Source organism: Heptranchias perlo, chromosome 18 (assembly GCF_035084215.1).
Source record: "Heptranchias perlo isolate sHepPer1 chromosome 18, sHepPer1.hap1, whole genome shotgun sequence".
In the NCBI taxonomy this organism is placed as follows: Eukaryota; Metazoa; Chordata; class Chondrichthyes; order Hexanchiformes; family Hexanchidae; genus Heptranchias; species Heptranchias perlo.
The window spans coordinates 3783033-4024510 of NC_090342.1; the positions used below are offsets into that span (position 1 = coordinate 3783033).

The following is a 241478-nucleotide window of genomic DNA, read 5'->3' on the forward strand; positions in this document are numbered from 1 at the left end:
TAAAAAAAGTCATAATAAGAATAAAACCAGACGGACCATGAGGCACCGGACACGACAAAGGCAAACCGAGCTCAGTCAACCCTGCAAAGTCCTCCTCACTAACATCTGGGGACTTGTGCCAAAATTGGGAGAGCTGTCCCACAGACTAGTCAAGCAACAGCCTGACAGAGCCATACTCACAGAATCATACCTTTCAACCAACGTCCCAGACTCTTCCTATCACCATCCCTGGGTATGATCCTGTCCCACCAGCAGGACAGACCAACCAGAGGTGGCGGTACAGTGATATACAGTCAGGAGGGAGTGGTCCTGGGAGTCCTCAACAACCCTGACTCTGGACCCCATGAAATCTCATGGCATCAGGTCAAACATGGGCAAGGAAACCTCCTGCTGATTACCACCTACCGTCCTCCCTCAGCTGATGAATCAGTCCTCCTCCATGTTGAGCACACTTGGAGGAAGCATTGAGGGTAGCAAGGGCACAGAATGTACTCTGGGTGGGGGACTTCAATGTCCATCACCAAGAGTGGCTCGGTAGCATCACTACTGACCGAGCTGGCCAAGTCCTGAAGGACATAGCTGCCAGACTGGGCCTGCGGCAGGTGGTGAGCGAACCAACACGAGGGAAAAATTTATTTGACCTCGTCCTCACCAATCTACCTGTTGCAAATGCATCTGTCCATGACAGTATTGGTAGGAGTGACCACCACACAGTCCTCGTGGAGACGAAGTCCCGTCTTCGCACTGAGGACACCATCCAACGTGTTGTGTGGCACTACCACCGTGCTAAATGGGATAGATTCAGAACAGATCTAGCAGTTCAAAACTGGGCATCCATGAGGCACTGTGGGCCATCAGCAGCAGCAGAATTGTATTCCAGCACAATCTGTAACCTCATGGCCCGGCATATTCCTCACTCTACCATTACCAACAAGCCAGGGGATCAACGAGGAGTGTAGAAGAGCATGCCAGGAGCAGCACCAAGTATACCTAAAAATTACAGAGCTAATTGATTCCACAACCAACGGATCAGATCAAAGCTCTGCAGTCCTGCCACATCCAGTCGTGAATGGTGGTGGACAATTAAACAACTAACGGGAGGAGGAGGCTCTGGAAACATCCCTATCCTCAATGATGGCAGAGCCTAGCACGTGAGTGCAAAAGACAAGGCTGAAGCATTTGCAACCATCTTCAGCCAGAAGTGCCGAGTGGATGATCCATCTCGGCCTCCTCCCGATATCCCCACCATCACGGAAGCCAGTCTTCGGCCAATTCGATTCACTCCACATGATATCAAGAAACGGCTGAATGCACTGGATACAGCAAAGGCTATGGGCCCCGACAACATCCCGGCTGTAGTGCTGAAGACTTGCGCTCCAGAACTAGACGCGCCTCTAGCCAAGCTGTTCCAATACAGCTACAACAATGGCATCTACCCGACAATGTGGAAAATTGCCCAGGTATGTCCTGTCCACAAAAAGCAGGACAAATCCAATCCGGCCAATTACCGCCCCATCAGCCTACTCTCAGTCATCAGCAAAGTGATGGAAGATGTCGTCGACAGTGCTATCAAGCGGCACTTACTCACCAATAACCTGCTCACCGATGCTCAGTTTGGGTTCCGCCAGGACCACTCGGCTCCAGACCTCATTACAGCCTTGGTCCAAACATGGACAAAAGAGCTGAATTCCAGAGGTGAGGTGAGAGTGACTGCCCTTGACATCAAGGCAGCATTTGACTGAGTGTGGCACCAAGGAGCCCTAGTAAAATTGAAGTCAATGGGAATCAGGGGGAAAACTCTCCAGTGGCTGGAGTCATACCTAGCACAAAGGAAGATGGTAGTGGTTGTTGGAGGCCAATCATCTCAGCCCCAGGACATTGCTGCAGGAGTTCCTCAGGGCAGTGTCCTCGGCCCAACCATCTTCAGCTGCTTCATCAATGACCTTCCCTCCATCATAAGGTCAGAAATGGGGATGTTCGCTGATGATTGCACAGTGTTCAGTTCCATTCACAACCCCTCAGATAATGAAGCAGTCTGAGCCCGCGTGCAGCACGACCTGGACAACATCCAGGCTTGGGCTGATATGTGGCAAGTAACATTCGTGCCAGATAAGTGCCAGGCAATGACCATCTCCAAAGAGAGAGTCTAACCACCTCCCTTTGACATTCAACGGCATTACCATCGCCGAATCCCCCACCATCAACATCCTGGGAGTCACCATTGACCAGAAACTGAACTGGACCAGCCACATAAATACTGTGGCTACAAGAGCAGGTCAGAGGCTGGGTATTCTGCGGCGAGTGACTCACCTTCTGACTCCCCAAAGCCTTTCCACCATCTACAAGGCACAAGTCAGGAGTGTGATGGAATACTCTCCACTTGCCTGGTTGAGTGCAGCTCCAACAACACCCAAGAAGCTCGACACCATCCAGGACAAAGCAGCCCACTTGATTGACACCCCATCCACCACCCTAAACATTCACTCCCTTCACCACCGGCGCACTGTGGCTGCAGTGTGTACCATCCACAGGCTTCTTCGACAGCACCTCCCAAACCCACGACCTCTACCACCTAGAAGGACAAGAGCAGCAGGCACATGGGAACAACACCACCTGCACATTCCCCTCCAAGTCACACACCATCCCGACTTGGAAATATATCGCCGTTCCTTCATCGTCGCAGGGTCAAAATCCTGGAACTCCCTTCCTAACAGCACTGTGGGAGAACCTTCACCACACGGACTGCAGCGGTTCAAGAAGGCAGCTCACCACCACCTTCTCAAGGGCAATTAGGGATGGGCAATAAATGCTGGCCTTTCCAGCGACGCCCACATCCCATGAACGAAAAAATATATATATATATTCTGTAAATAATTTTCTCGAAGTTAGCAATTTCATATCTCTTCTCTATCGATCCAGAAAAAAATCAAATCCACTTTCATTCTTCACAGGATCACAAGATATTTAGGCATGAGGAAGACCTCAGAGTGAGTTTACACGGCCTCCAGATGCGTGTGGGACCACATCGAATGACACTGGAGTTGTCAAACTGGAGCACATACACTTGCATAAGTCTCACCCAAAATACCTAAAAGCATTACAACAGAATACAGATAAGGGAGGTATGGTTTGTGTATCCTAAACCACTTGTGTTACACCCCGCTGAACTAGTCAATTCTAACATTGGTGGTTTGTTTTGCATAAATCACTGGTCCTTGAAATGAATCCTCCACATTAGTCTATCATGCTCGGCCCTACTTTTTAGAAAGAACTAATATTTATGTATTGTGTCATATAGAAGCACCCTAAAAGACTCCCACATAGAATGAGTTACATGGTCTAGTTACTCTAGTTAAGTAGCTGAATACAACAAACTATTTGCATACTGAAAGGCTCCATAAACAACTGAGACTGGAATGTTAGAAAGACTTGCATTTATATAGCACCTTTCATGACCTCAGGTCACCCCCAAAGTGCTTTACAGCCAATGAAGTACTTTTGAAGTGTAGTCACTATTGTAGTGTAGAAAACAGATCAGCCAATTTGTGCACAGCAAGATCCCACAAACAGCAATGAGTGAAAAATATTGGCCAGAGAGAACTCCCTGCTCTTTATCAAATAGCACCATGTGCCTGCTGCTCTTGTCCTTCTAGGTGGTAGAGGTCGTGGGTTTGGGAGGTGCTGTCGCACAAGCCTTGGCGAGTTGCTGCAGTGCATCCTGTGGATGGTACACACTGCAGCCACAGTGCACCAGTGGTGAAGGGATTAAATGTTTAGGGTGGTGGATGGGTTGCCAATCAAGCGGGCTGCTTTGTCCTGGATGGTGTCGAGCTAAGAGGGCAGATAGAGTATCAGTTTAATGTCTCACCTGAAAGATGGCACTATTTGACAGTGCAGCACTCCCTCAGTACTAGCACTGGTGTTTCAACCTAGATTATGTGCTCAAGTCTCTGGAATGGGATTTGAACCTATCAATCTTCTGTCTCAGGGGCAAGGGTACTACCACTGAGCCAAGACTGATACCTAATATTGACCAGGACGCCTGGAAAACTCCCTGCTCTTCTTCAATTAGTTTCAAGGGCTTTTTTTTTACAGCCACAGATGGGACCTTTGTTCTAACAACTTATCCGACAGTGCAGCACTCCCTCAGTACTGCAGTGAACTCTCAGCCTAGATTATGTGCTCGAGTCTCTGGAGTGGGGCTTAAACTCGGCCTTCTGACTCCAAGACAAGATGCTAAGTATTTTACTAAGAGCTAAATACTAAGAGCCAAGTATTTTACAGTGAAAATGCAGAACAATTAATTCAAATAGATTTTAGGGCACCAGTTATAGTTTGAAAATAATGGATGGCTCCTGCTATTAGGATAATGATAACTCTAGCTGGCTGTGTGGGACTCGCACTGGGGAAGATGGACACGGGGGAAAGAAAGGACTTGCTGGTGATTGATGAAAATCGAACTTATAAATCAATTTTTTTTCTTGATCCTTTTAGGGACTTGAAAATAAAATGGATGTCATGTAACATTTCAGCATAACTTTTACTAGATTTCACAGTATAAGGACAGAGGCTGTTGATGGGTCCCCATTAATGGTCTCGCCGCTTTTAATTGGAGAAAATGATTCCTGTTTGCGTTTTTTTTTATTTTTGCCTTTTGCTGATTCATACAAATGTTTTTAAAATACAAATGTACATCCTGAACTTTAAAAGAAATCTAGTTTGAATTAGAATTACTGACGGATTGAGCAGACCAATGCCGAGAGGCTCGTTATCACAGACCAGAAAACTAGAAATATGCGTTGATAATCTTGGGAAAGGAATTTTTTATTTGACTCAGTGAGGGAATTACTCCTAAAAGTGACCGCCAAACATCGCGGTACATGAATAAAAGTCACCAACTCCACCAGGATGAGGAAGTAAACCAGCATCAAAAATTCCCTAACATTAGTAAAAGTATTTAAGGGCTGTCCTGGATTTTTGTTTTAGTAATTCCTTGCCGACCTAAAGAGAATATTGAATAGATGGATGGGTAGTCGTGAACAAGGGATCAAATGACAGGGTGACGTAAGGCACTCTTTGCATAGAGCAAAGTTGCACTATTTAAAATGCGCCAAGTCACCAAAGTTCACTGTTTGGGAGGTTAGCACAGGTAAGTCTCACCTGAAGAAGGTTCAAAAATAATCCTCAACCCTTTGTAAAACCAAAACCAACTCATCTTGTTACAGTCTAAAGCCTTTACAAAATGAACATTAATCAAGAGCCTCTCTACAATCTGCTCTCCTCTGGGAGGCGTTTTGTGCGGATGGAATTGTTCAGCTAATCATTTAATTTTATATCTTACAGGTCGTCCCGTTATTGGACATTAACCATGGTAAGCGAACCTCAGCTAACTTTAGATAACTTTATACTTTTGCACTGTGTTCCAGCTAGATTTTGGAAGTCGAACTTGGATTGTTGACATTGTGTAATGCAACTACATTTTTAAAATATTTTTTTCAGAGCTGCTGTGTGCAAGATAACTACACCCCTCTGTTTAATGATGCCTTTGAGGTGATCCACCATCAACAACATCAGCTCGACCCGTCCCAGCTCCGGCAAGATTTTGCCCTCCAGTATCTGCCAAGCAAGTATCTCACTCCGTTACTCTTTACTCAGTGGTAGTTGCTCAGAGTTTATTCTTGGACGTCGGGCGCCACTTTCTTTTCGGGTAATCCTATTCGCTTCTCTTGTTAAGGTCCTTCTCCCTCGATGTACAGCTTCCAGCACCACCAGGAGACGGGGTCTGGTCCTTACTACGCACTGGATTTCCAAACCCAACGCTTGCACGACGCTGTAAGTTCAAAAAACTGGGCATGAAGGAATGAGCATGTTAGTGGTTGGATGGACCGGTGATAATAATGGATTAATTAACGGATGGGCTGATGGTACATTGACCACACATTAATATACAGATTAGGAGAATGGTTTTTCTTTACGCAGCGAGTTATTATGATCTGGAATGCGCTGCCTGAAAGGGCGGTGGAAGCAGATTCAATAATAACTTTCAAAAGGGAATTGGATAAATACTTAAAAAGGAAAAATTTGCAGGGCTATGGGGAAAGAGCAGGGGTGTGGGACTAATTGGATAACTCTTTCAAAGAACCTGCACAGGCAGGATGGGCTGATTGGCCTCCTTCTGTGCGTTTCATTCCATAGAAGAATCAGAATTGTCATGGAGCAATAACCAGGGTTGTGGATAAGAGTAACTGACCCAAAATACTGTCCAATTTCTAAATGTTGTGGATAGCTCGTAATCTGTGAGTTGGGGGCTTGGTTCTAGAGAGAAGCAGAGTGAGACTCCTCTGGAGGGAGGGGCGGATGGTCTCACAACCTTTGGGTGTGACACCAAGTGGAATGTAAATCCAGCTCAGTGTCAAACCTGCTCTAGGAATCTGTTGGACACTTTGTGAACCTACCTGATCTTAAATGTTTAGAGAGTGGGGATTCTTGCCTGCCACACCTTCTATACACTTATGTTTCTAACTTTGGGTGAGGGTGCTATCCTTGTGGGTATTCAGCCATGGGATGTGACTTCACCTCAACACAACAGGCAGGCAGGAATCAAGCAATGTAAACTGGGTTTGCCTTCGTGGAACTCAAACTGTAGCCATCAGTCTCAGCCCAGTGGCTGCAGTGTTAGCACATCCTACCTGTTCAGTATGACACTGAGGGAGTGTTGCATTGTTGGAGATTCCCCCTCCTTCAAAAAGGATATAGAGACATTGGAGAGGGTGCAAAGAAGATTTACAAGGATGGTACCAGAACTGAGAGGGTATACTTGTCAGGAAAGGCTGAATAGGCTGGGGCTCTTTTCTCTAGAGAAGAGAAGGCTGAAGATGACCTGATGGAGGTTTTTAAAATTATGAAGAGGTTTGATAGGGTAGACGTAGAGAAGATGTTTCCATTTGTGGGGGAGACCAGAACTAGGGGCCATAAATATAAGATAGTCATTAATAAATCCAATAGGAATTCAGGAAACCAGTTGGGCCGAATGGCCTGTTTCTGTGCTGTAGATTCTATGTAATTTTATGATGTTAAACCAAGGCCCCTGTCTACCTGTTCCAATGGTTCTGGTGATTGTTCACGATCCCATGACACTACTTGAAGATGAACTGAGCGTTCTCCTAGTGCCTTGACCAATGTATCTCCCCCAACCAATACACTGCAAGCAAACAAACTGGCAGTTCATTTTATAGCTGTGGGATTGTGCTGTGTACAAGGTGGCTGACAAGTTAGCCTAAATAACAAAGTAATCCAATGTTTGTGAATGGCTTTGGGACATTTATGAGAGTTGTGATTGGGTGTTATAGAAATGTGAGTCTTTCTTAACTAAAAATAAATATTTATTACTAGACTACAGTTATCACAAATTAAAGTGGCACAACTGGCAGCCCAACAAAGCTAAAAATTGCTGTTGCAATATTAGCAAACTGTGTGACATTCCCTTGTCCCCTATTTTAGTCCATTTATTTTAAACAAAACATAACAGAAAATGCTGAAAACACTCAGCAGGTCGGTCAGTATCTGTGGAGAGAAGAAGAGTTAAGGTTTCAGGTGTAGACTCTTCATCACCTGTTTTCTATTACCTTTTTCCCCATTTATTTCAAATGACTAAAAAAGGAACCTCCTTTATTAATATTACTCACAATATTTTCTAGGCTAAATACTGAGGGAGTGCTACACTGTTGGAGGTGCTATCTTTTCATGAAACATTAAACCGAGGTTCTTTCTGCCTTTTCATAGGAGCAAGAGTAGGCCATTCAGCCCCTCCAGTCTGTTCTCAAAGAAGAACAGAGGAGTTCTCCCCAGTCTCCTGGGCCAATTTTTACCCCTCAACCAACATCACCAAAAATAGATTATCTGTTTAGTTGTCCCATTGCTGTTTGCAGGTGGCAAATTGGCTGCTACCTTTCCCTACTTTCAGTCAGTGACCGAGTGGTGAAAGGATTATATAAATACAGGTTCTTTCTTTATCATTTTAACATTGTATGTCAGATCCCAGTGTATTTATGGAGTTGCTGGGAGGCAACATTCAATGTTAAAACTTGTTTGAAATCCAGCCGAAAGAGAACTTCTCCTTTCAATGCTCATTGTCCAAGTAAAAACACAACTACACGAAGAGCAACTCAGAGGGGATTTTATCCAACCCCATGATTCTAACTAGATCTCTGCTTCTATATCGCCAGATGGATTTTAACCTCGACAGCAACAAACTAATATATGAGACTGGGATGCAGAATCCAAACTATTATCCAGAGAATCACATTCCAGATTTCTTTATCCCGAGGCAAGGAAAAGGTTTGTATTCTCATTTCTCACTCACCCTCACCCCCCACCGCCCCAATTATTGGGATAGAGTTTGCTGTGCATCCTGTTCTGGTATCACGTTGTTGAGCTGGAACAGAAATTCCTCTCTGCATTATTTTAACACCAGCGCAGAGAGCAATTTGGTTCCTCAATCCAGGCGTTAACACAAAGATTAAGCAACCGCTTAAGACCGGCGTTGAGTAGCGCAGAGAACAATTTGGTACCAAGAAGGTTTAGACGCCCACAGCACCTGCTGAGAAATTGGCCTTATTTCGTTCAGTGTCCCTAATAGCAGAGACTCCCCTTTACCGAATGTGCTAACGACGGTCTCCATTACAGGCAGGAAGAGGCTGCGCCTTTACGAATTTCTGAGCGAATCTCTCCACAATTCCGAGATGTCCGAGTGCATCGAGTGGGTGGACAGGAAGAGCGGCGTCTTCCAATTCATCTCCAAGAACAAGGAGAGAGTGGCCGAGATGTGGGGCAGGAGAAAGGGCAATCGCAAAACCATGACCTACCAGAAAATGGCCCGGGCTCTGAGAAACTACAGCCGGACGGGAGAGATCGTGAAAATCCGCAGAAAATTAACCTACCAGTTCGATGCCCAGGTCCTGCAGAGACTGGGATCTGGTCCGAGCTCTGAGAACGGGCTCTCTCACTATCCCCACACCGACCGGGAACTCTGCGGCTGTGAACACTGGCATTTCAATTACAACTACAATGATCTTTTACACGAGAATTCCATATGAACAGTCCTGGTTTAAACTAATCCACGGTCTTTACAATAAAACATTGCAGATAAGCGGAGAGAAGCGATTTCCCAAATTAACCCGACACTTGAAATAACCCAAAATTCTAAATACTGTAAATATCATTTACTTTTTAAGCCAGCGGGTGTCATGTTTCAGCCCAGTTCAGGGTCGTGCACTAAGCTTATTTGAATAAAAGTTCTCTTTTGTATCGTCTATGTTATGTGTGATTCACATTGAACAGGGATGTACAGCGCCGGGGAGTCAGCCTGATGGAGAGAGATGGATCAGCTGGAGGGAGACACGTGGAGTTAAAGATCCAAACAGCGAGCGAAATAGAGAGATTCGGAGAGATGCAAGGTGAAACAGAGACAGGAAAAAAATCAGATACAGAGCGAGAGAGATAGACAGGGAGATATAGAGAGACATATACAGAGAGAGAAATAGAGAGAATCAGAGAGATGCAAAGTGAAACAGAAACAGAAAAGCATTAAGAGAAAGATACAGAGAACTAAAGACAGGGAGATACAGAGAAATAGGAACACAGAGATGGAGAGATAGACAGGGAGAGAGAGAGATGTAGAGACGTGTAAACAGACAGAGAGAGATACAGAGAAACAGAGACTGAGAAAAACAGATACAGAGACTGAGAGATAGAGAGACAGGGAGAGATATGTAGAGAGACGGAGAGAGAGACAGGCAGAGAGATACAGGGAGACAAATGCAAAATACTGGTGCTGGAAATCTGAAATAAAACAAGCAGATGCTGCAAACATCAACAGGTCGGGCAGCAGCTGTGGAGAAAGAGACAGAGTTAACTTTTCAGGTCGATGACTTTTCATAGATACAGAGATAGAGAGACAGAAAGAGAGACAGAGAGAAAGAGAGAGAGAGAGAAATAAAGAGATGGAGAGAGAAAAACAGGATGAGGGGACATCTTTTGGTAGTACAGACTCTCCTGCTCCTTCCCACAGATAATATATATTTGTAGAAAACCAATTCAATCATATAACATTTTATGGGATGCTCGTCCAAACGCCTTCAGCAAAATGTTTACTTTAGGGATTCTGATACAGAAACTCCAACAAATACAAACGAGTTTTAAATGTGTAACGTGACACGGAAAAGGCAACACGGGCTGTAATATATTCATCCGCCACAATCATTTCTAAAATTCTGTTAACTATACACCTACAAATCCGAATAATTTTGTTTAATGATGGTTACAATGCGCCAGTCGCCCATCAGTGAGTGTACTCGGCGGAAAATCTCTCTTGTTTTAAGGAGAGAGGCTGAAATCAGCCTTCTTGCTAAATCTATTTCAGGTTTGCTGTAAGCTAATGGTGAAGAGTTATAAAACTGGTAAGAGTTCATAGAATCTGACAGCACAGGAGGAGGCCATTCGGCCCATCGTGCCTGTACCGGCTCTTTGAAAGGGCTATCCAATTAGTCCCACTCCCCTGCTCTTTCCCCAAAGCCCTGCATTTTTTCCTTTTTAAGTATTTATCTAATTCCCTTTTGAAAGTTATTATTAAATCCGCTTCCACCGCCCTTTCAGGCAGCGCATTGCAGTGAGTTGTGGGAAAACAACGAAAGTTCGAGGCCAATAATCAATATTTTATTGCCTAAAATAAAAGAAGGCTCACGTGGGACGGGCTATCGAATTGCAAAAACTCCAACACATTTTTTTGAAAAAAACCATTCCTATCGGTTCTCACGATGAATCCTGCCTGTAACCAGCCCCTCGACGACTCGCCAAGGTAACATGTCCTGATCTGGCGCTCGGGGCTCTCTTTACAGGCTGTTAAAGACAGATCGTATCTCTGATCAGAAATGTACACAATTCACTCTAAAACCCTTTTCCAATATTCACATATAATGATTAAGACGAGAAGTTTTTGTTAAAAAGTGACTCCGACTTCTGCACGAATGATAAGAATTCCAAACTCCTTCTTTACCCCGAAGTGTCGACCCAAGGGTTCGCCAGGACGAGCAATGTGGGAGAAGGGGGATCGAATTGAACCCGAGTTCAAGAGGGGGAACGAGGGGTGATGGAGAGAGCTTCGAGCTGTTCAAACTCCCCCCGGGGTCAGAGCTGCGCCATTATCTGACACCTCGGGTATCACATCTTCCCAAGCAGATGACTTTTTTTTTTGGTGGGGGGGGAAATCATCCCCATAAAACAAGACTCGCGTCCGATTTCTGCAACATCTGGGCGCCTCGCCCACTTCTGCCTGTCCTCCCACATCTGCCTGTCCCCCAGCACACCTGCCAGTCCCTCACATTGGCCTGTTCCCCGCCACATCTGCCTGTCCCCACATCTGCCTGTCTCCCACATCTGCCTGTTCCCCACCACACCTGCCTGTCCCCACATCTGCCTGTTCCCCACCACATCTGCGTGTCCACCACATCTGCCTGTTCCCCACCACATCTGCCTCTCCCCCACATCTGCATATTCCCTATCACATCTGCCAGCACCACCCCCCACCCCCCCCGCCCAGTCCTTCCCGGTTCAGTTTTCGTTGCATGCTTTCAATTGATCAAAGTAAAACAGATGACAGCATAAAGCACTCAAGTTATTTTTAAAACTATAATTTCAGTTTAAAAGTGTCCCAATATCCAGTAATATCTGGAACTCGCTTGGTTTGGGGATTAGCTGCTCTAGAAGTGTCCTTAACACGCGTAGATTTTGGACCACGGGGGCAGATGTGAGTGATCTTTCAAACTGTTGGATATAATGTACCAGTGTCAGCGAATATTTGGATGGAATTCCCCACAGTTACTGAGGGGGCCGGTAGTCGGCAGGTAGGTGCTGGCGGAGTTTAGCGGGATATAAGGACACCCTGCGCCGCTCTCTCGGTGGACACGGCGAGGTTGCACCTGCTCACGGTTCAAGAGTCTAGGAGGGGCTTGGACTGAGAGGCTGGCCTCCATACTGACGCAGACAATTGGGTATAAACAGGATCCAGGGCACGGAGGGGGTCTCACATGAAGGGACACGTTACGTTGCACACAGTAAGTACAGGAGATCCTTCAGAGTTAATGCAGCGCTCCATTCAGAGGTGGGCGAGGCAGGTCGTCTGCCTCCTAACACGACTGGTAACTACTAACATTCACAAGTCTCGCTGCTGCAGGGTGTAAACGGTCTCGGTTCAGATGGTTGTGTTTCCTTCTTTTGGTGTCGGTTTGCGGAATTGGCGAATTTTCTCTTCGATTTCGATGTTAGATCAATTTCGCAGCAGAAGTTCGGGATAGAGAAATTAAATAGATCTTCATAAAACCCCCGATGTTGTGGGATCCGATGCACGTTAGTCTATTGCTGGAGCACCGGGCAGTGCCTCTCTCACTCACAGATTCACTGAAATGGAAAGCAGCTTCTTGTGTACGTACCTCTCTATATATGTAGGTATGTTTGTGCGTTTGTAGGTGTGTGTATATGTATGTATGTGTGCATGTATATTCATGTGTGTGTACGTATGTTGTACATGTCTGTGTACTTATATGTGTATGCATATGTGTGTGTGCGCATGTGTGTATGAACGTGTATACTTGTATGTGTGTATATATATATGTATGTACATAGATATGTGTGTATGTACATATGTATAATCAACATCACTAAAATAGAATATCACGTTGCTGTTTGTGGGATCTTGCTGAGCACAAATTGGATGCTGCGTTTCCTACATTATAACAGTGACTACACTTCAAAAAGTAAAGCGCTTTGGGACGTCCTGTGGTCATAAAAGGCCCTATATAAATACAAGTCTTTCTTTGTATGTGTTTATATGTGTATGTGTGTGTATCTGTACGTGTATCTGTGGGTTTATCTATGCATGTATCTGTGCGTGTATCTGTGCGTGTATCTGTGCGTGTATCTGTGCATGTATCTGAGTATCTGTGCAATAATGTATATATCTGTGCATGTATCTGTGTGTGTATCTGCATGTATGTGTGTGTGTACCTGTGTGTGTATCTGTATGCGTATGTATCTGTGCGTGATTCTGCATGTACCTGTGTGTGTATCTGTATGCGTATGTATCTGTGCATGATTCTGCATGTATTTGTGTGTGTATCTGTATGTGTGTGTATCTGTATCTGTGCATGTATCTGTGCATGTATTTGTGTGTGTATCTGTGCATATATCTGTGTGTACCTGTGTGTGTATCTGTATGCGTATGTATCTGTGCGTGATTCTGCATGTATCTGTGTGTGTATTTGTGTGTGTATCTGTGCGTATGTCTGTGTGTATCTCTGTGTGTATCTCTGTGTGTGCCTGTGTGTATGTCTGCGTGTGCATCTGTGTGTGTGTCTGTGTGTATCTTTGTCCGGGCGTATGTCCATGCGTATGTCTGTGTGTATATCTGTGTGTGTATCTGTGTGTGTATATCTGTGTGTGTCTGTGCTGTGTGTGTCTGTGCATGTATCTATGCTATGTGTATCTGTGCTGTGTGTATTTGCACATATATCTGTGTGTGTATCTATGCTGTGTATATGTATCTACTTTGTGTGTATCTGCTGTGTGTAACTGTGCATGTATCTGTGTTGCGTGTATCTGCTGTGTGTATCTGTGCATGTATCTGTGCGTGTATCTGCTGTGTGTATCTGTGCGTGTATCTGTGTTGTGTGTATCTGCTGTGTGTATCTGTGCATGTATCTGTGTTGCGTGTATCTGCTGTGTGTATCTGTGCATGTATCTGTGTTGTGTGTATCTGCTGTGTGTATCTGTGCATGTATCTGTGTTGCGTGTATCTGCTGTGTGTAACTGTGCATGTATCTGTGCGTGTATCTGCTGTGTGTATCTGTGCATGTATCTGTGTTGCGTGTATCTGCTGTGTGTATCTGTGCATGTATCTGTGTTGTGTGTATCTGCTGTGTGTATCTGTGCGTGTATCTGTGCGTGTATCTGTGCGTGTATCTGCTGTGTGTATCTGTGCATGTATCTGTGTTGTGTGTATCTGCTGTGTGTATCTGTGCGTGTATCTGTGCGTGTATCTGCGTGCATGTTTCTATATGAAGAAGGGTTTCTGCTGATTATGGGTGATTGTGAAACTGTTTGACGGTTGCTTTTAATGCAAACATTATGTTTGTGTCTTAAAGACAGGCCCACCTCTGAACTCAGGTTGCATGACATCTCTGCCTTTAAATTATGGTAAGATCTGTTTATCCTTTTCCTATAAAATGTCTGATCCGATCCAATTCCCAATGGGTGACCCCACAAGATTGTTTTATTTTTATTTAATTCTCCCTAGAACCCGGATGTGGAGGATCTGGAAGTGATTATGGAGTTTCTGGATGAGCAACAACACCAGTTTGTGTTTGAGCAGGAGACCGGCTCAGTGTCAGGTCAGTGTGAAAACAGCGGAGAGAAAGTTAACCTGCACATCTCTCTCTTACACTCAAACACACACACACATTCACACTCACACCCCCTCACACACACATCACACATTCACACTCATACACACCCTCACACACACACATTCACACTCACACTCCCTCACACACACACATTCACACTCACACCCCCTCACACACACACATTCACACTCACACTCCCTCACACACACACATTCACACTCACACCCCCTCACACACACACATTCACACTCACACCCCCTCACACACACATCATGCATTCACACTCACACTCCCTCACACACACACATTCACACTCACACCCCCTCACACACACATCACGCATTCACACTCACACTCCCTCACACACACACATTCACACTCACACTCCCTCACACACACACACATTCACACTCACACCCCCTCACACACACATCACACATTCACACTCACACTCCCTCACACACACACATTTACACTCACACTCCCTCACACACACACATTCACACTCACACCCCCTCACACACACATCACACATTCACACTCACACTCCCTCACACACACATATTCACACTCACACTCCCTCACACACACATCACACATTCACACTCACACTCCCTCACACACACACATTCACACTCACACTCCCTCACACACACACATTCACACTCACACTCCCTCACACACACACACATTCACACTCACACCCCCTCACACACACATCACACATTCACACTCACACTCCCTCACACACACACATTTACACTCACACTCCCTCACACACACACATTCACACTCACACCCCCTCACACACACATCACACATTCACACTCACACTCCCTCACACACACACATTCACACTCACACTCCCTCACACACACACATATTCACACACACACCCTCACACACACATATTCACACACACACCCTCACACACACACACATTCACACTCACACTCCCTCACACACACACATTCACACTCACACTCCCTCACACACACATTCACACTCACACTCCCTCACACACACATTCACACTCACACTCCCTCACACACACATTCACACTCACACTCCCTCACACACACACATTCACACTCACACTCCCTCACACATACACATTCACACACACTCCCTCACACACACATTCACACACACTCCCTCACACATACACATTCACACACACTCCCTCACACACACACATTCACACTCACACTCCCTCACACACACATTCACACACACTCCCTCACACACACACATTCACACTCACACCCCCTCACACACACACATTCACACACACTCCCTCACACACACACATTCACACTCACACTCCCTCACACACACATTCACACACACTCCCTCACACACACATTCACACACACACCCTCACACACACATTCACACTCACTCCCTCACACATACACATTCACACACACTCCCTCACACACACACATTCACACTCACACTCCCTCACACACACATTCACACTCACACCCCTTCACACACATACACACACATGCACACCCCGTCACACACACACACACACATACACACATTCACATGCACACCCCCTCACACACACATTGACATTCATATGCTCTCACACATATATACACAAACACACAAATACACACACCCTCACTCTCTCTCTCTCACACATACTCAAACACATCTGAATGGAAAAATGTGCAGTTTTCGAATATACGAGCATACGAATTAAGAGCAGGAGTAGGCCATTCGGCCCCTCGAGCCTGCTCTGCCATTTGATAAGATCATGGTTGATCTGATTGTGACCTCAACCCTACTTTCCCGTCTACCTACTATAACCTTTGACTCCCTTGTTAATCAGGAATCGATCTAACTCAGCCTTAAAAATATTCAATGACCCTGCCTCCACCGCTCTCTGGGGAAGGGAGTTCCACAGACTCACGACCCTCTGAGAAAAAATTTCTCCTCATCTCCGATTTAAATGGGAGACCCCTTATTTTAAAACTGTGGCCCCTAGTTCTAGTCTCTCCCACAAGGGGAAACATCCTCTCAGCATCTACCCCTTCTAGTCCCCTCAGGATCTTATCTGTTTCAATAAGATCACCTCTCATTCTTCTAAACTCCAGTGTATACAGGCCCAACTTGTCCAACCTTTCCTCATAAGATAACCCCCACATCCCAGGAATAAACCGAGTGAACCTTCCCTGAACCGCCTCCAAAGCAATTATGTCCTTTCTTAAACAAGGAGACCAAAACTGCACACAGTATTCTAGATGTGGTCTCACCAATGCCCTGTCCAACTGGAGCGAAACATCTCTACTTTTATATTCCATTCCCCTTGCAATAAATGACAACATTCCATTTGCCTTCCCAATCACTTGCTGTACCTGCATACTAACTTTTTGTGATTCATGCACTAGGACGCCCAGATCCCTCTGTACCTCAGAGTTCTGCAATCTCTCTCCATTTAAATAATATACTGCTTTTCTATTCCTCCTGCCAAAGTGGACAAGTTCACATTTTCCCACATTATACTCCATCTGCCAAATCTGCCAGTTTGTTAACATTATGCTGCACTAGTAAATGCTGTCAGTGGAAACTCTCTCCGTTTAATAGCAGACCTGTGATCTCTGACATGTGCCGGAAATGCATATGGTGTCACTTTCCATTTGAAAGTCAACAAAGGGGCAGTGTTGGTGACCAACTCTCAACACTCGCTGATAATGCTGAACTCTCCACCTGAGTCACACCCACTGTGTCATTTGTAGGATGCGCTGTTCTCTCCGAGATTGTAGCTCTAAGTACCGTAAACGACCTGAAGCAACGGTCGCTGTATTACCTGCAGGTCCTCTACATTGAGATCTGAGTCACATATTCTCCATCTGAATGTTGCCAAATCTAAATGAACAACTACCTACAACCGATAAAATAGAACATGTTTTTGCAAACATAGTAACAGTGTATTGAGAATAGGAGGAGGCCATTCAGCCCCTCGAGCCCGCTCTGCCATTCAATCAGATCATGGCTGATCCTGTACCTCAACTTTTTCCCACCTTTGCTCCATATCCCTTGATACCCCCACCCAACAAAAATCTATCGATCTCAGTCTTGAAAGCTCCGATTGATCCCCCAGCATCCACAGCCTTTTAGGGGAGAGAGTTCCAAATTTCTACTTAGACAAGAGTCTAAATGGGGGGAGAGGAGCAGAGGGATCTGGGGGTACAGATGCACAAATCACTAAAAGTAGTGATGCAGGTTAATAAGGCCATAAAAAAACCAAACCAAGCATTGGGGTTCATTTCTAGAGGGATAGAATTGAGAAGCAGAGAAGTTATGGTAAACTTGTATAGAACCTTGGTTAGACCACACTTGGAGGACTGTGCACAGTTCTGATCTCCATATCAGAGATCGATAGATTTTTGTTGGGTGGAGGTTTCAAGGGATATGGAGCAAAGGTGGGAAAATGTTGAGGTACAGGATCAGCCATGATCTGATTGAATGGCAGAGCGGGCTCGAGGGGCTGAATGGCTTCCTCCTGTTCCCGATATACTGTTACTATCTTTTCCCAAAGGTAGAGGAGTCTATAATGAGGGGGCATAGATTTAAGGTGAGAGGGGAGAGCTATAAAAGGGTCCAGAGGGGCAATTTTTTCACTCAAAGGGTGGTGAGTGTCTGGAACGAGTTGCCAGAGGCAGTAGTAGAGGCGGGTACAATTTTGTCTTTTAAAAAGCATTTGGACAGTTACATGGGTAAGATGGGTATAGAGGGATATGGGCCAAGTGCAGGCAACTGGGACTAGCTTAGTGGTATAAACTGGGCGACATGGACATGTTGGGCCGAAGGGCCTGTTTCCATGTTGTAAACGTCTATGATTCTATGATTCTATATTATAAATAGGATATAGAGGCACTGGAGAAGGTGCAAAAAAGATTTACTAGGATGACACCAGAACTGAGAGGTTATACCTATCAGGAAAGATTGAGCAGGCTGGGGCTCTTTTCTCTAGAAGATGATGGAGGTGTTTAAGATTATGAAAGGGTTTGATAGACGTAGAGAGGATGTTTCCACTTGTGGGGAGATCAGAACTAGGGGCCATAAATATAAGATAGTCACTAATAAATCCAATAGGGAATTCAGGAGAAACGTCTTTACCCAGAGTGTGGTTAGAATGTAGAACTCGCTACCACAAGGAGTAGCTGAGACGACTCACATAGATGCATTTAAGAGGAAGCTGGATAAACACATGAGGGAGAAAGGAATAGAAGCTTATACTAATAGGGTGACATGAAGTAGGGAGGGAGGAGGCTCGTGTGGGGAATAAACCCCGGCATAGACCAGTTGGGCCGAATGGCCTTCTATGCTGTACATTCAGCGTAATTCTATGTAATATCCTTCGTGTGAAAAAGTCCTTCCTGATTTCGCTCCTGAACGGCCTAACTCTAATTTTAAGATTATGTCCCCTTGTTCGTGACAAAGAATTGGGGTTCTGTTCTAGAGGAATAGAATACAATAGCTGGGAGGTAATGTTAAATTTATATAGGACCTTGGCTAGACCACATTTGGAGAACATTTCTGGTCTGCGTAGTACAAAAAGGATATTGAATCACTGGAGCTGGGGTAGAAATTGGTGTGTGTGTTGTGCCTGGTGTTTCGGGTGTAAAACGGGTGGGAAACATACTAATTTAGCAGTGGGACAGCCTGAGGCCCAATCTGTGCTGGCGTCTCTCCCATTGCTAAATTCGTGGGGCTCATTGTTTAATCCTCCCGGGCTGACGCCTGGGTGGGGACGATCGAGGTGCTCGTGGAGTCGGGGGAGCTTTCCTGCTCCTCCTGGCTCCCTAGGAAGGGGTTTTTAAAAGCAATGTTAAACCTACCTGTAGTTGCCGCTGAAGAATCCTTGAGTGAGGCAGGCCCGCTGATCGATAACTAATTTTGTACCGCGGTCCTTCAACGGAGGTTAGACCCCTCATTAACTTATTCAAGGGGCCAACGCCTGTTTTAGGTGCCCTCTGGGGCAGTGAGATTGTAACGGAAAAGGCACAAATTTAAGATCATCACAATAGAACCATAGAATAATAGGGCATAGAAGGAGGCCTTTCAGCCCATCGTGCCTGTGCCGGCTCTTTGAAAGAGCTATCCAGTTAGTCCCATTCCCTTGTTCTTTCCCCATAGCCCTGCACATTTCCGCCCTTCAAGTATGTAGCCAATTCCCTTTTGAAAGGAATTAAAATTCTCCCAGCTGGTATGCTGGTGGCCGGAGAGTTGGTGCAGGAGGGAGGGCTTTAGATTCCCGGGATATTGGGACCAGTTTTGGGAGAGATGGACCTGTACAGGCCGGACGGGTTGCACCTCAACAGAGCTGGGACCAATGTCCTCGTGGGGAGATTCACTAGTGCTGTGGGGAAGGGTTTAAACTAATTTGGCAGGGAGTTGGTCACCAGGATGTAGCATTGGAAAGGAGAAACAAGGGGCACAAAGGATTGGGAGAGACAGAGAGCACTAGAGCAAGAAACAGTACAGTATTAGGTGGAATCAGACTAAGAGAGAATACAAGAAGGTCTAAGATAGGTTTGCAGTGCATGTGTGTAAATGCATGAAGTGTGGTAAACAAGATTGGTGAGCTGCAGGCGCAAATAGCCACATGGGAATATGATGTTGTGGCGATAACGGAGACCTGGCTCAAAAGAGGGCAGGATCGGGGACTAAATATTCCTGGATATAAGGTATATTCCATAGAGTAGTGGTAATGGGGGACTTCAACTATCCTAATATAGACTGGGGTAGTAATAGTGTAAAGGCAAAGAGGGGAGGAATTTTTGAAGTATGTTCAGGAGAATTTTCTTGACCAGTATGCTTCTGGCCCAATGAGGAAGAAGGCATTGCTGGATTTGGTTCTTGGAAATGAGGTGGGCCAAGTGGAGAAAGTGTCAGTGGGGGAGCATTTAGGGAACAGCGATCATAGTATCATAAGGTTTAGATTAGCTATGGAAAAGAACAAAAGTAAAGGACTAAAGTAAAAATACTCAATTGGAGGAGGGCCAATTTCAATGCGATGAGGCTGGATCTGGCCTGGGTAAATTGGAATCAAAGATTGACAGGCAAAATTGTAATTGAACAATGGGCGGCCTTTAAGGAGGAGATGGTTCAGGTACAGTCTAGTACATTCCCACGAGGGAGAAAGGTTGTCGAAGGTGAAGACATTGTGATCCAGGATGAAGCGGATGAGTTGTAGGATGGCGTCTGGAGATTGGCTGTTGTTGGTGTTGAGCGTTGATGCTGTCGCAGCGATGCCGTCATCGTGGGGGATACTGGTGTAGAGTGCCGAGACGTCCATCGTGGTGAGAAGTGTTCCTTGTTCAACAGGTCCGTGGGTACTGAGTTTTCGTAGAAAGTCTGTAGTGTCGCGACAGAAGCTGGGGGTTCCCTGCACGATGGGTTTCAGGATGCCCTCGATGTATCCAGAGAGGTTCTCACACAGGGTTCCGTTGCCTGATACGATAGGACGTCCGGGTGTGTTGGCTTTGTGTATCTTTGGGAGGCAGTAGAAGTCTCCCACGCGGGGAGTACGTGGGATGAGAGTGCGTAGGATGTACCTGGATGACAAAAGAGATAGAGAGTAAGATGAAGCAGAAAAAAGGGGCGTATGACAGATGTCAGGTTGAAAATACAAGTGAGAACCAGGATGAATGTAGAAAGTTCAGAGGGGAAGTGAAAAAGGAAATAAGAGGGGCAAAGAGGGAGTATGAGAATAGACTGGTGGCCAACATAAAAGGGAATCCAAAAGTCTTCAATAGCCATGTAACCAGTAAATGGGTAGTAAGAGGAGGGGTGGGATCAAGTAGGGACCAAAAAGGAGATCTACGCATGGAGGCAGAGGGCATGGCTGAGGTACTAAATGAGTACTTTGCACCTGTCTTTACCAAGGAAGAAGATGCTGCCAAAGTCACAGTAAGTGAAGAGGTAGTTGAGATACTGGATGGGCTAAAAATTGATAAAAAGGAGGTACTAGAAAGGCTAGCTGTACTTACAGTAGATAAGTCACCCGGTCCGGATGGGATGCACCCTAGGTTACTGAGGGAAGTAAGGGTGGAAATTGTGAAGGTACTGGCCATAATCTTCCAATCATCCTTAGATATGGGGGTGGTAGAATCATAGAATCATAGAATCATAGAAGTTACAACATGGAAACAGGCCCTTCGGCCCAACATGTCCATGTCGCCCAGTTTATACCACTAAGCTAGTCCCAATTGCCTGCACTTGGCCCATATCCCTCTATACCCATCTTACCCATGTAACTGTCCAAATGCTTTTTAAAAGACAAAATTGTACCCGCCTCTACTACTGCCTCTGGCAGCTCGTTCCAGACACTCACCACCCTTTGAGTGAAAAAATTGCCCCTCTGGACCCTTTTGTATCTCTCCCCTCTCACCTTAAATCTATGCCCCCTCGTTATAGACTCCCCTACCTTTGGGAAAAGATTTTGACTATCTACCTTATCTATGCCCCTCATTATTTTATAGACTTCTATAAGATCACCCCTTAACCTCCTACTCTCCAGGGAAAAAAGTCCCAGTCTATCTAACCTCTCCCTGTAAGTCAAACCATCAAGTCCCGGTAGCATCCTAGTAAATCTTTTCTGCACTCTTTCTAGTTTAATAATATCCTTTCTATAATAGGGTGACCAGAACTGTACACAGTACTCCAAGTGTGGCCTCACCAATGCCCTGTACAACTTCAACAAGACATCCCAACTCCTGTATTCAATGTTCTGACCAATGAAACCAAGCATGCCGAATGCCTTCTTCACCACCCTATCCACCTGTGACTCCACTTTCAAGGAGCTATGAATCTGTACTCCTAGATCTCTTTGTTCTATAACTCTCCCCAACGCCCTACCATTAACGGAGTAGGTCCTGGCCCGATTCGATCTACCAAAATGCATCACCTCACATTTATCTAAATTAAACTCCATCTGCCATTCATCGGCCCACTGGCCCAATTGATCAAGATCCCGTTGCAATCCTAGATAACCTTCTTCACTGTCCACAATGCCACCAATCTTGGTGTCATCTGCAAACTTACTAACCATGCCTCCTAAATTCTCATCCAAATCATTAATATAAATAACAAATAACAGCGGACCCAGCACCGATCCCTGAGGCACACCGCTGGACACAGGCATCCAGTTTGAAAAACAACCCTCGACAACCACCCTCTGTCTTCTGTCGTCAAGCCAATTTTGTATCCAATTGGCGACCTCACCTTGGATCCCGTGAGATTTAACCTTATGTAACAACCTACCATGCGGTACCTTGTCAAATGCTTTGCTGAAGTCCATGTAGACCACGTCTACTGCACAGCCCTCATCTATCTTCTTGGTTACCCCTTCAAAAAACTCAATCAAATTCGTGAGACATGATTTTCCTCTCACAAAACCATGCTGACTGTTCCTAATTAGTCCCTGCCTCTCCAAATGCCTGTAGATCCTGTCCCTCAGAATACCCTCTAACAACTTACCCACTACAGATGTCAGGCTCACCGGTCTGTAGTTCCCAGGCTTTTCCCTGCCGCCCTTCTTAAACAAAGGCACAACATTTGCTACCCTCCAATCTTCAGGCACCTCACCTGTAGCGGTGGATGATTCAAATATCTCTGCTCGGGGACCCGCAATTTCCTCCCTAACCTCCCATAACGTCCTGGGATACATTTCATCAGGTCCCGGAGATTTATCTACCTTGATGCGCGTTAAGACTTCCAGCACCTCCCTCTCTGTAATATGTACACTCCTCAAAACATCACTATTTATTTCCCCAAGTTCCCTAACATCCATGCCTTTCTCAACCGTAAATACCGATGTGAAATATTCATTCAGGATCTCACCCATTTCTTGTGGTTCCGCACATAGATGACCTTGTTGATCCTTAAGAGGCCCTACTCTCTCCCTAGTTACCCTTTTGCCCTTTATGTATTTGTAGAAGCTCTTTGGATTCACCTTTGCCTGATCTGCCAATGCAATCTCATGTCCCCTTTTTGCCCTCCTGATTTCTCTCTTAACTCTACTCCGGCAATCTCTATACTCTTCAAGGGATCCACTTGATCCCAGCTGCCTATGCATGTCATATGCCTCCTTCTTCTTTTTGACTAGTGCCTCAATCTCCCGAGTCATCCAAGGTTCCCTACTTCTACCAGCCTTGCCCTTCACTTGATAAGGAATGTGCTTACCCTGAACCCTGGTTAACACACTTTTGAAAGCCTCCCACTTACCAGACGTCCCTTTGCCTGCCAACAGACTCTCCCAATCAACTTCTGAAAGTTCCAGTCGAATACCATCAAAATTGGCCTTTCCCCAATTTAGAATTTTAACTTTTGGGCCAGACCTATCCTTCTCCATAGCTATCTTAAAACTAATGGAATTATGATCACTTGTCCCAAAGTGATCCCTCACTAACACTTCTGTCACCTGCCCTTCCTTATTTCCCAAGAGGAGGTCAAGTTTTGCCCCCTCTCTAGTCGGGCCATCCACATACTGAATGAGAAATTCCTCCTGAATACACTCAACAAATTTCTCTCCATCCAAGCCCCTAATGCTATGGCTGTCCCAGTCAATGTTGGGAAAGTTAAAGTCCCCTACTATTACCACCCTATTTTTCTTGCAGCTGTCTGTAATCTCCTTACATATTTGCTCCTCAATTTCCCGTTGACTATTTGGGGGTCTGTAGTACAATCCTATCAAAGTGATCTCTCCCTTCTTATTTTTCAGTTCTACCCATATAGACTCAGTGGGCGAACCCTCGGATATATCCCCTCTCACTACTGCCGTGATGTTCTCCCTAATCAAGAACGCAACTCCCCCTCCTCTCTTACCTCCTGCTCTATCTTTCCTATAGCATCTGTACCCTGGAACATTGAGCTGCCAGTCCTGCCCCTCCCTTAGCCATGTTTCAGTAATAGCTATAACATCCCAGTCCCATGTACCCATCCATGCCCTGAGTTCATCTGCCTTGCCCATCAGACTTCTTGCATTGAAATAAATGCAATTTAATCTAGACTTCCCTTGGTCTTTGCCCTGCTTTCTCAGACCATCTGTCCGGTCATGTTCTGTACACTCTCCCTTACTGCCTTTTGTTTCTGTCACCATTTTATTTCCCACTGACTTCCTGCATCGGTTCCCATCCCCCTGCCACATTAGTTTAAACCCTCCCCAACAGCACTGGCAAACACTCCCCCTAGGACATTGGTTCCAGTCCTGCCCAGATGCAGACCGTCCAATTTGTACTGGTCCCACCTCCCCCAGAACCGGTTCCAATGGCCCAGGAATTTGAATCCCTCTCTCTTGCACCATCTCTCAAGCCACGTATTCATCTTAGCTATCCTGTCATTCCTACTCTGACTAGCCCGTGGCACTGGTAGCAATCCTGAGATTACTACCTTTGAGGTCCTACTCTTTAGTTTTACTCCTAACTCCCTAAATTCAGCTTGTAGGACCTCATCCTGTTTTTTACCTATATCGTTGGTGCCTATATGCACCACGACAACTGGCTGTTCACCCTCCCCCTCCAGAATGTCCTGCTGCCGCTCTGAGACATCCTTGACCCTTGCATCAGGGAGGCAACATACCATCCTGGAGTCTCGGTTGCGTCCGCAGAAACGCCTGTCTATTCCCCTTACAATCGAGTCCCCTATCACTATAGCTCTGCCACTCTTTTTCCTGCCCTCCTGTGCAGCAGAGCCAGCCACGGTGCCATGAACCTGGCCACTGCCACCTTCCCCTGGTGAGCCATCTCCCCCAACAGTATCCAAAACGGTATACCTGTTTTGGAGGGAGATGACCGCAGGGGACCCCTGCACTGCCTTCCTACTCTTCCTCTGTCTGTTGGTCACCCATTCACTATCTCCCTCAGTAATTTTTATCTGTGGTGTGACCAACTCACTGAATGTGCTATCCACGACTTTCTCAGCATCGCGGATGCTCCAAAGTGAGTCCATCCGCAGCTCCAGAGCCGTCAAGCGGTCAAACAATAGCTGCAGCTGGACACACTTCCCGCAGGTGAAGGAATCAGGGATACAGGAAGGAGCCCTGAATTCCCACATCTCACAAGAGGAACATGACATGGCTCTGGGATCTCCTGCCATGACTTAACCCTTAAGTTAGCTTAACAACAACTGCAATGTCAAGAGGAAAAAAAGGAAAGAAAAACTACTTACCACTCCCTTTAAGGAGTTTACTCCTTTAAATTGTTTTCAATTTAGAGAATGTTAACTACACTAGGGACCTTGATTCACTAAAAAATAAACGCTACTTCCTATAAGACCTGCAGACCTTCCCTTTCCTTTTACTTCAGTTACTGTCGATAAGTAGAAATACTCACCTGAACCTACTCCCCAATCAGGTGCCTCCCCTGTGTCGCGTCCCGATCTGATTCCTGACGTCACTTCGAACTCCGTCGCAGCTCCGCTCGGCTCGGCTCCTTTCAGCGCTCTGAAATCCCGCCTTTTATCAGACGCTCCCTCCGCTCGGCTCGGCTCCTCTCAGCTGTTCTCAGCGCTCTGAAATCCCGCCTTTTATCGGACGCTCCCTCCGCTCGGCTCGGCTCCTCTCAGCTGGAGAATTGCAAATGTTACACCCTTGTTCAAAAAAGGGTGTAAGGATAAACCCAGCAACTACAGGCCAGTCAGTTTAACCTCAGTGGTGGGGAAACTTTTAGAAATGATAATCCGGGACAAAATTAACAGTCACTTGGACAAGTGTGGATTAATTAAGGAAAGCCAGCATGGATTTATTAAAGGCAAATCATGTTTAACAAACTTGATTGAGTTTTTGATGAGGTAACAGAGACGGTCGATGAGGGCAATGTGGTTGATGTGGTGTATATGGACTTTCAAACGGCGTTTGATAAAGTGCCACATAATAGGCTTATCATCAAAGTTGAAACCCAGGGGATAAAAGGGGCAGTAGCAGCATAGATACAAAATTGGCTAAGTGACAGGAAACAGAGAGTCGTGGTGAACGGTTATTTCTCAGACTGGAGGGAGGTGTACACTGGTCTTCCCCAGGGGTTGGTACTAGGACCATTGCTTTTTTTGATATATATTAATGACTTGGACTGGGATGTACAGTGCACAATTCCAAAATTTGCAGATGACACAAAAGTTGGAAGGGTAGTGAACAGCGAGGAGGATAGTGATAGACTTCAAGAGGACATAGGCAGGCTGGTGGAATGGGTGGACACGTGACAGATGAAATTCAATGCAGAAAAGTGTGAAGTGATACATTTCAGTAGGAAGAATGAGGAGAGGCAATATAAACTAAAGGGTACAATTTTAAAGGGAGTGCAGGAACAGAGAGATCTGGGGGTATATGTGCACAAATCGTTGAAGGTGGCAGGGCAGGTTGAGAAAGCAGTTAAAAAAGCATACGGGATCCTGGGTTTTATAAATAGAGGCATAGAGTTCAAAAGTAAGGAAGTCATGATGAACCTTTATAAAACACTGGTTCGGCCACAACTGGAGTATTGTGTACTGTTCTGGGCACCGCACTTTAGGAAGGATGTGAAGGCCTTAGAGAGGGTGCAGAAGAGATTTACTGGAATGATTCCAGGGATGAGGGACTTTAGTTATGTGGAAAAACTGGAGAAGCTGGGATTGGAACAGAGAAGGTGGAGAGGAAATTTGATAGAGGTATTTAAAATCATGAAGGGCCGAGACAGGGTAGATAGAGAGAAACTGTTCCCATTGGCGGAAGAGTCAAGAACCAGAGGACATAGATTTAAGGTGATTGGCAAAAGAACCAAAGGTGACATGAGGAAAAACATTTTTACACAGCGAGTTGTTGTGATCTGGAATGCACTGCCCGAGGGAGTGGTGGAGGCAGATTCAATCATGGCTTTCAGAAGGGAACTGGATAAATACTTGAAGGGAAAAAATTTGCAGGGCTACGGGGATAGGGCGGGGGAGTGGGACTAGCTGGATTGCTCTTGCAGAGAGCCGGCACAGACTCAATGGGCTGAACGGCCTCCTTCCGTGCTGTAACCTTTCTATGATTCTATGAGAAAACAGGTTTCAAGTTAAATCACTTTCTTCCCAATCTCTACATGTCCAAAGCATTTAATTTCTTTTTTACCTAACAGGGTGGTGCCAGAGGACTGGAGAATTGCAAATGTTGCACCCTTGTTCAAAAAAGGGTGTAAGGATAAACCCAGCAACTATAGGCCAGTCAGTTTTTTTTTATTCGTTCATGGGATGTGGGTGTCTCTGGCGAGGCCGGCATTTATTGCCCATCCCTAATTGCCCTTGAGAAGGTGGTGGTGAGCCGCCTTCTTGAACCGCTGCAGTCCGTGTGGTGAAGGTTCTCCCACAGTGCTGTTAGGAAGGGAGTTCCAGGATTTTGACCCAGCGACGATGAAGGAACGGCGATATTTTTCCAAGTCGGGATGGTGTGTGACTTGGAGGGGAACGTGCAGGAGGTGGTGTTCCCATGAGCCTGCTGCTCTTGTCCTTCTAGGTGGTAGAGGTCGCGGGTTTGGGAGGTGCTGTCGAAGAAGCCTTGGCAAGTTGCTGCAGTGCATCCTGTGGATGGTACACACTGCAGCCACTGTGCGCCGGTGGTGAAGGGAGTGAATGTTTAGGGTGGTGGATGGGGTGCCAATCAAGCGGACTGCTTTGTCCTGGATGGTGTCGAGCTTCTTGAGTGCTGTTGGAGCTGCACTTTAACCGAGTTTAACCTCAGTGGTGGGGAAACGTTTAGAAACGATAATCCGGGACAGAACTAACAGTCTCTTGGACAAGTGTGGATTGATTAGGGAAAACCAGCACGGATTTGTTAAAGGCAAATCATTTTTAACTAATCTGAGAGAGTTTTTTGATGAGGTAACAGAGAGGGTGGATGAGGACAACGCAGTTGATGTGGTGTATATGGACTTACAAAAGGCGTTTGATAAAATACCTCACGGTAGGCTTATCATCAAGGTTGCGGCCCATGGAATAAAGGGGGCAGTAGCAACATGGATACAGAATTGGCTAAGGGACAGGAAATAGAGAATAGTGGTGAACTGTTGTTTTTTGGACTGGAGGGAGGTGTACAGTGGTGTTCCCCAGGGGTCAGTACTAGGACCATTGCTTTTTTTGATATATATTAATGACTTGGACTTGGGTGTACAGGGCACAATTTCAAAATTTGTAGATAACGCGAAACTTGGAAGGGTAGTAAACAGTGAGGAGGATAGTGATAGACTTCAAGAGGATATAGACAGGCTGGTGGAATGGGTGGACACGTGGCAGATGAAATTTAACGCAGAAAAATGAAAAGTGATACATTTTGGTAGGAGGAACGAGGAGAGGCAATATAAACTAGAGGGTACAACTCTAAAAGGGGTATAGGAACAGAGAGATCTGGGGGTATATGTGCACAAATCGTTGAAGGTGGCAGGGCAGGTTGAGAAAGCGGCTAAAAAAGCATATGGGATCCTGGGCTTTATAAATAGAGTACAAAAGCATTGAGGTTATGATGAACCTTTATAAAACACTGGTTCAGCCACAACTGGAGTATTGTGTCCAATTCTGGGCACCGCACTTTGGGAAAGATGTGAAGGCCTTAGAGAGGGTGCAAAATTGATTTACTGGAATGGTTCCAGGGATGAGGGACTTCAGTTACGTGGATAAACTGGAGAAGCTGGGGTTGTTCTCCTTGGAACAGAGAAGGTTGCGAGGAGATTTGATAGAGGTATTCAAAATCATGAAGGGTCTAGACAGAGCAGATAGAGAGAAACTGTTCCCATTGGCGGAAGGGTCAAGAACCAGAGGGCATAGGTTTAAGGTGATTGGCAAAAGAACCAAAGGTGACATGAGGAAAAACTTTTTTACACAGCGAGTGGTTAGGATCTGGAATGCACTGCCCGAGGGGGTGGTGGAGGCAGATTCAATCATGGCCTTCAAAAGGGAACTGGATAAGTACTTGAAAGGAAAATATTTGCAGGGTTACGGGGATAGGGCGGGGGAGTGGGACTAGCTGGATTGCTCCTGCATGGAGCCGGCACGGACTAGATAGGCCGAATGGCCTCCTTCCGTGCTGTAACCTTTCTATGATTCTATGATTCTCTGATTCTAATGTTTTCTGTATTGTTTAGGGGCCTGTGCTTTCGGAGTCCCCCTGGAAGGCTGGCATCCAAGCTCCAGCACCAACAGGAACCCCGCCTTTCAAGAAATATTTCTTCCTTCGCAATACTACACCTTTAATCCGGTGAGATCCTTGAGAAACAAAGCTGAGCCCCAGCGTCAGGGATCCAAGATATGAGGAAAGATTGGACAGAGCTGGGCTTTGAAAAGATGTGTCAGAAAGACAGACTTGTGTTTATATAGCACTTTTCATGACCTTAGGACATCCCAAAGCACTTTACAGCCAATGAAGTACTTTTGCGGTGTAGTCACTGTTGTAATGTAGGAAATGCAGCAGCCAATTTGTGCACAGCAAGATCCCACAAACAGCAATGTAATGATGACCAGATAATTTGATTTAATGGTGTCAATGAGGGATGAATATTGACCAGGACACCAGGGAGAACTCCTCCTGCTCTTCTTCAAATAGTGGCCATGGGATCTTTTACACCCAACTGAGAGAACAGACAGGTCCTTGGTTCAACATCTCATGCTGACAATGCAGCACCTCTGACAATGCAGCAGTCCCTCAGCAGTGCACTGGAGTGTCAGCCTGGATTTTGTGCTCAAGTCTCTGGAGTGGGACTTGAACCCACGACTTCCTGACCCAGGAAAGGGAGCGTTACCCACTGAGCCATGGCTGACATTACAACAGTGACTTCACTTCAAGAATAGTACTTCATTGGCTGTGAAGCTCTTTGGGATGTCCTTCTTTTGTTCTAACCACAGTTTGAACGTCCCTTGGACTAAATCCTTTCTATGATTGGATTCTGTTAATTCGGTGTTAGGTGAATGCACCATTTTAATTACTATTATTATTCCTGTTGTTTTTCCAGTGTGGGCATTCTATCAGCGCTGACTCTGTGTACAGCCCTGGTTACTCTCCGCTGCCCGACTTCAATTCCACTTTGCCTCCTGACTACATGATCAGAGGCTTCAACTGTGACAAGAGTAAGGATTTCCCTATCAAAACACAACATAACCATTACAATGCAGGCCGCAGTGTCCGTGAAACCATCGACTCAACTCCTCTGTCTGTCTTTTTTTTAAACCTTGCAGGAAAAAGAAAGGTGAGACTCTTCCAGTTTCTCTTCGAGATGTTGCAAGACCCGGGGATGAGGCACTGCATCTGGTGGATACAGCCCTCCGGTGGGGTCTTCCAGTTTTCCTCCCAAAATAAGGAAAAACTGGCCGAGATCTGGGGCAGAAGGAAGGGCAACAAGAAGACCATGACGTACCAGAAGATGGCTCGAGCTTTGAGGAACTACTCTCGGAGCGGCGAGATCACCAAAGTGAAACGGAAGCTTACCTACCAGTTCAACCAGCAGATCCTCAACAGGCTATGGGGAGGCTGCAGGAGGCCGTTCAATTACTCCTGGGTCAATTGAACTGTTTGGGAGGGTCTCTCTCACCTCAGGGAGTCGGTGCACCCAGTAGCCTCCTGAGTTACACTGCCACTTTCCCCAATGTTGAAAGGCGCTATATAAATACAAGTTCTTTTTTTTCCTTCTTTTTAAGATTATCAAGTGTTTTGATAGAGCGAATAGAGATAGACTATTTCCTTTGGTTGGGGAGGTATCAAGTTGACAGAGAGAGAGAGAGAGAGTGTGGTGAGAGGTTCTGAGAAATGTCTTCGGACAGAGGGTTATTGAGCATGGAATGCTTTGTCACAGGAAGCAAATGAGAGAAAATTGGATAAAAATATGAAGCAGAGGAAGATACAAGGTATGAGGCGAAAGCAGGACAGTAAGATTGAGTGCTGCACCATTGGAGGTGCCGTCTTTCAGATGAGACATTAAACTGAGGCCCCGTCTGCCCTCTCAGGTGGACGTAAAAGATCCCACAACACTATTTTGAAGAAGAGCAGAGGAGTTGTCCCCAGTGTCCAGGTCAACATTTATCTCTTAACCAACATCACTAAAAAACAGATGATCGGGTCATTTATTTCATTGCTGTTTGTGGGATCTTGCTGTGCGCAAATAGGCTGGCGCATTTCCTACATTATAACAGTGACTACATTTCAAAAGTACATCATTTCTTTTTCTTTCTTTTCTTTTTCTCTTTCTTTCTTTCTACTAGTAAACCTCTCATGGCATTGCTCGTGCCATGTCACAAGAGGCCATGTTTTATTTGGAAACAAACGCAACTTCTTCCTTTCTGAGGGTTACTTTGGATTGCTGGAGCGAAGAGTTGGCTCAGATGCAAAGGGCCAAGTGGCCTCCTTCTGTGCTGTAAATGTCTGTGGTTTTGAGCACCCAAAACCCCGTTGCATTGACAAGAAAGTGGAAGTATAATGGAGCCTTAGAGGCTTTAGGTGCAGGTCTCAGGTACGACTGTTTCCACTCAGAGATAGATACACACATCAAAGTTCATTATACGTACAGCAAACAATAAATCTACGGTACAGGATAAGTTCCCGAATCCCACAGTCCCTGTGAGGAGCTGCACTCGAAGAGGCGTGGGTCAGCGAGGGACCATTCTTTCGCCAACCTGTGTTTCATCAGCCTTGGCTCCGTGATAGAACTCTCGCCTTTGAGTCAGAAGGTCATAGGTTTAAGCCCCACTCCAGAGACTTGAGCACAAAATCCAGCCTGACACTCCCAGTGCAGTACTGAGGGAGTGCTGCACTGTCGGAGGGGCAGTACTGAGGGAGTGCTGCACTGTCGGAGGGGCAGTACTGAGGGAGTGCTGCACGGTCGGAGGGCCAGTACTGAGGGAGTGCTGCACGGTTGGAGGGGCAGTACTGAGGGAGTGCTGCACGGTTGGAGGGCCAGTACTGAGGGAGTGCTGCACAGTCGGAGGGGCAGTACTGAGGGAGTGCTGCACGGTCGGAGGGGCAGTACTGAGGGAGTGCTGCACTGTCAGAGGGTCAGTACTGAGGGAGTGCTGCACTGTCGGAGGGTCAGTACTGAGTGAGTGCTGCACGGTCGGAGGGTCAATACTGAGGGAGTGCTGCACTGTCGGAGGGTCAGTACTGAGGGAGTGCTGCACTGTCGGAGGGGCAGTACTGAGGGAGTGCTGCACGGTCTGAGGGGCCGTCTTTCGGATGAGCAAAAAGTTAGAAACTTACCTTCTCGGTGGCAGCCTCCAGCGGTCCCTTTAAGGACCCCTAACTTGGCTGCCAAGCGCCTGAGAAAACTGACGGTAACATGCATGGTGCATGTTATTTAAGCCCCCTTATTTGCATATGCAAAAGGGCCCTACGCCTGCTTCAGGCACTTGCTCAGGACGTCTATGCTGGTGCCTTTACCAATATGACGGGTGGCGCGGAATGAGGGTGAGCTGCCCGCCATATTCGTTGTTTAGGCACCCGTTTTACGCCATCAAATTTCTCGGCCTTAGTCTGGTCCTTAACAGTGAAGATATTTTTCTACTGGTGCTGTTAGAAAACACTCATCACTTGGGTAGATTTTACGAATTAGCACAGAACTTTGCAGGAGGGGAGTCCACATCAGGAACTCAGATACGCAGATTAACGCACCCTAACCGATTTTAACTGGGCTGACCTCAGCGCCTGAATCCCACCGCACAAAGCTCAGTGACGGGACTGTCGCAGAATCTGCCCCCGTGGGTTTTATTTTACATTGAACGCTGTTGTGAGAAATGAGGTATCATGGACAAAGTGAACAGATTCAAGCACGGCTAAATGTGAAAACACCAGCAACAATTTCACAAAGGCAAATTTGACAGTAGGGGCTATTCAGCAAATTAGCAAAAATAAAATAAACTGCAAATGCCGTAAATCGGAAATGAAAACCGGAGTCTGAAAATAGAAAAGACGAATGAATGTTCCGGGTGTAAAACTAATGGAAACATTGTGCATTTCAAGCGTTTTCTGTTTTTGCGCTCCAAAAGGTGAACAAGGGGCAGTTTTACAAATTGGTTCTCCCAGAGAGGAGCTTCACCCACTGGGAGCACAGATCCTCAATCCGGACTCATGCCTCCCCCGATTATCCTCTGATCAAAATGACTCCTCTGAAATGGCATTGAATTCTCAAAGCATGCTCCCGTTGGGTGAAGCTCTGCGTCGGGAGTGTGAGTTCGTAAAATTACTGCTATAGTATTTTTGTACCATTATTTACACGTCTTTGTAGCTGGTGGTTCTGATTTATCAAATTTTATAATAGAATGAGACATTAAGTACAACAATGATGTCCAAATATAGTCTGATATTAGGTTTGGAATTGCATGTGTTGTACTATTACCCAAAAGGATTAGATCAGAATCGATTTGTGTCAAGACAGAAGTGATACTTTGGGTGCATTTAGACTGCATCTAGCAGTCTGAAACTGATCCTTCTTTTTATTCATTCTTGGGATGTGGGCATCGCTGGCAAGGCCGGCATTTATTGCCCATCCCTAATTGCCCCTTGAGAAGGTGGTGGTGAGCCTTCTTCTTGAACCGCTGCAGTCCGTGTGCTGAAGGTTCTCCCACAGTGCTGTTAGGAAGGGAGTTCCAGGATTTTGACCCAGCAATGATGAAGGAACGGCCGATATGTTTCCAAGTCGGGATGGTGTGTGAGACTTGGAGGGGAACGTGCAGGTGGTGTTGTTCCCATGCACCTGCTGCCCTTGTCCTTCTAGGTGGTGGAGGTTGCAGGTTTGGGAGGTGCTGTCGAAGAAGCCTTGGCGAGTTGCTGCAGTGCATCCTGTGGATGGTACACACTGCAGCCACTGTGCACCGGTGGTGAAGGGAGTGAATGTTTAGGGTGGTGGATGGGGTGTCGATCAAGTGGACTGCTTTGTCCTGGAATGTACGATGCTTGTCTGAAACGTCAATCTGCTACCCAGGAGAGTGCATGAAGCTGGCCGTCATCCTTGTATGAGGAAGCTTCTCACCCTGGGCAGCAGCAGCTGCACTATCTAAACATTTCAATTAGTTGCATGTACATTTGAAAAGAGTCCAGGAGCTCCAAGACAAAGGACGGGTAGCTTTTACACCTGGTTTGACACCGCACTGGAACTACTCACCATCCAGGGATGGTGTTAGAACCGTGCAATTGCACGGGGGCCCCGAGCCAGTCAGCGATAAGTTTGTCCAGTAACATGTCGGAGCCCTAAAACCGAGCCTTTGCACAGGGTCTCCCGCAAGGCGAGCACTGCCCCCGGCAACACGCAGTGTCAAACTCAAGCAGCACGAGAAGACCATCCCCGGAGGGGTCTCAACCCTCACCACTCAGGAATCAGGTCAGGCCCTGAGTCCAGATTTACACTCCAGCCTCCTTGCACTAACACTGGAGTTGTAGTGTAAACTCAGCTGTAAGTGAATCCAAATCATCTGCCTCTGTCAACCAGGTCAACATCAATCGGGGAAAGAGGAGTCCCAATTAAGGCTTGGTCTTGTGTTTTGGTGAAATACTGTGCTGAGTTTCAGCTTTGCGGGTCTAGACAATTCACTTTGGACTGATTGATTGAGCATTGTACAATGTACCACTGATTTCCGTTGTATATACTTGTACTGTTTATAGGTCATGGCCAAAACAATAAACATTTTTTTCAAAATCCAAGTGTTAAAATTGATTGTATAAGGACACAACTTGCCAAGGTGAACAAGAACTATTAATGCAGGAGGGAACTGTGCCACAAATCGTGTGAAATCGGTCACAATTATCACCACTGCAGGATTTAATTTACCGTTACACTGTAACTTTAGAGTTACTGATTTTTGCTTTGCATCGATTGTTAAGTTGTAGCATGTCTGGAGTGGGGTCGCAGCTTAGCTCAGAGAATAGAACAGGCCGGGGCTCTTTTCACTCGAAAAGAGAAAGTTGAGGGGTGACCTGATAGAGGTCTTTAAGATTATGAAAGGGTTTGATAGGGTAGACGTGGGGAATCCAAAATTACAGGCCATAAATATAAGATAGTCACTAATAAATCCAATAAGGAATTCAGGAGAAACTACCCAGAGAGTGGTTAGAATGTGGAACTTGCTGCCACAGGGAGTAGTTGAGGCAAATAGAATCGATGCCTTTAAGGAGAATCTAGATAAACACATGAGGGAGAAAGGAATAGAAGGATATGCTGATAGGGTGAGATGAAGTAAGGTGGGAGAAGGCTCGTGTGGAGCGTAGTGCTGTAAATTCTATGTAATAATCCAGAGACCGTGAGTTCAAATCCCACCACAGCAGTTTGAGAATTTGAATTCAGTGAAAACAAACCTGAAAAAAATAAAGAGCAGATCTCAGTAAAAGTGACTGTGAAGCTGTCAGATTGTCATAGAAACCCAACTGGTTCAGTAATGTCCTTTAGGGAAGGAAACTGCCATCCTTAACCGGTCTGGACCTAGATATGACTCCAGTCCCACACCAACATGGTTGACTCTTAACTGCCCTCTGAGGCAGCCTAGCAAACCACTCAGTTGTGTCAAACCACTACTGCAGTGGCTGAAGAAGGCCCCCCACCACCTTCTCAGGGTAACTACGGATGGGCAATAAATGCCGGTCTTGTCAGCGACGCCCACATCCCAAGAAGTATTATTTTTTTAAAATCCAGTACAGTGTCAAACAAGGTTAACAAAATGCTCAGAGAATTTGCTGGCCACTTTTTAAACCTACCTGACCTTATTTTAAATGTTTAGAATTCTCTCTCCAAACAATCTCACTTTTTAACTATTGGGAGAGACCTCAGTGCAAAGTTCTGTCCTGAAGGTGGGCAGGAGCCAGGCAAGTAATGTGAACAGGATGCAGGAAATGGAACGTTAGCTCTGGTAATTCTAATCCAGAATTTTGGAAAACATTAATTTCATAATTATTTGTGTACGTATTTGTACATCCATGTGCGTAAATTTGTGTACGTGTGTTTGTGTATGGATGTTGTGTATATATTTGTGTGTATATATGTTCATGTATATGTGTATTTGTACATATATGTGCATGTTAAATGCGTGTATACCTGTGTGTGTATTTGTTTATGTCTATTTGTGTAAATGTACACAAGTCAAGAGACATATGTTTACCAAGACATGAAAAATCTCATCAAATTTCTTAAACTCATCACTTTCCTTTAAGAAATGCCTTTCAAACGTAATTCGTACTTCATTAGTCAAATGTTAATTAAGAAAATGATGCAATTCCAATGGGGAGTCTCCACTCCAATCATTAATCTGGCTTTTCTTTTTTCAGATGCTGTCGTATATTTTGATTTCAGATTTCCCACGTGCTCAGTTTTCCATTTTTAATTCTGGGGAAACAGTGAATAAAACTGGTTAAAGAATCAACCCAGAGGTGAAGTTTAAAGACAAAAACATGTCTTTGTCACACATCTGTAGCATCAAAAATGTATCTTATATTCACAGGAAGTAAGTGGGATTGGCTCCAGAAACAGGGAATTTCTTCTCTTTCAAATATAAAGTGTGCTATTTCTCTTTGGTCAGTTGGTGGTGCTGGCTAGCTATTTTCAGCCTATCTCTCCTCTATATACAACAATTTACATTTATATTGTGCTTTTAACATAGAAAAACATCTCAAGGTGCTTACAGATCAGAGCAAAAACCTTGTACAGCCGTAGACCTGCAGTCTTGGCTTGTATTCCCTTGAGTATAGAAGGATGAGGGGTAATAGATCATGGGGTTTAAATGATGATGGGATTCAATAGGGTAGATACAGAGAAACTATTTCCAAGGGGGCACAATCTTAAAATTAGAGCCAGGCCATTGAGGAGGGAAATCAGGAGTTTGTTTTTACACAAAGGGTGGTGGAAATCTGGAACTCTCTCCCCCAAAAGGATGGGGATCAATTGGAGCTTTCAAGACTGAGATGGATAGACGTTCGTTGGGTGAGGGGATCGAGGTTTATGGAGAAAAGGGGGGAAAATGGAGTTGAGGTGCAGATCAGCCATGATCTAAATGAATGGCGGAACAGGCTTGAGGGGCTGAATGGCCTCCTCCTGTTCCTATCTTGCTAAGACTGTTAGTATTACTGCACCTCTAGGGTGTGTTCACCCTCGACACACAGCAAACTGAGAGCAAATCCCTCTGGAGTTCACTGTGGGTTTGGAGAGCCTTGTTATGCTGGCTCTCCTAAACCTGCTCTCCTTCCCACTTCCTGAAGCCAGTATTCACCTCCGTTGATGTTCAGACGTTACAAGCCTGTATAGAGGATTCCACATGGAAACAGGCCATTCAGCCCATCGGATCCATATCAGCGTTTACCTTCCACGCAAGCAAATAGTTATCACATTTACCCACTCCTGTTCCCCTATCCCTTCATCCACCTATCCAATCTAATACTGAATGTTGAAATAAAGAAAGAACTTGCATTTCTATAGCGCCTTTCACGACCTCAGGACGTCCCAAAGCGCTTTACAGCCAAGGAAGTACTTTTGAAGTGTAGTCACTGTTGTAATGTAGGAAACACAGCAGCCAATTTGCGCACAGCAAGATCCCACAAACAGCAATGTGATAATGACCAGATAATCTGTTTTGGTGATGGTGGTTCAGAGATCATATTGGCCAAGGCACCGGGGAGAACTCCCCTGCACTGCTTCGAAATAGAGCAATGGGACCTTTTACATCCACCTAAGAGGGCAAATGGGACCTCAGTTTAACATCTTATCCAAAGGACGGCACCTCCAACAGTGTAGCACTCCCTCGGTAATGCACTGGGAGTGTCAGCCTGGATTATGTGCTGAAATCACTGGAGTGGGACATGAACCCACAACCTACTGACTCAGAGGCGAAAGTGCTATAAATGTTTCTGCCTCAACCACTAAGCCAGGAAGCCTCAGAGCTCTAAGGAAGGGTTTAAAACCCCAGATTGCTGAAGATAATGTTCACATTGTAATTTAAGCATCTGTACTTCAGGTTCAGTGAAGCAGAACGAGACTCTTTGGAATTTCACACCACTTCACTCTGGAATCAGGTCAATCTTTAAGCATGACGTGGTTTCCACTAAACTGCTAGTGTAATTACACACTCGGTCTCCCACAGAGTGTAAAGGCTGGGCTACTGTTGCAGTGATACCTCCTTAACCCCAAGACCATCCAAATTAAGTCAGCAAAACCATCAAAATGCGCCAATAAATTTACACAAATAGATCAACGGGCTTATTTTAAACCAAGAGTGTGTTTCCAATAATAGAAGTCAGCAATGAAGAAATGCTAGCAAAAAGATTTACGATCACAGTAAAAAGGCAGATTCCAAACTTGGTAAACCAAGTCTAGCACTGACCAGTGTTGAGTGATAAACATCTCGATAAAGTCCTTTTGTGAAGTAAGGAGTGAGCATCACTTTGAATGAATGAGTCTTCAGAGCTCTTAAAGAAAGAAAGACCTGCATTTCTATAGCGCCTTTTATAACCTCAGGATGTCCCGAAGCATTTTACAGCCAATGAAATACTTTTTGAAGTGTAGTCACTGTTGTAATGTAGGAAACATGGCAGCCAATTTGCACACAGCAAGATCCCACAAACAGCAATGAGATAAATCATCAGATAATCTGTTTTTTTGGTGATGTTGATGGAGCGATGAATATTGGCCTGGACACCTGGAAGAACTCCCCTGCTCTTCTTCAAAATAGTGCCATGGGATCTTTACATCCACCTGAGAGGGTAGGAGGGACCTCAGTTTAACATCTCATCCAAAAGACAGCACCTCTGACAGTGCAGCACTCCCTCAGTATTGGCACCAGCAGTATCAGCCTGGATTATGTGCTGAAGTCCCTGGACTGGGACCTACAATCTTCTGAGTGCTACCCACTGAGCCACGACTGATACGGGTAAACCCGCAAAAGTCTTTTTGCAGCAGCAACAGCGCATAAAGTCAAACCCGTTAGAAAGAAATTTCAGCAACAGGCCTGGGTTATTTTACATCTGAAATCAACTGCCTTGTGCACAAACACATTTACACATTAGGCATCGTTGTGAAGTAGTTCTGGCTTCGCACCAACACTAAACTTGTGTAGATCTGGAGTTAATTCCGAATTCTGGAGTGAAGTGGAGCCAGACTATCCCTCCAGTGAGTCTTTGCTCCGGTATCAGCTCAGCCCCTGACTCTGGGTTTAGGGTGCATTTACACTGAGGGGCATGTTTTACGCATGAGTGCACCCTGCACGGAGCCTCACCCGATCAGGAGATCTTGGCCGTACCTCCCATGGTTCTGTGGCAGAAAATCCCGGAGAGCTACAACTCCCAGTGCGCACTCCCGATGGGTGAGATTCCACACCAGGAGCGTGCATTTGTAAAATTTACCTTTATAGCTGTAACCTCAGCTCAAAATAAGACAAGTTGGTACTAAGTTGGAGTAAGGTTCTCCTCCAACTCAGTCGCCATCTTGTATATATGAAAAAGCTTAAATGCAACAACCGACCATGGGAATGTCACGAGGAATGTACTATTTTAAATCATAATTTGATAAATATGGGTGGTTATGATCTGAAATGCACTGCCTGAAAGGACAGTGGAAGCAGATTCAATCATGGCTTTCAAAAGAAATTGGATAAATACTTGAAGGGGAATAAAATTGCAGGGCTACAGGGAAAGAGAGGGAGAATTGGTCTAACTGGATTGCTCCTACAAAGAGCCAGCACGGGCTCAATGGGCCGAATGGCCTCCTTCTGTGCTGTAATAATTCTATGGGGGCAGACTGGGTTAAACTAAAGATAGAATTAGACTTCCTACAACAGCGACTAACCTTCACAAGGATTTTGTTGGCTGTAAAGCGCTTTGGGACGTCCTGAGGCCGTGAAAGGCCTGTATTTATATTTGTGCTCTCGTCGTTGTAAAAATAACCCACTTTCCTGCTCTGACATCCCCCTTCCCCTTGGTTCTCTGAAGCTCTGAAGTTCCTGGGTCAGTCTGCTGCTCACACTCTCAAACTTGGAAGCAAACAACTGAGATTAAATAAAAAAAGAAAAATGTGCCAATATTGGAAATCTAAAATAAAATAAAACTTTTAAATGTTGGAAAACAACAACAGCTTGCATTTATATAGCGCGTTTAACATAGTAAAACATCCCAAGGTGCTTCACATGAGCGATTATCAAACAAAATTTGACACCAAACCATATAAGGAGACATTAGGACAGGTGACCAAAAGCTTGGTCAAAGAGGTAGGTTTTAAGGAGCATCTTCAAGGAGGAGAGGTGCTGGAAGTCTTAACGCGCATCAAGGTAGATAAATCTCCGGGACCTGATGAAATGTATCCCAGGACGTTATGGGAGGTTAGGGAGGAAATTGCGGTTCCCCGAGCAGAGATATTTGAATCATCGACAGCTACAGGTGAGGTGTCTGAAGATTGGAGGGTAGCAAATGTTGTGCCTTTGTTTAAGAAGGGAGGCAGGGAAAAGCCTGGGAACTACAGACCAGTGAGCCTGACATCTGTAGTGGGTAAGTTGTTAGAGGGTATTCTGAGAGACAGGATCGACAGGCATTTGGAGAGGCAGGGACTGATTAGGAACAGTCAGCATGGTTTTGTGAGAGGAAAATCATGTCTCACGAATTTGATTGAGTTTTTTGAAGGGGTAACCAAGAAGATAGATGAGGGCTGTGCAGTAGACATGGTCTACATGGACTTCAGCAAAGCCTTTGATAAGGTACCGCATGGTAGGTTGTTACATAAGGTTAAATCTCACGGGATCCAAGGTGAGGTCGCCAATTGGATACAAAATTGGATTGACGACAGAAGACAGAGGGTGGTTGTAGAGGGTTGTTTTTCAAACTGGAGGCCTGTGACCAGCGGTGTGCCTCAGGGATCGGTGCTGGGTCTGCTGTTATTTGTTATTTATATTAATGATTTGGATGAGAATTTAGGAGGCATGGTTAGTAAGTTTGCAGATGACACCAAGATTGGTGGCATTGTGGACAGTGAAGAAGGTTATCTAGGATTGCAACGGGATCTTGATAAATTGGGCCAGTGGGCCGATGAATGGCAGATGGAATTTAATTTAGATAAATGTGAGGTGATGCATTTTGGTAGATCGAATCGGGCCAGGACCTACTCCGTTAATGGTAGGGCATTGAGCAAAGTTATAGAACAAAGAGATCTAGGAGTACAGGTTCATAGCTCCTTGAAAGTGGAGTCACAGGTGGATAGGGTGGTGAAGAAGGCATTCAGCATGCTTGGTTTCATTGGTCAGAACATTGAATACAGGAGTTGGGATGTCTTGTTGAAGTTGTACAAGACATTAGTAAGGCCACACTTGGAATACTGTGTACAGTTCTGGTCACCCTATTATAGAAAGGATATTATTAAACTAGAAAGAGTGCAGAAAAGATTTACTAGGATGCTACCGGGACTTGATGGTTCGACTTATAGGGAGAGGTTAGATAGACTGAGACTTTTTTCCCTGGAGAGTAGGAGGTTAAGGGGTGATCTTACAGAAGTCTATAAAATAATGAGGGCATAGATAAGGTAGATAGTCAAAATCTTTTCTCAAAGGTAGGGGAGTCTATAACGAGGGGGCATAGATTTAAGGTGAGAGGGGAGAGATACAAAAGGGTCCAGAGGGGAAATTTTTTCACTCAAAGGTTGGTGAGTGTCTGGAACGAGCTGCCAGAGGCAGTAGTAGAGGCGGGTACAATTTTGTCTTTTAAAAAGTATTTGGACAGTTACATGGGTAAGATGGGTATAGAGGGATATGGGCCAAGTGCAGGCAATTGGGACTAGCTTAGTGGTATAAACTGGGCGACATGGACATGTTGGGCCGAAGGGCCTGTTTCCATGTTGTAACTTCTATGATTCTATGATTCTATGAGAGAGAGGTTGAGAGGATTAGGGAGAGGATTCCAGGGCCCAGGCAGCTGAAGGCACGGCCGCCAATGGTGGAGCAATTAAAATCAGAGATACGCAAGAGGCCAGAATTGGAGGAGCGCAGAGATCTCGGAGGTTGTAGGGCTGAAGGAGGTCACAGAGATAGGGAGGGGCGAGGCCATGGAGGGATTTGAACACAAGGATGAGAATTGAACCCTGCAGGATCGTCCTGGAGTCTCCAGCAACTAAAGATTAATCTCCAGGACACTGGTGTGAGCAACAGCCAGGACAGAAAAATCATCAGGGCATTAAAATAATTGTTTTTTTTCCTTTTCTTTGAATAACTTTGTTTATTAGTTATAAAAATATTGGAGATGGGGAAACAAAAGGCTGTTTGACCGACTGGGGGTGAGAGGTCATGTGATGAAACCTCCAGGAATATGTCCAGGAGAACAATAAATTGCCATGAACCTGATTGTTCATTCACAGGTACTGACTGACCTGTTGTGTATTTCCAGCATTTCCTTATCTTCATTTCAGATTTACAGCCTTTACAATTAATTTATTTTACCCAAAGCATTTGGTCCGTCTTTCTCTCAGATGCTGATCCAATTGCTGTGCAGTTTCTGCTTTTTAAAAAAATCTCCGGCAAACTCTTGCGGAGGGAGGGACGGAGGGATGGGGGAGGGAGGGAGGGAAGGAGGAGGGATGGGAGGGATGGAGGAGGGAGGGAAGGAGGAGGGAGGGATGGGAGGGACGGAGGGAGGGATGGGAGGGGTAGTTTGATTTTTTAACACTGACTCCTAAAAATAATGCAAGATCCAGATCTGTTACACCTTGGTCGACAAACAAGTGCCCTATAAATTCCCTGTCTGTTATTTTGTTTGTTCAAGCCCCTTAAGAGAAGAGGGGGGGGGTTAGGTGTGAACATGTCCCATTTTTCTGATAACACTGGGCCACCCATGTCATCCCAACAGGTCAATTAAAAGAACCAAATGAAATCATAATTTTATTGTCCTGATCGACAATGCACTGCAGTCCCTGTAGTGCCCACCGGTCACAGAAACTGTCAGTTCAATGGGTCACGGGGACTGTGTTGTTCAGGATGGGATATGAATGTGTTTAATCTGTTTGAGCCACAGGCTGTTGTGTTTATATTTGGACACCAGCTGCATCAATTTCCTATAAAGGCAACAATTTGTCAAAACAAAGCACAGTATTATGCAACTGACTGGACGGGTGTACGTGTATGTACACGTGTAATTGTGTGAGTGTATATGTGTATGTGCGAATCTGTGTGCCCTATCCCTATCTCTGTAACCTCCTCCAGCCCTACGGCCCTCCGAGATCCCCACGTTCATCCAATTCTGGCCTCTCGCGGATCCCCAATTTCAATCGTCGCGCCGCGGGCGGCCGTGCCTTCAGCTGCCTGGGCCCTAAGCTCTGGAATTCCCTCCCTAAACCTCTCCACCTCTCCGTCTCTCCCTCCTCCTTTAAGACACTTCTTCAATAACCTACCTATTTGACCAAGCTTTTGGTCACCTGTCCTAATATCTCCTTATGTGGCTCGGTGTCAATTTTTGTTTGATCATCGCTCCTGTGAAGCACTTTGGGAGGTTTTGCTACATTAAAGGCGCTATATAAATGCAAGCAGAGTGCGAGTGTGTGTTATTTGTGTGTATGTGTGCGTGTGATATTGATCTGGCTCAGTTTGCCAGTTAAGATCACATGTCCGGATTGTTTTATTCCAGAAGACACAGAGGCTTCCAGTTAATTAACCGACTCGGTCAATTCCCCTTTATTATCGCTCAGCGATTCATGTCTCTTGGTTTTTTCTTGTTGGTTTTGATTAGTGTCTCCTGGTGTAATGAATCCACATCTGTCATGGGGCGGCCTTATTTAATTAAAAACCACCCCTCCCCTCGCACTATTTAACGAAAGGAAATTTGAAAAATCCGGGGAGCAGCTGGAACACCGGCATTGTAAAATAACGCTGGGTTTTATTTAACTAACTGCGAGAAAGTTTTAATTCTAAACCCGCGTCAGCAAAACAAATGAAAACTCGATTTTAAGATTTCCTTTTTGAAAACCGCAAAAGAGAAAAAAGAAACAATTCTGATTTTTTTAAAAAAGTACAGTTTTACCAGAAATACTGAAGAGTTTGTAATCGTTTTGTGAAAATTCAGCTCAGTTGTACAAGTTGGTGAGAGCTGGTGAACGAAGATGAAAAACAGTCCAAAAACCATTTAAATCTGATATTAAACAAAACAACAAATCGTTAAAGTCAGTCCTTGTTTCAGTTGCAAGGGAATTGTTGAAATACAATCCAACTGGAACTTACATTGAATTTAATTGTCTCTCTGTAGCAGAACACAATGCCTGTGATTAAATCGATCCTTTCTGTCTCATAATAAACCCTGTTCCGAGGCTGACAACTGACTATCTCCAGTACTGCAAATAAAAACAGGAGGGCGGTGCTAGCGGCGAAGTGTTTACAGGAGAGGCGGTCAGGATTCAGTACACATATAAAAAGGAAGATGCATTGTGTCTTTTTTTGCATCTTTCTGCAGCCGGTTATGTTTTGAAAAAAAAAAGGGGGGAGGGTTTTAAAATTCCAGTTCTGTGAGGAGCACAAACCGCGGGGAATTTACACCAGTCGCCAACATGCCAGAACCAGCCAAAAAAGCAGGTAAGAGGAGACACCTGGTGTACTGAAGGGGTGTCTTTTTGTGGCTTAAAACTGTCAACTAAAATGCATCGCCTGGTGTGCGGAATTTTTTTAAAAAATCCCTCTAACGGAAGTAAGGAATTTTAGCCCCAATTAATGTGCAAAAAGCATCATTTTGTCAGCCCTAGGTTGGTAAATGCTGGAAATTCATAACAGATTCCCCAGCATCTGGAGTCAGAACAGGTTAATGTTTCAGGAGTGGATCCTCCGTCAGATCTTCTACCCAGTGATTTATATTGAAAACTCTGACCCGTCTTCTCTTTCTAGGTACTGATGCTCTCCAGGATATAAACCTGAACTGTTAACCCGTCTTTTATCTTGACAGATACAGAACTCACCTGTTGTCTATTTCCAGTATTGGAAGTTATTTTTAAAATTTATACTGTCCCAAACCAGTCCGCTGTTGCTTTCCCCCGTGTCAGCCTGCTGTCTCTTGCACTCTTTCCCCCGTGTCAGCCTGTTGTCTCTTGCACTCTTTCCCCCGTGTCAGCTTGCTGTCTCTTGCACTCTTTCCCCCGTGTCAGCCTGCTGTCTCTTGCACTCTTTCCCCCGTGTCAGCCTGCTGTCTCTTGCACTCTTTCCCCCGTGTCAGCCTGCTGTCTCTTGCACTCTTTCCCCCGTGTCAGCCTGCTGTCTCTTGCACTTTTCCCCCCGTGTCAGCCTGCTGTCTCTTGCACTCTTTCCCCCGTGTCAGCCTGCTGTCTCTTGCACTCTTTCCCCCGTGTCAGCCTGCTGTCTCTTGCACTTTTTCCCCCGTGTCAGCCTGCTGTCTCTTGCACTTTTCCCCCCGTGTCAGCCTGCTGTCTCTTGCACTCTTTCCCCCGTGTCAGTCTGCTGTCTCTTGCACTTTTTCCCTTGCTGTCTATAAAATTATCCTCTCTTCCAGAAAAGAAGGTTGAAACAAATGAGAAACGGGAGGGCACAGAAAATATTTCACCTATAGTAAATGTAAACGGGTGGCCAGCTTAAAACTGTTTATTTTTTTAGTTAGTAACTTGTTTTAATGTTGCTGGATATTTGATTAGAATTTTTTAAAATCTTGCAAACAATTTGAATCGTTCCAAGCAGAGATGGGCTGTTTGAGATTCAGTTACTGTTATTCACTGGCTGATTCCTGAAACTTAACTGAGAATATAGAACAAGGAGGATCATTTAGTTAAAGGTTATTAGCAGATGCTAAGTTGCATGAATTGCTCAGAGTTTCTATCTGTGAGCTAAAGACCACAACCGAGGTCACAGGGATCATTTATCCATCCCGAGGGACTGTTTTTGTTTCTTGAAATAACCTCGGCTAAAGTCCCGCAGAGAGCTCTCGGCTAAAACCCCGGAGAGATCATTTTGCTGAAACCTGGTGAGAATCTGCTTAACATTACCTTTGTGGTTTTCCAGTAAATTGAGTCACACGAGTTGGGAGAGAGCAGGAAGCAGCTGGACAGCTCAGATAGAAAGACAGGAAAAGCGGCAGAGGAATTTCTGGAGCGTGGCTTTTGTATAATTGCGCTCTGCCCGCCTTCTGGTCCCTTTTACTTTTGTTCTCTGGTTATTTTCCCCCATTTCTCCTTGCCCCACTTTCTCTCCCCCTAAAGGAGAACACAATTTCAAACCTGTCGGGATGTGAGTGCATTCCATCTGGAAAGATCATTATTGATTTTGGCTATAACAGTTTATGTCAGCCGTGGCTCAATGGGTAGCAACTCTCCTTTCTGAGTCAGAACGTTATGGTATCAAGTCCCACTCCAGAGGCTTGAACACCTAATACTAAGCTGACACTCCCAGTGCAGTACCGAGGGAGTGCTGCACTGTCGGAGGTGACGTCTTTCGGATGAGATGTTAAACCAAGGCCCCTCTCTTGGACGTTGGAGATCCTTTGGTACTATCTGAAGAAGAGCAGGGGAGCTCTCCCTGGAGTCATGGCCAGTATTTATCCCTCAAACAACATCACTAAAACAGATTATCTGGTCATTTCATTCATTGCTGTTTGTGGGATCTTGCTGTGTGCAAATTGGCTGCTGGGTGTCCTCCTACATTATAACAGTGGCTACACTTCAAAACTACTTCATTGGCTGTAAAATGCTTTGGGATGTCCTGAGGGCGTGAAAGGTGCTAAATAAATACAAATTCTTTCTCCTATGTCCTAGGGCCATGTTAAAGGCAGGGATGGGGACCATTGCTATGCAAATCGCACATTGCCTGGCAGAGAGCGTTGATGCTTCTCGAAGTTATAAATACAAGAATGCTGTAGATTTGGGAGCACTTGTTGTGAATCCAATTTTAGTAGAGTGATTCAGATCGGATTCCATGCTCTCAGAGGGACTCCTCTGTTGCCTGTCAGCACCATGCCTTGAGCAGTGACAGAGCAGTGCACTCATCCAGCTGCTGCCTGTCAGTGTGTCCCTGCCTGTTGACAGCTTTACAGCGCAAGTGAAAAATGAGGACAGGCTTTGTGATACAAGTTGTAATCTCTCCACTGCACCCCCCGCCCCCCTCCCAGATCAAGGACAGGGTCTGCACAATGTGAACTGGGCGTGACTCTCCCTCACATGTCTTACACTGGCCTCCTTGCACCACCTCTGGTAGGTGTCAGCCGTGGCTCAGTGGTAGCGTTCTTTGGCCTCTGGGTCAGAAGGTTGTGGGTTCACAGTCCCACTCCAGAATCTTGAGTACAAAATCCAGGCTGATACTCCCAGCGCAGTACTGAGAGAGTGCTACACTGTCAGAGGTGCCGACTTTCAGATGAGATGTTAAACCAAGGCCCCATCTGCCCTCCTAAGATGGATGTAAAAGATCCCATGGCATTATTTCAAAGAGCAGCAAGGGAGTTCTCCCAGGTGTCCTGGCCAACATTTATCCCTCAACCAACATCACTAAAAAAAAACAGATTACCTAATTGCTGTTTGTGGGATCTTGCTGTGCGCAAATTGGCTGCTGCATTTCTTACATTACAACAGTGACTACACTTCAAAAGTACTTCATTGGTTGTAAAGCACTCTGGGACATCCTGAGGTCATGAAAGGCATTATGGAAATGCAAGTCTTTCTTTAGCTAATACTAAACATTAGGAATTTGCCCCTTATGGCCAGAATCTTCTGTGGTGTAACTTGCAAGGACAATGTAGGGTAGTTTTGCAGTACTTGCCACACATTGAAATATGATTATGGGCTGCAGCATAGACCTGTGATCAGAGTACAATTCCCGACATGTATTAAGGGACACCTAACACTCATCTATAAAATTCCTCTTTCTGCTATTATTAACCCATTTGAAATAGTGGAGAGAGGAATTTCAGATGAACTCATTGAGTGTTCATGTGATAGTATGCCACGGGGTGATCTCAGGGCTTTTGTTTTTCTGGTTTCAGTAGTTTTCCAAGTATTATACAGATTGGCACATTCCAGAGTGTGAGACAAGATTACATAGAGTGTACAGCACAGAAACAGGCCATTCAACCCAACTGGTCCATTGGCTTTATGCTCCACACGAGCCTCCTCCTGCCCCTCTTTCCCCTCACCCTATCAGCATAACCTGCTATTGCTTTCTCCCTCAAGTACTTATCTAGTTTCCCCTTGAAGGCATCTATGCTATTCACCTCAACTACTCCTTGTGGTGGCATTCACATTCCAACTGCTCTCTGGGTAAAGAAGTTTTTCCTGAATTCCCTCTTGGATTTATTAGTGACTATCTTATATTTATGGCCCCTAGTTCTGGTCTCCCCAACAAGTGGAAACATCTTCTTCTCTACATCTACCCTATCAGACCATTTTATAATCTTAAAAGACCTCTATCAGGTTACCCCCTGAGCCTTCTCTTTTCTGGAGAAAAGAGTCCCAGTCTGTTCAATCTTTCCTGATAGGTATAACCTCTCAGTTCTGGTATCATCCCTGTAAATCTTTTTTGCACCTTCTCAGGTGCCTCTATATCCTTTTTGTAATATGGAGACCAGAACTGTTTACAGTACTCCAAGTATGGTCTCACCAAGGTGGTATGATGCCTTAAGGCAGAGGTTCCAAACTATCTTTGCTGCCCCCCTCCCCCTTTCTTTTTAAGAAACAGTATTTGTGTATAATTAATGTTTGTGTAGATAATCTTTGGTAACCGAGAATATTTCAGCAGCTTTGTCCTTAATCTGTTATAATTCTGCTCCCGTAATACATTTTTGGGTTTTAACGTGAAGTCCAATCACATCATTAGAACTCACTGGGCGGGAAATTCCTTGGACCTGTTCCCCTTTCCCTGTCTCCACCTCACCTCTGGCGCAGTAATGCCAATGGGTCGTGAGCAGATCCAGCGGAATTTCCTTGCCACTGTGAGCAACTTCACCGCGAGGAACACTGCGGGTCTCTCCTCTCTCCGGGTTGGGGGAGCGATCTGGGTGCAGGATGGGCCAGAACAGGTCTGCGCTCGGGTTGGTCTGGAGGAGGTAAAATATCAGTTTTATTTCTTTTTCTGCAAGCTTCAAGAACCCGTGAGTGCGGACACCATTACTAATTTATTTCTCCATTTAAGGTGATGCCAAGCAAGCAGCCACAGTGAATCCAAACAGGATAAAATAAACTTTCCAGAAAGCGGCAGAGCACTGGGCACTAAGGGAATATTTAGGGGTGAGACAAGTTTTATAAAGGAAGGCTATTTATCAATTCCCATCTAAACATCGGGGGGACCCGAGGGCTTATGAGGACTTTGACACAGGAACATAAAAATGAACACTCCACATAGCCGCAGAATTCTGGGCAAAGAATCTTTTAACGGATGTGTGAGGCAGAGTTGGGGAGCTGTGGCTCAGTGGGTAGCATTCTTGCCTATGAATCAGGAGGTCAAGGGTTCATAGTCCCACTCCAGATATTTGAGCATAAAATCTAGGCTGACACTCCCAGTGCAGTACTGAGGGAGTGCTGCACTGTCAAAGAACATAAGAAATAGGAGTGGGCCATGCAGCCCCTCAAGCCTGCTCCACCATTCAATGAGATCATGGCTGATCTTCCACCTCAACTCCACTTTCCTGCCTGATTCCCTTAGAATCCAAATATCAATCAATCTCAGCCTTGAATATACTCGTCATGATGTGGAGATGCCGGTGATGGACTGGGGTTGACAATTGTAAACAATTTTACAACACCAAGTTATAGTCCAGCAATTTTATTTTAAATTCACAAGCTTTCGGAGGCTACCTCCTTCCTCAGGTGAACGATGTGAAAATGAAATCCTCGAAATGAAATCGCATTTATAATTCACAGAACAATGCTTGGTGATTACAGACAGTTTTTTCAACTGCCCGTTGCCAAGGCAATCAGTGTGCAGACAGACAGGTGTTACCTGCCAGGTCTCAGAATATACAAATCACCAAAAAAAACAACAAACAAAAAAAAAACAGAGATAGAGAGGTAGAAACATAGAAAAGACAGCAACTGACCCGTTATATTAAAAACAGATAACATTTGTTCGCTAGTGGGGTAACGTGTAGCGTGACATGAACCCAAGATCCCGGTTGAGGCAACACCTGTCTGTCTGCACACTGATTGCCTTGGCAACGGGCAGTTGAAAAAACTGTCTGTAATCACCAAGCATTGTTCTGTGAATTATAAATGCGATTTCATTTCGAGGATTTCATTTTCACATCGTTCACCTGAGGAAGGAGGTAGCCTCCGAAAGCTTGTGAATTTAAAATAAAATTGCTGGACTATAACTTGGTGTTGTAAAATTGTTTACAATTGAATATACTCAATAACTGAGCATCCACAGCCCTCTGGGGTAGAGAATTCCAAAGATTCACAACCCTCTGAGTGAAGAAATTCCTCCTCATCTCAGTCTTTAAATGGCCGACCCCTTATCCTGAGACTATGCCCCTTAGTTCTAGACTCTCCAGCCAGGGGAAACAAACTCTCAGCATCTACCCTGTCAAGCTCCCTCAGAATCTTGTACATTTCAATGAGATCACCTCTCATTCTTCTAAACTCCAGAGAGTATAGGCTCAATCTCTCCTCATAGGACAACCCCCCTCATCCCAGGAATCAATCTAGTGAACCTTCATTGCACCGCCTCTAAGGCAAGTATATCCTTCCTTAGATAAGGAAACCAAAACTTTACACAGTACTCCAGGTGAGGTCTCACCAAAGCCCTGTACAATTGCAGCAAGACTTCCTTACTCTTGTACTCCAACTCCCCTGCAACAAAGGCCATCTTTCAGATGAGACCTTAAACCTAGGACCCATCCGCCCTTTCTGGTAGATGTAAAAGATCCACAAGGCACTATTTTGAAGAAGAGCAGGGGAGTTTTCCCCAGTGTCCTGGGCAATATTTATCCCTCAAACAACATTATTTTTAAAAAAACAGATTATCTGGTCATTATCACATTGCTGTTTGTGGGATCTTGCTGTTCGCAAATTGGCTGCCGCGTTTCCTACATCACAACAGTGACTACACTTTAAAAGTAATTCATTGGCCGTGAAGCGCTTCGGGACATCCTGAGGCTGTGAAAGGCATTATATAAATCCAAGTTTGTTCTTCTTTCTATTTATTTCTCTACGGCAACAGGAATCCCATGATCACGTCGAAAAGGAAATTTATGCTGCACAGAGATACAGATGAGAAGGCAAACAACTTTTTTTTTTATAAACTGAATAAAACACATTTAAACTGAGGAGTATTGGAAGTGCCTGTGAGCTGGACCTATTTGCCTGAGTGTTGGAGAGAGTAGAGGAGGGAATCAGCCTGAGAGAGTTGAGGAGATCTTTGCAGCGCTGCCAATGGAGAGAATACATATCGCAGGCATCACCTGTTGGGGCGTTACAGCTAGCGCACTCCGCACACCCCCCCTCCCCCGATAACCTCGTCGTCCCCCCCCCCCTCAGTTTGGGAACTTCTGCGTTTAAGGTGATGTTAGCGAATCCCTCACAGTCGCAGTTTATCCACTCGACGTGTTGCTGCCTTGCCACACAGCGCAGGTGGTCAAATTTAGCGGACGCAGGCCCCGATTTTAACTCTGGGCCTGTTTTGGGTGGGTGGGTAGCGAGGTGGAGTTGGGAACTCACCCGCTGCTCCAGAAATGAGGCTCGGGTAGGGGGTCGCCAACCCTCCAGGATTGCCCTGGAGTCTCCAGGAATTGAAGACTAATCTCCAGGACACTGCTGTCAGCAAACACGGGAAAAAAATCATAGGCGACATTAAAACAAAACTGTGAGGATTTTTTTCATTTTCTTTGAATACTTTTGTTTATTAGTTATTGGGGGTGGGTGGGGGGTTTGCTGGGGGGGGTTGTGGTGAGTTGTTTGACCGATGGTCAAGAATCATCCAGATGGGTAATGAAGGGTCAGTTTACTTAATAACTGGCCGTGGGAAAGTGGTGCAATGTTTGGGCAACCAATCGACCAATGGCGGCAGCATGGGGGGGGGGCGGGGGGACGAGGCGGTTGGACATCCGTGATGAAACCTCCAGGAATATGTCCAACCAGAGTTGGCAACCCTAGGCCCCGGCTGCTTTAACTCCCAGGCCACATTTGAGCGGGAAGCAGCGCAAAACGGCACCAGTCGGAGACCCTCCCGCTATCACAAAGTAGGCTTCCATGGGCGTCTCGCAGATGGGGGTTTCGCATTAAGGAAGGAGGTGGGAGGTAGGGAAAGTCCGTGGCAGGGGAGGCCTGAGCTTTCCTGGGCGGAGCACTCCTGCTCCCCCTCGCCCCACAAGGAAAGCTTTTTGTAAAGAAAAAAACCCTTGCCCATTCTGGCCCCGGCCCCTTCTCCTCCTCCTCTTCTTGCCGCCTTCACCGGGTGGGAAGGACACAGCAGAGACCCCGTGCTGGCCACCAGTTAAAATTGCAGTTGGGTCCCGATGCAAAGACAGACACCACCGGCTTTGTGAAAGGCGCTATATAAATGCAAGTTCTTTCTTTCAGTCTGACTTTCAATGATACACAGAAGATGGGGGGGATGGAGGAGAAAGAGATACCGGAGAGACATGAAAAAGAGAGATGAGAGAGAGAGAGACAGTGTGAAATATTTTCTTTGTCCCTTCTGTGAGAACAGTATTGATTGAAAAATGGGATGTGGTGCAGAGTTCAGCTTTACTGTTCCCTGTGTTGATATGTAGTCTGTCTCCCAAACTCACAGAACAATTTCTCCTGTAACCATTGATATTTTGGCTGCCCTCCAGCTGTTGACAGGGTCCCTTCAGAACTGCAAGTGTCCTGCTGGTAGACAGCAACTGGCAGCCCTGGTCTCACTTGCAGCTATTAACAGATATTAGTCAAAGGTGACCTTCCTTCTAAGTTCTTGGGCAGGAGTCACAGGGCCGTTAGTTATGCGTGACGGGATCTGTCACATCAAGGCATGTGTGGTTTCATGTTCATCTTCTGTAAATGTTCGGTTCAGCTGAAGAGTTACAAAGTAGGGAGATTTAAATCTTTCTCAGGCTGATATCAGAACTGATTTGTTAACATCAAAGTTAAACACCATTTTGGGATACAGTACATGAGTAATTTGAGACATGACTTGTGGTGAGTGTAACAGGCTCGGGAGGAACAGGGACTTTGGACCTCTGGTTCCCAAAGCTCTCCCCCACTGGGGGTTTTCCTCACCTCATGTCTGGGCCTGTTGTAGACTCATTGATAGAGATTGATTGCTCTGATTAGTCAACAACTTCGTTATCATTGTATCATGTGACTACCAGGATGGTAGAAGGCGAATTAGATGGTCTTTGGTCTTTTTTGTCCAGCAATTCTTATGTTCCTATAAACATTTTTTTTTCAAGAGTGCAATCACAATCTGAATCCAACAGGGACAGTTTCCAATGTAGGAACCAATAAAAAAAGCTGTTGTCTTTCATCTGTCAACATCTAGAGATTATGCATCTTAGAAGATTTCTGAAAAGGATTGGGAGCTGCATATATTAATCATGTGCATCAAATCCCTCCTATTAGAGTCCTCGACCGTTTCTTCAGGGCCATCAAACTCACAGTGAGAGATCAGGAGAACCCCACAGATATTATTGCCGCTTGCAGTTATATAGCACTTTATTCTGTCTATCAGAAACATCCCAAATCATTCAAGCAATGGATTGCTTTGAAGCACAGTCACTTTTTCATATAGGCAAACTCACAGGCAAATGTCCCAGAAACAGAAATCAGATTGATGTCTGGTTAATCTAGCTTTTTTTTTTGGTAGTGGTGATTGAGGGAGGAATATTGGCCAAGATACCTAGAGAATATTTTGTTCTTCAAATAAAGCCATGGCATCTTCAACCTTCAACTGAATAGGCAGTCAATAGATGTGTGACATCTCGTTGAGAGGACAAGCCTGCCTAACAATGCAGCACTCCCTCTACGGTACTATAGAGGATCAGGTAGTCGTGGTCAAGTCCTGGAATGGAGCTTGAACTCATAATCTTCTAACCCAGCGACAAGAGTCACTGGGGCCAAGTTAACATTATGAGGTATTAATGTTAATTAAATTGTCAACTAGACGGGATTTCTAGACAGTTAATATGATATTTCATTATTAGATTTATTGGGACTCATCCTTAGGTTTCTAGAAGTGAGCAGCCATTCTCAAATCAAGATATCAAACAACTGGTGCCCAAACTTCCATCAAAGCACATAACGTGCATGCTGCAGCCAGTTTCCTCAGTCCCTTGGCAGCCAAACCAGCAGTCCTTAAAGGACCGTTGGAGGCTGCCAACGGAAAAGTAAGTTTTAGTTTTATTGCTTGCCTTGTTGTGGAGTCAGTACGAGCAGGAGTGACCCTCCCAGCTCCACATTAATTCCACGGGCCACTGCCGGCCTTGGCTCATCCCCCCCTCCCCCCGCCCCCCGACTGACTGACTGACTTTCCTCACCACCTCGGCTGGTGTCCGAGTCGGCCTATCTCGGTGCCTCCTGAGGCTGGCAAGCTGGTTCTCAGGCCCTGACAATAAACAAATGAGGCCAGTGGACCAATTTCCCTTGGTCCTGCCGTCGGCCTCTTAGGGCCGTGCTGCCTGAGTTATACTGGGATCGCGCTCTGCTTCAGGCATGATCCAGTTCCTAGGCCGTTTCATTCATCATTCTTTTTGTCTAAAAATGGGGGTTATCTTTCAATATCATCTCACTTCACAATGTTACTGTTTACAGAGAATAGGGATGACAATTCTGCTCTTGAAAGAAAGACTTGCATTTATACAGTGCCTTTCATGACCTCAGGACGTCCCAAAGCACTTTACAGCCAATGAAGTACTTTTGAAGTGTAGTCACTGTTGTAATGTAGGAAACACAGCAGCCAATTTGCGCACAGCAAGATCCCACAAACAGCAATGCGATAATGACCAGATCATCTGTTTTTTTAGTGATGTTGTTTGAGGGATAAATATTGACCAGGACACCAGGGAGAACTCCCCTACTCTTCTTCGAAATAGAGTCATGGGATCTTTTATGTCCACCTGAAAGGGCAGAGGTGGACAACACACTGGCAACCCTAGTTGTCTGGTGGGCACTAAAAGTCAACACATAGTGTGACACTAGAGTCACATTTCGGCCCAGACCAGGGTGACAGGATTTCTTAGTGAACCAGTGAACTTTAGTGAACCAGTTGGGTTTTCACAACAATCCGACACGGTGATTTCTCCTGGTGTCAGCCCAGAAATTACCAGATTTATTGAATTCAATTTGACAACATGACATGGGTGGGATTTAAACTCACAACTTCTGGGTTACCAGTCCAGTGCCATAACCACTAGGCTGACTGACTGAATTTTACATTTCTTTCTTACATGGATGTCGTTCCTTATGGCATTCTGCAGCACTGCTAAATGAAGGGCGGAACTTCACGATGTCAAATTCTTCAAAGATTGGAGAGGGATCTAAAAGCAGGGACAAGAATAACCGTAGGACTTAAAAATAAACTCTGAATTGTGCAAGGGGCTGGCGGATCTAAATGTGATTTCTTTGGGAGAAAATCGGAAAGCTGATCGAGAGTTTTAAAGTGTTGAGGGGCACAGGCAATGCAGATTCATGAAGCAAGTTGTTCCATTTTCAATGTGACCGCAGAACCAGCATGTACAACGTTTGAGAAACGAGCCATCAGAAGATCTTTCACGGAAAGTGGTGGGAAAGAAGAATAGATGTCTATCAAAAGTATAGAGTGAAAGGAGTTGAGTGACTATTTGGTTATAGAACCGATTGAAGGTTGTCAGGGCAAATATAGATAGGGATGAGCAACACTGTGTGGAACTCCATGCTTCCTGTGCTGTTGCCTCAGGCAAATGTCAGATGCGGATTGTAGGGGTCAGGCTGACAATTCTGCTCCTGAAAGAAAGACTTGCATTTATATAGTGCCTTTCATGACCTCAGGACATCCCAATGCGCTTTACAGCCAATGAAGTACTTTTGAAGCGTAGTCACTGTCGTAATGTAGGAAACACAGCAGCCAATTTGCGCACAGCAAGATCCCACAAACAGCAATGCGATAATGACCAGATCATCTGTTTTTTAGTGATGTTGTTTGAGGGATAAATATTGACCAGGACACCAGGGAGAACTCCCCCTGCTCTTCTTCGAAAAGCCCCCGAAAGCTTGTGATTTTCAAATAAAACTGTTGGACTATAACCTGGTGTTGTAAGATTCCTTACATTTGTCCACCCCAGTCCATCACCGGCATCTCCACATCATGGAATAATGTAGGTTGCAATGTTAGACTGACACCCTGACGTTAGGGGTCAGGGGAGGATTCCAGAAAGCTTTAGGAACCTCCAGCCTGATACCTCACCGAAAGTTCGGACATGAATGACTCCCCACCCCCCACAAGGAAAGTCAATAAATAGGTTAAGAGTGCATTTTGTGCCTGATGTGTGGGAGACACAGGCTGCAGCCACGAGAAACATTGCCCAGTCTCATTGCGAGTTCCTCCTTGTTAACACCCAGGGCAAAGGGAATGCAAGTTTTCACATCAAGTTCTGATGCTTTGCTTGGGTCGAATCACTTAGAAATTACAACACGGAAACGGGCCGTTCGGCCCAACCAGCCCGTATTGGTGTTTATCCTCCACACGAGCAGTCTCCAGTTCCCATATCCCTTTATCCCCATTTCCTTCAACCACCTATTCCTAAATGTTGAAATGGTCCGTGTTTCAATCACTAACTCCGGGAGTTTAATCCAGCGGTTGTTGACACTCACCTCTGCTGCGACAATCATTTCATTTCATTTCAGGAGGGGTCATTGTCAAGTTACACTGGTTGGCTCCACTCATTTGGGGGGAGGAAGGGGGCGGGTGGATAAGTCAGGTTTGACTAAAAGCTGTCACTACAGTCAGGTTTTCGTTTTTTTTTTAAAAAGACACCAAAATGTTAGCTAGAAAGAAGAACTTGCATTTCTATAGCGCCTTTCATGACCTCAGGACATCTCAAAGCACTTTACAGCCAATGAAGTACCTTTAAAGTGTAGTCACTGTTGCGATGTGGGAAACACAGCAGCCAATTTGCGCACAGCAAGATCCCACAAACCACAGTGGGACAAATGGCCAGATCATCTGTTTTCTTCAGTGATGTTGAGGGATAATTATTGGCCAGTTAGGCAGCAGAGAGCAGTGAAAAGGTCTAAAAAAAAACACTGGGGACTGCAGGGATAATCGGCCAATTCACTACAGGAACATTTATTTTGTGTTGATTAATCTTGCTGGCTTGTTTTTATGCTGTATTATTTAATTTCTAGAAATGAATCACCCAATGAAGAGAATAATCCTGCCTGTGCCATTGCAATTGATAAAGTTCATGCTTAACACTGCATTTGCACAACTATTATAGTGTTGGTGTGAAATGGTTTCCTTTCTCACTGACATTAAGAAGTTGTCGTGTAAATCTAGAGTCCGAGTTCAAACTGGCTCCAGGGTAAATGAAGTGAGACTGTCCGGAGTAAAGAGTCTCCCTGTGAAGTTAGGTTTCACCCTGACTCCAGATTTACACCACAACCTCTTAACGTAGGAATTGCTGGATACACATAGACCAAGGTCCATCTAGTTCGCCTCCCAAAATCCCGGTAGTCGCATGATACAACAATAATGGAGTTGTTGACTGATCAGCAATCAATCTCCATCAATGAGTCTACAACAGGCCCAGACATGAGGTGAGGAAAACCCCCAGTGGGGGAGAGCTTTGGGAACCAGAGGTCCAAAGTCACCTGTTCCCTCCGAGCCTGTTACACTCACCACACGTCATGTCTCAAATTACTCATATACTGTATTGCAAAAAGTTCTTTTCTGAAAGAAATTTAAGAAAGAAGTTACTGCAAAGCGAAACTCTCAAATTATCGATTAGTCTTTACATAGGAACATACAAACAATGAAAGATAGACAATGCCCCTCGAGTCCATCCAGCCTGTCCCTCACGATTGTGATACCTTGTAAATCACAATATATACACTCTCCACCCCACCCAAAGCCATATGAACATAGGAACAGGAGGAGACCATTTAGCCCCTCGAGCCTGTTCCGCCATTCAATGAGATCATGACTGACCTGTTACCTAACTCCATATACCCGCCTTAGCCCCATGTATCTTAATATCTTTGGTTAACAAAAATCTATCAATCTCAGATTTAAAATTAACAATTGAACTAGCATCAACTGTGGAAGTGAGTTCCAAACTTCTCCCACCCTGTGTGTGTAGAAGTGTTTCCTAACTTCACTCCTGAAAGTCCTGGCTCTAATTTTTAGGCTTTGTCCCCTCGTCCTAGACAATGGAAATAGTTTCTCCCTACCTACCCTATTAGTTCCCCTTAATATCTTGAAAACTTTGAATCACCCCCTTAATCTTCTAAACTCCAGGGAATACAACCCTATATTGTGGGAAATCTCTCCTCGTAATTTAACCCTTGGAGTCCAGGTATCGTTCTAGTAAATGTACGCTGTACTCCCTCCATGGCCAATATATCTTTCCTAAGGTGCGGTGCCCAGAACTGAACACAGTACCCCAGTACTAGTCCTCTAGATATAAAAGCCAGCATTCCATTAGCCTTTTTGATTATTTTCTTTACCTGTCCATGACATTTTAATGATCTATGTACATGGACCCCGAAGTCTCTTTGGACCTCCACTGTTTCGAGATTTTCACCATTTAGAAAGTACTCTGATCTATTCCTTTTTAGGTCCAAAGTGGATGATCTCACACTTGCCTACATTGAAATCCATTTGCCACAGTTTTGCCCATTCACTTACTCTATTAATATCTCTCTGTGATTTTATGCTTCCATCTACACTTCTCACAAAGCTATCTATCTTTTGTGTCATTGGAAAGCTTGGATATGTGGCTCTCTATAACATCATCTAAGTCATTAATAGGTCGTCAAGGTGTTCAGTCATTCTATCCTTAATTATAGACTCTAGTAATTTCCGGTCAACAGATGTTAGGCTAACCGGTCTATAATTCCCTGGTTTCCTTCTCTCTCCTTTCTTAAATAGTGGAGTGACTTGTGCAATTTTCCAATGTAAAGGAACAGTTCCTGAATCGAGAGAACTTTGGAAGATTATAGTTAGAGCATCTGCAAAGTTCTCACCTACTTCCTTTAAAACCCTGGGATGGGAACCATCTGGTCCTGGGGATTTGTCGCTCTTTTAGTGCCATTATTTTCTTCATTATGTGATCTGCTGGGAAAGGCTAAAAACCTAGTAGATCACATATTGTGGGGGGGGGGGCAAATCTGGGAAATTCCTCTCTAACCCCCCCCCCCAACTTAGGTGATTGAAACTAGTCCAGGAGACCAATCATTCTCCAGTGCCTTCAAGTAATTTGAAATCATGAATGGAATTTTGTTAGAGACAATGCCTCTGCTCTTCATTGTACAACAATGGTTTCTGTCTCACAGCATCGGCGTTTACCAAGAAACCGAAGACTCTTGAGGTGACCGCTGGGAGTGCTGCAGAGTTCGTGGCTGAGGCCGGCAAGGCAGATGCCAAAGTGAAATGGCAAAGGGATGGAAAAGACCTTCAAGCCAGTGAAAAATACACCATTAAATCGGAAGGAGTGCAGCACACACTCATAGTGAACAACGCAACAAAGGAGGATGAAGTGGTATATGCAGTCATTAGTGGCCTGTCCAAAGTGAAGTTCGAGCTCAAGGTCAAAGAGGAAGGTAAGGGTGGAACGGGCAATTATTCGCTCCTTGAGGATAATTCATTCACTTCCTTCCTTTGTTTGAATACCGAAGGCTGATTGACTGATACACTGTCGATCTGGCTTAAGATACTTGTTGCTGTCATAAGTGGTGTGATGTTATATGACATTAAACTATACAGGGGTTACACAAAGAGTAATAAATTCCTACCAATTCGCCATGACTATGTGGGCTGTCTGTAGATTTTAATGGAGGATACACGCGATTGATTGAAGGGCCCCTTCTGTAGTTTATACTACAAATTTGATGCCATTGTGAAGGGCTTTTATTTAGCACCGAAGCCACACTTCCAGTGTAAATGCAGCCTAAACCTGGAGTCCGCAACCAACCTGAGGCTGGAGGGAAGCAGAATGAGACTTCCAGGAGGTGAGAAGCTCACTCTGAGTCACTCTGGCATCGAGTTGGGCCCTAACTCTGCATTTACACTATATATAAAGTTTAGTTTTGATATGAAGTGGAATCTACTTTGCTAAACCTGTAGTGTAAACTGGCCTTGTCTTACAACTTCTGATATTCTCCTACATCCAGTATTGCTTAAATAATTGACGCAGATCTCTGCACTCCTCCAATTCTGGCCTCGATTTTAATCACTCCACCATTGGCGGCCGTGCCCTCAGCTGCCTAGGCCCTAAGCTCTGGAATTCCCTCCCTAAACCTCTCCGCCTCTCTCTCCTCCTTTTAAGACACTCCTTCAAACCTACCTCTTTGACCAAACTTTTGGTCACCTGTCCTAATATCACCTTATGTGGCTCGGTGTCAAATTTTGTCCATAGCGCTCCTGTGAAGCACCTTGGGATGTTTTACTATGTTAAAGGCACCATATATGCAAGTTGTTGTTCGAAGTGAAAGGAGAATGAGCTCTCCAAATAACTGAGGGGGTAAGTACACCATATGGTGCCACACTGACCGGGAAGTACTGTCCTTCATTTCTTGATCCGCACCATGGGTGAGGACAAGATTGACCTCAGCTGTGATGCCTTGAGGTCAAATACCATGTTGACATTCATGGTAGAGATTACACATGTAAGTAGATTCAGAGCTCTTAGTTGGCCTGAAGACTTCATGATTGTGGGGGAGTGGGGGGGGGGGGCAAGAATCGTAAATCAGAGGTGAAATTGGAGGACTCTTTCGGATATCCATGTGCCCAAATGGAATCCAGTCAGGGAGGAACAATAATGCAGTGTCTCTTCCCATGACTTGCTGCTGGGGTGAACTGTCCATCTCGTGCCTACTGTCAATGACGATCACAAACATTGTCGGACTCGCTGCTTAGTGGGTCATTTGAATATTTAAAATGGTGGTTCCTGTCAATAGAACAAATCACGATAAGTGACAGGTAAACGGACTTATAGAATCATAGAATCATAGAAGTTACAACATGGAAACAGGCCCTTCGGCCCAACATGTCCATGTCGCCCAGTTTATACCACTAAGCTAGTCCCAATTGCCTGCACTTGGCCCATATCCCTCTATACCCATCTTACCCATGTAACTGTCCAAATGCTTTTTAAAAGACAAAATTGTACCCGCCTCTACTACTGCCTCTGGCAGCTCGTTCCAGACACTCACCACCCTTTGAGTGAAAAAATTGCCCCTCTGGACCCTTTTGCATCTCTCCCCTCTCACCTTAAATCTATGTCCCCTCGTTATAGACTCCCCTACCTTTGGGAAAAGATTTTGACTATCGACCTTATCTATGCCCCTCATTATTTTATAGACTTCTATAAGATCACCCCTTAACCTCCTACTCTCCAGGGAAAAAAGTCCCAGTCTGTCTAACCTCTCCCTGTAAGTCAAACCACTTACCAACTGATAAGGCATATCTTCTCCCCCGTGACACATCTTCCATAGAATATACAGCACAGAAAGAGGCCATTCGGCCCAATAGGTTTATGCTCCGCACGAGCCAAGGCTCGTGTGGAGCATAAACCTATTGGGCCGAATGGCCTCTTTTACTTCATCTCACCCTATCAGCACATCCTTATGTACTTATCTAGCTTTCCCTTAAATCCACCTGTGCTATTTGCCTCAACCACTTCATGTGATAACGAGTTCCACATTCTTTCCCCCAAGGCCCATCTCATCTATATATAAGATATTAAGGGGAACTGATAGGGTGGATAGAGAGAAACTATTTCCGCTGGTTGGGGATTCTAGGAGTAGGGGGCACAGTCTAAAAATTAGAGCCAGACCTTTCAGGAGCGAGATTAGAAAACATTTCTACACACAAAGGGTGGTAGAAGTTTGGAACTCTCTTCCGCAAACGGCAATTGATACTAGCTCAATTGCTAAATTTAAATCTGAGATAGATAGCTTTTTGGCAACCAAAGGTATTAAGGGATATGGGCCAAAGGCAGGTATATGGAGTTAGATCACAGATCAGCCATGATCTTATCAAATGGCGGAGCAGGCACGAGGGGCTGAATGGCCTACTCCTGTTCCTATCTTCTCATGAGGCACGTCATTTGCCATATTATAAATCCCCTCCAAATCGTACAGATAGCGCAAAGCTAATATTTATACTTGAGCTAATATCAGTCGTCCCCTTTTTGAAGTCACGAAGTGTAATGGCCAAGCACGGGGGCTTAGGAAGTGATTGGATTCCATGTTTCCAGTTTGCATCACCTTTCCCAAACCCAGAGGCTATCTTCCCGTAGGCGAGGGGAGGGGACAGAAATGGTGGTTGGGAAGAGGGGAGGGGACAGAAATGGTGATTGGGAAGAGGGGAGGGGACAGAAATGGTGATTGGGAAAGGGGGGAAGCAGAAATAGCACAAGCTTCTCATCGAAAAATCATTTTTTCCATTTGGGTTCTATGCATAGGGGAAAACTGAGCCCTGCATACTTACCCTTTTCAAAGCTCAGTTGGGATTATGGATAAAACCAAACACTCATTAATAATGATCCCTGGTTTACAGTTCCCATCTATGTGAAATTCAATCTGTAATTATTCAATGTCAGATTTAAAGTTCTGGCTGAAGTCCATTTTCTATTATTGGAACCAACATGTGTAATGTTTACGGCCTCAGATTGATTAGGTAGCAGACATCATGTCATCGCATTCTTCGTGTACATTCATCTTTCTCATTACTCATGTCACCGGCCATTATATCACGTCAAAGTAAACAGGCTCCCAACTCGACTAAGTAATTTAAGAATCTGGGTCTCGGTCATTATTAACCGGACGGCTGTTACCCTCGGCACTGGGTCCAAGTTGGGAAGCTCGACACACGGGAAGATTATTGATTTTTCCCCGCACGGTAACAGACGGGAGGAACGGGCTTGATGGCAGTGAGTCGGCCAAATCCTTTAAAGGGGAGCTGGAGGGACACTTGCTAAGAACACGTTTGAAGATTAGATGATAATTATAGACCTAGATGATTAAATATCCCGTGGGAGGCAATAGTTCAAATCCCGCTGGGACTATGAAAGTTTTATCTGCAGAATTCAGGGTCAACAGCAGAGTGTCGGGATGATGCCCCAGAATTTCATGTCATTCCGTCTGATTTCCTTGGGACTTTCTCCCCCCTGTTAACTCGCCCTCCATCGAGTACATTTTTGGATTGCCCATTTCAGGCACCGAGCCTTGTGTTGCGGGGAATCATTCCCTTCGTTTTCCCACGCATTAAAATCCTGGGGCTGCGCTCCCACTGGTTCCCGACACACGTCTCCCGGCGAGTGAGGCTCCGCACCGGGAGCGGGCGGTCCAAAAACTGGCCCCTATCATTTGGGAATTCAAAAATGAAGAGACCTGGCTGGATCATCACATGACATTTTCTGGTTCAGTGTTTTCTGATGTGACTTCTTAATTTAAGGACGAATATCTTCATCAACCTGAAACAGGTTTAAATTTAATTCCATCCGTTACATCGAATTACATAGAATTTTACAGCACAGAAACAGGCCATTCGGCCCAACAGGTCTATGCTGGTGTTTATGCTCCACACAAGCCATACCTGTGCATGGATAATTCACAATATTCAAATAAATAATCATTTTCTTTGTCACTCGCTGGCAGTATGTGGAAGATTGAAGATGCTTCTGTACAGGGTCTCCTCCGAATTTAAGATACACATTGCCTCTGCAGAGGGGGGAGCATTTTCTAAAGACCCACTGTGTTTGACTGAAGGATTAAGAGGCTAATCATAGAATCATAAAAAGGTTACAGCATGGAAGGAGGCCGTTCGGCCCATCGAGTCTGTGCCGGCTCTACACAAGAGCAATCCAGCTAGTCCCACTCCCCCGCCCTTTCCCTGTAGCCCTGCAATTTTTTTGTTTCAAGTTCTTATCCAGTTCAGTTTTGAAGGCCATGATTGAATCTGCCTCCACCACTCCCTCGGGCAGTGCATTCCAGATCCTAACCACTCGCTGTGTAAAAAAGTTTATCCTCATGTCACCTTTGGTTCTTTTGCCAATCACCTTAAATCTATGTCCTCTGGTTCTTGACCCTTCCGCCAATGGGAACAGTTTCTCTCTATCCACTCTGTCTAGACCCTTCATGATTTTAAATTCCTCTATCAAATCTCCTCTCAACCTTCTCTGTTCCAAGGAGAACAATCCCAGCTTCTCCAGTCTATCCACGTAACTGAAATCCCTCATCCCTGGAATCATTCCAGTAAATCTTTTCTGCACCCTCTCTAAGGCCTTCACATCTTTCCTAAAGTGCGGTGCCCAGAACTGAACACAATACACCAGTTGTGGCCAAACCCGTGTTTTATAAAGGTTTATCATGACTTCCTTGCTTTTGTGCTCTATGCCTCTATTTATAAAGCCCAGGATCCCGTATGCTTTTTTAACCGCTTTCTCAACCTGCCCTGCCATTTTCAATGATTTGTGCACATATACCCCCAGATCTCTCTGTTCCTGTACCCCTTTTAGAGTTGTGCCCTCTAGTTTATATTGCCTCTCCTCGTTCTTCCTATTGAAATGTAGCACATCCCATTTTTCTGGGTTAAATTTCATCGACCACATGTCCACCCATTCCACCAGCCTGTCTATATCCTCTTGAAGTCTATCAGTCTATCACTATCACAGAAGTCTATCACTATCCTCCTCACTATTCACTACACTTCCACCTGCAAATTTGGAAATTGTGCCGTTAAGATTCTCAACTTGTTGCCATGCGTTAAACTGGCCACGCGCGATCACTGCTCACTGTCGAAACCGCCTAATTTTAATTTCCAAATTCAATGGAAGGAAAATCGGACCGAAACTCACCGATTACTGCCCTCGTGATGATGGTGTATATTTAGCCCCGTGGATGAAGAGGAAATTGCACAATATTAGTGATAAATGTGTAGTACTGGATGAGCAAAAATTTCCTCCAACTAAATATTAGGAAGACCGAAGCCATTGTCTTCGGTCCCCGCCGCAAACTCTGTTCCCTAGACACCGACTCCATCCCTCTCCCTGGCCACTGTCTGAGGCTGAACCAGACCGTTCGCAACCTTGACGTCCTATTTGACCCTGAGATGAGCTTCCGACCCCATATCCGCTCAATCTCTGTAACATCGCCCGTCTCCGCCGCTGTCTCAGCTCATCTGCTACTGAAACCCTCATCCGTGCCTTTGTTACTTCTAGTCTCGACTATTCCAATGCCCTTCTGGCTGGCCTCCCATCTTCCACCCTCCATAAGCGTGAGCTCATCCAAAACTCTGCTGCCTGTATCCTAACTCGCACCAAGTCCCGTTCACCCATCGACCCTGTGCTCGCTGACCTATATTGGCTCCTGGTCCAGGAATGCCACGATTTTAAAATTCACATCCTTGCTTTCAAATCCCTCCATGGCCTCGACCCTCCCTATCTCTGTAACTTCCTCCAGCCCTACAACCCTCCAAGATCTCTGTGCTCCTTCAATTCTGGCCTCTAGCCCATCTGTGATTTTAATTGCTCCACCATTGGCGGCCGTGCCTTCAGTTGTCTAGGCCCTAAGCTCTGGAATTCCCTCCCTAAACCTCTCCATCTCTCTCTCTCCTCCTTTAAGACGCTCCTTAAAACCCACCTCTTTGACCAAGCTTTTGATCACCTGTCCTAATATCTCCTTATGTGCCTTGGAGTTAAATTTTGTTTGATAACATTCCTGTGAAGCACCTTGGGACATTTTACTATGTTAAAGGCACTATATAAATGCAAGATATTGTTGTTTAATACAATTTCTTGTGAAATTCTCCTGGCTGCCATTTTTTTTAAAAAAGGTTAGAACCCAAAAGCTTTCATTTCTATTGCGTCTTTTCATGACTGTGATCAACAGGTTTTTATTAAGTAAGATTATCAAGGGATGTGTATTGAAGGCGGGTAAATGGAGTTGAGGAACAGATCAGTAATGATCTCATAGAATGGCAGAACAGGCTCCAGGGACTAAATGGCCTCCTCCTGTTCCTTATGTTCCTAGGAGATGGTGAGGTCACAAACATTGATTAAGAAGGACTGAGGGCGGAGCCATCGAGGTTAGACTTGCAAGAAACGTGTTCTTGTCTTCCTGTCTTCCTATGTTAACATAAAGACTTCAAGGCACTTTGCAGATAGATGTAATGAAAATGGATACCGAGACAGGAAGGGAGGAGACTAGAAAGGGGAGTCGGAAGGTTGGGTGGGAGAAAGGGCTTCTTTCCTCAGATCATGTCCGAGGTTTATAGCCAGTAGAGAGAGGAGACTTTCATCCCATCATTCTGGGCTGGTTGGAACCCCAAGCCTTGACCGTGTGTGAAGATAATATGGCCCATTCTAGGAAATCAGGTTTCCAGCGCAGAGCCTCACCTCATTTCCCCCCACCCCCCGGAACACGTGTTGGGAATCTGGACACCCGGCCCTCCTGCTTTTCTGGTCTGGACTGCACTGGGAGTGCGATTTTTGTAATATCAGTCCCAGTGTGTCACCCAGAAGGTGTGTGCGTGAGGGACAGGAACATACGGACTGTTTAAAAACGTTGCTGTGATGTCAGTGAAGAGGAATGTGCTGCTGACACTAACCAAGGTAGAATTTACCATCGACGCTGTCCTTGTGCATGTGCTGAACTGTCTGCATAATCCACAGGCCTTAAACGAGAGCAGCACTGACCACAATTTCCATCCTCCAAAATCAGTGCTCCAAAGGACACTTTAACCCAGCACCAAAACTCATTCCCATAGTGTTGAATTTGAAATATTGCTGAGCAGTGTCTGCTTTACCTGGTTATCCATTCCTTGCTCATTGGTATTTTTTGATATAAATCTCTTGCGCCATATTTCAGCAGTGACCAGGTCAACGTATATTGATGGCGTGTGAATAATCCAATCAGCAATACACTCCAAGATGTACTTTTATAGACTGTGGATGGACTGCCAGTACTGAGGGAGAAACTGTCAGATTGTTATAAGAACGTCACTGGTTCACTAACGTCCTTCACGGAAGGGAAACCTGCCGTCCTTACCCGGTCTGGGCCTACACGTGACTCCAGTCCCACACTGAGTGGTTGACTCTTCACGTTCACGGGATGACTAGGGATGGGCAATAAATGCAGCCTTGCCTGTGATGCCCATAACCCAAGAGAAAATTTTTTAAAAATCAGCAAAGAACAACTGATCAGGAAATACTTAAACGCTCAAAACACCCACTATCTCTCAAATAATTCCCATTCACAAAAATCAAACCTATTACAACCTTCAAAAACACAGTGAGAGAATTGTTGGGCACCAATGACTGATTTCTATTTCCCTCCTTTCACTCCCCCTCTTTTGATTCTCCCTTCAGTACCACTTGCTCCTGCCATGGATTTGTTGCTTTCCCCCAATTAGCCCCCACCTTCTACTGCCCCCCCCATCCCACCGCACCCCCCCCCCTGACCGTTGTATTTCTTCAGGAGACCTGACTGGTGCCCCTACCTCCGTAACGGGCCTTCCCTCGCCCATCAGCCTTGGCCTTCCATTTCGCTGTCTCCCTGGAGCTGCTGCTACTGACTGAGGCCTCCTCCTGCAATGTGTTTGGAACCATTGCACATGCGAACCTTCTGTGCTGTGCACAAGTGTGATTTTCCCCAGACTACAATAGATTAATTACTCCGTGCTCCCCAGTGTTGGCTCGTGCCCCTCAGTGAAATGTTTGGCACTTCGAGGGATGTACATAAAGGTGCAGGGGACGGGAAGACAGTCAGGTCACAGGCCGCCCTCCGCACTCAAACACACACACACACACAACTGAAAAGAGAAAGGAGAGCAAAAATGGCTAAAGAGGGAGAAAAAATTCAGAGAATTAAATCAAAGAAATAAACTAGAGACAGGAAAGTGACAAATACTATCCATGTTGTGTTGCAGTCCGCTGTTGATTTCCTCATATTGCACTCATCACCATGTGAAGAACCAGTATGATTGAGACCAGAACTGAAAATCAACAAAATGGGAATCAAAAACCATTAAAGAACATTAAGCCTGCATTTGTACTGCAGTCATCACAGTTAGACTGGGAGCTGTCGAATGACTTCCACTTAACACTGCCTGCTTCCTACCTGGCTGGACCTGCCACGACCTGACTGGGAGGCAGCTCTGTGCATGCTACGACCACATAGTTCCTGACCCAGAGTGTGAGAATCCCCACTAAATATGCAGTCTAAATGTACAGTTTAAGATTAGGGAGCAGTGGAGCAGGAAGTGGGATTTAAGGCTGTACTTCTGCCACCCCTTTTTGTGTGAACGCAGAGCAGGATTCAGGTGTACATTGAAACTTGAGCCAATCAGAACAGCTTCTGGACACTTTGGACACTTCTCCAAGGCATGTCGGACAGGCACCAGATTTTAATTATTGGGGTGGATTGTTTCTGAAAACACCCAACCGTTCAGCCATGATTACCAACTACAAAACAATCACTTCAAAAGATGGCTACATTAGTGAATCCAGGTATCATTCGCAACATTACAGTATAAGCTGTCCCTCGGGCGGAGAGTGACCCTCGAGTACGGTCAGGCCCCCAAGCGGAGAGTGACGGCCCCCGGGTGGAGAGTAACGGCCCTCGGGCAGAGGCTGCCTCTTGTAGTGTGGGGGTTATGTTACTAGGCAAGTAATCCAGAGAATATCAGTTCCATATCCCACCCTGGCAGTTTGAATTCAGTTTTTAAAAATTCTGGAAGTATTAAAAAGCTGGTCTCAGTAAAAGTGACCAAGAAACTGTTGGATTGTCGTAAAAACCCAACTGGTTCACTTATCTCCTTTTAGGGAAGGAATCCTGCCGTCCTTACCCGACCTGGGGCTATGTGTGACTCCATTCCCACACCAATGTCGTTGACTCTTAGATGCCCTCTGAAGTGGCCTAGCAAACTACTCAGTTGTATCAAACTACCAGTGGTTCAAGAAGAAGGCCCACCACCACCTTCTCAGGGCACCCAGGCGATGGGCAATAAATGCCGGCCTTTCCAGCGACGCCCACATCCTGAGAATGAATCATAATAAAAATTACTCTTGGGGAGAATAATTCCTTCCTTTGCAGCCTTTGCCAGTGAAACTCATGGATGTGTTTCTTTTAATGTTTCTTGCAGAGAGAAAAGATACTCCAGGAAGTGAAACAAGCCCACCAGCAGCAGTGCCAGCAGCAGCACCACCACCAGCACCAGCAGCAACACCAGCAGCAACACCAGCAGCACCAGCAGCAACACCACCAGCACCACCAGCAGCACCAGCAGCAGCACCAGCAGCACCAGCAGCAGCACCAGCAGGTCAGTGAAATATCGAACCAGCTAAGTATACACATGTCCTCACCGAGGGCTGTACTTACCACAGAGACCATGGTGCGGGTTAATGATGATTATCCTAATGGTCGCATCGGAAATCCGTTGGCCACGATTTATAACTCCAGCCGTTGTTGGTCTTTAATCAGTTGACCATTACTCAAGAGACTCTTCTGTAACTGCTGGTCCCTAATGCAGTTTCCTCTTGCAGTTTGGTGGGGTTGGCGAACATTAGCAGCAAGGCCTTTGCGCATTAATCAAGAACTGAAATTGTGAAAAGAACCATTCACCAATTCCAAGATGGGTAAAGCAGTGTAGGAAATACCAGCAACAGTTGGAGTGTTTTATGCGATGCTGAAATCTCTTTGGAAGGGCAGTTATCCTGCAGTCTTGCATTGGCACAGACACTGATTTTGTGCGGGTACAAGGGGTACATTTACCTCTGATTACTAATTGACTGGAGTGTGCAGCAATATTCCCCACTTTATAGTCAAGTCTGTTTTTTTTTCATTAAAACTAACGAATAGAGAAAATCACAACCCAGGATGAGCAGCATAACACTGTGCTGTAGCTGCTTCAGTTCAGCTTTTTTCTAATGGTGTGAGAATACCTGAGGGAGCTGGTCTCCTGCTAATTTTGGTGTTTGCGATGCCTGCAGTATAGCTACGATCAGGGAAAGCTGAGTCGTTGAGCTTTTCAGGCAGTTTTCTGAATTGCTTTTGACTTCTTAAATATTAGAATGGAGCTGGTTAGAAAGGACTCTTACTGTAACTTTAAAAGCAATCGGTTCACTTGGAGGCCAGTGAGAGAGCTCGGTGCAGGCCTTGTTCTGTCTGATTCAGAGTAGATTGTGGAACATTGAACTGTGGGATTTCAGAGCCCCCAGAAGGTGACACCAGAATGAACTCTCTGTTTTGGCTATTTGCACATTCTTTTAAAATCATAGAATCATAGATCCAAGGGATCATAGACCTACGGAATCATAGAGTCATAGAATTAAAGAAGGCTTCAGCATGGAAGGAGGCCATTCGGCCCATCGAGTCCGCACCGGCTCTATCCATGAGGAATCCAGCTAGTCCCACTGCCCCAGTACAGAAAGAGGATATTCGGCCCATCCTGCCTTTCCATCGCCTCTGTTGTAGGTCGTTCAACCCATAAACTTCTCTCTGTTTTTGGATTATCTGTTGTTTTCGATTTTTTTATCCTCCCCTTCTCCTTTATTCCAATTCTACTAAAAATACTGACTTATCTTTCAGTTTTTCAGTTCTGGCGACCAGTTTCTGCCCGAGAATGTTAACCTGACTGTTCTGCCCACAGATGCTGGCTGGGGTTTTCTGTGCTCGCCAACCTGTGATTTAACTGTCCGCTGGGATAAATTCCAGACTGTGAGCAGAAAACCTCGGCTTCTGAAAGACCTGTTTTGTACTTCCAGTATTCTCTGTTTTTGTTTCAGATTTCAAGCACTGCAGTTTTTTTTATTTATTCCAAACGATATAACTTGCTGTGAGATTAAAGCCATGAACCAGAATGAAATATTCTCAGTAAAAAATTACTTATCCAATAGATTATCGACTGGAGCTTGTCTGGTTTAACAGCTGTGTTAAATCACATGAATTGGAATTTAGCATGAGTAGTTTAGAAAGAACAAACTTTTATTTCTATAGCGCCTTTCACAGCCTCGGGACGTCCCGAAGCGCTTCACAGCCAAAGAAATACTTTTGAAGTGTATTCACTGTTGTAATGTGGGAAATTTGCGCACAGTAAGGTCCCACAAACTGAAATGAGATAATGACCAAATAATCTGTTTTTTTAGTGATGTTGGTTGAGGGATAAATATTGGCCCTGGACACAAGGGAGAACTCCCCTGCTCTTCTTCAAAATAGTGCCATGGGATTTTTCATGTCCACCTGAGAGGGCAGTCAGGGCCTCGGCTTAACATCTCATCCGAAAGACGGCACCTCTAGGAGGGCAGCACTCCCTCAGTACTGCACTGGGAGTGTCAGCCTGGATTACGTGCTCAAGTCTCTGGAGTGGGACCTGAACCCACGAGCTTCTGACTCTAAGGCGGGAGTGCTGCCCACTGAGACAGAGACGTGGCTGACACCGTGTAACAAATGTAGGGAATGTTCTTCCCAGGGTGGCGATCTAGGCTGATAACATCAGGGAGTTGGGCAGTAATTTGGTGAGGAAATCAAGTGACAGATATGGGTAGAGAGCTGCCCATCCTGGTTTTGAACTATCGGGCTGGTTAGCTGGACCGAAATTATCCTTTCTGCCTTTGTTCATTCCTATGTCCCTGCGTTGCTTGAGGTAAGACAGGAGCTTGTATCTATTTTATAAATGTGCATTTAATACAACTTGCGTGTGCTGCTTTGAATGTACGGGTTTTATCAAATGGAAAATTAATCAGGTTTGGCGTCCAATTTGTTTTCAGTGCAAAAGGAGGATGTACCAGCGAACACTTCAGGTTAGTGAAATGCCGTCCTGGTGGTTTGCACACTGAACCCATTAACGTACTGTAGAGGACTGACTGAGTACAGCAAGATACCTTGCTGTGTGGCACTCCTTTCTGATCCGTTTAACTAACTGAAGTCACTATCCTCGGCCGATGATGTATCATTAGTATTTTTCTGCTGCTCCTTGCTTTTTTTTTGCTTGCCCGTCTACTGTGTCTTCACACCTTACAGAATTCAACAGACCTAGAAACTGTGGACATCTTGTACAACCTCACATGCAACCAAGTGATGGGCATTGAAGACCTACTGCAGTCCAGGCCAAGAGCATTAGTTTGTCATTGGCCTGTGGCCTGGACGATGACATTATATTGCCTCAAAAGCAAACCAGGCCTATTGAATTTCGCAATATTGTAAAATGGAGCACTGTCCCTTGTGCCGAGGAATATGGGTAGGAATAGCTGCCATTTAGGCTTGTAAACCATGGGGTAAATTTCACATCCTAGACGCGGGGGCATTATTCTGACAGAGCTGGTCACCAACCCGTTTAAGGGCCCGTCTGCTTGAAACCAATGGGATGAAAATCAGGTCCAGACAATAACGGGCGGGCGATCAACTATATCGGATTATTGCAGTACGGTGCAGACCGATAGTTATCCTTGCGTACTTAACGCTGTCTGGTGAAATCGGATTTTACCATTTCTGAGGAGCAAGTGCAATAATGTATCAGGATGGACCAGGATAAAGGAGTTGGGCCCAACTTGGAAAGAATACAGGAGATAAGATCCGAGCACCAGTGTAGAGAAACCCATGGGTTGGGTGGGGAAACCTTGAACCTGTCAGGACCCTCGTGGGGATACATTTGCGCTGTTGTCAGCTGGCATGAAAAACAGTTGCATGCCAGTGTGTACAGTCGCACATCAGTGAGCTCTCAGTTCTTGCAGTGGCCGATCCCAGAGCTGGATTAAGAATTCTTGGGGCCCAGGAAACCATTAACATTTGAGGGCCCTTCGCAACCCCTTACAAACCCCGGCCCCACCCCCCACCCTGATCCATTAAAACACAAACATGTAGTAAAATGCATGAAGAAATAACTCGTAGGATGTTTACACACTGCATTAATAATAAAGCAAATCATATCACAATATACTAAAACCGATCCAGCGGTTGGATGCAGTTTTTCTGCATTATGGTGAGTATTACAGAGGGCCCCGTGAGCACAGGCCCCTGTGTTAATCCACCCCCTGGGTGTGTGCATCTGTATGTATGTGTGTATATCTATGTCCGTGTGTATATCTATGTAAATAATTTTACAACACCAAGTTATAGTCCAGCAATTTTATTTTAAATTCACAAGCTTTCGGAGGCTACCTCCTTCCTCAGGTAAACGATGTGGAAATGAAATCCTCGAAATGAAGTCGCATTTATAATTCACAGAACAATGCTTGGTGAGTACAGACAGTTTTTTCAACTGCCCGTTGCCAAGGCAATCAGTGTGCAGACAGACAGGTGTTACCTGCCAGGTCTCTCAGAATATACAAATCACCAAAAAAAACAACAAACAAAAAAAAACAGAGATAGAGAGGTAGAAACATAGAAAAGACAGCAACTGACCCGTTATATTAAAAACAGATAACATTTGTTCGCTGGTGGGGTAACGTGTAGCGTGACATGAACCCAAGATCCCGGTTGAGGCCGTCCTCATGGGTGCGGAACTTGGCAATCAATTTCTGCTCGACGATTTTGCGTTGTCGTGTGTCTCGAAGGCCGCCTTGGAGTATGCTTACCCGAAGGTCGGTGGCTGAATGTCCTTGACTGCTGAAGTGTTCCCCGACTGGGAGGGAACCCTCCTGTTTGGCGATTGTTGCGCGGTGTCCGTTCATCCGTTGTCGCAGTGTCTGCATGGTCTCGCCAATGTACCATGCTCTGGGGCATCCTTTCCTGCAACGTATGAGGTAGACAACGTTGGCCGAGTCACAGGAGTATGAACCATGCACCTGGTGGGTGGTGTCCTCTCGTGTGATGGTGGTATCTGTGTCGATGATCTGGCATGTCTTGCAGAGGTTACCGCGACAGGGTTGTGTGGTGTCGTGGACGCTGTTCTCTTGAAAGCTAGGTAATTTGCTGCGAACGATGGTCTGTTTGAGGTTGGGTGGCTGTTTAAAGGCGAGTAGTGGAGGTGTGGGGATGGCCATAGCGAGGTGTTCGTCGTCATTGATGACATGTTGAAGGCTGCGGAGAACATGGCGTAGTTTCTCCGCTCCGGGGAAGTACTGGACGACAAAGGGTACTCTGTTGGTTGCGTCCCATGTTAGTCTCCTGAGGAGGTCTATGCGATTTTTTGCTGTGGCCCGTCGGAACTGTCGATCGATGAGTCGAGCGTCATATCCCGTTCTTACTAGGGCGTCTTTCAGCGTCTGTAGGTGTCCATCGCGTTCCTCCTCGTCTGAGCAGACCCTGTGTATTCGCAGGGCCTGTCCATAGGGGATGGCCTCTTTGACGTGGTTAGGGTGGAAGCTGGAAAAGTGGAGCATCGTGAGGTTGTCCGTGGGCTTGCGGTAGAGTGAGGTGCTGAGGTGCCCGTCTTTGATGGAGATTCGTGTGTCCAAGAAAGAAACTGATTCTGAGGAGTAGTCCATGGTGAGCTTGATGGTGGGATGGAACATTGGCGAGACCATGCAGACACTGCGACAACGGATGAACGGACACCGCGCAACAATCGCCAAACAGGAGGGTTCCCTCCCAGTCGGGGAACACTTCAGCAGTCAAGGACATTCAGCCACCGACCTTCGGGTAAGCATACTCCAAGGCGGCCTTCGAGACACACGACAACGCAAAATCGTCGAGCAGAAATTGATTGCCAAGTTCCGCACCCATGAGGACGGCCTCAACCGGGATCTTGGGTTCATGTCACGCTACACGTTACCCCACCAGCGAACAAATGTTATCTGTTTTTAATATAACGGGTCAGTTGCTGTCTTTTCTATGTTTCTACCTCTCTATCTCTGTTTTTTTTTTGTTTGTTGTTTTTTTTGGTGATTTGTATATTCTGTGAGACCTGGCAGGTAACACCTGTCTGTCTGCACACTGATTGCCTTGGCAACGGGCAGTTGAAAAAACTGTCTGTACTCACCAAGCATTGTTCTGTGAATTATAAATGCGACTTCATTTCGAGGATTTCATTTCCACATCGTTCACCTGAGGAAGGAGGTAGCCTCCGAAAGCTTGTGAATTTAAAATAAAATTGCTGGACTATAACTTGGTGTTGTAAAATTGTTTACAATTGTCAACCCCAGTCCATCACCGGCATCGCCACATTATATCTATGTATGCATGTGTGCCTGTATATCTATGTGCGTGTATATCTATGTATGCATGTGCGCGTGTATATCTATGTATGCATGTGTGCGTGCATATCTATGTATGCATGTGTGTGTGTGTATATCTATGTATGCATGTGTATATCTGTATGTGTGTCCGTGTGTATGTTGTGTCGTGTTAATTTTCCAAGGGCAACTCAATGTCTTCAGAATCTGTTGCTGATAAAGATGAAGATCAATCAATGAATGCACCACCATCATCAATAGGAGGTTAGACACTCGCTGGATTTGTGTCTATGGTACTCTGTGTGTGTGTGTGTGTGTGTGTGTGTGTCTATACTGAATGAGGTCATGGATTAACCAATTACTGCAGTGTGATTAACTAAATGTTGCAGTAGAGATGAGTGTGTTTAGCTACTTTCACTGTTGAATTTAATTTATTCATCTCCTCATTAGCAGTTTATTTCTATCTGATTGAAATAGTTCTTTGTTGCCTTGATAAACTTTACAGGAAAATAACCGGTTTTCCCATTTCATCAGGAGGTTTGATGAATTCATACCATGTAAAGAAACACAATAGGGGTCCTTTGCCTGATTGGTGCCTGCACTCGGGTCCTTGTCTTACCGCTTGAACTACAGAGCTAGCTAATAGTGACCGAGAGAGACAAATAAGTAGAAATAATTCATATAATAGCTAAAATATGTTAAAAATGGCAAATCATTTGCCTTCTCGCGCCGGGAGTCGCATAAACTCAGATATCAGTCGCACAAGGGAAAAGCGAGAGAGCAATGTTTGCAAGTTGTGGATCAAGAGGCTTTGGCGACTCCCTGGACACCTCTCTCCCGAGGACAAGCTGCGAGAAGAGATGGAGACAAAGCTCGAAGGTAGGAGCTAGATGCTGCACTGAAGAAAGTGGACATGTTGCTGGAGAAGAAAGAAAGAAAGAACTTGCATTTATATAGCGCCTTTCACAGCTTCAGGACCTCCCAAAGCGCTTTACAACCAATGAAGTACTTTTTTGAAGTGTAGTCACCGTTGTAATGTAGGAAACGCGGCCACCAATTTGCGTACAGCAAGGTCCCACAAACAGCAATCAGATAATGACCAGATAATCTGTTTTAGTGGTGTTGGTTGAGGGATAAATATTGGCCAAGTCCTTTTGTGAAGGAAATCAAATCTGAGGAACGAGCAGAATTGCCATGGGAGTACTTGAATATTCCGTAAACACTGGCCGAACTTAGTGAAACCCCAAACCAATGAAACCCCAAGCCAGTACAGATGAGAAAGGCACTGAAGTGTTTTCTTCTAGAACTTGCTTTCTCTCACTGAAAGTAAGCCAACTGGGGACTTACTGCACACACAGGAGTTGGGAATCCGTTGGTTACTGGCATCATTGCATCGAGTGTTCTAGTAATTAATCTGTTTAAATCTATCTCTAGTATGCAGCTGCACTTTCTCATCGACTGACGGGACAGGTGGATGTTACGGTCAGCTACAGTACAATAGTCTAGGAATGAATAGACCGAGAGCATATTATATTTAGTGACAGTGGGGGTGGTATTAAGTTTCCCCCACTTGCAGACCAAAAGGAAGCATGCTAGAACACATACATAAATTTATAATTAGGTTGGACATCTCGCAATATAATCAGTTGGAAATGCCAAGATAAAAATTAGGCCTGCCCAAAACAAATCTTTCAACGCAATGGAATGTTTTAACTATGGGTGTGGTTATAGTTGTGGGAGCTGTAAAATAGACTTGTGGGAGAACATTGGATCACAACTGGTTGGCTACACTCATCAGATAGAGGTTGCTCCTTTGCAGAGGTATGAAATGGGAGTGTTAGTGTCTGAAGGGTCTCCGGGTAACAGAGACATGCAGCGGGGAGCAAATGCCTCTTTAGTACAAAGGTTATCAGTATCACAAAATATTTAGTTGCACCCACGTTACTCTTATTATCCTGCTATTGAAATAGGAATGAAATGGAGGCAAGATGAAAATTTGGTTGTGAGTTTGCTTGGTTTTCATTGGTAGATTCATGGTGTGAGCTAAAGTCTTGAACCAATAGCACTTCATGTAATCTCTACATTAGAAAAAAATAATACAAGGTGTCCTATGCAGATGTGTCACATTGAGTTATATGCATTGTAATTGCCCATCACACATTATTTTGCTTTCAATCTTCCATGTTTGTTGACAGTTTTGTGTCTATGTGTGTACATTGTTCAAGCGTTTTTATCCAATTGTCGCTGTATCTTGTGTACTTCTATGTTTGCAGAGAGAGAGGCAGAGGTTCCAACAAGCACACCCCGCCCAGGTAATGCTCACAGAACATATCGTAGTGAGTCATTAGGTGATAAGGAGTTCCAGTAAATAGTTACAGGGCTTCCCAATAAATCACGAGTAAGGTTAGAAATCTTCGGGCAGAATTTTGCCTAATGGCCTGATGTTACATGTTGCAATGGACAATGGTGTTCACCCAGCCCCATCTGCTGTTTGTTTATTGTTGGAAATCTATGTTTGTATTTTCTTCCTTATTTTGTTCCCTAGATCCATAGAAACATAGATGTTTTCAGCACAGGAGACCCTTCAGCCCATCATGTCTGTGCCAGCTCTTTGCTAGACCAATCCGAAACTAATCTCACTGCCCTGCACTCTCCCCTATAGTCCTATATTTTTCTCTGCTCCAAATATTTATCCAATTTTCCCTTCAAAGATGCAATGGTTTTGCCTCAACCACTCCCTGTGGCAGAGCATTCATGCTCCAATAACCCTCTATGTAAAGAACTCTCTCCTCACTCTCTTAGTGACAATTGATGACTCTTTGCCAGTGATTCTCCACCCAGAAGAAATAGTATTTCCCAATTCACCCTGTCAAAATCTTTCATCATTATTAAAACCTCAGTTAAATCTCTCCTCTTAGCCTTCTCTGCTCCTAAACCTTGCAGCATCTCGCTCTCTCACTGAGCGGCTAAGTGGGGAATTAAAACCCTGAGCCCATGTCCTACCACTTCATGTGAAACACATTGATTCTGCATCGCACCATTAACCACAGAATCCCAATAGCTGCCATCCTCAGTCCAGTCCACTCCTGACAACTCAAAGTTGCTTTTTTTTTGCGCTTAAAAAAAATATTGGATTATCCAATAATTTTGAATTAAGAGGAGTAGACTGTTTGGTTACATGAACTGGGGAGGTATAGAATTGGATCCATCGCACAGCTCTGATAGCCACATAAGGCTGGTGAAGGTGGAAAATGATACCTCAGAGAGAGAGAGATAAAATGGCAAACAGCTTAGTGTTCATGTTTTCTCTTAAAAGATATGGCCAGCGTGGATACCTGTTGTAGGCAAGAAATGGAGATTTTCCAACTATTGCGCCCTTTATGTTAAGTTGTCAACCATCTCAACCGCTTATTACATCCCTTTCATTTGGTGAACAGTGAAGATTAAACATGAGGTGGGCCACTTGGACCTTCCCCCTCCCTCCCCCTGCCATCTGGTTCACCACTGTTGCCTCTATTAGAGGTGAGAATACCATGTGTGCCTGCACTAGGGCAAACTCTCCATTTACTACCACCAAAAAAAGCATTGGGACTGGGTGCTTAATCCATTGCAAGAAGGCAAAAATACTGTCCAAATGTCAAGATGATAATTACCAGTCTCAATATCTTGATGTACTCCCAGAGTATCCTATCGTGGAGTAGATCCATTTTCATCAAATTAGAGAAAGCTCATTAAAAGCTCAAAAAAGAACTGTATATATTTAATCTTGAATCAGTGACAATATTAAACTGATGTGTTTTCCCCAATGAAAATTATTTTCTTTTAGCTGAAGAAATCCCTATTCTCCAACTTCCTAATGACGCCCAGGGTAAGTAGTGTTATTACAACTCAAAACCTTACTTTATAATGTGTGGGGGGTAGAGGGGTGGTGGGAGCAGGTAACAGAACCTGCTGGGCTGGAAGAGATTAAATGAGCAAAAGGGCCAGATTTTCAAAACTTCCACATCATTTAGAGATGCAACCTGAACAACAAACATTTTGTTTTCTCGTTGGTTTTTAAGCTCCAACTTGATGGACCCTCCAAAGACATTGACGGTGCTCGGTAAATGCAGTAGCCAGTCAACAAGAACTGTCCTAACCTGTGCTAAATGTATGGGTAACGGCTGCTTGCTTACATGGCTTGCTGCCATTGTCCAATGACATCACTGCCAACTCGCTTGCAAACGAGCAGCCACGGTGTCCCAGGTGGATGGAAATAAAAAGGTGAGATCTGGACCTCCAAAGGAGGAGGAGCTGCTGCGCGTAAAAGGACAGGATGGGACAGACCAGGACCGGAAAGACTGGGACAGGACTACCAGGACAGGATAGGATAGGATACAACTACCAGGATAAGATAGGACTACCAGAAACAGAGAGTACAATCTCAAGGCAAAAAAAAACCTAGAAACCAATTTCACAAAAGAAGTTGTCTAATAGATCTCAATCAGATGAAGAATGATCATCTAATCATCAGTGATGCGCAGGTAATTGGTGTTTCTCACTCATATTATACACGCGCACTCTCATACATAATGTACATATGCACATACATATTACACACACGCACTCTTATATGCATTGTACATACACAGGAGGTTAAATTGGATAACCCCAAATACCGGGCGCGGGTAGCGCGATCCACTGTTAACCTGCGCCTGGTGCTTCCTGCACAGGCAGGTCGAGACTTTCCTCCGGCCTGTGACTTACCTTCAAGCAGCGTTGGAAATCAGCGTCGACACAAGGATTCAATGCAATTCGAGCTTTCCACCAGCCGGGAGAGCCCCAGTCTCTTAAAGGTAGGCTGTCTCTTAAAATCTCTTAACGGTAACCGGTACCTGTTATTTGCTGAAAATAACAGTCTACTGTCTGCACGGAGAGTGAATGGAGATCAGACATTGCACATGTTAAACACAGATGCAGGTCCCGTCCACTAAATCCCACATCCTCCAATCTGCATGCCAGACCTCACCAATCTGCCGATCTGAGTTTGTACCACGCCTGCGAGAGAGCGTGCACCAAGATTCTCTGCTGATGCACTAGAAGCCTTGGTGCAAGAGGCGGACAGAAGGAGGGACATCCTATATCTGCCGGGGGGGAGGGCAAGAGGCCCTCCAGACATATGCCCAAAAGGCAGTGGGAGGCAGCGGGGGACGAAGTCAATGCCAGGCGCACAGCAACATGAACATGGATGCAGTGCAGGAAGAAGTTCAAGGCTTTGACACGAGAGGTCAAGGTGGGTGAGGTCAACTGTCAAGTGGCGTCTCCTACCAACTGCACCACAAGCTGCATCCACTGCTCCATGCACTACACCCCATCACCCACATACCAACAAACTCTTTACATCAATACTCAACTCTGCCAATCAGATGCTTCCTCTCAACCAACAACTCACAGGCCACACACACTAGCAGCTATTCAACTATGACAGACACATCACCCTTGCAGGAGAAGGTGGCGCATAACAGGAGGCAGCAAATGGCAGTGGCATTTAGCCCCTTGAGCCTGATCCGCCATTCAGTGAGATCATGGTGGACCGCCTTAGCCCCATATCCCATAATACCCTTGGTTCACAGAAATCTATCAATCTCAGATTTAACATTCACAATTGAGCGAGCATCAACTGCCGTTTGCAGAAGAGCGTTCCAAACTTCTCCCACCCTTTGCGTGTAGAAGCATTTCCTAACTTCACTCCTGCACGTCCTGGCTCTAAATGTGAGGCTGTGTCCCCGCATCCTAGTATTCAAGTATAGGAGACCTCCAAAAACAGTTACAAATGTCTCGGCAGCCAGAAGCAACAATCCAGCCACTAACCTGGAAATCCTGCATGGTCCCTTTAAATAGCGCCGGTGGGGGGTCCTCCAGGCACTCTAAGACATGTTCAGATGGTCGTGGTTAAGACTGTGCATTGAGTTGAGCGTTAAGTCCCAAAATGGTGTCAATCACTTTAAATCAGCTTTGCACACTGATTGTATCCATTTTCTCCTTACTTTACATGCTTCTGGTGTTCGGTATTTGCACCGTGCGCTAACTCCTATACCAAGATGACGTCGAGCTAGAAACGTGCGTGCGTAGCCAAGACGCCATTTGGGAGGCTGCGTAGCGCTAGACGGCCGAATTTCTAGCCCATACACTTTCTTATACGCACAAATTCACATTATACACACACACAAACAAGCCGGTCTCTCATGCTGCATTCACACTGTAGCTACCTGTCTAGAAGCAGTAGCTGCAGTATCATGTCCAGTCAGGCAAACCCCGTTTACACTACCCACCCCTGTGCCTGCCTGAAACTCAGCCCAGGGGAGGTGTGAGCTTGTTCACATAGTCCAAGCTCATCTGCCAGGGTGTTTAGACAGTGCGGGCGGCAGTGTCTGCACTTTCAAACTGTAAAGCTAGCTCTAGCTCGGTTTATAAACCAAGGGAGGTTGTCTCTTCAGGGAGTCTCGCACCACAGTCTCTCCTCAGTCGGATCGAGCCCTGACTCGGCATGCGTGCTGCAACTTTTGCACCCTTCGAAATATTGGCCGTGGGATCTTTTACATCCACCTGAGAGGACAGACGGGGCCTCGGTTTAACGTCTTATCCGAAAGACAGCACCTCCAACAGTGCAGCACTCCCTCAGTACCAGCACCGGGAGTGCCAGCCTGGATTATGGGCTCAAGTATCTGGAGTAGGGGCTTGAACCTACGACCTTCTGACTCCAAGACGAAAGCACTAACCCACTGAGCTGACACCATATATTGTAAGTAAATTTAGAAACTGCAAATGCTTTGTAAATTGGTCCAAGATTTAGGTCACTTTGAAAAGCATTCCAATCCATTTGCAATCTGCTAATTCATCGGATCTACACTTGCACTGTTTTCATTATCGCTGTAAATTATTCTAGGTGTAAATGAGGGATAGTAATTTGCAGGTTTTAATATTCAGAGACCTTGGTGTCTCCTTCTTGTATCTTGGATTGCACTGGGCTTGTTTCTTTGAATGCCTCACTATATTTTCAGTGTGTGTTATTCCAATCCAGTCTTATGCCGGCACGTCACTATATACTGTGTGTGATAACTTTATATTCATTTTCTTAGTAGCATATTCAGCTAATTTTGGTATTGGGCTGGATTTCCATGTGGGTGGGCAGAATGGGTCTGCTGGTGTGAATGAAGGGTTAAGGTTAATATCACGGGTATGTCGGTGGTGAGACTTACTTAAATATTTACATTATTTACTGGTGATGTTCAAGCACTTTTATATTAGGAATCAAGAGGATAACAGCAGCGGAGATTGACCAAATTGCGGGGTGTGGGCGTTGCTGGCAAGGCCGGCCTTTATTGCCCATCCTTAGTTGCCCCTTGAGAAGGTGGTGGTGAGCCGCCTTCTTGAACCGCTGCAGTCCGTGTGGTGAAGGTTCTCCCACAGTGCAGTTAGGTCGGGAGTTCCAGGATTTTGACCCAGCGACAATGAAGGAATGGTGTGTGACTTGGAGGGAAACTTGGAAGTGATGCTGTTTCCCATGCATCTGCTGCCCTGGTCCTTCTAGGAGGCGGAGGTCGCGGGTTTGGGAGGCGCTGTGCCAGTCAGAGGCACCGAGCGGATCCAGATTAAATAGGTGCTATCATTGTCTAGTAAAATGTAGGGGCCCCAAACCAAACCTTTTCGAGAGGCTCTGGGGAAGCAAACACTGACCCTGGAGATTGAGGGGACGGATTGCATGACGACCGATCACGCTGTAACAAACCATGACTCCGAACCCAGACCCACTAAGGAGACCACTCTACGAAAAGAGGACGGGGCTGTCGTTTCAGGGGAAGATTAAACTGGCTAAACAATGATGAAAGCTACTTCTGTTTGGCGACGAGTTCAGGGCTGGAGTGCTTCTTCATGCAGAAAGTTACTGGAACGGTCTCTGGATCGATTGAGTGAGGCAAAAATCCTGGAGTCCTTCAAGGGGGATTGTAGGTTTCTACGGCAGAATGAGCTAGATTGGCCAAGTGGCCTCTCTCATCTGTACCTCTCCTTGTGATCTTATTACAAAAAGATGGAAAAGTGGGAATGGAGCTGCTGATCCATGGCTTTGCTCGGGAATCTTTTGATGCATTAAGAAATGATGACTGATCCTGTTCCACTGAGGTGGAATATAATTTATTGCCACCGGGGACTGAGTTTATTTGGCGGTTTCTCTGTCATGGCTGAAACTGTCCCACTGAGAATCTGGTCCGTTGTATTTTTGATGATGTCACTCGTTCCCCGTTACTTGCATCAAACTCTTGAATATTTTTCTTCTAAACAAGAAAGAACCTGCATATTTATGTAAGCACCTTTCACATTCTCAGGACATCCCAAAGCTCGCTATAGCTTCTGGGCAAATGCAGCAGCCAACTTACACACAGCAAGGTCCCACTGTAACAGTAATGAGATAAGCCACCAGTTATTCTGCCTTTGTGGTGCTGATTGAGAAATAAATATTGGCCAGGACACCAGGGAGAACTCCCCTGCCTTTCTTCAAAATAGTGGCCGTGGGATCTTTTATATCCGCCTGAGCGGGCAGACAAGGGCCTCAGTTTAACATCTCATCCGAAAGTCGCACCTTCAACACTGCAGCACTCCCTCAGTACTGCACTGTGTTTATCCCTCATACTTGTTAAAATTCATTCTCAGGATGTGGGCATTGTTGGCAAGGCCGGCAATTATTGCTCATCCCTAATTGTCCTGAATTCTTTGTAGCAGTTTATTAAGCGACTTGCTAGGCCACTTCAGAGGACAGTTAAGAGTCAACTATGTTGGTGTCACTTATAGACCAGACCAGGTAAGGACAGCAGATTTCCTTCCTTAAAGGATAATAGTTGTGTTTTTACAATAATCCAACAGCTTCAGTGGTTAAGTTATTTTACCCCCTGCCCGACTTTTTAAAGTTGAGTTCAAATTCTCAAAGCACCATGGTGGGATTTGAACTCACGTGCTTAGGATTTGTTAGTCTACAGACATCTAGATTAGTGATCCAGTAGCATAACCACTACACTACCATAGATCCAACAGCACCAACAGAGATTATCTGGTCATTATCTCATTTGCTGTTTGCGGGACCTTGCTGTGCATAAATTGGCTGCCGTGTTTGCCTACGAAACAACAGTGACTACACTTCAAAAATAATGAATTGGCTGTGAAGCGCTTTGGGACGTGAAAGATGCTATATAAATGCAAGTTCTTTCTTTTTAATAAATCCTGTTGTAATTTTGCAAGAAATAGCATATTGCATATAAAATCTTTACCTCTTTTCTTTTTTTATTCATCCTCTAGATGTGGGCATCGCTGGCAAGGCTAATGTTTGTTGCCCATCCCTAGTTGCCCTAGTTTGATACAACTGAGTGGCTTGCCGGGCCACTTTAGAGGGCAGTTAAGAGTCAACCGCGTGTTCAGTCTCGTTGCTGATATGTAGCAACCAGAGCAAACCTTCTCCCAGGTGAGGAGAGGTTTGGAGCTGGCTTTCAGTGTCATCTTATAGTACCCTGTCACTATGTGCCTGGCCTCCCACATGAAGGCTGGCTCCACAGGAGTGAGGTATCAATGGGGCACTGCCATCTTTGAACCATTCCTACCCAGTTCCTTCAGCAGACGGGAGAAAAATAGGAAAGAAATTGGGGCTGGAAAATAAAAATGTTTCCATTTTTGCTCAGTAGGTTCCCTTGCTTCTAAGGTATGTAGTCAGTCGTAAATTTACTGTCAGAAAATATTCTCTTCTAACCCATATTGATGCTGAAACTTCCTGTGTATCTCAGTACCTTAGTTTGACCAGTATCTGTTTCCAAACAGACGAAAAGCCTTCTGAATCTGCAATGTCCAGGAAAGACTCGGGTATGTCTGCTCTATATACGGCTAAACCAGCTGACACGACACATCACAACTTTGTCAATATAAACATCGATGCATTCGAGATTTCGGAATTATTCGATTTTTCCTTTTTGCAATGAAGTTTCAGTTGAAATATGCCGGAGTAACTGTAGATGGCAGATTGGTCCAGATTACAGTGATGCTGGTGGAATCTGTCAGTGAATTCTCGAGTCCTGAGCCACTGTACCACAAGTGTAGGAACCCCTTCTCCCACACTCACAAACCAGCTCCATCCTAACACGAATCTTCCCCATAGAAACCTGGAACTACTGATTCCTGACCTGCTGTTTCTTGGCATCATCAGTCTTAAGGGAAAGGCTGGCATTGTCAAGAAAGGCCTTTACGTTTGACTTGTTACAGATTTCTGTTAATATTTTATACCTAGTGATGGAAACTGTGTCCAGTACTGCAACAACCCACCCTTTTGCGATTATAGCTTGTTTGGAGGCAGCCCCGAGTGGAACAAACCACAAGCCCCTTTGGCTGTAGTTATTAGCCTGGACCTCTCCCAAGCCACTAACAACTGTTTCCCTACCACAGATGGAGGAATCTGTCCTCCCCCTATCTCTTCAGCAGCTCCATCCTACCTTGAATGAGAAGTCAAACCCCCTCCTATTACTACACCATCATTCTCCACACACACACTCCCTGTTCCTCCATCTCTTTTCCAACTCCCTCCAAGACAGACTGCGAGGGGGGGGGGGCGGTGGGTGGGATGGGGAACACCCAGACTCGTGCTTGGGGTAGATTTACTCCCCCCACCCATGGCACAGTAGCATGGACACATTCACGAGAGTACGGCACACTTAAATAAACACATAGACTGCAGAAACGCAAGTCGCAGCTTCTGGCTGGCTAAGTTGTCTTTTAAGACTCTGCGAAATTCATCACAGGTACGTGGGAACGGGGAGGAGGCCACTCAGCCCCTCGAGCCTGTTCCGCCATGCAATTAGATCAGGGCTGATCTGTATCTTGACTCCATCTACCCTTCAACATCTGATTGTGTTGGCACCGACTGCTCCTGAATCAGCACCGTGCTCGAGATGTCCTGACAGTCCACAGCATCACGTGAACCCAGCTGCCAGTTCTCTTGTCGAAATGTTTTCGCGATGCGCCAAATTCTCATTAAATGATGCACTAACAAATTATTCGTGTCCCCTGTTATCCCACCCCCGCCCCGCCCCCCCCACAACACAGAATCCCCTGCTTTGTTTTGGCGATAGGATGCATCGATATCTATGTTGACAGCTGATGTATGATGTGTGAACATTGAACCATCATATCCCATTCAGGGTGTTGAAGGTACCTGATCTAACATAACCTGACATGGTCCTTTGTTTAACCGAGAATGGATGTCACACTGATCCTTGAACTGCACTCCCATAAGTGTCACCATCCATAACCAACATTACCATGATTGCAAACAATTGTTCATCTCCCAAGGCTAACCTGTGTTTTAACACCATGATTAAAGGAGCTCGGACAGAAGGGGAAAAAAAGCAGAAAGGGGATACTTCAGGATTATCCCTGTGCACAAGGCAGATTTTAATCTGTGTTTCTGTTTGTTTTGCGACCAAGCAGTGTGGTCTTGCGGAGAAGCATCTACGGAGGAGTTGGAGAAACATGACGATTCTAAGCGATCGACTCTGTTCGTTGAGAAGCCTCAGTCTGGGGTTGTTACCGTCGGTGAGCTTCCATTTTAATCCAGTAATAAATAAATATACGAGTAAGATTTTAAAATTCTCGTCCTTGTTTTCAAATCCTTCCATGGCCTCGCCCCTCCCTATCTCTGTAACCTCCTCCAGCCCTACAACCCTCTGAGATCTCTGCGCCCCTCCAATTCTGGACTCTTGCGCATCCCCAATTTTAATCACTCCACCATTGGCGACCGTGCCTTCAGCTGCCTAGGCCCTGAGCTCTGGAATTCCCTCCCTAAACCACTCCGCCTCTCCGCCTCTCTCTCCTTTAAGACGCTCCTTAAAACCTACCTCTTTGACCAAGCTTTTGGTCACCTGTCCTAATATCTCCTTATGTGGCTCGGTGTTAAATTTTGTTTGATAATCGCTCCTGTGAAGCGCCTTGGGACATTTTACTACTTTAAAGGCACTATATAAATGCAATTGTTTTTGTTGTTGATATGCAATCTACATATGGATTTGACTAGGGGCTTGATCCAACAGGCTAAGCTGCTTTGCTGTTTCCAGATGCTGTGTATTTCCGGCATTTTCTAGACTTACTTTTTCAGCACTTACTGAGTTTTTACTCTATTCGGTTTTGATGTGTCCGTTGCCCTAGTAAGTTGATGGATTTGATACATTCGGATCCCGTGGTGACTTACATACGAACAATGATGGACAGGGAAAGACCCTCTGGTCCATCCATCCTGTCTCACACAAACTGCGATGCCTTGTGTGTCACAATATATACACACCTTACCCCACCCGAAAGCCATGTGATCGCTTTATGACTTGGTGCATAGGTTTTCAAGTTGGGGTCCACAGACCCTAAGGGGTCATAGTAACAGGAGAAGACCATTCATCCCCTCAACTCTATTCTGCCCATTCAATTAAATCATGGCTGATCTGTACCTCAACCCCATTTACCCACCTTTGCTCCATATCCCTTAATACCCTTACCTAACGAAAATCTATCGATCTCAGTCTTGAAATCTCCAATTGACCCCCAGCACGGAGGAGAGAGTTCCAGATATCCACTACCCTTTATGTGAAAAAAATGCTTCCTGATTTCAATCCTAAATGGTCTAGATCTAATTTAAGATTGTACTCCCTTGTTCTGGATTCCCCCTCCTTCTCTGAATTGCCCAATGCCATGCCCCTCTCTGAATTGCCCAATGCCATGCCCCTCTCTGAATTGCCCAATGCCATGCCCCTCTCTGAATTGCCCAATGCCATGCCCCTCTCTGAATTGCCCAATGCATTGCCATTCTCTGATACTTTGCCCAAGTGGCCATTACTCAAGTGAGCCTAGATAGTGAAGGTCGGCCATAAAAATATGGAGCAATGGAGGGCACCCAATGTCCGTACATCCAACAGGCACCCAACAGAAGGAACCCGAGCCAATCTCCCCCTCCAAGGGCACAGAAGTCAACTGTAGCTCCCCCTACTACCATCCCAAATGAGGTCAGCATAAATTGGGGATGGAGGCCTGGGGCCTCCTTGGTCTGTGTTGCTTAGCAACTGACTGCCTCAACCAGTTCAGCCATGGAAGAGATAGACCAGCTCATCACTGACCATGTGGCCCATGAAACACCTTGTAGAAAACCCCCATCTCTATAATTACCCTTTGTAACACCAGGCTGCTAATATTCTCTTTAAAGGTGACAATATCACTTTCGTGGCAAAGGTGGAAGCCAAGGACCTTCTCCGAAAGCCAAATGCCAAATGGTTCAAGGGTAAATGGCTGGACCTCGCGAGCAAGGCAGGAAAACACCTGCAGCTGAAGGAATCCTTTGACCGAATCACCAGGGTAAAAAAAGACATTTGTTTATAAAAATCATTTTCCTGCTATTTTTATTTATTTTTTGTTTCCCTCTCTTCGAACTCTTGCCACCTCATTTCAGCTGGGGTGGCAAACAGCCCACATCACGGACTCTGTAACTTCCAGAGGTAAACTTGCCATTTCGGTGTCAAATGTGGCTCAGTAGGTAGCCCGCTTGCCTCTGAGACACAAGGGCGTGGGTTCATAGCCCCATTCCAGAGACTTGAGCACAAAATCTAGGCTGACGCTCCCTGGTGTAGTACATGAGGACGTGCTGTACTGTCAGAGGTGCCGTCTTTCAGAACTGACTGCACTTCAAAAGTACTTAATTCGCTGTGAAACGCTTTGGGATGTCCTGAGATCACGAAAGGCGCTATAGAAATTTCTTTCTTTAGTGGGAGGGACGAAGGCATCTCTCAGTTTTAGGCTCCATTTAAACCACAAACTGTGGTGTTGGAGGGAAAGTTTCAGGTTAAACCCATAGTAGGGGCCCGACCCTGGAAGAAATGGGCTCACTCTGCTTTCTTCCAGTCCATGGTGTTATAAGATTCCTTACATTTGTCCACCCCAGTCCATCACCGGCATCTCCACATCATCACTTCTTCCAGTCCGGTTGGGCCCTCAATCTGGGCTGATTTATGAAACCAATCTCTTGCCGAGAGGCCTCAGTCGCTGGGAGCACTTGACGCCAATTCCCTTTTGAAAGTTATTATTGAATCTGCTTCCACCGCCCTTTCAGGCAGCGCATTCCAGATCATAACAACTCGCTGCGTAAAAAAATGATTCCTCATCTCACCTCTGGTTCTTTTGCCAATCACCTTAAATCTGTGTCCTCTGGTTATCGACCCTTGTGCCACTGGAAACAGTTTCTTCTTATTTACTCGATCAAAACTGTTCATGATTTTGAACACCTCCATCAAATCTCCTCTTAACTTTCTCTATTCTAAGGAGAACAACCCCAGCTTCTCCAGTCTCTCCACATAACTGAAGTCCCTCATCCCTGGTACCATTCTAGTAAATCTCTTCTGCACCCTCTCTAAGGCCTTGACATCTTTCCTAAAGTGTGGTGCCCAGAATTGAAAACAATACTCCAGCTGAGGCCTAACCAGTGTTTTATAAAGGTTTAGTATAACTTCCTTGCTTTTGTACTCTATGCCTCTGTTAATAAAGCCCAGGATCCCATATGCCTTTTTAGCAGCCTTTTCAACTTGTCCTGCCACCTTCAAAGATTTGTGTGCATACACCCCCAGGTCTCTCTGTTCCTGCACCCCTTTGAAAATTGTACCATTTAGTTTATATTGCCTCTCCTCATTCTTCCTATCAAAATGTATCACTTCACACTTCTCTGCGTTAAATTTCATCTGCCATGTGTCTGCCCTTTTCACCAGTCTGTCTCTGTCCTCCTGAAGACTGTTACTATCCTTCACATTGTTTACTACAGTCCCAAGTTTTGTATCATCTGCAAATCTGAAATTATACCCTCTATACCCAAGTCCAGGTCATTAATATATATCAAAAAGAGCAGTAGTCCTAATACTGACCCCTGGGGAACATCACTGTATACTTTCCTCCAGTCCGAAAAACAACCGTTCACCACTACTCTCTGCTTTCTGTCCCTTAGCCAATTTTGTATCCACGCTGCCACTGTCCCTTTAATCCCATGGGCTTTAATTTTGCTAACAAGTCTATTTTGTGGCGCTTTATCAAATGCCATCCTGTCGACAGAGGTTGGGTGGTAACTGAGGGACTTCTGTGGGCCAGGAAGGCAAAGTGAGTTCATTTTTCCTTCTGTCCCTAAAGATAATCCATCTTCCTCTGTGATGGATTACTTTTGTTTCGGGGCCATTGCCGGGCTCTCAATGGGACTCACTGCTAATTGTATCCATGTGATTTATATCAATTAGTGTTAATTGTATTCAGGTGGTGCGAACAATTGGGGACTCTCTTGTATCCGTTGATATGAGAGCTGATCTAGGGTGTGGGGTGTGTGTAATATGGAGCTCTGTGAATAAAGGCTTGGAAGCAACTGAAGACCAGGCTCCAGTGTTCCATCCTTCACCACCTGGCTATCCCGTTTATTACACTCACCTCTGCTGGTTCACTGGCCAAGAGTTGGGCCTGAAGAGGTCATAATTGGTGGAATTCCCAGGGTATCTCAGAGACTCCCCCCAGGTTCGCACCCAAGGCGTAAAGGGGTGGACACAGAAGACTCGCTCCCTCCCCTTCCCCCTCCACCGGTATTTTTAACAGGGTGGATCCGGATTCTGCCACAAACTCAGGAGCCCCCCACCCCCCCAGAGCAAGCAATTGTCTACTCTTTCACCCCCCCCCCCACTCCCCCAGCACTGGAATTTCAGCCCCAGTGGGTGCCAGAGAACCAAAGGCACTCCCTCACCTCAATGACTGCCAAAGTGAAACAACAGGGAGCTTCGAATGGTAAAATTAACTTCCGACCGATTCCAAACAGATGCTTCGTGGGGGGTGACACGGATTCTAATCGTGTTTCTTATTTGTAGAGCACAGTTTTCAAGAGGTTGAACTTCCAGCTATTTTTGGAGCTTCTCGACTCTCCATATAGTCTTTGCCAGGCTCATGCTGTTGTGTATTATTCTCAGCTGTTCAGGCGACAGGCCATGAAAGGATCTTTGGAATTATTTGACCAAAGGGATGAAGTGTGGACATACTGGGCTATTTTTAAACTAGCGGTAGCCCTGATGTCATCTACTTCATGTCAATTTCCTTCCAGCCGCTTTTCAGTAAATTTGCAAATATTGTAGAGTGTTTTCTCGTCTTATTTCCTTCATTCTATAAGTGTTCATTTAAAGAGCTGTTCCACCACACCTGCTTACTATATCTTTCAACATAGGAACAGGAGGAGGCCATTCAGCCCCTCGAGCCTGTTCCGCCATTCAATTAGATCATGGCTGAGCTGCATCTTAACTCCATCCACCCGCCTTGGTTCCATATCCCTTAATAGCCTTGCCGAACAAAGAATGTTAAATTGCCCCCCCAACCTCAACAGCTTTTTGGGGGAGAGAGTTCCAGATTTCCACTACCCTCTGTGCGAAGAAGTGGCTTTTTCAAAGGGCAGGCACAGGCACAATGGGCTGAATGGCCTCCTTCTGTGCTGGAAGATTCTATGATTCCGTAAGTGCTTCCTGACATCACCCCTGAATGACCTAGCTCTAATTTTAAGGTTATGCCCCCTTGTTCTGGACTCCCCCCACCAGAGGAAGTCATTTCTCTCTATCTACCCTATCAAATCCCTTAATTATCTTAAACACCTCAATTAGATCATCCCTTAATCTTCTATACTCAAGGGAATACAAGCCTAGTCCATGCAACCTGTCCTCATAATTTAACCCTTTTGTCTGTATTATTCTGGTGAAGACTTTAACTTAGCGACTTACAATCTGCTGACTAAATTTATCCTTCTCAATTGTTTGGAATAACACCATTGACCTGTACTTGTGACCACAGATCCATAGTACAGCACAGTACAGTTTACAGCACAGAATGAGGCCATTATTCCCTCCCTAAACCCCTCCACCTCTCTCTCCTCCTTTAAGACGCTCCTTAAAACCTACCCCTCACCTGTCCTAATATCTCCTTATGTGGCTCGGTATCAAATTTTGTTTGATAATCACTCCTGTGAAGTTCCTTGGGATGTTTTATTACGTTATAAATGTAAGTTTTTGTTGCTGGCTCTATGCTGGGTCAATGCAAAACTAATCCCACTGCCCCGTTCTCTCCCAATAGCCCCGTATCTTCCTCGACTTCAAATATTTATCCAAATTGATCCAATTAACCCCTGAAAAGATGCAACGGTCTCTGCCTCAACCACTCCCTGTGGCAAAAGACTCCATGCTCCTACAACCTGTGTAAATTCAGAGAGATGATTAATTATGCATGCGGAAAACACCAAAATATGTGAATTTCTGCACAAAAGCAAATCGCCAATGGAACTGTGTTGCCAACTCCGATCGGACGTATTCCTGGAGGTTTCATCTCGTGACCTCTCGCCTCCAACCACGCCCCCCCTCCCTCCCACCCCGGTCAAACAGCCTCCACCCACCCCCACCCCATCTCCAATATTTTTATAACTAATAAACAAAAGTGTTCAAAGAAAATGGAAACAAAAAACACATGACTTTTTATGCCCCAAATGATTTTTCTCCCGGGTGCTTTGCCCGCAGCATTGTCCGGAACGTTAATCTTTAATTCCTGGAGACTCCAGAACATTCCTGGAGGGTCGGAAACCCTAAACCGCAAGTTCCTTCTTTTCTCTGAATCAGCCGACTGCTCTTGTAGATTCATCACTTTCCTTCTTTTCTCACGGCTCACTCTCGTTGTACAAAATTCACTTTTTTTTTTGCAGATTCATACCTTTGAGATGCAGATTATCAAAGCAAAGGATAATTATACCGGGAACTATCGCTGTGAAGTGACCTGGAAAGACAAGTTTGACAGCTGTACCTTTGACCTGGAGGTCATAGGTGAGAAGTTTTTTTTTTCACTCTCGGGCTTTGAGTTCAATGAAAGTTTCGATCATTTTATATTGAAATTGTCTTCGGCACCAATACTGTTAATGAGATAAATAACTTCACCAATGCAAAGGTGTGTTAGAGCCACAGGAGTGGAGTTTCCGCGTGATTTCTGCCCAGTTATCAGTGCAATCCGGGTGTAATCGAATGAAATAGCGCTAAAGATCGTGGTATTTTAATTCGTATGTGAGTTACACCCATAACCACTTTACACTGGAGTATCTGCGATCTTTTACGCTGGTTCAAAACTCCATTCACCCAAATAAGTCCTCGCCCACAAAACTGGTCACGCCCACCCCCCCCCCCCCTCAGGTCGGAATGGCAAGCTTCCCCCGATCGCGCCCATTGTGGGGGTTGCCACATTGCGCCCAGAATCTCGGGGGGGCACAAGCAGTCGTGGTCACATAAATCAAGCAAGCAGTTAGGGAGGCAAGTGGTATATTGCAAGGGGGTTGGAGTCCAAGAGTAAGGAAGTCTTGCTGCAATTGTACAGGGCTTTGGTGAGACCACATCTGGAGTACTGTGCACAGTTTTGGTCTCCTTGCCTTAGAGGGGGTGCAATGAAGGTTCACTAGATTGATTCCTGGGATGAGAGGGTTGCCCTATGAGGAGAGATTGAGTAGAATGGGCCTATACTCTCCGGAGTTTAGAAGAATGAGAGGTGATCTCATTGAAACCTATAAGATTCTGAGGGGGTTTGACAGGTTAGATGCTGAGAGGCTGTTTCCCCTGGCTGGAGAGTCTAGAACTAGGGGGCATTGTCTCAGGATAAGGGGTCGGACATTTAGGACTGAGATGAGAAGGCATTTCTTTAATCAGATGGTCGTGACCATTTGGAATTCTCTACCCCAGAGGGCTGTGGATGCTCAGTCGTTGAGTGTATTCAAGGCTGAGATCGATAGATTTTGGGACTCTAAGGGAATCATGGGATATGGGGATCAAGCGGGAAAGTTGAGTTGAGGTCGAAGATCAGCCATGATCTTATTGAATGGCGGAGCAGGCTCAAGGGGCTGGATGGCCTACTCCTGCTCCTATTTCTTATGTTCTTATGAATTCGGTGTTAATCACCTGTACCTGTTGAAGCCTGACCCAGGTCTGTGTCTCCTGTAGGTGCTGCTGCAATTACTTTAAATTCAGTTTAAATCAGTCTAAATTCACTCAATTACAGCAGAGCAGAACGCACCTGCTGGTCACAAGCCTTATGTACCCAGGGCCAATCAAAGCAGTCACTCGAAGCCAATTTAAAAAGTATGACCAAGAACATTATATCAGTCAGGTGGAGAATGACTCATTTCCTGGCAATCCCACTGCTCTGTGTGATGCTGGAGATTGCCCCTGACCCAGTCACCAATCGATTACGACCGATTACACTGCTTGATTGCGCTGACTCAAGGGAGATTTTCCGTTCAGGCTTCTGCTAATAAGTTTGCACGGAAACTTAAGCGTAACCCTAGCACCCAGTGATTACTGTTCTAACAGAGGGAATCCCTGAAATATTGAAATGTACTCATTGTATTTTGCGTTATTTAAATGATAAAGCATAACAAAATATACCTTTAATTTACTCTTATTTCAAACAGTTTAAAGTGTCACTTAGTGTGTCAGCTGTGACGCAGTGGGTAGCACTCTCACCTCTACATCAGAAGGTCGTGGGTTCACTCCATGATTTGAGCACATAATCCAGGCTGACGCGTGGCGTGCTGAGGGAGTGCTGCACTGTTGGGTGAGACATTAAACCAAGGCCCAGTCTGTTCAGATATAGTAAAAGCTCCTGTGGCATTTTCTGAAGCAGGGTGCTTCTCCAGGTGTCAAACCACAGCCAACCCCACTGAAACAGACTAACTTATTGTAGGGTCTTGCTATGCACAAAACGTCTGCATTTCAAAAGTAATTCATTGGCTGTGAAGAAACTTGGGATATTCCAAGGATGTGAAAGGTGCTATATAAATGCAAGTCCGTTCTTCCTTATTGATCCCTGATCTGATCACCCCTTTCAGTAGTGCTGTGCACACGTAGGAGTGACTGAACATTCTTATAAGATATTAAGGGGAACGGATAGGGTGGATAGAGAGAAACTATTTCCGCTGGTTGGGGATTCTAGGAGTAGGGGGCACAGTCTAAAAATTAGAGCCAGACCTTTCAGGAGTGAGATTAGAAAACATTTCTCCACACAAAGGGTGGTAGAAGTTTGGAACTCTCTTCCGCAAACAGCAATTAATACTAGCTCAATTGCTAAATTTAAATCTGAGATAGATAGCTTTTTGGCAACCAAAGGTATTAAGGGATATGGGCCAAAGGCAGGTATATGGAGCTAGATCACAGATCAGCCATGATCTCATCAAATGGCGGAGCAGGCACGAGGGGCTGAATGGCCTACTCCTGTTCCTATGTTCCTATGTTGTGGCTGTATAGCTGGTGTTGAATCAGTGTGAAGCTGATTATAGTAGAGTTAATCAGCTTCGTTTCTTTATCCTAAAAGGCAATCCGTTCTATTTGGTTTTCAAATGGATCATTTAAATACTTCACCCACCAATGCAAATCCTCTCCATTGAACAGCAAACTAAGTCCTTTACAAAAACTCGTTCTTCAATATCTCACCTGTTCATCATCCAAGGAAGTTTGTCCATGTTGTTTCCTGCAGGGCGTCCTTGGGGTAGTTGAGGGAATCACTGTGAACACATCGGAACCCTGAAGTACAGAATGTCGCCCTAATAAACAAGTCAGCTACTTGTTAAAGGGAGAAGGAAATCGTCCATTATAGAAAGACACAGTCGGGAGATTTTTTTTCAACAGCCCGCCTGTCCCGCTCGATCTGGAAAATAAGGGGAGGCCGGCAGTTGAAAATTGGGGGAAAAAAAATTGATGTGATTTTCAGGTGGGCTTCAAAATGGGCAGTCAGTGCGTCGACCCCAAAATAGGCATACTATTCCCACACCATTTTCCTGTGCATTTCTATAGTGCCTTTCATGACCTCAGGACATCCCAATGCGCTCTCCAGCCAATGAAGTACTTTTTGAAGTGTAGTCACTGTTTGTAACGTAGCAGCCAAATTGCACACAGCAAGATCCCACCAACAGCAATGAGATAATGACCAGGCAAGGTGTTTTTTTTTAGCGATGTTGGTTGAGAGATAAATATTGGCCAGGAGACTGGGGAGAACTCCCCAGCACTTCTTCTAAATAGTGGCCATGGGATCGTTCACATCCACCTGAGAGGGCAGACGGGGCCTTGGTTTAACATCTCATCAGAAAGACGGCACCTCCGACAGTGCAGCACTCCCTCAGTGGTGCACTGGGAGTGTCAGCCTGGATTATGTGCTCGAGTCTCTGGAGTGGGACTTGAACCCGCAACTTTCTGACTCAGAGGCGAGAGAGTGCTACCCACTGTGCCAGGGCTGATGCCTAATTAATTTACAAAACTCCCTGTAACCTTTTAGCCAACCTAACGCGTGGCATCTCATTTGAATTGTTTTTGCAGAAGCCCCGGAGGTTCAACAGATTGATATCCGAGCTGCTTTTAAGCGCAGGTAACTACAATGAAACTTCAATTGTACATGGGTCCTCCCTACGCCCTGATCCTTATTCATTGATATATAATCCGCCCTCTTATAGAATCAAAGAGCTCAGAAGTAGGTGATTCGGCCCATCGTGCCCGTGCTGTCTCTTTGAAAGAGCTATCCAATTAGTCCCACCCCCCCCCGCTCTTTCCTCATAGCCCTGCAAATTTTTCCTTTTTTACATAGAATTATACAGCACAGAAAGAGGCCCATCAGGTCTGTGCTGGTGTTTATGCTCCACTCGAGCCTCCTCCCTCCCTACTTCATCTCACCCTATCAACATACCCTTTTATTCCTTTCTCCCTCATGTGCTTATCTAGCTTCCCCTTAATTGCATATATGCTATTCGCCTCAACTACACCGAGTTCCACATTCTATCATGCATTTCAAACATTTATCCAGTTCCCTTCTTAAAGTTACTATTGAATTTGCTTCCACCACCCTTTCAGGCAGTGGATTCCAGATCGTAACAAGTCGCTGTGTTAAAAAAAAGTCTCCTCATCTCCCCTTTGATTCCTTTGCCAATTATCTTAAATCTGTGTCCTCTGGTTACCAACCCTCCCGCCAGTGGAAACAGTTTCTCCCTATTTACTCTATCAAAACCCATATCGCCATCTGCTTACAAGTTACCTTTCATCCAGGCCAATCTGTTGCATGGATAAGTGCTGTTAATTGTATCCATGTGATTTATATCAATTAGTGTTAATTGTATTTAGGTCGTGCGTGTCAATTGGGAACTCTCTTGTACCCATTTATAAGAGAGCTGATCTAGGGTGTGGTGTGTGTGTGTAATGTGGATCTACTGTGAATAAAGGTTTGGAAGCAACTGAAGACCAGGCTCTAGTATTTTATCCTTCACCACCTGGCTATCCAATTTATTACAAGGGCTTCCATCAGAAACCTCCCCAAGTTGGAATCAAAATTGCACGTTGTGTTTGAGGGTGAGTAAGATGTAAAGGAGCATTTTTTAAGGAATTCAATGCTTGGAGACAGTGAAGGCAACTTAGCCTCCGGTTTATGAGTTTGGTGTATTTTGTCCGGTGATTGGCAGGCGCGTGAGTTACGATGCGGTAAGTACAGAGGTTGTCGGGTATCTGCTTGAGAAAAAGGGCCTTGATGTTGAGGCTTCTTCATGCAGTATTTGAGAAAAGAGGGGGAAAAAATCCACCATTCCTTGTACCAGCTCTCATAGGGACAGGAGGCCATTCAGCCCCTTGATCCTCTTCTGCCATTCTATTACATCATGGATGAACTCTACCTCATCTCCATTTACCCGCCTTTGTTCCATATCTCTTGATACCCTCACCTAGCAGAAATCTATTGATCTCAGGCTTGATGTTTTCAATTAACCCCCAGTATCCACAGTCTTTTGGGGGAGACAGTTCCAGATTTCTGCTACCTTTTGTGTGAAAACGTGCTTCCTGATTTCACTCCTGAATGGCCCTGGCTCTGGGGAATGAATCACTAACACTGGGCCTGGGAACCTTCAGAGAGGTTGGAGTAAACATTGAAGGCATCGCGGTGCTGGAAGTGGTGTAGTAACCATAGAGAAGACAGCTGAGCTTCGTCGGATCAAATCCACCTGCAGGAGCGGTGATGAACACTGCAAAAGCTTACAGTTTTACCCGCAAGTGTGGAGATGACTGCTACAAGAAGGGGAGCACAATTTGTCCCAACATGAAGACTCCCAGCTGTACCACAAATGGATGCCATGTTGGAGAGCGTGACATTCCAGAAAGTTGTCTTCCGTGAAGTGCAAAGCACTAAAACGTAGATTCAAGATCTAAAGAGATGACTGGTACGGCATCAATACAAAGATGTGTCTACTCCTAGCAGCATAGAGGCACCTGCAATCTATAATGTTGGAGGATCATATGATTAGTTAAGGTCAAAAAATTGGCAAAACGAGATCGTAAATGATTTGGAAAACCTTGATTCTTAGCTGTACTCATAGACCTTCCAAATGACCAAACTGAGAGGTATGTCTAGGATCTGTCATGTGGTATTAATGTATTTGAATTGGCCTTCTGCATCTTTAGAAGGTACATCTTGATCTCCCATGCAACATCCCAATATTTCGAGGGTCACTGCTCCATCACAGCTAAGTTTGCTGTGATACTTTGGAAAGAGGGAATACAATGATGAACCGGGGAATGGAAGACACGGTGCCCAGCAGAACCTGGTGATATTGGTGTGAAGTTCAACTTAACAGTGCAGGAAGTTTAAAGGAGGGCCAAGTGAAAGTTCAACGGAGAATCCTTTCCAATCAATGAGACCATGGAACTAGTCACAAGGAAATGCCTATCTCTTCTACTAAAGCAGTAGAGGCCACCCAGATACCTGACAGCAACTCCAGATATAGGCGTAAGAAGAGCAGCCATCTACGGGAAGCGTACGGAGAGATTTCGGTTGGTTGGTGGGTCTTTGGTGGGTCTTGGAGGGCGGGTCTTGGTTGGTTGGTGGGTCTTTGGTGGGTGGTTGATTGGTGAGTCTTGGTTAACCCTGCTTGCCCAGGTGCCTGATGGCAGCTAAGGGTCTTTAAATAACTTTATTTCTCCGAGATGTTCATTGTTTTTATCTTCTACTTTCAATCATAGGTCTGCACCAGTAAGGTAAGGAGGCCCTTCGTCATTCTATGTTGTAGTACACTAGGAGAAGGAGAGAAACTCCTTATCCCTCTTAGTGTCTTTATGTGGATCGCATGAGAGAGACCTACATATATCGTATATGTTATCTTCAGTTTTCTTTACGATCCCACCAGCATCTTGTGTCTGACCTTTCCCTGGATTGGCGGTAAAGGGGTCCATGTGCTTGTAATAGCCACCCCTCCGCTGCGTAACTGAATTAATTCTTAGCCGCACTACGGTGGCATTAACCTGAAATTGCCGGTTGCTGCCGTGAGCAGAAGTCAAATCCTCTCGATACTTGAATCTTGAAATGGGTTGTGACAAGATTCTGTTGCCTTATTGTATCTAACCAATCTCTGTTCATTGAATGTGGGTGCACTGAGTCTGTGTAAGGGTGAGTTAGACTTCAAACTGCGATGAGCTGTGTATGTTTCTGATTGGGAATCTTTATTTTTCAGTAACTCAGATGGTTAACTAATCTTACTAATTTTTTTTGACGTGTAATTACCATAAAGTCTGGATTATAAGTAACCCTCCTGACAAGAAGCTGCTCTTGTATATCACTTGCTCCTGAAATGTGGAAGACCTGGAAAAACAGTTGTGACTTATACACCAGATTTTATGGTAAATATTGGGGGAAAACTTGCAATTTCTCACTGTTACGGTCACTTACCATGCTCCACCTACTAACACACAGGACACAGTATAATACTGTGGCCAGTTTGCTGACTGCTGTTCTTGACTGTTTTAAGGTATTTCTTGTCGAGGTGCCCCCATTGCTGAAGGCGATGGTCTTTGAATCGGTCAAAGATAATTCATGATCTTCGAGGAGAACGTCATGAATTTCCATGTGTGATTTGTAGACGGACATCATAATAATCCACCCAAGTAGTTCATGGGTTTACCTATCGACCTACCCTATCTTCAGGCACCTTCTCAATTCATGGACTGTGGAGAAACACCATTGAAATCGCCAGAAACAATTAAACCCTCAAAACAGTTTTAAGTCAAAAAGTCCATGAACGTCACTGAACGCCCATGAACTACGAGGTTCTGTAGGATTATGATCCTCTGTACTTCTGTAAATGTGCTTGCCAGCATTAATTCTCCAACTCTTAACGGGCACAACATGCGGAATGGGAGTGAAAAATATTTTATTTTTTTTTGGAACTCATTTATTAAAAGCAACTGGATTTCCAGCGTTGAAGACATTGTTTGCACTCGGAGAGACTTAGCATTATCAGAATAGAAAATCAATTAGGCTAATTTAGGATTTAATTTAAATCTTAAATTGACCATGTGCTGTTTTTATTTTGTGACAGAAACCCTCAGCTTTATCCCTTTTTGCATTGTGTGAAATTTAAGAATCCTGGTGGCAAAGCTAATCTTGGACATCTGCTGGTTAATTTTCCCTTTGGAACTCAAACTGCGTACGGACAGAAATGTGGACATGAGTTTCCCTTGAGCAGATTTACGCCAGTGAACTTTTTGTTCTTTTTATGATTTCTCTTTGATTGGATTCATTAAGTCTTGATCTTTTTCTTTCTCTTTTAAAAGTGGAACTGATGGTCAGGATGATGCAGGAGAACTTGACTTCAGCGGATTACTGAAACACCGGTAAGATATTCAATCGAGTGATAATTAAAGTGTCAGCAAAATATAAACATTATTTGGCAACATCTAGTCTCTTAATGTTGTTGTCGTATCTTTGCACTCTTCCCTTGCAGAATAGTGTCAAGTAGTGGAAGGATTCACAGGCTGCTCAACAGTCTGTCGGGTCATGACGTGAACGCTCCTGTAATGGCCGCAACCATCTTTAAACCGGCTGGGGGGGGGGGGTTAGTCCAATAGAGCGAGAGGGTTTTCTAGGCTCCCACAATCCATACTATGGGGCAGGGGGAGGTTACTCACGCCTACCAGACTCGAGAATCCTGTTGGATGTCAACCCTGAATTCAGAGCCGGAGGTCTGGTCTCCCCTCGCCGGGACTGTCTGGAGCTCCGGTCGCCCCTCACCGGGACTGTCTGGCGTTCCGGTCTCCCCTCGCCGGGACTGTCTGAAGCTCTGGTCTCCCCTCGCCGGGACTGTCTGGAGCCCCAGTCTCCCCTCGCCAGGACTGTCTGGAGCTCCGGTCGCCCCTCTCCAGGACTGTCTGAAGCTCCGGTCTTCCCTCGCCGGGACTGTCTGGAGCCCCAGTCTCCCCTCGCCGGGACTGTCTGGAGCCCCAGTCTCCCCTCGCCGGGACTGTCTGGAGCTCCGGTCTCCCCTCCCCGGTACTGTCTGGAGCCCCAGTCTCCCCTCGCCGGGACTGTCTGGAGCTCCAGTCTCCCCTCCCCGGTACTGTCTGGAGCCCCAGTCTCCCCTCGCCGGGACTGTCTGGAGCTCCAGTCTCCCCTCCCCGGTACTGTCTGGAGCCCCAGTCTCCCCTCCCCGGTACTGTCTGGAGCTCCAGTCTCCCCTCCCCGGTACTGTCTGGAGCTCCAGTCTCCCCTCGCCGGGACTGTCTGGAGCTCCGGTCTCCCCTCGCCGGGACTGTCTGGAGCTCCAGTCTCCCCTCGCCGGGACTGTCTGGAGCTCCGGTCTCCCCTCGCCGGGACTGTCTGGAGCTCCGGTCTCCCCTCGCCGGGACTGTCTGGAGCCCCAGTCTCCCCTCGCCGGGACTGTCTGGAGCTCCAGTCTCCCCTCGCCGGGACTGTCTGGAGCTCCGGTCTCCACTTCACTCCCCAGGACTATCTGGACCGAGGGTTCGAGCCCTGCACCGTCTGACTCGGAGGCGGGAGCGCCGCCACTGAGCCAAAGGCTGAGTCCAACACGAGCCCTTGAACCTTCCTGATAAACAGCCCTGTAGTATCTGAAATCTAATCGCTTTCATATCATGCTGTGAGCTCACACAAAGACATCGGAGGAATCCCATGGTGCCTTCGCAACAATGAGAAAGGGGAGTCGCAGCATGCTCAAAGATAGATGGTGAACCAGTCATCTGAATTGAACCAACAAAGAAAAGAAAGATCCACATCAACCTACCTGTGAATGTTTTGTTAATCCACCTCCGCCTTTTCCCTACTGTTTAGCGACACTTGGGCCCGGTTTTAACACGTTTCGTGTTCCCTCAGCATTAACGTAGCGTTAATGACAGAAAACGTGACACATGAGGTCACTACACCATCCGTGTCTCACTTAAATACTCCATTTGAGGCAGGACAGCACGGTGGAAAATCTATGCTTCTCTGAGGTGTAAGGACCCAGCTCTTTTTGAGCCTGTCTTGGTAACTAAGATGCTTCAAACTGGGAACTAATGTTGGGGGGGAAGGTGGGGGGGGGCCACTTCTGTACCCTCTCCAAAGCCTCAATATCACCCACCATGTGAGGAGACCAAAACTGGACACCATATTCTAACTGAAGCCTAACCAAGGTCTTCTACAAGGACAAAATAGTATGCTTTATCTTACAGTGAATTGTCCTATAAATACACCCTAGCACCCTCTTCACTCTAGCTACTGCTTCACACCACAGGATCACAGGAAGAGGTGGAGACATTTCAGCCCCTAGAGCCTAGCCGTAAACCTTTAGAGAACTATACACTAGAACCATGAGAATTTCAAACAACCACAACTTGCATTTATATATCGCCTTTAACGTAGTAAAACGTCCCAAGGCGCTTCGCAGGAGCGATTATCAAACAAAATTTGACACCGAGCCACATAAGGAGATATTAGGAAAGTTTGGTCAAAGAGGTAGGTTTTAAGGAGTGTCTTAAAGGAGGAGAAAGAGGCGGAGAGGTTTAGGCAGGGAATTCCAGACCTTAGGGCCTAGGCAGCTGAAGGCACGGCCGCCAATGGTGGAGCAATTAGAATCGGTGATGCACGAGAGGCCAGAATCGGAGGAGCGCAGAGATGTTGGAGGGTTGTAGGGCTGGAGGAGGTTACAGAGATAGGGAGGTGGGGGGGCGAGGGATTTGAAAACACGAGGAATTAAAACCAGCATCTCAACATTTTTTTTTAATTGTCAGAGAAATTAAGGAAGAAAGCACCGAGCCCGATGTGGATGTCTGGGAGCTGCTGAAGAAAGCTCAGCCGAATGAGTATGAGAAAATAGCTTTTGAATATGGCATCACCGACCTCAGGGGTCTGCTGAAACGCTTGAAGAAAATGCGAAGGGAGGAGAAGAAAAGTGCCGGCAAGTGCCTTTTAAAGATCAGATAAAAGGACACGGGTCAATGCTTCATTTTTGCATTGCCTGTGTGTCACTGTGAATGAATCATCGAATCATGCGACACAGGAGGAGGCCATTCAGCCCATCATGCTGGTGCCGGCTCTTTGAAAGAGCTGTCCAATTAGTCCCACGCTCCCCTCTGCTCCTTCCCCATAGCCCTGCAATTTTCTCCCCATCAAGTATTTATCCAATTCCCTTTTGAAAGTTATTATTGAATCTGCTTCCACCGCCCTTTCAGGCAGCGCATTACAGATCATCACAACTCACTGCGTAAAAATATTTCTCCTCATCTCCCCTCTGGCTCTTTTGCCAATTATCTTAAATAAATGTCCTTTGGTTACTGTCCCTCCTGCCAGTGGAAACAGTTTCTCCTTATTTACTCTATCAAAAGCCCTCATGATTTTGAACACCTCTATTAAATCTCCTCTTAACCTTTTCTGCTCTAAGGAGAACAATCCCAGCTTCTCCAGTCTCTCCACGTAACTGAAGACCCTCATCCCTGGTACCGTTCTGGTAAATCTTCTCTGCACCCTCTCTAAGGACTTGACATCCTTTCGAAAGTGTGGTGCCCTGAATTGAACACAATATTCCAGCTCTATTGTTTTTTCCCTTGGAAGAAAAATCTAAATGACACTTTAAATCTGGCCTTTGCTTTATGTTTCTCATGATATATTTCTTTCAATCATGCACAAAGCTTTTGCGAAGGTTCTGGACCCTGCCTACCAAGTGGATAAAGGTGACAAGATAAGATTTGTTGTGGATTTGGCAGATCCAACAGTTGATCTGAAATGGTATCGCAATGGGCAGGAACTCAGGCCAAGTCCAAAGTAAGTATTTGTCCTAAAGTTTCTACTTCTTCGGTAAATATTTCAACCCATTTCACTTTCAGCCACAATAAAAAGACCTGCATTCATACAGCGCCTTTCACGACCTCAGGACGTCCCAAAGCGCTTCACAGCCACTGAAGTACTTCTTGAAGTGTAGTCACTGTTGTGATGTAGGAAACGCAGCAGCCAATTTGTGCACAGCAAGATCCCACAAACAGCAATATGATAATGACCCGATTATCTGTTTTAGTGATGTTGGTGGAGGGATAAATATTGGCCAGGACACTGGGAAGAACTCCCCTACTCTTTTACATCCACCTGAGAGGGCAGACAGGGCCTTGGTTTAACGTCTCATCCGAAAGACGGCACCTCCGGCAGTGCAGCACTCCCTCAGTACTGCAGTGGGAGTGTCAACCTGGATTTTGTGCTGGAGTCTGTGGTAATCCATTGGTCACTGTGGCTTTCCCCAGGGATCTGTTCCCGTGATTTATGAAGTGTTGATCCAAAAGTGGTTCACAAGCCGTGAAGAAAATGCTCTTCAAATGACATTGGTCAGCCTGAAAGTATTGAATTTGTGCTGTTGTAAATTAGAAACAGGAATAGGCCATTTAGCCCCTCGAGCCTGTTCCGCCATTCAATGAGATCATGGCTGCTGTATGATCTAACTCCATATACCCGCCTTAGCCCGATGTCCCTTAATACCTTTGGTTAATAAAAATCTATCAATCTCAGATTTAAAGTTAACAATTGAGCTAGCATCAACTGCTGTTTGCAGAAGAGAGTTCCAAACTTCTCCCATCCTTTGTGTGTAGAAATATTTCCTACTCCTGGCTCCAATTTTTAGGCTATGTCCCCTAGTCCTAGACTCCCCAACCAGCGGAATTGGTTTCTCTGTATCTACCCTATCAATTCCCTTTAATATCTTGAAAACTTCGATCAAATCGCCCCTTAATCTTCTAAATTCCAGGGAATGTAACCCTAGTTTGTATAATCTCACCTCGTAATTTAACCCTTGGAGTCCAGGTATCATTCTAGTAAATCTACGCTGCACTCCCTCCAAGGCCAATATATCCTTCCTAAGTTGCGGTGTCCAGAACTAAACACAGTACTCCAGGTGTGGTCTAACCAGGGCTTTGTATAGCTGTAGCATAACTTCTACCCCCTTGTATTCTAGTCCTCTAGATATAAAGAGTATATGGAAGGGTTGTCTTATGAGGAAAGATTGAACAGGTTAGGTCTATACTCATTGGAGTTTAGAAGAATGAGAGGCGATCTTATTGAAACATACAAGATTCTGAGGGGACTCGATAGGGTAGATGCTGAGAGGATGTTACCCCTCATGGGGGAATCTAAAACTAGGGGGCATAGTCTCAGAATAAGGGGTCGCCTGGTTTAAGACGGAAATGAGGAGGAATTTCTTCTCCCAGAGGGTCATGAATCTTTGGAATTCTTTACCCCAAAAAGCTGTGGAGGCTGAGTCATTGAATACATTCAAGGCTGAGTTAGACAAATTTTTGATCAGCAAGGGAGTCAAAGGATATGGGGAAAAGGCGGGAAAGTGGAGTTGAGGTAAAAATCAGATCAGCCATGATCGCATTGAATGGCAGAGCAGGCTCGAGGGGCCGAATGGCCTACTCCTGCTCCTATCTCTTGTGGTCTTATGGTCTTATAAAGGCCAGCATTCCATTAGCCTTTTTGTTTGAGGTCAGGTATCCTTTATTTTAACTTACCCAATGTCCTGACAGAGTGAAATCATTTCTCCAGCAGCATTTTAGAATATAAATGCAAAGCAAAAATGAAAATTAAACCTTCATGTATACATGAATTATTTTGAAATCCCTCCATGACCTCCCCCCTCCCTATCTCTGTAACCTCCTCCAGCCCTACAACCCTCCGAGATTTCTGCGCTCCTCCAATTCTGGCCTCTTGCGCATCCCCGATTTTAATCGCTCCACCGTTGGCGGCCGTGCCTTCAGCTGCCTAGGCCCTAAGCTCTGGAATTCCCTCCCTAAACCCCTCCGCCTCTCTCTCTCCTCCTTTAAGACGCTCCTTAAAACCTACCTCTTTGACCAAGCTTTTGGTCACCTGTCCTAATATCTCCTTATGTGGTTCAGTGTCAAATTTTGTTTGATGATCGCTCCTGTGAAGCGCCTTGGGACGTTTTACTATGTTAAAGGCGCTATATAAATGCAAGTAGTTGTTGTTGAATTCCAACATTTGCTATGTTGAGGAGCTGAAACCTCTTAACACCATCTGTAATGATATTAATGTCTGGGGCCAGGGATTTCCATCTTTCCATGAACTCTTTTCACACTGTATCTGCATTTACTTTATAAGAACTAGGCTCATTGTTTCAAATATTGAACACCAAAAGCCTGCTGCTCAACATCTGCAGCCTGTTTAATGTAGTCGAAGTCCTAATTGCTTCACAGGTGGATGTCAAGAAGCAGAAGGAGATAAATATGGAGAGGTGACTGTTGGGAGGGGGTGAAGAGGGTGGCGGACTGGGTGGTGCAGTGGGTCAGACACTGGCCTTTCACTTTTGCAACGGCTTCAAATCTAACATAGAATTGTAGAAGCTGACAGCAAAGAAGGAGGCCATTTGGCCCATCGTGCCTGTGCTGGCTCTGTGAAAGTCCCACTACGCCGCTCTTTCCCCGTAGTCTAACGTAGACTGATGGGATAAAAGTTTCTCCTGTGTAAATTGAGTCTGGGCACTCTCAATCCAGCTCCTAATGGGCATGGACGTACAACATAAAACTGCCCCTAATTTGGCACTAATTAGTAATCTCACTCAGATAGATCTTAGAATACTAGTGTGGGCACTGGGGGAAATGCCATACTGTGCAATAGGGGGCACGGTTCTAAGGTTAGGGCAGAGTAGATGGAGCTTTACTCTGCATCTGATTGTGCTGTACTTGACCAGGGAGTGCTTGATACTGACACTGGGTGGCCGAAATCGAAAGTGTTTCATTCCCAGCGCCAACGTCCCGAATAGGAGAGGTGACTGAAGGCATTGCTGAAGGAGGTGTTTAGGGGGAGAGGAGGCAACACAGATGGGTTGAAGGGGTGCAGGGTCAAAATAGCAACAGCCATCGAAGTTGGGGCAGAGGGAAGTGCCAGAGCAAAGGTTGAGGGTACATGCTGGCATGTGGGGCTGGGGAAGGTTGCAGAGGGTAAGGGAGGGACATGGACTTGTGAATGAGAAATGTGTTGGGTTCAAGGGGCCTGTTGAGGTTGGGAAGGACAGGAATGAGAAGGAAGCGGGGCTTCTTGTCGGATAGGATGCAGGCAGCAGTGCTTTTGGATAAGTTGCGGTTTATGTAGGATGGAGCTTGGGACCTGTTGAAAAAAATTGCAGCTGGAAGGTTATTTCAACAGCACCTCCCTCCCCTACGGTCTCCACCACCGAAAACAAGGAGAACAGCAATGTCATGGGACCACCATCACCTCCAAGTTCCCATTCACGTCTCACACACCATCCCGACTTGGACAAATGTCACCGTTCCTTCGTCATCGCTGGGTCAATATCCTGGACTTCCCTCCCTAACACCATTGTGGGAGCACCTTCGCCACACGGTCTGCAGCGGTTGAAAGAGTGGCCTAGCTCGCCACTCAGTTGTATCAAACTGCTACTGCAGTGGTTCAAGAAGAAGGCCCACAACCATCTTCTCGGGGCAAGTAGGCTCAGGCAATGAATGCCGGCCTTGTCAGCGACGCCCACACCCCGAGAATAAATATAAAGAAAAGTGAGAAAGGAATGTTTGAGGCAATGGTTTCAGCAGTGATGGGGGAGACAGGTGATGTTGCTGATGGTGGTGCTGGAAAGGATCTAGGGTTTGAGGCTCGAGGTTGTACTCTGTTGGCTTCAGCATGAGTGAGAAGCTGAGCAGGGAGATGGAATTGGGGGAGTCGGGTGTGGAGTGTCCCTAACACCCTCACCCCAAACTGACCTGTTGAGCTCATATTTAATGAAGTCTTTCTTTGCAATTTAACAGATATATCTTTGAACACAAGGGGACGTTGCGCATGTTGACGATAAAAAACTGCACCATGGCAGATGATGCAGCATATCAGGTATCGGCTGGGGACGAGAAGAGCACCACAGAATTGTTTGTTAAAGGTAATTAAATCACAAAACCTCCCCTGTACCGTTCCTCTTTGTCCTTTGTAAGTTTTTCGCTGCCCTCCTGTTCTTTCGAATTACATAGAATTTACAGCACAGGAACAGGCCATTCGGCCCAACAGGTCCATGCTGTTTATGCTCCACATGAGCCTCCTCCCTCCCTACTTCATCTCACCCCATCAACATATCCTTCCATTCCTTTCTCCCTCATGTATTTATCCAACTTCCCCCTTAAATGCATCTGTGTTATTCACCTCAACTACTCCTTGTGGTAGCGAGTTCCACATTCTAACCACTCTCTGGGTAAAGAAGTTTCTCCTGAATTTATTAGTGACTATCTTATGTTTATGACCCCTAGTTTTGGACTCTCCCACAAGTGGAAACATCTACCCTATCGAACACCTAGCACAATTTTATAGACCTCTATCAGGTCACCCCTCAGCCTTCTCTTTCCTAGAGAACAGAGCCCCAGCCTGTTCAATCTTTCCTGATAGTTATAATCTCTCAGTTCTGGTATCATCCTTGTAAATCTTTTTTGCACCTTCTCCAATGCTTCTGTATCCTTTTTGTAATATGGAGACGAGAACTGTTCACAATACTCCAAGTGTGGTCTAACCAAGGTTCTATACAAGTTTAACATAACTTCCCTGCTTTTCAATTCTATCCCTCTAGAAATGAATCCCAGTGCTTTATTTGCATTTTTATGGCTTTGTTAACCTGCCTTGCTCCTTTTAATGATTTGTGAATCTGTACCCCTAGATCCCTTTGCTCCTCTACCCCATTTAGACTCTTACTTTCCAAGGAATATGTGGCCTCCTTATTCCTCCTACCAAAATGCATCACCTCACAGTTATCTATGTTGAAATTTATTTGCTATTTACATGCCCATTCTGCAAGTTTATTCACGTCATCTTGTTTTTTGACGCATTCTTTCTTTGTATTAACTACACCCCCCAATTTGGTGTCGTCTGCAAATTTTGAAATTGTATTTCCGATTCCCGAGCCCAAATCATTAATGTAAATGGTGAACAACAATGGTCCCAGCACCGATCCCTGTGGAACACCACTTCCCACCTTTTGCCAGTCTGAGTAGCTACCCTTAATCCCTACTCTCTGTTTTCTGTTTTGTAGCCAGCTTGCTATCCATTCTACTGCTTAGTACAGCATAGAAGAAGGCCATTCGGCCCATTGTGCATGTCCTGGCTCTTTGAAAGAGCTATCCAATTAGTCTCATTCCCCTGCTCTCTCCTCATAGCCCTATAAATGTTTTCCCTTCAAGTATTTGGTTAGAGTTAAGAAACAGTAGAGGTTACACTACTGGTTGTATTCCAAAGGCCACAAACTATTGGAAAGGATATAGAGGAGCAAATTTGCAGGGAAATTACAGAGAGGTGCAAGAACTGTAGAGTCGTGATAATGGGGGACTTCAACTATCCTAATATAGACTGGGATGGAAATAGTGTAAAGGGCAAAGGATGGGGGGGAGGAATTTCTGAAGTGTGTTCAGGAGAACTTTCTTGATCAGTATGTTTCCGGCCCAACGATGAAGGAGACATTGCTGGATCTGGGGGATGAAGTGGGTCAAGTGGAGCAAGTGTCAGTGGGGGAACATTTAGGGAACAGTGATCATAGTATCATAAGGTTTAGATTAGTTATGGAAAAGGACAAGCCAGCACTCTAGAGTAAAAATACTTAATTGGAGGAGGGCCAATTTCAGTGGGCTGAGAATGGATCTGGCCCGGGTAAATTGGAATCAAAGATTGGCAGGCAAAACTAATTGAACAATGGGCGGCCTTTAAAGAGGAGATGGTTTGGGTACAGTCTATGTACATTCCCATGAGGGAGAAAGGTGGGGCAACTAAAGCCAGTGCTCCCTGGATGACGAAAGAGATAGAGAGTAAGATGAAGGGGAAAAGGGGCCGTATGACAGATGACAGGTTGATAATACAAGTGAGAACCAGGCTGTATATAAATAGTAAACAGGTAGTAAGAGGAGGGGTGGAGCTGTTTAGGGACCAAAAATGGGATCTATGCATGGAGGCAGAGGGCATAGTTGAGGTACTAAATGAGTACTTTGCATCTGTCTTTACCCAAAAAAGAAGATGCTGCCAAAGTCACAGTAAAAGAGGAGGTAGTTGAAATACTGGATGGGCTAAAAATTAATAAAGAGGTACTAGAAAGGCTGGCTGTACTTACAGTAGATAAGTCACCCGGTCCGGATGGGATGCATCCTAGGTTGCTGAGGGAAGTAAGGGTGGAAATTGCAGAGGTACTGGCCATAATCTTCCAAACATCCTTAGATATGGGGGTGGTGCCAGAGGACTGGAGAATTGCAAATGTTACACCCTTGTTCAAAAAAGGGTGTATACAGGCCAGTTGGTTTAACCTCGGTGATGGGGAATTTTTTAGAAAATTAATAGACAAAATTAATAGTCACTTAGATAGTGTGGTTTAATAAAAGAGAGCCAGCATGGATTTTTTAAAGGCAAATCATGTTTAACTAACTCGATTGAGCTTCTTAATGAGGTAACAGAGAGGGTTGGCGAGGACAGTGCGGTTGATGTTGTGTCTATGGACTTTCAAAAAGCGTTTGATAAAGTGCCACATAATAGGCTTGTCGGCAAAATTGAAGCCCATGGAATAAAAGGGGCAGTGGCAGCATGGATACGAAATTGGCTAAGTGACGGGAAACAGAGAGTAGTGGTGAACGGTTGTTTTTCGGACTGGAGGAAGGTTTACAGTGGTGTTCCTCGGGGGTTGGTACTAGGACCACTGTTTTTCATGATGTATATTGATGACTTGGACTTGGGTGTACGGGCACAATTTCAAAATTTGCAAAATTTGGAAGTGTAGCAAACAGCGAGGAGGATAGTGATAGACTTCAAGAGGATATAGACAGGCTGGTGGGATGGGCAGACAAATGACAGATGAAATTTAACGCAGAGAAGTGCAAAATGATACATTTAGGTTGGAAGAACGAGGAGAGGCAATATAAACTAAATGGTGCAATTCTAAAGGGGGTGCAGGAACAGAGAGACCTGGGGGTATATGTGCACAAATCTTTGAAGATGGCACGACAGGTTGAGAAAGCGGTTAAAAAGCATACAGTATCCTGGGCTTTATGAATAGAGGCATAGAGTACAAAAGCAAGGAAGTTATGTTGAACCTTTATAAAACACTGGTTCGGCTACTGCTGGAGTATTGTGTCCAGTTCTGCGCACCGTACTTTACGAAGGATGTGAAGGCCTTAGAGAGGGTGCAAATAAGATTTACTAGAATGGTTCCAGGGATGAGGGACTTCAGTTACGTGGATAAACTGGAGAAGCTGGGGGTGTTCTGCTTAGAGCGGAGAAGGTTAAGAGGAGAAACATAGAAAGATAGAAAATAGGAGCAGGAGTAGGCCATTCAGCCCCTCGAGCCTGCTCCGCCATTCAATATGATCATGGCTGATCGTCTATCTCAATACCATATTCCCGCTCTCCCCCCAAACCCCTTGATGCCTTTTGTGTCTAAAAATCTATCTATCTCCTTCTTAAATATATTCAGTGACTTGGTCTTCACTGCCTTCTGCGGTAGAGAATTCCACAGGTTCACCACCCTCTGAATGAAGAAATGTCTCCTCATCTCAGTCCTAAATGACCTACCCCGTAACCTGAGACTGTGACCCCTCGTTCTAGACCCCCCAGTCAGTGGAAACATCCTCCCTGCATCCAGTCTGTCGAGCCCTGTCAGAATTTTATACATTTCAATGAGAGCCCCTCTCATTCTTCTAAGCTCTCGTGAATACAGGCCTAGTCGACCCAATCTCTCCTCATATGACAGTCCTGCCATCCCAGGAATCAGCCTGGTGAACCTTCGCTGCACTCCCTCGATGGCAAGTATATCCTTTCTTAGGTAAGGAGACCAAAACTGCACACAATACTCCAGGTGTGCTCTCACCAAGGCCCTGTATAACTGCAGTAAGACATCCTTGCTCCTGTACTCAAATCCTCTTGCACTGAAGGCCAACATACCATTTGATAGAGGAGATTTGATAGAAGTGTTCAAAATCATGAAGGGTTTAGATAAAGTAAATAAAGAGAAACTGTTCCCATTGGTGGAAGGGTCAAGAACCAGCAGACATAGATTTAAGGTGATTGGCAAAGAACCAAAGGTGACATGAGGAAAAACTTTTTTACGCAGCGAGTATTTATGAACTGGTATGCGCTGCCTGAAAGGGCGGTGGAAGCAGATTCAATCATGGCTTTCAAAAAGGAATTGGATATATACTTGAAGGGAAAAAATTTGCAAGGTTACGGGGAATGAGCGGGGGAATGGGACTAACAGGATTGCTCTTACAAAGAGCCGACACAGACTCAATGGGCTGAATGGCCTCCTTCTGTGCTGTAACCTTTCTATGATTCTATTTATCCAATTCCCTTTTGAAAGTCACTATTCGTGCTTCCACCACCCTTTCAGGCAGCGCATTCCAGATCATAACAACTCACTGCGTAAAAAAATGTTTCCTCAGTTCGCCTCGGACTCTTTTGCCAATCACCTTAAATCTGCGTCCCCCGGTTACCGAAATTCTACCCCCTTGTGCTATGACCAGTTTACAGAGCATGTACAGTAATACTCATTGGTGCTACAGTATACCAGCAGAACACAGTGCAGGTTAATTGCAGTCACCCATCGTCTGAGTTTCTTTCTGTCATATTTAACTCCGATTTTTCTTATGCATTCAGTATTTTCCATATCGCAGGCTCTTTGACACCAGGATTGATCAGTGATTTCAAACAGCTGTCCTTCCATTCTATTTAGCGTCTATTTATATTGAATGTATATGTATATCTACCTCTTATGTTATTTATATGTTTTATCTTAATTCCTATTTATTATTTATTTATTTACACACTTGTAAGATAGTTATTTCCCAAAGATAACCAACTGCAATTAAATGTGGAGCATAAATGCCGGCATGGACCTGTTGGGCCGAATGGCCTGTTTCTGTACTGTACATTCTGTGTAATTCTATGTAATAGTATAGACTGTTTACGAAATTGATTTACATTGGTCACGAATCTAACTTGTCCCCTTGACTCCACATGCTCGGACCTTAGTCACGAATCATCATTCAGGATCATCTGATTCTTTGTTCTTGTTTTGGATGAGGACCTGCAATAGCCAGAGTATCTGAAGCAAAAACTTGGTCAAGTAGGGAGCAGCTCCGAACTGACATCTGTACAAAGTCCCTGCTCCGTGGAGGATTTCAGGATGAAAGTGTAAATTCAAAGCTGTGTCTCTGCTTTGGAATGTCAGTTTGAGGAGGAATGGCCATGGTGGATATTAAATGACCCTCCTCCATTGTGTGGTTTTCCTGCAGAGGCTCCTGTTTTAATCACTCGCCAGCTGGAGGATCGGAACGAGGTGGTTGGTGAACGGGTGGAATTGGAATGCGAAGTGTCGGAGGAAAACGCCCAACTGAAATGGTATGAAATCCCGATCTCGGGGCCTTGTTAGTTCCAAAAGAAAACAGAATTCTACAAATACTTGAAACAGGATTACAAGAGTATGATTCAAGTGAATATTAACAATATCGTACAGAACGTTTATTAAATATAAAGCAGGTACAGGCCAGAATCGATGAGTTACACAGAATGAACCGTGGGGGTGATGCAGAGCTGTAACACCCCAAGTGTTGGGAGTATGATTGACTGAATCACCCTGGTCACAAGAGATTTATTCTGTTTAATTCGCTGGGGTTTTTTTTAACAAATATTTTTCATAAGTTCTGCAAAGGTCATTTCAATATGAAGATACCTCCTTGACTTCACTTAAAAACATTCATGGCAGCTGTTTTAAGTGGAGAAAGGAAGGGCACTAGGTTAATTCATTAGTGCAGCAGCACACAACTTGCATTTATATAGCGCCTTTAACGTAGTAAAAAGTCCAAAGGCATTCACAGGAGAGATTATCAAACAATATTTGACACCGAGCCACGCAAGGAGATATTAGGACAGGTGACCAAAAGCTTGGTCAAAGAGGTAGATTTTAAGGACCGTCTTAAAGGAGGAGAGAGAGGCGGAGAGGTTTAGGGAGGGAATTCCAGAGCTTGGGGTCTGGGCAGCTGAAGGCACGGCCGCCAATGGTGGGGCGATGAAAATCGTGGATGAGCAAGAGGCCAGAATTGGAGGAGCGCAGAGATCTCGGAGGGTTTTAGGGCAGGAGGAGGTTACAGAGATAGGGAGGGGCGAGGCCATGGAGGGATTTGAACACAATTCATGTGTACATGAAGGTTTCTTTTTCATTTGCATTGGTATTCTAAATTGCTACTAGAAAAATGATTTTGGTCTGTCAGGACGGTGAGTAAGTTAAAATAAAGGATAGCAGACCCCCAATCTACGATAGCTCAAATTCAATATGGATCAAGCTTTCATAAATCACAGGGACAGATCCCTGGGGAAAGTCACAGTGACTAATGGATTCCCAGAGACTCGAGCACAAAATCTAGGCTGACTCTCTCAGTGCAGTACTGAGGGAGTGCTGCACTGTCGGAGGTGCCATCTTTCAGATGAGACGTTAAACTGAGGCCCCATCTGTCATTTCCATGAGAGGGCGATCAGTTGGTTCTGTAACGGTTGGGTGATTCGTTCCGTCAGTTTATCACCCAAATGCTGCAGGTGAAAATTACCCCCTTTGATTTGCAATGGGGAGAGAGTAGGGCAGTTAGATTAGTTCTGCTTTGCTCCAGAAAAGAGCTGGCACAGTCACAATGGGCTGAATGGCTTCCTTCTGTGCAGTAAACGTCTGTGGTCGAGTTACAGAAGCAAGGAAGTAATGTTGCCACTGATGTGTGTAGTTCTGGAAACCCATTATAGGAAGGATACCAGAGCCATGGAAAGGAGACAGTGAAGATTGATTAGAATGATTCCAGAAATGAGAGATTATAAATGTGAAGAAAGGTATGAAAAATTGGGGCCTTTTTCACTGAGGCCAAGGTGGGATTGAAATGATGAAAGAGGTTGAGAGAGTAAATAGTGAAAGATTGTTTCCAGGAGTTGGAAAATCGGCAAGAAGATAGTGTTGACCAAAATTATCATTAGGAGAATAAAGAGGGAAGTTAGAAGAAATGTTTTCACACAGAGGATTAATAGAACAGGGAATGATTTAGCAAAAGTGGCTATTGAAGCAGAGACTAGCTAAGTATTTGGAAAGGAACACTATAAAAGGTTACGGGGAAAGGTGGGGAGGGGGGGGGTGTCGCCAAATGGTATTAGCTCCAATTGAAGAGTTAACACAGGCACAATGGGCTGTACGGCCACCGCCTGTGCTGTCATTTCTCTTAATCATGAAGGGTTTTGATCGAGTAAATAAGGAGAAACTGTTTCCAGTGGCAGAAGGGTCGGTAACCAGAGGACACAGATTTAACGTAATTGGCCAAAGAACCAGAGGGGAGAAGAGGAGAATTTTTTTTTACGCAGCGAGTTGTGATGATCTGGAATGCGCTGCCTGAAAGGGCGGTGGAAGCAGATTCAATAATAACTTTCAAAAGGGAATTGGATAAATACTTGAAGGGGAAAAATTTGCAGGGCTATGGGGAACGAGCAGGGGAATGGGACTAATTGGATGGTTCTTTCAAAGAGCCGCACAGGCATGATGGGCCGAATGGCCTCCTTCTGTGCTGTATCATTCTATGATTCTATAAACATCTTAAACAGCCATTTCATCAACACAGTTCGTGATGTGTTGGTTGTCTTTAAAAAAAAATCCGCCACGTCTGAGTTTGCCATTTCTTAACCGGATTTTATCTGTCCTTCCTCTCAGGTACAAAAATGGTATTGAACTTGGCCCTTCGCCCAAGTACCGTTTCAGGACTGAAGGAACAAAACATTGGCTCATCATCCCAGAGGCAACAAAGGCTGATTCGGGAACGTATTCAGTGAAGGCTACTGGAGGCCAATCTACAGCGGTGATGAAAGTTGAAAGTACGCTTTCCATGCAAAGGTTTTTAGTGTGAGGTGATTGTAGCTGTCACATTAAAAAAAAGCAATGTAACTTAGAAAGAGCAGCATCATTCTAAAGGTAGGTAGCGTAGCTAGAATTCAGTTCTAAAATAAAAATCTGGAACTAAAAAGCCGTTATCAGTAAAAGTGACCGTGAAGCTGTCGGATTGTCGTTAAAAACCCAACTGGGTCACTAAAGTCCTTCAGAGAAGGAATCGCTGCCGTCCTTACCCGGTCTGGGCCTATATGTGACTCCAGTCCCACTCCAACCTGGTTGATCCTGAAACCCCGATTTTAACTGGGATCGTCAGGGCGAGCATCAACCCCGGGAAAATTGGTCCCATGTTGTCTGAGCATAATTAGCCACCATGGTTCCCCTTTTTCCAATTAAAGTAAACGAGTAGCGTTTCGTGCTCCACAAGATGTACGAGTTGGCTTGACTTTGTCTCCTTCCTTCCCAGTGAAACCTCTGAAGATATTACAGAACCTAACTGACCAGGTGGTTAGAGCCGGTAAACAGGCCGTGCTCCAGTGCGAACTGTCGGAAGCGAGTGTGGCCGGAAAGTGGTTCAAAAACGGTCAAGTGCTTTTTCCAACCGACCACGTAAAGGTATCTCACAGAGGAAGGTGAGCTTCACAGCAACTTGTGACCAAATAACAGGTCTCCCTCCTCCGTTCATAGAATCTTACAGCACAGAAGGAGGCCATTCGGCCCATCGTGCCTGCACCGACTCTTTGAAAGAGCTGTCCAGTTAGTCCCACTCCCCCTGCTCTTTCCCCATAGCCCTGCAAATTTTTCCTTTTCAAGTATTTATCCAATTCCCTTTTTGAGAGTTACTATTTTATCTGCTTCCACCGCCATTTCAGGCAGTGCGTTCCGGTTTGGTAGCTGAGTCAGTAAACACTTGCCGGCTGTCAGTTTAGATGGTAAAATGCTCATCGCTGAGCCAGAAGGTTGTGGCTTCGAACCCTACACCAGGATTTCAGTGGGTGGTGAGTTCAAATCCCACCATGGGCGGCTTGAGAATTTGAATTCAGTTTTTTGAAAATCTGGAAATAAAAGCTGGTGTCAGTAAAAGTGGCCGTGAAGCTGTCGGGTTATCATAAAAATCCAACTTGTTCATTCTTCATGGGGAGGAAACCTGCCGTCCTTACCCGGTCTGGGCCTATGTGTGACTCTAGTCCCCACACCAACCTGGTTGACTCTTAAATTCCCTCTGAAGGGGCCTAGCAAGACACACAGTTGTATCAAACCTGCTACCAGCGGTTCAAGAAGAAGGCCCACCACCACCTTCTCAAGGGGAACCAGGGATGGGCAATAAATGCCGGCCTTGCCAGCGACGCCCACATCCCGAGAATGATTTTTTTTTAAAATCTAAGGCTGACACTTCAGTACAGCACTAAGGGAGTTCTTCATTGTTGGAGCTGTCATCTTTTAGATGATACATTAAATCGAGGCCCATTTGCCTGTTCCGGTGGATGTAAACAATCCCAAGGACAGTATTTGAAGAAGAACGGGGAGTTTTCCCAGCGTCCTCCCTCAACCAACACCAACAAACGCAAAGTAACCACTCATTCTTCTCATTTGCTGCTTGTGGGATCTTGCTGTGCACAAACTGGCTGCCGCGTTTGCCAACAGTCATTGCACTTCGAACACTTTGGGACATTCTTGAAGATGTATATAAATCTGTTAGATGCTCCTGCAGGAGAAGTTCCTGTGGTGTTAATTTAGACTCTATGATGTGGACTTTCCTCGGCTATCCCACCTGAGATATACCGTTCCAGACCAGCAGCTACAGGATCGTACAATGTTCAACCCTGGGCCGTTCGATACCCGGGGGCACCCCTGGCACTGGCCCTCCGCTTGGGCAGAGCATCGCTGCTCCTACTGGAGGCTCAAACCGAACTCTGCCCACCCTCCCTCCCCACCCCGGGAATCCCTGGAAATTCCAGGTCTATGTAAAAGGGGGAGGACACTTAACAATCTGGGTCTCCGCCCCCTTTTTGTGATCCTTTCTTCTAGTGAACCAGGCATTTCCAGGGGCAAAGGTCAGGCAATTCCACCCTATAGTGTGACCAGACCGATTCTTACTCATCGAATGTCTGCACTTTCTGACGTAAGTGGGAGGCTATAATTTTGAAAATACTTTGTTTGGGAAATCTTGTAACTTGAAGATAGGATCGGCTGCTGTTTTAAAATTTCTTAATTTGTTACTTTGCGCAAGAACGTGGCAGAATTCTAACGAGCTGTGTTTTGGGATTGAAGAGTACACAAGCTGGTGGTGGAAAACATGACTTTGGACGATGATGCCAACTACACTTTTGTCCCAGAAGGCTATTCAGTGAACATGGCAGCTAGGCTTCGCATGATTGGTAAGTGAAACCATGGAGAGCACACGCATCTGTGGAACCACAGAAGGAGGCCATTGGGCCCATCCTGTCTGTGCTAGAGCAATCCAAAACTAATCCTACTGTCCTGCTCTCTTCTCATAGCCCTGTATTTTCTTCTGCTTCAAAAGTGTTTCTTCACCAGGAACTCCATTTGCCATTGTTTTTCCCACTCACTAATCTGTCTATGTCCCTTTGTAACTTCCTCCTCCCATCCTCACAATTTACTGTGCCTCCTAACTTAGTGTCATCTGCAAACTTGGATATACAACTCTCTATTCCTTCATCCAAGACATTAGTAAATGTGGTGAAAAGCTGCGGCCCCCTGTACGGATCCCTCCAATCAGTGTACATTCCCTTTACGTCTACTCTCTGTCTCCTAATTCCCAACCAAGTACCAACCCATGTCACAAGTTTACCTCTAATTCTGTGCGCTCTCATTATTGCCAATAGTCTCTTGTGCGGAACCTTATCAAACGCCTCCCACGTAGGTCGGGAGGGTCATGTGGCAGAATTCCCAGCATGCACTCCTAGCACACAAAGGTGTAAAATTACATAGAATGTACAGCATGGAAACAGGCCATTCGGCCCAACAGGTCTATGCCGGCGTTTATGCTCCACACAAACCTCCTCCCTCCCTACTTCATCTCACCCTATCAGCATATCCTTCTATTCCTCCCTCATGTGTTTATCTAGCTTCCCCTAAAATGTATCCATGCTATTCGCCTCAACTACTCCTTGTGGTAGTGAGTTCCACATTCTAACCGTTCTCTGGGTAAAGAAGTTTCTCCTGAATTCCCCATTTGATTTACTAGTAACTATCTTATATTTATGGCCTCTAGTCCTGGTCTCCCCATAACTGGAAACATCTTCTCCACATCTAACATATCGAACCCTTTCATAATCTTAAAGTCTTCTATCAGGTCACCTCTCAACCTTCTATAAGGTTGCATGACCCTCCGTAATGTGAAAGATACTGAGCATCAAGGTGAAATCTTTAGTGTGTTGAGTGCAATGTAGATCTTCATCAGGTTTCCTCCACCATGAAGTAGATCTAATTAGTAATATAGGAACGCTATATTGCTAATTATACTCTGTCCACCTCCCCAGCATGATCTCTGGGACACCCCACTCTGTCCACCTCCCCAGCACCGATCCCTGGGACACTCCACTCAGCCCACCTCCCCAGCACTAATCCCTGGGACACTCCACTCTGTCCATCTCCCCAACACTAATCCCTGGGACACTCCACTCAGTCCACCTCCCCAGCACCGATCCCTGGGACACTCCACTCAGTCCACCTCCCCAGCACTAATCCCTGGGACACTCCACTCAGTCCATCTCCCCAGCACCGATCCCTGGGACACTCCACTCAGTCCATCTCCCCAGCACTAATCCCTGGGACACTCCACTCAGTCCACCTCCCCAGCACTAATCCCTGGGACACTCCACTCAGTCCATCTCCCCAGCACCGATCCCTGGGACACTCCACTCAGTCCACCTCCCCAGCACTAATCCCTGGGACACTCCACTCTGTCCATCTCCCCCAACACCGATCCCTGGGACACTCCACTCTGTCCATCTCCCCAGCACTAATCCCTGGGACACTCCACTCAGTCCATCTCCCCAGCACTAATCCCTGGGACACTCCACTCAGTCCACCTCCCCAGCATGATCGATGGGACACTCCACTCTGTCCATCTCCGCAGCACTAATCCCTGGGACACTCCACTCTGTCCATCTCCCCAGCATGATCCCTGGGACACTCCACTCTGTCCATCCCCCCAGCACTAATCCCTGGGACACTCCACTCAGTCCACCTCCCCAGCATGATCGATGGGACACTCCACTCTGTCCATCTCCCCAGCATGATCCCTGGGACACTCCACTCTGTCCATCCCCCCAGCACTAATCCCTGGGACACTCCACTCAGTCCATCTCCCCAGCACCGATCCCTGGGACACTCCACTCAGTCCACCTCCCCAGCACCGATCCCTGGGACACTCCACTCAGTCCACCTCCCTAGCACTAATCCCTGGGACACTCCACTCAGTCCATCTCCCCAGCACCGATCCCTGGGACACTCCACTCAGTCCACCTCCCCCAGCACTAATCGCTGGGACACTCCACTCAGTCCACCTCCCCAGCACTAATCCCTGGGACACTCCATTCAGTCCATCTCCCCCAGCACTAATCGCTGGGACACTCCACTCTGTCCACCTCCCCAGCATGATCCCTGGGACACTCCACTCTGTCCATCTCCGCAGCACCAATCCCTGGGACACTCCACTCAGTCCATCTCCCCAGCACCGATCCCTGGGACACTCCACTCAGTCCACCTCCCTAGCACTAATCCCTGGGACACTCCACTCAGTCCATCTCCCCCAGCACCGATCCCTGGGACACTCCACTCAGTCCATCTCCCCAGCATGATCCCTGGGACACTCCACTCTCTACATCTCCCCAGGTCAGCATCACTCCTCTAACTAATACCCACTGCTTCCTATTGATCAGCCAATTCTGTAACCACCTTCAAGTCTTTACTGAACGTTAATAATTCCTGATCTTCTCAAGAAACCAGACAGGGTAGAGGCTGTAGTTATCCTACTCCACTCTCGAGGATCTACAGTCAAACAGTTGTGTCTCTGCTGAATGATGTGTCACTGGCCAGTCCACAGTGCCAGTGGTGAAAGTTATGAGAACAAACTGGAGAAATTTGGGCATTTTCAGCTTCGAAAGGAAGCGTCTGAGAGGTGATCTGATAGAGGGATTTAAGGTAGGTAAGGAAATAGAACAGGCACATCTGGAATATTACCGTACATTAAATTGTGAGAGTCGTTACTACTGCCTCTGCCCTGTCCGGTTTCATGAGAAGATTAAATCGGCTCAGAGTTGTTGAGCTGGAGTCCGAGCTGCAGACATTACAATGCATCAGGGAGGGGGAAAGTTATCTGGACACTTTGATCCAGGAGGCAATCACACCCCTTAGGTTAAGTAGTGGTTTAGATTTGGTCAATGGTCAGAGACAGGAGGATGTGACTGAGTCAGGCAGGTATGGGGACCCAGGATGTAGTGATGGAGGAGACTCAGCCTTTAACCTTGTTCAACAGGTACGAGGTACTTGCTACCTGTGTGGATGAGAACAAAGGCTGCAGGGAGGATGGGCAAACTGACCACGGTGCCGTGGTACAGGAGGCCATTCAAGTGGGGTGAATAAAAAAGGAATGTGGTAGTGGGAGGGGTTAGTATGGTCAGGGGGGCAGATACTGTTCTCTGCAGCCGTGACCAGGAGTCCCGAAGGCTGTGTTGTCTGCCCAGTGCCAGGGTTAAGGACATCTCCTCACAGCTGGAAAAGAACTTGGAGTATGAGGGGGAGGATCCAGTTGTTGTGTTCCATGTAGGAACCAACGATCCAGGTAGAACTAGGAATGAGGTTTTGCTGAGGGAGTTTGAGGAGCTTGGGTCCAAATTAATAAGCGGAACCTCAAAGGTAATAATCTCTGGATTACTACCTGAGCCACACGCAAATTGGCACAGGGTCAAACAGATCAGAGAGTTAAATGCATGGCTCAAAGAGTGGTGTGGGAGACAGGGGGTTCGATTCATGGGGCACTGGCATCAATATTGGGGAAAGAGGGAGCTGTTACGTTGGGACGGGCTCCACTTAAACCGGGCTGGGACCAGTGTCCTGGCGAACAGTGGATGTCCAAAGGGACTTAGGGGTTCAGGTACATAGATCATTGAAGTGTCATGAACAGGTGCAGAAAATAATCAAGAAGGCAAATGGAATGTTGGCATTTATATCTAGAGGACTAGAGTACAAGGGGGCAGAAGTTATGCTGCAGCTATACAAAACCCTGGTTAGACCACACCTGGAGTACTGTGAGCAGTTCTGGGCACCGTACCTTCGGAAGGACATATTTGCCTTGGAGGGAGTGCAGCGTAGGTTTACTAGAATGATACCCGGACTTCAAGGGTTAAGTTACGAGGAGAGATTACACAAATTGGGGTTGTATTCTCTGGAGTTTTGAAGGTTAAGGGGTGATCTGATCGAAGTTTATAAGATATTAAGGGGAACAGATAGGGTGGATAGAAAGAAACTATTTCCACTGGTTGGGGATTCTAGGAGTAGGGGGCACAGTCTAAAAATTAGAGCCAGACCTTTCAGGAGCGAGATTAGAAAACATTTCTACACACAAAGGGTGGTAGAAGTTTGGAACTCTCTTCTGCAAACGGCAATTGATACTAGCTCAATTGCTAAATTTAAATCTGAGATAGATAGCTTTTTGGCAACCAAAGGTATTAAGGGATATGGGCCAAAGGCAGGTATATGGAGTTAGATCACAGATCAGCCATGATCTTATCAAATGGCGGAGCAGGCACGAGGGGCTGAATGGCCAATGTTCCTATGTTCCTATGAATCGAATAACTGGGGCTGTAGCTAGGGCTTTAAATTAATAAGAGGTGGGGATGGTTCAGGTAAGGGTAAATTTATAAGTCTAAAGAGAAAAGTCAAGGCTGAAGAGCAGAGTAGTGATTTGGGTAAAAACAAGCAGAGTGTGTCAGGAAGGGACAGAGAGTTTAACAAAGGTAATCGGGCATTAGTGACTAAGGTCACATCAGGGACAAATAGTAAAATGTTAAAATGAAAAGCGCAATATCTGAATGCACGAAGCGCTCGTAACAAGATAGGTGAATTAATGGCACAAATAGAGATAAATGGGTTTGATATAGTAGCCATTGCTGAGACATGGTTGCAGGGTGACCAAGGTTGGGAACTAATACTCCAGGGTACATGACTTTTAGGACATACCGGAAATAGTGGGGAACCAAGGGTCCAATGAGAGTGAGGAACTTAAACCAATTAAGATTAGCAAAGAAAAATTACTGGAGAAAAGAATCGGACTAAAAGCTGACAAATCCCCTGGACCTGATGGCCTACATCCTAGGGTTCTAAAAGAGGTGGCTGCAGAGACAGTGAATGCATTGGTTACGATCTTCCCAAATTTGCTAGATTCTAGAACGGTCCCAGTGGATTGGAAGGTAGCAAATGTAACCCCGCTATTTAAGAAAGGAGGGAGAGAGAAAACAGGGAACTACAAGCCAGACATCAGTAGTAGGGAAAATGGTAGAATTTATTATTAAGCACGTAGTAACAGGGCACTTAGAAAATCATAATATGATTAGGCAGAGTCAACATGGTTTTATGAAAGGGAAATCATGTTTGACAAATCTATTAGAGTTTTTTGAGGGTGTAACTAGCAGCGTAGATACTGCTAGTAATTACCAGCATACTGTACTGGATGTAGTACATTTGGATTTTCAAAAGGCATTAGATAAGGTGCCACACAAGAGGTTGTTACACAAGATTAGGGCTCATGGGATTGGGGGTAATATATTAGCATGGATAGAGGATTGGTTAAAGGACAGAAAACAGAGAGTCAGAATAAATTGTTCATTTTCAGGTTGGCAGGCTGTAACTGGTGGGGCATCGCAAGGATCAGTGCTTGGGCCTCAGCTGTTTACAATCTATATTAATGACTTGGATGAAGGGACCGAGTGTAATGTATCCAAGTTTGCCAATGATACAAAGGTGGTGGGAAAGTAAGCTGTGAGGAGGAGGCAAAGAATCTGCAAAGGGATATAGACAGGTTCAGTGAGTGGGTGAGAAGGTGGCAGATGGAGTATGTGGTGGAAGTGTGAAATTATTGGTAGGAAGAATAGAAAAGCAGAATATTTTTTAAAAGGTGAGAGACTAAGAAATGTTGGTAGTCAGAGGGATTTGGGTGTCCTTGTACATGAATCACAGAAAGTTAACATGCAGGTACACCAAACAATTAGCAAGGCAAATGGTATGTTAGCCTTTATTGCATGGGGTTTGGAGTATAAGAGTAAGGAGGTCTTGCTGCAATTTTATAGGGCTCTGGTGAGACCACAGTACAACTGAGTACAGTTTTGGTCTCCTTACCTAAGGAAGGATATACTTGCCTTAGAGGGGGTGCAATGAAGGTTCACTACATTGATTCCTGGGATGAGAGGGTTGGCCTATGAGGAGAGATTGAGTAGAATGGGCCAATACTCTCTGGAGTTTAGAAGAATGAGAGGTGATCTCATTGAAACATATAAGATTCTGAGAGGGCTTGACAGGGTAGATGCTGAGAGGCTGTTTCCTCTTGCTGGAGAGTCTAGAACTAGGAATCATAGTCTCAAGATAAGGGGTCAGCCATTTAGGACCAAGATGAGGAAAAATTTCTTCACTCAGAGGGTTGTGAATCTTTGGAATTCTCTACCCCAGAGGGCTGTGGATGATGAGCCATTGAGTATATTCAAGACTGAGATTGATGGAAGTTTGGACACTAAGGGAATCAACGGATATGGGGATAGGGTGGGAAAGTGGAATTGAGGTAGAAGATCAGCCATGATCTTATTGAATGCCAGAGCAGGTTCGGGGGCCATATGGCCTACTCCTGCTCCTATTTCTTATGTTCTTGTGTTCTCAGGACAAGGGTCACAGGTTGAAAGTAGTGAAAGGTAAATTTAGCACCGATATCAGGCAGATCTCCTCCACACACAAGAGTAGTCAACGCATGGGAGGGTCTCCCAGATAGGGCAGTGGAGGCAAAAAACTCTAGGACCATTTAAGACCCAACTGGATGCTGCCTTAGGGCGACTGCATGTCCCTGGGTCGATGAGTAAAAATGGGCAGAATGGCCGACCTCATCAGTAATCGGGGTCTAAATTTAACATCGTTGTTGCTGTTTTATGAGCCAAAAACTGACGCAACAATAACCAATTTTGCAGGGCAGAGGCCCAGGCCCATTCTGCACAGGAGTTCGAGCCAATGGTAAATTTTTTAGGCCTTTTTTTAGGCATCTCTGGCGGCAATATTGAAATATTGAAATAAGTCTCTTATGCTTATTTCAGGTCCAGGCTCCTAAATTGGTTTGACCCAAGTTGGGGCTTGTGATGCACAAGTCCCGACTGGCATTTCCGGGTCTTGAGCAGCCTGACCGGGGCGGGGGGTGGGTTATTAAATTGACTTCCAGAGGCCGTTCAAAAAAGGCCCAAGAAACGTGGAGAATGTTTAGTATTTTGTGGAGTTGGAAGGAGCAGGAATTCTCCTCCTGGCTCCACAAAACTTTTTTGCATCCTCTCCAATGCCTCTGTCGGTCCCCTCTTATCGGTCCTCTGTTATGTCCGAATAAACGCTCAACTTGGTGTGTAATGGCTGATTTTATTTCAGAGCTCTTTAGAGTATTCTGCCCAGGTGTAACATTCAGTATAAGAGGAGATCCTTCAGTGTAAATCATCGAGTTACATAGAAACTAAAGCACAGAAACAGGTCATTCAGCCCAACTGGTCCATGCCATGCTTAATGCTCCACATTAGCCTCCTCCCTCCCTACTTCATCTAACCCCCTTCTATTCCTTTCTCTCTCATGTGTTTATCTAGCTTCCCCTTAAATGCATCTATACTATTTGCCTCAACTACTCCTTGTGGTTGTGAGTTCCACATTCTCACCACTCTGTGGGTAAAGAAGTTTCTCCTGAATTCCCTATTGGATTTATTAGTGACTATTTTATATTTATGACCTCTAGTTTTGAACTCCCCACAAGTGGAAACATTTCTACATCTATCTTATCAAATCCTTTCATTTTCTTAAAGACCTCTATCAGGTCAGCCTTCTCTTTTCTAGAGAAAAGAGCTCAAGCCTGTTCAGTCTTTCCTGATAAGTATATCCTCTCAGTTTTGTTATCATCCTTGTGAATCTTTTTTGCACCCTCTCCCATGCATCTATATCCTTTCTATAATATGGAGACCAGAAGTGTTCACAGTATCCAAGTGCGGTCTAACCAAGGTTGTATACAAGTTTAACATAACTTCTCTGCTTTTCAATTCTATCCCTCTAGAAATGAACCCCAGTGCTTGGTTTGCCTATTTTAACGGTCTTATTATCCTGCGTCTCTACTTTTAGTGATTTGTGTATTTGTACCCCTAGATCCCTTTGCTCCTCTATCCCATTCAGACTCTTATTATCCAAGCAGTATGTGGCCCCCTTATTCTTCCTACCAAAATGCACCACTTCACACTTATCTATATTGAAGTTCATTTGCCAATTACCCGCCCATTCTGCAAGTCTATTAATGCCGTCCTGCATTTTGACGCATTCCTCCTTTGTATTAACTACACCCCCCAATTTGGTGTTGTCCGCAAATTTTGAAATTGTTCTTCCAATTCCCAAATCCAAATCGTTAATGTAAATTGTGAACGACAGTGGTCCCAGCACCAATCGCTGTGGAACACCACTTCCCACCTTTTGGCAGTCTGTGTAGCTACCCTTAACCCCTACTCTCTGTTTTCTGTTTTGTAGCCAGCTTGCTATCCATTCTATTGCCTGTCTCCTGACTCCACATGCTCTGACCTTAGTCACGAGTCTACCATGCGGTACCTTACCAAATCTAAATAAATTACATCTACTGCATTAATCTTGTCTACAATATGCTTACTCCTAACAGGGGGCCCTCTAGTGTTCAGTTACACAGTAAGCAAGTACAATACATACCATCCCCTCAGTAGAGGACTCCCTGTTCAGCTAATGGCCGGGAGTGTCTGCAGTCCCAGTGATTGAAGGTTCTGTTTTAAAGTAATTAATACATCGAGACCTGTGCTGTTGCTTTAATCTTTTGTACGCACATTTCAGAAGTTTGCTTTTTACGATAAAATTTTACAAGTTTACACTCGCCAGAGTTTCCAATGAGATTTCCAAGAAGCCCAAATCGACCCTGTGTCCCACATCTGTAATAAATCTGATCCTGATGGAAGAGTAAACTTTACAGAAACTCCTCCTCCCAGTGCAGTCTCCCGCTCGAACTGGGCGTTAATCAGAGCTCCCAGTTCAGGGTGCTGCTGATTTTTCAGTGCTTCAGATTTGAAATCAGATGAATCGGACGCACTGACCCATGCCACTGATTCTCAGATTCGCCATCCTGCATCAGGAGCAGAATCTCCTCCGTGTCCCATGCGATGAGTTAGGAATCGCCAACCCTCCAGCATTGTCCTGGAATCTCCAGGAAGTAAAGATTAATCTCCAGGACACTGCTACAATCAACACCCGGGGAGAGAAATCATTGGGGGCGTTAAAAAGACTTCTGTTTATTAGATATAAAAATATTGGAGAGAGGGGGAAAAAATAAGTTGTTTGGATCATTCTTGACTGTCAATCAATCGGGTAGCAACGAGTCTGTTTGCTTTCCGATTGGACGTGTCAGGCGACCAATAGCAGGAGTGTGTGGGGGGAGGTTGGAGGCAGTAGGTCATGTGACGAAACCTCCCAGAATACGTCCAATCAGAGTTGGCGAAACCTAGTGATGAGGGATTACGCAAGTAAGTGAAAAAGCAACACAAAATGATCCTGACCCACATTTCTAAGCCAGTATTTCTTGGGGGGGGGGGTAGGGTTTCTGTGTATAATTTTGTCTTTTAAAATTTGGTTCACTAGATCCTCCCAAACTCCACCTCGACAGTCTTTCTAAGACGCCCGAAATAGTGATTGTGGCTGGAAACAAACTGCGATTGGACATTCCCGTCACGGGAGCGCCCATGCCAAGAGTTATCTGGATGAAAGGTGAAAAAGTAAGTCCCTTCCTTACCTACAGAAGTAATCCTGATGTCAAGTGATTTTCAAAGTGCTCTTTCTAGTCGTGGGTGTGCGTGATTGGGCCGGCCATGTCTGAGAAATCAAACCTCGGGGCATCCGAGGGACTCTTATTTTCTCTCTCTCTCAATTAAATGTTCGAAAGGTTCAAAACCTCCATCACTTCCAGGCGGCAGGCTCTAGATTGCCAATCAGTGGAGAAGCACGCTCGTTTCAGTTTTGGGTGGGGAAGGGGGCAACATTTGGAAGACTGAAGACCAGGCAATTAACGTGGTCTTACCAGCGTCGTCCACATCCCCAGGACAAATAAAAAGGCAGGTTGTGCTATGTGGCGAGGTTTTAGTTTGTGCTCAGTGTTGTTGTTCCTCTTGTTATCTGTAGGCTATTTTGGAGACAGCGAGTAGAGTGAGGGCAGAATCATTCCCCGATCACACCTCATTGACCATTGAAACGGCCGAGAGAGACGACTCTGGCGCATACAAGATCGTAGTACAGAACGAAGCTGGGGAAGACACTGCTCAGTTGAAAATAAAGGTAGTCGGTAAGTGATCGTAACAAAGAGACAATGTCGATTGGTCGCTGTGTTTTTGGACTGTTTCAAAAGATCATTGCTGTCCAGTCAGTAACTACATTTAATGAACATCCTTAAATTGTGCAGTCAAGCCTCAATAGGACAGATTCAGGGCGACGGGCAAAATACTTTGTTTTATTGAGGGTTGGGGTCCTCTACTAACTTTACCATCGCTTCTGAGAAAGCAAAGTCTAGAAATTAGAATCATAGAATCACACAGCACGGAAGGAGGCCATTCAGCCCATCATGCCTGTGCTGGTTCTTTGAAAGAGCTATCCAATTAGTCCCGTTCCCCCTGCTCTTTCCTCATAGCCCTGCAACTTTTTCCTTTTCAAGCATTTATCCAATTCCCTTTTGAAAGTTACTATTGAATCTGCTTCAGGCAGAACATTCCAGATCACAACAACTCACTGCCTAAAAAAAATTCTCCTCATTTCCCCCTGGTTCTTTTGCCAATTCTCTTAAATCTCCTACCACTGGAAACAGTTTCTCCTTATTTACTCTATCACCTCTATCAAATCTCCCTTTAACCTTCTCTGCTCTAAGGAGAACAATCCCAGCTTCTCCAGTTTCTCCACACAACTAAAGTCTCTCATCCCTGGTACCATTCTAGTAAATCTCCTCTGCACCCTCTCTAAGGCCTTAACATCGTTCCTACAGTGTGCGGTGCCCAGAATTGAACACAATACTCCAGCTGAGACCTAACCAGTGTTTTATAAAGGTTTAGCGTAACTTCCTTGCTTTTGTACTCTATGCCCCTATTTATAAAGCCAAGGATCCCATGTGCTTTTTTAACAGCCTTCTCAACTTGTCCTGCCACCTTCAGAGATTTGTGTACGTGCACCCCCAGGTCTCTCTGATCCTGCACCCCCTTTAAAATTGAACCATTCAGTTTATTTTGCCTCTCTTCATTCTCCCTTCCAAAATTCCGGTTGCCCCGTAAGTGTGGGAGGGGGTGGGACTTCCATCTGTTGTTTTGTCCTAGCAATGACCCTGTCTCAAATCCTGGGAATTAGGTCATCTTAATATTAGGGGCACAACCAGAGCATCGAGCCCACAAGACCAACTTGGAAATGAACCTTGCCTCTCTGGGAGAGAGAACCAGAGAACTGGATCTTTATTCCCACGATGCCTGGTCCCTGTGGCAATGGTGACACCACCACCTTCTCAAGGGCAACGAGGTGATGGGCAATCAATGCCGGCCTTGCCAGCGGTGCCCGAATCCCGAGAATGAATCCCTGATCCTTCGGGGATTGATTGCCATTTGCATTTGGGCACTTTAAAGGAGACGGAAACCCAGAAGATTTGAATTCCAGCCCCTTTTCCAACCTCTCCTGGCGGAATAACCTTCCACTTGCACCATTTCTAGGCACTTAACAACTAGACCCACAGAAAGGAAATGACAAAGATTCACCAGAATGATACGGAGAATAAGAGGTTCTAGTTATGGAGTACAGCTCGGAACTCTGGGGCTTCTTTTCCCACTGGGACAGAGGCTTCCAAAACGATGAAAGGGTTTGAGAGATTAAATTGTGCAAGATTGGGCAGTTGATGAATTCAAAACAAGAGGGTCCTGAGACTGAAGATTATCACGCGGAGGAAGTCAGAAAAAATGCTTTCACTCAGAGGGTCATTAGAAAGTGGAATCTTTTACCACAAGGGAATGTTGAAGCAGGGCCTGGAACATTGGTTAAAAGGGAATCGGATAAGTATTTGAAAAAGGAGGAATATTAAAGGATATGGGAAAGGGCAAGGGATTGGGATTAGATTAGGCAGCTACAGTTGAAGAGCTAGCACCGGCGCAGGCACGATGGGCTGAATGGCCTCCTCCTGTGCTGAACGTTTCATGATTCTATGATTCCAGGTGAGTGCGATTTACCGGTTCATGCAGTTACGTTACGTGACATCTTCTGTGCATTTTAGAATAACTTTATATAGTCTCGAGCGGACTATTTTATAAAATACTCAGAGAGAAAAAAAAGTTAGTCGTGCCTTGTGTGTGAGACCTGCCCGAGGGTCCCGAGGATAAATCGAGCACATTCTGTGCAGACAACAGAACCGCTCGTGCAGAATGTAGAAAGGATGCAGTTTGTTTTCACTAACGTTGTTTCTTTATGCCTTTCCCAATAGATATTCCTGACGCACCTGCAGCCCCGTTGGTTCCTGAAGTGGGAGGTGACTGGTGCACGATGACGTGGAACCCTCCCAACTATGATGGAAGCTCCCCAATTTTAGGTAACCTGAGTGCCTGATTGTAACAGGCGAGACATCACCCGACGTTAGAAATAAAACGGAAATACACAGCAGGTTGGACAGTATCTGTGAAGAAAGAACAAACTTGCATTTATATAGCACCTTTCACGACCTCAGGACGTCCCAAAGCGCTTTACAGCCAATGAAGTATTTTTTGAAGTGTAGTCACTGTTGTAATGTAGGAAACGCGGCTGCCAATTTGCGCACAGCAAGATCCCACAAACAGCAATAAGATAAATGATCAGATGATCTGTTTTAGGTGCGTAAAAGACCAGAAATATGACTTTGGACCCTGTTGCGCCTAAAATTTTAGGCATAAATTTACAGCCCGTTCATTTCTGACGTAAATTCAGGAAATTTACATGAGCTGCACTTTTGCATGGGGCGGGGCTGTGCGAGCGGGGAGGGCGGGGCTGTGCGAGCGGGGGGCGGGGCTGTGTCAGCGGGGGGGGGGGCGGGGCTGTGTCAGCGGGGGGGGCGGGGCTGTACGAGCAGGGGGGCGAGGCTGTACGAGCAGGGGGGCGAGGCTGTACGAGCGGGGGGGGCGGGGCTGTACGAGCGGGGGGGCGGGGCTGTATGAGCGGGGGGGCGGGGCTGTACGAGCGGGGGGCGGGGCTGCACGAGCGGGGGCGGGGCTGTACGAGCGGGGTGCAGGGCTGTGCGAGCGGGGGGCCAGGGTTGTGTCAGCGGGGGGCCGGGGTTGTGTCAGCGGGGGGGCGGGGCTGTGCGAGCGGGGGCGGGGCTGTGTGAGCGGGGGCGGGGCTGTGCGAGCGGGGGCGGGGTTGTGCGAGCGGGGGCGGGGTTGTGCGAGCGGGGGCGGGGCTGTGTGAGCGGGGGGGGCTGTGTGAGCTGGGGGCGGGGTTGTGTGAGCGGGGGGACGGGGTTGTGTGAGCTGGGGGCGGGGCTGTGTGAGCTGGGGGCGGGGCTGTGTGAGCTGGGGGCGTGGCTGTGTGAGCTGGGGGCGGGGCTGTGTGAGCTGGGGGCGGGGCTGTGCGAGCGGGGGGCGGGGCTGTGCGAGCTGGGGGCGGGGCTGTGCTATGAGTTGATTGAGTTGTTGGTGTTCACCATGGTGCACTCAGGTGACCTTCTCCATTATATTTAGGTTACATCATTGAGAGAAAGAAGAAACAAAGCTCCCGATGGATGAGACTCAACTTTGACCTCTGCAAAGAACTGACTTTTGAACCCAAGAACATGATTGAAGGCATTCCCTACGAAGTTCGGGTCATTGCCGTCAATGCCATTGGAATGTCTAAAGCCAGTGGGCCTTCAAAGGCATTCATCCCTCTTGGTAAGATTCAGTAAAGGTAGGGTTTCTAGTTTCATTTGTTCTCGGGATATGGGTGACACTGGCACAGCTGGCATTTATTGCCCATCTCTAGTTGCCCTGAGAAGCTGATGGCGAGCCTTCTCCCTCGACCGCTGCTTGTCATTGCAGTGCTGGTGCTCCCATGATGGTGTTCGGGAGGGGAATCCAGGATATTGATCCAGGAGCAATGAAGAACAGCAATGGGGTGTGACACGGAGAGGAACTTGCAGGCGATGGTGCCCCCTTGACATTGCTGCTCTTGTCCTTCTCGGTGGCAGAGGTCACAGGGGAGGGAGTTGCTGTTGAAGTAATTTTGGTGAGTTGCTGCATCCTGTAGATTGTACCTACTGTAGCCACAGTGTGCCAATAGCGGAGGATATTGAGTCCAGTGGCAGAGGCATCGAACTGAGTGTTCTTGTGGCTACACTCGTCAAAGCGAGTGGTGAGTATTCCCTCACGCTCCTCACTTGAGTCTTGTAGATGGTGAAGAGGCTTTGAGAGGTTAGGAAGTGAGCCACTTATCACAGAGTACCTGGCATTTACCCTGGTCTTGTAGCCATCATGTTGATATGCCTGGTCCAATTCAGCTTCCGGTCAATGGTAACCCCAAAGATATTAGTGTTGGGGGACTTGGTGATGGTGGTGCCATTGAAGGTCAAGGAGAGATGGTTGTGATTTCTCTTGTTCGAGATGGTCGTTATGTGGTACAGGTGTTACCTGCTATTTGCCAGTCCAAGTACCTGGATGTTATCCAGATCCTGCTGTAGACTGGTATGGGCTGCTTCATTATTGGAGGAGTTGTGAAAGGAGCTGAACACTCTGAAACCAGTCCCACTCCTGACTTTATGATGGAGGGAAGGTCATTGATGAAGCAGCTGAAGATTGTGGGGCTGCGGATGCTGCCCTGAGGAACTCCTGCATTGATGTCCTAGGGCTGCGAAGATTGGCCTCCAACAACCTCGACCGTCTTCCTTTGTGTCAGGTATGATTCCAGCCATGGGAGGGTTTTCCCTTAGACCTCCACTGACCTCAGTTTTACTCGGGCTCCCTGGTGCCACACTCGGTCCAATGGTGCCTTGACGTTGAGGGCTGTCACTCTCACATCTCCTCTGGAATTCAGGTCTTATGTCCAAGTTTGGACCACGGCTGTGATGAGGTCTGGAGCCGAGTGGTTCTGGCGGAACCCAAGCTGAGTATCAGTGAGTAATTGTCTCTTTCATGGCACTATTAATGACTCCTTCCATCACTTTACTGATTGGGAGGAGGCTGATAGGACTATAATTGGCCAGGTTAGATTTATCCTGTTTTTTTGTGTATAGTACATACCTGGACAATCTTCCACATTGTCAAGTAGATGCCAAGGTTCCACCTGTTGTATGCCTACTTGAAAAAAGTGCACGTGGGTTTCTGATTCACCAATATTCAGTGCCGTTACTTTTTCGATGTGAAGTATGAATTCTAGAGCGAGAATAAGCACTCGTTTTGTACAAACACCATTTGTAAACAGAAATGTCTCCTAACCGCTCTCCTCACTCTCCGTGAAGATTTTAAATTGATGACCTCCTCATCACCGTGAATTGTCCTGTGTTTTTTTTCCTCCAGCTCCAACCAGCGAGCCTACGCTCCTCTCTTCCGACGGTGTGACGGACAGCAGCGTATCACTGAAGTGGCGGCCTCCTGAGCGTATTGGAGCAGCGGGGTTAGATGGCTACCTCATCGAGTACTGCTTTGAAGGAAGTAAGCCTGCCACTTCCACCAATATCCTAAAGAGGACAAGGCGCCTTAACGATAAATAATGTAGATAGGAATTGCTGGACGAGAAAAGGTCAAGGTCCATCTAGTTTGCCTTCTACCCTCCAGGTAGTCGCACAATACAATGCATGATGGCCTCAGTTTAACACCTCATCCGAAAGACGGCACACTCCAACAGTTCAGCACCCCCTCAGCACTGCACTGAGACTGTCAGCCTAGATTTTGTGCTCAAGTCTCTGGAGTGGGGCTTGAACCCACAACCTCCTGACTCAGAGGCGAGAGTGCTACCCAATGAGCCACTGCAGACATTTTATCAGCTTTTCTTGAGCAATTGCCTTGATTGGTCCTAACTAGTGAGTACTTACTTGGCTAACATTATTGGATTAGTGAACATTTACTAGTGAGACCAATTCACTAGTTGATGTCTCAGCCGACACTTCAGTGCAGTCCTGGGGGAGTCCCGCAATCTCAGAGGTGCCGAACTTTGGGAGAGGCCCCATAGGCCTATTCGGGAGGATCTTAAACGGTTATAAACTGGATAGCCAGGTGGTGAGGAATAGAATACTACAGCCTGGTCTTCAGTTACTTCCAAGCCTTTATTCACAAAGATCCCTACACCCACACCCCAGATAAGCTCTCTTGTAAATGGATACAAGCGAGTCCCCGATAGATAAGATCAACACCTGAACACAATTAACATTAATTGATATAAATCATATGGAGCCAATCAACATTAAATATCACATGACACTATTGCAAGAAGAACAGCGATAATATTCTTTCTGCAACCAACATTGCCAAAAACAGATTAACTGATCATCATCTCATTGCTGTTTGTGAGATCTTGCTATGTGCAAAATGGCTGCCATGTTTACCTGCATAACGACAGTTGAAAGTGAACTCCCTGTAGGTGAGGTGCTTTGGAATGTTTGAGGGCCTTGTATAAATGCAAGTCTTCCTATTTGTGGTCATGTCTATATATGACTAAAACCCTCTCATAGGAACAGGAGGAGGCCATTCAGCCCCTCGGGCCTGTTCCGCCATTCAATAGATCATTGCTGATCAGTATCTTAACTCCATTTACCCACCTTGGTTACATATCCTTTAACACCCTTACCTAAAAAAAAATCCATCAATCACAGTTTTGAAATTTTCAATTGACCCCCAGCCTCGACAGTTTTTTGCGGGGGGGAGAGTTCCAGATTTCCACTCCCCTTTGTGTGAAGAAATGCTTCCTGACATCACCCCTGAACGGCCAGGCTCTAATTTTAAGGTTCTGCCCCCTTGTTCTGGACTCCCCCCCACCACCAGAGGAAATAGTTTCTCTCTGTCTACCCTATCAAATCCTTTAATCATCTTAAACACCTCAATTAGATCACCCCTTAATCTTCTATACTCGAGGGAATACAAGTCTAGTTTATGTAACCTGTCCTCGTAATTTAACCCTTTTAGCCCCGGTATCATTCTGATGAATCTGTGCTGCACCCCCTCCAAGACCAGTAGATCCTTCCTGAAGTGCGGCGCCCAGATTATATTATCGCAGTTTTCTTTCTGAACAACAGAAATACTTTTTTTTCTTTCTTTTGTTTCTCTCCAGCGAATGAGTGGGTGGCGTCGAACACAGAGCTGATCGATAAAACCAAGTACACAATAACGGGCCTCCCGATGGGGGAGAAGATCTACGTGAGGGTAAAGGCTGTGAACGCAGCTGGTGAAAGCCGCCCGGTCACTATGACCCAGGCCATTCTAGTCCGAGAAGTCGTGGGTGAGCGATCTTCTCTGTTGGGAATTAGTCATCGACCATTAGCCGCAGCTATACCAGAATCAATGCCTGTGTGTGCGTGTGCGTATCTGCGTGTGCATGATTGCACGTGCCTGTGTGTATCTGCGTGTGCGTGCCTGTGTGTATCTGCGTGTGCATGATTGCGCGTGCCTGTGTGTATCTGCGTGTGTGTCTGTGAGTATGCCTGTGTGCGTGTGCACACGTGTGCGTTTGCCTGTGTTCATGTGCGTGTGCATGTGTGTATGCCTGTGTGCGTGTATGTGCGTGCGTGTGCACACGTGTGTGTTTGCCTGTGTTCATGTGCGTGTATGCGTGTGCGTGTGCACCTGATCCTCACACCGAGATGACTTTATAATTTGCTAATTGCTGTGTGCTCTATTGTTCATCTCTTTCAGAACCCCCCAAAATCCGACTCCCTCGCCAGCTGAAGCAAACATATATTCGCAGAGTCGGGGAGTCGGTTAATCTCCTGATCCCATTCCAGGTAGGGACGAGCGCCAGGGGGCGAGGGCTTGTGTCCTGTATCTCTGCAGACTTAAACCTGCCACTGAGAGTTGGGTCGTTCATCATGGAACGAATTGGGGAAGATTGTGGCTTTGTGCGAAAGTGTAAAACGGGCGATAGCGAGTGGGCAGCTCGTTTACATCTCTCCCCATTGACCCCAACAGAAATAAAAATGGGGAGAGATGTAAAACAGGCTGCCGATTCGCTATCGCCTGTTTTACACTGTAACACAAAGTCGAGATCGGCCCCCATTCACTTTTTAGTCAGTGTGTAAATTTTGAGCTTTCTTTCTACATGACATCATTTTATTTTGAATCACAAAAAAAATGATTTGGGAGAATCTTCACCTTCACCGGCTGGGTGACTGGGTGATGAGCTGGTGAATCACCCACTCATTGCAGAACCCCCCTACCTCCCCCCACCCCGATTTTCATCCCACAGAGTCAGTGGGTAGCGCTCTCGCCTCTGAGTTAGAAGGTCGTGGGTTCGAGCCCCACTCCAGAGACTTGAGCACACAATTCAGTGCCAGTACTGAGGGAGTGCTGCACTGTCGGAGGTGCCGTCTTTCAGATGAGACGTTAAACTGAGGCCCCGTCTGCCCTCTCAGGTGGACGTAAAAGATCCCATGGCCACTATTTTAAAGAAGAGCAGGGGAGTTCTCCCCGGTGTCCTGGCCAATATTTATCCATTAACAAACTTCACTAAAACCAGATTATCTGGTTATTATCTCATTGCTGTTTGTGGGATCTTGCTGTGCACAAATTGGCTGCTGTGTTTCCTGCATTACAACAGTGACTACACTTCAAAAAACAAGATACTTAATTGTCTGCAAAGAGCTTTGGGACATTCTGAGGTTGTGAAAGGCGCTATAGAAATGCAAGTTCGTTCTTTCTTTCTATGGATTTCAACGACGAGGTGTTCCGTTTTACCCGATTACCAGGTGGTGAAGGTGAAAATTACCCCATAAACTCTAAACGCCCAAAGATATTCAGCCCATGGCCGTCCTTCCATGTGAACCTTGTACAGTTTTCTCTGTCACGGACTCTCCCTGATTCATTCAGTGCCCGAGGGAAGGAGATGACTACAAAAATGAAGTTCTGCCAAAATTTCTGCCCAACCCTTGAATGTTAAAGAACACGCATTCCAGGGTAGCAGTCTGAGGGAGCGTTTCCAACATTCACCTTTAATGCAGTCTGGACTTATTCTGCATTAAGGTTGCGGAATAAGTCCAGAGTCAGAGCCCTACCCAACTCCCGAGAACGGCACGCTGAAATCCTCCCTCTTCAGCCTTTCCTGGTAAGTATATCCTCTCAGTTCTGGTATCATCCTTGGGAATCTTGTGAAACCGTACCGAGGACCTAGTCTCACACTATACATAAGTGTGAGGCGGTGCATTTTGTTAGGAAGAGTAAGGAGGCCACACACTGCTTGGATAATAAGAGTCTAAATGGGGTAGAGGAGCAGAGGGATCTGGGGGTACAGATACACAAATCACTAAAAGTAGCGACGCAGGTTAATAAGGCCATAAAAAAAGGCAGGTCAGTAACTGGGGTTCACTTCTAGAGGAATAGAATTGAAAAGCAGAGATGTTGTGTTAAACTTGTACAGAACCTTTGATTAGACCACACTTGGAGAACTGTGCACAGTTCAGCTCTCCATATTATAAAAAGGATATAGAGGCACTGGAGAAGGTGCAAAAAAGATTCACAAGGATGATACCAGAACTGAGAGGTTATACCTATCAGGAAAGACTGGACAGGCTCAGACTCTTTTCTTTAGAAAAGAGGAGGCTGAAGGGAGACCTGATAAAGTCTTTAAGATAATGAAAGGGTTTGATCGGGTAGACGTAGAGAAGATGTTTCCACTTGTGGGGGAGACCAGAACTAGAGGTCATAAATATAAGATAGTGACTAATAAATCCAATAGGGAATTCAGGAGAAACTTTTTGACTCAGAGAGTGGTTAGAATGTGGAACTCCGTACTACAAGGAGTGGCTGAGGCGAATAGAATCGATGCATTTAAGGGGAAGCTGGATAAACACACGAGGGAGAAAGAAATAGAAGGATATGCTGATAGAGTTAGATGAAGTAAGGCGGGAGGAGGCTCGTGTGGAGCATAAACACCGGCACAGACCAGTTGGACCGAATGGCCTGTTTCTTGATGTAACTACGAGCATGGAATATATATCTAGAGAGGTGTCAGGCTGGGCGTGAGAAGCAGCTGGGATGGAGGAGGATCCTGGGCACTCTTTAATTTGATCGCGGCCACCCACGCTTTCTAAATATTTAAACAGAGGCTGTTGGGAGGTTCAAGGGGCCCTCCAGCGGAAAACCTTCTTCTGTTGGGGTCCAGAGGGGCACGGACGCTCCTCCGAACCCCACGAGGAAAGTTGCTGCCTCCCCTGCCCCCAGACTCCTCCACCCGCTACCCATCATCCCTCCCGCAGGACCCCTCCCGCGATACCCCTCTCCCACGATTCACCCTCTCGACGGCGAGGCTTCCCTAATGTACCTCCGGTTTCCTCTAATGTCAGTTTCCTCCAGCCGCCCGATCCTCCGCGCACGCCCACCGGCCAGCTGCCACTTTCCAGATTTTTCCTGATGTTTCGGGCAGGCAGCTGACCGGCAGCGTGCAGAGGAAGCTCGGATTTGAAATCTGGACACTCACTCCACCCATCCTAACCGTAACCCTAACCTGAAACTCACTGGGAGTCATAAAGTCGACCATCATAAAATCACACGTGGAGGTAAAAGATCCCACGGCCAATATTTATCCCTCACCCAGTATTACTAAACACAGATTATCTGGTCATTTATCTAATTGCTGCTCGTGGGAGCTTTCTGTGCATGAATTGGCTGCCGCGTTTCCTACATTACAACGGTGACTACATTTTAAAATTACTCCATTGGCTGTAAAGCGCTTTGGGGCGTTCTGAGGCCGTGAAAGGCGCTATATAAATGCAAGTTCTTTCTTTTAGTGGTAGCACCTTCCACCAGTCACAATGTGAAGGACCTCCCCCCCCCCCCCCCACTCCGTCCGTTGCTACACAATGGGCATTGAATCGGAGTTGAGTCATGCACTGATGTATACTATTAACCTTTATCACCAGGGTAAACCGAGGGCCAAGGTCATCTGGACAAAGGACGGAATTCCCTTGGATTTAAGTACAGTCAGCATCCGCAACACTGAATCAGACACGGTGCTGTTCATCCGCAAAGCTGAGCGGAAGAATTCGGGCAACTATCAGCTCACGGTCCAGGTGGAGAACATTGAGGACAAGGCCACACTAATCATTCAGATAGTTGGTATGTAACATAAGATACATAAGAAATAGGAGCAGGAGTAGGCCATCCAGCCCCTCGAGCCTGGTCCGCCATTCAATAAGATCGTGGCTGATCTTCGACCTCAACTCAACTTTCCCACCCTATCCCCATATCCCTTGATTCCCTTCGTGTCCAAAAATCTATCGATCTCAGTCTTGAATATACTGAACGACTGAAAATCCACAGCCCTCTGGAGTAGAGTATTCCAAAGATTCACAACCATCTGAGTGAAGAAATTCTTCCTCATCTCAGTCCTAAATGGCTGACCCCTTATCTTGAGACTATGCCCACTAGTTCTAGACTCTCCAGCCAGGGGATCAGCCTGTCAGCATCTACCCTGTCAAGCCCCCTCAGAATCTTATGTTTCAATGAGATCATTTCTCATTCCTCTAAACTACTCAATCTCTCCTCATAGGACAACCCTCTCATCCCAGGAATCAATCTAGTGAACCTTCGTTGCACCACCTCTAAGGCAAGTATATCCTTCCTTAGGTAAGGAGACCAAAACTGTACACAGTACTCCAAGTTTGGTCTCACCAAAGCCCTGTACAATTGCAGCAAGACTTCCTTACTCTTGTACTCCAACCCCCTTGCAATAAAGGCCAACATATCATTTGCCTTCCTAATTGCTTGCTGTACCTGCATGTTAACTTTCTGTATTTCATGTACAAGGACATCCAAGTCTCTCTGGACACCAACATTTAATAGTTTCTCACCATTTAAAAAATATTCTGTTTTTCTATTCTTCCTACCAAAGTGAATAAACTCACATTTCCCTACATTATACTCCATCTGCCACATTCTTGCCCACTCACTTAACCATCTATATCCCTCTGCAGACTCTTTGTGTCATAGAGTCATAGAGTCATAGAGTTATACAGCACGGATAGAGGCCCTTCGGCCCATCGTGTCCACGCCGGCCATCAAGCCCTGTCTACTCTAATCCCATATTCCAGCATTTGGTCCGTAGCCTTGTATGCTATGGCATTTCAAGTGCTCATCCAAATGCTTCTTGAATGTTGTGAGGGTTCCTGCCTCCACAACCCTTTCAGGCAGTGAGTTCCAGACTCCAACCACCCTCTGGGTGAAAAAGTTCTTTCTCAAATCCCCTCTAAACCTCCCGCCTTTCACCTTGAATCTATGACCCCTTGTTATAGAACCCTCAACGAAGGGAAAAAGCTCCTTAGTATCCATCCTATCTGTGCCCCTCATAATTTTGTACACCTCAATCATGTCCCCCCTCAGCCTCCTCTGCTCCAAGGAAAACAAACCCAATCTTCCCAGTCTCTCTTCATAGCTGAAGCGCTCCAGCCCTGGTAACATCCTGGTGAATCTCCTCTGCACCCTCTCCAAAGCGATCACATCCTTCCTGTAGTGTGGCGACCAGAACTGCACACAGTACTCCAGCTGTGGCCTAACCAGTGTTTTATACAGCTCCATCATAACCTCCTTGCTCTTATATTCTATGCCTCGGCTAATAAAGGCAAGTATCCCATATGCCTTCTTTACCACCTTATCTACCTGTTCCGCCGCCTTCAGGGATCTGTGAACTTGCACACCAAGATCCCTCTGACCCTCTGTCTTGCCTAGGGTCCTCCCATTCATTGTGTATTCCCTTGCCTTGTTAGTCCCTCCAAAGTGCATCACCTCGCACTTTTCCGGGTTAAATTCCATTTGCCACTGTTCCGCCCATCTGACCAACCCATCTATATCGTCCTGCAGACTGAGGCTATCCTCCTCGCTATTTACCACCCTACCAATTTTTGTATCATCAGCGAACTTACTGATCATACCTTTTACATTCATATCCAAGTCATTAATGTAGACCACAAACAGCAAGGGACCCAGCACCGATCCCTGTGGTACCCCACTGGCCACAGGCTTCCAGTCACAAAAACAACCTTCGACCATCACCCTCTGCCTTCTGCCACTAAGCCAGTTTTGTATCCAAAGTGCCAAGGCACCCTGGATTCCATGGGCTCGTACCTTCTTGACCAGTCTCCTGTGGGGGACTTTATCGAAGGCCTTACTGAAATCCATGTATACCACATCCACTGCGTTACCCTCATCCACACGCCTAGTCACCCCCTCAAAAAATTCAATCAAATTAGTCAGACATGATCTTCCCTTGACAAAGCCATGTTGACTATCCCTGATTAATCCTTGCTTCTCCAAGTGGAGACTAATTTTGTCCTTCAGAATTTTTTCCAATAATTTTCCTACCACTGATGTTAGGCTCACTGGCCTGTAGTTCCCCGGTTTTTCCCTACTCCCCTTCTTGAATAATGGTACTACATTAGCGGTTCTCCAGTCCTCTGGCACATCCCCTGTGGCCAGAGAGGTTCTGAATATATGTGTCAGAGCCCCCGCAATCTCCTCCTTTGCCTCACACAGTAGCCTGGGATACATTTCGTCCAGGCCTGGGGATTTATCCATTTTTAGGCCTGCTAAAACCGCCAATACCTCCTCCCGCTCGATGTTAATATGTTCGAGTATATCACAGTCCCCCTGCCGTATTTCTATGTCTACATCGTCCTTCTCCATAGTGAAAACAGATGCAAAAAATTCATTTAGAACCCCTCCTACATCTGCCGGCTCCACACACAGATTGCCATTTTTGTCCCTAATGGGCCCTATTTTTTCCCTAGTCATCCTCTTACCCTTAATATACTTATAAAACATCTTAGGATTTTCCTTTATTTTGCTCGCCAGTGTTATTTCATGGCCCCTCCTTGATCTCCTAATTTCTTTTTTAAGTATCCCCCTGCACTTTTTGTACTCCTCTAGGGCTCCCTCCGTCTTTAGCCTTTTGTATCTGCCAAAAGCCCTCCTTTTTTTCCTAATCCATTCTCGTATATCCCCTGACATCCAAGGTTCCCTGGAGTTCTTGGAACCACCCTTGACCTTTACGGGAACATGTTGCCATTGTATGGTCTCAATCTCCCTTCTGAAAGACTCCCATTGCTCCGATGCGGATTTTCCTACAAGCAGCTGATCCCAGTCCATTTTGGCCAGATCCTGCCTTATCCTATTAAAATCGGCCTTCCCCCAATTTAGAACCTTTATTTCTGGCCCCTCCCTGTCCTTTTCCATGACCACCTTAAATCTCACCGTTTACTTTCCCACCTAGCTTTGTAGCATCAGCAAACTTGGATACATTACACTCGGTCCCTTCATCTAAGTCATTAATATAGATTGTAAATAGCTGAGGCCCAAGCACCGATCCTTGCGGCACCCCACTAGTTACAGCCTGCCAACCTGAAAATGACCCATTTATCCCTACTCTCTGTTTTCTGTCCGTTAACCAATCCTCTATCCATGCTAATGTATTACCCTGAACCTCAAGAGCCCTTACCTTTCGTGTGGCAGCTTATCGAATGCCTTTTGAAAATCCAAATATGCTACATCCACTGGTTCCCCTTTATCTGCCCTGCTAGTTCCATCCTCAAAAGATTCTCATAGGTTTGTCAAACATGATTTCTCTTTCATAAAACCGTGTTGACTTTGCCTAATCATATTATGATTTTCTAAGTGCCCTGTTACTACATCCTTAATAATGAATTCCAGCATTTTCCTGACTACTGATGTCAGGCTACCTGGCCTGTAGTTCCCTATTTTCTCTCTCCCTCCTTTCTTGAATAGCGGTGTTACATTTGTTACCTGCCAATCCGTTGGGACCGTACTAGAATCTAGGGAATTTTGGAAGATCATAACCAATGCATCCAATATCTCTGCAGAACCCTAGGATGTAGGCCATCAGTTCAGGGGATGTTTTGACTTTTAATCCTATTAATTTCTCCAATACTTTTTCTTTACTAATATAAATTATTTTAAGTTCCTCACTCTCATTAGACCCTTGGTTCCCCATTATTTCTGGTATGTTTTTTGTGTCTTCTACTGTGAAGACAGATACAAAATATTTGTTTAACGTCTCTGCCATTTCCTTACTCCCCATTATAATTTCTCCTGTCCCTGCCTCTAAGGGACCCACGTTTACTTTTGCTACTCTCTTCCTTTCTTACATACTTGTAAAAGCTCTTACAATCTGTTTTTGTATTTCTCGTTAGTTTACTCTCATATTCTATTTTCTCCCTCTTTATCAACTCTTGGTCATCCATTGCAGGTTTCTAAAACTCTCCCAATCCTCAGGCTTACAAATCTTCTGAGCAACATTATAAGTCTCATCTTGTAATCTAATACTATCCTTAACTTCTTTAGTTAGCCACGAATGGATCACTTTTCCCATGGAGTTTTTATTTCTCAATGGAATGTATATTTGTTGAGAATTATGAATTATTTCTTTAAATGTTCACCATTGCTTATCTACCATCATATCTTTTAATCTAATTTCCTAATCAACCATCAACCTTAGCCAACTTGCCCTTCATACCTATGTAATTGGCTTTGTTTAAGTTTAAGACTCTAGTTTCGGACTTAAGTATGTCAGTGTCGAACTCAATGTGAAATTCTATCATATTATGATCACTCTTCCCCAGAGGATCCCTTACTATGAGATTACTAATTAACCCTGTCTCATTACACAACACAAAATCTAAAATAGCCTGTTCCCTAGTTGGCTCCATGACGTATTGTTCTAGGAAACTCTCTCATATGCATTCCATGAACTCATCCTCCAAACTATTTTTGCCAATTTGATTTGCCCAGTCTATATGAAGGTTAAAGTCCCCCACGATTATTGCATTACCTTTGTTACAAGCTCCTCTTATTTCTTGATTAATACTCTGTCCAACTGTATAACCACTGTAAGGGGGCTTATAAACTACTCCCATCAGTGTTTTCTGCCCCTTGTTATTTCTTATCTCCACCTATACTGATGATACATCCTGATCTCCTGAGCTAAAATCCTTTCTCACTACTGTCCTTATATCATCCTTTTCCATTTTGTCTGTCTTTTTGAAAAGTCAAGTACCCTGGAATATTTAGTTCCCAACCTTGGTCACCCTGCAACCACGTCTCAGAAATGGCTACTAGATCATACCCATTTATCTCTATTTGTGCAATTAATTCATCTATCTTTGTTGTGAATGCTTTGTGTATTTAGATAAAGTGCCTTTAATTTTAACTTTTTATTATTTTTCCCTGATTTGACCTTATTCACAGATGCACTACGACCGTTAAACTCTCTGAACCTTTCTGGTACACTCTGTTTATCTTTACCCAAATCATTACACTGCTCTATGGCCTTGACTTTTCTCTTTAGATTTATAAATTTACCCTTGTCTGAACCCTCCCCCTCCACCCTATTTTTAGTTTAAAGCCCTACCTGCAGCCCTAGTTATTCGATTCGCCAGGAGACTGATCCCAGCCCAGTTTAAATGGAGCCCAACCCAATGGAACAGCTCCCTCTTTCCCCAGTACTGGTGCCAGTGCCCCATGAATCGAACCCCCTGTCTCCCACACCACTCTTTGAGTCACACATTTAACTCTCTGATCTGTTTGACCCTGTGCCAATTTGCGTGTGTCTCAGGTAGTAATGCAGAGATTATTACCTTTGAGGTTCTGCTTATTAATTTAGACGCTAGCTCCTCAAACTCCCTCAGCAGAACCTCTTTCCTAGTTCTACCTGGATCGTTGGTTCCTACGTGGACCATGACAACTGGATCCTCCCCCTCATGCTCCAAGTTCTTTTCCAGCTGTGAGGAGATGTCCTTAATCCTGGCACCGGGCAGACAACACAGCCTTCGGGACTCCCGGTCACGGCTGCAGAGAACAGTATCTGCCCCCCTGACCATACAATCCCCTCCCACTACTACATTCCTTTTTACTCCCCCCACTTGAATGGCCTCCTGTACCACGGTGCCGTGGTCAGTTTGCCCATCCTCCCTGCAGTCTTTGTTCTCATCCACACAGGTAGCAAGTACCTCGTACCTGTTGAACAAGGTTAAAGGCTGTCTCCTCCATCACTGCATCCTTGGTCCCCTTACCTGCCTGACTCGCAGTCACACCCTCCTGTCTCTGACCACTGAACGAATCTAAACCACTACCTAACCTAAGGGGTGTGACTGCCTCCTGGATCAAAGTGTCCAGATAACTCTTCCCCCTCCCTGATGCATCGCAATGTCTGCAGCTCAGACTCCAGCTCAACAACTCTGAGCCGAAGTTCCTCGAGTTGCGGACACTTCCTGCAGATGTGGTTACTCGAGATCTCGCTGGTCTCCACCAACTCCCACATGCTGCAGTTACCACACATCACATGCCCTGCCATCCAATCAAACCTTATTTTATATATTTAATTAATCAAAGTTCTTATGTAATTAATTGACTTGGTTTATTTTTAGGTTTTTTTAAAACTAATTAATTTATCTACTTTGTACTAGATTGCTGCTCTTTTTAACTGTTTAGTTTTAAGGCTTTTTAACTAACACTAACAGACTAACCACTAAAGACACTAACCACCACTAAGGACACTAACCACTAAAAACACTTACCAATAAACTAAATACTTACACTGAACTGCCCTCGGCACTCCTCCGTGACGTCACTTTTTGTCTTTTTCTTGATTTTTTTTTGATGTCACCCCTCAGGTCCACTCTTCCCCCCTCCTTTTAAGGATCGCTCAGGTCCACTCTTCCCCCCTCCTTTTAAGGATCGCTCAGGTCCACTCTCCCCTCTCCTTTTAACGATCGCTCAGGTCCACTCTCCCCTCTCCTTTTAACGATCGCTCAGGTCCACTCTCCCTGCTCCTTTTATTCTTACCAGCTTCACACCATTGCACATTCACACAAACCTGCCACTTGCTGGGTTAGTATAAAAAGCGGACAGAGTGCCCACACGTGATTTAGCTTCAGGTCGAGATATGTCAGTGCTGCAATTGATTTTCCTGAAATTCATGCCCTGTTTTATATGAACCTCTTCTGGCCCAATTAGTACATTAGGCGTCTCTCAGAGGAGCGAGCCTTTGGCTCAGCGGGAGCATTCCTGCCTGTGAATCAGAAGGGCTTAAACTCTTGTTCCAGACAGTCCCGGCGAGGGGAGACTGGAGCTCCAGACAGTCCCGGCGAGGGGAGACTGGAGCTCCAGACAGTCCCGGGGAGTGGAGACCGGAGCTCCAGACAGTCCCGGGGAGTGGAGACTGGAGCTCCAGACAGTCCCGGGGAGTGGAGACCGGAGCTCCAGACAGTCCCGGGGAGTGCAGACCGGAGCTCCAGACAGTCCCGGGGAGTGGAGACTGGAGCTCCAGACAGTCCCGGGGAGTGGAGACTGGAGCTCCAGACAGTCCTGGGGAGTGGAGACCGGAGCTCCAGACAGTCCCGGGGAGTGGAGACCGGAGCTCCAGCTCTGATTTCTGGGTTGACATCCAGCGGGATTCTTGTGTCCGGTGGGTGTGGGTGGCCCTCCCTCATCGTATGGATTGTGGGAGTCCATAAAACCCTCCCCCCGTGTAGGACCAACCACCCTACGATAATGGAAGGAGCGTCCACGTCCTACGGCCTGTCAGACTGCAAATCCTTCCACTACTTCACACTAATCTCCAATGGAAGAGTGTGATGATACGAAAACAACATCACCCAAGAGGCCTTAAATAAAATTGCTGAAGCATTATTGGTAACACATATTTGCTTTCTTGTATATGTAAAGATTTATTATCCTGCTGTCGCACTTTTTAGTTTGATTACATTAGCAATGGAGCAGTAACTGTATTGAAGTGAATTTTTTCCCTCCTTTGTCACAGCTAATAGCAGGAGGGTGAGGTGAAGCAAGTCTCTGGTCCCTTGTTTAGGTAGGAGGTAGGCATGGATGAGAAGTAGGCTGAAACTTGGATGTCTAGTATGGGTGGAATGTAGGCTTGGGATGAAGACAGCCTGAATCTTGGATCCCCTGTATTGGTGGGAAATGGACTTGGTAGACAATTAGCCTCAATGTTGGAGTTCTAGTATAGGCAGGGGGTAGGTTTAGGATGGAGGTAAACCAAATCTTGGATCGATGGTATGGGTGGGAGGGGGTAGGCTTAGGATGTAGGTAGGTTGCATCTTGGATCTCCGGCATGGGTGTGAGGAGGTCAGCTACATCTTGCAGACCTCTTACTTGAACCTGGAAGAAATCTCAAAGGCCTCTGAGGTATAATTGAGGGGGGGGGGGGGTGCGGGTGGGGGTGATTATTATTTAGTGAGTTCTGTTTTAGTGTTGACTGGCAGCAGTGACAGGGTAAGACCCGCACAACAGCTGAATGATGAGAGGCAGAGGTTCGAGGAATTATGGGAGAAATAAACAGGCAAATGAGGAAACATGTGGATGGCAGAAAAAAGAGAAACGGTTATTTTAATGAATGTTTTAAACAGAAAAGCCCGGTCCACCCTTGGCCGTGAAAATTGTAGATGTGTGGGATACGAATGCTGAGTTGGAGTGGATGCCACCAAAGGATGATGGGAATTCCACTATCACTGGATACACCATTCAAAAAGCTGATAAAAAGACCATGGTAAGTGTGAAATGGAACCACTGAGGCCAAAGAATAAATCAGAAATGTGAAAGAGTCTCAAATTCCCTCCATTGGAGAGGTGAATTCTGAGGGTATGATAAAGAACTGGATTTTCTTGTTATTTAAGAAACATAAGAAATAGGAGCAGGAGTAGGCCAATCGGCCCCTCGAGCCTGCTCCGCCATTCAAAAAGATCATGACTGATCTGATCCTAACCTCAAATCTAAATTCACATCCAATTTCCTGCCCACTCCCCATAACCCCTAATTCCCTTCACTTCTAGGAAACTGTCTATTTCTGTTTTAAATTTATTTAATGATGTAGCTTCCACAGCTTCCTGGGGCAGCAAATTCCACAGACCTACTACCCTCTGAGTGAAGAAGTTTCTCCTCATCTCAGTTTTGAAAGAGCAGCCCCTTAGTCTAAGATTATGCCCCCTAGTTCTAGTTTCACCCATCCTTGGGAACATCCTTACCGCATCCACCCGATCAAGCCCCTTCACAATCTTATATGTTTCAATAAGATCGCCTCTCATTCTTCTGAACTCCAATGAGTAGAGTCCCAATCTACTCAACCTCTCCTCATATGTCCACCCCCACATCCCCGGGATTAACCGAGTGAACCTTCTTTGTACTGCCTCGAGAGCAAGTATGTCTTTTCTTAAGTATGGACACCAAAACTGTATGCAGTATTCCAGGTGCGGTCTCACCAATACCTTATATAACTGCAGCAATACCTCCCTGTTTTTATATTCTATCCCCCTAGCAATAAAAGCCAACATTCCGTTGGCCTTCTTGATCACCTGCTGCCCCTGCATACTAACTTTTTGATTTTCTTGCACAAGGACCCCCAGATCCCTTTGTACTGCAGTACTTTCCAGTTTCTCGCCATTAAGATAATAACTTGCTCTCTGATTTTTCCTGCCAAAGTGCATAACCTCACATTTTCCAATATTGTATTGCATCTGCCAAATCTCCGCCCACTCACCCAGCCTGTCTATATCCCCTTGTAGGTTTTTTATGTCCTCCTCACTCTCTACTTTCCCTCCCATCTTTGTATCATCTGCAAACTTTGATATGTTACACTCGGTCCCCTCCTCCAAATCGTTAATATAGATTGCAAAGAGTTGGGGACCCAGCACCGACCCCTGCGGAACACCACTGGCTACAGGTTGCCAGTCCGAGAATGAACCATTTATCCCAACTCTCTGTTTCCTGTTCACATTTGACATTAAAATGTGTGCCTCTCTTCCTTCCTTGTTTCAGAAATGAAGAGGTGGAAGTTAACTCAGCCACTCAGTTGCATTAAAGTGTTCTGTGGTTCAAGAAGAAGGCCCACCATCACCTTCTCAGGGCAACTAGGGACGGGCGATAAATGCCGGCCTTGCCAGAGACACCCACATCCCAAGAATGAATTTTTTTAAATCCCTGTGTGCTCACTAAACCTGCCCCTATTATTAATGATAAACATGAGGTGTCCAAATTACCAGCTGCAATTGCCTCACGAGGCCAGAAGATCCAACCCAGGAAGCCCTGACAACTCAGGCCCATTTTGCGTTTCACATTGTTGAATCTCAAATGGTCTTTGAATCAGATAATATACCGTTTCATAAGGACAGGAGCATTATACCGTGTAAAGCACAGTGTATTATTCTGCTGCTAAAAGTCTAGTATTGTGGCCTGTCAGTGCTGCAAGGTGTAATTGCTCTGCATTCTTGATATCGATGCTCAGGTCAGTTACAAACTGGTTTATCTTCTTATTTTCAAGTGCTGCATTCAGCCTCCTGTGTCAATAAGATATTTTCTGATGCAGTGGGAGTTTCTCTGTAGGTTGCAAGTTATTAATGACTTACTTTTTTTTTAAGTGTCACACACTTTGAAGTGTGAAGGATATTTGCATATAGAGAAAACACATGCTGGACATTTTACCTCACTCTCACTCTCTGTCTGTTTATCTGTATAAGTGAATTTCCATGGCATTGCTCATGGTATGTCTGATGATGTGCTGTTTTAGAAGGGCAGGCATGTCCTTCCATGTAGTGCACAATCATAGATGCCGATGTCCAGCCAATTTGGATCACTCCATGTGACATTAAGTAGCAGCTGAGTACATTGGGCACAACAAAGTCCATGGACCCTGTTAACATCCTTGGCTGTTGTGCTGAAGACCTGCACACAAGAACTAGTCAACTTCCCAGCCAAGCTATTCCAGTGCAGCTATGATACTGACATCTGATAATGTGGCCAATTGCCCAAGTTTGTCCAATCCACAAAAAGCAGGATTGGTTTAATCCAACCAATTACTGCCCTATCAGCCTCCTCCTGATCAGCATCAATGTAGTGGGAGAAGGAATCAGTCGTGCCATTAAGTAACACCTATTCACCAATAACTAAGGTCAATGGGAGTCGAAGGGAAAACCTACCAATGGCTGGAGTCATATCTGACACACACGAAGATGGTTGTGGTTGATTGAGATCAGTCATCACGGCCCCTGCACATCGTTGCTGGAGCCCCTCAGGGCAGCGTCCTTAATCCATCCATCTTAAGATGCTTTATCAATAACCTTCCGTCCATCATAAGGTCAGCAGTGGGACTATTTGCTGATGAATCCAGGCCTGGGCTGACAAGTGGGCAGGTAACATTGGACCCACATAAGTGCCAGGCAATGTTTGTGGCTTTTGATAGTTTTCTAGGTTGGCATTTATGTATATTCAATATCGGGTTTCAGGCTTCTGTTGGCAGCTGAGGAGAATGAAGGATGGATCCTGAGGGACAGATAAGGAGGGAAAACAAACATGGTAAAGCAGACAAAAGCAAAATCCTGCAGATGCTGGAAATCTGAAATAAAAATAGAAAATGCTGGAAACCCTCAGCACATCAGGCAACATCTGTGGAAAGAGAAACAGAGTTCACGTTTTAGGTTGTTGATCTTTCGTCAGAATTGATAATAGATGATAAAGGAGAGTTAGGACAAGAGGAACAGCAGCTGGGGACAAGTAAGAACGGGAGACAATCTTGGAGAAAAAACAATGAGATGGAAAGTGATAGACCAGTAGTCACGCAAGATACAAGAGACCTGTATACTTTGGGGATGATGGATGTGCTCTGAGCTGAAATAGTGACAGTTTCATAATAATCTGATGAAAAGAATCTTGCTGAAGAAAAGCAAAGCACCATACATAATTTGATAATTTCACAGAATAATGTGTGCTACAAATTTGATTGCTTGACATTAAGTAGCAGCCTGGTAGATGCTATTAGTTTCTATTATGAATCTTTGTGTAGTGACCAAAATTGAATGGATTAACTTTGTTCAACTTTCTAACTTGGGCAGGAATAGTGAACAAATGTCTTGATATTCTCAAATCTTCAGCGGGGTGGGCGGGGCGGTGGGGAGGAGGAAAGCTGGCGCATTAGCACCAATGGCTCTAAAAATGCTAGGGTAGACTTTTAGACAGCTAATATAGGCCAACCCAAATTTTGGATTATTCATTATGCCACGCTGCTATAACTGTCCTATGGCTTGCATTCAAATTTTTGTTTACAAAACTCTATTTGGCATTACATGTCTCGCTGATTTTCTATTCCTCACTCACTGGTTTGTCCAGTTTGAATTTCTTGGGCCTGGAGGTTTGGAAAGGGGCTGCCCTTAGCGCTGTTGGTGGATAAATCCTAAATCAGAACAGCAAAATCTGTTGGTATCGACAGCTTGAGCTATTTGCAGATTAATAGGGGCTTGTAAGGCTACAAGGAATGGACCTGAGTGGCTCATGGAGTCAAAAGATTTGGATATTCAAGGTATAAGGGGCCTTCCAATTTCAAAGTTTGCAGGTGACACAAAGCTTGGAAAAGTAGTAAACAGTGAGGAGGATAGTGACAGACTTCAGGAGTGGTGAAACGGGCAGACACATGGCAGATAAAATTTAATGCAGAGAAGTGTAAAGTGGTGCTTTTGGAAGCAAAAATAAGGAGAGGCAATATCAATTAAATGATACAATTTTGAAAGGGGTGCGGGAACAGAGAGACCTGGGGGTGCACATGGACAAATCTTTGACGGTGGCAGGACAACTTGAGAAGGCTGTTAATAAAAGCATATGGGATCCTGGGCTTTATAAATAGAGGCAGAGAGTGCAAAAGCAAGAAATTTATGGTAAACTTTTATAAAGCACAGGTTAGGCCTCAACTAGAGTATTGTGTCCAATTCTGGACACCACATTTTAGGAAAGATGTCAAGTGCCTTGGAGTGGGTGCAGAGAAGATTTACAAAAATGGTACCAAGGATGAGCGACTTCAGTTATGTGGAGAGACTGGAGAAGCTGGGATTGTTCTCCTTAGAGCAGAGAAGGTTAAGGGGAAATTTAATAAAGGTGTTCAAAATTATGAGGGGTTTTAGATAGAGTAGAAAGGGAGAATCTGTTACCACTGGCAGGAGGGTCGGTAACCAGAGGACACAGATTTAAGATAATTGGCAAAAATTCCAGGGGAGAAATGAGGAGAATTTTTTTTACACAGAGAGTTCTAATGATCTGGAATGCGCTGCCTGAAAGGGTGGTGGAAGCAGATTCAATAGTAACTTTCAAAAGGGAATTGGATAAATACTTGAAAAGGAAAATTTTGCTGGGCTTTGGGGAAAGAGCTGAGGGAGTAGGACTAATTGAATGGCTCTTTCATAGAGCCGGCACAGACACGATGGGCCGATTGGCCTCCTTCTGTGCTGTATGATTCCAGACTGATAGCACTGACATGGTCCTCCATATTCGCACTTGCTCTGATGCGAAGGCCCCGTACCTCTGCAGTGTTACAGGAGCTGAACGGACAAGACAACACCACGTTTGCTGCAGTTCTTTCGAAACCAACGGTGATGCTGTGATTGTTTCTCTCCCACCGTAGGATTGGTACACAGTGGTCGAGCACTACCACAGAAACAACTGCGTCATACCGGAACTCATCATCGGAAACGAGTATTACTTCAGAGTCTTTTCTGAGAATATGTGCGGACTGAGCGATGAAGCCACTATAACGAAGAACAGCGCCGTGATTCAGAAGGGGGGTCTGTTTAAATTCTCCATTGCAATGATTCCTTCAGTAATCGTTTTGTCCAGTGCTGCTCTGGGCATGAAGAATTGCCCCCCGTCTCTAATCTGCGCTCCCGCCAGCGAGGCTCCCCCTCGGGAGAAGCACCTTTCAAACTTACCCATAGCACAGGAGAGATGACGGTTACCTTTAGTTAATCAATCACTTAATTATCGGTGGATCAATTAGAATTCTCTACTTTAATCATTCATCAATTTTGTATGTTTCCACGTCCTATCACTAACTCTCATTAGCGTTTTGGACTCTACACCAGTAGTAACATAGGAACAGAAAGAGGCCATTCAGCCTCTCGGGCCTGTTCCGCAATTCAATTAGATCATGGCTGATCTGCACCTCAACTCCATTTACTCGCCTTTGCTCTGTATCTTTTGATACCCTTATCCAACAAAAATCTATCTTACCCACACCCTTTTGGGGGAACGAGTTCCAGATTTCCACTACCCTTTGTGCGAAGAAATGCTTCCTGATTTCACTCCTGAACGGTCTAGCTCTAATTTTAAGATTATACCCTCTTGTTCTGGATTCCCCCACCAGACGAAATAGTTCCTCCGTATCTACCCCATCGAATCCCTTTATCATTTTAAACACCTTGATTAGATCACCCCTCAACCTTCTATACTCAAGGGAAAACAAACCAAGTTTATGCAACCTGGCCTCAATAATTTAACCCTTTAAGGCCTGGTGTTATTCTGGTGAATTTGCGCTGTACCCTCTCCAAGGATAACCAAGCTAACCCAGTGTTGTGCCACAGTGCAAAAACTACTTACGTGCCATGGTACAAAATACACTGGCTTTAAATTAAATGTTTGCTAAGTTTTGGCACTCAGATCCTGTGGAGCGGGTTAGTGTAGCATAATGTTACTAACTGTGGCTTGGCAATCATTGCCATAGTTAGAGAATCGGGCACAGAGGGCAGCACATCCGATTCACGCCACTCCTGATCTTCTGGTCAATAAAATTGGACAATATCCCTATAATACTTCTGTTACCTCTAAACTCGACTATTCCAATGGTCTTCTGGCCGGCCTCCCATCTTCTACCCTCCGTAAACTTCAGCTCATCCAAAACTCTGCTGCCCGTATCCGAACTTGTATCCGAACTACTCCCATTCACCCATCACCCCTGTGCTCTCTGACCTACATTGGTTCCCGTTCCGGCAATGCCTCAAATTTAAAATTCTCATCTTTGTTTTCAAATCCCTCCATGGCCTTGCTCCCTCCCTATCTCTGTCACCTCCTCCAGCCCTACAACCCTCCGAGATCTCTGCGCTCCTCCAATTCTGGCCTCTTACGCATCCCCAATTTTCATCGCTCCACCATTGGCGGTCGTGCCTTCTGCTGCTTGGACTCTAAGCTCTGGAATTCCCTCCGTGAATCTCTCCACCTCTTTCTCCCCTCCTTTAAGACGCTCCTTAAAACCTACCTCTTTGACCAAGCTTTTGGTCACCTGTCCTAATATCTCCTTATGTGGCTCAGTGTCAAATTTTGTTTGATAATCGCTCCTGTGAAGCACCTTGGGACGTTTTACTACGTTAAAGGCGCTGTATAAGTGCAAGTTGTTTTTGCTGCTGTTATAATGTCACCGCACTTTGATTTAGGGACAACGTAGGTCCAATCCGTGCGATGTTCTAATTGTCGTCATCTGTTGTAGGTTTGGCGTTAAAGACTCCCAAGTACGATGACTTTAATTTTAGCGAGATGCCCAAGTTTACCCATCCTTTGATCAACACAGTAGCAGTGGCTGGATACAATGCTACCTTGAACTGCAGTGTGAGAGGAAACCCCAAGGTATTGGTACATTACGTGACTTTTTCGTCGGAGGTAAATCTCCACATTTTGCAATAAAAAAAAGTCTTTAATATTACAATCACTCTAATTTCTATTGTCTAATGTAGTTTAGATTTACTTTATATTAAATGCATCCTCAGTCTTTTCTCTAAGCAATTATGACCGGTTTGCATTAGCTTCCTGCACTTGTGTACTTTCAATTTGTCGCCAATTGATAAAATGTGCAACATTTTTGTAAGTTCTCTGGCTTTACCAGACTTGCTGGGAGATGAGTGCCATCTCCCCGGTGTCCTGGCCAATATTTATTCCCTGAACCAACGTCACTAAAAAAATACAGATTATCACATTGCTGTTTGTGGGATCTTGCTGTATGCAAATTGGCTGCCGAGTTTCCTACATCACAACAGTGACTACACTTCAGAAGTACTTCATTGGCTGTAAAGCACTTTGGAACATCCTGAGGTTGTGAAAGGCGTGATAGAAATGCAAGTTCGTTCTTTCTCTCTTTTCTTCTTTCTTTTCATTCTTTTCTCATCGATACGCGGTCATTTGTTTGATTGACAGCTGCATTGGCTATGTAATAACAGTGAGCCCCTATGATACACAGATGGGTGTTTCTGCTCACTCTTTACGTACAATGTTTTTGTCTTTTCCATTTAGCCTAAAATAAGTTGGATGAAGAACAGAATGATAATCGAGAAAGACCCTCGATATCGGATGTTTAGCAGCCAGGGAGTCTGCACACTGGAGATCCGAAAGCCCAATCCATATGACGGTGGGCTATATAGTTGTAGAGCAATCAATGCTCTTGGTGAGGATGAGGTGGAATGTAAAATGGAAGTCAAAGGTAAGGTTACTGGATAGGCTTGAATATTTGCTGTTTCACTCGCTTTCTTAAAAAAAAAATTAAATGATTTTTAACTACATTTTATCTGTTTTCTTTACAACTTTGAAATCACATCAGGCTAGAAGTTACAATGGGCGATATTAGCAAATGGGAGGCATTGAACGGGTGACTGTGCAATCTGCTGCTCCCAGTGGACAGCGCTGCCCTCAGGGAGCATACCCCAGAAATGGGCACACAGGGGAGCTGCAGATCTCCCCTTTAATGCCCCGATACTGCGTTACCACTGTTTTAATGGTGGCACTCACGGGTTTCTTTTAAACTGGATAGCTGGCACAGTAATGGCGTGCAAACACATCCATCGTGCTTTGCTTTGATTGTCACTAGTTGTTTTGGCACACCGGCTAAAATAATCGTGACCTGCCGTAATGTTGTAATTCTTTCTGGTAGAATGTGTGGACTTCAGAGATCAGAAGAGTTTAAGGGAGTCTTAATACTGTTAGTGATTAATTATTAACTAGATGGAGAACCGTTTCATAAGTTAAAGGAGATGCACATCACAATTTTATAAAATCACCTGAGACTTTAATGTCCCCTGATGGAATGATCTTTGCCAAGTAGTACAGGGTAGTGGGAATCTGGAACTCTCACCCAAAAAGCTGTTGAGGCTGGGGAGTCAATTAAAAATTTCAAAACTGAGATGGATAGGTTTTTGTTAGGCTATTAAGGGTTACAGAACCAAGGCAGGTAGATGGAGTTAAGATACAGATCATCCATGATCTAAATAAATGGTGGAACAGGCTCGAGGGGCTGAATGGCCTCCTCGTGTTCCTATGTTCTCGCTTAATATCCATGTCAACTTCCCCAGTAAAATCAGACACCAATGAGAAATATTCCCCCCTTTATTTTATTGCCCCAATCTTTCCCTAATAGAGGCAGGGCCGTCGATTTGGAGCTAGAAGTCTTCAAACAGCTGAGCTATTTTAGCCGACATTTACAGTTGGAATTTTTGCAAATTAGGAGTACGGGGTTCAGGATTAATGCGTCCATTTTACACCTCTCCCAATTATTACCCATTAGCACCAGGAATGCAAATTCGCAAAATCTACCTCTTTAATTTCACACCTTTATTAGCCAATATTTTTAATTAAAGAATTACGATGTATAAAATTACTGAATAAATGGTCTCTACAGCCAGAGATTGAACTGCAATCCCAGTGATCTCTTCTTAAAAAGGCCTAAGTTACAGTGTACACCTTCTGTAATGACACAGTACACACTTGAACATGGCATGCCTGTGCATTAGTGATTTTTGCACAACTTATTCAAAGTCGCACACAAGTGTCCATATGAAAACAGGCTGTCACAAAAATAATTTAAGGAACAGGAGTTTTATATTTAAACAGTGGAAAAGTTCAGAAGGCAGTAAGAGCAATATTGTCGCTAGCTGCTCTCTAATAGATAGCTGAATAGTTAGAAGAGCTGTATCTTTTAATCTAAATTTATTTTATTTTTGTTCTTCTTGTGGGAATCTTTTTCAAACTACCTTAGGATTCCAATAATAATGCAGCAAGATTTAAATAATTAAGGACCCTCCATTCGGAATTGAGACAGACACAATAAAGTGAGCCTACTAGATCGGTACAACCCAGGATTCCATTGGTGGAAATACAGATTGGCACTTACTCAAACTATTCACATTCAAACTGACCATCCAGACTGCTCTCAACTCATACTGTCCTTGTTTTATATATGACTCTCATCCCACATTGCTGTCCATGCGATCTGCTCACCAGTTCGTCCTGCTCACCAGTTCGCCCTGCTCGCAATGCGCCCTGCTCGCAATGCGCCCTGCTCGCAATGCGCCCTGCTCGCAATGCGCCCTGCTCACAATGCGCCCTGCTCACAATGCGCCCTGCTCACAGACTGCCCTGCTCACAGTCCGCCCTGCTCAGAGTCTACCCTGCTCACAATGCACCCTGCGCCCTGCTCACAATGCACCCTGCTCGCAATGCACCCTGCTCACAATCCACCCTGCTCACAATGCGCCCTGCTCACAATCCACCCTGCTCACAATCCACCCTGCTCACAATCCACCCTGCTCACAATCCACCCTGCTCACAGTCCACCCTGCTCACAATCCACCCTGCTTACAATTCACCCTGTGCCCTGCTTGCAATGCACCCTGCCCCTGCTCACAGTCTACCCTGCTCACAGACTGCCCTGCTCACAATGCACCCTGCGCCCTGCTCACAGTCTACCATGCTCACAGTCCACCCTGCTCACAATGCACCCTGCTCACAGTCTACCCTGCTCACAATGCACCCTGCGCCCTGCTCACAATCCACCCTGCTCACAATCCACCCTGCTCACAATCCACCCTGCTCACAATCCACCCTGCTCAGAACAGACTTTACTTTTAACCCATCCTGATCTCAACCTAGAGTTTAGATTTCTGTGGTGAACACTTTATTTGAAAATTAGAAGGACTAACGGAAAAAAATCTTTTAACAATTTGTTTAAAAACTTCTACAACTTGTATAAATTTAAAAGGAAATTTAGCTTCAGGTGACTCAGCGTTACACTGAGTCATGCACTTGACTTCCTCGACAGCCCATCACCTAATACAGAGTTCCACCAGCAGCTGCCCTGTCTTATCTGGTATCTTCCCCCACAATCTCAGCCCATTTGATGTTAAGCCCCTCCCCACCTCTATAATGTATATTTTTTTCCATCCATCGACATTACTCTGGATAAGGTAAGGATCCAAACTGAAATATTGCCAAAATATATTATCTTGTTACACTGTACACTGTCACTGCGATGCTGTGTGGTGGACTTTGTGCTGCAGCACTGTGTTATGATTTGCTTTCCTAGCGTTTTTCTTTGTTGAAATGGTCAGCTGAAGACTTGTAAGCTGTTATGAATGTGATGGACTCATGGTTGGTTATCGCATGGATCATCATGCAAGTTGGATGACTGCATCGTTGGACTGTACTGCATGCATTGGCGCGCATGCGGGACAGCGGGCGATTAGTGTTGAATATCCCACTGTGTTGGCTGAAACAGTTACCACTCGCTAAGATAAATAAAATTGTGCACAAGAGGAATGACAGTGATGCTGCATTGGATTCTCCCAATGGTTTCCAGTCTAAGACCCAACATGCTTGCCAGATGTGCTATTTCCTAATGAATTCTAATGAACATGTGTGTGTGTGTGTGTGTGTCTGTGTCTGTGATAAACCCTCTGGAAAAGTAGCAGGGCTACAGTTCACTGGTATCATATGGTTTTGTGCAAGCTCTCTTGTATGTTCACAATCTATCATAATATCAAGCACCAGTGTGAACTAAACAATACTAGCAATTTGCACATTGGTGTCAATAGTAACACTGTTGGCCATGTGATGAGAATCAATGGTGCTGTTTGTATCAAATTGGATATCCAGGTGGTGAAGGATAAAATACTAGAGCCTGATCTTCAGTTGCTTCCAAGCCTTTATTCACACATGTGGAGATGCCGGTGATGGACTGGGGTTGACAATTGTAAACAATTTTACAACACCAAGTTATAGTCCAGCAATTTTATTTTAAATTCACAAGCTTTCGGAGGCTTCCCCCTTCGTCAGGGGGAAGCCTCCTGATTTCACATCGTTCACCTGACGAAGGGGGAAGCCTCCGAAAGCTTGTGAATTTAAAATAAAATTGCTGGACTATAACTTGGTGTTGTAAAATTGTTTACAATTTATTCACAGAGATCCACATGACACCCACTCCACACCGAGATCAGCTCTTATATAAATGGATACAAAAATGTCCCCAATTGATACGCACCACCTAAATACAATTAACACTAATTGATATAAATCACATGGATACAATTAACACCATTACCAGGAGTAGTTTAAATTACTACAGTATTAAGAAAGGATCCTAGTCCCAATCAGGTTATACAGCATCTGATTCCGTTTGGGGAATAAGCTGTAATTAATGACCATATTTAGAAAATTCATTTCAAACTGTAGCGCACACAATCTTTATGGAAATTTTGCCATCAGATCTTTTTGTACTGAAGCTATCAGTCCCAAAATTGCAAGGTTTATAAGATGATGAAAGGAATAGATTTCACCTGCAATGGCTTCTCTTCCCGCTCCCACACCATAACCTCTGGAGTCCCCCAAGGATCTATCCTTGATCCCCCTCCTAGTTCTCATCTACATGCTGCCCCTTGGCGACTTCATCCTAAAACACATCAGGTTCCACATGTACACTGACGACACCCAGCTCTACCTCACCACCACCTTCCTCAACCCCTCCACTGTCTCTCATCTGTCACACTGCTTGTCCGACATCCTGCACTGGATGAGCAAAAATTTCCTCCAACTAAATATTGGAAAGACCGAAGCCATTGTCTTCGCTCCCCACCATAAATTCTGTTCCCTAGCCACTGATTCCATCCCACTCCCTGGCCACTGTCTGAGGTTGAACCAGACCGTTTGCAACCTTGGTGTCCTATTCGACCCTGAGATGAGATTCTGACCACATATCCGCTCCATCACCAAGACCGCCTACTTCCACCTCCGTAACATCGCCCGTCTCCGCCCCTACCGCTGCTGCTGAAACCCTCATCCATGCATTTATTACATATAGACTCGACTAATACAATGCTCTCCTGGCTGGTCTCCAATTTTCCATCCTCCATAAGCATGAATTCATCCAAAACTCTGCTGCCCATATCCTCACTCGCAACAAGTCCCGTTCACCCATCACCCCTGTGCTCACTGACCTACATTGGCTCCAGGTCCACGAACACCTCGATTTTAAATCCCTCCATGGCCTCGCCCCTCCCTATCTCTGTAACCTTCTCCTGCTCTACATCACTTCGAGATCTCTGCGCTCCACTAATTCTGGCCTCTTGCCCATCCCCGATTTTAATCGCTGCACCATTGGCGGCCGTGCCTTCAGCTGTCCAGGCCCTAAGCTCTGGACCTCTTCACCTCTCTTTCCACCTTTAAGACACTCCTTAAAACTTATTCTTTTACCTGTCCTAATATCTCCTTATGTGGCTCGGTGTCAAATTTTGTTTGATAATCGCTCCTATGAAGTGCCTTGGAACGTTTTACTACATTAAAGGAATTATATAAATGCAAGCTGTTGTTGTGTTCGAGTTGACAGTTTGCTCCAATTAAATAGGAGTGGGGATAGGGCTATAACACTATAGGGCCATTCTGTGACCCACACTGGGAGTGGGGATAGGGCTATAACACTATAGGGCCATTCTGTGACCCACACTGGGAGTGGGGATAGGGCTATAACACTATAGGCCCATTCTGTGACCCACACTGGGAGTGGGGATAGGGCTATAACACTATAGGGCCATTCTGTGACCCACACTGGGAGTGGGGATAGGGCTATAACACTATAGGCCCATTCTGTGACCCACACTGGGAGTGGGGATAGGGCTATAATGGTATAGAGCTCATTCTCATCACCAACTACTCTATCCAATTCCTTGTGTGAGGAGCTTTGGCCGCCTGAGAACAACTCTCCCTCAGAGATTAGCGACCATTGTACACCTACGTCTGCTATGTCAGCTCCCTCACACCATCAGGCTCACTGCACTCCTGACTCCTCCCGACGCCAACATTTGGAATTGTTTGAATTCTTTATGAAAATCAATAGGTGTGGGCAGAGAAAAGGGAAGGGACATTAAAACAGTCACCAGTCTTCAGAATCATTTAATGTTCAAGAGCAGTGCAGTTGATGAGTTGACTTCCTTACCCCTCAGTGACAAATCAAATTTTAACACTTCCAAAAGGTTTTGCTTATCCTCAGTATAGACTAGAGGGCTGGCATAAGGTGTGCGGAGCATGCCCGCGATCTTCTGATACGTTCTCTGTGTGGGCGAGGCTGCCCGCAGCAAGTGTGCATTCAGGAAATCGGTCCTTAAAGATAATTCCAGCACTTACGCACAGTGTATAACCACTGGCTGCATCTTTCCAGAGGTTTATATCTTTTCTTATCACCATTAACTGGTTCTTTGACAAATAAAGATTGCTTGAGCCTCTCTTGATCACAGTTGCATGCTTTAACCTAGCACCTCTGCTTAAGCCCTTAACCTAACGTCTGAGTGCATCTCTCTACCAGTCCCTCCATGCTGCTTCTGTGTTTATTTCATGTTGGTCGGTTGTCTGTGCTACTCGAGTTAACAAAAGAACTGCTCCATCTTACCTCCACAGTAGTGTGTTCTGACAATTCAATGTTGCTGAAGTCTGACAGTTTGTCTCTTTTTTCCTCCTTAGTTGCGCAGTAAGGATTTGTGATTTATATATGTTCATCCAGGTAAGCTTTCATATGAACCAAAAAGCATATGAAGCTTATGTATTACCCCATTTGCCATACTGAGCCTGATTTTCCTCTTGTTCGGACCAAGTTGGCACAAAGCAGGGTGCAGAGTGCTAAAGTGTAATGGGGGTTTTAAAAGTCAGAAGTTGCCTTCGTGACCACATCCCTCCTTTGAAAAGCAAATGTTTACGCCCTCCTGAAATATAATTCGCAGAGATTGCAGTTCTTGAACGAGCACTTAACGCGCCAATTCCAAATTCATCTCTGTGCGAGTTGAAGACAGACATTAACCTGTTCCAGGCCAGAGCCCTTGTCCAAGTTACACAGAGAGGAAATTGGCACCAATGAGTTAAGACTAGACTTGTATTCCCTCGAGTATAGAAGATTAAGGGGTGATCTAACTGAGGTGTTTAAGATGATTAAAGGATTCGATAGGGTAGATAGAGAGAAACTATTTCCTCTGGTGGGGGGGGAATCCAGAACAAGGGGGCGTAACCTTAAAATTAGAGCTGGGCCGTTCAAGGGTGATGTCAGGAAGCACTTCTTCACACAAAGGGGAGTGGAAATCTGGAACTCTCTCCCCCAAAAAGCTGTCAAGGCTGGGGGGCAGCTCAAAATTTCAAAACTGAGATTGATAGATTTTTGTTAGGTAAGGGTTACGGAGCCATGGAGTTAAGATACAGATCAGCCATGATCTAGCTGAATGGCAGAACAGGCTCGAGGGGCTGAATGGCCTCCTCCTGTTCCAATGTTCCTCTGATGAGATCAGTGCCGATGGTAATTTCCACTGTAGAATTTTAAAGCTGTTTTTACAACAATATATAGTCTAGAAATGATCCTCAGATTCCTACTCTGACTAAGACAGCTGTCAAATTTGTTTTTTTTTTAAAAAGTTTATTTTATGACGTGACCTTCTAAAGGGGTCCCTCCCCTCTCCACAAGAAAATATTCATCCGTTTTTTTTTTGTTGTTGTTTGAAGTGTGGAATCATAGAACTTTACAGCACAAAAGGAGACCATTCAGCCCATCATGCATGTGCTGGGATCTCTGAAAGAGCTATCCGCCCGGTCCCATTCACCTGTTTGGGAAGCAGGATGAGCTGTCATTTTCTTACATCAAGACGCTGTTGCAAAGAAACAAAAAAAGAAGGTTTTGTCAAATATTTATTTTCTGAAGATAGTGCCTTTTAATACCAACTCTAGGGTGACCTTCTTAACCAGCCCAAAAATGGTTAACTTGTGCTGCTTTGCCAGACCATGAGTGGGTCATGCGGGATGCCAACGTGCTCCCTGGTGACTTGGCACGCCAGCTTTAAAGTCAATAAATCCCTGCGTCGGGTAACCCCCAGTAATCCCACGGGATTCTCGACGGGCATGTGCAGATGCACGCCCCCTGTTTGTACCCCATTCTGCTGCCAAGCAGATACTCTGCGTTGGCACCATTAGTACTTGCACCTGTGCACTTGAGAGGAGAATTGGTTCGACTGTGTTACATTATTGAGTATGGCCAGGGCTTCATTGTCACGGATAATGAGGTATCTGCTGATGGAGCGAGCTGACATGGTAATACCATCATCTGCATCACCCTTTTAACATTTAATTGAAACTAATGCCGATCTCTAGCACCTAGCTTAACTATTTACACAAAACATCATGGAAACTATGCGGAACATGTAATGTATCGCTGCAAATGGCGGGAGTTGGATTCAAATGTTTTGCTGTCCTCAGTAAGGTGGTGAACTCTCTGATGTATTTTGTTCAAAACTCATGTTTGTTTCACTGAGATGGGAAAGAAAAGGAAATATTGTTCTGTATGTTTATCTAGGCTTTCTTTACTTTTTTCTACATCTATAGGTTACTACAAATCTTACATCCTCTCCACAAGTCTGTTGTCACGCTTCTGTGGCCATCGTTTACCGCTGTAAATTTGCTATGTCAACATTTTCCATTCAATTTTGCTAGGTAAACTGTCACGGTGCAGTTGCAGGCTATGGCCACAAGATAGCATTGTAACGTGAGTTCCCGAAGTCTTTCTTTCAACTCTGTCGCCATCTTGTATATAAATCTGCCAAGAGCTATCACCGCAACTGGAGAACACAGTCCAGGAGCTCACAATTCCGTTCCCTTGAGCCGATGCATAATTGGATTCCATTCCCTGAACTCCAATGATGCCTTTGGTTCTGATGGTTACACTCTCATCCTTCTCAAGATGCAAGCCCCTGTGCTACTCTTTCCCTTTACTTTTTTTAATCCACCTTTTATTTCCCTCGGAGAAATTTGCTCATGTTCACCCTATCCCTAAGAAGGGTGATGACTCTGGACTAAATTTTATGAATTAGTGCTCCCATCACAGAGAGCTGTGTGCACCATACACAGGTGTCGAGAATGTGAGCATAGAAATCAGGGAACCTCGCATGATTATTCCAGGAGCACTAATTCAGTTATCCTTCAAACTACCCCCACTGTTGCCCTTGCACTACTACATTCTAAATTTATGGAAACTGCTTAATTCTCAAATTATCCGTCACCTTGAAAGTTCAGAGCTGATCCATGATCTATATGGTTTTCAGCAAGGCTGTTCATTGGTTATTTTGCACCATATTATTGATACCATTAAGTCTCCTACCTAAGCTGTGTTCCTAGCTCTCCTCTCAAATATCTCTATCTGTACTGTAATACAGAGAGTGTAGATGTAGGAGTCAGCCATGGCTCAGTGGGTAGCTCTCTGAGTCAGAAGGATGTGGGCTCAAGTCCCACTCCAGAGGCTTGAACACATAATCCAAGCTGACACTCCCAGTGCGGTACTGATGGAGTGCTGCACTGTCGGAGGTGCCGTCTTTCGGGTGAGACATTAAACTGAGGCCCCGTCTGCCCTCTCAGGTGGATGTAAAAGATCCCACGGCACTATTCGAAGAGGAGCAGGGGAGTTCTCCCCGGCTTCCAGGGTCAATGTTTATCCATCAACCAACATCACTAAAAAAGATTATCTGGTCATTATCACATTGCTGTTTGTGGGATCTTGCTGTGCGTAAATTCGCTGCTGCATTTTCTACGTTACAACCGTGACTACACTTCAAAAAGTACTTCATTGGCTGTGAAGCACTTTGGGATGTCCTGAGATTGAAGCATAGAATTATAGAAAATTTATGGCACAGAAGGAGGCCATTCGGCCCATCGTGTCCGCGCCAGCCGAAAATGAGCCACCCAGCCTAATCCCACTTTCCAGCTGTTGGTCCGTAGCCTTGTAGGTCACGGCACTTCAAGTGCATATCCGAGTATTTTTTTAAATGTGATGAGGGTTTCTGCCTCTACCACCCTTTCAGGCAGTGAGTTCCAGACCCCCGCCACCCTCTGGGTGAATTTTTTTCCTCAACTCCCCTCTAATCCTTCTACCAATTCCTTTAAATCCATGCCCCCTGGTTATTGACCTCTCTGCTAAGGGAAATAGGTCCTTCCTATCCACTCTATCTAGGCCCTTCATAATTTTATACACCTCAATTAAATCACCCCTCAGCCTCCTCTGTTCCAAAGAGAACAACCCCAGCCTATCCAATCTTTCCTCATAGCTCAAATTCTCCAGTCCTGGCAACATCCTCATAAATCTCCTCTGTACCATCTCTAAGGCAATCACATCTTTCCTGTAATGTGGTGACCAGAACTGTACGTAGTACTCAAGCTGTGGCTTAACTAGTCTTTTATACAGTTCTAGCATAACCTCCCTGCTCTTATATTCTGTGCCTCGGCTAGTAAAGGAAAGTATCCCGTATGCCTTCTTAACCACCTTATCTACCTGTCCTGCTACCTTCAGGGATCTGTGGATATGCACTCCCAGGTCCCTCTGTTCCTCCTCAATATCCTCCCATTTACTGTGTATTCCCTTGCCTTGTTTGCCCTCCCCAAATGCATTACCTCACCCTTCTCCGTGAGTACATGAAAGGCGCTATATAAATGCAAGTTTTTTCTTTTTTTTTGGTCCTCTGACTCTTTTCCCCATCAGTTCGGGTGTCCGATGGCTTTGCCTTCTGTCGCTGTGTTCTTTCTTCTTTATCGATTGTCCAATCCTATCCTGTACATTCAACAAGTTCAATCAGATCCCACGATCTCATTGCTCGCAACTCCCGTTCCTCCACCCTTGCAGTGGCTGAATCGTTAAATATTGATCGACTTGCCTTTAAATGTGACAATGAAAAGGGTCTCAATTCCTCATGGATTGATGCCTACGAATTATGCTGTGTGAACGTTGGCACAAGGATGCTCGACCTGTTCACGGGCACTTCCTTTTGTTATTTTAACAGAACCATTAACTTGTCATGAAATGAATGGGTGAAAACCTGTGTTAAAATAGTGGAGAAGATATGTGTTAAACATTCGTACAATGGAATTTCAAGCTCACCGTTTCTTCATGTTCCTTGCAAGTCTAACCAACGTCTCCCATGTCTGCCCTCGATGGCTCCTTCTTAATCAATCAATGTTTGTGACCTCACCATCTCCTAGGAACAGGAGGAGGCCATTCAGTCCCTCGAGCCTGTTCGGCCATTTTATTAGATCACGGCTGATCTGCACCTCAACTCCATTTACCTGCCTTTGCTCCATATCCTTTACACCCCTTACCTAATAAAAATCAATTGATCTCAGTCCTGACAGCTCCAATTGACTGCCAACATCCACAGCTTTGTGGGGAGGAGAGTTCCAGATTTCCACTACTCTTTGTGTGAAAAAGTGCTTCCTGATTTCTGTTCTCAAGTGAAACTCCTTGGGTGATAGAGCTGCCTCCAATGAGCTTGATTTTCTCTTTTGTGTCAAACGCTTCTCCCCTCAACACCACTTCAATCTCCAAAAAGCCCAAATCCACCCAAGACTGGAACAATGTTCCCATATCTGGGAAATATCTTTTAGCATCTCTCTCCTGCATGACATACAAGAAAAGACATCATCTGATAGAGGATTTCTTTCCCCCCGATCTCCGACTCCTCTCTCTGTCAGTTTTCCTTTCCATTCTCTGTTTCACCAATTCTGCTATTGTCACTGTCCCCGTGAATTTTGCTCTCTTTACATTTACATCCTCATTATGGTGCAATAAAGGCTCTTGCTCCAATTCATTCTTTCCAGAACCTCAAAGCTTTGGAACTCCTTACCTCTTTAAGTCTTTCCTTTCTCCTACTTCTTTTTTTTAAGGCTTTTAAAACTTAAGATGGGATCTTTCTTCCCAATTTACTCATCTTCATACTCTTTTCAACCTGGTGATGTCCTGCATCATGAACCTTGACCTACACCTTGTTTCCCAATAATAGGAAAACATATATTTCAAAGATGTACGGTTGTCTTCTCATATTGCTGAAATATCTGTCAGCAATATGAGAAGACAAACACTTAACCCATTGTTATGGCAATCCTCAGTCCACTATTTTAAAGGAGGCGCTAACACGTTCAAAATAAATTGATTAGTGTCTCCTTTAAAATATCTAATCCCCCCCCTCCGCCATCATCAGTGCATCGTGGCTGGAGTGTGCACGATCCACAGGGTGCAGTGCAGCAGCTCACCAATGTTTACTACGGCACCACCTCCCTCTCCCCCATGACATCCATCACCGGGAAGGACAAAGGCAGCATCGTCATGGGAACACCGTCGCCTCCAAACTCCCCCCCACCAAGTCGCACACCATCCCGACTTGGACACGTATCAGCCGTTCATTCATCGTCGCTGGGTTAGAATCCTGGAACTCCCTCCCTAACACACTGTGGGAGCACCTTCACCACACGGACTGCAGCGGTTCAAGAAGAAGACCCACCACCACCTTCTCAAGGGCAACCAGGGATGAGCAATAAATGCCAGCCTCGCCAATGACGCCCACATCCCAAGAACAAATTTTAAAAACAGGTTAATACTCCCATTAAAATAGTGGACAAAGGATTCCCAACCAATATCTTAAGTGTCAATTATTAATACCTGCTGCAGCAATTTCTAGCCTGTAATTCTTAAATATAATACCCATTTACACGAATCTTGCCACACAAAAATCTCCATCAATTCAACTAAAACTACAGTATTGCAGCATTTTGAACATATCTTTGTATTGATATATTAAAGACTAGGTGCACTGCCTCTGAGTCAGAAGGTTGTGGCTTCAAGTCCCACTCCAGAGACTTGAGCATATAATCTAGGCTGACACTTCAGTGCAGTACTGAGGGAATGCTGCACTGTCGGAGGTGCCGTTTTTCAGATGAAACGTTAAACCGAAGCCCCATCTGCCCTCTCAGGTGGACGTAAATGACCTCATGGCACTATTTGCAGAAGAGCAGGGGAGTTCACCCTGGTGACCTGGCTAAGATTTATCCCTCAACCAACATCAGTAAAACAGATTATCTGGTTATTGTCCCATTACTGTTAGTGGGAGCTTGCTGTGCACAAATTGGCTGTCACGTTTCCTATATTACAACGGTGACTACACTTCACAAAGTACTTCATTGGCTGTGAAGTGCTTTGGAACGTCCTGAGGATGTGAAAGGTGCTATAGAAATGCAAGTTCTTTCTTTCCTGTCAACTTTTCCATTTCAAACTCCTGGCCCCATTTATAATCTGCTAATGTAAATTGTACAGATAGTCTACCCATCATTTTCCTTTGTCACAAGCATCACAATTAAAATCTGACCATCAATTCTACAATGACTCAAGGTAGGTAGAAACTTGAGAAACCTGAGGAAACTTAACAATTCTGTTGATGCACCTAATCAGCAAATTTGCATATCAGTGAGTTTTAATTAAATCTGTTTGTGATGATACAAGCAGAAGATTAAAATCACTGCTGTTTGGTGATGTAACAATGAAGACAGTTTAATGGGGAAAAAAACTGCCAGAAGTAGTAAAATATTAAAATGTTACTAAGCTGTTAAATTGCAAAAGTTGTAAATGGTCTGGTTGAACGATTTTGTTTTAAAGAATTAGAAAAAGTTTTTAAGTAAAAAGGTTGGCAGATGGGGTTAGATGAAATAGGATGGGACGAGGCTCAGGTGGAGCATAAACACCAGCATAGACCAGTTGGGCCGAATGGCCTGTTTCTGTGCTGTAAATTCTATGTAATTCTTTGTTTAAAAAAAAAGCATTGAATCCTGAGCATTTTTACTTCAACGTCTGATTTTGTGGACAATTTCTGAATAAGCTATTTTCCACACCCAGGCCTGTCCTTTTGAAAAATTAACCCTTGTTTTCATACCATTTTAGGTGGCTTCACGTTTCATGAGCTCTTGCTACAGGGAGTGCCTCTGAATATCATAGACTCGTACATGGACTCAAAGAATATTTTACCCCAGAAGTAATGACGTCCACCACAACGTGCATTGCGAATCGTTCGTTTCTCTTCTCCCTCTGTGTTCTCCGATCAGAATGCGATTGTAGATTTTCGTTAGAGTTTGACAAGTGCTTACAATGTGCGGAGGGTACTAGTTTGCAACAGCTTAGAATGAACTTGAATGGTCCATAAAAGGTGTTTGATGCTCAGAGCAGTGTTTTTAATGGTTTTAACATATCAATGATTAAACACTAAGCATAATCGGATGATTTTTTTTTTGGGGGGGGGCTTGCAATTCTGCCATTTCTAATCACAAATCTGTGCAGCCATTAATACAATATAAACGGTGGGTTGATGTATTGCATGCTGAATTATGATGGTAAATATTGAATGATTGTGACTGAGATGGCATTGCAATGACCTTATTAAAGACTATTAATAGTCTTTTCAGTTCCACTCTAGTCCAAAACTACAAACCGCCTTCTACATTATAATGCTACATTCTAAAACCGTGCATGATGTGTTATCAACATTCACTGACACTTTAAAATTAAAATGTTAATAGATTGCGGATTGGCACTGACGAATGTGCTAGTTTGGGGATATGTTTCATATCCCTGTGTACCCCAACCCACAGTTTGATTTTCCCATTTTACTTTGTCGAAAAGGTTTTTGCTGTGCACAGATCCCATTGGAGGTATCTGCTTCTGTTAAGCCAACCGTCATGTGTTGTTCGCATTCACTGGTTCAGCCTGCATTCACAAACCACTTTCTTACAATGTTCTGTTGCATTACTTTCGAGGAAGCAGACTGCAAGTGATGAGACGGGTTTTAAACTGCTGTGAATTGCTATAATATCTTTAGTGCATGAAAATGTGCTTTGAAAGTGGTAAATAAACAGTTTAAAATTATAACCGTGGGACTTTTCTGCCTCGGTTCTTGGTGTATCTTACTGACGTTTTATTAATGTAATGGTGTTCGTTTGGAGTAAAACCCACATGGGACGCACTCGCTTCGAGTCGGCTGACTCCATTCGGACTCCCCCAGTGTGGAGCGGCACCCACAGGGAGAGAAACCAGTGCCCGATTTTTAACATTCATATAAACGTATGGACAGGAAATCTAGGGCCACTGATCCCACAGGTTTACTTGATTAGCGCTCCCTGCGAGCGCCCGATTGGAAAAATCAGCCTCCTTGTACCTTTAGCAAATCCCTACATAACACTGACCGCACTTCAGAAGTGACTTATTGGATGAGGAGCACTTTGGGATAATTTTGAGAGCATGATTATGGGGACAACTTCTTTCCCTAAGAAAGACAGCATCAGCTGTGGCTCAGTGGGTAGCGCTCTCACCTCTGAGTCAGAGTCGTGGGTTCAAGTCCCGCTGCAGAGACCTGAGCACAAAATCCAGGCTGACGCTCCCTCAAAGGACTTTGCTTGAGGGAGTGCTGCACTGTGGGAGGTGCCCTCTTTTAGATGAGACGTTAAACCGAGGCCCCGTCTGCCCTCTGAGCTGAAAGTAGAAGATCCCACGGTACTGTTTCGAAGAAGAGCCGGGGAGTTCTCCCCAGCGCCCTGGGGCCAAATATTTATCCCTCAACCAACATCAGTAAAACAGATTGTCTGGTTATTATCATATTGCTGTTTGTGGGATCTTGCTGTGCACAAATTGACTGCTGCGTTTCCTACATCACAACAATGACTGCGCTTCAAAAAGTATTTCATTGGCTGTAAAGAATTTTGGGACGTCCTGAGGTTGTGAAAGGCGCGATATAAATACAAGTGTTTTCTTTTTCTTAAAGTTACTACTACCCCAGTCAAACATTGTGGCTCCAACTGCATTGATACAAAGACCTTCTAAGCTTATTTTTTCAGCTCTGACATACTGAGCACTAACTCAGTCCAATGCAATACTCATCAGGTAGAGTACCTGCAGCGGCTCCCCAAACTCCCGTCCTTTACACTGTTATACGCCAAAGTTATGGCAGGACACCAGGGAATGCCTGCTGAAATTATATCCCCTTGCGTTAGCACTATGATCAGTTTACAGAGCATGTACAGTAATACTCATTGGTGCTACAGTATACCAGCAGAACACAGTGCAGGTTAATCGCAGTCACCCATCGTCTCAGTTTCTTTCTGTCATATTTAAAGCCGATTTTTCCTATGCATTCAGTATCTTCCATATCCCAGGCTCTTTGACACCAGAATCAATCGGTGCTTTTACACCGTGCGAGACCCCTCCTGCTGTCCCAGGTTCCCCGAGTATCGCAGAACCCAAAGTAAAGCTATCGGCACTCATTATTTTTTGGCAGGACTTAGAATCATAGAATCATACAGCGCAGAAGGAGGTCATTCGGCCCATCATGCCTGTGCCGGCTCTTTGAAAAGGCTATCCAATTAGTCCCACTCCCCCATATTTTCCTCATCGCCCTGCAGCTTTCTCCCCTTCATGTATTTATCTAATTCCCTTTTGAAAGTTATTATTGAATCTGCTTCCACCGCCCTTTCAGGCAGTGCATTTCAGATCATAGCAACTCGCTGCGTAAAAAAATTTCTCCTCATCTCACCTCTGGCTCTTTTACCAATTACCTTAAATCTGTGTCCTCTGGTTACCGACCCTCCTGCCACTAGAAACAGTTTCTCCTTATTTACTCCATCAAAACCCATCATGATTTTGAACACCTCTATCAAATCTCCTCTTAACTTTCTTTGCTGTAAGGAAAACAATTCCAGCTTCTCCAGTCCCTCCACATAACTGAAGTCCTTCATTGCTGGTACTATTCTAGTAAATCTCCTCTGCACCCTCTCTAAGGCCTTGGCATTCTTCCTAAATTATGGTGCCCAGAATTGGACACAATACTCCAGCTGAGGCCTAACCAGTGATTTACAAAGGTTTAAATTCTATGCCTCTATTTATAAAGTCAAGGGTCTCCTATGCTTTTTTGACAGCCAAGCTACCTGGGAATCCTGGAGAATCTAGCACAATATTGAATATCCTAGAGACTCCAGGATAATAGAAAGGTATCCAGAAACACCAGGACAATATAAAGATATCCAGAAACACCAGGGCAATATAAAGGTATCTAGAGACACCAGGACAATATAAAGGTATCTAGAGATACCAGGGCAATATAAAGATATCCAGAAACACCAGGGCAATATAAAGGTATCCAGAAACACCAGGACAATATAAAGATATCCAGAAACACCAGGACAATATAAAGGTATCGAGAGATTCCAGCCTTTATTAAGAAGTCCAGACTCTAAACATCCATCACCCAAGGTTTTCTATTCTGCCGTCTTTGTTCCCAAGGCTGGTGTTTAGGTTAATAAAACATGGTTTTTATCTATTGTGGCTGCACTACAGGTAAGTTAGTCTCTGACCATATATGAATTTGTGAGAAAGTTTAGATTTAAATGTAATCTGTGTGTTGTTTAACCTTGAGACCAGGCTGTTTGTGACCTGTGTGAAGACTGCAAAGTTCTGCAGGCTTTAACTTGAGTATAAAATGGATTCGACACTCGCTCCCGATCCCCTAACATCAGGCCAGATACATTTACTGCAGCCTTTCACCATATCTTTAGATCTCTCTATTAACAAGGATGATACCTGAACAGAGAAAGACTGAACAGGCTGGAGCTCTTTTCTGTAGAAAAGAGAAGGCTGAGGGGTGACCTGATAGGGGTCTTTAAAATTATGAAGGGGTTTGATAGGGTAGACGTAGAGAAAATGTTTCCACTTGTGGTGAGCCCAAAAATAGGGGCCATAGATATAAGATAGTCACTAATAAATCCAATAAGGAATTCAGGAGAAACCTCTTTGCTCGGAGAGTGGTTAGAATGTGGAACTTGCAACCACAAGGAGTAGTTGAGGCGAATAGCATAGATGCCTTTAAGGGGAAGCGAGATAAGTACTTGTGGTTTAGCCTGAACTATATATATATTCTTCACCGTAAGGGAGGGCAAATCAGATGCATTTGTTCAGTCTGTCAGAGTAGTGTTTTTCCTTTGCAGAGGTCAGGAGTGTACTTTGGACAACTCATACATTGTTAACCCTGAGCCATGCTAACCCTATCAGTTCATGCATAAGGTTAAGTTTATGTTCATAGGATGGTTGGGTTTGCCGAATGAAGCTGCCTTTTCTGGCGAAAACAAATAAATGAGTATTGGGAGGGAGCCCAGCTATTACTTTAACTGTCGTATTTCTGTGCCAATAAGAAGGTTCTAGGTGACTTAATGGTTCAATACATTGGAGCCCCTCAGAGAGATATTTGAAGGTTAGCACATACACCCAGCACCCAGTCTCAGTGTGGTGCAACAGGGAGGCCTTGAATGGAGCTTAGATGCTTCTTCATAGAATGGGTGAGAAAATCAGAGGCAGTTGTCCTGTAGTTCCCCTCCCTTCGTCCCACTTTTGGTGGCCTTGCCTTCAGCCATCTAGGCCCTAAGTTCTGGAATTCCCTCCCTAAACCTCTCCGCCTCTCTCTTCTCCTTTAAGACGCTGCTTAAAACCTACCTCTGCGACGAAGCATTTGGTCACCTGTCCTAATGTCTCCTTATCTGGCTCGGTGTCAGTTTTTGTTTGATAATTGCTCCTGTGAAGCGCCTTGGGACGTTCTACTACGTTAAAGGCGCTATATAAATGCAAGTTGTTGTTGTTGTCATGCAACTGATTTTGGAATAGAATTCTAACAAAGGGTCACCTGAAAGACTAACTTGTCTTCTCTCTTTCCTGCTGTGTGTTTTCATAATTTTCTTGCTCTGTATAATGCCTGTCTTCATCCTGCAGGGACTTAGTGGAAAGGAGAGATCAATAAAACACTGCAATTAACCATGACTTGTTTCCCACCGTTATTGAGTTAATTATTTACATCTTTCGAGGACTTTCATCTCTATAAGACCATTTGTTGGGAGGGGAATCATAATCTGCTCTTGGATGAAGGAATATTTAGCTTTATCTGTCATTTTATCAGGCCTTGGCTCAGTGGGTAGCACTCTTGCCTCTGAGTCTTAAGGTTATGGGTTCAAAGACCCACTACAACAACAGTTTGCATTTATATAGCGCCTTTAATGTAATGAAAGGTCCCAAGACACCAGTGTTGACACCGAGCCACATAAGGAGATATTAGGACAGATGACCAAAAGCTTGGTCAAAGAGGTAGGTTTTAAGGAGTGATTTAAAGGAGGAGAGAGAGGTTTAGGGAGTAAAATTTTTGCGCTCAACCTTTTTTCCACCAGAGCAAAGCATTTCAGCAAAGCAGAGTTGTAGCCGCAAACAATTTCATCCACTGGGACTATGAAAACACCCAGCTGTGCGGTTGTAGACCTTGTGGCTGGAGGTTGTGGGTCGGTGGGAGGGCACCTGATTATCATGGGGCAGGTGGATGCATCTCCAGCGACCGACGTGCCGTCTTTCAGACGAGACGTTAAACCGAGGTCCCGTCTGCCCTCTCAGGTGGATTTAATGATCCCACAGCACAATTTCGAAGAAGAGTAGGTCAATTCTCCCCCGTGTCCTGGGGCCCAATATTTATCCCTCAACCAACATCACTAAAACAAATTATCTGGTTATTATCACGTTGCTGTGTGTGGGATCTTGCTGTGCACAAGTTGGATGCTGCGTTTCCTACATTACAACAGTGACTACACTTCAAAAAGTACTTCATTGGTTGTAAAGCACTTTGGGACATCATGAGGTGGTAAAAAGTGCTTTATAAATGCAAGTCTTTAACATCCACCTGAACCATCATGACAGGGCTTCAGTTTAATATCTTACCTAAAGTACAGCAACTCTGACAATGCAGCACTCCCGTCTGGAATGGAGCTTTGAGCCAACAACCTTCTGAATCAGAGGCAAGAGTGTTACCAACTGAACCAAGGCGACGTTTAGAGCCAAGATGAGGCACGTTAGTGTGTGCGATGCTCACAATCTGATAGTCCAGAAAGGCAGCATTACCCTCAACGTGTAGCTTGAATTGAAAGCAGGAGATCGCCTCCATTCCGGAGGTGTTGACATGAATGGCACCTTGTGGCCTCATTGAGAAATTAAGAACATAAGAACATAAGAAATAGGAGCAGCAGTAGGCCAATCGGCCCCTCGAGCCTGCTCCGCCATTCAATAAGATCATGGCTGATCTGATCCTAACCTCAAATCTAAATTCATGTCCAATTTCCTGCCCGCTTCCCGTAACCCCTAATTCCCTTTACTTCTAGGAAACTGTCTATTTCTGTTTTAAATTTTTTTTTTGGGCTCTTGTGGCCAAACTGGTGAAGCTGTTGAACTGGATTTGTGACTTTGGGGTTGATTTTAATTGGGGGATGCGTTCAGGACGGCCTGGGGTGCGGGACGGATAGGGAACCCCCACGGGGGACGTCAGCGTGAGGCCCGGACCATTTTACCTCCCAGGCCTCATTTATAATAATCCAGGGCCAGTGTGGGGGGGGCAGGGGGGAGAGGGGGAGCGGAAATTGGGAGGGCAGCCCGAGAACTGCAAGGGAAATGGATCCCGTCTGCCCTCTCAGGTGGATTTAATGATCCCACAGCACAATTTCGAAGAAGAGTAGGTCAATTCTCCCCCGTGTCCTGGGGCCCAATATTTATCCCTCAACCAACATCACTAAAACAAATTATCTGGTTATTATCACGTTGCTGTGTGTGGGATCTTGCTGTGCACAAGTTGGATGCTGCGTTTCCTACATTACAACAGTGACTACACTTCAAAAAGTACTTCATTGGTTGTAAAGCACTTTGGGACATCATGAGGTGGTAAAAAGTGCTTTATAAATGCAAGTCTTTAACATCCACCTGAACCATCATGACAGGGCACTGGGCAGGGGGTCTGGCAGCCGATGGCTGGCATTGTGAGAGAGAGGCAAGGCCGGGGGCTGGAGGAGGCTCAAGGACTCTTCGCTGGGCCTGGGGGGTGGGGGTGGGGGGGGTGAGAACTCCTGCTCATCCTGACCCACAAGGATTCCGCAGATTAAACTTACCGTGGCCTCTTCTGGCCGCTCCACCGTGCTTTGATTCTCAGCCCTCCCAAGTCCAGAAGTTATATCGTGTGACTACCAGGATGTCAGAAGGCGAACGAGATTGATCTTGGTCGTTCTTCCTCTAGCAAAACCCTATGTTCCTAAAGGGCCATTGCGATGCCAATGGTGTCATTAGACCGCGACCTTTCAACGTAAAGTGGGCCCCACCGCCTGGCTAAACTATGGTAAGTAAAGATGGTGGGGGTGGGAACGCATCGGGAATGCAGCGCAATCTCCCCACCCCACCCCTGCCCTTACCATCTTAAACCCCGCCGCCCGCCCCCACTGTTCCCGTCGGGTGGGGGGTTGGAGTTTAAAATCTACCCCTTGCTCATAAGACAGAAACATTACATCTTAGGTAACTAGACTTGTGTCCGTCCAGCGTGACATTTATACCGGGGAAATGGGCTTGGTCTCAAATCATAAATGACCCAGTGGAGGCCATCAAGAGGGGATGCTGCAACTCTGCTCATAACCAACTACAAACTGGTCAAAACGCTGGCTGAAAGACGAGAGGGGGCTGAATCACTGAGGCACATACAGAGCATTCTGCCACTTGCTGCGTTATGGGCCAACCAAAAGGCAAGATAGTGAAGGATACATACAAAGTCATTCATTGCCCCGCTGTTTAGAATGATTTATGGATAGGTGTAACCTGGCCAAGAGTGTAACAGGTTGGCTTGAAGGCCACAGATGTATGTGCAACATATAACGTAAATTTACGATCTATGTACATATGGGGCATGATTTTAGCTGGGAGCCAATCTACGATCACAACTCAATTGAAGGTGAGTATTTGTGCTTCTGGGTTTCCCACATGCCAGGCAGCCAGATTGACAGAAATAGAAACAGAAAATGCTGGAGAAGCTCAGCAGGTCAGGCAGCGTCTGCGGAGAAAGAAACAGAGTTAGCGTTTCAGGTCAATGACCTTTCGTCAGAACTGAGCTCCTCCAGCGTTTTCTGTTTTTATTTCAGATTTCCAACATCCGCAGCATTTTGCTTTTGAGCTAGATTGAGAGGCTGGCTGCCCGTCGGGGCGGGGGGGGGGGAGGGGGAGGAAGGAGCCGCGAATTAGAGAGGGGAGAGGGGGAAGTGAAATCGTGGGCCGTGGAAGAAATCGGAGAGATGGTGGGGGGGTGGCGGTGGGTGATGTGGATAACATCGGGTGGGTCTTAGATAAGATCGTGGGGGGGTCCAGCATCGGAGAGGTAAGGAGGGGCGGGGGGGGCAGCCGATCGCGGGGGTCCTGTCGCACCGGGTGAGCTTGTTGGGCCCGGATGAAGCACTCCTGCTCCTCCGGGCCCACCAGCAGTGCAGTAAAGACCCTCACCTCATGGATCCGGCCCTTCCCACCTGCTTTCACCTGACGTGAATTGGAAGCGACGGGAAACCCGAACAGGTAAGGTCAAATTAGTTTTACTTTTGTACGACACAAAAAATCAAGCACCTCGACTATCGCAATGAAGTACGTTGCCCCTTTAACCATCGGCCGACCGGCTTTAAGTGGGGACGGGACCTCCGGGTGCCCGTTGTGCGCGTATCCTGGGTCAAACCCGGGAGTGGGCGCGTTGGAGCCGGGATGCGGTCCCGCCCCATCGAGCTGTCATTTTAACCGCCCACCCGTTCTTGGGGGTTAAAATTACCCCCATGGAGTTACCAAGAGGCAGATTTATGTCTGAGGTAAAGTTTCAAACCTGACAATAAAAATGAATGACCTTGAGGCCTCTCCCCCCCTCATGACCCTCACACACTGGGAATTACCTTCAAAGCACAGTCACGCCCCCTCCCTCCCGGCCCCGCCCATTTCTCTAGGCCCCGCCCACCCTCTCTAGGCCCCCTCCCCTCCCTTCAGGCCCCGCCCTCTCTCTCTATTCCCTGCCCTCTCTCTATGCCCCTCCCCTTTCCCTAGCCCCTCTCCACGCCCCGCCCCTCTCGCTAGGCCCCTCCCCTCTCTCTCGGCCCCCTCCCCCTCTCCCCAGACCCCGCCCTCTGGATGTCCATCACCCTCCGGCCCCGCCTCTTTCTCTATGCCCCCCTCTCCATGCCCCGCCCCTCTCGCTAGGCCCCTCCCCTCTCTCTCGGCCCCCTCCCCCTCTCCCCAGACCCCGCCCTCTCGGTTACCATCACCCTCCGGTCCCGCCCCTCTCGCTAGGCCCCGCCCCTCTCTCTCGGCCCCCACCCCCTCTCCCCAGACCCCGCCCTCTGGATGTCCATCACCCTCCGGCCCCGCCTCTTTCTCTATGCCCCCCTCTCCATGCCCCGCCCCTCTCGCTAGGCCCCTCCCCTCGCTCTCGGCCCCTCCCCCTCTCCCCAGACCCCGCCCTCTGGATGTCCATCACCCTCCGGCCCCGCCCCCTCGCCCTCCCCCAGTGGGAGCGGCCCCGCCCGACAGGCTGCACTCTGCCCGGCTGCGGGAGATCGGCCGCCGGAGATGGGCCGCCTGTTGCAGCCCCTCAGCGAGTCGCAGCTGAAGCGCCTGGAGCAGCACCGCTACTTGGCGGCCGGGCGCTCGCTGCTGGAGCCGCCGCTGCAGCTTTACTGGGTGTGGCTGGTGGGCCGCGTCCCGGCCTGGCTGGCGCCCAACGCCATCACCGTGCTCGGCCTCCTCAGCAACCTCCTCAGCACCCTGCTCCTCATCTACTACTGCCCCAGGGCCACCGAGCAGGTAAGGCCCAGGCCCGGGGACAGAGCGGGGCCTCGCAGCCCGGCCCCGCCCCGCCCCGCCCGCCTGATCCCAGTCTGTGTGTGTGTCTGATCCCGGTCTGTCTGTCTGATCTGGTCTCTGATATTGGTCTCCGTGTCTAAACCTGGTGTGTGTGTCTGATCCCGGTCTGTCTGTGTCTGATCCCGGTCTGTCTGTGTCTGATCCCGGTCTGTCTGTCTGTCTGTGTCTGATCCCGGTCTGTCTGTGATCCCGGTCTGTCTGTCTGTCTGTGTGTGTCTGATCCCGGTCTGTCTGTCTGTCTGTGTGTGTCTGATCCCGGTCTGTCTGTCTGTCTGTGTGTGTCTGATCCCAGTCTGTGTGTGTGTGTCTGATCCCAGTCTGTCTGTGTGTGTCTGATCCCAGTCTGTCTGTGTGTGTCTGATCCCAGTCTGTCTGTCTGTGTGTGTCTGATCCCAGTCTGTCTGTCTGTGTGTGTCTGATCCCAGTCTGTCTGTCTGTCTGTCTGTGTCTGATCCCAGTCTGTCTGTCTGTGTGTGTCTGATCCCAGTCTGTCTGTCTGTGTGTGTCTGATCCCAGTCTGTCTGTCTGTGTGTGTCTGATCCCAGTCTGTCTGTCTGTGTGTGTCTGATCCCAGTCTGTCTGTCTGTGTGTGTCTGATCCCAGTCTGTCTGTGTGTGTCTGATCCCGGTCTGTCTGTGTGTGTCTGATCCCAGTCTGTCTGTCTGTGTGTGTCTGATCCCAGTCTGTCTATCTGTGTGTGTCTGATCCCGGTCTGTCTGTCTGTGTGTGTCTGATCCCGGTCTGTCTGTCTGTGTGTGTCTGATCCCGGTCTGTCTGTGTGTGTCTGATCCCGGTCTGTCTGTGTGTGTCTGATCCCGGTCTGTCTGTGTGTGTCTGATCCCGGTCTGTCTGTGTGTGTCTGATCCCGGTCTGTCTGTGTGTGTCTGATCCCGGTCTGTCTGTGTGTGTCTGATCCCGGTCTGTCTGTGTGTGTCTGATCCCGGTCTGTCTGTGTCTGATCCCAGTCTGTCTGTCTGTCTGTGTCTGATCCCGGTCTGTCTGTGTCTGATCCCGGTCTGTCTGTCTGTCTGTGTGTGTCTGATCCCGGTCTGTCTGTCTGTGTGTGTGTGTCTGATCCCGGTCTGTCTGTCTGTGTGTGTGTGTCTGATCCCGGGTCTGTCTGTCTGATCTGGTCTCTGATATTGGTCTCCGTGTCTAAACCTGGTGTGTGTGTCTGATCCCGGTCTGTCTGTCTGTCTGTGTGTGTCTGATCCCAGTCTGTCTGTCTGTGTGTGTCTGATCCCGGTCTGTCTGTGTGTGTCTGATCCCAGTCTGTCTGTCTGTGTGTGTCTGATCCCAGTCTGTCTGTCTGTGTGTGTCTGATCCCAGTCTGTCTGTCTGTGTGTGTCTGATCCCAGTCTGTCTGTCTGTGTGTGTCTGATCCCGGTCTGTCTGTGTGTGTCTGATCCCGGTCTGTCTGTGTGTGTCTGATCCCGGTCTGTCTGTGTGTGTCTGATCCCGGTCTGTCTGTGTGTGTCTGATCCCGGTCTGTCTGTGTGTGTCTGATCCCGGTCTGTCTGTGTGTGTCTGATCCCGGTCTGTCTGTGTGTGTCTGATCCCGGTCTGTCTGTGTCTGATCCCGGTCTGTCTGTCTGTCTGTCTGTGTCTGATCCCGGTCTGTCTGTGTCTGATCCCGGTCTGTCTGTCTGTCTGTGTGTGTCTGATTCCGGTCTGTCTGTCTGTGTGTGTGTGTCTGATCCCGGTCTGTCTGTCTGTGTGTGTGTGTCTGATCCCGGGTCTGTCTGTCTGATCTGGTCTCTGATATTGGTCTCCGTGTCTAAACCTGGTGTGTGTGTCTGATCCCGGTCTGTCTGTGTCTGATCCCGGTCTGTCTGTGTCTGATCCCGGTCTGTCTGTCTGTCTGTCTGTCTGTCTGTCTGTGTCTGATCCTGGTCTGTCTGTGATCCCGGTCTGTCTGTCTGTCTGTGTGTGTCTGGTCCCGGTCTGTCTGTCTGTCTGTGTGTGTCTGATCCCGGTCTGTCTGTCTGTCTGTGTGTGTCTGATCCCGGTCTGTCTGTCTGTGTGTGTGTGTCTGATCCCGGGTCTGTCTGTGTCTGATCTGGTCTCTGATATTGGTCTCCGTGTCTAAACCTGGTGTGTGTGTCTGATCCTAGACTCTCTCCCAGACCCCAGATACTCTGATGCTGGTTTGTGTAATGCCAGTCAATGTTTCTGTTCCCGGTCCGCGTGTCTGTTCCCGGTCCGCGTGTCTGTTCCCGGTCCGCATGCCCGCGCCCGGTCCGTGTACCCCCGATGAAGTGTAATAACCAGTGCCCAGTCTACACATTATCGAGGTCTCTTGGTTTCTTTTGGCTGCTCACCTCACTGAACTTCATTCATTGAATGTGCTGTGAATGTAAAGCTCTGTATTCACAAGGAGTTAAATGCCAGGTCACCGGCTAGTTTCCTGTGGCATTTCTCGCGGTTCCTCTGGGGCTTGGCCCGCGGTTATAAGGTTTAGCCGCTCACCCGGCTACGGGAAGTGGTGGGAGTGGGTCAGCTAGCAAGTGGGGCCTTACCTGTTGGAGCTTTTTATGATTTCGCTTCTTGGGATGTTTTCCTACGTTAAAGGCACCGTATAAATGCAGCTGTTGTTTTCTCCAGATTGGCAGCTGTTTATTCTTGGGGCGAGGCCAGGTTTTCTCAAAGTCAGAAATACCAGCCAGGGAACGCCTGGATTTCTTTTTATTTTTTTTTGTGTATATTTTATTTTTTTTAAGCTGGTTGATGGTTTTGTTGGTGTTTTTTAAAAAGGGTGATATGTGGAAACTCTCAAAGCTTCATATATACAAAAACTAGCACATCTCCCAAAACACTTGCTCATGATCAGTGAGAGGTTGCACCCATTGTATCATGTAGTGCACTGGGTATTCAGCCAGAGTGTATTACATAGAATTACATTACATAGAATTTACAGCACAGAAACGGGGGGGTGGGCAGGCCGTAGGGGGGAAGGGGAGGCCGCCTGTTTGGCCTTGGGATGTTGGAGTCAGTGCCCCTCCTGGGAGGAAGTTTTATTGGGGTTATAGCCTGGTAAAAATTACTGGGCTGACATTTTTTGGTCCTTAAGCAAAAGTTTTGAATGCAAAAATGTGTGTGTTGATGTCACTTTGGGCAACATAAATAAATGGCAAATTTAAAATCTATTAATTGCTGCAAGCTGGACCTGCTGACTGTTTAATCATTGGTTTATATCTAATTTCCACAACCCCAGACCATTCACATCTGATTATAATCCTATCAGGTCCATTTGCTATTTCTCAGTGCTACCGAGTAATTGTAGATAGATGCTTTATCCTATTTTCATATGCAATACAAGAACAGGATTCCAGTGAGTGTGTAGAGGATATGTAGAGAGGGGGCGGTGGATATGGCCATTTTATCCTTCCACAGGTGCGGTGCCCAGAACTGAACTCAGTACTCTAAATGGGGTCTAACCAGAGCTTTATATAACTGAAGCATAACTTCCACCCCTTTGTATTCCCGCCCCCTTGAGATGAAGGCTAACATTTCATTGGCCTTTTTAATTATATTTTGTACCTGTCCACTAGTTTTTAGTGATTTTTGTACATGGACCTCTAAATCTCTCTGTTCCTCCAAAGTTGCTAGCTTCTCGCCATTTGGAATACACTGATCTCTCTTTCTTCGGTCCAAAGTAGATGACCTCACACTTCCCCACATTAAACTCCCATCTGCCTCAGTTTTGCCCACTCGCTTAATCTCTCAATGTCCCTTTGCAACTTTCTGCTCCCATCTACACTATTTATTGTGCCAGCTAACTTAGTGTCGTCATCAAACTTGGTACAGATCCCTGGGGGAACACCACTCGTCACATCCTGCCAATTGGAGTAGATACCCATTATTCCTACTTTCTGTCTCCTTCCTTCTAACCAATAACCCATCGCAAGGTTGCCTCCAATTCCATCCGCTTTTGTATGTCGGATGGGAGGGTGACTGCTATCGTTTCTCTTTCATGATATAATTGTGAATCGTGCAAAATTATATCTTGAGGCTGTGGTTCACCACAGATGGTAGTGAATGTCCATTGCAAAGTCTACCATTGTAAATAGTCCATCGCCTGCACTTCCATTTGTTCTCAATCTGAACGGGATTAAAAATAGAATTGAAATTAAATAAAGTACTGCAAGTGATAAATAAGGGCAGAACTTTGAAGGGTATCTGGGAGTCAATCATATCTTCTATAATTTGGGACGGCACTGATGTAGGGGCAACGTGATGGGAGTTGGAGGGGTGAAAGGGGTCACCTCTCCTGGGGATAGGGTGAACATCAACAAATTTCCAAGGAGTATACAAGTAAAGAGACGCTGAAGACGTAGCATGAGTTGGAGGTGTGCGTCTCGAAGACATTGAGAGGACTGGCTTCAGGACTGGAATCCTAATTGTAGTTCTGAGAACAGAGGATCTGACAGACTTGCTAATGATAAAACCTGATGTCAGTCAATATGGTTGAATGGAATAGATGTGGAGATGCCGGTGATGGACTGGGGTTGACAATTGTAAACAATTTTACAACACCAAGTTATAGTCCAGCAATTTTATTTTAAATTCACAAGCTTTCGGAGATTTTCTCCTTCCTCAGGCAAATGTTTCAAGATCTCCTTGAAGCCTACGCATTTATACATATTGAACAATAATACATGGTGTTTACAGACTGCCCCTGCAACTGCCCGTTGCCAAGGCAATCACCGTGTTCAGACAGAGAGGTGTTACCTGCAGAACCTCCGAATACACATTCAATAAAAAAACAAACAGGGAAAAAAAAACAGAGAAAAAAAAAACACAGAGAGAGGCAGAAACATCCGGAAGGCAGAGAGAGCCAGCAAATGACCCATTATATTAAAAACAGATAACATTTGTTCGCTGGTGGGGTAACGTGTAGCGTGACATGAACCCAAGATCCCGGTTGAGGCCGTCCTCATGGGTGCGGAACTTGGCTATCAATTTCTGCTCGACGATTTTGCGTTGTCGTGTGTCTCGAAGGCCGCCTTGGAGTACGCTTACCCGAAGGTCGGTGGATGAATGTCCATGACTGCTGAAGTGTTCCCCGACTGGGAGGGAACCCTCCTGTTTGGCGATTGTTGCGCGGTGTCCGTTCATCCGTTGTCGCAGCGTCTGCATGGTCTCGCCAATGTACCATGCTCTGGGGCATCCTTTCCTGCAACGTATGAGGTAGACAACGTTGGCTGAGTCACAGGAGTATGAACCATGCACCTGGTGGGTGGTGTCATCTCGTGTGATGGTGGTATCTGTGTCGATGATCTGGCATGTCTTGCAGAGGTTACCGTGGCAGGGTTGTGTGGCGTCGTGGACGCTGTTCTCTTGAAAGCTAGGTAGTTTGCTGCGAACGATGGTCTGTTTGAGGTTGGGTGGCTGTTTAAAGGCGAGTAGTGGAGGTGTGGGGATGGCCATAGCGAGGTGTTTGTCCTCATTGATGACATGTTGAAGGCTGCGGAGAACATGGCGTAGTTTCTCCGCTCCGGGGAAGTACTGGACGACAAAGGGTACTCTGTTGGTTGCGTCCCGTGTTAGTCTCCTGAGGAGGTCTATGCGATTTTTTGCTGTGGCCCGTCGGAACTGTCGATCGATGAGTCGAGCGTCATATCCCGTTCTTACTAGGGCGTCTTTCAGCGTCTGTAGGTGTCCATCGCGTTCCTCCTCGTCTGAGCAGACCCTGTGTATTCGCAGGGCCTGTCCATAGGGGATGGCCTCTTTGACGTGGTTAGGGTGGAAGCTGGAAAAGTGGAGCATCGTGAGGTTGTCCGTGGGCTTGCGGTAGAGTGAGGTGCTGAGGTGCCCGTCTTTGATGGAGATTCGTGTGTCCAAGAAAGAAACTGATTCTGAGGAGTAGTCCATGGTGAGCTTGATGGTGGGATGGAACTTGTTGATGTTATCGTGTAGTCTCTTTAGTGATTCCTTGCCGTGGGTCCATAGAAAGAAAATGTCGTCGATGTATCTGGTGTATAGTGTTGGTTGGAGGTCTTGTGAGACCTCCAACCAACACTATACACCAGATACATCGACGACATTTTCTTTCTATGGACCCACGGCAAGGAATCACTAAAGAGACTACACGATAACATCAACAAGTTCCATCCCACCATCAAGCTCACCATGGACTACTCCTCAGAATCAGTTTCTTTCTTGGACACACGAATCTCCATCAAAGACGGGCACCTCAGCACCTCACTCTACCGCAAGCCCACGGACAACCTCACGATGCTCCACTTTTCCAGCTTCCACCCTAACCACGTCAAAGAGGCCATCCCCTATGGACAGGCCCTGCGAATACACAGGGTCTGCTCAGACGAGGAGGAACGCGATGGACACCTACAGACGCTGAAAGACGCCCTAGTAAGAACGGGATATGACGCTCGACTCATCGATCGACAGTTCCGACGGGCCACAGCAAAAAATCGCATAGACCTCCTCAGGAGACTAACACGGGACGCAACCAACAGAGTACCCTTTGTCGTCCAGTACTTCCCCGGAGCGGAGAAACTACGCCATGTTCTCCGCAGCCTTCAACATGTCATCAATGAGGACAAACACCTCGCTATGGCCATCCCCACACCTCCACTACTCGCCTTTAAACAGCCACCCAACCTCAAACAGACCATCGTTCGCAGCAAACTACCTAGCTTTCAAGAGAACAGCGTCCACGACGCCACACAACCCTGCCACGGTAACCTCTGCAAGACATGCCAGATCATCGACACAGATACCACCATCACACGAGATGACACCACCCACCAGGTGCATGGTTCATACTCCTGTGACTCAGCCAACGTTGTCTACCTCATACGTTGCAGGAAAGGATGCCCCAGAGCATGGTACATTGGCGAGACCATGCAGACGCTGCGACAACGGATGAACGGACACCGCGCAACAATCGCCAAACAGGAGGGTTCCCTCCCAGTCGGGGAACACTTCAGCAGTCATGGACATTCATCCACCGACCTTCGGGTAAGCGTACTCCAAGGCGGCCTTCGAGACACACGACAACGCAAAATCGTCGAGCAGAAATTGATAGCCAAGTTCCGCACCCATGAGGACGGCCTCAACCGGGATCTTGGGTTCATGTCACGCTACACGTTACCCCACCAGCGAACAAATGTTATCTGTTTTTAATATAATGGGTCATTTGCTGGCTCTCTCTGCCTTCCGGATGTTTCTGCCTCTCTCTGTGTTTTTTTTTTCTCTGTTTTTTTTTCCCTGTTTGTTTTTTTATTGAATGTGTATTCGGAGGTTCTGCAGGTAACACCTCTCTGTCTGAACACGGTGATTGCCTTGGCAACGGGCAGTTGCAGGGGCAGTCTGTAAACACCATGTATTATTGTTCAATATGTATAAATGCGTAGGCTTCAAGGAGATCTTGAAACATTTGCCTGAGGAAGGAGAAAATCTCCGAAAGCTTGTGAATTTAAAATAAAATTGCTGGACTATAACTTGGTGTTGTAAAATTGTTTACGAATGGAATAGAGTAATGAGAGGGGGAGGGGTGGTTCTGTACCAAGGTCATCGAGTTGGAGCAGAGTGAGCCAAAGGTGTCAGCTTTCTCTGCAGGAGAGTTAGCAACTGTTTCGTCAAGACAACAACAGCTTGCATTTATATAGCGCCTTTAACATAGTAAAACGTCCCAAGGCGCTTCACAGGAGCGTAATCAGACAAAATTTGACACTGCGCCACATAAGGAGATATTAGGACAGGTGACCAAAGAGACAGGTTTCAAGGAGCATCTTAAAGGAGGAGAGTGAAGCGGAGGGGTTTAGGGAGCGAATTCCAGAGCTTAGAGCCTAGGCAGCTGAAAGCACGGCTGCCAATGGTGGAGCGATGAAAATCAGGGATGCGCAAGAGGCCAGAATTAGAGGGTTGTAGAGCTGGAGGAGGTTACAGAGATAGGGAGGGGCGAGGCCATGGAGGAGAAGGAAGGAGAATTCACAGAAGTCAAGAGGGTCCAATGGAGCGGCTGCAGGAAGTCGTTAGTTGAGGCTTTATTTCGATCAAGTTCTGAACATTTAAATAAATAGTGGGTTTACCAAAATTATAGCAGAGATCGAGGTGGCCTGGAAAGGCTCAGACTGCAGAGAGTGACGAGACGAGACGAGATGATTAACATATCTGATGGAAGGGGAAGAGCGAGGAGTGAAATCTTCCACGCCAGTGGCTGCGTTGCCTGCTCCGATCACTGTGGAGTCTAGCGAGGGGGGAATGGCAGAGGTCCCTGCTGCTGGTGCACACTCGAGCGAATTGGCCGAGCTTTGCTTTCAGGCTTTCGAAGTACTGTAGTTCAGGTCCTGCCAATTTGAGAAGAGCTGATGGCACAAGGCAATCTCCCCGGTCGGTGCAAACCGATAGACGACCTGCCGGAGTCTCTTTAGAAAGGATGATAAGAACAAAAGCAAAATACTGTGGATGCTGGAAACCTGAAATAAAAACAGAAAATGCTGGAAAACTCTCTGCAGGTCAGGCAGCATTTGTGGAGAGGGAGAGTTAACGTTTCAGTTCAATGACCTTTCTTCAGAACTGGTAAAAGTTAGAGATAAAACAGTTTTGAAGTAAGTACCGAACCAGGGAAAAGGGAGGTGGGGGGGAGGTGGCCATAGGGAAGAAAAGAGCAAAGGGGAAGATCTGTGATAGGGTGGAGGGCAGGAGTGATTAAATGACAAAAGGGATGATGGTGCGAGGCAAAAGGGGAGTGATAATGAGACAAGTAAAGAAACAAGAGATGGGTCTAGAGGAGGTGTAAATGGTTACAGCAGAACCAGTACCAGCACTTGCGGTCTGAGATAATGGGAGTGATGGTTATGATCTGAAGTTATTGCATTCAGCGTTGAGGCCAGAAGGTTGTAAAGTGCCTCATCAAAAGACGAGGTGCTGTTCCTCGAGCTTCATAAAAGGATGGTGATAAGTTGGCCAGTGGGAAACCGAATAATACACAATAGTCTCGGGAAGGTTGTGTCACCCTGGGTAACTTTGTACTGTAATACTGGCACCAGAATACTGACAATCACAGCAAGGCACCAGAGCCAAGATTGTACTGTACGAGGGCAGAGTACGTTTGGTTTAGGGTGTGGTGCAAAATTCAGGGAAAACTTTAATGTATTGTTTCCTTTTGTGCTGTAGGTCAGTCCTGTAAGATGACTCAGCAGGCAGTTTGTAAACCTCTGTTAATGTGCCAGAGTTCAAGCTCCACACGAGCCTCCTCCCTCCCTACTTCATCTCACCCAATCGGCATATCCTTTTATTCCTTTCTCCCTCATGTGCTTTTCTAGCTTCCCCTTAAATGTATCTGTGCTATTCACCTCAACCTCTCCTTGTGGCAGTGAGTTCCACATTCTCACCACACTCTGGGTAAAGAAATTTCCCCTAAATTCCCTATTGGATTTATTAGCGACTGTTTTATATTTATGACCTTCTAGTTTTGGACTTCCCCACAAGTGGAAACATTTTCTCTATGTCTACCCTATCAAACCCTTTCATAATCTTAAAGACTTCTATCAGGTCACCCCTCAGCCTTCTCTTTTCTAGAGAAAAGAGCCCCAAACTGTTCAGCCTTTCCTGATATGTATATCCTCTTAGTTATAGCAGTACAGGCTGTAGTTTATGGTTCTATTTATTTGGGGTATATATGAGGTTGCTGAAACCCTCACCCATGCCTCTGTTACCTCCAGACTCGACTATTCCAATGCTCTCCTGGCTGGCCTCCCATCTTCCACCCTCCACAAACTTGAGCTCATCCAAAACTCTGTTGCCCGTAACCTAACTTGCACCATGTTCCATTCATCCAAATTACCCCTGTGTTCCCTGACCTACATTGGCTCCCATTCCGGCAACGCCTCGAGTTTAAAATTCTCATCCTTGTTTTCAGATCCCTCCATGGCCTCGCCCCTCCCTATCTCTCTAACCTCCTCCAGCCCTACAACCCTCCGAGATCTCTGCGCTCCTCCAATTCTGGCCTCTTGCACATACCACAAGGTATCACAATTGTGTGGGACAGGCTGGATGGACCAGAGGGTCTTTTGCTGTCCGTCATTGCTCCTATGGCTTGCTAGGCCACTTCAGAGGATATTAAGAGTTAACTGTGTAGTGTGGGACTAGAGTGGTATTAAGGCAGACCGGGTACGACACTGGTGAGCCAGTTGGGTTCTTAGGATAACTTTCATGATCAGTTTTCTGGCGTCAATCCACAAATGACCAGATTTGTTGAATTCAGTTTCATAACTTGCGATGGTGGGATTTGAACTCATGACCTCTGGCTTGCTGGTCCAGTACCATAACCGTAGGCACCCGGTCTCGGGAAGAACTTCATCTTGCCGAATGAGTGGCCAGGAGGATTGATTAGTTGGGATGGCAGGTGAGAGACCCTGCTGGGGGGGATGATTGTTTGCGGGGTGGGTATGGACTTGTAGGCCAATGTACTGTGCTGTCTTGTACCGCGAGTGTTTCTAAGCTAGGACTAACTTGCAGTGTCATCATATTTTATTGGCCCAGTGTAGCTGCAGGACTGGACTTGTAGCACGAGTTCAAGTTGGGTCTTGCTGTGCTGACTGTAGGCAAAGGTGGCCCATACTTTCTGGATGATTCCACCGAGAGATTTAGTTGGCTTCACCCTGTCTATTGTTTTGCACGATCTGCCCAGTGACAGGTACCGTTGCCAGATGTGAACATTCAGCTTGTGGAATATACCAATAATGTGGGATAATTTCAACAGCAACAACAACTTGCATTTATATAGCGCCTTTAACGTAGTGAAACGTCCCGAGGTGCTTCACAGGAGCGATTATCAAACAAAAATCTGACACCACATCAGGAGATATTAGGACAGGTGACCAAAAGTTTGGTCAAAGAGGGAGGTTTTAAGGAGCGTCTTAAAGGGGGAAGAGAGAGGCGGAGAGGTTTGGGGAGGGAATTTCAGAGCTTAGGGCCCAGGCAGCTGTAGGCACGACCGCCAGTGGTGGAGTGATTAAAATCGGGAATGTGCAAGAGGCCAGAATTGGAGGAGTGCAGAGATCTCGGAGGGTCGTAGGGCTGAAGGAGGTTACTCTCCATAATCTTGTGCTGATGCTCAAATGTTAAATGTGACTGAACCATCCTAACAAAATAAATGTAGGGTCATAGCATGAAACAAATGCTGCTAAATGATAACAGGGTCCACGTGGATAGGATTGCAAAAACTGGACTTTAACACTTGCAAGTTTGCCCTGTTTCAAATGACTGGCAAAATCTTCCTAATCTGACTTCACGTGTGCAGGTAGGTGTGTTTTGTTTGAGTGCACTGCCTGATATCTGCTATTGTTGGAGCTCTGGGTTTGTGATAAGGGGAACAGAGTTCAGATCCCAGCCTCCACGAGGTCCTGTGAGGGAGGGAATAGAAAGAGAAAGGAGGCTGCATACCTCCTGCATAAAGTGGGATTCCAGCAGCAAGCAAGAACCCCCCCACAACAGCCCCCAGGAAAGTACAGCAAGAACCCGAAGAAAAAGAGAGAGACTTGCATTTATATAGTGTCTTTCACAACCTCAGGATGTCCCAAAACCCTTTACAGCCGACAAAGTACCTTTGAAGTGTAGTCACTGTTGTAATACAGGGAAACATGGCAGCCAATTTGTGCACAGCAAGATCCCACAAACAACAATGTGATAATCTGTTTTTTAGTGATGTTGATTGAGGGATAAATATTGACCAGGACACTGGGGAGAACTCCCCTGATCATCATCGAATAGTGCCCATGGGATCTTTTATGTCCACCTGAGAGGGCAGACGGGGCCTCAGCTTAACATCTCATCTGAAAGACGGCATTTCCGACAGTGCAGCACTCCCTCAGTACTGGCACTGGGAGTGTCAGCCTGGATTATGGGCTCAAGTCTCTGGAGTGGGGCTTGAACCTATGACCTTCTGACTCAGAGAGGCGAGAGTGGTACTCACTGAGCCACGGCTGACACTTAAAAGGTGTATCTTTCACGACTTCAGGACGTCACAATGCACTCTATAGCCAATGAAGTACTTTTGCATTGTAGTCACTATTGTAATGTAGGAAAACACGGCAGCCAATTTGAGCACAGCAAGATTCCACAAACGGTAATGAGATACATGACCAGATAATCTGTATTAATTATGTTGGTTGAGGGATAAATATTGGAACATATCAGGACACTGGGAGAACCCTTCAAATAGTGGCATGGAATCTTTTACATTAACTTGAGAGGCCGGACCGAGCCTTGGTTTAATGTCTTATCCGAAAGATGGGCATCTCTGACAGTGCGGCACTCTCTCAGTTCTGCACTGCAGTGTTAGCCTGGATTATGTGCTCAAGTCTTTGGAGTGGGACAAGATCAGCCATGGTCTGATTGAATGGCGGAGCAGGCTCGAGGGGCTGTATGGCCTACTCCTGCTCCTATTTCTTATGTTTTTATGTATTAAGCAGCGACGGATTGAAGATTCTTGTTGAGTTAGTTTGCGTTGGACCATTTAGCCTATGATTGGCATTCTCCCTTTTTTCAGGCACCGCCATATGCATACGTGCTGTGTGGGCTGGGATTATTTATTTACCAATCGTTGGATGCCATCGATGGAAAGCAAGCCAGAAGAACCAACAGCAGCTCTCCCCTCGGGGAACTTTTTGACCATGGCTGCGACTCCATTTCTACAGGTACGAGGGCACAGCCTGAATTCCAACCACAGCAGCAACTGTTATATTGTTGACCAGAACACCTTGGCACTGACCGCCAGAGCAAGCGGGGAGATCAAAAATCGGCCAGAGTTTTGTTTCCGATCACCTTTAAAGCCGTCATTCCTCTCTGCCAGCTTTTATAAACTCTCTTGCAACTTCATCTAACAGAGCTGTCAGTCAGCCGTGTCGTGCCTTCTCTTGTTGTGTTGTAACTCTGTTGCTCCTTTTTCTTGTAGTTTTCGTTGGCTTGGGAAGCTGTCTGGCCGTTCGCCTGGGAACTGATTCTGACGTAATGTTCTTCTGCTGCTTCGTTGGCATGTTTATGTTTTATTGTGCTCACTGGCAAACCTACGTTTCAGGGTCCCTACGATTTGGCCTGTAAGTTCGCATGTTTTATTTTTCCCCCTCCCTGTTTGTTCCATGTGCAGGATCTGCCCATGGGGATAGTTCTCTCTTGTGGTTGGGGGGGGTGGGGGTGTTGAGGGGAGGAAGGGCTGTGTCCAAGAATGTAGATACACAGAGAAATAAAACGCAGAACGTAATAGCACAGATCTGGACATTGACTTCCAATGCATTTCTTGAGTACACAGTTAGAGTACCACACTTGGAGTAATGTGCACAGTTCCGGTCTCCATATTACAAAAAGGATATAGAGGCAATGCGGAAGGTGCAAAAAAGATTTACATGGATGATACCAGAACTGAGAGGTTATACCTATCAGGAAGGGTTGAACAGGCTGGGGCTGTTTTCTCTTGAAAAGAGAAGACTGAAGGGTGACCCGATAGAGGTCTTTAAGATTATGAAAGGGTTTTATAAGGTAAACGTAGAGAAAATGTTTCCATGAAATTTAAAGGGGCTTTGATGTCAGGAACTTATTGTTGTCATTTTGGGTAAGGATTAGGTATCTAGAGAATTACCTGAGACAAGGGTGCAAGAAACCTGTCAACATAGGGTGAGGCCACAGAAACACACACCAGAAACATGCGCACCTTTCACCAATATGCAGCTTTCACTACTATGCAGCTTTCACCAATATGCAGCTTTCACTACTATGCAGCTTTCACCAATATGCAGCTTTCGCCAACATGCAGCTTTCACCAATATGCAGCTTTCACTACTATGCAGCTTTCGCTACTATGCAGCTTTCGCCAACATGCAGCTTTCACCAATGAGCAGCTTTGATATGTTTAATTGCTGAAATGCAGAAGTATTGAATATATACTTGAAAAGAAAAATTTGAGGGCTGTGGGGAAAGGGCGAGGGGAGTGGGACTAATTGGATAGCTCTTTCAAAGAGCCAGCACAGGCACGATGGGCCGAATGGCCTCCTTCTGTGCTGTATCATTGTATGATTCTAAGACGTTATCCCATTTAAAATAAGCACCATTAACACCCGCTTAAAAATAACACCAACAGGAATTCTTCTATGATTCTATAGGCAATTGGGACTAGCTTAGTGGTATAAACTGGGCGACATGGACATGTTGGGCCGAAGGGCCTGTTTCCATGTTGTAAACTTCTATGATTCTAATTTAGTGCAAGCACGTTAAGCATTTGAAATCGAATTTTGCCGATTGGAACCTCCACCCTGCTTTGCATGTGTTGACTCACTCCTGAGCATGCGACTAACTTACGATGTAAACTGTAATAATATAGAGACAGCATTTTACTAAAGTGACTATGTTTTGGTGTCACTGCATACACACAGGCTTATTGTATGTAAAATCTAAGAGGGCTGATTCTACGGACACACGTTAATCGATGGGGAGCCTCACCTCCTTCCAACCATGCATGCTGTGAAATAACAGGCGATGAAAGTGCATGGCTGGAGGGTCGTGGGCTGCACGCCTGAGATCTCCCGATACGTGCGTCTGACAGGTGAGGCTCCCCTTTGGTGATGTCCGTTCTAGAATATTCTGGTAAGTGTTTAGCTCGGTCACTGTCTGATCGACTGTACGTTAACTTCCAGAAGTTTTAACCACTCGTCTCTCTGTATCCGATTAGAGTTGATGTAACTGAAGTTCAAATCTGCATAATACTCATCTTTTTCTTGTCTGCCATTGGAGGACCTTCTCTTTGGGATTATGAGGTAAGCTGTACGTTAAGTTAGTGTTGATCATCTGCTTTTGTTGATACAGGTACAGTGTGCGAGACCGAGCTGCATTTATATAGCGCCTTTCACATTCTCAGGCAGTCTCAAAACACTTGACAGCCAAGGGTTAGATGAAGAAGGGAGGGAGGAGGCTCACGTGGAGCATAAACACCGGCATGGACCGGTTGGGCCGAATGGCCTGCTTCTATGCTGTACATTCTCTGTAATTCTTTGAATTAATTTTGAAGTGCAGTCACTGTTGTAATGTAGGCAGACGTGGCAGCCAATTTGCGCACAGCAAGGACCCACAAACAGCAATGAGGTAAATGACCAGATAATCTGTTTTGAGGGTGTCGGTTGAGGGCTCAATGTTGGCCAGAAGAACCTGGTCTTCGAATAGTGCCCTGGGATCTTGTACATGAACAGACAGATGGGTCCTCAGTTTAATGTTTCATCCGAAAGACGGCACCCCTGGCAATGCAGCACTCCCTCAGTACAGGCCTGAAGTGTCGGATTAAGTCCTGCAGTGGGGCTTGAACCCGTGACGACCTTGGTCTAAGAATGGGGCTGCGGCCGTGGAGATCTGAAAATATCCCGTTAGTCTGCTCCAGGCACCTTGAAGAGAGAATTGAGGGGGGATCCTGAGGCAAAGCTTCTTAAGATGTCTCTCCCCCTACCCCACCTGGTTGGCTCTGCACGCTGACCGAGATTGTAATATCATCGAGCACCTGTAGGTATCACTGGAGGGTGGAGTTTAAATCTGGGCTGTACCAGAACTGTGTTGCTCCACCGTCGGACTGGATTACAGAAAAAGTACAACCTGCAAGTTATTTTTTTTTTGTTCTCTTCCCCCGTTCCATTTGCCCACTTTTGAATTGCCATTGTTGCTACTCCTGTCCTCCACCCTGCAATGTCCATCTTCACCTGACGAGCTGGACACCTATACACAGGACCGTCAGTGCCCTTCAGCGATCACCTGGCAACAGGGCAGGGCTTGCTTCCGACCGTCTCCCTATCCTCCGATCGCTCCCATCTGCGGTCGAGCTGTCGGATGGCAGAAGTCACCCTGACTGAATCTGAGTCAACCGAGATGGGAGCGATCGGAGGATAGGGAGACGGTCGGAAGCAAGCCCTGCCCTGTTGCCAGGTGATCGCTGAAGGGCACTGACGGTCCTGTGTATAGGTGTCCAGCTCGTCAGGTGAAGATGGACATTGCAGGGTGGAGGACAGGAGTAGCAACAATGGCAATTCAAAAGTGGGCAAATGGAACGGGGGAAGAGAACAAAAAAAAAATAACTTGCAGGTTGTACTTTTTCTGTAATCCAGTCCGACGGTGGAGCAACACAGTTCTGGTACAGCCCAGATTTAAACTCCACCCTCCAGTGATACCTACAGGTGCTCGATGATATTACAATCTCGGTCAGCGTGCAGAGCCAACCAGGTGGGGTAGGGGGAGAGACATCTTAAGAAGCTTTGCCTCAGGATCCCCCCTCAATTCTCTCTTCAAGGTGCCTGGAGCAGACTAACGGGATATTTTCAGATCTCCACGGCCGCAGCCCCATTCTTAGACCAAGGTCGTCACGGGTTCAAGCCCCACTGCAGGACTTAATCCGACACTTCAGGCCTGTACTGAGGGAGTGCTGCATTGCCAGGGGTGCCGTCTTTCGGATGAAACATTAAACTGAGGACCCATCTGTCTGTTCATGTACAAGATCCCAGGGCACTATTCGAAGACCAGGTTCTTCTGGCCAACATTGAGCCCTCAACCGACACCCTCAAAACAGATTATCTGGTCATTTACCTCATTGCTGTTTGTGGGTCCTTGCTGTGCGCAAATTGGCTGCCACGTCTGCCTACATTACAACAGTGACTGCACTTCAAAATTAATTCAAAGAATTACAGAGAATGTACAGCATAGAAGCAGGCCATTCGGCCCAACCGGTCCATGCCGGTGTTTATGCTCCACGTGAGCCTCCTCCCTCCCTTCTTCATCTAACCCTTGGCTGTCAAGTGTTTTGAGACTGCCTGAGAATGTGAAAGGCGCTATATAAATGCAGCTCGGTCTCGCACACTGTACCTGTATCAACAAAAGCAGATGATCAACACTAACTTAACGTACAGCTTACCTCATAATCCCAAAGAGAAGGTCCTCCAATGGCAGACAAGAAAAAGATGAGTATTATGCAGATTTGAACTTCAGTTACATCAACTCTAATCGGATACAGAGAGACGAGTGGTTAAAACTTCTGGAAGTTAACGTACAGTCGATCAGACAGTGACCGAGCTAAACACTTACCAGAATATTCTAGAACGGACATCACCAAAGGGGAGCCTCACCTGTCAGACGCACGTATCGGGAGATCTCAGGCGTGCAGCCCACGACCCTCCAGCCATGCACTTTCATCGCCTGTTATTTCACAGCATGCATGGTTGGAAGGAGGTGAGGCTCCCCATCGATTAACGTGTGTCCGTAGAATCAGCCCTCTTAGATTTTACATACAATAAGCCTGTGTGTATGCAGTGACACCAAAACATAGTCACTTTAGTAAAATGCTGTCTCTATATTATTACAGTTTACATCGTAAGTTAGTCGCATGCTCAGGAGTGAGTCAACACATGCAAAGCAGGGTGGAGGTTCCAATCGGCAAAATTCGATTTCAAATGCTTAACGTGCTTGCACTAAATTAGAATCATAGAAGTTTACAACATGGAAACAGGCCCTTCGGCCCAACATGTCCATGTCGCCCAGTTTATACCACTAAGCTAGTCCCAATTGCCTATAGAATCATAGAAGAATTCCTGTTGGTGTTATTTTTAAGCGGGTGTTAATGGTGCTTATTTTAAATGGGATAACGTCTTAGAATCATACAATGATACAGCACAGAAGGAGGCCATTCGGCCCATCGTGCCTGTGCTGGCTCTTTGAAAGAGCTATCCAATTAGTCCCACTCCCCTCGCCCTTTCCCCACAGCCCTCAAATTTTTCTTTTCAAGTATATATTCAATACTTCTGCATTTCAGCAATTAAACATATCAAAGCTGCTCATTGGTGAAAGCTGCATGTTGGCGAAAGCTGCATAGTAGCGAAAGCTGCATAGTAGTGAAAGCTGCATATTGGTGAAAGCTGCATGTTGGCGAAAGCTGCATATTGGTGAAAGCTGCATAGTAGTGAAAGCTGCATATTGGTGAAAGCTGCATAGTAGTGAAAGCTGCATATTGGTGAAAGGTGCGCATGTTTCTGGTGTGTGTTTCTGTGGCCTCACCCTATGTTGACAGGTTTCTTGCACCCTTGTCTCAGGTAATTCTCTAGATACCTAATCCTTACCCAAAATGACAACAATAAGTTCCTGACATCAAAGCCCCTTTAAATTTCATGGAAACATTTTCTCTACGTTTACCTTATAAAACCCTTTCATAATCTTAAAGACCTCTATCGGGTCACCCTTCAGTCTTCTCTTTTCAAGAGAAAACAGCCCCAGCCTGTTCAACCCTTCCTGATAGGTATAACCTCTCAGTTCTGGTATCATCCATGTAAATCTTTTTTGCACCTTCCGCATTGCCTCTATATCCTTTTTGTAATATGGAGACCGGAACTGTGCACATTACTCCAAGTGTGGTACTCTAACTGTGTACTCAAGAAATGCATTGGAAGTCAATGTCCAGATCTGTGCTATTACGTTCTGCGTTTTATTTCTCTGTGTATCTACATTCTTGGACACAGCCCTTCCTCCCCTCAACACCCCCACCCCCCCCAACCACAAGAGAGAACTATCCCCATGGGCAGATCCTGCACATGGAACAAACAGGGAGGGGGAAAAATAAAACATGCGAACTTACAGGCCAAATCGTAGGGACCCTGAAACGTAGGTTTGCCAGTGAGCACAATAAAACATAAACATGCCAACGAAGCAGCAGAAGAACATTACGTCAGAATCAGTTCCCAGGCGAACGGCCAGACAGCTTCCCAAGCCAACGAAAACTACAAGAAAAAGGAGCAACAGAGTTACAACACAACAAGAGAAGGCACGACACGGCTGACTGACAGCTCTGTTAGATGAAGTTGCAAGAGAGTTTATAAAAGCTGGCAGAGAGGAATGACGGCTTTAAAGGTGATCGGAAACAAAACTCTGGCCGATTTTTGATCTCCCCGCTTGCTCTGGCGGTCAGTGCCAAGGTGTTCTGGTCAACAATATAACAGTTGCTGCTGTGGTTGGAATTCAGGCTGTGCCCTCGTACCTGTAGAAATGGAGTCGCAGCCATGGTCAAAAAGTTCCCCGAGGGGAGAGCTGCTGTTGGTTCTTCTGGCTTGCTTTCCATCGATGGCATCCAACGATTGGTAAATAAATAATCCCAGCCCACACAGCACGTATGCATATGGCGGTGCCTGAAAAAAGGGAGAATGCCAATCATAGGCTAAATGGTCCAACGCAAACTAACTCAACAAGAATCTTCAATCCGTCGCTGCTTAATACATAAAAACATAAGAAATAGGAGCAGGAGTAGGCCATACAGCCCCTCGAGCCTGCTCCGCCATTCAATCAGACCATGGCTGATCTTGTCCCACTCCAAAGACTTGAGCACATAATCCAGGCTAACACTGCAGTGCAGAACTGAGAGAGTGCCGCACTGTCAGAGATGCCCATCTTTCGGATAAGACATTAAACCAAGGCTCGGTCCGGCCTCTCAAGTTAATGTAAAAGATTCCATGCCACTATTTGAAGGGTTCTCCCAGTGTCCTGATATGTTCCAATATTTATCCCTCAACCAACATAATTAATACAGATTATCTGGTCATGTATCTCATTACCGTTTGTGGAATCTTGCTGTGCTCAAATTGGCTGCCGTGTTTTCCTACATTACAATAGTGACTACAATGCAAAAGTACTTCATTGGCTATAGAGTGCATTGTGACGTCCTGAAGTCGTGAAAGATACACCTTTTAAGTGTCAGCCGTGGCTCAGTGAGTACCACTCTCGCCTCTCTGAGTCAGAAGGTCATAGGTTCAAGCCCCACTCCAGAGACTTGAGCCCATAATCCAGGCTGACACTCCCAGTGCCAGTACTGAGGGAGTGCTGCACTGTCGGAAATGCCGTCTTTCAGATGAGATGTTAAGCTGAGGCCCCGTCTGCCCTCTCAGGTGGACATAAAAGATCCCATGGGCACTATTCGATGATGATCAGGGGAGTTCTCCCCAGTGTCCTGGTCAATATTTATCCCTCAATCAACATCACTAAAAAACAGATTATCACATTGTTGTTTGTGGGATCTTGCTGTGCACAAATTGGCTGCCATGTTTCCCTGTATTACAACAGTGACTACACTTCAAAGGTACTTTGTCGGCTGTAAAGGGTTTTGGGACATCCTGAGGTTGTGAAAGACACTATATAAATGCAAGTCTCTCTCTTTTTCTTCGGGTTCTTGCTGTACTTTCCTGGGGGCTGTTGTGGGGGGGTTCTTGCTTGCTGCTGGAATCCCACTTTATGCAGGAGGTATGCAGCCTCCTTTCTCTTTCTATTCCCTCCCTCACAGGACCTCGTGGAGGCTGGGATCTGAACTCTGTTCCCCTTATCACAAACCCAGAGCTCCAACAATAGCAGATATCAGGCAGTGCACTCAAACAAAACACACCTACCTGCACACGTGAAGTCAGATTAGGAAGATTTTGCCAGTCATTTGAAACAGGGCAAACTTGCAAGTGTTAAAGTCCAGTTTTTGCAATCCTATCCACGTGGACCCTGTTATCATTTAGCAGCATTTGTTTCATGCTATGACCCTACATTTATTTTGTTAGGATGGTTCAGTCACATTTAACATTTGAGCATCAGCACAAGATTATGGAGAGTAACCTCCTTCAGCCCTACGACCCTCCGAGATCTCTGCACTCCTCCAATTCTGGCCTCTTGCACATTCCCGATTTTAATCACTCCACCACTGGCGGTCGTGCCTACAGCTGCCTGGGCCCTAAGCTCTGAAATTCCCTCCCCAAACCTCTCCGCCTCTCTCTTCCCCCTTTAAGACGCTCCTTAAAACCTCCCTCTTTGACCAAACTTTTGGTCACCTGTCCTAATATCTCCTGATGTGGTGTCAGATTTTTGTTTGATAATCGCTCCTGTGAAGCACCTCGGGACGTTTCACTACGTTAAAGGCGCTATATAAATGCAAGTTGTTGTTGCTGTTGAAATTATCCCACATTATTGGTATATTCCACAAGCTGAATGTTCACATCTGGCAACGGTACCTGTCACTGGGCAGATCGTGCAAAACAATAGACAGGGTGAAGCCAACTAAATCTCTCGGTGGAATCATCCAGAAAGTATGGGCCACCTTTGCCTACAGTCAGCACAGCAAGACCCAACTTGAACTCGTGCTACAAGTCCAGTCCTGCAGCTACACTGGGCCAATAAAATATGATGACACTGCAAGTTAGTCCTAGCTTAGAAACACTCGCGGTACAAGACAGCACAGTACATTGGCCTACAAGTCCATACCCACCCCGCAAACAATCATCCCCCCCAGCAGGGTCTCTCACCTGCCATCCCAACTAATCAATCCTCCTGGCCACTCATTCGGCAAGATGAAGTTCTTCCCGAGACCGGGTGCCTACGGTTATGGTACTGGACCAGCAAGCCAGAGGTCATGAGTTCAAATCCCACCATCGCAAGTTATGAAACTGAATTCAACAAATCTGGTCATTTGTGGATTGACGCCAGAAAACTGATCATGAAAGTTATCCTAAGAACCCAACTGGCTCACCAGTGTCGTACCCGGTCTGCCTTAATACCACTCTAGTCCCACACTACACAGTTAACTCTTAATATCCTCTGAAGTGGCCTAGCAAGCCATAGGAGCAATGACGGACAGCAAAAGACCCTCTGGTCCATCCAGCCTGTCCCACACAATTGTGATACCTTGTGGTATGTGCAAGAGGCCAGAATTGGAGGAGCGCAGAGATCTCGGAGGGTTGTAGGGCTGGAGGAGGTTAGAGAGATAGGGAGGGGCGAGGCCATGGAGGGATCTGAAAACAAGGATGAGAATTTTAAACTCGAGGCGTTGCCGGAATGGGAGCCAATGTAGGTCAGGGAACACAGGGGTAATTTGGATGAATGGAACATGGTGCAAGTTAGGTTACGGGCAACAGAGTTTTGGATGAGCTCAAGTTTGTGGAGGGTGGAAGATGGGAGGCCGGCCAGGAGAGCATTGGAATAGTCGAGTCTGGAGGTAACAGAGGCATGGGTGAGGGTTTCAGCAACCTCATATATACCCCAAATAAATAGAACCATAAACTACAGCCTGTACTGCTATAACTAAGAGGATATACATATCAGGAAAGGCTGAACAGTTTGGGGCTCTTTTCTCTAGAAAAGAGAAGGCTGAGGGGTGACCTGATAGAAGTCTTTAAGATTATGAAAGGGTTTGATAGGGTAGACGTAGAGAAAATGTTTCCACTTGTGGAGAAGTCCAAAACTAGAGGTCATAAATATAAAACAGTCGCTAATAAATCCAATAGGGAATTTAGGGGAAATTTCTTTACCCAGAGTGTGGTGAGAATGTGGAACTCACTGTCACAAGGAGAGGTTGAGGTGAATAGCATAGATACATTTAAGGGGAAGCTAGAAAAGCACATGAGGGAGAAAGGAATAAAAGGATATGCCGATTGGGTGAGATGAAGTAGGGAGGGAGGAGGCTCGTGTGGAGCTTGAACTCTGGCACATTAACAGAGGTTTACAAACTGCCTGCTGAGTCATCTTACAGGACTGACCTACAGCACAAAAGGAAACAATACATTAAAGTTTTCCCTGAATTTTGCACCACACCCTAAACCAAACGTACTCTGCCCTCGTACAGTACAATCTTGGCTCTGGTGCCTTGCTGTGATTGTCAGTATTCTGGTGCCAGTATTACAGTACAAAGTTACCCAGGGTGACACAACCTTCCCGAGACTATTGTGTATTATTCGGTTTCCCACTGGCCAACTTATCACCATCCTTTTATGAAGCTCGAGGAACAGCACCTCGTCTTTTGATGAGGCACTTTACAACCTTCTGGCCTCAACGCTGAATGCAATAACTTCAGATCATAACCATCACTCCCATTATCTCAGACCGCAAGTGCTGGTACTGGTTCTGCTGTAACCATTTACACCTCCTCTAGACCCATCTCTTGTTTCTTTACTTGTCTCATTATCACTCCCCTTTTGCCTCGCACCATCATCCCTTTTGTCATTTAATCACTCCTGCCCTCCACCCTATCACAGATCTTCCCCTTTGCTCTTTTCTTCCCTATGGCCACCTCCCCCCCACCTCCCTTTTCCCTGGCTCGGTACTTACTTCAAAACTGTTTTATCTCTAACTTTTACCAGTTCTCACTGAGCCACGGCTGACACTTAAAAGGTGTATCTTTCACGACTTCAGGACGTCACAATGCACTCTATAGCCAATGAAGTACTTTTGCATTGTAGTCACTATTGTAATGTAGGAAAACACGGCAGCCAATTTGAGCACAGCAAGATTCCACAAACGGTAATGAGATACATGACCAGATAATCTGTATTAATTATGTTGGTTGAGGGATAAATATTGGAACATATCAGGACACTGGGAGAACCCTTCAAATAGTGGCATGGAATCTTTTACATTAACTTGAGAGGCCGGACCGAGCCTTGGTTTAATGTCTTATCCGAAAGATGGGCATCTCTGACAGTGCGGCACTCTCTCAGTTCTGCACTGCAGTGTTAGCCTGGATTATGTGCTCAAGTCTTTGGAGTGGGACAAGATCAGCCATGGTCTGATTGAATGGCGGAGCAGGCTCGAGGGGCTGTATGGCCTACTCCTGCTCCTATTTCTTATGTTTTTATGTATTAAGCAGCGACGGATTGAAGATTCTTGTTGAGTTAGTTTGCGTTGGACCATTTAGCCTATGATTGGCATTCTCCCTTTTTTCAGGCACCGCCATATGCATACGTGCTGTGTGGGCTGGGATTATTTATTTACCAATCGTTGGATGCCATCGATGGAAAGCAAGCCAGAAGAACCAACAGCAGCTCTCCCCTCGGGGAACTTTTTGACCATGGCTGCGACTCCATTTCTACAGGTACGAGGGCACAGCCTGAATTCCAACCACAGCAGCAACTGTTATATTGTTGACCAGAACACCTTGGCACTGACCGCCAGAGCAAGCGGGGAGATCAAAAATCGGCCAGAGTTTTGTTTCCGATCACCTTTAAAGCCGTCATTCCTCTCTGCCAGCTTTTATAAACTCTCTTGCAACTTCATCTAACAGAGCTGTCAGTCAGCCGTGTCGTGCCTTCTCTTGTTGTGTTGTAACTCTGTTGCTCCTTTTTCTTGTAGTTTTCGTTGGCTTGGGAAGCTGTCTGGCCGTTCGCCTGGGAACTGATTCTGACGTAATGTTCTTCTGCTGCTTCGTTGGCATGTTTATGTTTTATTGTGCTCACTGGCAAACCTACGTTTCAGGGTCCCTACGATTTGGCCTGTAAGTTCGCATGTTTTATTTTTCCCCCTCCCTGTTTGTTCCATGTGCAGGATCTGCCCATGGGGATAGTTCTCTCTTGTGGTTGGGGGGGGTGGGGGTGTTGAGGGGAGGAAGGGCTGTGTCCAAGAATGTAGATACACAGAGAAATAAAACGCAGAACGTAATAGCACAGATCTGGACATTGACTTCCAATGCATTTCTTGAGTACACAGTTAGAGTACCACACTTGGAGTAATGTGCACAGTTCCGGTCTCCATATTACAAAAAGGATATAGAGGCAATGCGGAAGGTGCAAAAAAGATTTACATGGATGATACCAGAACTGAGAGGTTATACCTATCAGGAAGGGTTGAACAGGCTGGGGCTGTTTTCTCTTGAAAAGAGAAGACTGAAGGGTGACCCGATAGAGGTCTTTAAGATTATGAAAGGGTTTTATAAGGTAAACGTAGAGAAAATGTTTCCATGAAATTTAAAGGGGCTTTGATGTCAGGAACTTATTGTTGTCATTTTGGGTAAGGATTAGGTATCTAGAGAATTACCTGAGACAAGGGTGCAAGAAACCTGTCAACATAGGGTGAGGCCACAGAAACACACACCAGAAACATGCGCACCTTTCACCAATATGCAGCTTTCACTACTATGCAGCTTTCACCAATATGCAGCTTTCACTACTATGCAGCTTTCACCAATATGCAGCTTTCGCCAACATGCAGCTTTCACCAATATGCAGCTTTCACTACTATGCAGCTTTCGCTACTATGCAGCTTTCGCCAACATGCAGCTTTCACCAATGAGCAGCTTTGATATGTTTAATTGCTGAAATGCAGAAGTATTGAATATATACTTGAAAAGAAAAATTTGAGGGCTGTGGGGAAAGGGCGAGGGGAGTGGGACTAATTGGATAGCTCTTTCAAAGAGCCAGCACAGGCACGATGGGCCGAATGGCCTCCTTCTGTGCTGTATCATTGTATGATTCTAAGACGTTATCCCATTTAAAATAAGCACCATTAACACCCGCTTAAAAATAACACCAACAGGAATTCTTCTATGATTCTATAGGCAATTGGGACTAGCTTAGTGGTATAAACTGGGCGACATGGACATGTTGGGCCGAAGGGCCTGTTTCCATGTTGTAAACTTCTATGATTCTAATTTAGTGCAAGCACGTTAAGCATTTGAAATCGAATTTTGCCGATTGGAACCTCCACCCTGCTTTGCATGTGTTGACTCACTCCTGAGCATGCGACTAACTTACGATGTAAACTGTAATAATATAGAGACAGCATTTTACTAAAGTGACTATGTTTTGGTGTCACTGCATACACACAGGCTTATTGTATGTAAAATCTAAGAGGGCTGATTCTACGGACACACGTTAATCGATGGGGAGCCTCACCTCCTTCCAACCATGCATGCTGTGAAATAACAGGCGATGAAAGTGCATGGCTGGAGGGTCGTGGGCTGCACGCCTGAGATCTCCCGATACGTGCGTCTGACAGGTGAGGCTCCCCTTTGGTGATGTCCGTTCTAGAATATTCTGGTAAGTGTTTAGCTCGGTCACTGTCTGATCGACTGTACGTTAACTTCCAGAAGTTTTAACCACTCGTCTCTCTGTATCCGATTAGAGTTGATGTAACTGAAGTTCAAATCTGCATAATACTCATCTTTTTCTTGTCTGCCATTGGAGGACCTTCTCTTTGGGATTATGAGGTAAGCTGTACGTTAAGTTAGTGTTGATCATCTGCTTTTGTTGATACAGGTACAGTGTGCGAGACCGAGCTGCATTTATATAGCGCCTTTCACATTCTCAGGCAGTCTCAAAACACTTGACAGCCAAGGGTTAGATGAAGAAGGGAGGGAGGAGGCTCACGTGGAGCATAAACACCGGCATGGACCGGTTGGGCCGAATGGCCTGCTTCTATGCTGTACATTCTCTGTAATTCTTTGAATTAATTTTGAAGTGCAGTCACTGTTGTAATGTAGGCAGACGTGGGAGCCAATTTGCGCACAGCAAGGACCCACAAACAGCAATGAGGTAAATGACCAGATAATCTGTTTTGAGGGTGTCGGTTGAGGGCTCAATGTTGGCCAGAAGAACCTGGTCTTCGAATAGTGCCCTGGGATCTTGTACATGAACAGACAGATGGGTCCTCAGTTTAATGTTTCATCCGAAAGACGGCACCCCTGGCAATGCAGCACTCCCTCAGTACAGGCCTGAAGTGTCGGATTAAGTCCTGCAGTGGGGCTTGAACCCGTGACGACCTTGGTCTAAGAATGGGGCTGCGGCCGTGGAGATCTGAAAATATCCCGTTAGTCTGCTCCAGGCACCTTGAAGAGAGAATTGAGGGGGGATCCTGAGGCAAAGCTTCTTAAGATGTCTCTCCCCCTACCCCACCTGGTTGGCTCTGCACGCTGACCGAGATTGTAATATCATCGAGCACCTGTAGGTATCACTGGAGGGTGGAGTTTAAATCTGGGCTGTACCAGAACTGTGTTGCTCCACCGTCGGACTGGATTACAGAAAAAGTACAACCTGCAAGTTATTTTTTTTTTGTTCTCTTCCCCCGTTCCATTTGCCCACTTTTGAATTGCCATTGTTGCTACTCCTGTCCTCCACCCTGCAATGTCCATCTTCACCTGACGAGCTGGACACCTATACACAGGACCGTCAGTGCCCTTCAGCGATCACCTGGCAACAGGGCAGGGCTTGCTTCCGACCGTCTCCCTATCCTCCGATCGCTCCCATCTGCGGTCGAGCTGTCGGATGGCAGAAGTCACCCTGACTGAATCTGAGTCAACCGAGACGTGCCCTCCCTGATCCAGTGGTCCGAGGCAGCAGGCTCAAATTTTGCTTCCCGTTTAGCATATGGAGAAGATTGCTTTTCAAGGCACGTTTAGCTGCTGTGTGATCCAGGAAGAGTAGTTTACTTTTTGCTCTTTTTGAAGGGACCTAATCATCCTATGCAGTTAGACTGAAAAAAGTCCAATTTTTGGGGTAATTGTTTTGTCATAAATATACTGTTATTTAGGGCTGGGTTGGCCTCTGGGTTATTAATATTCTACATCCATAACAGTGTGTTAAAAATATGCTGTGTTAATGACATACGGTGAGATTTGGTGTCTTGTGTTTGTAGACTCCCTGAGCATTATACTGGATGTTCAGTAAGTGTCTTGTCAAATTTGGTGTTTTCCTGCCCTCCTCTGGGTATATAGATCGATCGATCAATCAATCAATCAATGCGGGAAATCACAAGGTGCCTGTCAGGAGACGCTATTTTCTCCATTGCCTAGGTTATCGCAAAGTGCGCAGCTCATCTTCAAACATGTTTGTTCTGGAAATTACATGTTTTGGCCAACATTTTTCCCTCAGCCAATACTATTAACTGGTCATTTGCCTCATTGCTGTTTGTGGGATCTTGCTGTGCCTTAATGTTGCTGCCACGTTCCTCCATGTAGTTGACTGCCCTTCAGAGGAATTCATTGTATGTGAAGTTGTTTGGGGCGCTTTGAGAGATTTGATAAGGCACTATATAAATGCAAGTTCATTCATTCTTCTCATACCACGTTTCCCACTTCTGTTCCTCCGTGGCCTCGCCCCTCCCTATCCTTCCCTCCAGCCCCATGACCCTCCGAGAGCTCTCTGTTCCTCCAATTCTTGCCTGTTGCTCATCCCCGATTTTAATCGCTCCACCATTGGCGGCCGTGCCTTCAGCTGCCTAGGCCCTAAGCTCCGGAATTCCTGCCCTAAACCTCTCCGCCTCTCTCTCCCACCTTTAAGACGCCCCTTAAAACCTACCTGTCCTAATATCTCAGTGTCAAATTTTGTTTGATAATCGCTCCTGTGAAGCACCTTTTACTACGTTAAAGGCGCTATATAAATGCAAGTAGTAGTAGTAGTAGTAGTTGTTGTTGTTGTAGAGGGTTAATTAGCCATGCACATTTTGCCATTTTGCATTCTAGTATATCCATGTTTTACACCTCTCAATTATGGACAGTCCGTAAGAATTTCTGTTCTATCTCAACGGAGTACAGAGTATCTCGGAGCAGGAAATGGGTTGATGCGCGTGTTTTTTTTTAATGGTCCTTCAATAACTTTGTGAGCTTATGGCCACGGGGAAGATCCCATTACTGTTAATCGTCGTTATTGTTTAACCAGCTGTTCCCAGTTACTGCACTGGTGGTGTTGGTTTTATTCTTGTTTTCTCAATTAGAACTGATGGTGACCGCGGGGAGGTGGGGGGAGCGGGCAGGGGCTCATCTATTACATAGAATATACGGCACAGAAACAGGCCATTCGGCCCAACAGGTCCATGCTGGTGTTTATGTTCCACACGAGCCTCCTCCCACCCCTCTTCATCTCACCCTATCATCTAACGCTATATAGAGAATGATACAGTAAGCTCGTTCTTCCTGGACAGTTACTCTTCGATGAGTAATTTCTATCCTAATTTCAACTATCCTAATGTAAACTGGGATAACAATAACATAAGGGGAAAAGAAGGGGAGGAATTTTTGAAATGTGTTCAGGATAGCTTTCTCGACCAGTACGTTTCTGGCCCAACGAGGAAGGAGGCATTGCTGGACTTGGTGTTAGGGAATGAGATGGGCCAAGTGGAGCAAGTGTCAGTGGGAGAGCATTTAGGGAACAGCAATCATAGTATCATAAGGTTTAGATTAGTTATGGAAAAGGACTCTGATCACTCTAAAGTAAAAATACTCAATTGGAGGAGGGCCAATTTCAGTGGGATGAGAACAGATCTGGCCCGGGTAAATTGGAATTATTGATTGGCAGGCAAAACTGTAATTGAACAGTGGGCAACCTTTAAAGGGGAGATGATTAGGGTACAGAAAAGGTACATTCCAACGAGGGAGAAAGGTGGGGCAACTAAAGCCAGATGGAAAATAAGATGAAGCAGAAAAAAGGGGCATATGACAGGTGTCAGGTTGATAACACAAGTGAGAACCAGGCAGAATATAGAAAGTTCAGAGAGGAAGTGAAAAAGGAAATAAGAGGGGCAAAGAGAGAGTATAAAAATAGACTGGTGGCCAACATAAAAGGGAATCCAAAAGTCTTCTACAGACATGTTAACAATAAACGCGTGGTAAGAGGAGGGGTGGGGCCGATTACGGACCATAAAGCAGTAGCCAAGGCCGAGGTACTAAATGAGTACTTTGCATCGGTCTTTATCAAGGAAGAAAATGCTGCCAGAGTTTCTGTAAAGAAAGATATAGTTAAGGTACTGGATGGGCTAAAAATTGAGAAAGAAGAGGTACTAGAAAGGCTAGCTGTATTTAAAATAGATAAGTCACCTGGTCCGGATGGGATGCATCCTAGGATGCCGAGGGAAGTAAGGGGGAAATCGCGGAGGTACTGGCCATAATCTTCCAAACATCCTTAGATATGGGAATGGTGCTAGAGGACTGGAGAATTGCAAATGTTACACCCTTGTTCAAAAAAGGGTGTAAGGATAAACCCAGTAACTACAGGCCAGTCAATTTAACCGCAGTGGTGGGGAAACTTTTGGAAACAATAATCCGGGACAGAATTAACAATTACTTGGACGAGTGTGGATTGATTAGGGAAAGCCAGCACGGATTTGTTGAAGGCAAATAGTGTTTAACCAACTTGATAGAGTTTTTTGATGAAGTAACAGAGGGTAGATGAGGGCAATGCAGTTGATGTGGTGTACATGGATTTTCAAAAAGTGCCACATGGTAGGCTTGCTAATAAGATTGCGGCCCATGGAATAAAGGGGGCAGTAGCAACATGGATTCAGAATTGGCTAAATGACAGGAAACAGAGAGTAGTGGTGAACGGTTGTTTTTCAGACTGGAGGGTGGAGTGCAGTGGTGTTCCCCAGGGGCCGGTGCTGGGACCGCTGCGTTTCTTGATATATATTAATGACTTGGACTTGGGAGTACAAAATTTGCAGATGACACAGAACTTGGGAGGGTAGTGATAGACATCAAGAGGATATAGACAGGCTGGTGGCATGGGCGGACATGTGGCAGATGAAGTTTAACGCAGAAAAATGCGAGGTGATTCATTTTGGTAGGAAAAATGAGGAGAGGCAATATAAACTAGAGGGCACAATTCCAAAAGGGGTGGAGGAACAGAGGGATCTGGGGGTATATGTGCACAAATCGTTGAAGGTGGCAGGGCAGGTTGAGAAAGCGGTTAAAAAAGCAAACAGGGTCCTGGGCTTTATAAATAGAGGCATAGAGTACAAAAGCAAGGAAGTCATGATGAACCTTTATAAAACACTGGTTCGGCCACAACTGGAGTATTGTGTTCAGTTCTGGGCACCGCACTTTAGGAAGGACGTGAAGGCCTTGGAGAGGGTGCAGAGAAGATTTACTAGAATGATTCCAGGGATGAGGGACTTCAGTTATGTGGATAGACTGGAGAAGCTGGGATTGTTCTCCTTGGAACAGAGACGGTTGCGAGGAGATTTGATAGAGGTCTTCAAAATCATGAAGGGTCCAGACAGAGTAGATAGAGAGAAACTGTTCCCATTGGCGGAAGGGTCAAGGACCAGAGGGCATAGATTTAAGGTGATTGGCAAAAGAACCAAAGGTGATATGAGGAAAAACTTTTTTACACAGCGAGTGGTTAGGATCTGGAATGCACTGCCCGAGGGGGTGGTGGAGGCAGATTCAATCATGGCCTTCAAAAGGGAACTGGATAAGTAATTGAAATGAAAAAATGTGCAGGACTACGGGGATAGGGTGGGGCAGTGGGGCTAGCTGGATTTCTCGTGCATAGATCCGGCGTGGACTCGATGGGCCGAATGGCCTCCTTCCGTGCTGTAACCTTTCTATGATTCTATGATTTTGCTGATTTTTTTGGTATTATTCCTGTCTCCTCTCCAGCAGTGTTTGGAGATCATTTTAATTTGAAAAGTACTACACAGCATGGTGGGCAACTTGCTTTTCCTCCAACGTAACTTAAGTGAAGATTAATTACCTGTTTAAAAATGAGAATTCAGTCGAGCGAGTGATGTTTACAATCCTTGGATTTCGGGCAGTGGCTCTTTTGCGACAGGCGACCCCGTTGTACAAACCTTCAGTTACGTGTAACCGCGACACAACAGGCTCGTTGTGATGAAATTCAGTTTACAGGTGCAGTCTGACATGGTATTGACGCAAAATTTCTGTCACTTATTTTTTTGTTGTTCTCTGCTGCCTCTGGACGTTCCCCTTAAAACTTTACACGGGATGACTAAAGAAAGGTAATACTTTTTCTAAACTTGTATTATGCCGAGTGAGTGAGGTTCAGAATAAAGTCAGATGGTGTTTTGAGTTCTGTGTTAACAGTGCCCCAGTCATAAATAGATAGATAGACGGTAGTTATGTTACTCACAACACATCTAACAGTGTCACTGCTAATGTTACATACACTTCTGTTTATTATTCCTTCCAAAAAGATTCCAGTACTAGGACTGAGAATGAAGATACTGCCAGTGTTTGGAATAATAGGGGGAGCAATCTATTCCTGTACCAATTATTTCCGAATCATCTTCAGTGGTGGGACAGGGAAGAATGGTTCCACTATAGCGGTAATGCAGATCTCAGAAATGCTCACGAATAATAAGGCATTTTGCACAAGTTATTACGAATCTGCAGTGTTGACTGTTTCTTTCCTTATTTTTCCAGGATACCAGTGTTTTGTCTCCAGCCTTGCACATTGGCTTGGTTATAATAATGGCCATAATGATCTACAAAAAATCCACAACACATTTGTTCGAGGATCACCCTTGCCTCTATGTTTTAACATTTGGATGTGTAGCTTCTAAAATCACAAACAAGTTAGTGGTAAGTTAATCTCTAAACAGATCGAAATGACGAGCGATACCTTTTTTTAAAAAAAAATTGGGTCCCTTCTTTCGGCACTGTACAGCTAACGGAGGTCCACTCCACTACCTGATGGCAGCCTCTTCTCTCACAGAAAAGCAGGCTGTCCCAAATCATTAGTCCCTGAAACACTGGCTCGCTCAAGGTTGCAGAGCAGAGCTAGCTCCGCTCTGATTGTGCTTTCATACAGATTTACGGTAATTGGCAAAAGTTCCGGGGTGGGGGAGGGGGGGGGCGATGAGAATTTTTTTTGTAACGCGGTGAGTTGTCGTGATCTGGAAAGCGCTGCCTGAAAAGGGCGGTGGAAGCAGATTCAATAATAACTTTCAAAAGGGAATTAGATAAATACTTGAAAGTTAAAAAAAAATTCAGGGCTATGGGGAAAAGAGCAGGGGGAGGAAGTGGGACTAATTGGATAGCTCTTTCAAAGAGCCGGCACAGGCACGATGGGCCGAACGGCCACCTTCTGCGCGGCATCATTCTGTGTGAACACTAGTTGATGATGGTGTTCTTAACTTTATCAGAACCACCTAGAGCAGCTGCCAGCCCAAATATAATGGGCGCTTCCCCCCGGGGAATTGCCTGTGTCACGAGTCTGCCGTGATGCATCTGTTTTTTATTTGTTGTTCGTTTGTGCATAACACTGCTCCTAATTTACAGCTGTGTCAACTGCTGCGAACTCTAGTAAAACAATGCCGGTCCTGTTCAGTTTGGTGTAAGTTTTCAACTGTAATGGAACAAACTCCCAGAGAAGGGCGTTGATTTGTGGGTCATTTGGTGCCTTTAAAAAAGGAGCTGGATTGACATCTGTTGAGAAAGGGGGTTGAGGCATTATAGAGGTATTAACACTGCTTGATTTTTTTTTTCGGGAGATGTGCAAAGGAAATTTATTGCCTAAAGCAGGAGATGAAAAGGTGTTGTGGGAGCAGTGTCCAGGATAGAATAATCAAACACAGACTCAGATGGAGTGGGACTGGTGGGCTTATTTCACTCTGGATAAATACTTGAAGGGGAAACATTTGCAGGGCTATGGGGAAAGAGTAGGGGGAGTGGAACTAACTGGATAGCGCTTTCATAGAGCCGGCACAGGCAAGATGGGCCGAATGGCCTCCCGTACTGTATGATTCTATGACTTTCTAATATAATCTGAATGTTGACCTGATGTAGTTCTGCATGCTGTACATCGGTATTTCAGTTTTAAATTATTAAAGTAAAAACTTTTCCCTGTTGATTTTGTAGGTGGCACATATGACAAAAAGTAAGGTGAAACTTCAAGATACAGCATTCATCGGGCCAGGCCTCCTGTTCCTGAACCAATACTTTGATAGTTTTATTGATGAGTACTTTGTACTATGGGCAGCTATGGTAAGTAATTTGTGTTGATTTCCTTGAAAAGAATATGACTTTAGACAACTCAAAGCATTGTTACTCCTTGTGTGTTCCAAACTCTAGGTACCTCAAATGTTGGTGAAAAAGTCGGGGTTGTAAATTAAATGTTGGCATAAAAGTTCATTCAACCTGCTTTTATCCATTGTCATATTGGAGTTAATTTGTGAGTTTTGTGCTTGAAATGTGACTATTGAAAATCAGACCATTAGACCACTTTTGCCCCCAGTTTCCGGCACAGCACAGGTTTATACGCAAAGCAAAGACCCTCTGGATCATCCCCAAAAATGTCGTTCTTCCAACTTTCTCTAATTTGCATCTACATCTCTTCCTCTATCTCCTTTCCACTGTTTGACATTCTATTATACACCACCAATTGAGCAACAGTTCCCTTCTTATTCCTTAACTCGAACCAAACATTCAGCTTTTGGACCATTTTAGGAACATAGGAACAGGAGGAGGCCATTCAGCTCTCAATTAAATTAAATCACAGCTGGTCTGTATTTGAACTCCATCTTAACAACATATCCCTTGTTACCCTTGCCTATAAGAGATAGGAGCAGGAGGAGGCCATTCGGCCCCTCGAGCCTGCTCTGCCATTTAATGAGATCACGGCTGATCTGATTTTTACCTCAACTCCACTTTCCCGCCCTTTCCCCATATCTTTTGACTCCCTTGCTGATCAAAAATTTGTCTAACTCAGCCTTGAATGTATTCAATGACTCAGCCTCCACAGCTTTTTGGGGTAAAGAATTCCAAAGATTCACAACCCTCTGGGAGAAGAAATTCCTCCTTATTTCCGTCTTAAACGGGCGACCCCTTATTCTGAGACTATGCCCCCTAGTTTTAGATTCCCCCATGAGGGGTAACATCCTCTCAGCATCTACCCTATCGAGTCCCCTCAGAATCTTGTATGTTTCAACAAGATCTCCTCTTATTCTTCTAAATTCCAATGAGTATAGACCCAACCTGTTCAATCTTTCCTCATAAGACAACCCTTCCATACCTGGAATCAACCTAGTGAACCTTCTCTGAACTGCCTCCAATGTAAGTATGTCCTTCCTTAAATAAGGGCACCAGAACTGTATGCAGTACTCCAGGTGTGGTCTCACCAGCACCCTGTATAGTTGTAGCATGACTTCCCTGCTTTTATAGTCCATCCCCCTAGAAATAAAGGCCAATATTCCGTTTGCCTTCCGGATTACCTGCTGCACCTGTATGTTGACTTTTTGTGTTTCATGTACGAGGACACCCAGATCCCTCTGTACCGCAGCATTTTGTAGTACCTAACAAAAATCTATCAATCTCAATTTTGAAATTTTCAATTGACCCCCAGCCTCAACAGCTTTTTGAGGGAGAGAGTTCCAGATTTCCACTCCCCTTTGTGTGAAGAAGTGCTTCCTGACATCACCCCTGAACGGCCTAGCTCTAATTTTAACGTTATGCCCCCTTATTCTGGACAGTCCCACCAAAGGAAATAGTTTCTCTCCATCTGCATTATCAAATCCTTTAATCATCCTAAATCATATTAGAGAGCTTGACAGGGTAGATGCTGAGAGGCTGTTTCCCCTAGCTAGAGAGTCTAGAAGTAGGGGTTATAGTCTCAAGATAAGAGGTCGTCCATTTAGGACTGAGATGAGGAAAAATTTCTTCACTCAGAGGGTTCTGAGTCCTTGGAATTCTCATGGAATCCTTGGAATTGGCAGATGGAGTATAATGTGGGGAAATGTGAGGTTATTCACTTTGGTAGGAAGAATAGAAAAATAGAATATTTTTTAAATGGTGAGAAACTATTAAATGTTGGTGTTCAGAGAGACTTGGATGTCATCATACAAGAAACACAAAAAGTTAGTATGCAGGTACAGCAAGCAATTAGGAAAGTAAATGGCAATTTGGCCTTTATTGCAAGGGGGTTGGAGTACAAGAGTAAGGAAGTCTTACTACAGTTGTACAGGGCTTTAGTGAGACCTCACCTAGAGTACTGCGTATGGTTTTGGTCTCGTTATCTAAGGAAGGATATATTTGCCTTAGAGGCAGTGTAACAAAGGTTCACTAGATTAACTCCTGGGATGAGAGGGTTGTCCTATGAAGAGAGATTGAGTAGAATGGGCCTATACTCTCTGGAGTTTAGAAGAATGAGAGGTGATCTCGTTGAAACATACAAGATTCTGAGGAGGTTGACAGGGTAAATGCTGAGAGGTTGTTTCCCCTGGATAGAGAGTCTAGAACTAGGGGGCATAGTCGCAGGCTATGTGGTCGGCCATTTAAGACTGAGAAGAGGAGGAATTTCTTCACGCAGAGGGTTGTGAATCTTTGGAATTCTCTACCCCAGTGGGCTGTGGATGCTGAGTCATTGAATATATTCAAGATTGAGATCGATAGATTTTTGAACAAAGGGAATCAAGGGATATGATGATCAGGCAGGAAAGTGGAGTTGAGGTTGAAGATCAGCCATGATCTGATTGAATGGTGGAGCAGGCTCGAGGGGCCGAATGGCCGACTCCTGCTCCTATTTCTTATGTTCTTATATCTATGCAACCTGCCCTCATTTTAGAGGTGAGCTCTCTCCTGGAACCAAATCATTTGATACGTTTTTTTTAAACCAGTGTTTTCAACTTGTGATGCATCTAACCAAAGGTAAATTAATAAGGATCTGAGATTCTCTAATAAATGTCCTATAAGACCCTCCTGAAACCAGGCTTTTGGTCACCCCTCCTAATCTCTCCTCCATTAAGTGCCATGGGGTGTTTTTCTATGTTGAAGGTGCTATCTAAGTGTAAGATTGTTTTGATTTTGTTGGATTATCACCAAGACTGCCTACTTCCACCTCCGTAACATCGCCCGTCTCCGCTCCTGCCTCAGCTCACCTGCTGCTGAAACCCTCATCCATGCCTCTGTTACCTCCAGACTCGACTATTCCAATGCTCTCCTGGCCGGCCTCCCACCTTGCAACCTCCGTGAACTTGAGCTCATCCAAAACTCTGCTGCCTGTATCCTAACTCGCACCAAGTCCCGTTCACCCATCACCCCCTGTGCTCGCTGACCCATCACCCTGTGCTCGCTGACCCACACTGGCTGCCAGTCCAGCCACGCCTCAATTTTAAAATTCTCATCCTTGTTTTCAAATCTCCCCATGGCCTCACCCCTCCCTATCTCTGTAACCTCCTCCAGCCCTACAACCCCCCGAGATCTCTGCGCTCCTCCAGTTCTGGCCTCTTATACATCCCCGATTTTCATCGCTCCACCATTGGCGGCCGTGCCTTGCGACATTTCACCATGATAAAAAGGCGCTGTATTACTGCAAGTTGTTGTTGGATGGTTCATAAGATGTAAAATCAGTCCTGTTTTGATTCTTTTCAGATCTTGTCCCTCTGCGATTTGGTGATTTATTGCACCACTGTCTGCATTCAGATTGCATCGCATCTAAACATCCAGGTCTTCCGAATTCCACTGCCAGCTCCTGAGCAGATTTCAAACCACCGTGACTGACAATTTGCCCAAAGGGAGGAGGAAGAAATGGAGAGGGACCACATAAGAGAAAACAAACCATTATCTAGTAACAGAAATCCTGATCAACTGCTAAACCAACAAGACCTTATTAATCTAGAAGGCACTCTAATTATGACTTAAATTATTTCAACCTATTTTCAGAAAGAATGGGAAGAATCTGTTTTAATTCCTCGTCCACCCAATTTTGCCTCTACGAAATTCTAGCTCCATAGCAGGAGATTTTTACAAAGCTCCTGTCGTTTCCACCTGAGCTGTTCATGTTTATATGCGAGACCCCCTTGCTTTCAAGCGCGTTGCTTGTTCATTGTTCGCTCTCTGTCCTGAACCTTCGTGTAAGAATGTTCCAGAGTGTTGAGATGCACCAGGTCAGTGCTGGGAAGGTTCCAGTGAGAAAAGCTGCCGTGTAACGGTGGCGGTGAGGGCCAGTAATAGACCAGGTCAGTGCTGAGTTAGTTTAAACTCAATACCCAGTTTTGGGGAGAGAGAGAAAATCATTGAGAATCTGATTGTTTTCTGAATTGTGGTCCAGTTATCACTTCTGTGCAAGTGGGTAGAATTGAAGTAAGCTGTGGGGGAGCAACGTTCGATTAATCTGACAGCGTTCACTGTCCAAAGTGACCACTCGAACAAGGTCGCTTCCTTTCGGAGAACTGTACAGCAGCGAGGGTCAACGCCAGAGGGAAAACGTGATCTGCGGTTACAATGGGGAACATTGTATTAATGCATATAAACAGTTGAATGCTAGCATTGTTTTGTGAATGGCAAATTTCCTCTTCCTAATGGGCAAATTTCTGTGTTTAAATCAGTGTAAGCTACTGATCTGTAGCTCTCTGTCCACTTTATTTTCGTTGTTTGTTATGTAAGACAGAATTAGAGAGATGGCCATAATGTGTAAATGTGAGTAAAGTGAGTAAGGAAGTGGTTTCTCAATGTACAAAAGTTTAATTTTTTTTACCAAAAAAAGTTTGTAATGCAATTTTAACCTCAACTCTTGTACTGTGCAATATGTTTAACCTGATAATGCAAATACCAAACAATGCTATTTGATTTCAGCTCCAACTCCAACAAACTGATATTTCTGTCGCTATATCGTCAAATTAACACAGGGGGGAAGGAGCTTGGCACCTGTCGATTTGTAGAAGAGAAAGGTTCGGAGACAAATTTAATCGCCACAGCTTTCAAGAATGTAGATATGTGCAAATTCCACTGAGATTGTTAACAGTGGGTGGTGTTTGCTGTATAGTGACAGAACGAAGGTTTACACTATGGAGACAAGCAAAGTAAAAGGTCTTGTTCACTAATTGACCAGTACTGAGCTGCCGAATTCGCCTGACATTAACTTTAGTTAGAATAGTTTAGGTTGCTGGTGTATACAGTTGTCTAGTATTGACACACGAGAAGTAGTGGAATTATGAGTGCACATAATGCATAAATGACTAACTAGTTAAAACTTTCTACATGTAATATTGGATAAAAAGTTTCTCAGGTTGTCATATATGTTGCAATTTTCTTTTTCTGGGTGGGAAAGTTACTTAATTTAGGTCTTGTATTGTCTTTCTACCTTTTTTCAATTAAACTAAAAATCAATCTACATCAACATTTTTGTCTCATTAACTTTGCCTTGTCCAGAAATATAAGGGACTAGTTTTTGAAGGACTCGATTTTGTAATTAGTTTTAGGATGTGATGTATTTAATCGATGTTTCTGTTAGTTGTTGTACTTCCTATAACGTGTAATGACATCAGGATATCGAGAAGCAGCCCTGCCTTGGGTCTACGGTTGGTTCTGTAGTTCACCCATACAGTGTCAGAGCAAAATGCTGCACAAATGGCAGCTTTTCACGCACACTAGAGAATCACTACAGACATTTCAGCACAATACTCTTGTTTGTACTGTATTCATATTAATTTCATTAGTGGAAATCTTCCTCAGAAAGCTTCAACATCGTCCACACAAAATCTTCCTCTACAGTTGTAAATAGAATAGGAGTGAGGGAGCACGGAGTAGCAGCTATCAACGGAGTCTGGTTTCAACAGAGTCTCTAATTGGGAATTTGGTGAGTTGAGGGGATTCGGTGCAGTAAGGGGTGAGGTGCATTTGATTAGTCAGCGGGGAGGGGCGCGCCGAGGGCGGGTCACAGCAACAACAAAACAAAACTGCAGTGACACATCACAGGTAAGGCAGTGAGTATTTCTTCTTAGGACTGTGGGCTCAGTAACACAGCATAAAGCTAAAAAAAATGTTTAAAAACTAAACTTAATTTAATAAATTAAACAAGGCCAGTACTTGGTTCATCCTAAAAATAATTTGATTGGCATTGTAGTAATCAATTAAATAAATAAAATAGTTATGACAGGGCAGGAGATGTGTTGCAGCTGCAAATATGTGGGAGCTACTGGACAGTTTTGTCCGGGGCGACTACATCTGCAGTAAGTGTCTGCAGCTCGAGGAACTTCGGCTCCGAGTTGAGGAGCTGGAGTCCGAGCTGCAGACATTGCGAGGCATCAGGGAGGGAGAAAGTTACCTGGACACTTTGATCCAGGAGGCAGTCACGTCCCTTAGACTAAATACTGTAGAATTGGCACGTGGTCAGGGACAGGAGGTTGTGACTGCGAGTGAGGCAGGTACGGGGATCCAGGAGGGAGCATTGCAGGAGCCTCAGCCTCTGCACTTGTCCAATATTAGGGATGGGCAATAAATGCCGGCTTCGCCAGCGATGCCCGCATCCCATAAACGAATAAAAAAAACAATAGATTCGAGGTTCTTGCAGCCCTTGTGGACGAGTGCAGGGAGGATGAGCAAACTGGCCACGGCACCGTGGTTCAGGGGGCCATTCAAGTGGGGGGAGTGAAAAGGAATGTGGTTGTAGTAGGCGACAGTATAGTTGGAGGGATAGACACTGTTCTCTGCAGCCAAGAGCGAGAGTCCCAAAGGCTGTGTTGCCTCCCCGCTGCCAGGGTTAAGGACATCTCCTCAGGGCTGGAGAGAAACTTGGAGTGGGAGGGGGAGGATCCAGTTGTCGTGGTCCACGTAGGTTCCAACGACATAGGTAGGACTAAGGTTCTGCTGAGGGAGTTTGAGCAGCTAGGGACTAAATTAAAAAGCAGAACCACAAAGGTGATAATCTCCGGATTATTACCTGAGCCACGAGCAAATTGGCACAGGGTAAATCAGATCAGAGAGATGGATGCGTGGCTCAAAGATTGGTGTGGGACCACAAACAGCTGGGTCCCTTGCTGTTTGTGGTCCACATTAATGACTTGGATATGAATGTAAAAGGTATGATCAGTAAGTTCGCTGATGATACAAAATTTGGTAGGGTGGTAAATAGCGAGGAGGATAGCCTCAGTCTGCAGGACGATATAGATGGGTTGGTCAGATGGGCGGAACAGTGGCAAATGGAATTTAACCCGGAAAAGTGCGAGGTGATGCACTTTGGAGGGACTAACAAGGCAAGGGAATACACAATGAATGGGAGGACCCTAGGCAAGACAGAGGGTCAGAGGGATCTTGGTGTGCAAGTTCACAGATCCCTGAAGGCGGCGGAACAGGTAGATAAGGTGGTAAAGAAAGCATATGGGATACTTGCCTTTATTAGCCGAGGCATAGAATATAAGAGCAAGGAGGTTATGATGGAGCTGTATAAAACACTGGTTAGGCCACAGCTGGAGTACTGTGTGCAGTTCTGGTCGCCACACTACAGGAAGGATGTGATCGCTTTGGAGAGGGTGCAGAGGAGATTCACCAGGATGTTACCAGGGCTGGAGCGCTTCAGCTATGAAGAGAGACTGGGAAGATTGGGTTTGTTTTCCTTGGAGCAGAGGAGGCTGAGGGGGGACATGATTGAGGTGTACAAAATTATGAGGGGCACAGATAGGTTGGATACTAAGGAGCTTTTTCCCTTCGTTGAGGGTTCTATAACAAGGGGACATAGATTCAAGGTAAAAGGCGGGAGGTTTAGAGGGGATTTGAGAAAGAACTTTTTCACCCAGAGGGTGGTTGGAGTCTGGAACTCACTGCCTGAAAGGGTTGTGGAGGCAGGAACCCTCACAACATTCAAGAAGCATTTGGATGAGCACTTGAAATGCCATAGCATACAAGGCTACGGACCAAATGCTGGAATATGGGATGAGAGTAGTCAGGGCTGATGGCCGGCGCGGACACGATGGGCCGAAGGGCCTCTATCCGTGCTGTATAACTCTATGACTCTAAGTGGGTTTCAATTCATGGGGCACTGGCACCAGTACTGGGGAAAGAGGGAGCTGTTCCGTTGGGACGGGCTTCACCTGAACTATGCTGGGACCAGTGTTCTGGCAAACCGAATAACTAGGGTGGTTAGAGAAGGCTTTAAACTAAATGGTGGGGGGGGGGGGGGGGAGGGCTCAGGTGGGGCAACGTTTAGATTGATAAAGAGAAAAGACAAGGAAGTAGTACAGGAAAGTGATGGGGGTAATGATAAACAGAGTGTGTCAGGAAGGGACAGAGTGTACAAACATAAGAGTGCACTAGCAAATGGGGCCAGGGTAGGAAAGAAGGGTAAAAAGACAAAATTAAAGGTTCTTTATCTGAACGCGCGCAGCATTCATAATAAGAGAGATGAATTGACGGCACAAATAGAAACAAATGGGTACGATCTCGTGGCCATTACAGAGACGTAGTTGCAAGGTGACCAAGGTTGGGAGATAAATATTCAGGGTTATTTAACATTTCGGAAGGATAGGACAAAAGGTAAAGGTGGCGGGGTAGAATCATAGAATCATAGAAGTTTACAACATGGAAACAGGCCCTTCGGCCCAACATGTCCATGTCGCCCAGTTTATACCACTAAGCTAGTCCCAATTGCCTGCACTTGGCCCATATCCCTCTATACCCATCTTACCCATGTAACTGTCCAAATGCTTTTTAAAAGACAAAATTGTACCCGCCTCTACTACTGCCTCTGGCAGCTCGTTCCAGACACTCACCACCCTTTGAGTGAAAAAATTGCCCCTCTGGACCCTTTTGTATCTCTCCCCTCTCACCTTAAATCTATGCCCCCTCGTTATAGACTCCCCTACCTTTGGGAAAAGATTTTGACTATCTACCTTATCTATGCCCCTCATTATTTTATAGACTTCTATAAGATCACCCCTTAACCTCCTACTCTCCAGGGAAAAAAGTCTCAGTCTGTCTAACCTCTCCCTATAAGTCAAACCATCAAGTCCCGGTAGCATCCTAGTAAATCTTTTCTGCACTCTTTCTAGTTTAATAATATCCTTTCTATTATAGGGTGACCAGAACTGTACACAGTACTCCAAGTGTGGCCTTACTAATGTCTTGTACAACTTCAACAAGACATCCCAACTCCTGTATTCAATGTTCTGACCAATGAAACCAAGCATGCTGAATGCCTTCTTCACCACCCTATCCACCTGTGACTCCACTTTCAAGGAGCTATGAACCTGTACTCCTAGATCTCTTTGTTCTATAACTCTCCCCAACGCCCTACCATTAACAGAGTAGGTCCTGGCCCGATTCGATCTACCAAAATGCATCACCTCACATTTATCTAAATTAAACTCCATCTGCCATTCATCGGCCCACTGGCCCAATTTATCAAGATCCCGTTGCAATCCTAGATAACCTTCTTCACTGTCCACAATGCCACCAATCTTGGTGTCATCTGCAAACTTACTAACCATGCCTCCTAAATTCTCATCCAAATCATTAATATAAATAACAAATAACAGCGGACCCAGCACCGATCCCTGAGGCACACCGCTGGTCACAGGCCTCCAGTTTGAAAAACAACCCTCTACAACCACCCTCTGTCTTCTGCCATCAATCCAATTTTGTATCCAATTGGCTACCTCACCTTGGATCCCATGAGATTTAACCTTATGTAACAACCTACCATGCAGTACCTTGTCAAAGGCTTTGCTAAAGTCCATGTAGACCACATCTACTGCACAGCCCGCATCTATCTTCTTGGTTACCCCTTCAAAAAACTCAATCAAATTCGTGAGACATGATTTTCCTCTCACAAAACCATGCTGACTGTTCCTAATCAGTCCCTGCCTCTCCAAATGCCCGTAGATCCTGTCTCTCAGAATACCCTCTAACAACTTACCCACTACAGATGTCAGGCTCACCGGTCTGTAGTTCCCAGGCTTTTCCCTGCCGCCCTTCTTAAACAAAGGCACAACATTTGCTACCCTCCAATCTTCAGGCACCTCACCTGTAGCTGTCGATGATTCAAATATCTCTGCTAGGGGACCCGCAATTTCCTCCCTAACCTCCCATAACGTCCTGGGATACATTTCATCAGGTCCCGGAGATTTATCTACCTTGATGCGCGTTAAGACTTCCAGCACCTCCCTCTCTGTAATATGTACACTCCTCAAGACATCACGATTTATTTCCCCAAGTTCCCTAACATCCATGCCTTTCTCAACCGTAAATACCGATGTGAAATATTCATTTAGGATCTCACCCATCTCTTGTGGTTCCGCACATAGCTCTGTTAATAAAGGATGAAATTGGTATAATAGTGAGAAATGATCTTGGCTCAGGAGATCAAGATGTCGAATCAATTTGGGTGGAGGTAAGAAATAGCAAGGGAAATAAATCACTGGTGGGAGTAGTATATAGGCCCCCTCACAGTAGCTACACTGTGGGGCAAAATATAATCAGGAAATAAGGGGGGCTTGTAAAAAAGGTAATGCAATAATCATGGGCGATTTTAACTTTCACATAGATTGGACAAATCAAATTGGCAAAAATAGCCCTGAGGAGGAGTTCATAGAGTGTATTCGGGACTGTTTCTTAGACCAATATGTCGGGGAACCAACCAGGGAACAGGCCATTTTGGATCTGGTAATGGATAACGAAACAGGATTAATTAATGATCTCAAAGTAAAGGATCCCTTGGGAAGCAGTGATCATAACATGATAGAATTTCACATCCAGTTTGAGAGCGAGGATCTTGGGTCTGAAACTACTGTATTAAACTTAAATAAGGGCAATTATAAAGGAATGAGGGCGGAATTGGCTAAAGTGGACTGGGTAAACAGATTAGATGGTATGATGGTGGATAAGCAGTGGCAAACATTTAAAAATATATTTTATGACTCCCAACAAAAATATATCCCTGTGAGGAGGAAAGACTCCACAAAAAGGGCAAACCAACCATGGCTAACTAAGGAAGTCAAGGATGGTATCAGGTTAAAAGAAAAAGCATACAACATGGCAAAGATTACTGATAAGCCCGAAGATTGGGAAAACTTTAAAAACCAGCAAAGGATGACTAAAAGAATAATAAAGAAGGAGAAAATAAATTATGAGAGTAAACTAGCAAGAAATATAAAAACTGACAGTAAAAGCTTCTACAAGTATATAAAAAGGAAGAGGGGAGCTAAAGTAAACATTGGTCCCTTAGAGGATGAGACTGGGGAAATAATAATGGAAAACAAGGAAATGGCAGAGGAATTGAACAGATATTTTGTATCTGTTGTCACAGTAGAAGACACTAATAATATACTAATAATAGTAGAAAATCAAGGGGCAAAGGGGAGGGAGGAACTAAAACAATCACTATCACTAGAGAAAAAGTACTAGGTAAACTAATGGGTCGAAAGGCTGACAAGTCCCCTGGACCTGATGGCTTGCATCCAAGGGTCTTAAAGGAAGTGGCTACAGAGATAGTGGATGCATTGGTTGTAATCTTCCAGAATTCACTAGATTCTGGAAAGGTCCCAGCGGATTGGAAAACCGCAAACGTAACACCCCTATTCAAGAAGGGAGTGAGACAGAAAGCAGGTACCTATAGACCAGTTAGCCTAACATCTGTCATTGGGAAAATGCTAGAATCCATTATTAAGGAAGTAGTAGCAGGACATTTGGAGACTCATAATTCAATCAAGGAGAGTCAACATGGTTTTATGAAGGGGAAATCATGTTTGACAAATTTATTAGAGTTCTTTGAGAAAGTAACGGGCAGTACGGAGGGATCTGGGTGTCCTCGTACATGAAACACAAAAAGTCAACATACAGGTGCAGCAGGTAATCCGGAAGGCAGGGTGGATAAAGGGGAACCAATGGATGCAGTATATTTGGATTTCCAAAAGGCATTCGATAAGGTGCCACATAAAAGATTACTGCACAAGATAAGAGCTCATGGTGTTGGGGGTAATATACTGGCATGGATAGAGGATTGGCTAACGAACAGAAAACAAAGAGTCGGGATAAAAGGGTCATTTTCAAATTGTCAATCTGTAACTAGTGGGGTGCCGCAGGGATCAGTGCTGGGGCCTCGACTATTTACAATATATATCAGTGATTTGGATGAAGGAACAGAGTGTCTTGTGGCCAAATTTGCTGATGATACAAAGGTAGGTGGAAAAGCAAGTTGCGATGAAGACACAAAGTGTCTGCAAAGGGATATCGACAGGTTAAGCGAATGGGCAAAAATTTGGCAGATGGAATATAATGTGGGAAAATGTAAAGTCATCCACTTTGGGAGGAAAAATATAGAAGCAAAATATTATTTGAATGGAGAAATACTACAAAATGCTGCAGTACGGAGGGATCTGGGTGTCCTCGTACATGAAACACAAAAAGTCAACATACAGGTGCAGCAGGTAATCCGGAAGGCAAACGGAATATTGGCCTTTATTTCTAGGGGGATGGAGTATAAAAGCAGGGAAGTTATGCTACGCCTGGAGTACTGCGCACAGTTCTGGTGCCCTTATTTAAGGAAGCACATACTTACATTGGAGGCAGTTCAGAGAAGGTTCATTAGGTTGATTCCGGGTATGGAAGGGTTGTCTTATGAGGAAAGATTGAACAGGTTGGGTCCATACTCATTGGAGTTTAGAAGAATGAGAGGAGATCTTATTGAAACATACAAGATTCTGAGGGGACTCGATAGGGTAGATGCTCAGAGGATGTTCCCTCTCATGGGGGAATCTAAAACTAGGGGGCATAGTCTCAGAATAAGGGGTCGCCCATTTAAGATGGAAATGAGGAGAAATTTCTTCTCCCAGAGGGTCGTGAATCTTTGGAATTCTTTACCCCAAAAAGCTGTGGAGGCTGAGTCATTGAATACATTCAAGGCTGAGTTAGACAAATTTTTGATCAGCAAGGGAGTCAAAAGATATGGGGAAAAGGCGGGAAAGTGGAGTTGAGGTAAAAATCAGATCAGCCGTGATCTCATTGAATGGCGGAGCAGGTTTGAGGGGCCGAATGGCCTACTCCTGCTCCTATCTCTGATGGTCTTATGGAATAAATCATGCACAGACAAAGGAGTAGGCCATTCAGCCCCTCGAGCCTGTTCCAACATTCAATCAGATCATGGCTGATCTATATCTTAACTCCATCTACCCGGCTTGGTTCCTTAACCCTTAATACCCTTTGCCTAACAAAAATATATCAATCTCAGTTTTGAAATTTTTAATTGACAATCAGCTTTTTGGGGGAGAGAGTTCCAGATTTCCACTTCCCTTTGTGTGAAGAAGTGCATCTTGACATCATCCCTGAACGGCCTAGCTCTAATTTTAAGGTTCTGCCCCCCTTGTTCTGGACTCCCCCACCAGAGGAAATAGTTTCTCTCTATCTACCCAATCAAATTGTTTAATCATCTTAAACACTTTAATTAGATCATCCCTTACTCTTCTATGCTCGAGGGAATACAAGCCTAGCCTGTGCAACCTGTCCTCATTTTAGAGGTGAGCTCTTTCCTGGAACCAAATCATTTGATACGTTTTTTTCAACTTGTGATGCATCCAACCAAAGGAAAATTAATAAGGATCTGAGATTCTCTAATAAATGTCCTTTAAGACCCTCCTTAAACCAAGCTTTTGGTCACCTCCATTAAGTGCCATGGGGTGTTTTTCTATGTTGAAGGTACTATCTAAGTGAAAGGCTGTTTTGTTATACTGGATTATCACCAAGACCGCCTACTTCCACCTCCGTAACATCGCCCGTCTCCGCTCCTGCCTCAGCTCACCTGCTGCTGAAACCCTCATCCATGCCTCTGTTACCTCCAGACTCGACTATTCCAATGCTCTCCTGGCCGGCCTCCCACCTTGCAACCTCCTTGAACTTGAGCTCATCCAAAACTCTGCTGCCTGTATCCTAACTCACACCAAGTCCCGTTCACCCATCACCCTGTGCTCGCTGACCTACACTGGCTCGCAGTCCGATTATAGTTTCTCTTTATCTACCCTATCAACTCCTTTAATCATCTTAAACACCTCAATTAGATCATCCCTTAATCTTCTATACTCAAAGGAATGCAAGCCTAGTCTATGCAACCTGTCCTCATAATTTAACTCTTTTAGCCCCGGTATCAGCACTATGAGGTGCTGTATTTGGAACACTGGTGGGATATTTACTGACGCCTTTCTGGCTGGATCTAATGGACTGATCCTATTATAAACATACGAGGCTGTGACAAACAGGAGCGGTTATCAGACAAAAACTGACACCAAGCCACATATAGAGATACTAGGTCAGGTGACCAAAAGCTTGGAATAAGAGGTAGGTCTTAAGGAGTGTCTTAAAGGAGAGAGGCAGAGAGGTTTAGGGAGGGAAATCCAGAGCCTAGGCAGCTGAAGGCACGGCCGCCAACGGTGGAGCGATTAAAATCGAGGATGCGCAGAATCGGAGGAGCGCAGAGATCTCGGAGGGTTGTAGGGCTGGAGGAGGTTACAGAGATAGGGAGGGGCGAGGGGCCATGGAGGGATTTGAAAACAAGGATGAGAATTTTAAAATCGAGGTGTTCCCGGACCGGGAGCCAATGTAGGTCAGCGAGTACAGGGGGTGATGGGAGAACGGGACTTGGCGCAAGTTAGGATACGGGAGAGAATTGTTAGAACAGTTATTAAGTGGGCGACATATAGTTTTACACATACTTTTTTTTAAATGTGAAGAGGTTACTGGTCTTGGCAAAACTATGACCTGTAAATCGATTTGTTTTAATTTTTTGCTGCAAACCATGTTCTAAAATGATTATTTTTTTAAAGTACACAATTAAGTCAAGTTTAACCATTTTATGTACGTGCAGTGTGCACATTATATTTTCTATTTGGCAAAGTACGGTATACATTTTACTCATTGTGTCCATCGTGATCTCCTTTCGAAGTTCATGCTGGGCTCCCAGGATGATGGTGTTTTGTTCTAGGTCCTTCATAGTCTGAAAGTTAAAGTAATTTAGTTACGAACTGTTGGTTATTCGTGCCGACTCCATTTAATCAAAGAAGTATTGTGAAATTGTCAGTGTTGTCCTGCACGTGCCTGTGCTGGCTCTTTGAAAGAGCTATCCAATTAGTCCCACTCCCCCTGCTCTTCTCCATAGCCCTGCAAACTTTTTCCTTTTCAGGTATTCATCCAATTCCCCTTCGAAAGTCACTATTGAATCTGCTTCCACCGCCCTTTCAGGCAGCGCATTCCAGATCATCACAACTTGCTGAGTAAAAAACATTCTCATCTTCCCTCTGGTTCTTTCGCCAGTTACCTTAAATCTGTGTCCTCTGGTTACCGACCCTCCTGCCACTGGAAACAGTTTCTTCTAATTTACTCTATCAAAACCCTACATCATTTCGAACACCTCTATTAAATCTCCCTTGAACCTTCTCTACTCTCAGGAGAAAATCTCCATAGCTGCCATCAATTCAAGTCAACCTGCTCGGAGGGCACGTTATATTAATGTCTGAAGAGGCCTCTCCGCACACTCCTCTAAAAGGCAATGAGGCCGACCATCTTCTGCCCTGCTCCGCCAGCTTAAAGTGTGGCTTAGCGGTTGCCAGTGACCTCCGCTCCTGACCCCCGCGCTGGATCTTGTCGGGTCACGCCATTTGCATCTCGGGCAAATTGGCAGTGCTGGATGGCGGCTTGTTGACGGGGGGATCCGCTGCAAACAGTAGTACAGGCAAAGAAAGAACTAACTTGCATTTCTAGCGCCTTTCACGATCGTGGGAGGTCCCAAAGTGCTTCACAGCCAACAGAGTACTTCAGAAGAGTAGTCACTGTTGTAAAGGGTGGAGGGCTAATCCAGGCATTAGTGCTCATTATGTGGGGGTCTTTCAGGATATGACTCCGGTTTGGGGACCCTGGTGCATTCTCCCCTTCCCACCCACCTGACCCACACGCCGGGTTAATCCCAGCCTATGGGGCCGGCGATTCCCCTCCCCACTGTGTATGAGACTGTTACACTCGTCAACTTGGGGGGAGAATCCAGAATGCAAGAGGCTGTTGAGACTGAGAATGACTCTTGAGGGTCACTGTTTACTGAGTCAGAAGGTCGTGGGTTCAAGTCCCACTCCAGAGTCTTGGGCACAAGATCTAGGCTGACCCTCCCAGTGCAGTACTGTGGGAGTGCTGCACTGTCTTTCAGAGGAGACATTAAACCGAGGCCCTGTCTGCCCTCTCAGGTAGAGATAAAAGATCCCAAGGCACTATTTGAAGAAGAGCAAGGGAGTTCTCCCTGGCATCCTGGCCAATATTTATCCCTCAACCATCACTAAAAACAAATTATCTGGTCATCATGACATTGCTGTTTGTGGGATCTTGCTGTGCGCAAATTGGCTGCTGTGTTTCCTACATTACAACAGTGACTACACTTCAAAAGTGCATAAATTAGGATGGTAATGGGACAGGTTAAGAAACAAAAGATTGGTCAGGAGTAGCTGTAAATGGCAACAGCAGAACCATCACCAGTACCTGCTGTCCAAAAAAATGGGACCAGTGGTTATGAACTGAAGTTATTGAAATCGGTGTTGAGTCCAGAAGGTTGTAAAGTGCCTAAACGAAAGATGAGGTGCTGTCCCATTTCCACCTTCCTTGCCTTGCACCATCATCCCGTTTGTCATTTAATCTCTGTTACCCTCTACCCCATCACAGTCCTTTTGGTTAATCCCGGTGGATAGATTGGGACTCTACTCATTGGAGTTCAGAAGAATGAGAGGTGATCTTATTGAAACATATAAGATTGTGAAGGGGCTTGATCGGGTGGATGCGGTAAGGAAGTTCCCAAGGATGGGTGAAACTAGAACGAGGGGGCATAATCTTAGAATAAGGGGCTGCTCTTTCAAAACTGAGATGAGGAGAAACTTCTTCACTCAGAGGGTAGTAGGTCTGTGGAATTTGCTGCCCCAGGAAGCTGTGGAAGCTACATCATTAAATAAATTTAAAACAGAAATAGACAGTTTCCTAGAAGTAAAGGGAATTAGGGGTTACGGGGAGCGGGCAGGAAATTGGACATGAATTTAGATTTGAGGTTAGGATCAGATCAGCCATGATCTTATTGAATGGCGGAGCAGGCTCGAGGGGCCGATTGGCCTACTCCTGCTCCTATTTCTTATGTTCTTATGTTCTTCCCTTTTGTTCTTTCCTCCCCTCCCTCCTCGCCCCCCACTTTCCCCGGCTCTGTACTTGCTCAAAAACTATAACTCTTTTAACATCTTCCAGTTCTGACGAAAGGTCTTCGGCCTGAAACATTAACTCTGTTTCTTTCTCCACAGAACCTGCCTCACTTGCTGAGCTTCTCCAGCACTTTCTGTTTTTATTATAAAAAGCCAATTGTTGGTGGAGGGAAAAAAAAAACAAGCTGATGAAAGAAGTGATTGAGAGTAAAAAAATCAAAGAATCCCACACACTGCCATCCTCCCAGCATCATGGGCTGAGTTTCCTCTGTGAATGTCCAAGCAGCATTGTAAATGGCACTTTGTGAAACCCTGCTGAGATTGCACACCAAAGGTCAGTATTTACAAATTAAAACTGCTCATAGTTCATGCATAATCCATGCACTGGTGTTTATTTACAGAACGGTTTCTATTATAAAATTGCACGTCACTGGAAACCATACAGAACATCCACAACATGGCTAAAGGCATCAAATACCCACCGTCAGTCAGGGGAGGAAGTGGGGAGAGGGGTTGAGTACAACAAACACTTTGCGTTGAAACTAGAGTTGTGCCAGGAATTGAAAATTAAAATTTCAAAACTGAATTAAGCAGTCTGGATTCCTCTCTCATGAGGAATGCATCGGTCAGGTTGTGGTTTTATGTGAGATTATAAGAGGATGGTAACATTCAGGGGAAACCCATCAGTAGCTCTTACAATTTTCATGAGGTTTGGAGCACTGGATAAAGTGCAAAAAAGATTTACAAGGGTGATACCAGAACTGAGAGGTTACAACTATCAGGAAAGACTGAACAGGCTGGGGCTCTTTTCTCTAGAAGAGAGAAGGCTGAGAGGTGACCTGATAGAGGTCTTTAAAATTATGAAGGAGTTCGATAGGGTAACCATAGAGAGGATGTCTCCACTTGTGGGGGCGTCTAAAACTAGAGGCCATAAATACAAGATAGTCACTAATAAATTCAATGGGAAATTCAGGAGAAACTTCAGAGTGGTGAGAATGTGGAACTCGCTACCACAAGGAGTAGTTGAGGCGAATAACAGAGATACATTTAAAGGGAAGCTAGAAAAACACATGAGGGAGAAAGGAATAGAAGGATATGTTGATGGGGTCAGATAATGTAAGGTGGGAGAAGACTTGTGTGAAGCATAAACACCGGCATAGACCTGATGGGCCGAATGGCCTGTTTCTGTGCTGTAAAATTCTATGCAATGTAATTCTCATCTAGTGAATCATGCGGCTTTCATGAAGATATTGGAAGCTAAGGGGGTACACGACCAAATCCTGAATTTTACCCGTGATGTGTACTCTTGCTCCAAGACCTATGTCAGAATGGATGATAGATTCACTAAACCCCTCTCGAAACAAGAGGGCCATGAGTTTGTAGTCAGTCACCCATCCTATTCAATGTTTTCATCAATACTGCACTGGGTGGCATTGTACAGAATGGACATGGGAGTGTCTGGAATTTTTTGGGAGTATGCACAATAGGCTGGAGTCAGAGGAACGGAGAGTGGGGGTGGGGGGGGCGGGTGTTAGAGGGAGAGGTGAGGCCGTGCGGCAATTTAGACAAATGGGTGAGAATTTGAAGTTTGAGGTGTTGGGGGTGGTTGGGAGCTAATGTAGTGAGAAGTGAGCAGGAATTGGTGCAGGATAGGGTACAGGTGAGCAGGAATTGGTGCAGGATAGGGTACAGGTGAGCAGGAATTGGTGCAGGATAGGGTACAGGTGAGCAGGAATTGGTGCAGGATAGGGTACAGGTGAGCAGGAATTGGTGCAGGATAGGGTACAGGTGAGCAGGAATTGGTGCAGGATAGGATACAGGTGAGTAGGTAGAGTACAGGTGAGCAGGAATTGGTGCGGGATAGGTTACAGGTGAGTAGGTAGAGTACAGGTGAGCAGGAATTGGTGCAGGATAGGGTACAGGTGAGTAGGTAGAGTACAGGTGAGCAGGAATTGGTGCGGGATAGGGTACAGGTGAGCAGGAATTGGTGCGGGATAGGGTACAGGTGAGCAGGTAGAGTACAAATGAGCAGGAATTGGTGCGGGATAGGCTACAGGTGAGCAGGAATTGGTGCGGGATAGGGTACAGGTGAGCAGGAATTGGTGCAGGATAGGATACAGGTGAGCAGGAATTGGTGCAGGATAGGGTACAGGTGAGCAGGTAGGGTACAGGTGAGCAGGAATTGGTGCAGGATAGGGTACAGGTGAGCAGGTAGGGTACAGGTGAGCAGGAATTGATGCGGGATAGGGTACAGGTGAGCAGGTAGGGTACAGGTGAGCAGGTAGTGTACAGGTGCAGGAAAGGGTACAGGTAGCAGAATTTTGGATGAGTTGAACTTTTTCAGAGGGCAGAGGATGGGATAGAATAGTCGAGTCTTGAGGTGTCACAGACACAATGAGGGTTTCAGAGGCAAATGCGAGAGGTGGGGGTGAAGGTGGGTAACATTACAGAGGTGGAAGTGGGTGGTCTTTTTGACAGAGAGGATATGGGGTCAGAAACTCAGCTTGGGGTCAAACAGGACCCAAGAGGTTGCGAACAGTCTGGTTCATCTGAGACAGTGAGCAGGGAGGGGAATGGAGCTGGTGGTGAGGGTACAGTTTTTATGGCAGGGGCCGATATTACCTTCAAACTTTTCAATGTTTAACTGGAGGAAGTCAGTGCTCATCCAAGAGCAGATGTTGGACACACAGTCTGACAGCACAGAGGCAGCGGAAGGGTCGAGGCAGCGGGAGTGCCGAATTACGACAAGAATTGAAACACCCCTGCGGTATACATATTTGGAAGAAGGTTCAAAGGCACTGATGAGGCTTGATGGAGTCTCTACAATTGGTCCACTCTGGCCATCACAGGCCTACTCATGTTTCTCCTTCTAAATTCCCTTTCGTGTCATCTAAAGGGATTAAGAACAAAACCTACGAAAGGTCTGAACTATTAGGCTTGGTATGATCAAAATCAGGATTTGACTTTGAACCAAAGGTCTCTGGGCAGTCACATTTAGGCTTTGGACCATCTTGAAGCTGAAAGCAACAAAAGAAACACAATAGCTGAATACAGAGTCAGCAAGGGCCAGAAATACCAGGACCTCCTCCATCACTTCATTATCTTATTTTAATCTTAGTTTTTAACCAACTACAAAGGTCATGTTTTTTTAATGTAGACATTTCAACAGGAATTGAATAAACACAAGACCTTAAAATTATAGCCCCGATTTGAACCCAACCCGCCCAGCGGAGACAGGGTAGGTTCAGGTTGAGCCCATTTTTCACCCTGTCCGATTTTAGTCTCCGATTGAAGTCGATGAAGAGTAAAATCAGGCAGGGTGTAAAACGAGAATCTGAGCCCACTCTACTTCATGCAAGGAAGATTTGGACAGCGTTGAAAGGAAACACAAACTATGTACCAGAATTCATCAACAGGTGTTTTGAACCATCTGTTGTGACCATGCCTATAATTAGACTCTTTGACGAGGGAGACAAATTCCGTCCCCTCTGATGGCATGAATCCAATAGTTGGGCAATAAGAACATAATAGGCCATCCGGCCCCTCGAGCCTGCTCCGCCATTCAACAAGATCATGGCTGATCTTCTACCTCAACGCCATTTTCCTGCACTATCCCCGTATCCCTTGATGCCTTTAATATCTACAAATCTATCGCTCTCTGTTTTGGACGTACTCAATGACTGAGCCTCCACAGCCCTCTGTGGTAGAGAATTCCAAAGATTCACCACCCTCTGAGTGAAGAAATTTCTCCTCATCTCAGTCCTAAATGGCCTACCCCTTAATCTGAGACTGTGACCCCTATATTCCATAAGCAATGTTTTTAATAGGAACAGGAGGAGGCCATTCACCCCCTTGCGCCCCTTCTGCCATTTAATTAGATCATGGCTGATCTGTACCTCAACTCCATCTACCTGCCTTTGCTCCATATCCCTTGATAACCTTACCCAGTGGAGAAGCTGTATCCTCTGGCTGGAGAATCTGGAACTAGGGGGCATAGTCTCAGGATAATGGGTCGGCCATTTAGTTCTGAGATAAGGAGGAATTTCTTCACTGAGAGGGTCATGAATCTTTGGAATTCTCTACCTCACAGGGCTGTGAATGCTCAGTTATTGAGTATATTCAAGACTGAAATCGCTAGACTTTTGGACTCTAGGGGAAATCAAGGGATACGGGGATCGGGCAGGAAAGTGGAGTTGAGGTAGAAGATCAGCCATGATCTGATTGAACGGCAGAGCAGGCTCGAGGGGCTGTATGGCCTACTCCTGCTCCTATTTCTTATGTTCTTAACCGTGCTTTCTGTCCTTTAGCCAATTTTGTATCCACGTTGCCACTGACCCTTTAATCCCATTGGCTTTAATTTTGCTAACAAGTCTATTTGTGGTACTTTATCAAATGCCTTTTGAAAGTCCATATACACAACATCAACCGCACTACCCTCATCAACCCTCTCCGTTACTTCATCAAAGAACTCAAATCAAATTAGTCAAACACAATTTTCGTTTAACAAATCCGTGTTGACTTTCATTTATTAGCCCATACGTTTCCAAGTGCCAATTAATTTTGTGCTGGATTATTGTCTTTGAAAGCATCCCCACCACCGACGTTAGGCTGACTGACCTGTAAGAACATAAGAAGATAGGAAATAGGAGCAGGATTAGGCCATGCGGCCCCTTGAGCCTGCACGATGGGCTGAATGGCCTCCTCCTGTGCTGTACCTACTATGATAAGGTTACCGATGATACATTGGCCATGATTTATATTACAGGTATCTATCTCTTGTACAAGGTGATCTCCGCTCCAGATTTGATAAACTATTTTAGAGAACTATTAGAGAAACTATTCCCTCTGGTTGGGGAGGGGGGGGGGGGTCCAGAAGGAGGCACAATCTTACAAATGGAGCTAGTCCGTTTAGGAGTGAAATCAGGAAGCACTTTTACACACAAAGGGTAGTGGAAATCTGGAATTCCTTGCCCCAAAAGTCTGTGAAATTACAAATGAAATTTTTAAAACAGAGATCGATAGATTTTTGTTGGGTAAGGGTATCAAGGGATATGGAGCAAAGGCAGATAAATGGATTTGAGGGACAGATCAGCCATGATTTAATTGAATGGCGAAGGGGCTGAATTGTCTACTCTTGTTTCTATGTTCCAAATGATGAGGATAACAAATGGCATTTATATACCACCTTTAGCATAGAGAAATGTCCTGAGGCACTTAACAGAGGAGTGAGGAAAACAGAAGGAAAAGTTAGAAGGGGTGACCAAAAAAAGTGGGTCTTAAAGCAGGAGAGAGAGGTGGACAGATGAAGGAGTTTAGGGATTGAATTTCGGAGAGTGGGACCAAGGCAGCTGAAGGATGGCTGCTAATAGTAGTCATGATGTGGAGATGCCGGTGATGGACTGGGGTTTCACATCGTTCACCTGACGAAGGAGGAAGCCTCCGAAAGCTTGTGAATTTAAAATAAAATTGCTGGACTATAACTTGGTGTTGTAAAATTGTTTACAATTGCTAATAGTAGGGCAAAGGAGAGAGGAATGCACCACGGGCTGGATTCAGAGACTTGAGCACGTAATCCAGGCTGACACTTCAGTGCGGTACTGAGGGAGTGCTGCGCTGTCAGAAGTGCCGTCTTTCAGATGAGACGTTAAACCGAGGCCCTGTCTGCCCTCTCAGCTGAACATAAAAGATCCCATGGCATTATTTCGAAGAAGAGCAGGGGAGTTCTCCCCGGTGCCCTGGCCAATATTTATCCCTCAACCAACATCACTAAAATAGATTATCTGGTCATTATCTCATTGCTGTTTGCGGGACCTTACTGTGCACAAATTGGTTGCCGCGTTTCCCTTCACTGTAACAGTGACTACACTCCAAAAAGTACTTAATTGGCTGTAAAGCACTTTGGGACATCCTGAAGTTGTGAAAGACACTATATAAATGCAAGCCTATCTTTCTTTCATTAACTTCAAACTTTTTAAACATCGTTCTGGTGGCTATAGGGAAAACAATATTAGAGGCTCCAGCAGCATCCCAGGGATGGGCCTGCATCAAGGGTTTAAGGAACACAGCAGCAGGCTGGTCAGTGAGGCATGGAGGTGCAAAAGAAATTGGCCAGGAAGAGAGAGATAAAGAATGGAAGCCTTAAGAAAGCAATACACTGAAGATTGAAGATCCCAAGAGAAGGATGAGAATCGCTGGGCCCCGATATCATTCACATGAAGTGAAACCCCTGGAGCTGGATGCCACAATGGGTAGGAGAGGTGGTTTAAAGTCTTTCTGGCTGCATGAGTTAAATCAGCCAAATAGCCTCACCGGTATTTACCTTGTGATCTGGAAACCCAATGAAAAGAGATAAATATTGACCAGGACACCAGGAGAACTCCCCTGCTCCTCTTCGAATAGTGCCATGGAATCTTTTACATCCACCTGAGAGGGCAGTGCAGCACTCCCTCAGTACTGCACTGGGAGTGTCGCCCTGGATTTTGTGGTCAAGTCTCTGGAGGGGGACTTGAACCCACGACCTTCTGACTCAGAGGCAAGTGATGACATTGGTATAATTTAAAATAAGGACTTCCACAATACTGTCATTCGTCAGTTACTTGTCGAATCACTCCCTATTAGTTTGGCAGAATGTTCCAGAACACAAAAATTATTTCTACATTTTCTGGACCAATCGTGCGGTATTAATAATAGTTTTTAAAACAATTATGCAAATGATAGGTCAGCATCAGTTTGGAACTTGGGAATGCAAAAAATGTTCTGAGGCAAAGGAGACCCTCTCTGTAGCACCGGCTCATCACAAGACATAAGAACAGGAGGCGGCCATTCAGCCCCTCGAGTCTGTTCCGCCATTCAATTAGATCATGGCTGATCTGACAGCAGCACGTCACAGGTAACAGGTTTGATTGAATTCTTTTTATAAAACAGGTCTGTTGTTGCACTCCCGATGCATTATACCTTCAAGTTTATCTCCCCTCAGAACCATTAATTTGATTTTTCTCATCCTCAATATCACACAGTCAGCTTGCTGTTTTATAGACATTAATAGTCTACAGATCCACTCCAATTATCACCGTCTTACCTCCTGCTACTGCTACCAATGATATATCCTATCCCCTTCTAATTATTGTTAATCTCAATTGACACACAGGCCGCTAATTAGCCTTAGCGCCGTAAACCTCTGATTATTAATCCATATAATTACACCCCTTCCTCTGATTGTTGATCTGTACTCTACCTACTCCTTCCTCAGTTGTTAACCTTTATACGCCACTGTATTGGTTATAAAACTATTTGTACACAAGCTGCTCTTTATTACCTTCTCTAAGCTTACTATTACTCTATGATAATTACTCTACACTCCTCTCTAAATGTACTACTCTGTATTAATCTATACTTACTATTACTCTGTAACCCTTCTCTAAGATTATTCTATTAGTCTAATAATTACTCTACATTCCTAAATTTACTACTCTGATACTCAATTATTACTCTGTACCCTGCTCTAAGATGATTACTCTATTAGTCTATACTCATCTAAGTTCACTACTCTATATTAATTTATGATACTTACTCTATTATTAGTCTGTACCCTTCTCTAAGATTATTACTCTCTATTACTCCGGGTTTAAAAATAGTGGACAGCTGGTAGTAAAAGCTTAAAGTTATGGGAAAATTATTCAAAATGAAATTCAAGAGATACAAAATCCACCAGACATACAAATAGCGTCCTAAATTGCAAATACATATTTACATACAGTTTATTGAAAGCGTTTTGATATTTAGAATGCACACTGAAATGTAAACATATTTTGTAAAACAAAAATCCCATTTCCACTTAACATGATTAGTTTCAAACTCCTGAAATTATGCAGTTTGTCCATGGGGAGTTCTGCAGCAACCCTGACTGAAAATGTTACATTCCTATATTAAAAACAATTAATTTTAGTTAACGCTAATCTTTTATTTCATTTATACGGGCCTTTAAAAGGCCACTTCCTGACCAATGGAATGGTGCAGTGATCCTAATAAGAGCAAGTTTCCACATACTGTGTGCCAGTAATGGCCTGCAGCTGGCAATGGGCGAAAGAAAAATTGGGTCTCATAGAATCATAGAATGGTTACAGCACAGAAGGAAGCCATTTGGCCTATCGAGCCTGTGCCGGCTCTTTGTAAGAGCAATCCAGTTAGTCCCAGTCCCGAGCTTTTTCCCCATAGCCCTGCAATTTTTTCTCCTTCAAGTATTTATCCAATTCCCTTTTGAAAGCCACAAGTGAATCTGCTTCCACCACCCTTTCAGGCAGCACATTCCAGATCATAACTACTTTTTTTTAAATTCATTCACGGGATGTGGGTGTCGCTGGCGAGGCCAGCATTTATTGCTGGGTAAAAACATTTTTCCTCATGTCAAATTTCGTTCTTTTCCCAATCATCTTAAATTCATGTCCTCTGGTTCTTGACCCTTCCGCCAATGGGAACAGTTTCTCTTTATTTACTTTATCTAAACCCTTCATGATTTTGAACACTTCTAGCAAATCTCCTCTCAATCTTCCCTGCTCTAAGGAGAACAATCCCACCGTCTCAAGTCTATCCACGTAACTGAAGTCCCTCATCCCTGGAACCATTCTAGTAAATCTTTTCTGCACCCTCTCTAAGGCCTTCACATCCTTCCTAAAGTACAGTGCCCAGAATTGGATACAATATTCCAGTTGTGGCTAAACCAGTGTTTTATAAAGGTTCAACATAACTTCCTTGCTTATATACTCTATGCCTCTATTTATAAAGCCCAGGATCCCGTATGCTTTTTTTAAAAAACAGCTTTCTCAATCAGTCCTGCCACTTTCAAAGTTTTATGCACATATACACCCAGGTCTCTCTATTCCTGTACCCCTTTAGAATTGTACCATTTAGTTTATATTGCCTCTCCTCGTTCTTCCTGCCAAAATGTATCACTTCGCAATTCTCTGCGTTAAATTTCATCTGCCACATGTCCGCCCATTCCACCAGCCTGTCTATGTCATCTTGAAGTCTATTACCATCCTCCTCATTGTTTACTACACTTCCAAGTTTTGTGTCATCTGCAAATTTTGAAATGATACCCCATACACCCAAGTCCAAGTCATTTATATCAAAAAAGCAGTGGTCCTAGTACCAACCCGTGGGAAACACCACTGTATACCTTCCTCCAGTCTGAAAAACAACCGTTCACCACTACTCTCTGTTTCTCGTCACTTAGCCAATTTCGTATCCACGCTGCCACTGCCCCTTTTATTCCATGGGCTTCAATTTTGCCGACAAGCCTATTATGTGGCACTTTATCAAACACCTTTTGAAAGTCCATAGACACATCAACCGCACTGTCCTCGCCAACCCTCTCTGTTACCTCATCAAGAAATTCAATCAAGTTAGTTAAACACGATTTGCCTTTAACAAATCTGTGCTGACTTTCCTTTATTAATCCATACTTGTCCAAGTGGCCATTAATTTTGTCCCGGATTATCATGTCTAAAAGCTTCCCCATCACCGAGGTTAAACTGACTGGCCTGCATACACCCTTTTTTGAACAAGAATGTAACATTTGCAATTCTGCAGTCCTCTGGCACCACCCCCATATCTCTGAGGATTGGAAGGTTATGGTCAGCACCTCTGCAATTTCCATCCTTACTTCCCTCAGTAACCTAGGATGCATCCTATCTAGACCAGGTGACTTATCTACTTTAAGTACAGCCAGCCTTCTAGTACCTCGTCATTAATTTTTAGCCCATCCAGTATTTCAACTACCTCCTCTTTAACTGTGACTTTGGCAGCATCTTCTTCCTTGGTAAAGACAGATGCAAAGTACTCATTTAGTACCTCAGCTACGCCCTCTGCCTCCATGCATAGATCTCTTTATTGGTCCCTAATCGGCCACACCCCTCCTCTTAATATCCATTTATTATTTATATGCCTATAGAAGACTTTTGGATACCCTTTTATGTTAGCCACCAGTTTATTCTCATACTCTCTGCCCCTCTTATTTCCTTTTTCACTTCTCCTCTGTGCTTTCTATATTCAGCCTGGTTCTCACTTGTATTATCAACCTGACATCTGTCATACGCCCTCTTTTTCTGCTTCATCTTACTCACTATCTCTTTCATCATCCAGGGAGCTCTGGCTTTGGTTGCCCTACCTTTCTCCCTTGCGGGAATGTGCCTAGACTGCACCCGACCATCTCCTCCTTAAAGGCCACCCATTATTCAATTACAGTTTTGCCTGCCAATCTTTGATTCTAATTTACCCGGGCCAGATCCGTTCTCAACCCTCTGAAATTGGCCCTCCTCCAATTGAGTATTTTTACTCTAGATTGCTCCTTGTCATTTTCCATAACTAATCTAAATCTTATGATACTGTGATCACTGTTCCCTAAATGTTCCTCCACTGTCACTTGCTCCACTTGATTCCCCAGAACTAGATCCAGCAATGCCTCCTTCCTCATTGGGCCGGAAACATACTGATCAAGAAAGTTCTCCTGAACACACTCCAGAAATTCCTCCGCCCCCGCCCCTTTACACTATTACTATCCCAGTCTATATTAGAATAGTTGAGTCCCCCATTATCCTTCCCACTAATTGGTGGCCTATAGAATACACGCCGTAGTGTAATGGCGCCTCCATTGTTTCTTAACTCTAACCAAATGGATTCTGTTCTTGACCCCTCAAGGACATCCTCTCTCTCCAGCACTGCAATATTCTCCTCAATCAATTCTGCCACCACCCCCCACCCCCCCATCCTTTTTTTCCTTCCCTATCTTTCCTGAACACCACGTATCCAGGAATATTTAGTATCCAATCCTGCCCTTTTTTGAGCCAAGTCTCCATTATCGCCATATCATATTCCCATATGGCTATTTGCGCCTGCAGCTCCCCAACCTTATTCACCAGGCTTTGTGTGTTTACACACATGCACTCTAAACCTATCTTAGACTTTCTCATATTCTTTTAGTCTGATTCCACCTAATACTGTACCATTTTTTTATTCTAGTGCTATCTTGTCTTTCTGCACCTTATTCCTCCTTTCTAATGCTACATCCTGGTGCCTATCCCCCTGCCAAATT

At 45.5% G+C, this 241478-nt stretch overlaps 5 protein-coding genes across 7 annotated transcripts; 4 read left to right on the forward strand and 1 right to left on the reverse strand.

The window, feature by feature from the left end:
* Positions 1 to 4881: 4881 nt before the first annotated feature.
* LOC137334927 (transcription factor Spi-C-like) lies at positions 4882 to 9311 on the forward strand. 2 transcript variants are annotated; one of them, XM_068000020.1, is made up of 6 exons: positions 4882 to 5149; positions 5344 to 5371; positions 5500 to 5623; positions 5735 to 5832; positions 8226 to 8337; positions 8686 to 9311. In XM_068000020.1, exons 2-6 carry the CDS (start codon positions 5369 to 5371, stop codon positions 9093 to 9095), a joined length of 747 nt encoding a protein of 248 aa, XP_067856121.1. In that variant the 5' UTR covers positions 4882 to 5149; positions 5344 to 5368; the 3' UTR covers positions 9096 to 9311. The 2 variants fall into 2 exon arrangements, with proteins under 2 accessions (XP_067856121.1, XP_067856122.1); XM_068000021.1 differs by lacking the exons at positions 4882 to 5149; positions 5344 to 5371 and having other exon boundaries at positions 5545 to 5627.
* Positions 9312 to 12064: 2753 nt separating this feature from the next.
* LOC137334512 (transcription factor Spi-C-like) lies at positions 12065 to 35089 on the forward strand. Of its 2 annotated transcripts, XM_067999236.1 has the most exons (6): positions 12088 to 12110; positions 14196 to 14247; positions 14348 to 14441; positions 29561 to 29673; positions 30425 to 30539; positions 30648 to 35089. In XM_067999236.1, exons 2-6 carry the CDS (start codon positions 14245 to 14247, stop codon positions 30974 to 30976), a joined length of 654 nt encoding a protein of 217 aa, XP_067855337.1. In that variant the 5' UTR covers positions 12088 to 12110; positions 14196 to 14244; the 3' UTR covers positions 30977 to 35089. The 2 variants fall into 2 exon arrangements, with proteins under 2 accessions (XP_067855336.1, XP_067855337.1); XM_067999235.1 differs by lacking the exon at positions 14196 to 14247 and having other exon boundaries at positions 12065 to 12110.
* A 9766-nt stretch (positions 35090 to 44855) lies between these two features.
* Positions 44856 to 171107, forward strand: mybpc1 (myosin binding protein C1). Its single transcript, XM_067999993.1, has 31 exons — positions 44856 to 44960; positions 59816 to 60082; positions 69627 to 69803; positions 72250 to 72282; positions 85435 to 85476; positions 87094 to 87198; positions 88850 to 88998; positions 93389 to 93506; positions 97032 to 97080; positions 99708 to 99722; positions 101295 to 101354; positions 103746 to 103912; positions 104643 to 104775; positions 108774 to 108898; positions 114264 to 114369; positions 116705 to 116865; positions 117345 to 117510; positions 119150 to 119256; positions 128771 to 128904; positions 129308 to 129467; positions 131628 to 131732; positions 132853 to 133041; positions 134662 to 134796; positions 136409 to 136576; positions 136990 to 137078; positions 140208 to 140403; positions 148722 to 148861; positions 153752 to 153911; positions 155606 to 155742; positions 156403 to 156589; positions 170147 to 171107. Exons 1-31 carry the CDS (start codon positions 44936 to 44938, stop codon positions 170239 to 170241), a joined length of 3900 nt encoding a protein of 1299 aa, XP_067856094.1. The 5' UTR covers positions 44856 to 44935; the 3' UTR covers positions 170242 to 171107.
* Positions 171108 to 179603: 8496 nt separating this feature from the next.
* Positions 179604 to 218586, forward strand: chpt1 (choline phosphotransferase 1). Its single transcript, XM_067999237.1, has 8 exons — positions 179604 to 179911; positions 192492 to 192639; positions 192897 to 193038; positions 194664 to 194748; positions 211667 to 211798; positions 211896 to 212054; positions 213333 to 213458; positions 216840 to 218586. Exons 1-8 carry the CDS (start codon positions 179678 to 179680, stop codon positions 216966 to 216968), a joined length of 1155 nt encoding a protein of 384 aa, XP_067855338.1. The 5' UTR covers positions 179604 to 179677; the 3' UTR covers positions 216969 to 218586.
* On the reverse strand, positions 196842 to 201406 carry LOC137334902 (choline/ethanolaminephosphotransferase 1-like). The gene is made up of 4 exons (XM_067999988.1): positions 201344 to 201406; positions 198987 to 199134; positions 198588 to 198729; positions 196842 to 196962 (listed from the first exon to the last, which is right to left on the reverse strand). Exons 1-4 carry the CDS (start codon positions 201404 to 201406, stop codon positions 196857 to 196859), a joined length of 459 nt encoding a protein of 152 aa, XP_067856089.1. The 3' UTR covers positions 196842 to 196856.
* Positions 218587 to 241478: the final 22892 nt, after the last annotated feature.

What these genes read in the sequence shown, in the direction of transcription:
- LOC137334927 (XM_068000020.1), top strand. An exon ending in TGCCCTCCAGTATCTGCCAA is followed by an intron (nt 5,624 to 5,734) that starts GCAAGTATCTCA and finishes TCTCTTGTTAAG; the next exon opens with GTCCTTCTCCCTCGATGTAC. An exon ending in CCCAACGCTTGCACGACGCT is followed by an intron (nt 5,833 to 8,225) that starts GTAAGTTCAAAA and finishes CTATATCGCCAG; the next exon opens with ATGGATTTTAACCTCGACAG.
- LOC137334512 (XM_067999235.1), top strand. Translation starts at nt 12,084, where the DNA reads ATGAAGGGACACGTTACGTTGCACACA. An exon ending in GGAGACCGGCTCAGTGTCAG is followed by an intron (nt 14,442 to 29,560) that starts GTCAGTGTGAAA and finishes TGTATTGTTTAG; the next exon opens with GGGCCTGTGCTTTCGGAGTC. An exon ending in AGGCTTCAACTGTGACAAGA is followed by an intron (nt 30,540 to 30,647) that starts GTAAGGATTTCC and finishes TAAACCTTGCAG; the next exon opens with GAAAAAGAAAGGTGAGACTC.
- mybpc1 (XM_067999993.1), top strand. Translation starts at nt 44,936, where the DNA reads ATGCCAGAACCAGCCAAAAAAGCAG. An exon ending in CACAGAATTGTTTGTTAAAG is followed by an intron (nt 108,899 to 114,263) that starts GTAATTAAATCA and finishes GTTTTCCTGCAG; the next exon opens with AGGCTCCTGTTTTAATCACT. An exon ending in TGGAAGCTCCCCAATTTTAG is followed by an intron (nt 131,733 to 132,852) that starts GTAACCTGAGTG and finishes CATTATATTTAG; the next exon opens with GTTACATCATTGAGAGAAAG.
- chpt1 (XM_067999237.1), top strand. Translation starts at nt 179,678, where the DNA reads ATGGGCCGCCTGTTGCAGCCCCTCAGCGAGTCGCAGCTGAAGCGCCTG. An exon ending in GCCCCAGGGCCACCGAGCAG is followed by an intron (nt 179,912 to 192,491) that starts GTAAGGCCCAGG and finishes CCCTTTTTTCAG; the next exon opens with GCACCGCCATATGCATACGT. An exon ending in AAATCACAAACAAGTTAGTG is followed by an intron (nt 212,055 to 213,332) that starts GTAAGTTAATCT and finishes TTGATTTTGTAG; the next exon opens with GTGGCACATATGACAAAAAG.
- LOC137334902 (XM_067999988.1), bottom strand. Translation starts at nt 201,406, where the DNA reads ATGGTGGGATTTGAACTCATGACCTCTGGCTTGCTGGTCCAGTACCAT. An exon ending in ACCATAACCGTAGGCACCCG is followed by an intron (nt 199,135 to 201,343) that starts GTCTCGGGAAGA and finishes CCCTTTTTTCAG; the next exon opens with GCACCGCCATATGCATACGT. An exon ending in GGGTCCCTACGATTTGGCCT is followed by an intron (nt 196,963 to 198,587) that starts GTAAGTTCGCAT and finishes GTATCCGATTAG; the next exon opens with AGTTGATGTAACTGAAGTTC.